The 284,555-nt window shown below is 39.2% G+C and overlaps 2 protein-coding genes across 2 annotated transcripts; one reads left to right on the top strand and one right to left on the bottom strand.

The window, feature by feature from the left end:
* Positions 1-31,712: 31,712 nt before the first annotated feature.
* On the bottom strand, positions 31,713-46,254 carry lingo1b (leucine rich repeat and Ig domain containing 1b). Its single transcript, XM_041038167.1, has 2 exons — positions 46,211-46,254; positions 31,713-33,572 (listed from the first exon to the last, which is right to left on the bottom strand). Exons 1-2 carry the CDS (start codon positions 46,220-46,222, stop codon positions 31,713-31,715), a joined length of 1,872 nt encoding a protein of 623 aa, XP_040894101.1. The 5' UTR covers positions 46,223-46,254.
* A 22,793-nt stretch (positions 46,255-69,047) lies between these two features.
* luzp2 (leucine zipper protein 2) lies at positions 69,048-197,714 on the top strand. Its single transcript, XM_041040308.1, has 12 exons — positions 69,048-69,173; positions 132,490-132,607; positions 136,754-136,824; positions 139,581-139,662; positions 145,605-145,667; positions 166,717-166,779; positions 175,366-175,428; positions 179,163-179,237; positions 180,363-180,530; positions 188,776-188,880; positions 192,285-192,359; positions 196,867-197,714. Exons 1-12 carry the CDS (start codon positions 69,112-69,114, stop codon positions 196,972-196,974), a joined length of 1,053 nt encoding a protein of 350 aa, XP_040896242.1. The 5' UTR covers positions 69,048-69,111; the 3' UTR covers positions 196,975-197,714.
* The last annotated feature ends 86,841 nt before the right edge of the window (positions 197,715-284,555 follow it).

Raw genomic sequence — 284,555 nt, 5'->3', positions numbered from 1 at the left:
ATGGCCTTATAAAGAAATTATCAGTGACTAAGCCTATTCACGTAAAGACATGGCTAATCAAGCCACCGAGTATAATGTGTAAAGATGGGTGAGGGTTTCGCATTTTGTGATATAACCCAATTAATTATGATGAAGAGTCCCTAGCATGCAGCATGTGCGTCACTGTGTCGATGCTGTTGTGCACATATTCACTGTGGCCCAATTCAGGAGCTGCATCCTTTCAAGTCTGTGTTTCTTGACCAAATATGACAAGGCTGTCCCGTTCCAAAGGCTTCTCTGAATGCAGCCAGAGAAATGGGTCCCGCTTTTGCCTGAATTTGAAGGACGCAGTTGGAGCACCTTTTGCAACCCTCATTCTATGTGCAGATACTTGAGGCAAAATTACACGGTAGATGGAAAAACAACCAGAATCAACCATCACAAGCTACCATTTTACATAAAAAAAAACCTTTTAGGTGAACAACCTTGACTTGCTTTGACTAATGTTGGATGGAAAATAATGCTTACTTTTGTTTTTGTTTTTCCGTTTGCGCCATGTTGCAGCCATGTGACTACAGAATCATCGCCCACTGTGAAACAAAACTGCTGTTTTTATTTTTAAATCAAGGAGAAATTCAGTGATAGCTTTACCCACTGACATGTGATTTGTGATGCATGTTAGCTGCAAGAGGCAGCACAAATGGCTATTATTCTGAAATCTATCACAAAATCTATTATTCTCACTTGTCTATTGTCTCACTTGCTGGTGGTCCTTGGCAGTTATTAAATTTAGGCGACATCATTGGTCAGAATGCACCCAGTGATCTGGCCCTGGTAAAACTGCAAATACCGCAATTCACAAATTCTGTTTGTCTGCAGTCTGAAAACATTATAATGGAAAAAATACAGATATTATGTATTGGACTACATTATCATACTGGAAATGTGTCTTGTGTCCATAGTATTGTGTTATATCTTGGAGGATCTTGTTTTGTTTGCAACATGAGAGAATCAAAGCAAATTCCACCAAATTTAATGCAACTGAAATTATCTTGTTTCCAAACCCATGAATCACCAGCCACATCTCAGCAGAAATAGGTCTGGCCCATTGATGGGCGGGAACATCATTGGTTCTGTCATAGCTTTCTTCAGACCAAGGAGCTACATCCGTGAAAAACAGCAGCAGAAAATGGCCTAAAAAAATGGTGACAAGTGAAAATGACACAGAAAGGAGAGGCTGTTGTAATTCATCATACATCAAAAAATGAATCTGTGTGAAAAACATTAACTGCTTCTAGCAACTGTTGCCACAACATTGTAACATGGAGCAGCCCCGTATTGAATACAGTAAGATGAAACAAACCCCCCTCTGTCCAACAGGACATGAGCTAATATGAATATGAATGTGGTGTTAGGCTGAATGAGTGAGCTGAAACAAGTATTTTAAGGAACAGATTCAACAAGGAGCTGTTAATATTACACAAACATCTTGGTCCATCCTGACTTGATAGCCTCACATGTTTGCTGCAGATTTTTCTCTCTCATCCCCAAGGTTCCCTGCTGGGTTGAAATCCAGCGACTGGAGTTGAGTTAAGTCACTATCCTGCTCCATTTTCATCATGGAAGTATTCGTTTGGAACTGTGGCCACAAGGGGATGGCAACAGTGTTGAGTTATGCTATTGTATTCAGGATTTGCAAGACTGAGAAATCACCTGTCTCTCACTAGCCCTTACGTCTAGCGTCAGTCAAGAATAATTTGTGATTATTATTTCATTTGGTCGAACAAAGTTGTGATCACCTCGCTTATTGCTCCTCTTCTTCATAAAATCAACATGCACAGGAGTCTGGTTTTAAAGGTTAAGGATTAAAGGTTCAGGAATGAAGAACATGAAAGATCCTGTTATGTAACAGGAAGAAACTGCATGATACCCCTTTAATGACCCTTCATTTGCTTTTCCTCCTGTCACAATAAATATCACAATAAATAACACGGTCATAGAAGACACTTGTTTCTGATTGGCTGTCAGCGAAATAAAAATTTCGACCTGCTATGAAGCACTACACAGTCTAAACACATTTGGAATTAGTTTATAATATGAGATTGAGACACAGCATATAGGAGAGGAATACCAGCTGTGCAGGAAGTCAGACACAAGGGAGAACACACAGAGGGTGACTGGTGGACAGGTGGGAAATGTCAGCATGTGAAAAAAAGACATAAAAACACACACACAAAGGGAGGCAGGGGATGAGACTGTCGCAGGAGCAGCTGTGACAAACACAAAACTTGTGTTGATTATTGTAACTTCAGGCATTATGTGTACATATAAACATTTGGAATGTCTGCATGTATTGTGGGCAGTTTTTAACAACAGCAATATTAGCAACATTTTGAATTTACACATTAACTTTCTTTAAACGATTTTCAGTTTAATCTAATGGATATTTTAAATAGTGTATTAGGCAAATCCAATACTTTTTATGTATGGTTTCAGGCTATATTTTTTCATTGCATCACTCTCCCATGCAACATTTTTGTATGTTTTAGTGCTTAAATGTACAGCCATTTCAGCCAGAACCAAAACAGAAGGGATTTTAGTCTCCAACTCTCTAACTATCCTACTAAAAGAAAATATTAAAAAAGCTCTTTTCGAAAAGTTACTCATGACATTTATATTCCTCACACCAAGTTTGTGTGGATGTTGTTTGGTCATTAAGTCAAACCACGTACTTCCTACATGAATCCTATGTTACAAGCATTTTTAACACTGGATGCTCAGCACATATATATTTTCTCTGACTCTCATAATGTCTCTTACTTTACTTTAAAGGGCAAGAATTTTCCATACAGGAACAATAAATAGTGTTTACTAGTGTTACTAGCTTTCCAGTCTATTATGTGGATATTTTCACACAACCAGCGGTGCAATCCAGGACCCTCCCACTACCCAGAGCTCATCTATCTCCCTGATTAAACTGTAGAAGGTAAAGACATTTCAAAAGGGATGATTTAAACATTCTGCACCTTGAAAATCAGACCTGAACTGCCTGCATCTATTCCACAACCCGAGACTTAGTAGTGGTAAACCTATCATCTGTGCTGATACGTTGTCTCATCTGGTTAGCATGCTGTGTCTCAGAAAGAAGATTACTGCATTTGTCGAGCCCTCTGAAATGCACAAAGGAGAGCAGTCTCTGTTCGAAATAGTAACTCAGCTTGCTTGTTGTGTTGGCCCCAGCTCCCTCATTGCCCCCTCAGGCAAAGACTTTAGCACTTAACGCTACTCTGTGCTACAGGTTATTTCTGAATCAGTTTCCTTGTCACTCAAATGCCAGAAGTTAAGTGTAATTGCTGCTGTTGTGTCCTCAGGGTGCTAGTGCTCCCCATGCTGCCCATGCTGTGTGGCCTGCAGAGAGGCAGCCAGGGCAGCCTGTGTTTATGATACTGTCAGGAGAGAGATGGAAGCTGTGAAGGTCTATTGTTAAAGCTGATTTGATTTTGTGTAAGACTGCACGTACTGCAAGTGTAAGAAACAGCCACAAAAACCTGGAAATGATTGAACTTTGACACATTATAAGAATAAACAGTAGCCACAAGGCAGTGACAATTTTGGTCAGCTTAAAGGACAAGGCTGGGGATGTTCCATATTTTTCTTATTGTCAACAAACATGATGAAAAGGCCAAAAAAAAACAACAACAGTAAATTGATTTTACCAACAAGTATCCAGTGTAACTAAAGCCTGTTGCAGCTTCATTCTCTGTGCAACAGAGCTCCATAAATGCCACGTTCCTTCACTATGATGAACATGAGCACTGTAGTTTATTTTGACTCAGTTCCACATACACTGTTCTCCTGCTGTAAACATTCACTTGAGCAAATGTGTATCATTCCGTGGGCAAAAATAGACCTGTTTGTGTTTGAGCAATATTTGGGAAAAACTTACAGCGCCCAGCTGTTTTAAGACATCATTTAGCCATTTTAAAATATAAACCTACGTATTTGATACCCATTTTTAAGGATGCACATCTCCAGCAGGAACAAAAGGGCTTAAGGCTTAGTGCTAGAGACAGGGAAGGGAAATCTGAAAGTACTGAGAGACAGACTAAAGCATCTCTGGTCTTGGTCTTTTCATGAGATTTCATGACTAAGAAAAATGTAGAATAATGCCAGAGCATATCTCTAGTTCTCTCAGTGTAGAGTGGATTTGTACAGGGACTGCCTAAAAATGCAACATGCAGTGGTTAGTGTAAATGTACTGCAAATGGACTGCGTTTTATGTAGCACCTTTCTGGTCTATCGACCACTCAAAGCACTTTATGATGTATTTCTCACACATTCACACACTGATGGCGCACAATGAGGAGCAGTTAGGGGTTCAGTGTCTTGCTCAAGGACACTTCAGCATGCTCTCTGGAGGAGCCGGGGATGGAAACAGGAACCTTCTGATTACAAGACAATGGCTCACAATTTCTCGAAAAGGAGGCTTTAAAAGCCAATTGGTATTAAACAATTGGTAACAATTGGTAAAAATTGCTTTTCTGTTTGACAGTTGCTGAAATTTTCAGATTTCTACTCAGCTACTGGAAAACTGGGGTTTCCGAGAAAATATATATAGCTGATTATATAGCTGAAAAATAGATTAATGGATAGATGTCACTGGAGATTTTGGTTGAAAACTCAATTATGATGGTTTATTTCATATGTCAACATCCCCTCGAGCTCAGGTAAGATAACTACAAATAGAACTTGAGAATTTCTCTTCTGTCGTCATTGATCGACTGTATTGTCAAACTGGCACCCTGCGGTAATGATGATAGCACAGAGCTGCAGTAGAGAATACTGTCATTGCCTTTTTTTTTCAAACATGCTCTATATTTAGCTTGGGCCTTGTGTTCTGAAATACAGTTTTATGCAACGTGAATCCTGTAGAAATCTTGTATAACCAACCTGAAAGTGGAAATATTAGGTATACAATAGAACATTATTATTCATGGGAATCTAGTCTAAGAGTTACTGTTGTTACTGCCGGTTTTAATTCTTGTCATCTAGGAGTATGTCCGCTGAACTATACCACCGTCTATTGCCATGTATATTACTTTACATGAAATCTGTCTATTTATCAAGATAACAATCCAAGCATTGTGCAATACTTACAATACAACAGTGTCTGACATTGTGCTATGCGATGATTCATAGCCAATTAAAGAACACTGTCTGGGGAATCCCGGCAGTAGACAAGCTCATGTTCAGAGGAAGACAAAGAGAAAACTGTATGAAAGATATAGGAGCCAAATCGGTTCAAGCATTAGGAGCGATCAGTCAAATATTACAATCAAATCTAAACCTAACAAGGACTTATTATCAGTAATATTACCAGTGTTGCATTACCCACTTACTGGGGAGCAGTCAAGATTAATCAGATCAAAATGACATAAAAGCATTAGTCTGTGTCTTTAAAAGACACAATTAATCTAATCATTGCCAGGTTTCCGGGATGATAGAATGATCTGTATCTGAATTAGCCTTTCAGTGTGTTGCTCAAAGCTTAAACATGAACAAGTGCACTACTGGGGCTTGGAAGGGGAGAAATGCGAAGGTTTGCATGTCCATGAATCACTGAAAATAATGAAATGTTTGCATTTGGGGCATTTGGGCTTTGCACAGTTAGATGACTTGATGGAACTGTCAATGAAATAAAAGAGTTTATGGCGTGTACAGTGGCCATTTTAGGACGTCTCACTGATTCAGCTTGTCAGGCTCGGGCGAGTTAACAACTCATATGTCACTCACAGTGTTAACAACTCACACATCATTATGCACATATCTGCAACCCAAAGCCTCTTTTATGCTTCAAGTCTTTTTCTTCAGCAAGTATATGATTGTGAATTGGGCTGTGAGTTTATTCAAAAGTCCTGGGCTCTCAATGTAAAGCTGAGGCTGAAAGTTAGTCATTGTCATAAGTAACTTTAAAGCTGCACTAAACAATATGTTTTATAGTAACAGTGGATCAAATATGTAAAGTGAAATTGTTAGTGACAAGCTAGTTGAACATAGATGGTGAGGACCAACCGAGAGCTAAAAAGAGAGAGAATATTGGTTTAGCATTTATCATATGGCCAGACAACTCTCCTGAATGCGTAAATGGGCAAGTGTTTGCTACCACAGACAATAAGTCAGTGTTGTCATTGTTGTGTTTAAAGGTTTTTCTGCTGCCCCTAAGAGAACAAAGAAATCACTTAATGCAGATTTGATTAACTGATGGATGTTGTTGGTGTCGGATGATTAGAAATTGTAACATGTTGGTTTTGCCACGTGACAATCATCAGCAAAATAATTTATGTGCATCCTTTGGGGACCACAAATGTCTGTACCAAATTTCATGTCAGTGGTTGTGGAGATATTTCTCTTTGGATGAGGGTCTTGGACTGAAGCACAGAGAGATGAATGGATGGATGGATGGCTCAACATAGAGAGCTAAATATCAGACTGAAAAACAGTGTTTCACTACCCTAAAAAGGTGAATTTTCAAATGTAACCAAACAAACAATATTGCTGGAGTGTCCTGCATTTGTCAGTGGTTAAAAAGATGAAGATTTCCAGGATAAGATGCTCTGGGGTTCCACTTATTTGACATTGAATTTGAGTCCCTAGATGCCCCCGGGATATCAAATCAATATTCTCTAAATGTAAAAGATTTAAGATATGCCATCACAATTAAGCCGTTTCTCTTAAAATGTGTTTGCACGCTTTGTGTTCACTGCCAGTGTGACACAGATTTCATTTCACTGTGCTCTTTGCACAGAGGGAACCAATGCCTCAACTGCTCAGAGGAGCAATTTGTAAGACTCTGGGCCTCAGCCCAGTGAAAGTCCAGTCCTCATGCTCAGCACTCTGGAATGTGCATTGTGTGGGTTTTTGTCTTGTCTTGTGCTATGGAGCAGAAGTAGTCCCTTCCTGTCCTGACATCACACAGCAATGTCCTGTCTGGGGTGGGAAATGAGCAACTGTGGGAAGGAAAGTGAGAGCCAGAGAGAAGAAGAGCAGGATGACAACAAAGAAATGGGAGAGTGATGTATAATGAATGGTGTAAAACAGCACAAAAAATGAGCCACGAATCTCTTAAAGGGAGAAGACAGGGAGAAGGCAAGAACAGTGATTGTTTGTAGGAGATACAGTAGCTACAGGGATAAACTGCAGTAACAGAACAAGGGACTGACTGAAGTGCCTGTGACTCACTGTGTTTTCATGGAGATCCTTTTATTCCAAACTGCTAAACTAATTGGATCAAGTCTATAAGTGGATCACAGGCCAAACCTTGACGAAATCTCTGATAATCCGAGGTGCTGCTGTAACTGTCTTGAATATTTTCAAGCCTCTGGGAATTCTGATGTTCATTGCCTGTAACGTTTACTCCCCATAACAGTGTTTGGTTTTGATGCTGCATAAAAACGTGACCAACAATTTAAAAACAAAAATCTGTCCAACTCATGAAGCCTAAAGGCACCAATGCCCCAAGAGGATTTTGAAGTAGCTTGAAGACATGATGCAATCAAATAAAAAGCAGCAGAGGAGGTGGAGAAAGACGATACTGACTAATTTGCTTTGTAAGATTATACTTTGAAAGTAGTGTTGTGTATCTCTTGCTTACTGAAACCAAGCACATGGCAAGTTGGGATAAGCAAAGGGGAAACACGGCAGAGAGGGTTCAAGTCAGGGTCACCGTGAGCACAATTATCTGAGGCTCCAGAACTGGGGGAACTTGACTCTATGGATGCATACACTAGGGATGAATAAAATAATAGGAACACCTCTACAGTATAATGCAGTCACAAGCTCCAACGTCACTCCTTCCACATATAGTAACTAAAATATTTGGAAGAACCCTCAAGGGAAGTTATATTCAGAGCCAACATAAGAACACAGGGGTGGTTTTACCATATCCCTGGGCCACCTAGTCCATGAAGACTTAGCTTTTAGCATTTCTTTGTGTTCCATTTTATGAAACTAAACTTTGCAGTGAATTGAACCAGTTTACTCACATATCCAAGAGGGAGGGGAAACATTGAATATAGTCTGTTCTTAAGACTAGATCACAACATCAGGGCAAAATTTATATCTCAGACCTGTCCTTTACCACCATTATACATTACTGACATAAAATTTTATGGCTGATGTTGTTAAAAGCTTGTCTTGATCAAATTCGCAAAGTTCTTTACATCTTCACTATCACCACAGTTTTCCTAAACGACCTCCTGTCAGAAATAATAAAATATAGGTACTTGTATTCTAGCAGGCAAATAAAAGCATAATACCAAAGAGTCCACCTGTAAGCCACTATTGAAAATACACATCGGACTGTTGAATGAACTTCAGTGATATCAGGAAATTGTGGAAATTGTGCTTGTAAATTAATTATTTGTCCACACAATTTAGTAGTTTGTGCTCTCAATGAAATATCACATTATATACAGATGTATTTTGCCTCCTCCTCTCTTGTAGAAGGCAGAAAGTGTCTTTTGAAGAAGATGATGAAGAATACATTTATGAAGTGCTGTATTTTGCCCGACTGGATACATGAGGCTTCCCCAATTTGCTGACTTTTAGAGCCCTTAAAAATATGGCATTATATCCACATAATGAAGGGTGACGAGTTAACATTTACATAACCCAATATGCAGGATTTTGTGAGGATTAAAGCCAGTCATATTCTTTTGTCAGCTGTCACTGGCTGTTTAAGAAACTATTCACTGTTCCTTTTGGAAGTGGTTGAAAAGGTCAGTCAGTGGAAATTAAAATATGTGCTCAAATTTGTGTGGGTAAAGGCTTACAACTTTTATTCAGTCTGTCCTCTCTGTGGCTGTTTTATTCCATAAAACATGTCTTACACAGAAAAGACTTCTTGTGGGTTTAATGTGTGTGCACTTTACAATAATGTGTACTGTATTTTGTCCATGCATTAGTACAGCATTGAAGTAATCTAGCAGAATGGTTTAGCCCTGCCTTTTACAATTAAAGATTTGTTCCTGTCCTTTCAATTTTCTTCTATTTTAACATTTTGCTGTCTTTTGTCTCAAAGCTAAAATCCACAGTATTCCTCTACTCACAGTACAGGAGACAAAGAAGTATTGTTTTAAAGTGGTTGTCGTGCATTGTTAACTGTGGAGTTAGACAAAGATATGTGAGTAAACTAAGAGATTTGATGCTTCTCATTGCTTAAATGCTTAATAGGTTTAAAAAGAAAGAAGGCAGGACAGGTATAAAATTAGGTGTGTTCGCTAACTATGTATATATACATATATATCTATAGATAGATAGATATAGATACATTGCCTACTTGCCTAGTCCACTGATTGCTTTCAGTAATGTCTTTCCTTTCATCCAGAGATAGAATTTAAAAATTTATGTGTGTAGGCAATATAAAAAGCACAAAATAATAAACACATTGTGTCTGATGTCTCTCTGACCTTTTCCAGTATTAAAACAGACCATGATCTTTCCCTAAGCTTAACCAAATGCTTCCAGTGCCAAAACACAGCCATAAAAAAGTTTAACAATGTTGTAGTCACTACAAGTGGACACTGCACTGTAAGACTGCATATTTTGGTGGAAAGCCAATCAACGAGGAGTACGCAGCACAAGACCGTGGGTGTACTGTCACAGCTAGTGGACATAAACATGGCCCCCAGTCGTTTGAATGACACTTGCTTGCCTGGCATATTAGCCACCAAAATTTTTCTAGCTTCTAGTTTTCTATGTTTCGAAAAGTTTTACAGATGTCTCTTTTATAATGGAGGACAATGAGGGAAATGCTGTTTGGGCTCATTCAGGAAATATTGCTTGTTTGTATTGTCGTCTTATAACCACAGACCGAAATAATACAAGCAGCAGAGAATGAGGGAGGCTGTTTGTTAATGACATTTTTTTTTTTGATCAATTCTAAAACTTTGTGGACTACCTTTATAAGCCTGCTGGCCACGCCACCTCTACACTTACTACCCTGCCCACGCTACTTCCTGTCCCCTCCTTCTTACGGCAGCGGAGCTAATTTCCGGCTGATTCCCGTCTGACTGCGTCTATTTAAACTGTGGTAGCCCCGCCCACTCTCGCGCGCCATTTTACTGCGTCAGAGCGCGCGTAAAAAAACCACCTGTTGCACACACGGAAATTTTTACAAAACAAGCTAACCTAAGCTAACGCGTCAGGACGACCTGTGGTGGAGGAATATCTTTGCGCCTTGCTCCTTGCTGTTCTTTGACGGATTTCTGTTTTCTTCGTCGGCCTCAAAAGACCATTTCACGACGGAAGTGAAGTCTTCCTGCCTTTCGCAGTTTGGGACGACGCTGACTTTTCCCAGAGACTTTATTCTGTGCTGAGATGTTAGGAGTCCTTACTTCACTACAACAAGGTAAGCAGGCCGTTTGGTGCTTTTTTTTTTTGCAACCATATGCTGTGTATTATGAGTGGATGTCTTTCTGTTTTAATTGGGAATCTCTCTCTCTTGTGGTTTGGCATTGGATTATTCAGGATTTGGTAAAATGAATAGTCATGGTTAAATGTGTTATCAGCTGAATGAGTTTGCAATCATGTTGTTTTTGGGGGGATTTATGATTCGCTGACTGCAAACTTGGGTCCCTTTAAGGTTAAATTGTATTGTGAATTGGCCTTAGGGGCAGATTGATTAAAGCATTTCTCTGTAATATTGGCTTTTGTCACACACAGTAACGAGCGAACGGTTGCATTTTTCTACACACACTTCATATTCAGCCACACATTAGAGAAATGTTTCAGCTGAAAGCAATGCATTTATGTGACAGCTTGCTTTACTGTCCTTCATATCGTAATTGCATCTGCTGCCGAGCTCCTGTTCTTACACTGCTGCTTCGCTCAGCTGCACTCTTTGTCAACCTGAAACTCATATCCATGTACCGATGGTCATCTGCTGCTTATCAACACCACATAACATTTCATATGAAGAGGCTGTCTGCTCTAAGCCATGGGTTGTTGTGATTTTGATATGCCTAAGTGAATAATAATCTGCTGCAGAGCTGGGCTGTTGTATCAGGTGGATTTCAGGCCTTAGATTTTCCAGCTCACTTCACCAGATAATTCAGGTATTTTCCCAGCAATGACTGGACGCCGTTTTGATTATCATCGTCACTTCCCAGTATCTGCGGTGCAGCGCTTGGTGTTTGCTTGTGGATAGCTTGACTACACACCAAATACCAAGTCTTCTTATTTTGTATGCATGCAACAAATCCTCCCTTTGAGCTAACTGAAGTTATGGCCATTCAGAGTTTTCCCCAGAGCAGTGGTTAGCGGGGGCTGTAAATTTTGAATAGCTGTAAAACTTCTAGAAATAATTTTCACTCACACTTAAAATTACTGCAATCCATATTCAGAAAAATAGTATTTAGATAACGGTGAAGCTTTTAAGGGATAGTGATGTTACCAGCACCAAATGTTCCTAATATTCCTAAAGACTTTTCTGTGATCAATAGGCGTAACTCAAACCTTTGCAGGCCTCACAGATGGGCCTGTTAAGTGAATTATGGGATATTGGGGGTTGCTGCTTGAGTTTCCAAAAAAAAAAAAAAAAAAAACACTCTTTGGAATTAGTCAGCCATGTCAGATCGTTATGACATATCCTGTCTTGAAACAAGGGCTTCGGAGGAGAATAAATAAATGAATAAACAAGTGAGCATTTGGGTCCCAGCTGAAACAGGGGTTGGTTGTTTTTCAGCTGGTTTGAGTGGGCCGGATGGATGTCTGTCTGACTGAGCGTCTGCCTTGTAGTAGTAGTCACCTGCAGCCACGTATGTAAGTGTGTAGCATGCTTTGTTGATTTGCCTGCTGTCTGTGTCTGAGAGATAATTAATGGCAATTAATCACTGCAGTAATTGCAGTAATCAAAATTTCATGCAAACAGCCATTTAACAAAAAGTCAGTGGTTGGAGTCATTACATGATGAAGTCTCCCGCTGTCAGTGAATTGCATATTGATTGATTGATTGAGTTTGCTTTTCTCTGGGGTGTAAACACATTATGTCCTGTTATTTGAGCAACTTCTAGATTTCATAGGTATTTGAGTCACTAGAATGTAATAAAAATGTAAATAAAATTAGTTCTGTTGTAACATTACATTCAACCAACAGCCCAGATTGTTTTACATAAAAGAAATTTCTATTTTTGCATCATTTTTTTTAGGAGACAGTGCTTTTACTTGAGGCTAGAACTGTTTTTTACGTAAATGTCTTACCTAATATACATATCTAAAATTCTTTTAGAAGAATACTTATGTGGCACAAACATCCCATTGCCTGAACATTTTTTTTTTTTTTAAAGGAGTGAAGAGACACATAATTCTGCATTAGCCCTTAAAATGATCTGTGCTGGGATGAAAAGGAATTTACATGTTGACAATAGTTGCGGCTGACACAAGTACACTTATTTTGTTAAAAAACAAAAGAGATATGTCAACGGATTTCGACTGACTGCCAAACAGCATTTAAAAACCAGGTTTTTTATAACTGACACACATGAATATAAGTATGAATAAACTAAATTAAATCATGCTTTTGGGAAAAGAGCACTATCTCTTGCTTCTCATTAAAAATGACCATGGCAATTCATTTTCTACAGACACTAATCTGACAACCTTCAGCTGTGTTGTGCTCACTGCTAAATCCGATGTGACAACGTCATGACTGTACCTACATCTGAGAATTTCACCGCACACTTGAGGATTGCTCTCCTGCTCCTCTGACTTGACTTCAGTTTTCTGAGTGCCATGAAATGAGATGTGAAGATGATATACCATATGAGATGAAAACCCTGTCAGGGACAGGGACAGGACTGAAGTAACCAAAGACGTTTCCCTCTGCCTGACAGGCAGGCAGTGGCATAATGTGGCTTGAAATACAGTACAGCCTGCTTTATTTTCAGGAGGCTGAGCTCATGATGCTAAGTCCCCGTATTTTAAGCTGAAAATCATGAAACCACAGCAGCTTAAATAACGTTATGTTTCCTGAGTGCAGAGTGTTGTTTTAGGGAGATTGTAAATTAAATTGTAATTGAAACATGGAGGTGATACCCAGTCAAAGTTATTCATTTTATCAAAAAGAATTTGAGTAAAATATTTTCATGAAAATGACTTTGCATGGATTCATATTAAGCTTTGTTTTTTTGAAATAAGAAAAGCAGTTCTGCCAATTGTGTGAAGTAATTTCACTTATTCACTGTGCGGTTTGGCTTGTTTGAGTAATTCAGTAGAAATTAGGGTTAGCAGCTGGAAACAAAGCATGTAAATCAGATGGGATGAGTTTTGATTCAGTTAAGAAATTTTACAAGATAATTTGTGTTTACAGGTGGAATTATATTAATCAAAGGACAGACTTTTAGATGTTGTATTGGGACTAAAACAGAGTCGTGACAAACAGCTGAAAGTTGGTAGATTGATTAGTCAAAAAAAATAGTTTTAGGAAATTGTAATGGGCATTTTCCTTTCACATTTTGAAAGGATCTGCTAAAGACTGTTTTGATTCAGATGCTCTATATCCATCAAGACTGGCCGTGAAATGACAGCAGGCTAAGATATTTCAATTTCCATCTACATGTTTTAATACTGTTTGTATTGTTTAATTTAGCAGCTATTCTGTCAGCTGATTAGATTTGAGATTCCACAAGAACCAGCAGTGTGTAAGTGCAGCTCACAGAAGTGAGGCCATGTTAACGACAGAATGTTGATTTATTACCACCAGTCCACATCGACGTGTCTCTCTTCCCGTCTCCCGGATGTGTGTATAACTCATCTGCATGTTGTGCAGTCAAGTGTAACATCTTATACTGTAGCTCGGCTCCCTCAGATTATGATCTACTGTTATATTGTGATGAAAAGAGCGATGCTTGGATTTCAAGTTGATGACATGCTGGAGGGCTTACACGATGGCTGTTCAGCGTTTTCCCTGGAGTGATTTCTCTTTTATCTCAGCAGAAACAGGACAAATTCATTAGGGCTATTGTCTGTACAGTGGTTTCTACACGGCTCCTCTTCACAGCACAGCTAATCAGTGCAGGAAACAACGAGGTGATACATCGGAGGCATTGAGAGGCATTGTGACATGATGGTGGCGCAACGGAAAAGTTCATGGGGTCACCAAACTTTATAGCGTGATCCTTTTGCAAATGTTTTCAATCAACCTGGCAGGTGGCCAATCATACACTCACTTCTGTGGTTATCTTAGCCTCACAGTGGCATTAAAGGAAAGGTCGTAGCACCAAATTGAGTCTGAATGTGCAAAATAAATTTAATTGTCAGTTTCAGAATGGTGGTAATGGGGGTTGGGCAACCAGAGAGCAGCAATCACATTGTCAGTTTTTGAAAACTTATATTAAAGTTGTTTTTTTTTAACTGTTTTACTACAATAGGTACATCAAGCTTAAACTAATTGAGATTAATGTTGTGCAACAACCCTGCAATTAATCCTACCTTCAGTCCAGTTAGGTATTATTCATATAGCACCACATCATAACACAAAATGGTCATTTTTCAGCCTGAAGATTGTGGCTGTTGGATTGTGTTGCTCTCCGCACATATACTAGTAATTGTTTCTACTATTTTGTCCACCTTACCCCATGTATATTATATTGGTTTGAATACAGTGCATTGTTAAAATCATCTCCAGAGTAGAGAAATAGCCCAGCATACCTCCTCTCATTTCATTTTCTTAATGTAAAACCAGACATTCTGACCATTTTCCTATAGATTTCTACTTTTTTTTTTTTTGTCTCAAGCTCCTCTTTAGCAGACACTCCATGGCCACAATATTGGGTACACCAGTCTAGGACTGGATGGGATATTGCCTCCAGGGCAGCCTGCATTCAGGGATAGATTCAGCACAGGACAGTGTGGACCCTGCTGACTTGTCAGCATCATGGAGTTCTTGCAGATTTATTTGCTGCAACAAGATTCCCTTAAAGGTTGCTCTGTTGTGTTGAAATCTGGTGACTGTGCGTGGCGTTTTGATGACCGTCATTTAGCTGAAATCTTGATATGATACGATGACAGCTCTGTGACACAATATGTTATCCTGCTGGAAGTGTCAGTTGAAAAATGGTTCAGTGTGGCCATCAAGGAACGAGCCCGGTCAACCTCAGCTACTCAAGTGTGTTTATGGGCATGCCATTAAAAGACTCAACGCCCCATTTAATCACAACACTACCAACCTGGATATTTGACTCTAGGCAGTGTGTATCCGTGACTAATGCTGTTCACTTACTGTCTCAAATGGAGATTTGGCACATCGGTTAACTTTTTCCACTCTTCATTTATCAAGGTTTTGCAAACACTTACTCAGTGTAGCATCATGCTCACGCTCTTGGCTGTCAGGAGTGGAACCCAGCGCCGTCCTCTGCTGCTCTAACCCCTCTGCTTCAAGGTTTAAAGAATTGTGCATTCAAAGATGCCCTTCTGTGCACCATTGTTGTCATGAGCGGTTGTTTGTGTACTTGTGGCCTTTGTGTGTTCAGCTCAAAATAGTCTGGCCATTCTTCTCTGATGTCTGTCATCAGCAAGTTGTTTTTGCTAACAGAGCGGCCCGCTGACGGCATGTCTTTTTGTTTGTTGTCCCATTCTGTGTAAAAACTAGCAACCTTATTGTAAGAAAATCCCAAGAGGCGGAAGGTTCAGGGGCTAAAACCAGTGGCTTACAGCTTGCACCAAAAGTGACACTGTAATAATGAAGTAATCACTTACATCCTGTATCTCACCTTGGCTGAACTGTGGCTGAAAGTCTTCTCTGCGCTTTATATATTAGAGTCAGTGGTTTGACATTTGAAGGAGCTGCCTGTTGGTATTAAGAATTATTAGTGTGTCCAATCAAGACACCACAGTGTATACACTCATATGCATCTTTTGATTGCGTCAAAGAAGAAAGGAGGGGGAGAGTGTGAGAGTGAGAGAGTGTGTGTGAGAGAGAGAGAGTGAGAGTGAGAGTGAGAGTGAGAGAGTGTGTGTGTGAGAGAGAGAGTGAGAGTGTGTGTGTGTGTGTGCATGTGTGTGTGTGTCTAGAGATCTCAAAGGATTCAGACCTGCCTCTTCACATTTGGTGAAGCCAGCAAGGGTCTCAGAGCTCAGGATAATTGGAGACTTTGTCCTTAAAGGTGAACCTGACATGTATGTGACATTTTTTGAGGGACTTCAACAGCAGCCTGAGCAGAAACACATCACTGGGCCGCTGTTAGCACCACCAGCACAAAGGAATTGAAAATATGATCGAAGTGGGGCTGCAACTGACAATTACTTGATTCATCATCTGTCTTATTTTCTCGATTAATTGCGAGGTTTACAAATTTCAAACAGTTTTATATCATTTAATTTTTAAAAAAGTCTAATGTAAAAAAAGAAAAAAAATGTGACAGATTGCCCTTTAATTTTCTGTGGCTTGACTATTTGATTAATTGACTAACTGTTGCAGCTCTACATCTAAGCACCAACATACATACAATGTCATGTCATCTACATTAAGACATTTCTGTCAGGGGGAGATCAGGGGAGATCAGAGTTAGTGCACTTGGAATTTCCTATGAAGAGTGTAGGTTCATCCAGTTAACAAATTCCTTTTAGTATTTTGTGTCTTAATTGTGGCCTTGAACAAAAGTTCACCTAATACCTTAAATATTATTAAATATTATACCTTAAGAGGGTCTGAAAGCGGAGAACCTAATCATTTCTCATTAGATGTAATTATTATAAGTGCATTATCATACACTCAGAGCATTAACAGTGCCGTGCCTGATAAAATATTTGATTTCCCACTGAGGATGGACCTTTAGTATCAGTAATAACGAGCGGTAAGGTACTCATTACATTCAGCAGAGGGGAGATAACCCTTTCTCTCGTAATGATGAATGTCATGAAAATGGCACGGCTTCTTTAATGTACATCCTTTGCTATAGACCAGCCAAGAGCTTTTATCGCATTGGTCATTCTAGTGCAACTCTGCAACTATATAATAAGCCCCTTATTCAGTAGTCACTTCAAATTGTATTCCAAGACCTCATACATGTCGTACCTCATAAGCCATTGAATAGTTTAGGCCAAGGCAGGTTTATTAGCATATTATGGTCATAACGGTTAACATTTAATTACTGATATACAGGGAGTCTGTGGATTAACTTAACAGTTCACATGACTCTTGAGGACATTTACTGCAGACATTTACTCATTACTTTGGTCACAAGGAGTGATTTTAGGATAAAAGTGGGAATTTGATCACAGCTTTAATGGTTTTGTTGTGTGGCCAGTTGTGTCAGTTTTTCAGTTGCAGTTGTTTTTTTCTTGTTTGTTTTTTAAGCCTTGGTGAACCTCATATTTTAACAATGACAGTGGTGAGTAAAATTTCATGTTTGTAGGAATGTAGGAACGTGCTTGTAGGAGTGATGGCCAAAGTATGAAACCTGTTCCCTGATTATAAAAAAAAAAAAAAAAAAAAAGACCGTATTTTCCTTCAAGTGCAGGGCTGACCCTAAAGAGGCCACATGTGACTGTGAAAAATATTCTGAGGGCATATGAAGACCCGTGGATTCTTTTGAGAAAAATCCTTCTGAAATTAGAAAGCTGGCTGTCTTTCATGAAAGCACCGGGGACGTTCTATCTTTGCCAAACAATAGTCAAGTTTGCAGATCATGCGCATGTTTTTATGGAGAGAAAAATGTTTGGAGGCGAGTACTCTTTCATCCTCTACCCTAGGTACTAACAATACACACAGTGGTCTATTTCCATGAAAATAGAAACTGAAATATGAACCTGAGTTGTTACTCAGAAAAAGTCTGTCAGTCATCATTAATTTCTATACTACAGAGTCTTGTTGAAGTTATAATGGTTATAGTGCTGAATAAATCCTTTGCACACATTGTCTGCAAGTAAAAATTTAGAGGCATGAGTACAGATTTATCATGTTGAGCCTTTGCTCTCAGCGGTATTTCTTGCTGGCAGTTACAGCTTTCTAAAGCAGCCAGGCACCATCTAGAAATCTGGAGGTTAGGGATAGACCATTAATTCAATGAATTTGGTTAATTAGCCTACTGCCTCATGCCAAACCCTTAATCAAATACCCAGGGACTTATAGTCAGAGGTTGCAAATAACTTTCCAATGCAGCCTTGCCCTATTTAAAAGCAGGATTTGTTTTTTTTTTTTTTCTTTAACAGTAGTGTAGTGGGTTGTTGCCAAGGTTGTTTCATTTAGAGAAGGATCAGTGTTAGGGCAGATTGACAAATGTTCTCACTCAGAAAAAGCTGTTATGTCAAGGTGATTCCATATTCAATACCGTCTGTTCTTGAACCCGGACACATCTGGAGAAAATCTGGGAGGGCTCGATTCTTGATACATCCGGTCTTACTATCATTTTTGATCTAGGGCAAATACCTGGCTACGCAGACCGGCTTTAGTAAACACTGCATTTCCTGTGGACTTAGTACCTTGGATCACGTCCTGCTTTGTGTGTGACTGAATGTGTGTTTCTGTGTCTGTGGAGAGATGTTTGAAAAACAGAGCACTTAACCTTAACCTCAAAAACACAGACTGGCAGCCTGACATAAAGAGTGTTTTAATGGAAAAAAAAATCAGATAGAATTTAGTCTAACATGTGCTTACTAATGTGAAATGCTGTTTGAGAGGGACAACAGTTACATGAAACTCCACTTACCAAGCTTCAGTGTCATACTAGATTTTGACCTGTTATGTGTTACTCAAGAGGCAAACACCACCAGCTGAATGTGAATAAATGTGCCACGTAATGGCACAGTGGAAGTGCCATTAGGTGCCATTCCTTTAATGACCACTAGGCTCAAAGAAAATACAGATTACATTGAGGAGACAGGGGAAAACCCATAATGTAGTATTGCTGTTTACTTGCTCTGACATGTCATAGTGGATATTTTCAAGAGGGCATTAAAGAATAAGTATTGTGATATTGGATTATGTTCTTATAAATTATTCTGGTTTTATAGAAAAACATTTCTCTAAAAGTAGCATTTAAAAAAAAATATCAGTAAAATGCATCAGTGAAATCAAGCCCAACCTAATCTGTATCACTGGTACTTCACAGCATAACCTTTTTAGGGCTTATATCTCTGACTTGGTCCTTCCGGTATGAAATTTATGATGTTGTCTCTGTGTGGGGATCCTTTAGTTGCTCCAGTTTCTTCCCATAGTCCAAATAAATCTCAGCTGCCTTCAAAATCTCCACCATCATTCCCATTCCCAAAACAGCAAAAATATCTGGCCTCAATGACTACAGCCCTGTGGCCTTGACATCAGTGGCTATGAAGGCATTCGAGTGCTTAGTCCTGGCACAGATTAAATTAGTCACATACCCCCTGGTGGGCCCACTACAATTCGCATATCGTCCAAACCGGTTCACAGATGATGCCGTCAACCTGGCACCGCACTTCACCCTCCAGCATCTGGAGTGCAAATATACCTATGCAAGAATTCTGTTCATCGATTTCAGTTCTGGTTTCAATACTATCAGCCCTCTCAAGCTGTTCCGGAAACTCCAGGACATGAATATTAACACCCCACTGTGCCTCTGGATCCTGGATTTTTGAAGGACAGAGGCCAAGTTGTCAGACTCAACAACATCACTTCCCACCCCCTTACAGCGCGGGGGCTTCACAGGGATATGTTCTTTCCCTCCCTTGCTCTTTTCCCTATTCACTAATGACTTTAGATGTGCCTCAAACTCAGTTAGGACTCTGAAGTATGCTGACGACACCACAATTTTAGGACTGATCCCTAAAGACAATGAAGACTCCTACAGGCTGGAGAAGGCGAGAGATCAGTCATGATCAGCTTTCCCTGCACAAGATGACCTGATCATGAGCGAGAAAAAGACATCTGAAATGATCATCAGCTTCAGAACAAAACAATCTATGAAAGCACCTGTCCTCATTAACAGCCAACTAATTACAATAACTCACTCCTTCAAGCTCCTTTGTACACACATCAGAAATACCTGACAATGGGACCACAACACCAGCCATTTAATGCAAACAGCCCAACAGAGACTCCACTTCCTCAGACAAAAAAAAATACAGTCAGGCTGAGTTTACTGTTCCAGTTTTACACACATTAAAGCATACAATAAAGAAAAGAGGGGGGATTATCACTAGAGAAGATCATGGGCTGTCTTTGATGGGAGTTTTTACTCTGGCAGAAGGTATAGGTAATTAGGAGGCAGGACAGAAAGCCTTAACCAGAGCTTCTTCCCCCGAGCCATACAGCTGCTAAATACACAAAGTTTGGACAAATTGTATGATATGTGGAGTCGTGTATTGCGTTTTTTTTCGTATATTGTCTTTTTGCACTTATGCCCCTATGCTTGCACTTATGTAATGTCCTTATGTCGTGTATTGTTAGAGCCATTTCATCTCTACTGAGATTAATTCCATCAGTTTATCAGTTTAGCCAGGTGGTTATAAAAAAAAATATCAAATGTTGCTCTTGTTAAATGCAGACTCAGGCTACAGAGTTGTGCTCCAGCTCCATATTTACATTATAAAATATGTATTTAAATTTATTCAGTACTTATAACGCTCATGCTTTAGCAATGACTATTAGATCAAGTCAAAACATGCCTTTGTTCGTGGTTAACTGTCAAGCAGAAGTGATTTTCCTCAGCAACTGAGATTCCTATTCAGGCAACATTTGAGTCACTGGTATTGATCAATAACCCTGTCATACCCCTGCAGAGCTATTATAGTCGTTAGAAACAAATGGCACAGTACAATACACTACTTTTGCTTTTGAAGCACCGTCTAGCAGTGAATTCCTGTAGTTGTTTCAAACACCACCGTTGTCTTTCATCCAGCATTCCTCTTGGGTATCTTTACTACCATCTTAAATGCTCTTCTGTTGCTCTGAAAACCTAAGGGACCTTTTGTGAGCTTGTGTCTTCAGTGGCCGAGGTACTGTAGCATGGCAACAAAAAACAGGGCAGCGTTTCACCCAGAATGCATTGTTGTCACTTATTGTTTTCTTTCCGCAGGACACAGCAGAGAGTCAAATGATCTGTAAGTGTGAGCAAAGAAGCCACACTCAATGGATGTGCACTTAGGTATAAAAATAACTGATTCGAAATGCATTTTTTCTGACTTTTATGTGCAAGTTTTATCATTTCTTATCATTCTCAATTATGAGGCGTGCTTGAAGGCAAGTTAGTTCCATTTTATATCTAGGCTCCCTCTTGGACCCTGCTCTGCTGCTCTGAAATTGGCCACTCGCATTATGAATTGTGCTACATTTTACTATGTGCCAAGGGGAAGCGAAGGATGGCATGTTGAAACAGCATAGGTGGGTGTGACAGAGAAGAGAAATGTTAGAGATGAGCAAACCCGAAAACCCAATAACACCATTTTATTCCTTTTGGCAGGTCCATATTTGTATAACCCAATAATCTTGGTATCCGTGTGTGAAGGCGCAAGCTGAGTGGCTCAGTTTAACAGGCTTCACAGCAGGCATATTGGGTGTGGGTCAGATGCCTGCGGGCTGCTAATGATTTAATGAATTCCATCACTGTCATTCTGGGACCATGGTCACACAGACAGAAGCTGTCAGTCTTACCCTGCTCATCTCGCTGCAGAATTACCTGAAAATATTCTCTGGAGATTCTGTTCAGGGAGAAACTGCAAGGGAAGGAAAAAAAATACTGGATTGTTGTTAATTCGAAGAACAACAATCATCACTAGTTACTGGGATAAAAATAAAATGAAGCTGTGTGCATTTCACATTCTCTTGAAATTTTAGCATCAGTGCTCTGATTATATAATTACTGGTTGGGAATTTAAATGATATATATTTTTTTTTATTTTTTTCTGTTCCTTAACTCTTTAGTGAATGCTGATTCTGAATTGAAACAGATAGGTTTACAATTCAAAGTCAGATGTACATATCAACGGTGGAACAGATTTTTCTTTGCTGTAGTCTTTGGTTGTGCACATACTGGCCATTAAGTGATTACTTTTGCAATACACTTCCAAAGTAAGAGATGGGGACAAAATCCACAGTCCTTGTTCTGTGCAAATATGTATTCCAAAGATTATTTGAAGGTAGTATGAGGCGTCAGCAAGCTGAGTTATACAAATCAAGTGGGGATTGTTCAGATTTAGTCTTTTAGTACAAAATTCCCTTGTGCTGAGCTAAACTGTACTGTAGCTCAGCAATGTCGGGGGAAACAGATGGAATATCGCACTGAAACAAAGGTAATTTTCATAGATACCCATTTGATTTGACTAACTTAGACCACTGAAACCATTTACTTCAGATAAATGAAGACTGTGGAGTCTTCCCCCAACTCTTTCATTGGAAACTCAATGGGAAGGAACTGGATAGTACGAACAAGACGAATATTTACTGCAAGTATGCAAAGTGCAGTGTAATTATTGGTTCCGTTAAGTGCAATTACAAAAGACCAAAACATTTAACTGTCAGTTCCCAACAGACAATCAAAACCTTGAACTGAGTACAAAAGCCATTCCATCATCTGTCACCCATGGCTAGCACACTCACCAGGTAATGGGTAGAACATAATATCATTGCGATCACTTTGATTCAAAGTACAATAGTACAATAGGCCTAGAACTGATTGTATTCCTTGTCATATAATATAATATAATATAATATAATATAATATAAGATGATTCATGTTAAAAAAGCTAAAGAGAAAGCAGGTTTTGCCATTGTGCCTTTCTGATGTGGCAATACTGTCACTATTTGATGAAGAACAAGTTTCCAGCACTGTAAACACATTGTTAAATAGATAACAGCACATTATGTGTTCAGTCTCATTGAGCAGCCACTGAGTGATTTAAAACTGTTTGGAAATCTGAAAAACTGTACAGTATCAGTGCCCTGCAGAAATGTCAGACACAATTATAAGGCCACCATTGTACTGTAGTTGAATGTTAAGTACTTGATGATCTGCATGTGTTTTGTTTTGTCCTTGAATGGCATGAAGTACTTGCCGTGTGTGGTAATGTAAAACGGCCCATCAGTAATTCATTTTTCAAACCCTAATTTGTCAGATTTTCCCCCTAATTTTTACAGTTTTCTTGTTGGTGTGCTATCTAACATGTTTTCCTATCATTTTTAAATTTGGCTTCAAATACTAACATTAAACCATAGGTAAATATTTCTTTTTAGCAGTGTGGCTCTGGTGTGTATTTCCTGATAGTCCTCTCTAACCCCGGTGGTGTTCGTGTCTTGCTCTGACCACTGAATCAATAGTTACTTTCCTTTCTCACTTGACATTATAGCGATTTTATGACAGAGTTGCAACACACAGATGCATTTGAAGTGGGTAAATGTTTGCAAGGGACAAAGATAGCCAATATATCTCATAATGGAAAATTGTGTGATAGTTTCATAAGAAATCCTGTTGAATTAAATGATTTGCCAATTAAAAAAATACTTAAGATGTTGTGTAAAGATGAATAAATGTTGGGCAACCTCCTTTCCGGATAATAAATGGCTATTAATGCCTGCCACAGGACGAAGTGGATCTTTAATGAACTGAGATAAACAAAGACAGCAGTGGACTGTGTAGTGTCATAAGTAGTACTACAGTCAAGTACAAGATTGGTCCTGTCAAATCCATTTTTTTTTCATGTAATAATAAACTGTATGACTCACATTTGTCAGTGAATGGATGCACATCGCATCAACAAATCTTACTCCTATGCCAAAATATTACGCTTTAGCCAGAGAGAGGTTTGAAAGGAAAGTAACTAGAGACGTCCATCCCTATGTCATAACAGATTAGTCTGCACGCAGCCTAACCACCTCCAACACCCACACACACTCTGCTTCTCTCCAATCTAATTTTTTTATTCCCTGGTTTCTTATATCCAGTGGATCTGTGCTTGGGGAATTCTTAGCTTTTAAGCAAACATGAAGCTGCGGTAAAACCTGAACCTGAAAAATATACTTTGAGATTTTCAGTCTTCTGGAAAATGAATAATTTGATCAGGTTAAAGTGTTTGGTATGTCTTTTATTTCCTCCACCAGCAAAGGAGAGTGTTTTCACCTCTGTGTTAGGAAGGAAACACATTTGGCTTAAGTTGGAGGGCAGCCAGAGCTATTATACATTCATCAGCTGATGGCAAAGTCCCAAATTATATTATCTATGCTCTAATGTAAACTCCATTTTAATCACACGGGGTACTTAGATGAGAATAAGTAAAAACAAATTTCAGTGCAGAATATAATTATGTTGATCAATTACAAACAACTGCTAAGGTGAGGACTTAAACTTGCACATGGTGGATTTTGTACATGGGAGAAATGTCTGAATGTTCTATTTCACAACGTTTATAGTGCTTTTTAGTAAAGTTCAGGCATGAAGAGACTTTGGAGACCTAGAAAGAGTAACATCTCTTCTTGCATCCACAGTGTGCTATTGAGAAATCTCAGGAATTACAAATGATTTGAGTTGGTGGACAGGTGTGATGACTGATAAAGCTACCTGGGTGCATGCTCTGGAGCTCTATAACAGTATAGCTCAGATTCCACCTGTACAGTTAACCACTGTATTCAATACTAACCAATGAGACATCTTTTATACTATTACATTACGCTTTATGAGGCCAGTAAACTCTCTTCAGATCTTTGTCTTCAGACTCGCTCCCTCTGAAAGTCACCAGCACCTTCTGATTTTCAGTCAGTCTGCCCAGCTTAGTTTGTTTGTCTCAACTCAATTTAAGTTTGTAATTTATTCTTCCAAAACCTGTTTTGTTTTTACATCTATGAAAATAATTGAGGCGCACTCATTCTTTCACCATAGAAAATCCCGGTCACACTTAATTCCTAACACAATGTGTCCGCTGAATAGCCTTCAGAGATAAGTTAATTTATTGTCCCATGCCCCGCACACACCCATATGGAGCTGGCTGGCCATCCAATTACTCTGTCAGGTAAAATAGCTGTCGTCTTATGGATGCATCACTGCTCGTGTTGAGTGTAATGAAGTGCCACTCCACACTACCTTTCAGAAACTGTAACAAGACAAAATGTGCTCAAGGTCATTGTGTCGTCTCGGACAGAAACATCTGAGATGTCAGTGATGTGTCTCTTGTTGTCTGCAGTATAATCGATATTACACTCTTTATGGTGATGCTTTACAAAAACCTCTCCATGAATGCCTTTGTTTCTCAGAGGAACTCGCAATTACCTGCTATCGTTTTACTTAGTTGCATGACCTACTTCTGCCACAAGCATTCCACCACAGACAGCTATAGATAGTAAAGACAGTGATGTTTAAAGTAGTTTAAAAAGCTTCTACTTTTCCCTAAAGATGACATACAGTGCTTATTTCTAAGTATAAAAAAAGACATTTCAGAAATGTGAATATATAAAATAATATGAAAAGATAAATAAATAAATAAATAGATGAAGAATTTATGTCATTCTCATTTACACTCCATGACTTTTGGGTATTCTAGTCTGCTGTCTCTCCAGTCTTTACTTCCCACAGTTGTAACTACATCAGATGATGTACAGAAGAAGCCATTTGCAGGACCATGGCCTTGCAATGAAAGCAAGTGATAATGGCACTAAATTACACAAAGACCGACCTTATTTATCTATTTGCCAACGTTTTTTTTTTTTTTTTTAATGTGACAGGGAGAGTGTGAGCAGTGGTTTATATACCTATGGTTGTACAGACAGAGTGGGATGCTGTTGTATGCGCTGCTTATCTCATTCTTCAGCAGTGCAGCCAGTGAAAGATCTGTGTGGAGCAGGACTGAGTGAATGTGTGTCCGTGCGGTGAACAAAACTGTTGCCTGCCGTGTGGTTGATCCGTGTGAATCATCTGTCTATTTGTGTTAGTTGGTGGTTGGTGCTTTGCCACCTGGTTAAACTGTCTGTAGCACAAGTTATCCAGAAACATTGGGCAGCTAATGACTTCCACTTCTTTTGACATCTCCAATTGTTGGCAAACAGTTCTAAGTGCATCACCTTCACTGCCTTCACCGGAGTGTGTTATGGCCCAGATTTGTATCTAGCATGAACAGATGCAAATTGGATTTCTTATCTATCTTATCTCTGATGGAGACACATGTGGCTAGGTGCAAATGAATATGTATTAAATAAGATTGTATCTGGATTGGAGATAAATAACAAGTAATGATCTCATACATCAAAATATTAATCAAATGAATCAAAAGATATTTTGAACGCTTGGCCTATTTTAGCAATTTTTAAAGCTTCACATTACCAATTTACTCGTTTGAATGGATTTTAGATTGAGGGTTTTGTTGACAGCTCGTAATAACTCCTAGATTTAGCTCCCATCTTACCTGTCGAAGAGAAAATGCCTCCTGCTTCATTATTTACTCATGAAGTACCTTTAGTTTCCTCACCCTTAGGTTATTTCTCGGCTGTGTTATTAATCTTAATCTCCTCTGCTACAAGCCATGGTGAAAATATTCCACATTTTTCTCTTACATAAGTGTAGCCCTTCTTTATGGCCAGAGTACAGCTCTAGACAAATTGGTTTCACAGCCATAAAACTGTACATCAAGTTGGTCCAAATGAATTCAGAACGATGACTCAGATTTTAAACTAGGGCATTACTTAATCAAACGTGGAATACTGAAAAGGTGGAGCAGACTGCTTTTCTTATGAATTCTGGCTTCTTTTTTTAAACAATAATTTGCTGTTTGCCCTCAACAAGCTGTGGCTTAGCTCCGGTTTGTGCATAATTCTGCTGCCAATGAGTTGCTTATTATTTATAACGAACAAACAGACTTCATTCATCCATATCAGCCTCTTTTTTTTTCTCTGCTTCTCCGCGCAGGTTTCATTACAGAATTGATTTTAAAGTTTCAGTGATTACTTGCCTCGGCAGTGCATGGCTGCCTACTGCTCATCTCTTTATGATCCAGAGTGCAGCTGTAATTCTATAAAGTGTGGCCTGCAAGTTTCTCTTGCTTGAAATTGAGATATGAATAAAATGTTATCCTTTTAAACACTGTTACAAGCCTCTACTGGAGAGCCTCCAGTATCTGTCATGTTTCTAGTGCAGCTGCAATGGAGTGTGGTAGTGGAATACAATTTTCGTCAGTCATAGTAGATTTGCAGTTGTCAGCCCATCAGAAATAAAGAAAATAGGTTACATTATTAACATACTATTTTTAAACCGGTGTTCAGCAGTCAAGGAAAACTCTTTAACACAAGAAAGAACTGAGGATGCTTTTTTCCCTTCTTGAAACTCATTTTCTTTTGTCATCATGCTTTCTTGCTTTTACAAGTAGTTGTAGTTATTGCTACCTTTATTACTGTATCTATACTGTACTGTACTGTGGAGCACGTCAAAAGGCTTATTCTCATAAATGTGAGGGACTTTACCTAGCAATATTGAAACAACAAAAACAGATAATGGTCACTTTTTCATTTAAAAAGAAAAAAGTGTTCCAAAGCATCGAATCCTGCACATGGATGAGATACTGTATGAATGAAACGGATGACCAGTGACCCACAGGAATGCTGCAAGGACTGTTATTTTAACCATGCCTCCATGTTGTCGAGGTAATGATAAATACACTGTGCAGTTAGTCAACGCTTTCTATTTTGTTGAGCAACTTTATCCAGACTAACCCAGACTTGATGCAGTGGTATGTGTAGGCAGATGACATTAACATACAACACTGCTACGAGCGACAGTCAGAGATGGGAGGTGTGTAGCCAGAGCCTTATTTCATCCACATGACGTTAACCTTATCAAAGTTACAGAGAGAGAACAGAAAGCGAGGGGATATTTCATGCCATGACATTTTTCATTTAAAAGAGTCTGAGCTTGGTTAGTTGGTGTTACACACATGTTGCTTCTCTTTTGCAGTCAGTACAAACCTATACCTGAATTCTTATAGACACGATTCCTGGAGTCAGTTTCGCTGCAGTCTTTACCATTGTAGCAGTATTATCAGTGTTTTTCTGAATGAAACAAGGCACAAGGCACCTGTACTCAGACAGGAGTGACTATGAAGACATCACTTGCATAAACTCTATAGGTTTGCCATACAATATAAAATGATTTCACGGTCATTTTGGGTAATATGAAGAAAACAAAAAATATTCGCAGATCTGTTCACAAGCAAACAAGTTAGTCTTTGATGTCCTTGTGATTTTGATCAGACTGACATTTTTAGTGTAATGGCTTTTAGTGTAATTTTCCACCCCAGTGTCAAGCTGACACTTAATTGATATTCCTCTGTTTTCACCATCTGCTGTCACTGCAACAAGGCATTTAGCAGCACTCATGACTGCTAACACTTACCGTGCTTAGTATTCAGAAAGGCTTTGTGTCGACTTCCAGTCCCAGGTTACAGTCAACAAAACTTTGTTCCTCTGCAGTGCTCCTCGTGACCTATCAGTACAAATTAGCCTTAGCTACTTGATATTAGCATTAAACTCAAAGGACAGGTGAAATGTTCAGTGTGCAGCTCAGGCTGATGAAGACTGAGCCATGTGTGACAGCTGAAAGCTTATACCACAGTCCAACATTATCTCACTTTGACATGTCATTTTGTTTTACAGTGCAACAGTACAGGGAGTTTGGATATGTGTATGCTGTAACATTGCCACCAGGTCTGAATGTGCTACGGTATGATTTTTATGACCAAACTGGCAAGTACCAACATTAAAAGACTGCAGTGAGAGGAGTATTTAAGAGGTATTCCAACATTGTGATTCACTGTGTGCCTCTTAAGTAAAGCAGTAAGATCTGTGAACATTACCTGCAGCACAGGAGATCACCTCTCTTAGAGATGAAAAATGTGTCTTCACATTCACTGTCAGAGTAGATTAGCATAAAATAAGCACCCCATAATATAAAATGTTATTTATTTTAATAGAATTTCCATCTGCCCATCCCTTTTTAAACAAGTATTTTAAGAGTTAATGAACACATTATCTTCAGAGCAGACCTTGACTGTGAAATTAATTAGGGAACATAAAATCCTTATGAGGCATAAAACTCCATTTTACACATAAATATTGGGTATTGCTCAGCTGAAAGCTGGAAACTGGGTTACATAAGGCAACAAATTAATAATGCCACCATTTTTGAGATGCACCAGTGGCAGTATAACCTCAGGACTTGGGCAGAGTGCTCATGTTTATTGAGCTGCCAAATGGGTAAACAAATGAACCTTTGTTACAGTTGGCGATAAATTTTCAAAGGTACTTCTATTTACACTCTGAAAAACAGTAATTCTTTCTTTTTGGTTTAATTACATCAAAAACAGGTTTACTGAATATTTAATCTGCTCTTTAGATTGTAATATGTTCAAAACCCACAGCCATTGAAAGCATTACTATTGTGCCATAGCGTAATGTACAAGAAAAGAATAAAATACAGAAAAAATATGTATAGCTGAACAAGTTGTTACATTTAATGACAAACTTCCTCTGTTGGTAGACGGGAGCACATACTATAGGACTGGCTTAATTATCTTATTCAGTGTGTTAACATGCACACTTCTAATTTACCTCTTTCCAGATTAAGGAAATAGTCCAGTTATTATAACTGATAGACACGGTAAAATTGGAATTGCTTGTCTGTGACCACTAATGAAGATACAGGCTACTGTTTGAAATGTCTGGATATTGTTTCTTCCAGACAGCAGTGCCAAAACGGGCAGAGAAAACATAAAAACGCACTTTGATGATATTGGAAAATAGTTAAAGGCCAATGAGGGTACAAAAGAAAACAGAGAAACTGCTTTCAATTTAGGATTTTAAGTAATAGAACTTGAGTTCTAGTAGTGTTGTTGTGCTTTGTACATCCTTCAAAGCAAAAAACAGCAAACTGCAAAAAGATCCTAACAACTAGATCTGTCACATATTTTGTGCAGATAGAGAGATTATACCTGCAGGAAAATCTCAACATTCTTCCATACAGTTACTCACCTAACATACAAACTCTGTTTATTGGGGAAATCCCTTTAATCCATGTGCTTGCTTCAAACTGTTACCTTAATTTGGTCACGCATAGCGATTGAGTCGTCAAGTGCATGTTAACATACGGATTGAATACTGCCAATACAAATTTACAGAAATTGCAGTATTTGGAATTCAACAATTGCTTTAACGATTCAGTCCCTGAAGTAAAAAAAAGAAGAAAAAAAAAATCTGTGAACATTTCCTGCAGCACAGGAGGTCACCTCTCTTAGAGATGAAAAATGTGTCTTCACATTCACTTCCATAGATTACCATAAAATAACCCCCCCGTGGTATAAAATGTTATTTATTTTAACAGAATTTCCATCTGCCCATCCCTTTTTAAACAAGTATTTTAAGAGTTAACGAACACCTTATCTTCAGAGCAGACCTTGACTGTGAAATTAATTAGATAACATAAAATCCTTATGAGGCATAAAACTCCATTTTACACATAAATATTGGGTATTGCTCAGCTGAAAGCTGGAAACTGGGTTACATAAGGCAACAAATTAATAATGCCACCATTTTTGAGATGCACCAGTGACAGTATAACCTCAGGACTTGGGCAGAGTGCTCACGTTTATTGAGCTGCCAAATGGGTAAACAAATGAACCTTTGTTACAGTTGACGATAAATTGTAAGAGATGATTTTCAAAGGTACTTCTATATACACTCTGAAAAACAGTAATTCTTTCTTTTGGTTTAATTACATCAAAAACAGGTTTACTGAATATTTAATCTGCTCTTTAGATTGTAATATGTTCAAAACCCACAGCCATTGAAAGCATTACTATTGTGCCATAGCGTAATGTACAAGAAAAGAATAAAATACAGAAAAAATATGTATAGCTGAACAAGTCGTTACATTTAATGACAAACTTCCTCTGTTGGTAGACGGGAGCACATACTATAGGACTGGCTTAATTATCTTATTCAGTGTGTTAACATGCACACTTCTAATTTACCTCTTTCCAGGTTAAGGAAATAGTCCAGTTATTATAACTGATAGACACGGTAAAATCGGAATTGCTTGTCTGTGACCACTAATGAAGATACAGGCTACTGTTTGAAATGTCTGGATATTGTTTCTTCCAGACAGCAGTGCCAAAACGGGCAGAGAAAACATCAAAACGCACTTTGATGATATTGGAAAATAGTTAAAGGCCAATGAGGGTACAAAAGAAAACAGAGAAACTGCTTTCAATTTAGGATTTTAAGTAATAGAACTTGAGTTCTAGTTGTGTTGTTGTGCTTTGTACATCCTTCAAAGCAAAAAACAGCAAACTGCAAAAAGATCCAACAAGGCCTTCCACGTATTTTGTGCAGATAGAGAGATTATACCTGCAGGAAAATCTCAACATTCTTCCATACAGTCACCCACCTCACATGTAAACTCTGTTTTTTGGGGAAATCCCTTTAATCCATGTGCTTGCTTCAAACTGTTACCTTAATTTGGTTACACATAGCAATTGGGTCGTTGAGTGCATGTTAACATACGGATTGAATACTGCCAATACAAATTTACAGAAATTGTAGTATTTGAAATTCAACAATTGCTTTAACGATTCAGTCCCTGAAGTAAAAAAAGAAAAAAGAAAAAAAAAGTGTATAGTGTCAAGATGCGTTTGCTGCTGTGCAATTTCTATCGCTCATAAACTGAGTACATATTTGAAGCGAGGATAGTATGCATCCCGACTGCAGTTTGTAAGCTTACACAACCTCGTTTTGAGGTTCACATGATTTTCATGTTGAATTGTATGGGTGCCTCAGTTGGACTGGCCTCCTCTGTTTCCTCTTTGCGTGGCACATATTCAACCTCTATACTTGATTTGGTATTGTCTTTCCCTCTACTCCAGAGGAATAATATTACAAGACAGAAGAGGACAACTCCAAGGAAAGAGATAAATCCCATGGTGGTTGCGATTATAAGTGTCTTTACGTCAAATGGAAATGGAACTGTGGCCCGGGTCACATTAGCACCTTCATCGCTTGGCTGGTTGGAAATGAAGGCAAATGTCTTGTTTGGCTGATGGGGCCAATTGGGGGAGTAGCTATGCACAAAAAGGTGGGCAGCTTTGGTGTCATTACCTGCTGCGTTGCTTGCAATGCACCAGTATGTGCCATTGTCCTGGATTTGGGCATAACGCACCTCCAGTGTACCCTCATTAGACACAGAAAGTCTGGACCCCACAGTTTTGCTAGTGATGTATTCCTTCTTAGGAGATAGCCACATTATCACAGGGAGTGGATCACCCTCAGCTTGGCAACCAAAATAAACCGTAGTTCCTTCATCTACATGGCTCTCTTGAACTTTATAATCCATTATCTTTGATTTCTGACAGATGAAATAATCAGAAGGGAGGATGTCTGGGAAGTCCTTGAACTCTTTTCCTTGCACAACCTCAGGTGAAGCACACATGGGCTGTTGTCTGTTAAAGTTGAGCCTCCACCGCCGGCGAAAGACCCAGAGCAAGCGACAATCGCAGGCCAATGGGTTGTCATATAAAGCCAGGGTCTCCAGGTTTCCCACTGAGTGAAAGACGGACTCCTCAAGGGTGCTCAAACTATTACTGGATACATTGAGAACACGGAGATGGTTGAGTCCTCGGAAAGAGTAGGGTTCAATGGCAACTAATCTTCCACCAGCCAGATGAAAAGCCTGGAGTTTCTGTAGATTGAACAGTTGGTTTCCTTCCACAGTGTGAATGGGATTGAAAGACAGATTCAAAAAACGAAGATATCTTAGGTGGCCGATGGCTTGGTAGGGGATGACAGTAAGATTACAGTTTGTGATGGACAGTGATGTGAGGTTGAGTCCAAACAAGCATTTTGGGGTCATGGTATCCAGGGCAGGCATATGAGAAATCTCCAGCACTCTGAGCCGATACAGCCTCTTAAAGGAGTAATCCCTAATGACAGTGACGTTGAGATAACGTAATCGAAGTGACAACAGGTTATGCAGATGGCTAAGGGCATCCGTGGGCACTGAGGCCAGATTACATCCCTCAATGTTGAGGCTTTCAAGGTTGCTGAGGCCATGAAACGATCGAGGTGAGATGAATACTAGGTCATTGTCACCAACCTCCAGGGCCCTCAAGTTGTACAGCTCCTGGAACATATAGTCGAGCAGAATGACAATTTTGTTTTCACTGATATCCAGCTGGGTGAGATTGGTCAGGCCGGTGAACACCCCCAGCTGAATGAGCTTCAGCTGGTTGTTGCGCAAACCTAGAGTTCGAAGGTTCATAAGGTTGCTAAAAGCCCCAGGCTCAATGGTTGAAATTGTATTTTCGTTAAGTTGCAGCTCCTCCAGCTGAGGGTAATTAATGAACTCTTCAGGCCCCAGAGTCTTCAGACGGTTCTTGCTGAGGTCTAGCAGCCTTGTTTCAGTCGGGATGCCCTCAGGAAGAGCTGCCAATCTCCGTCGATGGCACACGACTGAGCGCTCTTGAGCGTTGCAGTCACATCGGGAGGGGCAACCGGTGGTGGAGCCAGAAAGGACGGTGCCCAGCATCAGGATCAGGATGGGCTGCCAGCACGCCACCAAGTAGCTGTGCCCTCCTGCTTCCCCAGACACCATCCTACTGCTTACCTATGGAGACATGGAAAAGGAGGGTTGGCAGAGTTCAGTGGTGGTACATAAATGGCCATGACAACAAAACCGCATCATGTGACAGACCAAAAAAAGAAAAGAGTTAGGAAAATGTTGTTTTTTTTCCTGAAGAAAAAAAAAGAGCCAAAACATGATTCCATTAAGCCCTTTATCACATTTAGATTTTTAATGAAGCATAAATAACTGTGATAATGATGATGGAAAACAAAACAGATTTCAAGAACCAAAAGCCAAGCCAAAAGCATACTTTGCAAAATTTTCATTACTTTTACAAAGTCAGTGGAAATCACAGTTTTGCTTTTGTCTGTACAGCTTCACAGAGATATGAAGCCACCTTTCCCCTTTTGATGCATAAAATTTCATTATGGTGACTTTTCTCAGAAGTAATGAAATCAGCCAATCAATAAAAGGGCTTGGTCACACTGTATAACCACCCTGCTGTGCTTCTGACTTCTGAGTGTGCTGAAAACAATTACTGCCAATGTCACAATGTGACACATTGTCTAGGTTCATAAAAAAACATTTTTAATTAGCAACCAAAAATGCCATGGTACACCTTCCAATGGCTCCTCGAAACATTTCCAAACTTAACACATCCCATGCCACTGCTGAGCTGTTGACCTTGCCGTGATATAAAACAGAGATAGCTGCCAAGTGGTGATAAATGGAGAGAGGGAGATTGTCAGAGGACTTTAAACTCCTATTTGATTTTGACTCAGGGGCACTTTAACTTGCTAAAACCTTCAAACGCTACTTCTCACATCAATCATGCGATTTAAGTCACAGCTTTATCTGTGGGACACACTCTTAGAGGAGCCTCGTGGAAAGTAAAAGAAATGATGCTGTGATTTGTTTTCATTGAGAACATTGGACTCACTACTTTGTTAACATAATGTCGTGATGATGTTTTTACGTAGACATTTTTATCTGGATACAAAAGCATATAAATGCCTGCAGTTGTAAAAAACAAAGCCAAATGTGAGTCTGTGTGATAATTTGTATATCTATTGTACTTTACAACTGGGAAACTGAATTCCACATTATCATGAAATTATTAAACAATAAAAAGGGATGTAAAGAAATATCTTTTTAATTTTCTGAGAGTAAATTCCATTATGCGAGGCTGATGAAGTCCCTGTCCAGTTATTCATCATGTTGTTATTGTTCATGTTGGCACTGCTGATTGTTTCTGTAACTCGTTCACAACAAAAGTGTTTTTGTTAGAGTGCTCAAAATTATCAGCGTAATGCTTTTTAGAAACTCTTTGGCAGTTGTAACTTTAAAAAATTATTAAACTTGATAGCGAAGATTAGAATGATTCAGCGATCACTGCACCAGCACAAATTACACGTCACTCTCTGTGAATTAAAGTCATGGGACTGAGGCAGCTTGGATTGTGGTCTGAGTGGTTCCAATGGAACAGTAATTGCAGCTTCCATTTTCACATCCTCCAGAACTGTTAATTTCTGTTGGCTGCATATGTCAGACATGTTGGGCGTCCGTCCAGTGTGTATGGGGCATTGTAAAAGGCACACTGACAGAAGGAAAACTAAAGTGTCTACCAGTAGCTCCTTTTGTAACCTCCCACTCCGAGCTGTCTCTCTCTAATTATGTGAATTTACAAATGGATAGCGTGAAGGCTTTTCCAATCGGATCGTGAAATGTTTTCTAATACAGACAAACTCCATTTTAGTGCATATAAAGACGAAAATCTCATGCATGGTATATGCATGAGATCCTTTGTGACAGATGCTAAACCTGCTAAAAACGGCTGACATGTTTATCTGTTTGACACAGAATATGATTTTGAATGGTCAGTTCAGGAATATGAATGAGGATGAGGCTCACTGATGTCACTGCTAATAGAAAACAAGCAAATGCAAATCCAATGGTGATTTTCTTACCAGAGCACCATGCATGATTTATGATTCAGAGTGTAGTAAGGCAGGGGCACTATCTGTGTAATCTGGTCTTACAGCCCAGATCTACTAACTGTATCACCACTTTGTTTTGACCTTGAGCTGAAATTCTGAAAAAAAAAGTTGCCAAATAACCTCTCAGTTACAATAGCCTAGTGCCTTATATACATTGTTTTTAGCTGTTTGGCTTTTTTATAGCTTCTTGTGAGAGAAAAAAATTAGCCCTTGATCTGTCCCTCCATATATTTGCTCCAACCCTGACTCTTTCCATTCCTCTTTTAATAGTATTGTGCTGGGGAAGAATCCGAATGGACAAGCCTTTTCTCCCCTTCTCTTCTATGACTGCTCGCGTTTCCTCTGTGGACCTCTCACCCTGTCATAGTTTACTCTCAGAAAGCATGTCTTGGCTCACCATTAGTCTCTTGTTGCCTTCAATCCCTGCATCCCCTCTCTTATGATGCTCTGTGGTTTGATACAGAGGAAACCAAGAGAGAGGTGTGCGCTGCTAATGGCTCACTGAATGTCTATAAGCAGCATGCAGACAAATGAGCTATATTCATCAGTGCATACATGCCATTTGATTGTTTTAAGTTATTGTTATGCCGCATGATCTTTATCAGACTGTTGGGATATTTATATCAAACGGGGATCTGATAAGAATGATTATTGTGCCCTTTATAGATGGGGTGGTAGACAAATTAACATGAATAGTCCATGAAAAATGACTTTGACTTAGGGGCGGGTGCTATCAACATTACAGCAAGTACACTGCTATGAATTTGCCGTGCTGTATGGATTATTGACCATACCGTGCTGACTTGTGGAGCCCTCACAGATCGAAAGTGGAAATGATGTAACTACATCAGTGGGACGCATCAATGCACTAGACCATGCCTAGTCTGCTGGACAGAAGAAGGTGATTTGCCGCAGGCTTCGTAACCATGTAACCAAATCGTAGTTAAAAATACAAAGGTTCGTCATTAGCTGCATGGCAATTAGCACGATTTATCAGTTTTTTATAAACTGTACGCTGTATTTGTCTATCATGTTCCTGTTAGGCATTTTGAGCTTGTTTCTGCTGTCACCAATCATCAATGCAGCGCGGGCTCTGAGAGTATTCCCCTCGATAAATTGAATAATTTAACTTTTTGTTTTGATTGATGGGCCTGCAGTTTGGACACAGGTGATTCTTCTTTGTTGCTGACAGTTGCTGCTCATTGGGATTCAATAGCATGACCCACCTTTGTAGCCATGTGTAATTCTGATTAATTTGCATCAGAGTTAAATTCATTTTTCCTGAATGCCTTATGTTATTTTGTCTTACGCCTGTACATGGGAGCATTCAGTGTTTGGGAAACACCTTGAAGAAAACTGTGATGTATTTGGTGGATAAAGTTAGTTGCTTTTTTTAAATTATTAATTTCTTTCTTTGCAGTATGTATTACAAAACTTAATCTCCTAAGGCAAGACAGACATATATAATCTTGTACACCCCACAGGCTTGAGTCAGTAATGCTTCAATTTCTGTTTATAACTGTTCATAGAAGATTGTACTTACTAGACTGCTTCTTGCTTCAGTTTTCTTCATTATAGTCATGAATAGTGTGCTCATTAGCATCCCCACTTATACATAGCGTGTTGTTCATCGGCAAACATGTCCCAAACAGCTTTGATTATTCTTGTACTGTTTAGAGAATAGTGAGGATGAAACAGAAAAGAAGCTACAGCTGCAAAGAACCAGAGTAAACATGTATAGGGTTTAAGAGATGAAGATTGCTTCCACTGGTATGTTTGTTCTCAACTGACAAATTTAAAGCAAACATTTAAAAGTCAAAAAGCCAACAAACAAGAAAACATTGTGGGCTGAATAAAAATGGCAATGTTTGCCAGTGGACAGGTCTTTCAGAATACCCAGAGACTCTTTTATGAGACGGAACTACACCTATAGTATGTGACATCTGAACAGAAAACATTTCAATGCTTTTTGGTGAATAACTTAATCATCAACATAAAATGTTGCATCTTTGGTCAGTTAATTTTCTTGGTAAATCAGATTGAAGTGTTTGCATCTTGCCTCAAAGACAAATCATTCATCATGCATCATCATCATGCATGTACAGATTTGGATACGCAATGATTTAACAAACTAACAATAATGATATTACAAATATGCAATGATTATAATAATGAAAGTATTTAGTGTAATAATAATGACAATAAATTCTGGGTGAACTTAGACACTTGAGAAGTGTATTGCAGTAGAGGTTGCCAGCTAATCTACATCCTCCAGAAGAGTGAGCAGTTAGACATGAGAAATCCCATGAAAACAAATCCTCCATGGAAGCCTAAGCTAAAGGTAACAACCCCTGCAAACCTAAGAAGGAAACTGCATGGTCTGATGATCTACCATGCCAGGATCAAGTGCTTAGAGAAGAACAAAATGGTTCAGTGCCTGGAAAGTACTCTTCTTGAGATGCAGAAACACACCTGCATGGGGTCAGCGAACTCTCTATCTTTCTTTTTTTGACAGCTGTATCCTTTAGCTAGCAGGGCTGTCATCCAGAAAGGCATATTGCCTGAGAAGTTACTGCACAGAAGATACCAACACCCGTACTTATTTTGGAAGGAGATAGTGTCAAGAGAGATTAAAGGATTCTGGATAATTATAGTGATCATTGTAGACGAAAAGCAAATGCACAGGAGCTTGTTCTCGAAGGAATGGTTCATACAAAAATGAAAATGTCTCCATAACTCACAATAAATTCTCATACTGTAGCGCTCTGACAGCCCGCTTCAAAACAAAAAAAGCCTGGCAGTGATGCATTCAATTTCCATAGTGAAAACTAAATTATTGCAAATCTACACAAAACACCTCATTCCTCACAATCCACAATGTTAGAGTGTACAAAAGCCAAACAATTTGAGCCCAACTTATTCACATCAGTATTTAAGCATTTTTTTTTCACTGAAGTGTGCACCGTGAAGCTCTGTGCCACCATGGGAGCAGTGAAGACCACAGAATCACAATATCGTACACATCATCAAATGGGTACAAAAGAAAAGGGGGAGAGAAGCCGCAGATCCAGACTAATTTAACTGGAAATCTATTTGCATTCAACAACCAGCTGCTTCAGCATAAAAATTATCTAACATGTACAAGAATAAGCCAGAATGTTAGTATTGGCTTTGTAGAGTCTAAAGGTGATGTTGACCAGAGGCTGAGAATTTACTGAAATGAACAGATATGAACACAACGCTAGCCTAAGCCTAAACGTGCTTGTCCAGAAAAATCAGGGAGCTTTGGCATTCATGCTGGATGGTTTTCAGTTTGACAGCTTACACTGTAGATGAATGGCCTCAAAGATGCAAAGTGACATGGAGTAGCTGATCTCAGAGGCCTGTTCTTTACCTAAACATCTCCAACAACTGTAGTTAGTGCAGCTGAATAGAACGAACATTTGACTTTGTCCATCTCTAAGTACCTTTACTGCACTCTGACCAGCACAGCATTCATCCAGTTGTCAGTAATCATATCCGGCAGTGGAGGAGGCCGGCCAAGCAGCTTTGTAGGTTTTTACTGTAATGTACTTATTTAATCCCAAATCTTCTAAAAACTAAAACTGTCGGTATCATCACATGAAAAGCTGTTAAATCACATAAACACATACAAATAAAAATAAACATTTTCTCTACATGTTATTTCTCACATAATAAAGAAATAGTTACCGTGAACTTTTAACAGTGAGCCCTGTAACTCATTTCACTTCTCACCTTGCCGCTTATGTGTGTTTGAAAATTAGCTGTGCATGCTTTACTCTTGTCGGGGCAAGGCCCCCATGTTAAGATTGCAGACTGTGTACACACCTTCACAGGACCAGCGCTATGTTCAAAGGCGCCCCAAGAGTACTGGCCAGTAGCGGGTCAGTAAGAATTGTATTGTTCTCATATGTTCACTCTCTGTATCACTGATCTGGAAAAAACCTGCTTCGAGATCAGAGGGCCTCTCTCATCTCCTGTGCTGAGACTAACCTAATCATCTTTGATCCTCCAACTTCAGTAGAGCACCTAAAACAATTCGATAGACCTTTCTCTGTCTGGGACATTCACCTTATCGTGACCTGATAAACATCAGTTCACCATTTGCTGCCACAACATTTCTAGAGACAACTTAGTCAAATGGCAGAACTATTTTCAGTATTATCTACTCGGGTCAGTTTTATTTACGTATCACATAACAAATTTGCCTGAAGGAGCTTTAGAATCTCTGCAGCATCCGACGCCCTCTATCCTTAGATCCTTGAAATTATATGAAGAGCCCTCTTTCACAGAAGACATTTGGACACTACAAAAAACACAGGGGTAAATAATAGTGATGGCGGAATTTCATTTAACTGGTTTGGTTTCGGGGTCTTGGTATTGCCCATCCATTCTTAATGTTATTAGCAACAACAACTTTTCCTAATATGATGAGTCAAAATGTCTCCTGTGAAAAAGACTCATTATGGATTCCCTGGAGTAACACAAGATAAAATAACTGATGTGAATCACTACAAAAACAAGCCTGCTATAAGCAAGAGACACCCAGTAACACAGAGCTGGTCACTAAAAACACTGCAAAAAACAAAACTCAGAACAAATAAAAACAAAAAACTGTGATCCATATCAGCCCAACAACACATCACAATATTTGCTGCACGACGATGTCCCAGCCACAGACACGCTTTCAGGTGCAACAAAGGCAACTTTTATTTCAATATAACACAACACAATTAACACAACTCTTCTCCAGTTCATCATCTTATACTGATCTCACTTAATGTTGCTCAGTGGACTTGGACTGAAGCTCACACTGGTCTGCACCTCACTGTGTGTGTGTGTGTGTGTGTGTGTGTGTGTTCCCAAAGTTTGATACATGTAGTTTGGCCACAAACACAAAATGCACACATAAACAAGAGCACATATGGCCTGGACCCTGTGCCATGCAGGCAGACTTAGTGCTAATGGTTTCTGTCTAACAGTAACCAAGGTGATATTAGCATCTCCGAAACAGAAGAGTGGAGTTCTAACATATACACTTAAAACTGTAAAAAAAGATGTATGTATATTTATTGAAAAAAATAAAATTACACTCAGTAAGCAAAGATGCTGTTTAGAGTCAAGGGTTGGAGGCATGTTCAAAAACAAAAGGGAAATCCAAAGCACCAAGAGTTCTCAGCTGACACCTACGTGTCACGCCCCAAAGAAGACTCCTGCTGAAACATGTGGGTGTCAGCCATGCATGAATAAGAGCTTTTTACTACACTCAGAACTCAGAGTGCCTTGGATTTCTCTGTCTAGATTGCATGTTGAGTGTATGTTAATGCAATAGTAAGGATTTGTCTTGATTGCATTTGTGTAAATGATCATACTTTTTGGTACCGTTCACCTCAAATATTAGGTGGGCAGCAGTTTTAACAGTAATAATCGCAGTAAGCATCATAAGTGTCCAAATATGCAAAGCTTTAATTGTTGGTAGGAAGCTTGAACAGACTCATCCTGACTGGTGGAGGATAGACCTATAGAGATTCAAAAGAAAACTCAAGCTGTGTCCATAGATGTTCAGTTGCATTGAACACTGGATCTCTGTAGTTGGATTACAGACTGTAAACACTGAAAATAAAAATGGTGTTTATCAAACATTGAAAATAAAGTATTTGCCAAACTCCAACATTGCAAACTTCAGACAATCTGTTTTGAACATGGGACCTTGTTTAAATTAATGAAAACAGTTGCAGAATTATGAGTTTTATTTCAAAAATAAAACTGCATTATGCAGTTTTGACCAACTGCTCCAAAAAGCAGACAAAGCCATAGCCCAAGAGTCTTTAAGTACTGTGGCATTGTTGTGACTAATGTTAGCCAAAAGAACATGGCCTAAGGTTGGCCCATGGTTACTTACTCATTCAATATACTCTTGGACTCTACACTGAAATTCTTCTGGACTCTGTCCCTGGCCATGCGAGAAATAGTCCTGTAATCACTTTTATTTTAGCGCTGGTTTTGGTCTTTTTGTTTTCTGGTTCTCACTGGGGTTCCTAGATATTCCACTGTCTTTACCAGGCACTCGATTCTCCAAAAGACACTGGCTCTTACTCTGCTCTTTCACACTAGGCAGATAGCATACAATCAGTGTGTGGGAGCTTCAGAGCTGGAAGCCTTTGAGCTGGGAGCAGCTGCCCACAGTTTTATATGGGGGGTCAGCGAGAGCCAGAGGGACTCCACCAGACGGGCTGGTGAACCAAAACAATTAACTGGAAGAGGCTGAAAGATGTACAGAGCTGCAGACTGGGGTTTTCATTCTCTGAAATCAGCAGCACTATCATCCCTTTTATAGAGAGCCATTTCATTTAGTGTTGATCTGCAAGATATTGCTTAATGTAGAGATGAACAGTGTTTCTCTGGATTACATGCAACTTCTCTTTTACACTATTTCCTAATTGTTCAGCCCCTTTTGGTGTAACATTTTTTTTAAATAATGAGATGAAATTAAAGGTATTACTGGCATATTTGCATCTTGTTGGACTTTTACTGGCTCATATTCGACAACATAAGTCAGATCCATGATGAGGAATCAAAAAAAAAAAACAAACAAAAAAGTAAATGATCCTGATCCATATTAAAATCTTGGAAAAACAGGTCCTGGAGTGAACCTTGCAGTATACTTAACCACTATTACCACTATTATGTGGATCTGTTTCTTGGTTTATTGACAAAGTCTAACGGTAATACTACAAAAGAGGCTTCTTTCTTCATTAACACCCATTCCTCTTGAAAGTCAAGTAGGATAAGCTGGAAATTATACAAACCTTTATCCCCTACTCACCATCAGGGAATATAAGATGTTTTGGACTGGTGTTGAAAAGAAAGAGCTAAATGCCATGGTAAAGGCAATTTTACCTCAGACAAGCCTCTTACAGCCCTTGAAAGAAACTACAATGGGAGATTTTGAGAGATTTTCATACCAAATACTCTGCAATAATTACCTGCTACAGTACAAATATAAAGTTAGAGTGCCTTGGTGTTATTTACTGATATAAGGAAACTTAGACCATTCATTTGCGTAGTGTGTTCACTTTGCTTTCTCGAAATTCCTTGTCTTGATTTCTTCACAGTAATTCATCAGCCTCAGTGTTGATAGAGAAATATGGCATAAAGATTTCACAGGCTTAATTGCTTACTGCCCCAGTCCTTGCAGTGTTGGGAATACAGACATTCAGAGCAATAATTCATTGTGTCCTTTCTTTGTGATGACAAAAACCAGACCACTGGTGTCAGATACATTATTAAAACCAGCCAACCAAAAGGATGGGATGAACAGACAGACAGATGAATGGGAAGAGACAGTCTTTGCAAAACTTCCACTGTTATCAGTTCCAGTGAATGTTATTGTAGGCTCTGCTGTGCTAGAGCTTGAAGCCAGCCAGGGGCATGAACATGAGGCAACCTCAGCCCTCCATCCTACTAGCCCCTGACTGTCTCATATTTTGCATAAAGCTGTTATTATTAAATTTAAATGAGCAAGGCTGCTGCAGAGCAGCAGGACTGTGACCTTCTGAATACATTTGTAGAACGCAAATTTGAGTATCCTGTGACAGATCTGCCTCCGTCTGTCACCTCGCCATCCAGCAGACACTGTACAAACACGTGGTCTGGCAGCCTTCACCATAATCACTTTCACCATTTCCTTTTCAAGGTGGCTGATGTTACCCATTATGTGGCAGTGTCTTGATACCAGATGGATCTTGTTTCAGAAAATGCTTTAATAGTAACACCCTAGATGTCTCCTGGCCAGATTATACAGTGCTCCTTTCTGGGCCATCACAAATGAACTGTTATGTGCAGGGCTGCCCTGATTTTAGCTGTAAATAAAATGGGCTATAATTAGAACCTAAAATCAGACGTGAGATAAATAAATGATAAAAGACCATACAAAAGCATCAGCAGGAGGTGAAATTATTTATTCTCTATCATTGTTACTCACATAGAGAATGTACAGTGAACTGTGGAACAAATATAGCTGTTATGCTCACAATGCAAAGCCACACGTGGCTCTCATTTCAGCATACTTACTTATGTCTCCCTCGCATTTCCCTACAAATATTGCTGATCGCAACTTTCTCTAGCGTGTGATTTGTCAGCTTCACTATTATTCCATTTGAACGGGGGGAAAATACGTAAATCCTACTATAAAAAACATTACCCTGGCTTTGATGATCCCCATGTGATCCTACTGTGAGAAAATTGGTTGTTGCTCAGTATAATGTATAGACCGCTGCATCACAGAATATTAAGTGTATGACATGATGGAGCAAAACACTGTGGAAAAAAATGAACAGCAGCTCTGCTCTGATTGTGTCGAGCTGTTTTGTTGTGTTTGCCATGGTGCACACAGACATATAGTAGGCTCCATAGCTTTTATTTGTATGTGTGTGCAATGTCTTAATCATTGTACTAGTATTACTAATTGTATTACTAGTACTTGTCATAAATGGATAATTTAAATATTTTAACAGAGTATTATATGCATACATGTAACTTTATTTATTCTCATTGTGTTTGCCGCTGAGCAGCCTCAGAGGGCACTGGAGGCTGCGTGCCTTATACAGGCGCTTAAACAATAGGTCCTGATTTCCAGTGGAAATGTTTGAGCTAAGAAGATCTCAAAGTATGTTTGCCATTTTACCCATTGGACTATCGTCAGTCTCACATATTCAGCTGCCATGTATTCTCAGTTTTTGGGCAAAACACTTACTGAAGCACTTGCATAGTATAAATGGAACATAATCAACCAAACGTCATCGTAAATGAACACACAGGTTAGCTGTAGCAAAACATGTTTCGCAGATCACATGGATCATCTCGACAGAACATTTACAAAAGCTCAAACGTAGCATGGCAAAACTCACACCATGCTCCACTGAGGAAATCATTAAAGGTTGCTCTAATCAATAATTTTATATTGATCAAAGAACATACTTCTGTGTGAAAAGGGTCACACCGAGAATCATCACCTGACTTTGCAGTTCCCCTCTGTATAGTTTAATGTTTTTAAGCTCATTGTTTTGGTGTCACAGCCCACTACGTCCCTATTTTGGTTCAGTCTCACCACTCTTATCAGCATGGTCTCTGGCTACAGCAGGCAGCTGTTTCAAAATTTAAAAATAAAAAGCACCAATAAACCCACAGGACTCTTCTGCTGCTGGGTAACTGTTTGATAACAAATTTGCCACGTTTGTGCCACATATTTTTAATTAGATCTCCATTACCAAGACAAAAAAACATTCAAATGCAAGTTGAATATGGTGGTAATGGATAAATATGCTGATATAACATAAATTTGCATCTTAAATAATCAAATCAATGTTAATTTAATTGAAATGCAATAAAGCAATTGTACATTGTCTATGTGCATAAATGGTGCATAATTAGCAACTTGTGCTGATAATGCATTTACATTCACATACACTGGGATACTAATAGACATGCAAACAGAACAAACTGAACAAATTGCTAATATATAGGCCGTTGAAAAACAGTTTGCCAGGTAATAGTTGTTGTTTTAATTACTCAGTTGTTCACTAGATGCACTCAGAAATTCCAGTCATAAACTCATTTCAGTCCATTGAAATTGTGTTAAGTGCCCTGGAGCTGCAGATGTGCACACACGCATAAATAACCAAAAAGAAAAACCAAAAAAAAAGATTCCAATCAGCCATCATAACCTGATTACAGGGGCCCCAATTAAAAGCTGTGTCTAGCTCATAAAGCCTCGACATGAAGAGCAGACCCTTCACTTAGACACTGTTGGGGGTCTGTGACTGGCAGAGGTTGTTACTGCACTGTTAAAAACAGACAGGAAGAGTCCCCTCATAGCTGTTTGCCTGCTGGAGCGTTGCAGCCATGATTAGGAAGATGGAAAGGCAATGGAAATTAAACTGTGAGAGACTGTTTATTTGGCCTGCATAAATAATCATACAAAGTCGTCCACCCTCCCCGTCTCCACCACCACCACCACCCATCTATCTAACCTGTAGCAAATCAAACACCTGCATAGGATCCCACATCGCCGCTGGATATAGCCAACAGCACCAGGCTGCTGAGAATGAATAAGTGTGAGTCTAGAGGAGTTTACTGGCATTTGAAGGAACATGAATGTTAATGAGGGCAGATTAGGAAGCAACAACAACCACCCTGACAAAACACTCAGGGAGAAACACCAAACAGACACTCTCCTGCTCAGCCTCACACCTTCAGCTGTGAAATTAAAAGGCAGGACATGTGTGTCTGCATGCATCCATGCACACACGCAAAATATCATATTTACAGCATAAACACGTATTCATATGTACATGATGAAAAATAACTAAGCAACATACTGTCTGTTCAGATGTTACATGCACACATCACATATGTGTACAAACCCAGATTGCATAGCACACAGCAGAGTGAAACCCATCTGGATGACAAAGCACAAATAAGATCTGGAGCCCTCCTCAGTGCATAATTCTTCTTTCCATCCCTTCCATTTGCCTACGATACACAATTTTATTCTTGACATTAATTTGCTCCCTAGCGATCCCCTGGCCCCACCACTGCACCATAATAAATCTGATCCAATGCCTCAGTACTCAAAGCCCACCATAGAGACTGAGTACTTACCAGGACTGTCATGCAGAGAATTCTAATTCAGGCAGCTCCATGTTGCCAAGGAAATTCAAAATGCCTCCGAAAGCATGGAGACAGGAATGCAGGATTCAAGACAGGCTAGATTCAAATGGGAAAGAGGGATATATGCTGCAATGAGAATCCCTTGTCTGAAGGGGCATTTGAGAAATGCCTCCGTCCTCTCCAGATGCGCTAAATCCAGCAGCACTGATAGGCTGACATGTAAACACACAGGCGGCTTCTGCTGGCTCACACACGCTCACATACATGCTGCACCTAGCAGAGACAGAGAGGAAGAGGGAGGGGCAGCTGATGAGAGAGGTGGAAGGAGGAGCTGCAGTGCACTGAGAGTATGAGAGGCACAGAGCACAGGCAGCGAGGGGAGTTGAAAAGAAATAGAGAGAAATATTCTCTGATTGTGCTGGCCGCATTCTCTGACTTTTGTTTTACTGTATTTTTCATATTTATGGAAGGATTGGACTGATCTGGTTAACTAGAATATTGGCTGCTGCGTGAGGGAGGGAAAAAATTGGAGTGGTGTGTATGTGTGTGTGTGTGTGTGTGGCAACAGAAGAAAGGAGGTTAGAGAGGGAGAAGTATAAATGTGCAAATAAAGCAGGGGGATGAAAATGAGCAAAAAAAAAAAAGTGACGGGGGGTTTATGAAGGGGAGGAGGGAGTGATGAAACTACAGGGATATGGAGCACATGAAATTCAATTTCTGCAGTATGCACGCCTTTGCTGGTAATGACAGGCAACTTAAGACTGTGGATGGATAAGTACTTTTTCTGTTTAAGATTTCTTGCCAGAGTTGAGGATTAACACCACCCATAGTGCAAAGTGAGGTAATCATCAGACAAACTCACCTTTCCTGCGAGGAGTGGGGGTTGGTGGTTAGAAGCAGAGGCTTAACGCCGCTAATGGGTATATGGGGCTGGCACACACATGCTGGCAGTGCCAAGGAGGCTTCACAGTCAGGGAGTGTTTATGGGAGATTAGGGGGCTGAGGATTTAGTGGAGTGGTGGTGGACATGAAGGGCTCCTGGCCACTGAATGAACCATGTGACAAATGTTGTAAGACTTAGAAAACGACGTCTATATTTTATTTTATGCATATTATTCTATTTTTTATTATTTATATCGAGAGATTTATTTAATTTGAATTTATCTGCTTTAATTTTTCGTCTTACTTTTTTAGACCAAGTTATGGCATATACCTTCTACAAGGAAGTCGACCCTGCTTGTGTACTAAATCTGTTAGACAAACAGCAGTACACCGAGCTGAAGACAGCCAGTGGCGGCACATCTCTGCTGTACAATAAAACATACAGTGGGGAAAGAATTATTCAGGCAGTTGGAAAAGGGGAAGCACTCTACACCAATACAACATTAAAGAAATTTATGGCTCATTTTGCCAACTAGGAGCTAATCTAAAAGAGATGAGTTATGCTTCATGTAAGAAATAAAACCAGATGAAAGGTGGTTGCTGGAGAAATTTGAATGGATAACACTAAGGATAAGAACCAACGGACATGGAACGGCATGAATTCATCACATTTTTTACATTTTGAATGGTTCTGCTCCCACTGTGGCCACTTAGAAAAAAGATTGGACATCTGATTCATGACATCTGCATTTACATTCAATGGCGCTATGAATGTTCCTCTTTGTGTATTAGCAGATGAGGGCCTCAGAATCCATGTGATTCGACGGCAATGATTTGTGACTGGATTTGTCCCTGGGACAGTTCAAAAATATGAATCCCAGCCGTGTAGAGGGAGGGACGTCTTTATTATTAAAATACAACCACTCTTGTCCCTTACATAATGTCTGAATGTATGAAATAACTTTCTGCTAAGATCCATTTTTCTTTAGAATAAGAACGTATGAGCACAACACAGTGAGTTAGTTACTTGAGGTAAGCCAGCCACCCATGGAGCTAGGAAGCTGGTGGTTAGTCCATTAAAAGCTTCTCATGCAAAAAAAAAAGTTGGTGTTGCTTTCTTCTAAGTTGCACATGCATTAGTGTCTGTCTGCGGCTTTGCTTGTAAGACTGCTTGCCCGCATCAGTAAAACTAAAATAATATCTTCATGTTGCTGTTGATGGCCCATAAAATATGAATAAGACCTAATGGTTCGCACTTTTTGATAGCTGGATACTGGTTAAGCTCTGTGCTCCTTAGTTACTGTTGCTATGTCTGTCAAGCTTTACGTTCATTGCAGTTTACAGTGATTACAGTGGCAGATTTACCACTTGAAAATCCTAGTAATTTGAAAAAATGGATCCTTTAGTTCAGACGGAGGCAGACAAAAACAGGCTGCTCATTTCTAGCCTGCTACCGCCAAGTTCAGCTGTTTGAAATGACTGTGTATGGCAGATTTTATCAGCTGTAGCTTTCTGTCTAATTAAGCTAAGGGTCTTAAATATGCACACGATAGCTATATACATGATATCGCACTAAAAGACTGTGTCTGATTTAGCATGTTCCAGGCAAAAAGTCGGCCTCCTCACCAGCTGAGGATCCGTGCAGCAGACACAGTAAAGTACTGTTCTTGTATTGCAGTAGTCGTAGTATCAGACTGTTGTTTTGTTCTGACATAACCCTGTTTGAAAGAATGCTAAGCAAGTATTTTTTTGTCACTTTCAGTGTTACAAGGGAAAAGGTTTTAGGGTGAGGATGAACCGACCGAACCCTATCTCGGGTAATGAGTTTGGCTAGGGTTGCCATAGTGTACCTTTGCTCTTGTACTTTTAGTGTTGAAAAGGCTGAAAAAAGACACCACCCTCCAGACTCCTGATATACAGAGTGTTGCTCTTACTGCAGGCCCATCCACACTGCTTCACCATGTGGAGAAATCTGAAGCATTAGAGGGCTGCTGTGCTTACAGCTGCCAAGCTGTGATTGGACATTTTGTGTTCAGGGGAGAAGTTTAGTGAATAGTCAGTTCAAAGAGTATTTTTTGAATGTGTGTAGTGATCAGGGTTTTGCCAATTTTTTTAACGAGCCTTTTATGATGTGCATGACAGAACTTCTTAACTCGAGGGTGTGAGATGACCTGCAATTCAGAATTTGGCCGCTATACTGAAATCGCTGCACAACTCAGCTCTGTCCCTGGGGGCTTGTTGCCATCTGATCAGCTGCTGCTTTTTAACCCCACATACTTAATTTACAAACTGAATGACTACTACTGTAGGAACACGAAATTGCTGTACAAGCTTGTGAACATCTGTGCCTGAGCTTTTTAGGTGCTCCGGGGTTTGTACCTGAGCTCGCTAAATAGTTGACTTAACATCACCTGCAACAATAAAATTATACAGTGTTTGAAAATAATAGACTCATTGCACAAAATATTAAATTCCTTCATTCATGCAGATTCCTTTCAGTAGTGAGCACTGCAAGAGGTGTTTCAATTTCAACATTACAACATTCATGCACAAAATTTGCTCTTCACAATCATCCAATTAAATATTTACTTACATAAAACATTTTTACATACATGCATTTAAAAATCACATTCACCAAATCTGTATGATTTTCCTGTTAATCTGGTAGTGACACTGTGCTTTGTGTGGACATGAACACATTACAAATTCATAATCGGTTCAGTGGTTAAATCTCTGGCACGAGACATTGTGAAGCTACAACCTGGAAGGCTCCTTCCAGCTCCCAGCCAATCACAAGTCAGCTGCCGTCTCCCGAGCCAAGCAACTTAGCATCTTAAAGATACGCTCCCCGATTTCATTTTTTCTCCTAGTTCACTGTTGACATGTTACTTTAAAGGAATAGCTGATTTTCACAGCATCAACACCATGGTGGAAGAAGTGCTATCACGGTGTCAATTTTTATTTTATTTTTTTTTTTTACCTCTAACTGGTTAGAAAAGCTAGAAATATCTTGTTTCTTAAAACCAAACCAGGCATGCTGTCAGTAGTATCCCTCCCTTCAATTCATTTGAGCCAGCTGCTGAACACAAAGTGCACAGATTATACTGTGGAATGATGTGAAATGATTTTTCTGACATTACTAATTTTATAGCAATATGAATAGGTCAACATGATACAATTTAGCCTACATATGTACAAATACCCATATAAATAACAAAAACTCCACTACAGAGCATAATGGTTTAAAAAAAAAGATGTCAAGGGACGTGGTCAATGCCTGCTTGTTTGGTGTCAAAATGTTTTTAGGGTGGATTTTTCCTTTAAGCCTGATCAGTGCGGACTTAACACCAAATTGTGTTACGTATGTGTTTTCAGACCTGCTATCGCACTTATTAAGAATCTCAGTCAGCTGACAACACGTGGTGGGGTTTTCCCAAAATACACACTGCTGCTTCCCCCTAAGTGTGTCTCTGCAGGAAAACATGCCACAGCCCGACAAAGACGGTATTCAGAGAGTGCGGGTGGTCAGCTGTAATGAGGATTCTGCTGCTTGCACTACTTGTGAAGGACCTGAGGAGTCATTTTGACTCATTTATGTTATGTTCAGTCATGAATATGAGGAGGAGGCAGCTCAGGACTTAAACACAGAGCTTTAGAAAACAAGAAGTTAAGTGGTGGGTCTTAGAAAAGAAGAGTGTGTCCTGTGTTCATAGCTCTAAATCACTGTTTTTGTTTCTGTGAATACAGAAACATATCTTTTAAATTAATACACAACATTCATTCATTAAAAAACAAAACAAAAATACACTTTGAAGGCTACATGAGGTTTGCTTTCCTCTAATATTGACTGAAGGAACTGTTGTCTCAAAGCATCAAAGACTTTCTCACGCTTAATGAGAGCAAGTCTGAGTTTGTCAAATTTGGTGTCCCTGACTCCATCGCTACAAACTTGTCTAGCCATTTGTTGAAAAAAAAAAACTTGGGATATCTTTGATAAGCAAGTTAACTCAGTAGTTTGAGTGGTTCGTTAGTTCTTAGATTAAGGACAGCATCTGAAACCTTTAACCTGTAGTGAGTGTTATCAGTGTCAAATCCTGCTGCCCTGGCTTGGTTTTTAAATGGTGTTTTGTGTTTCCAGCTGCACGTAATTGTCAATAAATTCTTATTGGCACCAAAAAGAGAGACACTCTTTCTCCTGTGCTGGTTTCCCTTCTTTGGCTTCCAGTGCATCAAAACCCTTACTTTAAGCTGTCGTTGATTATTTAAGGGCTCTTCTTCAGTCTGGTCTTCCTGAGATCTTTTAGGTGCTTCAAAGCTGCTGCTTGTTTCTTGGTCTTGCTGAGGTATTTGATGGGTTTATTACATTAAAAGCAAAATCTTACTGTACCTGAACCTAATTTAACCCAACCTTACCTGCCAAATGTTGAACCAAATTTTAAATAAACAGGGTGAGGTTGCAGGTTTGTATTTACAGGCCATTTGATGAGAAATATAAATCCTTGAAGTTTTTTATAATGACAATAGATCAAATGACTGTGTAACGTAAAGGAGAGTTATCACCTGACTCTGTTCCGCTGCCCTCAGCTTGAGCTCCTTGGCTTTTTTTGGCTCCTTGTTTTGGTTTTACAACCTGCAACTACACTGTTTTGGTTCAGTCTCACGGCTCTTATCAGTGTGTTTTCCAGCAGCAGCAGGTGGCTGTTTTCAGTGAAAAAGCTCTGATAAACCTGACTGAAAGGCAGCATTAGCTGTTCAGCACAGTGGAGCATTTAACAGCTAAAGAATCAGATATTTCCCTTAGGAGCTGGTGGAGACCAAAAACAAGACCAGTTGGCGGGTTTATATTGGACTTTGCCAACACATTTGCTATATAAACTTTATTATGCAAAAAAATATGTCAGTGTTGTGTTTATGGCTTGTCCTATGTAGCTAAAAAATATAAAAACAGGTCTTTTTTTAATCAAAAATCACACCAAAATTTGTGCCATTCATAGAATGATCACAAATTCCAATGTCAGCTATCACTTTGCACACTTTCCTCACACAAACAAACATTTGTTTTCTAGAAAACAGACATTTTGACATAGCAAAGGTATTGTACAGTAGACAGTGATCCCAGGTTAAATCTAACAACTGAATCCGACTGCACAGGTTGTCCTGAATCATAAAGTCACGTTTTGCATCAGAGGCAAGCAGGTTGGCTAATTAGAGCAAATCCAGGAGAAATGCTTGTGAACAAAATGCCATGCTAAGACAATCGCTCACACGTACCGACACTTCGCTGCTGAGCTGCAGAGAAGGTGAACAGTGGTAGTATCAGCCAGAAAGAGAGAGGCGAAGTTATTTGTGTAACATGTTTGCCACAGGGTTTTTACACAGCAGCCTAAAGGTAGAAAAACACAGATTTTATTTGTGTACAACTCTAGTTCAGTTTCTTTTGTTGTGGTTGATTGTCAGTGTCAAAGGACACATAAAAAGCAGAAGGACAGCCCTCGCAGGACTTTGTCAGAATTTGGGTAAAGCAAATGTTAAACATCAGTAGATATGGTGCTCAATTATTCAGTTCTTGACAGATGGTGACTAAGAATGTGTGAAGAATGGCAACGATGCAGCTGGATAAAAAGACGATGGGTGATTGGCAGCCAGATATGCATGGAGTAATGAGGCTAATGTTTTTCAATGTTTAATTAACTGTATCTCAAAACATTAAATAACAAAGCGATGAAGCGTAAAGGTATGGATGGACTATATAGATAAGATCAAAACGCTATCTGTGTTGTAATTAAGTATCCTCACTCTGCTGACTCAATAAAGGAAGGAGAACATTTTCTGGTTCTGACAGTTAGACTGCTTAGATGGAAAAATCTCTCCCCAGCTGATCTGTCAGATTTATATTTGATGAGAGTTGTCACAGTGTTGCCACAAAGACCAGAGCGGTAAATCTTTCATTAGCTCACACCTTTGTTCAGGGAACACAGTGACTGATGGCTGACATGATATTATTTGGTCAGAATGAATTGTAAATTGTAAGTTTTGAGGTTCCAGTTTAGAGCCCTCCCAAAAACACAACGGAAAATTTCACTGCATCTTTACTATTTACCAGTAAAATCTGTGACTGTGATCACTGAGCTATATACTGTGTAATTTAATTTACAGTATATCCTCTTTAAGTTAGTGGTATAATCAAACAAGTAAAGCAACAACCTAAATTCAAAACATGCAATTCATTCATCTGTGGAAAAGAACAGTATTTTCAGTTATGATTAAACTAGAGACAGTGTTCCTACTATGTCAATTATATGAGCCAACTCTTCAATAATAAATGTGAATAGAACCGATAGAAACTAGTCAAAGAACACGGACAGGGTCTTTTGTGTGCAGAACATGGAGGGTCCGTTTATTGAAAGAATTAATGAGCGTTACCTTTGCTGTCCAATCTTTATTAAAGGGCACCACCCTGTGGATCAGAGCAGTAATGACATTTGTAGAATTTATTCATTTCTTTATTAGTGTTATGCTTTTTTTAACATTTCCTCCAGCGTTCAGTGCTTATTTTTTTGTAAATAAGTCAGTTTATCTGCAGCTGCTTGTCAAAAGCCTGAGGCCAGACAGTGCCCAAAAGTGAGCCAGTGGTCAAAGACAAACTATGTTATTGCCAGCAACTCATTACAGCTTAAACCAGGGGTGTCCAAACTGTTCCACAAAGGGCCGGTGTGGCTGCAGGTTTTTGTTCCAACCAATGAAGAGCACACAGTTTGACCAATCAACTGTCTGAAGACTGAGATCAGTTGATTAAATGACTCAAGTCTGGTGTGCTGCTGCTTGGTTGGAACAAAAACCTGCAGCCACACCGGCCCTTTGTGGAACAGTTTGGACACGTCTGGCTTAAACCCACATTATTATTATTACTGTTGTAGTTATTATTATTAGTATTATTATTATTATTATTACGCTAAAAGTAACCGCCTTTACATTATTTACAGGACACTCACTGGAAGAAAATCATGGATTTTATTTCACAGCAATCTTGTCATTATGGGTATTATTTGAAATATCCATACCAGCTGCACGGCCCGGACTCAAAAAACAAAAGGCCACGCCACTGCTAATATTATCTCATGCAGCTGAGAAATTTTTTGCAGGGACACGACGTGCAGTTTTATTACCCTTTTATACCCCTCAGAACAGTGAAAACAGACAGATTCTTCTGGCATGATGCTGACTGCAGCATGTCAGAGAACAGCCTATGTGTGCGCTACGTGAGCGTGACATATCTGCTGAAAATGTTTTTCTTTTTTTCTGCCTTTTTTTTTTAAATTTTGCTGCAGTGAGGGAATGTGAAGAAGAAAGAGAACACCTGTCCCAACAATTACAGAGAATGCCAGTGAGCACAGACCTGATTGTGTTCAAAATGTGTATAATTGTGTAGGCTCTGAACCATGTCCACCTTCCATGCTTGGCAGTCATGCACCATTTCCTGTGACCTTGCTTTACATGAGAGAATCTAAGCCGATTTTGTGTATTTTCAATCATTTTGCCCTCTAGTTTAATTATATGCAGGATGTATTCTGGAGTCATTGTACTTCGATTTGTGCCATCTTTTGAGTCCAACCTCAGACTCCTATAGACTCTCTGTGTCTGTGCATATACCAAAATAATGACTGGTTATGTCAAAATGTCCTTCAACTAAACAAAGACAAATCTGAGGTAATTATATTTGATCCCTAAGAGGGAAGGATGAAAGTTGGCCTCTTTCTTTGAAACTGAAAAACCAAGTCAGAAATCTTAAATCTACTGCAAAATTGGCCTATTATCATCTTAAAAATGAAACAAGAATTGAGGCTACATGTCTAGAGAAGAAGCTAATTCACATTTTCATTTCCATTAGGTTAGACTACTGTGATCTCAGGCCTTCACAGAAAAAACACTTAGGCAGCTACAGCTCATTGAGAATGCTGCTGCTGCTGAGTTCTAACAAAGACCAAGACAGCTTAACATATTACACCAGTTCTTAGGTCCCTGCATTGGCTACCAGTGTGTCATAGAATTGACTGTTACTTGTCTATAAATCACTTAATGGTTTGGGGCCAAAATACATCCCTGACTTGCTTCCACACTGTGAACCTCCTCGATCTTACAGGTCATGAGAGATAACTGCTAACTGCTCCCAGGATTAAAACAAAACATGGTGAAGCCACATTCAGCTATTTGCCTTCGTGTGTGAAATGTGCTATATGAGTAAAATGGCCTTGCCTTGTGATCATAGTTCAAATAGAAAATGATTACAGATCTATTCTCTGGTGAAGGCAAGGACAGCTCAACAGGAAATATGAGTAAACTGAAATCAAATGTGTCCAACAGGTTTAAAAAAACAAAAAACAAATCAAGGCATAGAGGAGATGGCAAAAACGAACAGATAACGAAATGGAGTAAACAGGCTTAAATGTTTGTATTGGAAGAGAGATGGAAGCTTTTTTGCACATCAAGTGCAATTACTTTTTATTTTATTGATATTTTTAGTCAGCCATCTATATGCAGTCATAATGTAGAAGTGAGATTTGTACAACATCTTCAACAAAACTATTCAAGGATTCAAGAAACCTGTTGTCATATGGGTTAAAAAAAAAACCCCAATCAGTGCATTTCCATACCATGAAAAAAGCTCTGGCTGCTCTCCAGTCAGCATGTACGTAGTATACAGTAATGCTGTTACATACAGTGTTTTACATACATACACTATAAAGAAGTGCAGCTGAAAACAGTAATGTTACAATACTAAAAGTCTACAGCCATGCTAGTGGCTCTTTGAGGCTTAGCCTAAACACAGTGTTGTTTGAGCTAAATGCTAACACCACCATGCTAACATGCTCACAATATGCTGATGTTCAGTAAGTATAATGTTAATGCATAGTCTGTAGTTTTAGAGCATAGTATAGTTCAGAAAAAAACCTTACACATTTATTTTTCATCATAGTCCCCTCAAAGATTTACACCTTCAGACCAGTGGTCAGGGAGCATACGGATCACTTCTCTGTAGAGTTTGGGGTCTTCCAGAAACTGCTCCACAGCAGCAGTGACGCCGTCATCACTGTCAAAATGGCGACCACTGAGCTCCTTCTTCATCTTGGGGAAGAGGTAGTAGTCTGAGGGTGCCGAATGAGGTCAAATCAGGCCAAGGACCTTCTTAGGTGGTAGGCCCTTGAGACCAAGGTAGTGGATGATTGCATGAAGACAGATGTTGTCCATTTTCTCGAACAGTGCTGACTTGCAATTTTCAATTACCCGAAACAGAAATGCCACAAAAGTTATTAACTTCAGACTTTCTGCATAATCAGTGAAAGAGTTGAGCAGCACATGGATGCAACGAGAGCTGTAAAACTCATCTCCTTCTACCTTAGGCCGCAAACTTATCAATCACCCTTCGTAGCTGAGAAGCTAAGGGAGTCACCAAAGTCATTACAATTCATCCTGAGGGGAACATGAGTGTCTGTAGCAAATTTCATGGCAGCTCATCCAGTCGTTGTAGAGACATTTCACCCAATACCACAAATGTTAACAACATGGTACCGCTAGTGGGACAGTGACAGAATCACCTAAATAAGTAGGCTTCATCCTCTGACACCCGGAGCGTCTGGACAAAATTTTATGGCAATCAATCCAATAGTTGTCGAGAGAATCCAGTTTGGACCAAAGGGGTGAACCCACAGACAGACCGGCATTGCCGTTCCTTTAATCATGCTGCTAAACATGCAGCGAAAAAGTGAAATAAATAGTACGGAATAAACAGAAGACAGAAAGCGCAGCAGGATAGTGGTTCCTTGTACTTTTGCCCTGCAGACTGTTGGCAACGTTTATTGATATGTTATGTATCATAGAGTGCAAGTAGAGTCCAAAGCATTTCACATACTCACAAAGTCTCTCATGTTCAGTCCTTTTAGTCTTGTCCCTTAGGCCACAAAGCCTGTGATACATTTATATCCCAGTCATTACCACTGTCATGCGGATGTGGGCAGTACACCTAACTATGAAGAAAATGAGCAGATTTTTATGTTAAAGCTCCGTGACTACAGTCTTGGTTGAGCTACTGACTAATTATATGATAAACTTCTCACTCTACAAAGACTGTTGACTATGTGAAAAGAAAACAAAGCCTGTTGTTGAGAAAAGAAAACAAAGACGGTTGTCTATGGGACAAGAAAACACAATGTTGAATTGTATAGGAAAAATAACCTCACACCGTACTTCACAAAGTGCTGGCCAGTGATCCATGCGCTGAACAGTGATTTAACAAAGTTGAGTGTTTTGATGGAGTGGGACGAAGTGGGCAGGACTGCTGACTTCTTCGTTTCTGTCTGCTTAGTTGGAACAAAGAGCTTTGGTAAAGCCTCATCACTCTTGTAAAAAGCATGGCTGAAGTAAAGCTCACACACCGCCGTCAGTATCTGGCACCAGCAAAGTTACATGACAGCTGAATTACATGACAGCTGCTTCGGGCTACTTGCTCTAAGTATTTCTCTCCCCACATCAGAAAATGGGCCTGTGACTGCTCAAGAGAGTCATGGTAGGGACCTACCTGCCTTCAGAACAGTTCAGTTATGTGGGACCCTGGAGGGCCGGGCCCCAATTTACTTGGACCTGTCACAGCAGGTTGTCAGGGCAGCCAGAGCTACACTGGAGTGTCCTCCCTATCTCCTTAATAGGGAATTCAGGTTTCTTCCCTCTGGCACAACACCTAGTCGAACAGGGCGAGAGCCTAGCTTTCCATGCTGCGGATGTATCTCGCTCCGGCTAATGTTGTTTATATGAAATAATCAGGATTTTGTTGTGAACATTGCTTATTTATAGGTTGTTCTACCGATTGATGCTGATAGTTTGTGTCTTGGGTTATGGGTCACATTTGTGTTTTGTTCGTGTCTATTATGAACCTGGGTGCAAGGAGAATTTGTCCGTTTGGGACGAGCTGAATTGAATGCAAATTACTGAATTGTGCTGCTACAACATACTGTTATTTGCATTTTTCATCTCATTCATTCAGCTCAGCAACACAACACTCCTTGTCTAGTCACAAGTGAGCTCAGATCAATAAAATAAGATCCATTCAGCCATCCACTCCACAGGCAGTGGAGAGTAATTAATCATCTGTTCAGTATTTCAACAGATAAAAAAATCAAAATCTGCTTAAATTATCAAAAGTAACAGCTCTCATTATTTGAATGGTCTCTTTTATATCATAGAGTGATACTGATGTATTAACTTGCAGCATTTTACTGTTGTCAAATTTGTGTTTGGGGAAGGTTAGATGATTAACATTCAAACATTAGCTCTGTTATTTAGCTACCATTAGCAGCCGTTTGTCATTTAGCACCCCTAACCACAGAAACGGACGTATTAGGCTGTAAACCATGTACAAACTTAGCTTAGGTTGTGGAAACACTTATTCAGAAGTGAAGCCTCTTGGTCCCAGTAGCATTTGTTTATTTCAGTTTGCCTTTGAACAGAGCTCCCTGTAGACACATTCAGTGCTGCCATCGACAACAGAATCTGACAAAAACAATTAAAAGTTAAAATCACTGCAGAATATTAACTCAGTTCTGCTGGTTATAACCGTCCCTGCTCCCATCGGCTGAGTCTTTATCTTCCCTTCTAGCGGAACAGCTGCACTTTGTCAGTCTTTATCATTTTGTCAAGCCGTGCGACTCGCTCGAAGATGCGCAGATAAACCAGCATGTTTATGTCCTCCTGGCTCGTCCTGTGGTTGGTTGACTGGATGCCTGTGTTTCTCTTGCAGCCTGAGCTCTTCCTGCAGTTATTCATGTGAGTCCCCTTTTAATTGTGCATCCCCATGTGTTGCCTGGACCTCCTGTAGTCCTGTCAGCAGCTGATGAGTTGCAATTTTTGACCCCTCACTTCTCAGATTTGCTGTTACCAGGTTCACTATGTATGAATGAATTGCTAGACCACCCAGTAGAGTAATCCCAACACGTCCTCTTTTCAGTCTTTCTTTAATGTGACCTTGTGCTTTGAGATATAGCCGCTAATGATGTGTTTAAAAATATAGTTACAGATTCAAGCAGCTGTCAGAGTCTATACATGTTGGATCTTACCTTAAACTTTCAGTTTCCTGTTCCACGTTGGATTTCTCCACAGCATGACTTTCCGCAGCTGGTTCACATAACGAGGAAACTCGTTTAATAGCTGCCAGTATTACATGTGGTGCAATGTGTGGTATAATATTCCACACAGTTGGCATTTTACATCTCAGTCCGTTTAGTTGCATCAGATGTGTTACCCAGTTTTGTTTTTTTCTTTTAATCTACTGTGTTGCTTCTTGCCAGACTGTTACCTGTGGATTTTCACACACAAATGATTCCAGTCATGGGACACATCCAAAACACTCTGTCATTCTGTTTGTTCCTGGATTTTGCTTGGATCAGTGAAGATAAAAAAAAAAAAATGTTTAGTCTACTTGAAAGTCAAGTTAATGTTTTTTCTTTTAACTGATTGGGAATAGGGATGATAAGTGCTTCAGTTATACAACAGATTGATGTATGTAGTATTGTTTTTAGATAATAAAGGTAATAAAAGGTGTAGCGCAAACATTAACCTTTATTTAAAATCAACATTCTTTTCAGTCTTTTACATTTGAAACAAACAATTCGAACAGTTTAGCTTCATACTATAAAGCCTGTGTCCCTCGTCGTGTACCTGACAGAACAGCAGCAGTAGCCTGTTAATGCTGCTGCCTCTGCAGCATTTTGTTTATCCAGGTCATGCAGCAGCTGTGGAACAGAAGCACCTATGTGAGGTCTTGAAAATGCCTCACTACCCATCTGAGAGGATTCAGCAGTTTGAGGAGAAGAACAAACAACAACAATAATTAAAAATAAATAAGATCATACACATAATGACTTTTGGAACAAACTGTGCTTTACTGAATCTTGTATTTTTTTTTCCTCACCTCAGTGAAACATAGTTCCTAAGGTTTGTTGCTTTGGTCAGTTGAGACATTACTTGCAATGCGAGGGACTACCTGAAGATGGTAGTAAAAATCCACTACTGAGTTTAAAAAGCTGACTCTCCTCTGAATTATGAGCACTGTTAATGCTTTCACCTCAGACAGTTCAGTTTGTATTCTTGTAGTACTTCACTGTTCCCTCCCCTCTGGAGTGATGTATTAAGAACACCCACCGATGTGATGCCACTGCATTGTGAACATATCATAAAAATTACTTGGAAAGAATGAGAATTTGAGTGATTTTTTTTTCTCTTTCTTTTTTTTTTGGCTCTTTCAATATTTCTACCCAGAGAGAGACACCTCATTTCAGTGCGAAGTAGGTGCACAAAAAATATATGCATTCACAAATTCAGTCTCTCTCAATTCTCTGTCTATGGAACAATTCTAATTTGTATTTTGCTGCGTGACAGATGAGAATCTTGGCATCTTTTATATATATATGTGAATATATATATATATATATATATATATATATATATATATATATATATATATATATATATATATATATATATATATATATATATATTTTTTTTTTTTTTTTTTTTTTTTTTTTAAATTGAAACTGCAAGTTAATGTTATGATATGCAAAATAAAAAGCCAGTACCCACAGGAAATACAAGGATTAAACAAAAACAGGTTATGCATTTTGATAGACGTAATACATATTTTAATGAGTTTCACCAAGAATGAGAACCACCATGAATGCAGGATGGTGTACAGTTTTTGTAAACGTTGAGCCTTAAGACTCCTGTCAGGAGTTAAGGTAGGGGTTAAGCCTCCTTTTGTATAGGCTCTTAGCAATTCATCTTTATGGCAGAGCTGACATTAGGAGCATTTCAGAACAATGGTCTTCATGAACAGTAATAGCCCAGTGTTTGTCCTATGGTGGGAGGGGGGGGGTCATCCTGTCAAGACCAGAGCCCACTCCAATGAGAGTGAGAGAGGGTAAAATGGTAAACCCTAGAAATGGTCATTTAATGGTACAACATGGAGCACACACATGTAAGAACATAAAACTTGGGGGTGACCACACAGGAAAGCTGCTGACATAACAGAAACTAGAAATCTATATGTTTATAGATCAGCAAATGAATAGATCCTTTGCCTGGAGCTGTGGCACATGCAGTACAGTAACTATCAAGTTCTTGTAGCAAAAAGGCTGTCTCTGGATTCCTTTCATGGCAAGAAGGCTGGAGACATGGAATAAGTATGTGCTGGAAAACTGCCAGAGTCGATGCCTCAGTAGAACGACGCAACCACATAATGGTTGTTAAATATTCACTGTTTTAGCGGGTCTTGACATTTTTGAAACACGTCTGTGTTGCTGACTTGCGACAGTTTAATGCGAACATGTTTTTAGCCTGTCTCGTGTAATATACTCTAACCTTCAGGAAGGTCAACATATGCTGTACGTTACTGGAAACATGACGGGGGTTAACAAAGTCAGAATCTTATCCATCCCACACTATATTTTTCTCTTACACTTGTGAAAACACTCCCACATGCAGGTTAAATATTCTGTTTTGTTAGTTGTTGTGTGTGTGGGCGTGTGTGTGTGTGTGTGTCCTTATTCAATCCCTCTCAGTCAAAATAAGTCTTCCTTTATCACAGAAATATTTCTTACATGTTATCATATCAAGTTTTGGCCACACAGTTTCAACTCCTAAAATTTAGATGCATGTAATGCTGCTGATATAGGACTTTAAGATTATTGTGCTGTGAATTGTTCTCAGTAAAATTATCAACTAAAGCTCCAAAAAGTAAAGTATATTCAGAACTTAATTATACTTGATTATACATAATTCACTTAATTAATAATAGTCTTTTTATAACAATCACATGGGGGAATAATTTGTGGAAAAAGCTGTTTGGCCGTTTCTGCCTTCGCTCAGAGGATGCAGGCTAAGTAGCTCACTGGCTGCTAACAACCCCACAGAATCACAATAAACTGAGGCACAATCCCCCACAAATGCTCCTCTCCAGTGACGGCATCACCATGGTTTAAGGCCAAGGCTCCGTTCCAGGGGTCTTGCTGGAACATTACAATGCATTGGAGTGAACAAAGCTGGTCTGCAATGACTGAGGTTTTCCTTATTGGGTTTCAATTGTTGGGGGGGGGTTTAAAGCGTCCTGTACCGTGTTATTACAGTCATACATATCCATTGCTGCTCTGTCACTAAACATGGATGTCCTGCTGGTGTCTCACTGCTAAAAGTGGGTGTCCTGGCATCAATCTGCAGCTTCATGTGGGTGTCCTGCCAGTGTACTGGCTTTAAATGTGGGTGTCCTGGCATCTTGCCTCTGATTGTGGGTGTACTGCTACTGACTTTGGTTGTTCTACTATTGTAACCTCCTGATCAGATAGCTATATTTAACTGTCCTGCAGTTATTAGCACTGGTGTGATGGATTAAAGGATTATAAAATTGATCGAATTTGCATTGGTTTCAGCTTAAAGATTCAATGTGAACTCCTAACCCCAACGCTGTTGTATTTTTGGTTTAACTTCTAATGATGAAATAATTCAGCCTTCTGAGCCCAGATTTCTCCTTAAATTAAGTAAAATTTATTCTTGAGTTAAGAAACTTTAAAGTTAAAAAAGTAAAGTACTCTACATGGTATGATTATGCCACATGATCACATTATCTAAGTGTTATTGCAGTACTTAATTGAACCTATTTGAGCCTTATGTTACTGAAATATTAAAACTTTAAGCTACAATAAAATGACTGCACTACTACAACAGCTGGGAATTTTGGAGATTCTTGAGCATAATTTTACACGTTTCCCTTAAATTCATCCTGGCATGTTTGGTATTTCAACTTTGGCGTCTTCTGTGGGTTTAAACGGTGCTTTCAGCATGTTTCAAAGAGGTTAAGGAAAGAGCTCCTGTAATGTTATTTAAGGCATATACAAGCCAGTACTCCTTTATTCTATGGAGATTAAAGTCTTCATGGGAGCAAAGTCTTATTGCTTGCTTTGTTTCTGTTATCTTCTTTACCTGAGTCAGTTCGTTTTGATTTTAATTTTACATGCATTATTCTCTTTTAGTTTTCTTTTTGCTTCTCAACAGCAGCACAGTGAAAAGAATTATGGTCTCCCTTCAAAAATGGCTAAAAGGTGATTGAGGTGACTGAGATTGTTGTGGTTGATGCAGTGTGTTATATTTAGTCTTGGCTGCAGATGTTTTTCTGCTTATTCTTTTTTTTTTATTTCAATAAAGGAAGAATAAGTTGTTATCAAGCTGTTGCTATGGTAACGGAATTTGGCTGCAACTCAAACTCAGCTGGATTCTTGGACTTGGTGAAGTTGGTCTACTATACAACTGGTTTGTAAAGTGTGTGCTTGGATCTCTGAGGAAATCTCAGGGGGTTTCTTGGAAAATTGGGGATACCTAAATACCTAAACTGCCCAGTAATAGAATTTTGGGGAAAAAAAACCAAACTTAATTTCACTGTTATCTAGCACAATGACCGTTATCCTGCACAATGACTGTATCAACAAAATAAATTAATTTTTATTATCACGGGGTTCCTCCTCTAGCATGTACCTTTCTGTGTCATACCTAACAACATAGATTTAATTAAATGAAGCTCCAGTGGATTGTGGTAGTTCTGATAAAAGAACACTGTGACAGACAGCTGTGAGTGCAGACTAAGTTAGTGATTAACTGTTGGAGAACATGTGAGTTAGTACTCAGTCTTGTGGTTGGTTGGTAATTAGCAGCACTGCTTATAATTAACATTCAGGATTTGTAATTTTTTTTCTGAACAGATGTTTCACATGTGTGCTGTACTATTGCATGCTTATCAGTAGCTAACTACTGACCAGCAATAGCTGCGTGGGACTTTGTGTTTACTGACAGTAAGGTTGCTGTTCTTGTATCTCCGTTCATTTGTTCTGACCGTATGTTGACAAACTAAACATGGTGATGATGTTCAGAGCTTATTTCTGCACCACTTCTGTGAAAGCACATTTCAGTACTTCTGCACTGAGAGAATGAACCAATTGACAGGGAACTGCCTTAAGCTTCAGCTTTGCTGCCAGACTTTTCTCTTTCCTTTTCCACACAAAATGTTGAATGGCACTGAAGATGTTGAGAATGGAAATTTATGCAAGGGAATGCTGAGTTTTTTTCTCTCTCTTCTACTGCAAACCCTCTGTAAACATACATAATAGACTATGGAGATTTTAGTACTTGCTAACTTATCTTCTTGAGCTCAATATTCATGCAGACGAAAAGCACAAGAGGAATGAGGTGCATCTTTTCAGAAAGCAAACAGTGAAAGCAGCAATGCTGCTGACAGGCCATTATTTTAGCGAGCTCAGATCAGAATATCTTGATTTACTTAGGCAACCGTCAGTCAATATTGCTGTCCTTGGGTATGTTATTGCAGACAAGTGGAAATGTTGTCTTCTGGGACTGTTGTAGCCTGAAGGTAAAGACAGGAGCTTGTGACCAGAAGGCATAAAGAGAATATTTCTGGACTAGTGAAATGTGCATTAAAAAGACACAAAGTCATTCAATGCAGCACTTCAAGAACCAATATCTAAGTGCTTTTTAGCAAGGCATTTGACCCAGTTTGCCCAGTGGAGCTACATATTGGTAAATAGTATTGTTTTTTTTTGTCAGCTCCATTGGTGAATATCCTTAAAATATTTAAATGTGAAACGTGTCTGCCATACAGTACGCTGCAAAACCCCTTCATGGATAAATAGAGGGAATAAAAAGAAAGATAAGACATCTAGACTCCTGGCCCCTAACGCTGGATTCAGCTAAAGAATATATATGGCTTCAAAGGCTCCAAGGCTTGTCGGCCATCCCTACTATATTTTGACAGCTGGTTGGAAAGCTCTGCCTTTTTCTTAGTTTTAAAAATTCTTAAAAGACCTGAAAATGCACACATTTATTGTGAGAACCCTTACTGACATAATGCATCGCCTAACCTCAAACACATTTGAGGCAGACATTTAGGCAGGGTAATTTCTTTATATAGCACATTTCATACACAGTGGCAGTGCTTTACAAATTGTGTAATAAGGTAAATAGTATAATCAAACTCTAAAACAAACAACCCCCCCATCCCCCTGAAAACGGTAAAACATTATCAATTACCTTTCCCACCTTCACCCTAACTTTAACCTTGACCCAGTCTGAGCCTTAACTCTAAAACCAAATCCCTAAAAACTTTACACCTCAAACACCCCTTTGAAGTGAGTACCAGCCAGAGTTTCCTCACTTTGCAAAAATGTCTCAAACTCAAAGTGGTCCTCAGAAAGATAGAAACACAAGAATACACCCATACTAACACAGACACTGGAAAACCAGCAAATATACAGCAGTTAACACTTGACTAAGACTGAAATAAGTTCTTCAACATGAGCCAATCAGCAACTTTTGTGACTATTCTTCTGACTTATTCAAAGGAATGCTATAGTACACTGCTCTAACACCTTACACCTGAAGCCTGGTTGTTCTGCTTAAGTCCAGTAATTATCATTTCTTCCACAGTGACCACAGTGGGGATAAAAAGCTGAGATATTAACTTTATACTTTTACTTCATAGCCAAAATCTTGAAAATTGCCTGCGTAAGATTTTTGTTGCATCACCCCTTGGATGTTTATGACTTTGACTTTGCTTACAGGCATTAAAAAATGATCGGGGGGAAGTGCAAGAAGAAAAATATGCACTTATAATATTTCGTATATGCCTTACGGAGTTCCACATCAGCCTTTTTAATTTTTTAGTTAATGCCACATACTTGGAATGCTGTGATGCTAAGCAAGGGAAAGCTACTGGAATCACTTGATATATGTACTGATTTTGTGTTTTGTGGAAACATAAGTGAATGGATATGGTCAAAAACTAAATAGAACCTTTTTCATGCAAAACTCCTTTAAGGACTGAAAACATTCAGTGTCTTGTGATATCATTGTGACTCAGTTTGGCTGTATAACTGTTACATAAACACACTATGGGCTTACAAAAACATCTTTTTGTCCTTGTGGAAATGATAAAATACATTAAAAAGTGCTTGACTAAAAATAAAATAAAAAAATAAAATATAAAAATCAATTGATGTGACATTCAGGCTTAGCTATGGGGAATTGTCCAAACATAATCTTGCATATATTCATGCTCTTTTTATGGCAATTATTCTTCATTATGATAAGACGCTCAACAGGTTGGCTCACAGCACTGGGACTACAAGTTTCTGGCTGATGTGGTACATGATTGAGACAGATTACGGAGCTCCGCTGAGGACCCTCTCTCCAGTAACCAAGGCAAGCTGTGGTCTAGCAGACTCATTACAGCTGGTCACCATGGGTTTCCATGCATGAACTTCTAATTAGACCAAATAAATGGGTGGAAATCTTTCAGTATGGAAAATAGCCTACTATTTGGGTACAATAGACTCCAAACTCTATTAAACCTGTAATGGAAATCATTTATCATGCCTATAGTGTGTGACCTCCACCTTTTGTATGGACTGTTTAATATTCTACCTGTATAACACAGCTTGGAGTCTGACTTGGAACATCCTGTCAGTCCTCAACATTTTGTTCTTGAGCTGTTCTTACTTTCATAAGGTTAACCTCGAATTTCAAAGTGATTCACAGGGCAAGTGAGGCCAGGAGCGAGATGAAGTTATTACTACACATTTTTATTTTTCTGTCTCTGTCCAGGTGTGGTTGATATAAAGACTAACAGCTCAATGTCTTAGTTTGCAACACTGGAATTCACTTAAATAAATTGTGCTATTATGTGAGAAAAGATCCACATTGTCTTGTTCAAACAATAATTGGATTTTATTCCCACATTAGCATCCTGTGCTCAAAAAGAGAATTTTTTGGGGACTTCTTGAAAATTAAAAATTAAGGTAATTAAGGTTGTTTTTTGTGCCACTTTTTCCAAATTATTTTAAAATTATAAACTATTCTGTGGGGGTAGGTGATGACTACATGACACATCTGAGACAATAACAATTGATCTACTTGAAGACATTTTGCCATTCCCTTTGTGCTGTTTGTGGGTGTGTTAGGGTAATTTTGGGCAATGTTACCTTTAAATGAGCAGTGTGTAATGGCTGTATTATAGCTGTAAAGCTTCTTTGTCAGCTATTTAATTCATTGAATTAGACAAAAATAGACACTGATGAGTTGCCATGGTGGCTAGTGCAAATGCGACAACCTCTCATGGACTAAATATTTCAGTGCTTTTGTCGTATTACTTGTCTTCAGCTGTCTTCAGAGGATCTTCTAGAGAGTGGCAGGGTGAGTACAACCAACTACCCAGCCTGAATTGTCACCGAATGATGGCAACATAGCTACTGAGCTGGACAGGCTAACTTACTACTAACATGACACGGAATAATTGCTGTCCCGTGAGACTGTGCTGGTGGACTTTGTGTTTATATCCACAAGGAATGTTGCACGGATGCTATAGCTGTGTGCAAACACTGCTCTCTGCTGCTTAAGTTTACAGTCGCGATGTGCCAGCTGTACTATCTCCTGAGGGAGTTTGCCGTTGTTGTGAAACGTGTAACGGCAGCAGTCTACCTGCCCCTGACCGCTAACATGACGGAGGCCGTAGAGTGGCGTCAGTGATCAACAAACAGCGCACACAGTTGGATTTTTCACTGTCGCTGGCGACTTCAGTCGAGCAAATTAAAATACGGTTTTGCTGAAATTCCACTGGCATGTCAAGTTTGCTATAAGAGGCTACTAATGTAAGAGTGATCACTCGTGGGGTTTGAATTGCTAATTTTTAATTTTTAGTTTTTTCCGTTTTAATATTTTATTATCTGACAATGACAAGAAACCTGAACCTCAACCTAAATATAAAATTACATGTATTGTAACAGAAGATTTTTATCCATTTCTCCCAACATTAATTTTATTTTAAATCATTAGTTTTTGAAATCTTGTTCTTGCAATATTAAAATAAACACGATATTTACCACCCTTGTTGCTGAAAATTAAATGGCTAGCATACTGTATTCCTTCTTATTCTGCATTATTTAACTGTTTGAGTTCAATTTTTCATTTAGGATTTTATTTTGTTCATTTCAGTTTTGTTTTCTGAGATTGATTTTCTTTAAAATGCTTTCAGCAAGTTTATACTTAAGAAAACGATTTCAGTTTAGCCAGTGGCAGCTCGATTTTAACAAAATTTGTTAATTTCTGTCTTTGTGATTGGACACGGTATTTACCTGGAAAGCAAGTGAAAAAAACATTTAAGCCCAATAACGACAAAAAGCAAAGAGAGAAAAATTAAATGAGCACTTGGCACCACAGTTTATTATTTCAATAAGTTTGGCATTTTTCCCCCACTGAAGCTAATTGATGTTCTTTTCATTTTCAGCATTCATTCACTAACCTGACCTTGCTTTGTGTTTTACGCACAGAGCTAATTAAACTTTTAATCTGTTAGTGTCTCGCTTTATCTGAGCTGTGATTTTGCTGTTACTGAACTGTTTATCCCTTGAGTGTTTTCTTGCAGTGGTGACCTGGTTTGCCCACTCTTTCCACCAAATGTGGCTGTATCTTCACCTATCAGCCCAGTCTTACTATCTTGGGAGTAAACAGGCAGAATGAAATGAATGGAGAGGTGTATTATTGCAGGAACAACTGGCACCAAAACAATGACAAGAATGCCTCTCACCAATAGCTGAAGCTGCACGGGCGCTGACATCATATCACTCCCACATCTCTCTCTTGATTTCAGCCCCACCCGCTCCTTTCCATTAGCAAGTCAGTCCGTGTCCCTGTGTTATTTAAAGCCAGAGATCCTCCCTCTCACCGAGCCACTGTGTTGCATCTGTCTGCCTCGCTGCTTGTGTGTCTGGGTGCGTGTGTGTGTGTGTGTGAGAGAGAGAGTGCGCTAAAAAACCCAGGCAGCCAGTGGGAGAGCTAGAGAGCGGGGAGAGAGACACGGGGGGAAAGGCAAAAAGCATCTGAGCAGGGAGAAGGAACGGGAGTGTGAGACAGCTATGAAATTCATCCAAGCTATTTGCTTACTGCTTCTCTGTCCAGCTTTGAGCCTCAACACCAGGTAAGAGAGAAATAAGAGGAGAGGTGGTGTTTTTTTTTATTTGTCAGTTTCACCCTGGTAGAGACTCTGAAACAAAAGGGGTATAGGTTCAAAGCATACAATGGACAATGTTAGATTACTAATCTGAAGGTCTGTTCAGTCCTGCCACATACTGAAGCCTTAATTCATCCTGGCAGAGCCTGTCTGTGTGCTAAGCATGTTGAAGACTGAAAGACTTAAAAGGAGGATGGAAGAGCTTATCTTTTGAACTCGGCTATTATTTTTCTCAGTTCTGGGGAGGCTGAGGACAGTTGTCCTTTTGTGGTGGTAATTCATTGAATGCGATGCCTCCTGAATAGTGGTGACATTGCTTTTTGGGACTTTTGCTGCCTGCTGGTCTGGAAGGGAGCAAGTTGAAGTCGGGGGAACTGAGAGAAAGGACAAGGCTACTTGTGTTGCAGTGTCTCGGAAAAAGAGCAGGTGTGTGCGTCTGTGTGTGTGTGTGTGTGTGTTTCTATCTGCGTGAGTGCGATATAAGGCTTTGGAAGAAGCTGAAGGAGGAGTGATGGGCAAGAAGAATGAATAAGAGAGAAATGTGTGAAGAGGGGGAGTTTTGATGATTAATTAAATCATTGATAAAATCATCCTTCTTCTCTGCCAGTGCCTGACACCACTGCCTTAATGAGAGCCGTGAGAGGAAATTCAGGGCTTTGACTATACCATGGAGACATCACACGCAGGAAGGCATGCATTATAAAACTTGCCTTTCCTTTTTCTCTTCAGTGCCCAAAAACATTTCAATACTGTTTTCATCTTCTCTCGGTGAATTAGTTGAATGCGGTAGCTGAGGAATGCATGCACAGGGAGAACAATGGTTTTGAAGTCAGTGTTTTGTTTTTGTTTTTATGAACTAAAAAGACAAATACCCACATTTTTTTGTGCTGCGATGCCAAACACACGAATGGCTACCATGTGAATTATGCCTTATGCCTTAGGAGTTGCATTAGAGAGAGATTTGTAGAGAAAGAACTCAAGGTTATTGCCCACTTCCAACATATTTGTCAATACCAGAGAGGTACACTGATGATGTATGAGTCATATAACTAGGGGCAGTATTGATGTATTAACCTCTAGCATTTAGTAGTCAGCAAATTAAGCACTCGCACAGCCTTTAACACACCTATAATTTAAATGTTCACATAAGGCAAATGCATAAATAACCTTCAGGGAACAGTTTTGGAAGCATTCTGTCTGTTTTATTCACCATCTTTTTCATTTTTTATTTTTATTATGCATATAAATTGACTTGTTTAGCTAATTTTTATGCTTATGAAATGAATAATACTCTTGCTTATATTTGATTTATAAAAATACGGTTTGTCTCTCAGGGTATATTTCTCAAATAGTGCGTGCCATCATCAGCCTCCGAGGTGATCTTTTAGGTGCTAATTGGAGACGGAGGCATTACAGTGGTAATTTGGCAGGTCAGCACAGATTATACGCTACCTCTTGAGGGGGAATGCCATGAAAAGTAATTACCAGAACACACGGATATAATCAGTGTTTTATTAGATAGTTTGTTTCTAAACTCAGCGTAAAGAAATTATGTGCTCAGAAGGCTGCATTTGTTAAATGCAGAGGGGTCTTCCAGGCAAAGGTGATACCTCAGCAGTGACCTACTGAACCGTCACTTGTTTCATAGCATAAGGAAATAGAACTAAACATCCACCAGGTTCTCAGTTGATCTGCAGTGCCACATCTGCCTGCTTTGCCCAGAGCAAGCACAAGCTATGACCAGCTAATCTTATAATGTAATTTGTGCTGTAATTGGTGGGCAGGAAAAAAAAAGTCAATATAGTGGAATTTCAATACTAAATGGGCTTTGATTTAAAGTTAGTGAAACAATTTTTTTCAACTACTTCATCTGTTACACAAACTCTATACAAATTAGATCCCTTTCAGTATATTTAGGCTGTAATACTGAACAGTCTTTAAATAAACTCTGCCAGTTCGAAGCTGATCAGTTTCATAGACATTGTGTTAGAGAGGTGTTAATTGAACTCTTGTGTTGTATTTAATTGTGATATGAGTTTTCTCAGTTGTCATGATTTGACGCAAGACTTTATAACTGGGCATTAAGTTTCTTTTTTTTTTTCTTCAAACTACTGTTTCCAAGATCTACAATGAAGTTTATTATTCACACTGCAAAATGGATACGTTTATCTTCAAATGACTGTGGTTTTAAATTTTAATGAAAAGGACAGCTAAAGGTTATTTTATATTTATAGAAATTTGTCATCACTACAGCCGTTCATGAATGGATTCAATTAAAGGTCACCACTGAAAAGGGAAAGTAGTTGATCCCCAACACCTGTCCGCCCCGCCATCGTTCCGCTCCTCCAGCAGAGGTTGACGTGTTTTGTCTACTGTGTTTTATCTCTGTCAAATATGCAGAATTAGCTATGCTTTTAATAGTCAGTGGTAATTAGCAAGTGTATTATCCTTCTGTTGTCTTTTGATCTAACGGTGCCCTAGAGTGGTTCGACTGAGGCAGTAACAGTTGGCAGAGATGCATTTAACATAAAGCTCTTGAAATTGGTTTTATTTTATCGCTAACATGGGCAGATTTTGTTAAAAAGCATCGATTTATACTCCTCTTTTTTTGATGTACCTTACATCAAGCTTAAAATCTTTCAGATATTTTTTTTTTCTCTTTCTTTGCTGGTCATCAAAACCACAAGCAATGCCAGGGAATAATATAATACAGGAGTCAGATTTTGCTTTTGATCTAGCTGGCACTCAGAACCTTTCTTGAGCTGATTGGTTCTTCAAACACCTGTCATATTTTTGTTGTTACTGTGGAGGTCATGGGTCCCAAACAAGGCTTATCGTTTGTGACATCCTCATTTTTTGTTGTAATAGTGTAACAGAGAGGAGAGCGACTGTGAGGTGTATCAGCTGCAGCAAAATGAATTGTGACTTGAGCTGTCTAGTCTACATATTGCTCTGCCTCGCTTTGCTTGATTCACTATCATCACATCAGTGGTGCGTGTGGGAATCCATTTCATATGTTAACTGTAACCTCCCATTGTGTGACCTGATGGAGTCGCCTTAAGGAATGAGAATTAATGAAAAAGGAACTATTTCAATTTTTATGTATGATGGCAGCATTTTTTAAGCCTTTGCTTGATGCTTAATTCTGTTTTATAGTCTAAAATCTAAAAGGCATCTTCTAAGCTTCCTCAGTTTTATTATGGCTGCTAAAACATGGCTATGCATTCCCAAAAAAATATAAACATTTTATGATACAAGAATTCACAATTTTGAACATTATTTTAAATAATATAGAATATTCTTTCTTCTCATTATTGTAAAATTTGTAAAATTGATTATTTAGGTTCCCGTCCCTGCTCTTATGAGAGCTTGATTAAGAAGGATTTGATTTTAATGAATTGAGTGGGTTACTCAGGCCACATAATGGCGGTGCAGGGCTATGTGTCATTGCAAAAATCAATTGGTACTTAGGCAGAAGACAAGGCTGCATTGACACTAGTCCCATGAGATATGACTATCCACCTCTAGGTCAGGGTTGCAAGGCGGCTATAGTAAGACTGCTGTTTTGCATTTGGCTGTGTTTTCTTTTTTCTTTCTGCAGATCAAACGGCTCCACCTTTGTACACATTCAAATATTCCCTTTCAGAGAATTTCTTGAAACATATTTGACACATTTTCTTGACACTATCTTTGATGTCTCTTACCTTAGCAGACTCTTCTTGGAAACGGTGATATCTGGTGGGATCTCCACAACATCAAATATTTATGAGTATTTTGGACGGCAATTAAAAGGACTACAGAGAGCCTTGGATTATACATGGAGTGCAGACACGCAGTCGCGGTGCTTTATATCTTAACATCTGCCTGTGGATATGAGAATACTGTAAATGAAATGGAGTCTCCCTTTAATGTCACAGAGGGTCAGACATGAAAACAGTGCTGCATGATGATTGTTCACCAGGGTCATGATAACCTTTTGGAATAACAGCATGTTGTACTGATTCTTGAGACTTTGAGCAGTCAAACCAAATGTGAATTAAAATGATCAGCTTCATGTGTGAGGAAACTGGTCAGTATTTGTACAGTTTTTTTTGTCATAGGAACTGTTTGTAAGGAGAAAGCAGCATCTCACTGTCTGTTCAGCTCTTTTCTCTCTGTGGATTATGTAGCCGCAAGACTGCTGAACGATGCTCAGCCTCCTATTCATTCATCAGACCAGCAGATGCCTTCTTTGCCCAATCTGTCACATGTTTACTGAGTTGAAAACATTCCACAGATCATCATTTACATCCGATCAATACTTTCTTACAAGTGACAATGAATTAATTCAATCAAGATGTACAGCAGCAGAGAGAAACTCCCCATGATATCTCATTGACAAGCACCCACTGTCTGAATTTTGATTTGCTTTGCAATTTAAAATGTAAAGATGAAACTCGCAGCTTACAGAGTCAGTGTGTTCACAAACATTGACACATTGGGAAGGTGAGAATTGACTTGAGGTCAAGTGTGGAGCAGATGTAGAATTAGACCTAACTATTGACCAGGCGGAGATGGTAATGTCAATCTATACATTGATGGACTACAAGCGGTTAGCAGGATAATGACTAAGTGGAACCAGTCCTCCTCTTATCCATGGGCATTGTTTAGCACTTGGATGATGAAAGAGCAACTATTTTGAGTAAATAAGTTACCTAAATAAGTGCGGCGTGCTCGGCTGTGTTGCCATTTGTCTCGATTGTTATTGACTGAGATCTCCATCGTTATCTAAATTAACTGGTGCTTTATTTATACTGAAGGACATCGCAGAAGCCTGGCGTGTTTGAGATGACACCGTCGCATAAACGTTTATGTGGTTTGCAGAGCAGCAGTTTGGTGAGAAGTGGTTAAAGTGCCTGGATGGCGCACCTCACAAGATGGGCATCTGTTCAATTACCGTGCAGGGGAAACCTCTGAGTGACTTTTAATGTGCAGCACTGGTCTGCGTAACAAATTGCACCCATGCAACATAAAATATACATGGAGAAAAAATTAGCTTGATCTCCCATTCACAATGGTATTCCTGCCATCAAATGACATTTATTGCAGCGACGTGATTACAGAGATGACTTTAAGGGGTGGGGTTTGAGTCCTCAAGATGAGAAAAAAATATATTTGTACAACCCGGTAATGTCCTCAGCAGACTGTGAATGATAATTGAAATTCAAAGGACATGGCATAGTGGTCACACCATGGCAACCACACTGGCCACATGACAGCAGTGGTGTGGGCTACAATAAACACAACCTTGGGTGGCTCCTGCAAATGGAAAGTAATTAAAGGGACTATGATCAGTGCAGGCTGAAGAGTAGCCAGACGTTTTATATTCAAGACCTCATTTCAGGTACTGTGCTGTGCTCAGAAGACATTGGAAACAACGACAGCAGTGTTTATTCTTCAAACCCTGGAAGTCTGTGTCATAGATTACTTGTTATCGCGCTTCCTGGAACACAACGTTTTATCATTGAATAGCATTATCCTCTAATGTGGCATACAAGAAACTGAATATTTGCTTTGTGTAAAGACAAGGAGGGCTGCGGTGATATGATTGAGGGAATGATCACAGATTGTATATTACTGGCTTTACTTAGTGAAAAGTATCTGACCTGCAATTAACTTCATCTTAGCAGAATTAAGACAGAATTATCATTCCTCTCAATTCATAAACATGCCTTGGCATTCTTGTCAGCAGAGAATGGAGTCGCATCACTTTAGCGCTCACAGATGAATGCACTTCTATGGAGTTCCCCAAGGGTCAGCTGAGGATAAAAAAGAGCCATGTGTAAATTTGTATTCTCGGTGTATAAATCTGCGCACAACATTAAAAAAGGGTGCTCTCAGATTCAGACTCCATGTGCATGGATTTGCTGTCCATGCCCACAGATCTGTAAACCGTGTCCACAGATTTGCAAACGACTTCTTTCTTCAGAGGACAGAGAATGGAAGATATTACGGAGCTGCATCCGCCAAGAAAATCCAATTTATTTAGATTTAAGGGTAGATAAATGCAATATTGTGTTTTGCATTGAACGTTTCTCAGCTTTCATCATGTAAGGCTGTATTTATTTTGCCTTTCACTCCAAAACCTGAATAAAGAAGTCATTTGTGAGCACGGTTTACAAATCTGTAGGCACAGATTGCTATCCATTCCTGTGGATTATAAATCCAAAAGCACAATTGAGAAAAAGAGGTTGAGATTTTTTTGTGCAAATCAGCTGCTCGCTGTTGTCTGGAAACAGTGTTGAGGGCTGAGTTTATGAGTTGGACATCCAAAGCAAAGAGCTCAAAGAAACACTTTGTTGGACCGAGGGGAACTGCGTAGTTTGCTGATAAATCTCTGCTCTGGTTATAACTACTAACATCTTTCAGATTACACATTGTCATTTGAACCATTATAAAAACAAAATTTTGATTAGTGCAGCTTTAAAGTTGTCCAAAATTGGACTTTTGGGAATTAAGGGTTCACAGACAAGTAGATCACAAGTGTACATCATTAGTATCCTAAGAATCTCAAGTCGAGTCAAGTTATTACAGTTACAGAGCAAAATATAAACTCATTTCAGATCATGTTTGCTTCTACCTGGTGTATGTAAGTCAAATATTCATCTTTTATCTCTGTTTTTGGTCCCTACCAACTCCTGAGGGTCATATCTGACTCTTTAGCTGCTAAATGCTCCACTATGTTCACCAGCAAGTCTCTAACTTTTTCTGTCTGTTGTTTGGTTCTGAGCAGTTACAGTGTACAGTGGCTTTTTAGAGCTTTTTGGTGAAAATAGCTGCCCGCTGCTCCTGAAAATGATGCCGTGGGGGTGGGATGCCGTGAGAGTGAACCAAAACTGTAAACGAGAGCTAACCAATGCGCTGAAACTCTATAAAGCTCCGTAAAGCCGAGGGGAGCTGCAGATTTGGGAGAAAATTTCCTGTAGGTTTGTCCCCTTTCACGTTTTCATTTCATTTATTGTTATTGTAAAAATATAGATTATAGCTGCTTTATAAGGAGGCTTCAGTTGGGATGTAAATCTTTGTTGCGGTATCAGCCAGCGCTTGATTCCACTGCTGTCAGTATAGATATTAGCGCTCGCTTGTCACAGTCACTGTTGTAATTGGCAGGCACTTAATTGCTCAGTCCCTGTAAACATGATGCTTGTGTTCTTTCAGTGATGAGTCATTGGTGAAAGGCTTGGCTTTTTGTTTTACAGTGAAGTGCAAGATGTGTAGGCTATCCATAATAAACAAAAGCTGGGCACCATCCTTCGTCTCAGTGACACCACATATAAACTGCCTCTGTTCTTCTTTCATTGGATTGTTGTTAACAGCTATGAGTCAGTTCCCCCCGAAACCAAAGGCAAATGGCTCAGTCACTTGCTCATGAATGTAGACCGATGCTCAGGGCCCTTCAAATGCTCTGTAATGTATTGTAGATATCAGTCATGGCATTAGATTTAAGTCAAAGTGAATTTATCTTCCATGTTTTGTATAGGTTTTAATTCATTTTGATTCTGACATCTGTGTTGGAGTCCAAATAAGGCCTCTGCTTTTTATTTGCACTTTCTATACCAGTTCTTCAGTTTGGACATTCATTTTTGCAATGTGCAGTGAGCCCCCGAGACAGGTGACATCTGTATCAGTTCACATGACAGTGAAGTGTATTTTCAGGTGATTGCTATTAGGGCTGCGACTGGTGAGTCAAATAGTGTGAAATAGTGAGAATCGCCTTTCACATTTCCCCAGAGTCCATGAAATTTCTTGTTTTGTCCAGACGATTATCCGAAAGCCAAAGACGCTGAGTTTACAATGATATCAAACTGAGAAAAGCAGCAAATCCTCATGTTGAAGAAGCTGGAACCAGAGAATTTTTTTTTTTTTTTGAGGATTTTTGCTTTAAAAATGAGAGTTACTGCTTAAACTTAAAAAAAAAAAATCTAAAAGAAATACATAATTATCATGGGGTTTGTTTTATTTATCTTAATCTTTGTAGCTGCTCTTTTATGTTGATCATACTACTACTGTATTTATAAAGACTTTTTTTGTATTTATGCTGAATAATTCAATTGCTGGATTGTATTTTCATTGGGTGTAAACAGAAGAATCTTAAAATGACTAACGTTAAAATGATGTTAACAGAAACAGATCTAAATAGTTTGCCTATAGGCTGGCAAAAAAACCCCAACAAAACATTTTAATTTGATCCTGGACAGTTTAAGCTCGGCAAACACTCTTTTTTTTTTTTTTTTTACATATTACAGTTGAATCTTGTAAATAATCTTGTGTAAATAAACTCCTGATGAGCAGATTCATTAAGACATTTTCTCTGCCACAAGTCCTTAACATAGGAATCCTCTTGGGAATTCATTAATTACAATAACTACAGTACACTGGGTTTATCACACATAAATGTCATTCCGTCGGAGGGAGATGAAACACTTACCTGCTGTTTGACTTATTTTCTTGTTTCCTTTCCTCCAGGCTTCCATTGTTTCTTTCACCTTTATTTATCCAGAGAGTAGTTGCTAAGCAGACATTGTCTTTCTCAGCAACAGCATCTTTCACATTCATAAAGTTACACTCTTTCCTATTGGGGAACTGCCCTTCACAGATCACATGGTCTTCTACTGAACAGCTCCACTGAAGCAGTAAGTTTAGTGCTTTCTCAAGACTATCTCTACAGAAGTTATCAAGAGATGGAAATGGGATGGGGTGGGTGGGGTGGTGGTTACATGTTCACCTTGCCCACCCTGATTTTCTCAGCCTTTCTTGGGATTCAGCTCTCTGTCACAGACTACTTTTCTAATCATTAAGCTGCCACCAGCAATCTATCCATTCCCCAGTTTCATTCTTTTCTGCTGTTTAATGGCCCATAATTGGTTCACTATGGAATGAACCAAAGTGCTCAGAGGCATTACTCACAAAATATCAGAGGGATCAGAAAATGTGGACATATTGGTTTTGGCAGGAGCAAAAGATGAGGGTCATAAATAATGCAGGTCCACACAAAATGGTTAGATTATGTAAGAAAAACACAGGCAGAGCTCAGTGGTTTGCCCTTTTTATCAATATATTTACCGTGTCACAGCATTCGTCTGTGCTCTAGTTATGCTGTTGTCTATTGAGACGGCTCTGCCTTGTAAAGGCTTATTCATTAATTGCTGCTCTTCATTTCCCATCATTTACATTAAAACCTGTTCTGATTTATCTTCATTTTAAAAGTCACAACAGCATTTGAAAGATGTGTCATTCGTTCAAAGCTGACTTTCATCTCTGAAAAACATCCTTCACTCTTGTTTAGTACACACTAGCAGTAAGCACCCAAGTAAACACCCAAGTAAACATGCATGTACTTTTAATGCTTGGCCATGGCTTCCAGATTAGAATTATCGTATTGATGGTTTGAGTGGAATTTAAGGAAAAAGACTCGGTTGCTTGTTGTTAACAACAAAAGATGCCTGGAGACTTAAAATCTGAAGAATGATTAGAAATGTACAAAGACCTCAATTATAATAAGTGCTAAAGTAAACAAAGGGAGAACTGACACGAAATCTATTCTAGCTAAAGTGCTGGGCACAATACCAGGAACACCTGTGCACAATAATGTGGGCCAGTCAAACAGCTGTGCTATGAATTCAGGGTCACAGTCTTGAATGAATTTCTTTTTTTTTTTTCTTAGGAAGAACAGAAATACACAAACACCTGCTCAGAACATTGTCTTAAACCGTTCTCTTGGTCTGCTTTCAGACGTGTGATGCAGAAATATTCCTTTTGTATCCAGTAGCATCCTGTTCCCACAGGATTATGAACCACACACAGCTAAAGTGCTAAAGGGTAAAATTATATAGTTTCTTCCTCTGTATTTTCAGTCTTCATCTCTTCACAAGTTCAGAAAAAAAAATGTACAGTATATGTCCATCACATTTAAACAGATTGCATAACACTTCCTGCTTTATTCTCAGAACATGTTCAGCCTCATTCTCTTCAACGTGATACATGGGAACCATGTTAAACCACGATGAAACTCCTTTTTTCAGCATAAAATGGTTCCACAACCTTTCTACTTCATTTTTCTGAACGTAATATACTCAAATGTGAACAAGTGAACAAGCACCAAAACCTGCCACATACAGCCGCAGTGTGAACACAGCACAGTATTGAGGGGCGGGTTGGGCTCTCTTACAGCATTCAGGGTGATCTGTTTCCCCGTCCCCCTGTTGGAATTATTTCAGAGCAGTCTGTCTCAAGCCAGCAGCATCAGCCATCAGACTAGGCTCTGCTGGGTACAGCTTGGCTTCTGAACAGTTGTGGGCCATGTGAAGCTCTTTTGGGACACTTGTCCCTAATAGGTTATTGCAGTTGAGACTAAAGCAAATCTGAAATTAATTTGGTGCAGTACGCTGGACTAAGTGTAAGCCTTTGTGTAGGCATGTCGTTGAGTAATTGAAGTCTGATCAGTGTTGAGAGCGGGAACTGGAAGAGTGTCAGAATTTACCACAGCTGTCGGTGGTCTTCAGTGTAATTCAACAAAACATCTTTGATGTGAGTTGCCCACTTGATTACTTTGTCCTCTAATATACAAATCACCTGCAGTGTCTACAAAGGCGCTCGAGGTTTGTTGCACAATGTATTCTAGTGTATGTGCATGTCAGAAAAACACTGTCTGACAGAGATGCACTGTCAATATTCAAGGACAAACAAAGCAAATGTTCAAGAGATGGAATTGATTTCCAGAGTTATCACATGGACCAGCCAAACTGGCGCTGTTTTTCATTTCCTGTCTTTTATTAACCCCTCCATATTTGTTGTGTGCTCTCTGCTGGGTATAGTGTACATCACAGCCAAGCTCCCATGTACCATTTTTCTCGAAACATAATATCTGCTTCTTTTGGTGAAAGCTACATAAATCTGAATCCTTTATCAGCCGCCAGCACACCTCCTCGAAGACGCCCAGGCGGATTCTGTTATTTTTATCTAATCATTTCCTGAGCATATTCTGGTGTCAGGATCCATCTTGGCTGACAAGTGCTGGTTACATTCGAGTCCCCTATCGCCCTGTTTTTCCAGTGTTTTGCCATGACACCTGACTGATAAGTGTGTTGTTCAGTGTGTATGTAGAAGGGGAGGATTTCAGCGGTGACATGCGGCATTTAACACAGAGAAGCCGTTCCGTAGTGCCCACGGTGGCAGTTCATCTCATAAATGTTTTTGTTTTATATTTTGATTGAGGATTTTATGCCTGCAGACCTCAGCATTTGATGGCACTTTTGAGACTCCTGCTTATTCACTGCAAAAGAAAAATGGGTGTCCTGTGGAAATGTGAAGTGTCAGAGATGTCATTAATCCACAGGCTTTGGTCAGAGGAGCCACGATTTGAAGGAGCTTGTGGCCACTGTGAAACTAATGCCAGGTTTAAATTAGAGCTATATTTTCTGCCTTTGTTGAAATTTTATTTTATTGTACATTTTATGGCATTAAATTAGCAATGTGGCATTTTAATAGATTGGCAAGTCTCCAAATAGACTGAAAAAGCATCTTTTTTGTGAGCCTGGCATTGCAAAAAGTAAAACTGTAAACATTCTATAGCACATCTGGTCATATTTTCTGGCTCCGAAACAATGATCTCGGGATGATGCCTCCAGGATTAAGGGGGTATTGTCACTTGCCAATCAATTTTTAGTTGGCCAACAAATGGAAACTCACTCATGCAGTTCACCCACTTGCTGATTTTTTTTTTTTTTCTCTTTTTTTTTTTTTTTCCAAGACAACGGCAAACTACCAGAGAGCAAAGATGAAGTCCAGGTTGCAAAATATGGCCTTTCTTCTTTTGTGTGTGTATGTATGTGCATTGAACCTCACCACTGGACACAGAGAGGGCAGCGAGAGGGTGTTATGTTGCTGAAGTCCACCACTCCCATTTGCCTGTCTGTCAGATGTCTTGCTTGGCTGAGCTCCACACAGTGATGGTGTTGACAAAATGACAGGAGGGTGGCACACTCCAGTGAATGTCAATTTGGCTGCAAAGCACCGTTTCCCCAGGAGTGCTGAAGCTCCCGCACACCAAAACAGAAAAGGGAGAGAACTGTAGTTTATAAAAATGCAAGTCCCGCAGACTTTGATATATACGTGAAACATGCAAGGTCACGTGCATGCAAAACAACACACACTACACACCCCGTGCACTTACCTGTGACATACAACATACAAGCATGTTGTGCTGACACGGAGTGAAATTACATCCCAGCAGCTGCAATTAGCAGGCGTGTAGAAGAAATCACTATGAAAAATGCTACCTGGCATGTTGTTACCATGACAAGGTTGTGATGGTGTGTGTCTAAGCACAGACTCAATGTTGTACGTTCACACGGATCCTGTGTTTCAGAGCGTTTCTTTGCCTTGCTTACTGTCCTGACTTGACTGGTGGGATTAGGGATGCATTCTAATGTGTCTCTAATCTCATAATCGGTCTAATAGGGGCATAGTAACACTTTTAACACTCTTTAATGTAAACACACAAATTGAGGTGGGGTACTGTGGAGGTGACGGGGACATTTCATATCTGAATTACAGATCTGAATCTATAAGCTTGACATTAGAATTCACAGCGAATTTGTGCACCGGCCGTCTGGAGTTGTATTCACAAAAGTCACCTCTGATGTTAAATAAGTTATACCAAACAACCTGCCCGGCATGTTTAGCAAATTAGCATTTGATGACAGGTGTTTGGATTAACACTGATTTAATGAGCTTTATGAAAGTCCCTGGAGGATGAATGCGGGGTTTTGGGATTACCTACTTCCAGGATACTGTTAAAGACAGGCAAGTGGAAAATCTCTGCTCCAAATCCATTAAAATACATCCGTGTTCTTATGTGCACAAACACCACCAGGAACACTAAAACAACATCACAGGATGGCACCGCCGCTTGTACTGACGTGCAGCTGAAACGGATGCCTTTTGTTGTAGTGATGTGAATCTCAAAGTAAGACGCTGGATGTCTTTGTAAAGTGATTGTCACGATGCCATTCTTTATCTTGATGCCACTCTTAATTGGAAATACATACACAAGGTCGTTTACAACAAGGCAGCTGTCTTCAAAGTGGCCGAGATGTTTTGACTTTAAGAACGATGGAAGTAGTTAAAGAAACTTTGTCGTTTAGTTTTTTTTTGACCTCCTGTTTCGTTTAATATTATCACATGAATGCATTATCCAATGCTGGAGACTTTCTCTCTGTGGCATTTCTATAGCAATAGCCAGTCAATGTATTCATACTCTGAAAGCATTCCTTGAGGAAACAGTGTAAAGTGTACACTGTGTAATCGTGGCTGTTTGTTTAGGTTTGTGCAACAAAACTAGAAAATATACTTTAAAAATCAAAGACTATTTTATTGCAGAAAGAACTAAAATTTCTGTTTGTGTCACATAACAAAGTTCCCCACACTTCTGTTTACAGCTTAAATATGCACATCTACCCTTTGACTTTTAAAATCTTCAACAACATTTGCATTTTGGGCTGGATTACTCGTGTGTGTGAGCACAGTCCTGGAATACGCATGCAGCGCACTCTCATGCGCAACCCGAATGACAGCCGCACAGAGAGGGGGCCGGTAAAGAGACAGACAGGGCCGCTAAAAACTTAATGGATTTTGTGACGGTCCACCGGCCCACATTATTATACGTGAAACTGCCAATCCCATTTATTTACCTATTAATTGAAGATGCCGGCGCATTTTAACCCCAAAGTACTATATGTTTTTTTGTTTGTTGCTGCAATACTTTTTTTGCAAGTGGTATTAAAAATTGTAGGTAAACAACAGGCGCTCTACGTGAGATCTGATACATAGTGTGTGAGTGAATTTCAAAGAATGGTGTCAACCCGGGAAACCTGACAGGTGTAAAAAGACACGAACAATGGCCACCTGTGGGAGTTAAAAATTGTCCCTGCTCAACACGACCTTGTCAATCTTCTCCTTATCAGTTTCAGTCCAGACAAAGGGTCTGCTGTGTCACCTGCTGTGGGCATTGACTGCAACTCAGTAGGAGCAACTCTCAATCTGCCTGTCTGTCCTTGAATTTGAGAAGATGCTTAAAGGGCCAGTCCCTCAAATCTCCCCACCACATTCAGATGTACTTTGCAGACAGGAGACTAGGTGTTCATAAATTAATACTTCATACTTATATAACTTTAAATCACTTTTAATACAGAAAGCTTAAAAATTCCAGTAGGGCATTGTCAGAGTTCACCATAAGAGCAACTGCACGCTTGCAGCTAATAAAGTCGACAGTTTCCATTGTCACTGAACATAGTTTCCCTCTCAGCCTAGAGTATTTAGCAGTCTCAGCAGTATATTGGGGTGTCCCATATCTCTGACTGTTCATCCCGTGAGTCTCTCAAAGCTTGTGTAATATGTTATACAACTTACACTGACTTAACATTAATCCAACACCTCCCAACCTGAGTTGACAACAGGTTCCTCTGAATATAGTGCTTGGCTGCATAGCGAGCAGAATCCCATTACTTAAATGGATAGGACTAATAATAAAATATTACTTCCAACCTAACCGGATTAACAGTGATCTTGTGCTCTTGGGAATTTGTTGAGCTGCCTTTTCCACACAAACAGCCTTTATATACAAAGCCTTTAAACTAGTTCATTTCACTTCTGCTGCTTTGTGTTCGTGGATTGGAGGAGGGATAGTGATTGCATGCTGGACATACAAGGAGGGGGAAAAAAAGGCAGGGCTCTGTAAATAGTCTGTTTATCTGCTTACTGCTGCACCTCACTGTATAGCTGCATTAATGCCAAGTACACACCAGTTAGATCAGCCAGGGAATGCTAAGCATTGGAAAATAAAAACAGTTTGTAGACTTCACGCCACAGAAAATGCAGATGAAAGAAAAGGGTGAGACACTCTGAATCTGCAACCGAGGCAGAACAGGGAGGCACACTGTGCACAGGATTCTGGTCTACTTAGGCTGATTGGTATCTCTGCATTTTCTCCAATATTTTCTTCCTCTGTGATTGTTTATGCAAAACCGCAACACAAGAACTCTTTACTATTTAATTTTAGGGGCTGATGCCGAATCCTGAAGTTGATGCTGTAGTATAACGATTTCTGGGGGCTATAAAAATGCAAAGTGAGTCCAGAGGTAGGATCATGGTTAGCTTTACAGTTATATCCCTGTGGTACACTAGATACATGTACTGTAGTGCATGTGCTATACCTTCAAAGTATAGTGTTTTTGCTGTTAGCACACAACAATGAAGTATATACATTTCCAACAGAAACAGATGATACAAGATATTAGATGAGTGCCAGATTGTAGTTTGTAAAATTAGTCTTGTTTAAAGGTCCTCTGTGGAATTTTCTTGTAAACAAACCAAGTTCTGTTTATATTTATTGTTTCTGGCCAAAACGCGTTGTGTGTGTTGTCTTGAACAAATATGTTGAGTGAATTTTCTTCCTTACAAAGCACTCGCAAAGCCAAAAATCTTAAATATTTAAAATCCAGCGTGAAGTCCATGTTTGCTATCTCACAGTCTTTACCACCTTTACTGGTGCAATGCTATGCAAAAGATATGATACTTGTTTTGTTTTCTAAAATCCCGCTGGAGCTGTCTCAACACCACTATTTTCAGCTGTGAGTAGCTCCTCCATTCCTTTTTGTACGTTGCACCGGGGGACCACAGTGTCCATCAACAGCACACCAAAAATAAAGTGGACTTAGACTTAGAACTATGAATATACATCTTTCAGTGTTCTGGCTTTGTTCATTTTCTTTTTCAGTGTGAAAATACTACAGAGTCTTGTAGAACTGGTGCCTTGTGTGGAATTGGGACAATGATTATGTGTTTAAACAGGAGAGAGGGACATTTTCCTTTAAGGCTTTTGACCAGATCGATACTGAAGTAGCCAAAAAGTGGAACCAGTACATTGGACTGATGAGAGACTGATGAGAAAAAAAATAACAGTGTCTGAACCGTAGATTTTTATCTTATAATTAGCAGATGAAGCATGATGAAATCTGTAGTAACAGAATTACAGCCATACACATGTATCAGACGTTAATTACGTCCACACCACACATGTTCACTGTGGAGGACAGACACGATAAGTGTGATTCATAGATATGAATATGGATTATTCAGAGATATTGTAAGTCTCTGCAGACTTAAGGCTTCTGGAGGTGTCATGGGCCTAATTTAATGAAAAGTCTATGACAGGACTCAAGCACTTGATAACACGCGAAACTCCGTTCTCATCTCATCTTTTCCACCAGCATGCAGTCTCCATATCGCATTTCACTGCCTTTAACCCCAGTTTCATAGGACACATGATGCTTACATCAGATCCTCTGTATTAGTTAACGAATAGACTGAAATTCACTCAGCTCCCAATGATAATTTGTTGTGACAGTGCTGAGAATTTATTTTTGACAGGTAAAGGTAATTGTGTTTGCACTGCAGAATCATAACAGCGGAGATGCATATTTGGCATTCCAGTCACAGCCCTCCAGTGGACCAACAGTTGAGACTGAGCAATACCTTAACCAAGAAGTGCAGTAATTGTGGTTGAGGAGGGGCCACCTGAGTGTCTGAATATGCAGGTTTTAACCCACAGGGGACTCTGTAACGGTACACAGGTCAACGGACAGATCTGAATTCTTAAACTGAGATGAATTCAAAATGCCCCTTTACTGTTTGTGTATATTGATTTTCGTTATGAAATGAAGAGATTGTTAGCAGTTAGCAGCTTGTTAGTATCCACTCACCGTACAGCTTCACATTAGCTGCCATAGTGGTGTTAGAGTAATGGGTCTAACTTGACAAATAAGATATACCACAGTTCAGATGCACCAGGGGGAGTTATTCTCAGGAAATTATAAATTAACTACGGTGATTTGAAAAAAATTAGAAAATAATTTACCATAATGTCTGTTTTGGGTGTAGCTAACTCTTTTAAATCAAAGGTCAAGTATAACAGCAAAGATTTCTAACAGTTTTGCCTGCATTTGTTGAGGGAGGCCAAATTCATTCTATACTTTTGCACTGTTGAACGCTAAAACAGAACCATGTAATTTTTAGACTTAACACAACTGATCTGCTGGAAACATTTATTATTAACTTGTGATATTATTGTAGTAAACATACATTTAAGAATTACTGATTGAATGAATGAAAGCATGAAAATTGAACTTAACTAAAACCAGAAACTTATAAAGTGAACAAAAAGAATGTAGAATAAATATAATGTAAAATATCAAGTGAGAGTGTGAGACCTGTTACTACATGAGGAGACAGACAGACATTTTAGTCATGGAAGGTGCCACATGTTAGTATTATGGTTTAAAACAACAACAGAATGTGAAGAAATAACAGTTATGATGTTATGTCTGAGACGCCTTTGTATCGTATATTATATTTATATTGTATAACAATAGCAGAAACTTAAATGTAGCCCCTTTTTTAATGTGATAACAATGCATTATTTTTACTTAAAATACACCCCATATTTTAACCTCACGCAGTTATACAGCCACCCATCCAGCTTTGAGAATAAATCTAACAGTTTCCTGCAATGCATAATGGATGTGTTACTTGTTTTTCAGAAGAAGGTTCAAGCTGAGACTTTGACTGACAATATACTTACTAGTTGCTACAGCACATATTCCAATATCCTTAATCTCAGAAAATATACGGAAGACGTTTTCTGAAACATCACCCATCTCACAACACAGTTATTCACTGCTGCTCCTAAGGTTTTTTGGTAGTGACGTTACTGTGTTGGAGTTGGAACTGCAAGCTTTAGCATTCTTTCATTTCTTCCAAGAAAAAGAACACAGTTTAGACATCTAATCTGTTATCTTTATGAAAGAGATTAAATTATTTACTGCAAACAATTGTACAGAGTTAACGTTTGGTAACTCAAAGAGCCATGCAAGGACAGAGACGGTCTGAGGGAATACAGACGTGGAGAGCTGAGCCCCTGAAGTATGAAAAATATTTAAACAAGGAGAGGGAAATAAATGAAAGAACAGGGCAACTTTAAGTCTATCAAAGATTTATCTGCCAGAAAGCAAAGGAATGTCTAAAGAAGCTGAAAGAAAGAGCACAGCGCATTAGTGAGAAGACAGAGAAAGTAGGATGTTCAGGATGGCATGGACGGAGAGAGGCAGTGCAGATAGTCCTCGTCGCAACACTAGTGCCTCTTACTGGTTGGTGTAACAGCTCCTGCCACCAGAAAGTACTCGCCCACCTTAAGGTAGATCAGTACGTATGCAGCGCACTTTTTAGTACATCTCCTGTAAATCTGTTCATTAGGCTCACAGCAGGGCTTCTTTATCAAAACAGTGAACATATACTAAAGAAATAATACTAACAACAGAAACAATAACAGACTTGTCAAGTCCATGATTTATTCTGCTATGGTCAAGTCTGTTATTTAGTCTGTTGTGGTCTTTAATCAAATCTAATGAATGTGACACATGGAATTAGTGGTGAGCTTCACTCCTTTCAGAAACAAGAGGCAGATTTTCCCTGAGGTACCTACAGGAGTTTCATGTCTCTGACGCCATACTGGTGTCACCCTCTTTTCCTGGCACAATGCCACTAATTGGGGTTTCCCATTATGGAGATATGAGATGTCTGACAGCTCTGCTGTCCCCATGACACTCGGTAGATGTGCAGTCACGTGCCTCCTTGAGTTAACCTTTTTATGGGTTCACTGCTTTTTTTTTTTAATTTCTATTTCAATAAAGGGACTGACTGTCAGAATCGGCAGCACTATATATTATACATAGTGGTACTATAAATAATATAATCAGGTTATACTTACGCTTCCCCTTCATAACAGCACTTTATTTCATGAAAGTTAAGTTCTATCTTCAGCACTTACTTTTTCATTTTCAGAGACAAAAAGAATAACTGAAATAAAATAAGTTAATTAACGTGTGTGTGTGTGTTGTTAAAAAAAAAACTAAAATTTGGCATCAACATAAAATCCATAGTAAAATCATGGTACAGTTATTGTAAAAGTAAATGAGAAGGTCTGCAAATCCACCCTCTTTTCATTGTTAAATTCACACACCAGTAACCAGCAACTCTCCGGATTCTTGCTTCAAGACATTAAGTCATTTCTGCTCGAAACAGGGCTGGTGTGGTGGGTCGGACTGTAACAAACAAAGGCAGTGAAGCCCACTGCAAAGTGTAGCCGGTGAAGCAATCTTCTGTGAATGGCTTTGTGCATAATCTTGTGCTGTCACACAAGGATGCAAACATGGTGTAGAAGCCCAACACATAGAAGTGATATTTCATGTGATGGGAGGGGGCAGAGGGGGTGTTGAGAAATCTAGGATGGTATTGTTGGCACAGTGTTTGTCTGCATCCTGCCTGAAAATAAAATAAAATATCGTGAAATAAAATTCAAGAAAATAAATATCTTTCACACAACTTAACTCCGATTGATGTCAGCATGCGTGCATTCTGATGAGGCGCATCGGCAAACAACGGCCATTTTTATTGTGACTTTAATGGAAAAGGTCCGCGCTGGAGATGAAAAAATTCATCATCAGCAGGTTTGAAGAATGTGAGAAGTCACAAATGCCAACTGGGTCGTCCCAGAGCACAAAGAACAGCAGGCGTGAGTTCTGAGCTACGGGGTCATTGACTCATAACACACATAAGTAGATAGTAGTAGCAGCTGGATGACAGCATAATCACATCAGTCAGAAAGGGGCGCCAGCAGCAACACAGGAGCCATAATGGCCAACAGTATCCTGTGCTGGTGAACTGAAAGGGTCAGGTGAAGGGCGTGCACATGTTGTATCTGTGCATTTTTTTTTTAGTTTCTCATCTTACTCCATCTCCAGCCAGAGTACAGTACTTATCTGTTTAGAGAGCAGACTAAACCAAAGTCCGTATTGAATTGCTATTATTAAATCTTCATTGGGGCATGAAAAACTCATTGCATGTGAGGCGGGCGTATTGAAGTTCATTGAACAATCCGATGTGCTTTGTATGAGACTATGGAATTGCTTCTAATTGAATTTTTATGGGGGCCGTGTGAGTGGTAGGGTTGCCTGTGCTTCACATCGTGCAAACAAATGGCTCGTGAATGTTGCATGTCAGGCTACCGTGTGATCTGTGACTTTGGTTTTACCTTTCAGCGAAGTTGTTATCAGCAAATCATGTTTCACCACAGTGTGCATATGAGCATAAATTAATACATCCAGAGGGCGAAGCACAGCACTGTGATATTTTAGAGCTTTTTGAAAGGATGGTGCTGGTGTTGTACAGACAGGTCCCTAAAACAAGAACCAAGACTAGCAATTAAATGGCCACCCACCCAAAAAAAAAAAAAAACAAGACATATGTGAACCTTCCAGGGATGCGGAAGGATTTCTTTTGAGCCAGTTTCCAGCCCACCAGGGTCCAAACTCTTCAGAGGATAACAGGGACGGCAGGACAGTGCCTGGCACTGCCAGTAAATGATGGAATAATATGGAAACACAGCAGCCAATACTCTGGTCTGATGAGTATTTACCTACAGGGGGTATGCTCATCCCTTCCGTTTTATCTCAGCAAGCACATATGGTGCCCTGTTGCAGGCGCCTCCAACAGGAACGTCTGTTTTCCAGAGGATGCCTGCAGTTTATTTATACAGTTTTGTGCACTTGTTGTATGGCTGTGCGGTGTCAGACAAAAGAGCCCTCCTGTCAGAACAGGGGAGATTTTTCTTGCTGCTCTGGTCAAGGTGTGAAGGTGTGCTATGATGTGATATTTCTGTGTGTGTTCCAGTTACAGGGACACGAACCATACACGTTTCCCAATAAAGAACATTTGAAACCTCTCGTATCAATGGCAGCCATCCTCCGTGTCCTTCAGACAGAAAAAAACTCCTGTTGAGCCCACGTGAGCCACTCCACTTCATTCACTTAAGTATGCTTTTACCACGACATCTAATGTGACAGCCAGTCCTAAGGGGGGCATTGATTGCAGTGACCCCTATGGGAGTAAGGGGTACATATTTATGTTGCAGTAGACAGCTGTCCTTAAGAGTAATGTAGTGGAAGGCCACAGATACACACACTGACAGTGAATAGTGCCTCCTTCAGCGGCTTTGAACTGCCTGCATCATCACCTTCATCAGTTCAGAAGAATTTATATTCACTTTGAATTAGTTTATCAGCTCAACCTCGCGGTCCCCTCTGATGATTTAAATGTGGCCCCAATCAATCGTATTTACATAATGAGATTTATAATGTCAAAGGCTTGTCAAAGACAACTGCTCCGAATGCTTTTCTGGAGGTGTCAGAGGTGAAGGGGGACTGTGTCAGATTTGTGGAAAGAGATCAGCACCTCATAATAACAATAAAGACGGCAAATAACGATGTGTGCCCCTTTGTTTGTCTTTTTAGGGGGCATATTTCAATCCAGGCGTAGTGGAGTAGTGCCAGATAGATCAAAGACAGCACGTGTAAAGAGAGAGATTATATGAAAGGAAATGAAAAAAAAAATTAGACATCCATATGACACATAACAAATTGCTGCAAAATGAAACTGAGTGAATATCTCTTCCCAATCCAGTTCTTTTAAAAACAATGCCAAAATAAAGTGACATTTTAGCAGATGGAAAGCAGACATGATTTTTATCTCAGCTGACAAAAAAAAAAAAACCTTCAGTTTTGAAGGACAGATTTTCCCCATATTGGTATGGCTCCATATTGGTGTGGCATTTACAATAAATCTGCTTCTCCTCAGCACTTCAAAATGCCTCAGGGCTGGAAAAAAGGTCACACACAAGCTGAGAAAATCATATATGTTTGAAAGCATGCTAAATTATGGTTCTCATATTTCTCAATTACCACTTTTTACTTTTATTAAAGATATTATATGAATTTATATATCTTATGTACTGAAGTATTCAACATGTAAACAACAGTGCTTTAAATATAGCTTCAGAATTACATGGAGAAAAACTGTTGATGATCTAAATTGTAGGCTACCCACCTTTTCAGCAGGAGTCACACAACTGTTGCCTGTTACCATTTACACCACTGTTTTTTTTTTTCTTAATCCCACAGTTTTCGTTGTCGCCATCTCACTGCATGCACACAAACACACACCTTCAAATGATTTTCCATAACAGGGTTGTTGTTGAGTGTCAGAGCTCCTGCTGGGTTGTTTGGCCCAAGAGCAGTAACCAGTTAACCACTGTCTTCGTCGCGACAACATGACAAATTTCCCACTGTGTGTTCACACACACACCTGATGCAAGGAGGTGGGAAATTTGTCTGTGGTATTCCATTTTGAGCTGTATGGGAAATTAAATTCAACTTTGAAGTTACTATAACAAAACAATAGTGTGAAGCTAATATTACAGCTGTCTGATATCCATCACTCCTTCCACAGTATTATTGTGAAATGCTTGTTTGAAATTTTACGCCCATTGATGCTATTTTACCCCCTGATATTAAAGTCTGAGATCAGATTATGCGTTTCTCAAATGTCAGGATCGGCGGACTTACTGCGCGCTCTCTATGATGTACAGACCTGAGAGCATATATTCACCATCACTATGGCAACCCTCAAATTTCCCTCACAAATACCCCTCACACTTTAAAGCATCGCAGGTGAGACGGTTTCGTGACTTGTTCTGTGACTCGGATTATTTTGGTGTGAAAAATTTAGTCAAAGATTAGGTGAAAGAACGAAGGGCAAACATATATTTATAAGGTCCAGTCGACTGTGCAGTGAGACGCACATCAGTGTTAACCTTTTCACTGTGAGGATTCCTAACCTGTGATCTTAACCTTTTGTTATCTGCTGGTAAAGAGGAGAGACTTGTTGGGTATGATGACATTTTTTTTTTTTGATCGACCGGGACAATATTTCAGTCTGTGGAATAATCAGGAACTAAATTCAGGCTCAAATTTGGGATCTGAGAGTTTAAATGTTAGTTTTCTCTGCATCCATGAAGACTACAGCGTTGTTAGATACACAACCTTTGCAGGCAGAATAGTTGTTACATCTCATTTTGTTGTGTTGTTTTGTATATTGTTGGTGACAGTGTGATGTCTTATTGTTGGAAGTGGATGTTTGAAAGTAGATGTAGAGCTTTACATTAGCCAGATAGGCAAGACGTCTGTCTGTCTGTCTGTCTGTCTGTCTGTCTGTCTGTCTGTCTGTCCGTCCGTCCGTCCGTCCGTCCGTCCGTCCGTCCGCCCGTCCGTCCGTCCGTCCGTCCATCTGTCTGTCCACACTCTCTCCTACCTAGTTATTTTCTGACTGCATTACTTCGTACCAACATTAAGAACAGCAAAAGAAATTTCCTGATATTGACACTAGTGACAACTAGTGCGTGTTTATAGCCTAAATGAACGTGGTGCACGTCAGGTACATTCATCATTACAAACTCCGCCCTAACAGTTTCTGGAAAGATTCTGATGGAGCAGGAACTGTCGCCCAGCAACTGGTTAAAATGCAGGTACAGTTCCTACAGTTCCCAAAAGTTCCTCTTGTAGAAAATGACATGCCGCTATGCATTTAATCCTTTGTTGGACTCATTGTGCTGTAGTAGAAGAGGATGCGGCTGAACCTTTGTTGTCATTCTTTGTCTGCAATTCCTGAATTTATTTATTTATTGATGTATCGATTTCTAAAGCAGCTGTTTGAGCACAGTGGAGGAGAAAACAAATGTCTGCTTTGTGGGGAAAGGAAATGGCCCCTTGAAATAGTACAGACATGAACATAAGAAGATGTATGATTTTGGTATTAAGTTAGCAGGTTGCTTCAGCAGATTATTGTAAAACATATAAAGCTACAGTTTAACAAGACTATTTTATATAACAAGAATTCAAAGGTCATTTGTTATGTTAAGAAACAGAACTACAGAAACTATAAAATGATTAATTAAGCCCCATACAGCAGTTGCCAGGAACACTTTTGCCACTTACGCTTCCAAGACATTAATAGACTCAGCAGCAATGAATACGAAGTCATAAATACATCTCTGCCTAACTGTTCCATTCCTGCAATAATTCTCACCTCTGATGTGTTTCCCTGTGTCTGCAGTATACTGATCAGCTGCGTTTCAGAATTAGACGACATTAGATGATGACACCCTGTGAATGAAGCGTGGCTGATTTGCACTGTCAACTAAAAACGAGGGACTCTGACGGGCTGTCAAGGAACACCAAACCCTCAGGCTGAAAGATTTTTACTTCCATTCTCAAGCTGTCTCACTGTCATGCAGCACCGTGCTGTCTCTGACCACCCCCCCCCACCTTCTAACATGCATGTCTTGTGCTCAGGTATGGCCTTCCTGCCTCTTGGTAGGATTTATGTAAAAAAAGCTTCACCCTGTGCATGGAGAGCCATTTGACATAAAGTAATCAAATCTGAAATTATTAGTGGGTATTTAACGATTCCTAAAGCTGTTATTATCAGTATTTTTTACCGGACTCTGCAGTTCCCCTCCTCTCTGTGGAGCGTGTCAGTGTCTTGAAGCTTATCGTTTTTGGTTTTACAGTCCACAACTACGCTGCTGCGGTTCAGTCATCACCATTTTACCTCAGACATCAGCAGCTGTACACAATCCAGGAACACATCACAGCAGCCCCCCTCCAGTGCTGTAACTCAGTGCAATTTCTCATTCACCATTTCTTTCATCTGTTTTCCTTGAAAAACGAACTGCGCTCCTGGGGTTTACTTTCCATATTCTAAGACAAATCAGCATCCAGCGCAGCTCTGTGTAGTGTAAGCTTTGTGATTTTAACAAAGTTAAACAACGATTACTTTGTGAGCACAAAAAAAAAAAAAAACAACCTACAGCTCCCATGAAAAAAACTACAAGCATAGCGGTGCAGATACTTCAGTGATCCTAACTTAGTTTCATCGGTATCCACAAAACTTTTTCCAGTGTTTTACAGCGTTCAGTCTTCTCTGTGCTGCTGTTGTTACAGATGTGTCTGAGCTAACCGCGACCCTCCACTTCCTCATAGACTTGTCTCTTTCGAGAAGCTGTGACATTTATCCTGTAAACTTCTGGGACATACGGGAAATGGGGTTCATTAAAAGCTGCTAAACCCTGTATAGACACATGATGTGAACAACAGGACACACTATCGAGAAAGACTCTGTTCCAAGTCTGGATTTTTAGTTATTTGCTTAATTGCAACAGTCGATTGGGTTTTAAATGAGATTTTCTTACTTCTGGAGCAGAACCTGGTTTCACTGTGGCTCTTTATAACACCTGGATTTTTGTAGCAGATTGATTTAAATAGATTTTTTCACCCATATTTTTGTGATCACTTCTCCAAAACGTTTTCTTGCTGCAAAAAGACACAGTTCCCCATATCTTACAGTACACAATGTCCTCTTGCAATGGAGACATAGATGGAAAATACAACACAATGTCAAAATGATTAGGTATTGTGTTGCACGAATGTTCTGTTTTTTCTCAGTTCTCTGCAAACAGGTATTTAAACATAACTTTCAGCTTTTGCAGTAGCCAAATTTCTGCCCTAGTGAGATCAAAGAGAAATGTGGATAGAACACAAATGCACTGTACGAGTTCCAAACAAAGAAGAAAACAGATTTTAGAAAAATATACAGTGTTTGAACTAGAGAATGTTTGCCCTGCAAATTGTAATTTTAAAGTCAATTTTTTGCTTTGAATTTTTTTTTGTTTGTTTTTTGTTTTTTTAATCTTTTAAATATGTTTTTTTGGCCAAAAAAGGGTAATGCTAAAATTGCTAAAATGCTAATGCTAATCAGTTTGTGGGTAAAATGAGGCCAGCGTCAGCTCCAGGTAAACACAACAACAATCTTCTCCAACATAAAATAATGTTAACAGCTTCAGTGGTTAAACCAGTATTTGTGAGCATCATGCTCGTCTTTCAAAACTTTAAAACAGAAGGTGCAGGCTCTCCATAAACAGCAGGTGCAGGCTCTCCATATACAGAAGGATCAAACATAGCTGTATGTCCTTGATTTAGATTTAGATTTGGTAAAATTGTGTTGCAAGCTTTATCTCTCTGAATGTTTTTCAGGGGTTAAACATTTGGCCAAAGTCCATTTTTCCATGTCAGGCTCATATTCACTGCCAGCAGATCAGTAATTGTGCAGAAACCAAGACCAGGGTGTGTAACATGATTGGAACAATATGAATCCCATTCAGCATGTTTTTTCCTTTGAATATGTCCTTGGACCACACAAGACTGGATTTGTTTGGTATCTTGCTAAGAGGAAGAAAAGAGCATCAACAAGAATATGCCAAATGTTTTTATTCCTCTGTGTTCAGTTTTCCACGGTAAGCTTAGAAACAGCTAACAAACAGACTGACCACCGTCTCAGCAAAATCATTACACAAAACAGAAGCTAAAAGTGATGTGACCTGCAGTGGCAAAGATTGGAAATAAATTAATTAGTAACACTTGAAATGACTGCGAGCCCCTGAAACTGCAGCGAAAACCCAACCCACTGGACCTGTGTTTTTATTCTGCTTGGGAAGCACTAAATCTCACTTTTTGTGCATTTTGTACTCTGCATCACTTCTATTTTAGAAAAAAAGGCATCAATTATTTTTCTCAGGGCTACATGTAGTCATTATAGCAAAGTAAATAAACTGTAAGTAATAACTCCTGGGCTAATGGGAAAAAAAAAAAAACAGTCTGCAGAGTCTGTTTAGTCATATAGCCTGGTCTCACCAAAATGACTTATGAATAACACGCCAATTTCTTGAAGTCATTTCGTGTGTTATCAACACTCATTTTTAGCTTTCACGCCACGTCATTTCTTTCCTGACTAAACCCTACCCCTCAGCAAAATGGTGTTAAATGACACGCAGGATTATACGGCGTTAAATAACATGTGAAAAGTTTAAACTGCGTAGAAATGACATGCAACATGTCCCTGAAAGTAGAATCACTCTGAAGCAAAACACTGTGCTCAGAAGGATAATTCATTTCTTTGGTGTAGCTTTTAGACTTGCTGCAGAAAATGAATTTTCCTCAGATCCACATCTGTCCGTTCTGTGTAGCAGGACTCTTTTTGTTATACCACAGGCTAAAGACTGAAAATCAACTGCAAGCTGTGACAAACCTATAAAATATACTTGATTAAAAAATGCCATGCATTTATCAGATATAAAACTCTCCTACTGTGTTCATACCATTCAAAAGAATTGAAAATAACTGCTCAAAGCCCTATAATACATGATCTAAGCACATAGCGCAGCATTAATCAAATATTGCGGTGTTTGATTATGTGTTTAGCATTAGCCTGCGTGTTTCCCTCTCATTATTTATCTGTCTGCGTCCCTGTCCTCGTCCCATACTGATGCTGGAGTATTTATCCTCTCCCTACTTGTATCCTCAGTGGATTGCTTTGTCCTAATTGGAAAGCTGAGTTAATTATGCCCTAGCTCGTACTTGGCACCGCATCTAGATCTCCCTATAGAGACTGTTAGGTTTAGCCCATAATCTTTGAGGGAAAAAAAATATTAAAAAAAAAAACACTGGGGTTAAGAATTGGGACGTGGGAGCACTCTGACCTGAATTGGACCCTCGATTGATTGATATGGATTGGGGATGGGGAAATCAAGAGCATCCATCATAATTTTCAGCTGTCAGCATTCACAGGGATTTCATAGAGCTAATTTGAAAGGCCTGCACTGTATTGCAGGGTTTCATTTTGCCTCCCTCAAGGTTTCGCCTAAAAGCTAGTTTGTTTGGTCTTAATGAAGTCACAGGATGCCACAGAATGACAGAAATGAACAAGACCAGGTAACCTGGGGGTATGTAGGTACAGATAAATTTCCATAGGACAGGATAAGTGTGAGAAAATGTGTTAATAACTTTAATATGTTGACTTTGTCGATTTTATATGTGGACACATGCGGCCATGACACACTCTTCTCTCTGTTATTTGTTTTATCTGTTGTCCAGAGTTTGAGGTTGATTTAGTTCTTGAATGACACTGAAGTGATTGCAAAGCCAGAAAACACCCACTGGCCTTGCTTTGTAAACCTGTGCATTATGTGACAAAATACACTTTTAGTGACAAGAAAACAGAGTAGAGCATCATTTGATTGATTGTGGCCCAGTTTCTCTTGGGATGAATTGTATTCAATTTTCCAACAACAACTGACATTATACATTTTATATTATAGATGACAGATCCTCGAGCAACCCCCAAAAGGCTCATGTGAATTGTCAAGACTGCGTAATGCATAGCTTGGGCAGATGGTCTTCTCTTTCATGTCCTGTGCAATCTACGTGCCATTACTCGGCTCTACTCCTACAGATGAATATTTAAGAGTCAATCTGAAAAATGAATGATATCTCAGGCTTATTATAATCTAATGGAGTTCTGAGATGCTTTCCCCATACGATTAACCACTAGTTGAATTCAGTTTTTATTATCGCTACACTCTGAATAAAAAATCAAATCGAAGAAGCAGTTTCAAATGTTAGTTTCAGTTGAAACACTAGCTATCTTATTTGTGTTGGCAGTGTATTATTGCTGAAGCAATTTTAATCTAAAAAAAAAAAAATACTGAGTGCGCTAAATATGTCTTACTGTCTACAGATATTTTAGCTCGATAGCTAATTTAAATAATCTCTAGCAGAAAGAAGTTTCGGTCAAAACAAATCCAACAAAAATCCTGCTGCTCTGTAGGAGCATGAGGTGCAAGTAGTAATCAGATGAATATGATCATATTTATTCTCTTTGTACCTGCTGCCTCCTGCGAAATATCCCTCCTGTAGACTGAAAGTACCTTTTAAATATCACTCAAGACAAAACATCATGAAATTACTTAAATGGCTTAAAATGCATAGACATGACATGCAGAATGTCCTCGAAAGTGGCGTGCTGATTATATGCCATCCCATGATATCATGCAGGCTTCTCCATCTCTGTCTCCATCCTATTATAATTTTAGGGAAAAGTGGTGAAACATAATTATCAATTACTTCTCAGACAAATGTGAAATAAATGGGTAATTTAACGGCAAATTGTTTTTTTTATTTTTTTCTGTAACCTTTAAACATCTGGGGCTACAGATGCGTTTAGAGTTTACCCTGATCAAAGTTACTTCTAATCACCAAACCAAAGAATTCAATACAATATTCAACAAAATAAGACAGAGGGAAACAAAAGGAAGCATATATTGTAGTGAGAAAGCAGGTCTACCTGTCCTTTGTAGTGTAAGATCAAACTTGGACCCCCAGCGAAGACATGAAGTACAGTGACTTCAAAGAAAACCCTGCTGGAGTTAAAAGGGGAAAAACCTTGAACTGGGCAATAGGTGTTCTGAGCATGTAGCAAAAAATAGTAAATGGATGTATGAGCTGTGAAAATGAAAAATTGTTGAGCAGCAAATACATTTAATGGCCCTTTAGATTTGAAATGATTTTCAGTGAAAGGGTTTCCCGGCTTTTAGTTAAGGATTTGATGTTGCACACCTCGGATCACTGTGATCAGATACTCAGCGCTGCTCAAAATGTGTATTGACTATCTGATAGTGTGTTGACTATCTCCCAGACTCCAATGAAATCACATGCTTCAGCCTAGTTAAGAACCCTGGAGTGACGATCTCTTAATAGAGGAGTTCTGTTCAAGGGGCTGGAGAGATGCAGCGAAGGAGATACTTGATGGAGTTACTGCTTCGGAAAACTGATGAGAAAGACGAGATGCCTCGAATGTGATCAAAATACCAACTCACCGGCTCGGTCCCCTGGTCATGGGCAGATTCGTGTGAAAATTGGAACCTTGTAAGCTGACCGACCGAGTGAGCGAGGTCTTGAATGAGCGCTGCCTCACATCTGTAACTCATGCACACATGCTACATTATCATGCGCGTCGATGCAGCCAGCTGTGAATACCAAGTCCAATCCACTATAAACCTAAACACTCACCTAAGAACTGCATCATGAAATGTTCACCGTCCTGACCTAGCCAATCCCCCAAATCAATCTGCCACAGGCAAGGCAAAGAATTTTTCACAGGAAGGGAAGCAAAGCTGTGCTGCTGCCTACCTTCTCTGGTACACTGGAGCCAATTAGATTTGTCCTTTTTTCAGTGATTATTTATTTTATTTTATTTTATTTATATTTATTTAATTTTGTGATTTGCTCATTGCAACCTTGGACTTTTTTGGAATGGCTTCAAACTGATGATCACAGGAATGTAATTTTTGTGTTTATTAGCTAAAGTGTGTAGTTTCCAACCCCTCAAAACCAAACTGATTGCAATTTAGTAGCTAATTACTGGTTACCACTAAATGGTGAACGTCCTTGTTTGTCACGCAGTTTTAATTTGTTATTGTAGGAGCACCAATCGTTGGTGATGCGTTTTCAGTCTCTCATATTGTGCCATCTTAAAATCATCTCAAAATACTATGTGGGTTCTCAGTATTCATGTTGAAAACCAGTAACAAGAGATGGACTGGTCCAGGTTCTTTCTTTTCTAAATCTAGCTCATGCATTAAGGACAGAAATTCCACACTTTTTACAGCAGAAATTAAATTTTAAGCATTGAAAACACAGAACTTAATGTCAGTATAACATTTTGAGAAATTTCATAGTAGTTTAAATGCAAATTTCTCTCAACCCAGTTATGCTCCTTCAGTTAAGATTGTACTTGGAGTATTTTTATGTCAAAAACATGAATTAGTCACATCATAAAATTGCTGTTTGGTGAGTCAACATACAATATCTCAAGCCGTTAAATTTTACACTCGGCTATCTTTCTTTTTTATCCAGCCTTCATGCCCTGAGTCGGTTTGACAAATTATGATTAACTTACATGGATGTAACATAAATTTCAGGGCAGCAACATGACTGCGCTCTATGACGGGATGCACATGATTGATGGTTCTTGTAGCCAAGGGAATCTGCTACGCTACATGACTGTCTACTTGATAAACAAAAACTGTGAGCAGCAGTAAATCCAGGGATATTAGCTGAACATTTTTAATATGTGCATGTAAATGTCTTTGTGAAATATGTGCATGAAAGAAAGAGCAGTAGTGAGGGTACCATGTGCATGTAGTGAAATTTTTTTTTTGCACAAAGTGGTGTTTTTATTTGTATTTATTTATTGTTAAGGTTAACTGCAAGCATTACTCAGAGATAATCTGCAACCAATCTGCAATCATGAGGCCCCAAATGTTCTTGTAATGTATAACAGATGAAGCAAACATTGATGTGCCAGGAAATTAATGAAATCATACTTAACATTCTGCCCCGATTTAACAGTTTGCCCACAAATCCTAAGCCCCTTTCTTCTGACATAATTTGGTTTTGAACCCCGGCTAAGATTCCTTGATTAGATTTCTTTATTGATTCTGCAGGAGCTGTGAAGGTCAGACCATCACTAGACTCACAGAGGATGACCTTCAGGGGAACTCTGGCACAGACAGTTGTCTCATTTCATTTGACTGGGAGCATTTTCCGGGATTGATGTTTCAGGATAGGATATATATTTGTTTTTGCTTTGGTTTAAAATCTTTTAAAAACATGCAGTGCATATTAAAGGGGCACTCCGACAATCTTGTAAATGAAGATCAATTTAGTTGTCATTACAACTACTGTCCTACCTGTGAAAACAGCTGTGCAAATGTCCTTTGTGGCTCTAAATTGAGCTTTCTAAAGTCTGAGAAATCGACTCTGATAGTGCCAATGCGATTGTCTCAAGTTTGGTGTGAGACTCCAAACCTTTAACAGAAAGCCTGCGTTCTAAAACCAGGGGCGTGGAGGTTGAAAGATATGGCCATTTACCAGGCAGAAAGGATTTAATAAAACATACTACTGAACCCCTGAGTGTTTTGTGATGTGGTGAAATAGGGTAAAGTTTTTTCTTACTTATGAATTCAGCATTAGATTTGTAAGATAAGTACTGAAGAGAATTATGGCCACGTGAAAATTTTATTTGGAGAAAAAAAAAATTTGGATTCTAACTTTAATCTCAGAATTCATACTTTAAACTTTTCGAAACTCTTTTGAACAAATATTAAAATCCAAGCATTTCTCAAATTCCACCATTTGTTCTTGCATGCTGACAAATGAAAGTCTCACGGCCATTTTCTTCCACATCAAACAGCAAGCAAGAAAAATTGCTCCAAGCTTCCACTGTCATCTAAGGAACCATTTCAAGGTTAATGGCAAATTACTTTGAGGGATTTGGGCAACGGGGGTGGAATTCATACAGTGTCACACTAGCTGTTATAAAAGATTACTGCCCAGAGACAACAGACATTAAACAAAAAAAAAACCTTCAGGTTCCAGAAAAAACTCTTCTCTCTCTCGAGAGAGGGATCCAGAGGTCCAGCAGTGCCGGTTTATTGACCTTTTCTGAGAGATTACACTTGCCCTCGGATTCAATTTAGTGAAATGTGACATCGCTGTGAGCCTTCAGCCTGTCAGTGACATGAAAATATCATTTGCACTTTGCTCTCAGTGTTTGAGCCTCATTTCACTAATGAATCTCTGGTAGGCTAAACAAATGTGTGCATTTGTTGTATTAAAATAATGGAAATGCGTTCAGATGTGAGCTTCTTCACCGTGGTGCATTGTTGTGCAGGCTCATTCACTGAAGATGTGTTTATGAAAAACAACAGTCATATAGCTTATAAAAACACTTGTACATGTTACTCCTTTTAGTCTCTCGTCTTCGTGGATGTATCGTACTGTGACATATAAGAAATAGGAAAAATGAAAACACTAAGACAGCCGAGACAGTCTGACAAAGGGCAAGGAAAGAGCTGCCATACATAAACTACGCGACTAATGAGCTAATGCAAAGCAGCTGTGTAGACAGGTGGTGGATCACAGGAGGAGTCATGTGATTCGCAGAAGAAAAAAAAACTGTCTGAAGCCGTATACTGGACAGGTGTGGTATGACAGGTTCTGAAATAACAATCAGTACACAACAACAAGCTGAGTGCACAATACACACAGAGATGAGGGAACCAGAGACAGGAGGGGAGAGAGAAAATAGAAAAAAACAAAACAAAAACATAACATTATCAGCATCTAACCTCAACCTGCCATTTTAATGCATCAATAATTTTAATTAATATTTTCATTTCAGTTGAATTTTACTCATTTCATTCAATTTCACAGTCTAATCTGACTTTTCATGGTCATATTGGCAGCCCCTCTGTCAATCTTCATGATGTTATGTAGTATAGTCAATATTATTTAAGGCTTCTTCTAAATTAGCATGTTCTGAATGCAATGAATTTAATATCTGTCCTCCAACCTTAAACAATACTACCACTACTGCTACTATTCTGAAATAATAATAATAATAATAATAATAATAATAGTTCAAATAGAATTTTACTGCCATTGACTTAAAGTACTTTTTCAGGTTACAGCTTAGTTCTGAAATAGTTGCTCTGTTAATTCATTAGTTGATCGACAGAAAATTAATCAGCAGTTCATCATGTTAATTATTTTTAAACAAAAATACCAAAAGAAATCTGTGGCTCCTGCTTCCCAAAAGTAAATATTTGCAGACTTACTTGTACTTCTGTGATAGTAAATTGAATATTTTGGGCTTTTGGATTGTTTGTTGGAAAAAAAAAATACATCTAAAGACGTCTTGTTTGGGTTCTGACATTTTATAGACCAAACAGTTAATGGACAAAGTAATTGGCAGATGAACTGATACTGAAAATAAATAATCTTTTGTTACAGCCCTAAAATATTTAAGGCACTGACTCTCTCAATACTTTACTCTCTCAATACCTCATGTGTTTTATACTTTTCTTATTCTTATTTCACAACACTGCTTTCTGTAAACATTAAAAAAGAATATTCAGTTGATTTCGCCACAGAGGAAAACCTACAAAGACTCTAAGAGATGGAGGGGAAGACAAAAACTCCCATCTTAGAAAACTGAACTATCATTTAAAGGTAAGAGTTGGTCAATAGATTGTGTGCCCACAGTCTTATCTCATGAGTAGTTTTTGATGAAAGTAGACAGATACATAACTCAGCTCCTCTTTTCATGAGAGCCCCAGGATGCCTCATCTCAGGGTGAAATCCTCCCTTTTAAATCGGCTGTGCTAAACAAGCGTGCGCCGTGTCTCTTTTCCTGATGTAGCCATCTGCTCTCTGACAACACCGTGGACACACAGAAACTACCTGAAGGCCAGTGGCTCAAATGGAAAAAAGGGCATCAGCAGTGCGCACACAGGCACAGAGCTGGAAAATCAATATATAGTGCATTCAAGATATACCGTGGAATCTTCTTTGCTACACTGCAGGTGATGTGTTCATGGATAACCGCTTTGCAAGACTACTACCAGTGCCATATAGACTGAGGAGTTTCTACTACCATTTTATATAATTTGGATTTCTCCCTAACGTTTTAGAAATGCATATCTTTGCGGCCATGCAGCACAGCCCTGGACATGGCGATGTCAGCCTGTCACTCAGTCCACCAGACCACCTAAATATTTCAAGAAATATTGGATAGATTGCCATGACATTTTGTGCAGACCGTCATGGCCGCCGAATCCTAATGACCTGGGTGTTCCCCTGAGTTTTCATATAGAGCCACCATCAGGTCAAGGTTTTTACTGATCCTGTGAAATATCTTAAAATCTCCCGGATGGACTGGCACAAAACTGTGTGCAGGCATTCATGGTTCCCAGAAGATGTAACCTAATGACTTTGGTAATTCCTGACTTTACCATGAGACGCATTTGTGCTTTTAAGTGAAATGTCTCCACGACTATTGAAGAGATCGCCTTGACATTTAGTACAGACATTCATTCATCCTCAGGATGAATTAGAAAAACTTTTTAATAACCCTTAACTTTGGTTCATGAACTCAGCCTCAGCTGCACTTTGTGTTTGGTGCTAAATCGTAAATGTTATAAATAGGAAATGGTAAACATTCGTTTCATTTTGAAAGTGCCAGCATGCTGATGTTAGCATTTAGTTTAAAGCATCACTGTGTACAAGTAGAGTCTCACAGAGCAGTCAGCGTGGCTGCAGTTTCTTGTTTCAGTATTTGTTGCCTTTTCGTTGTTTTTCAAATGGAGATTTTGCTGTTTCAAACAGACCTTGAAATTTCACAGTGTTACACAAAAAGAAAAAATAAGAGATTTTATGAGGTGTGGTGATATAAAAGTGGTGAACAAATATTTGAAACACATCTCTGTGCAACACAATTTAACAGCACCACAAACTGCAGCTTTCAAAATGACCATAAAACTGAATCACAGCCTCTTTTAAACAGTTGGCAAAGCCATCTCACCACAAGGTCCATTAGCAGCACTTCTATAGCTTCCAATCATATTACACAATCATCCTCAGTAGATAAAGTTTGCCCAGTTGTTACAGAGTAGTAGATTTTCAGATGTTCGAACTTTGAATGTTCAACCCTCTAAAACAGCTTCCACAAAACTAAACATCATAACCTTAAAGGCAGGAGGGTTTGTTGTATGGCTGCTGTAGTTTTATCCATGTGTACCTAATAAACTGGCAACTGAATGTGTTTCTTCTCAGCCTCTGTTTCCTGCTGTGGATGTAGGTAAAAGCTGAGCACAACTCAGGCAAAAAGAGAAGCTGAAAAAATAAAGAAAATGTGCGGCTTCCTGTTTACTGCAGGTCATTTTCTTACCTGGGCAACTTTCAAGTCTTGAAGGTTGTTTTTGTGCTATAGAAGAACGACTGGAAGCTAATGGCTTTGTCTGAGAAGACGAAATTGAACCCTGGTATTCAACCAGACAAAAGCAGGAATACAGAGGAGGGCACACACACACACACACACACCAAAAAAAAAACACTAAAAAGACTATAATTCTTTAGCCCTGTCCTGTAAAAAGAAAAGAACAATAATGAGAGCAGAGAAAAAAGACTTCCTGCCTTCAGTGAGTGATTTCTTAAGTATTATGCAGATTGCAAATAGGATATACAACCCAGCACATCCAGGGTTTACAGACACCTGGTAATCAGCCAAAATTATAGCAGCAAGCCCAATTTCAAGCAATGCCCTCACAAATTTAAGGAAATGGGCTTACCTCCATTACCTTTGTCATTAACACCTGTTCTCTGTTGGTCTGTCTAATGTTTCCCACCTGCCTCAACCTCGGTCTCTGGCTTATTTTCTTCTACATCTGAAACAGTAGCTGATTGAGCCATTAGTCAACCAACAAAAACTGTATCTGCAACAATTTTGATGATCAATTAATCATATTATCAATATATAGATATTATGTGATATAATACAATCAAGTATTTTTAATCAAAATGTTGCTTGTTTCAGCTCCTTAAATGTGAATAGTTGCTGTTTTCCTTCTTTTTCTAAGATATTAAACTTTATGCCGTTTGTGTTTCGACACTTAGAAACTTCACTTAGAAATTTTTCTTTACTTTCTGACATTTTATGGACCAAACAACTAATTGAGTAAATAAAAACTTAATTGGCAGATTGATCAATAATGAAAATAATCATTATCTCTAAAATAAGCGACATGTTCTTTAAATCATGTCATAACTGAAATAGCTCAGAATCTATCACTGTTCGCCTGCTCACATTCAGGTTGAGTTTCTCTGCCTCTTTATTTACAGTGATGCTCTGTCAATCTTAATGTCATGTTACTTACTTTAGAACTGGGAATGCCACACATCTGAACAAGGTCAGAGCTGTATTGTGTGTGGATTCCACTTGTAATAGTGTGCACAGCCTCACATGTTCCTCTGACTGTCTTCCTGCAACCTGCAGTTGTCTTTATCCAGGTAGATAAAAGCTCACTCCCTCTGGCCACTTTTCGCCTTAGCTTCTTTTTCTTTTTAGACCTGGCAATAGTCTGAAGCAGTGATGTTTTTTTCTGTGGTTTCTGACTGAAGATATGTTTGCTTTTTTTTTGTTATCTTACACTGAAAATTAGGAGGAGCCACCTTTGGATTAGATATTTGCTCACGGTCATGAATAGTTTCTGAGAAACATGTCAGATTAACTGCTAGTGTAAATGTTTTTTTTACATTGCATATTCTGTATATTGTTCACTGTACACAAAGAGCATTAATTCCACTGTCTGATAACACTTGAATGTTGTAATGACAGGTGCCATATTACCTGGATTTAGTGTCAGGACTCTTGTTTAAAACTTGTAGGCCTGGAATATTCCTACCCCAAAGCTTCTGTCATCTACATATAAAATGTTTATTTACATGACTTACATGTCTCGTCTAAATCCAAGTCTTTTCTAATGAGACACACATTCAGGAGCTACATTATTTGCTAAGATGCACACAGCTGACAGGCGTATAACTAGCACTAATCTAGATTTCACTTGTTTGTCTTGATTTTGAGGGTAATTTACAGTTAGTCTACTGCTGTTTGGCAGGCAGTTTAAAAACACAGTAGATGTTTATTGGCTTATTTAAATTAACTCCTAAGTAATGTCTAATCCTGGCCGTTAGCACAATAATAATATAGTGGTTTAACTAGCCAGGGTGAAACAAATAATTACACAGTGGTTAGTTTTCTTATTTCCTAAAAGGCAAACATCTACAGCTTCATTTTTCAGTAGCCTTAATAATCTAAGATTATTTATCAGCCTGGTTTTAGGGACAGTATTATACTCTCTGCCAAAAGAGACTAACAGAAAAAATATGGTCGGATAGATTGAGAGAAGTTACTTTGAGCTGCCTCCTCAGTGTTTTTATTATCATTAGTAATTTATTGTAAAGTTTAGAAAATAAAAAAAGCTGCAGAAACTTCAGCCCATTTCTATGTATTTTCTCATTTTCAGATAATTTTCTGTATTATTTTGAATGATTAAAAAAGAGAAATCCGACAGTGATGTAAACATCTGTCATCTTACAAAGCATTATAAACAGCAGTTTCACCTGAGAATAGTTTGGGACTTCTGAAGGGGTTTACCTTGGTATAATCATCCATTTGGCTGTCGTCTCCTGGTTGACTGGTTGATTGGCTGGTCGATATTCTGCTAACTGACCGAATTCTCCTTGGCCGCACAATCGCAGTGTTAGCTTCAGAAGGAGAAAAGTGCTACATCAGGGTAGGCTAACTAATCTGTGTTAGGATGCTCTGTCAACATATTTTTTCCCTGGGACTAGTCGGTTGTATGAAGAGCAGGTGCTATTTCAGTCAACCAAGATTTTCTTTAGTTCACTATGACCCTAATGATTTGACTAACTTTTAAATTTAAAGTTACCTTTGACTGACATCCATGGTTGAAATTGGTTGACTCTGAGGTTTGGGATCATTTTCCTGGATCAAACATCTGTGCTCCATCTCTCACAGACTGTTAATGAGTCGCCATAAACACATCTTATTGTAGGTGTGTGTGCGCGTGTGTGTATGCTTGTGTTTGTGCGTGTTCAGGGGGCAATCAGGCGATTCAGTTATTAATATTAATAGAAGATTAAAATTGATACAGACACACCTACTTAAACAGGATGAGATTTTCACTGGGGGGTTGTGGCATGATAAAAAATTGATCAAAATTATTAATTGATGCTTATTGTGAGAAAAACATCACATACTGACTTCTAAGGCCCCAGTGGTTTTTAGTGGAAATTTTGAAAATACTGCAGTGGGTGGTTGCACTTTTAGATCAGCTGCAGAGTGAATACGTTCCCACTTCTCTTTAGCAAATGACAAACGACCCCTGCTGACGTACAGACATGTGCAGACAACAGAGCTCCTCTAAATGTGGTTGGTCAACAGCAACATGGCAGGGGCATCTGCTTGATTAATGCAACACTGGCTTGTTCATTATGCTTTGAACCTCTCACACAGAGGGAGAGGCATTCAATCATGTTTGACATTTTAAATTTTTGCCTGTTTTAGTTTAGTCTGCTGTTACATTAAGAGTCAGACCAGTAATTACTATGCGGCGATTGTAATATTAATACTTTTGCTACACGGAAAAGTTGTACTTTGTTCAACGAGGCCAAAGGGTAGTGCGTTACAGCCGCAGCAAAATTGTGCCCGGAGATTTATTTTCAGCATTAAATGAAAACACATTTTACTCGTGCAATCTGAAAAAGAGACTCTGAAAAGCTTGCCGTGGGTCTATATGCGTACCCTTTTGTCAGCTCCCTTGAGGTTATAGATGTGCAAGACTGCATGGTCCAGACCTCATTGTAGTCCATTAATATAATAAATGAACACAGCTCCATGCATGTTGTTTATCATACACATTCCAGTGAGCCCAAGAGGCAGCAATCCAGCTGAGCATACCTTTCCAGCCTTCTCAGTATATTTATAGTTCCTGCAGATACTTTTGTCAATTTCTCCCCGCGAGGCTGTTTGTCATCACCTGAATTTCACTTTTGTTTTAGAGCACTCTAATTGTGTCTTTGAAGGAGGTTTTTGGCAGGCCTGGTCTTTTTTTTTTCTTTTTTTTTTGTCTCATGTAATTGAGACAAAAGGCAATATTGTACATGTTCGTTAACATCCAGCCCCTTAGCATGGCGTATTGAAGGATGCTGATGCTGGAATTAGCTATGAAATCCATCCCCTGACATAGTTAAACGTGATTTCATGCAAAATTCAGCACTGGAGATTAACAGCTGAATTTCTCCCATACCAACTGTCCCTCATTAACATCTTTTTCAATGGGTACTTGGTTCAGAGCAATGATACGTAATCCCTTCTTCGCTCACACTGCGTGATAGGATGCAGTGCACATTTGCACAAATGATTAGTAAAAGGAAACAGATCGCTCAATTAGGTAGATCTGTCTGAAGATGAGGAATGAAGTGGCCAAACTCTGTCTGCCTGTGTGTGTGTGTGTGTGTGTGTGTGTGTGTGTGTGTGTGTGTGTGTGTGTGTGTTTTTTGTGTGTGTTTTTTGTGTGTGTTTTTTGTGTGGAGGATGGTCAAAAGAAAGTCAAGCATAAGGTTGCACATGTGAATTATGTATCAGAAGCTTCCACCTGACGCACATGTAATAGTCAAACCAGCAGACGTGCTGTCTTGTATTGAAAGAGGTTGTTCTCCTCGGGCTGTCTCGAGGCGCCCGATCATTTGGTTTGTTTTTTTTTATTCGAGCAGGCTGCTACATTGTTGAGATGTCTGGTATTTAATTAATAAAATGGATATGAACACCTGTGCAAGCATTCATTAGTGCGTCTCTTTAAAATCGTCGGGTACTAAGAGTTGCAAATTACACGTCGTGTTGTACCGTGCTCCGAATTAGCCACTGAAGTGTACAACTGTCTGAGCAAGGTATTGTCTTTGGCATGCTCGCGGTGTTAAAAAAAAAAAAAAAAAAGAGCTTCATTTGAGTTTCAGCCTATTTTTGTCAGCTTTGCTACTCATTCATTTTTTAAGTCTTCGCTGTCAGTTGTGAGCTGGTTTGTGGACTGTATGGAAAGTCATGCAAATTACATGCTGAACAACAAAATGTACTTCAGTAAATGCAGACCACATCGCCTTCCATCTGGGGAGGCTGTCCATCAGATGTTACGAGATCTGTTTTAAAAGACAAAGACCATGTTCGCTCTGAAAATCCTGTTCCTCACAGTACCGTTGTGTGCCATGTGCTGTCATACATTATAAAGCAACTTTTGGCAAAGCATTTGATGCAGCAATAACTAAAATCAAAGTGATATTTCACATCAGAAAGCACATACTGGGCCTCAGCGCTTGAATCTCTGTAAGGCTGGAATCCGGCTGGCCGAATACCAGGATATATCAGTATTATCCTCTGCGGTGTGCTGCGGAGAACCTGACACTCAATGCACTCAAAGTCATAGAGGAACACTGACATCCAAATGAACCTGTCTGCTAACCCTCTGAAGAAACGCTGTGCCCTTGTGAATCCCAAGACCTTCAAAGTTTATTTGTGCAACCCTCATCAATAGCTTCAAATAACCCAAAAAAAATTTTTCTTACCTCAACAGCAGAGCTAGTTTGAAACCTGTGATCCATCCATTTTTACAGACTGATCATCAAAGCACTGTTACATCCTCCGTTAATGGCTGGAAGAGTTTTACGTTTAAAGGACGAGCTGTCGCTTGTTGTCCACCGTGCTGAGGGGGTCACTTAGCTATTAGGTGGCTCCCTAGAGGAAGCTGAGAACAAGTATGAATCCTCTCTTGAACATGTTCAGTTCGCCGTACGGCCACTGATGAGGTCCACTGAGGGACAACCGTGCTGGACACAACACAGAAACTACACAACAGTGGTTGACAGTCTGCTCAATGTGATGGAGATTTGAGTAGCTTCTTGCTAGCTCTTGTATAAAGATGCTGCACCGACCTCCTGTGCACTGATCTGACACTCTTCTAACTTTGGCAGACGAGTTTAGTGATCATGTCAGACTCCATTGCTCGTAATAAGAAGCCTGTTTTCAAGGCCTTTACGCAGATTGGCCATGAGGTGACTGATCTGATTTTTGTCAGTGTTATTATAAAATTCAGTCAGTTATATTCACTTAGTCATTTAACTTCTAACCAGGCTTGCAGTCGCAGCTGGGTGTAGTCCGGTGGGGTCAGTCCCAGCTTTGATCTGTGTCGTCACATCCTCCGTGTGAGCCTTCGTCATGTTCCAAATCCTCCTCCTTAATTAGCTTTTACCACGGAAATAGATGTGCAGTGTGTAAGAGCACACATTTTACTATCACTGAGTGGATATAGGATGAGATTATAACAATACCGCACCATCTGAAGGCTTAATATGGGCTTGGACTTTAACAACTCTTTTTCCGTGTTACTCAGTGTTTTCCCTTTTTTTCTGGTAAATACCACCACCAGCTGAACCCGGCAATGTAATTTTTAATAAGGATTAATCATGAATGTTGTTTTGTTCTCTGTCTTTCTATTTGCCACCCTCCGCTGAGGCTACTTTACAAATTGCGGTGCTGGTGAGCTGGCAACATATCTCTCTCCCTCTTTGGAGAGAAGTCGATAGGCTTAGCACGAAGAGGGGAATAGTTTCATAATTTCTCGGTTAGAAAGTGGCCTTGACTTCAGATTTATTCTTGATGCCTGCAGAAGACACGGTGTAATGTTGCGTCTACAGTTTTCTTGAGATTTTTTTTTTTTTTTTTTTTTTTTCAATCTGTCATCAAAACTATTGTTTTTGCTGTGGTATTTCAAGCACATTGAGCCTAATCTTGGAGCAGAGGAGCAGCTAACAAGCATTTCCCAAAGTGACATTTCTCACTCATTGGTTGTGATTTTGTTGTTTGAAGAGCTATTTTCAGCTGTTGTCAATAATGTTGCATTTAAATCCTTTGTTTTTATGATTATATATTATACATTTCATATGATCATCAGAGTTGTGTAGAATGTACTTTGTGTGTGTTTGTGTTTTTTAATATAAGTGTGAGAGTATGTGGGTGTTGGGTATCAGGGTTGTTTTTTATACAACGTAATTAGAAATTTGAAATCAGATGTGATATTGTTCAAACTACACAGCAGTGTTTCATGTTGATACGTTTCTATTCTCGGCTAAAGCAAAGGTCTAAAAAGTTCAAAGCTTAACCTTTTTAATATTTGAAAGCTTACATTAAATATCAGCTTCTATTATAATCATTAATATCCTGCAGAAATCTTTAAAGCACGTTTAACCGTTGCTTTCCTTCGTCTCGTGGCTGATACTGTAGCAGATACTGCAGCATGCATCTGATGTGGGTGTTTCCAATTTGAGTGCAGCGATGCTGAATGACATTTAATGTCATTCAAATATGTGGAGTCTCGAGGTTTTCGTGCTGACAAGGCATCAGTGAACGCAACCAAGCCTTTAGGCATGCAAGCGTAAAACCTTGGCACCATGGAGACAGCATGTGGGTAAACACTTATTGACAACTCTTACAAATAAGTGGAGGGCATTAATTAGATGACAAGCTTATCGAATGGAATTAATAGAGACATTCCAAACCGGTGTCACAAAACCAACAAGAGAAGTGTTTGAGCTGTGCCTTGTGTTTTTAATTTATAGTCGATGTTAACTCTCATTGCTTAACAAAATACCAAAGCAGGACAGGATGTTCACATGGCAAAGTACTATATGTTGCTATGTGTGTTTCGCCTCACCTGAAAGCCAGTCTTGATTTTGGCTTAAGACATATTTCATTTCATTTCTCATCATACCATCATACCAGACATTTGTCCAGTGTTTTCTTCAGTGCAGCTTCGATGCAGCGGCTGTTATATTTTGTGTACATATTTGCACAGATACATAGATGGAGCCTGATTCATTTTTGACTGCAAAAATAGAGAAACATTGGACTGTGTGTGTTTTAAAGTCTCTGGAGTAAAACCAAAAATCGATTTTTTTCCACCCATACTGTAGATTTTTACTATTTCAACAGGGCTACTGTTATGAACACAGGCTGAATAGGAAATGGTGAGCAGTGGCATTGGTTACACTGATGAGAGCTTTGTTGATACTTGATTGTGAAAAGCTGGTGGGAATGACAAATTTATGCTTAATTACTCAACAAATCAACAACAACAACAACAGATCTGCTGGAATTTGTGTGATGTTTTTGTCTCACCAGAGGGGAATATGCCATTCTGTATTTTTTTATCCTTCCATCACAGCTTTCTGCGTCAGCCGGCTCTTTACTCTTCACAACTATTTCTCAGGATTGATTTATCAGCACATAATGCTGCATTTGCACATCAGCCCGCTCTGAAGCCCTTTCAAAGGCTTTTCTAAATATTTAATCAAAACCCGACCAGCAAGAAACAAGGAAAAAGGACCGGTGAACTGAAGCTAACACTTTGTGGCTTATCTTTAATCTTAAAGGTCATGAATGAACTGAAAACCCAGAGCAACAAGAATAAGAGATTCTCCTGACTTTGACACTCACAGAAAGAGACATAAGAGCCAAGAGGGAGGGAGGGAGGGTCGAGGCTAAGCCAGCTCTCCCTCCTCTGCCTTTGTGAAGAAGAAGTGGAGACACTGTGAGGAGCTTACAGCCCGAGCCATGTTGAGAGAAGAATACAAAATCCAGAGCGACAAACAAGAAATTCCGACCCCCAACATAGTGTGAGCTTAAGCCATTATCTGTCTCCCTTCATCACAGGCATCAGTTTCTGATACTGTGCTCTTCAGTCTTCCAGCAGAATTTATCCAAATGCTAATGGTCTTGGCTGCGTAGCCGTGGCAAAAGAGCCTCAGTGTTGTTACTGGCACAGCCAGTATCTGAAATGGAAGGTCAAGCCTCTGCCCCAGCTTTTAGTGGGGCAGGCGGCTCCTTGGGGAAAGTAACACTATCCGTACTCACAGTGCCTAATATTACACATGACATATTCAAATGCCTGTATTATGCAAATACGATGCAGCAACAGAAAAAGATATTACTTTGCCGGCAACATGCGGAGTCCTTGGAATTTTAGTTTGGAATTTTAGTTAGCATTAATTTGTATAATGGGACTGTATTAATCTAATATTTACAACTGAAAACATAATGACTTTTTAGTTTAGTTTAAATTACAGACTTCCACGTAATGAATTGAATACAATACAATTTATTCAGCTTTACAGTTAATGTTGGTCTTTTCTGTATGAACAGCATCATATTAATCATTTATTGTTATTCGGGGCTGCGACTAATTATTATTTGTTATTTGTTTATTAGTCTACCACTTGTTTTTATTAATTCATTATTCTCAACTTCTACTCAACTATCAGTTTTATCAGCTAATTGATTTTTTTTTTATTATTAGTTTTATTTATACTTTTAATTTATATTCTTAGAAGAGCACTCGCCTCTACTGCCGTGTATCACAACCCAAACCAAAATAAACACCTTAATCTGTTTCCATAAATAGAACAAAATAAAGTAACTGAACAAATCCCCTCAGAAAGTATTTACTTTGTTCTACAGGAAATCATCATTTAATTATATCTTTGGGTTTTGATAAACGTATAAATGAGACATTGCTAAAACAGACACGTAAGCCTTAGATAAGTGATTGTCTCACTGCTATCCATTTAACGTGACTCATTTCGGCAAAGCCTGGCCAGTGATCTATTTTTGGCCCCGTTCAAATTGAAAAATGCAGATGAGACATCATTAAAGACTTGTCTGTGATGAAATTGTCTCTTGTGCCCAGCATGCAATTCTTCCTCAATTTGTCCAATTTGGGAGGAAAAATGGGGCTCATCAAGCATACGTCACATTTATTACCATTCGCTAGAGAAGCACGTTGTCCAGGTCTCCAAAGTATGATGACAGTTCAAATCAATTCCCTGGTGATAAAGTCGTTGTCTTTGATTCACAGTGTCCCAACAACAAGCAGCAAGTGCGGTCAATGTCTCTGATGTCATGTATTACACATGTTATTTAATGTGCTGGTATTGATGCTGGTTTAAACCAATTTTTATCTTCAAATGAGGTTATGGCTTGAAGTTCAAAAACTCCTGCCACGGTATTTTCTACTGAAGAAATGGTCCCTGATCAAAGTGCTGACATAGAGCTGTCTGCATGGCTATATCCCATGAGGGGGAAATTAATATAGCGTATATGTTTATTGGTGAGTTGAGGCTTTAATAGTGACGGTGACTGACAACTTTCAAAACCGCAAAGTTATAAAAAGGTAAGACTTCCCATTGTGTGATCGATTAAGCGGGCAGTATTTAATTTAGCTTTTCAAGACATTTAAATGATTTAAACAAATGATTGGTAGTGACACATCCAAGATAAGTGATTCGATTTGAAATGGACAAAGCCGACGTCTCATTTCAGTGTCTGCTTCCTGTGGAACTTGGAGATCAAGGATGCCATGAATTTTGCAAAAACTCAAACGTAATGTCCAAATTACCCTTCATGAATGCTGAACTGAGTTGAAATCACAAAGTGTACTCACTTAGCTTCTGCATAAGGAAACCTTTCATCAGCTTTCGCAGCATCCTCGTATAACATACTCTACATAAATATTCTCTCATCAGATGTTTCTTTTCAAATAAGAAAAGCATCTCCTGGAGTTATCCATGAAACAGTGCTGTGAAGCTTTTCATTACATATTGTCTGCTGCTTCTTAGATGCACTACGACCCCCCCACCCCTTTTTTTTTTTTTATCACAGTCTCTCGTGTGCCTCTCATTTTCTCTTCTGAACTTGTGTTCACAGTCCAAGTGCAATGGATTAGCCTCTGCCAGTCCATGCTCACTTAATTAATGTCATTGAAGAGGATGGATAAGCTTTGAACAAGTCAGTGACAGCACAGAGTGTTGAAACTGGCTCGTCTTGTTCAAATTTGGTGTTACTCTTGGCACCGACTGTTGTTACAGATGAAGAAAAAATATTTTGAAAGATCTTTTCTAGTGATTTGCTCGCTGTGTGGCAGCCGTTTCAGCTTTAATTCCGTGTGTGCTTGGTTAAATGTGAGATTATTGTGCAACAAAACGGTAAAATGAAGGTTATAATCAAATGGAGTGAAATAAAGAACAAATGTGAGGAAATTACAGAATGCGAGGTAAATGATTGTTAAGTGATTAGGTAATTTGTAATACCATTTTAACAGCACTGTGTCATTGGCACATTATAAACCAAGTGTGGACTTTCTTAACAGTGCTTAATTGCTACTTATGCCTTGATGTAGTATATAATTTAACATTTCTGAGCATAATACTTCCAATACTTCCATACCACTGCAGAGTCTTAGGAAGGACGTGTATAAAGTGTGAGATCGGAGATTGTTTGTAGTTGCAGTTTGTTTCCTTTAAAACCTTGAAAACAGTTTTAACCTTGAAAACAGTCTTTCAAAGACCTTATCCAAGTGATTTTCGTTAACAAAACACTCAAACAGAAATTGCATTTTCTGTGACTCAGATTCAGATTTTAGTTATATTTTTTTTGCTTAGCTGAAGAGAAATGTTCTTACTATGGATGACAGTCATCATTTAATGCAGCCTCTGTAAACTCTCTGTAAATTTCTATTGCTCCAGATCGACAGGTTAGACCTTGGTGCCCATTTCTGATTAAATATTGAGACATTTTCAAAAGAGACATTACTGACACTGACGATAGAAGAGCCACGCAGTAAGTCTGAAGAACCTTTAAGTAGTGCCACTATACAGCGCGTAGGCCATTCAGACTCAGTGCACCTTACTTCAAGAGCTTACATTGGTAAGTGGTGAGCATTTAAAGGGCACAGGAATGTTTTTCTCCTGTTTGTAAATTGAAAGGACACTCGTTTCCTTTTTGCATTCAGTATGCGCTAAGGCAAATATCAGAAGAGACTAATCCCAAGCATACACCGATTCACCCTTTGTTTAGGGAATGTGAAGAAAACAAATATATGGAAGGGCCCTGTTTGTTGTTATGAAATGTGGCTTTTAATTTAATACCTGTAAATGTTTGGTAAATAATACACAGATGCTAAATAGGAATCATGCAAGGTAAAACACCCTTCCCCTATGTTAAAGGATATTTGCATGCTACCGCGCAAAACTCTCCAGAAAAGTCAACATGCAAAAAAAAGGTCTCACTGGGTGAGATTCATGGCCTCAGACCCCTCAGGCCTTTCTGGGTAAGCGCCCTTTTAAAGACCATCTTTATGACATTTCTGCTCTATTATACAGTTCATAGTGAAGAGAGACAAAAAGATGGGAGACAGAGGGCGTGACATGCAGCAAAGGTCCCAGGCAGGATTTAGATCCAAGATGTTATTACTCTACATTGGCAGTACTTTGGGCAACTGATCTACTAAGGGTGTCAAGAAGGGATCTCTTAGCCCAACTTTACCCTTTTCCCCACTCAGAGTGTGTGCACAGCTCTGCCAAGTGCCGTGTTTATGCAGATAGTTATATGCATAATTCATCTTGAGTGTTATTATTTTGTAATCCTTTGATGAATTTGTCATCATGTGATTGCCAAAGTAGCTGTGTCTGAAAGTCAGTTTGGAGCTTCTGACATGCAAACAATTTTAACAGCTTTAATCGAATCTAAAAAGCCAACTTGCTATCGTAAGAGCCAGAACGTCAACTTGTGATGTGTAACTTATTTTTTTCAGAATGATCAATGCTGGATATATTCAAACAATTCTGTCACCACCTTCCAAAAGGAAATATTGTACTTTACACCAAAAGTTTTACTACAGTCATTTGAGACCTGTGTATGTTTTTTGGAGTTAAAATTTTTCCAGGCAAACATATGACAATTTGAGGGTTCCAGGTTCGAACTCTGGTTTGGGCTCTTCTGTGTGGAGTTTCCCACAATCCCAAAAACATGCACATTAGGTTAATTGGCTACTCTAAATTGCCCCTAGGTGTCAGTGTGTGTGTGAGTGGTTGTCTAACTTGTCTAACATGCGAATGCATGCAGTCAACGTGATACTCATTCCTGTTACCAGTGTCATGTTATTCCACTGACTGGCAATTGGTGGCAGCAATGGGCCGAGAAATGAAGCGATGAGCCAGAAAATGCAGGGAAGAAGAAGACAACAACGCAGCATGTGAATGTATGTAGTATTCATTGGTCCTGCAGATATTTCACAAGGAAATTTCCCCAACTTGTTCTTGTCCTTTATTGAGCAAAACGTTAACATGGAGTGTAATGTGCGTCAGCAGGTGAACACTTGATCACCTCAAGTATACAATACGTGACTTTGTACTGTTAACTCTAATTCAGCAAATAAGTGTGACCGTAATTTTCCCATTGAGAAATAAATCTGTTTAATCCTGTTTCATGCCCAGTTAAAGACAGCACATGATGGCCTTATCTTACCTCACTGTATCTTACCTAACTCTTATGCAAATGGACACTAAAATCGCGTTTAGCTGCAAGATATTACTATTGTAATGCTATTAATATTCATGGACAAGTAGGGACTTCATGGACTATTGCAGGAGATTTGAGAAATGGATGGTGAGCCCATTTAATACTGTATTGTGCCTTAGAGCAAGAAAAGAAAAATAATCAAGTGGTAGTTTGTTTTTTAGACATTTGCGAGAACTTCAAATTTCAGCTTTGCTCAGTTGGGTTGTGCTTTGCTTTGGCAGCAGAGTACAACACAAAGAGATGGACTCGAATTCAATGCAGAAGTGTGTTTTGAGACAGGGTCAAGCTGAAAGCGAATCCAGCACATTAAGCATGTTAACAGATGGCAAAGCTTGAGAGGCCAGGTACCAGGGAGCACAGCAACAAACCGTTTGATTGACGGCTTCATTGAAATAGCACAATAAATAGGAGCAGAGTTATTCAAAATACAAAGGCAGGAAGAAATGTGCCTTGTGCTGAAGAAACTGTCTGTAAGCAGCCGGTGGATTTGTATTTCAAAGTATACTTCATTACTGTTTCTGACTGAAAAGCTCAGCTACACAAAGAGGGGCCTTTCAGTAGTATTTCATTAAATGTTGGGAAGTTTTCTCTCAGGGAGAAATAAGAAGTTCCACTCCTACAATGTGGAGAGGAAAATTCAGAGATTCACATAAACAAAAACCTCAACACTGGATCTTTATTTACTCATAGAATGAATTGTGTATGACCCAAATCGTTTGTGTTTATTTAGTAAGAATATTTGGGTCCATTTAATTATCCCCGTTTTTCATTTTTCTGGGTGTCATATGAAAATAATAATAAGTAGCTCTGTGATGTGCTGTTTGAATCCGGTCCTCAGATGGTTTTGTTTAAGAGCAGACTGTTAGAGGATGAGCAGCCATGTGGTAATATGTTCTTCTTATTCCTGCTCTGTCTGCTCATAAAATAATCGATTTAGAGAAGCCTAATTTTCTTCTGTGCTCACGTTACTGTAAATAGCCCTGTTCTAGTATTCAGCAATTAGCTCTCAGTGCTGGTAGCTATTACACAAGGCAATGACAGGACTGTCTTATGAAGGAATGCATCAAATATGGTAACTGGATAATTATCTAAGTAGGGCTACAATAAAGTCACATCATTTCGGTGCTCTTCCAGTCGCTCTTGAGCAGGGCCACAGATGCCCACATTCATTCTTATCAGCTGAGGGTGAAGACCTCTATTAACCATGGTTCATTTCGGTTCTTTTTTCAGATTGCTGGTATTTGTAGGCATGATAGATAATTTCCCTTTCATTGTAGCATAATGTGGCATAGTTCATGAAAAGCAATGTAAATGGCCTGCAGATTAGAGTTAAATTTTGTACTTAATATGCTAATAAGTGCAATTATAAATTTGATGTGAAATCCATGCAGATTAAGAAGCGAATCTTTGCCGTCTCCATGCAATATATCAACACATTTAATGTGTGTGACTCTACTGACAGTTTGTCACTTTGGATGGAATTTCACTGGACATGGCTTTGATTAAAAGGCAGATTTGGTGATATTGGTATGTTTGCATTACAGTAACTTGCAACATGACTGATGGGTCTTGTCCCTGGAAAATTGCATGTGTTGAAGGCGGAGGTGATGCATGGCTGTTGTTTACGTGCTTAAATCGAGGTTGTCCCTCTGACCCGAATGCCTGCCGTCTGTCATCTCACTCATCGGACAGGGCGTCGTCCTGGACAGTACTTTAATCAGACCCCGCGGTTGTGACGTTGTTTTGCATATGCCCTCTTTAAACTGTGCAGACTCCCAGGAGCCCTACTGAAGAGAAAGGCAGTGTGTACTTGATCACCACCAGGCAGTAAAGCTGAAGTCACACACATTTGAAAGAACCACAGATAGTGTTGTGAACATGATGTTCTTTCATATCTGAAATTACATGAAAGCCAAACTATTGGGCAAAATATTTTCCCTCCTTTTATGATAATATTTGTCAATATAATATTTGCCTGGGCATTTTTGTTTTGTTTCTGTCCAACACAACAGAACACAATAACACTATAGTCACCCCCATCACTTTAGTGGTAGAGGACTTGAGTGCTCTGCTGGTAAAAGCTTGCCTTGACTGCATTAATGAAACGAAATGTTCTCTTATTTACACCAACACTTTGATATGTAACTCTTCCGTGTTATCAGATGTCAGTGTAATACCTCCCCCCTTTTGAGTCCCTGCAAAAAAAATCGTGGGCACACACAGCTGCACACTTCAAACATTCAGAAACCCTGTCATCATCCTCGCCACCACCTGAAATCTGCTTGATCCTATGACATAGTTTACGGCATAATTATTACATCCAAGAGATGATTCAGCTGAGAGCCATTTAAGGCTAACTATATATTATTTGTCCTGCTGGAAAAACCAGTTGCTAAATGAGGTTTCTCTGTCTTTGTCTTGTTGACTTAGAAAGCCATTATGACTCCCATCATGAAAAAATAAATAAATAAATCGATTATTTCACTCAAATATCAGTCTCCCAATCTATGTTAATATTTTTGCACTATGTTTAGTGCACTGATCCTGCAGCAGTTGTACTTGTTCTCTTGTCTTAATTGCTTCATTACACCTCCCATTCATAATATCTTGAAGCAGCAGTATGACGAATGCATTGGAATGCAAATCATAATCTGTGCAAATTCTAATCTAGTATAATTTATTTTAATATCATAAAGTGCTTACCACTCATTTCTGTGTACAGAATTATCTTAAAATGGCAGCATCTTATACACTTTCTGTTTATCAGTGCCAGGCTGACTTTGGTGGGATAATGTGTTGCCTAATCAAGGGTATCTCAAAATACAGTTTTCTGTTAGCATTGAAGCGTCGAATTATTTTCGAAATATTTGATGGATTATAAGAAATCAATAAAAGAACGTCCTCTGTGTAATGCCTGTAAACTCAGAAAACTCAATTACCCACCGTGGCAATGTCAAGTCGGCTGCTGAGGTCAGACAAAAAGCTGCTTGCAGCTTGTAAGTGTGTAGAAAATCACAGTCCTGCCACTTGTGTGTAGGTTGGTTCTTTGCCTGAGGATGATTTGTGGAAAACTAGCAACAACATCAGAGACAACATACCCAAACAAATATCCACCAGAGACAGTGGTGCTTTCCTGAGCTTTATAAACTGCACATTTAATAAGATTTGTAGGAGAAGTAGAAAGAAAATGCACAACTTACGGTAGTAGGTCATATTTTGGGCAAGACAAGAGCTTATAACATCTTCTAACACAAGTGTGTTTTTCATAATAGGTAGCAAAAAGCCCATCCAGGCATGTGGGTGTTTAAGACCATGGCTCCTTCGCAACTCAGTAAAATAAAGTCTGTGTGGCTGAGCTGGGAGATATGACCAAAAAAAAAAAAAAATTAAATTCATGTCAGTATTTTAAGTCTTTAACGGGAAGGTAGCTATTGATATATATTTGTACTTTTTTTCTTAAATAGCTCTACAAAGACCCAGCAACTCACAAGAGAGATTAAAAACAGAACGGTCAAAATTGAGGCAGCAGAGCTAGTCTGACTTTCAGTCCACATTATGAAAAAGAAAAATAGGACCCTAAACTTCCCATGATGTAACTTTAAAAGCATCTTTTGTTCAGTTTTTACATGTGAAAATCCCTCATTAAACATCAAGAGGATCAAATAATCAACAACATGAAACTGAAAGGCAAATTTTAGGCCTGTTTTTAAAAGGTATGTAAAATGTATGACAGTAGGTTCTGGGTAAGTGGCTGCATGACACTGCAAAGTCCTGCAATGTTAAAAATGGATAACACTTCAAATCAGTTATTAATCGATAATTCTGTGAACTCGGTGTCATTCTCCTCCCTCCAAACTGTTTGTTATGATTGGACCACATCTTGATGTTTAAAATACAGACTCTTTAAGATGCTTTTTGATGATCTTACAGAGTTAGTCTCAGTAAACTTTGAAAAAAATACTGGATTTTTGTGCTGGAGCAGCTGTATCAGATAGTATATAAAGTTTTTACATGACAGACTGAAGGTCACGGTTCATGAAACGTACCAATCCAAAATGTAGTCCACACCCCTCTGACGTTTAGTTTCAGTGTGTGAATTTGTGAATTTCAAACTGATCAAAATCTCCTCTTTTCAGTCATCTCGTTCTTTTTGACTATCCTCTTAAGTTAGCCATGGTGAGAAAAGAATTGCTTCTCCGTGCATGTTTGACTTGGCTTTGAATTTCATCATGTCGATCCTAACTGTGACCAGCGGGTTTGTGTGAGAAGCGGAACATTGTGGCAGGTGCAGATGCCACAATATACCACCAGAGCACTAATAAATTTGATGAAAAGCTTGATAGAAGATTTTATTAAAGAGTCTGTGAGGGGGCAGATCACTGAGCCAGAACGCCAACTCAAAGAAAGGGTCCCCTGCAACTGTCAGCCTGCCTGGAATGAAACAGTAGATTCAAATAGTCTTGCCTACTCCAAATTGATAATCCGGCCGCCAGTTGGTTTCTCATCCAGATCGGAGTGGTGCACCAGCAGGGCAGTTAACCAGTAATCAAGTCACATCCGTCATCCAATTCCAAACTCTCCACCACCCCCTTCAGACCCCCACCCCCCTTCTCCCCCTCACTCACCCTCTTCTGTTTTCCCTGAGTGACACTTGGAAGTTGGGGAGAGGCTTCACTGATTGCCCTTGATGTGAATCAGATGCATCTGTCTGCTTGTTGCCAGTTTCCAACTTCTCAGCCATTGGTCAGATGCAAGGAAACAAGACACAGAGCAGCACAGCTCCTGGTGGATCTGTGCTATTTTTCACTATAACATTCACTTTTGTTATATAATTTTATATTTGCGTCATAAAGGATAAGCACAAAGCCACCCCATAGCTATGTGTTGTTATGTACTACAATACAAATTAGGGTCTCCTGCAGGGTATTGTACTGGAGGTCGCGCCTGAAACGGCAGGAGAGATTATTAATGGAGCTTGCAAAATTAGTCCCTTAATCAATTAGTTGATGGACAGAAAATGAATCAGCGACTCTTTTGATTAATCAATTAAGACATTTCTCAGTTGTGAGGATATGCTGCATTTCTGCATTTCTTTATCTTATGTGATAGCAAACTGTATATCTTTGGAGTTTAGAGTGTTAGTCAGATGAGATAAGTGCTTTAAACATGTAACCTCGGGCTTATGGAAACTGTGATGGGAGTTCAGCATTATTTTCTGACCAAACAATTAATTTAACCTGGAAAAAAATTATTAGTTGAACTCCTATTTATCACACTTTTATAGTTTTAAGCTTCAAGGAAAACAAAGAAAAGGTGCTAAATCACACATGCAGTGTATTTAATAAGTAAGGCAACTGTTAAACCACCATCTAATGACTACATTGTTAACGATGCCAGTTGGGAAGTGTGGAAAGAAAAAGCTCATTTACTTTCTGGTGTGGGTATGTGAGGTAGAACTCGCCTCTGCAGTGCAGGTCAGATGTAAGGCTAAAGTTAGTTTGACAAATACCTGGTGGACTCACATTTTACCCAACAGAGTGGGCATTATGTTGAAGTTGGTTTAAAGTTCATCCTGTCCAGCTGATCAGTCGCTCTGTGGTATTTGCATTAAGCGTGATCGCACACAGAGGTATTTTAAGAAGTGCTTTGCGTAATCCCATGGATGAAATCCCCCCATTAAGCACTTACCACCTCCGCTAACCAATTTCCAAAGGGCAAACCCTGCAAATCCATATTTGACATCAGCTGAAGGCTCTGAGTTTAAGTTGTGTTGTTTTTATTTGTCCTTAAACAATCTTCCTCTTGTCTTAGCCCTGTATTATTTTGTCTTAACACTGTATAGGGAAACTCTATAACATAGCACTTCTCCCATCCTTATTTTAGTAAATCACATTCAGCTCACGCTCTGTGATTGAGGGCCAGAACAAATGTACTGTTGAGGACGTAGACTCTTGAAAAACACACTTCATTGTGTTTAAGTTTACGTACAATAAGACTGGATTTGGTATTGGCCTAGATTTGTGGGCTTTTGTGTTATATATTACAGGTTGTGCACTTTTGTTACAGTGTGCTGTTGCTCACACTGTTGCTCTGACTGAATTAAGATAGAAAAATTCCATATCGAAGTTGCAGTGTTAATGTCCCGAGGACGTTGCCTCTGGTGCAAAACAGTTTGGTTCTTTCAGCATTCTCCGACAACGCTGGGAACAAAGCTGGATTAGATGCTGTCATAGAATGACTCTGAGGGAAAAGGTGAGGCTCTCCCACACAAAAGGGATCGCTTTAACGTTCGCAATAGCAGTAAGCATTGATGTCTGGCAGAGTGCGCCATTCAGAGAAAACAAAAAAGTCCAAGCTCAATCCAGCTTGATTATAGCACAACAATTACTGAAGTTGGAAACACGGTGTTGCACAGCTTTGAAAAGCGAGGATGGGCATAATTGCATTAGATACACTCACATCCCAGATTTAATTGAATCTGGCAACCGTCAGAGGTTCCTGCGAGGCTTTTAAAGTTGTAATTTGTGTGATATAGGTCTCTAGATGAGAGGTTTTGCCATAGGAAGACAGAATGAGTCATCTACATCATAAGTCAGGCCAAATAAAGACACAGAAACTCAAAAATCAGCATCTCTGTGATGTCAGATGCATGCATGTTGTAAAATACAAGAGGAATATATAGAAAACAAACACAGTGAATATGTAATTAGCCAGAAAAAAAAAGGTTTGGTATTGGCCTAGTTAAGTTTGAATCAAATGCAGCTTTTCCAGGCATATTCACAGTTTGACTGAGAGGGTTTCATGTCACTGTGAAAATGATTTGGATTGTACATGACAACGGAGAGAGCAGAGTGGATTGTCTGATGAGCTCAACCCAAGCAGAAAATAGAGAAATACACTGCGGTTTTACTTTTCTCTTTACGTATGGCTGAAGGTAGAACTGAGCAAGCAACAAAGAGAGAAATTATTATTAACGTAAGTCAGACAGAGATTCTGTGGTTTTCCAATTAAGAGTATCGGTTGACAGATTTCTTTCTTTTTTTTTTTTCAGATATCATTTAATAGCTTTAGCTGCTTTATTATATTCTCACTAGTTTAAGTTTCACATTATAGTTGTGTCTCATTTGTGTTTTGCTTTGACAGTTACGTTTCCTTTTGCTATAAAGTACCTGTCTGTCTAGAAACAGCTTTGTTTCCGAGTACATGTAGAATGATAGTGTTACATGTCGAGGGAAAGAAACTGGCATCTACTTATGCATGAAAATGCCTGCGAGTAATCATTGAATTATTCATCTAATATGCTAAGTATTTCTATTTCAATGCCTTAAACCTCCCTTGGTGTAAAATTACATAACTTAAGTGATGAACAAATTAGAAGGGTTCACTTTTCAAGGATGAGAAAATGGAGGAATTTTATATCCTTTTCACATCACAATTCACTACCAGTGCAATTTTATATCAGCTATTCAAACGCAGCCTGAAAAGAATAATATAAAAAAAGTCGGTTCACATACTTGGTGGACACTTTACATGATTAACCAGAGGTCAAAACTCTCCCCACACAAACACGGCTGAGGACACGAAATTCGTTTCTTCTCCGAATGCTCTCAGTTTCCACCCTTTAATTCAAGAAAGAGTGAAAGACGCAGAATATCTGTGTTTATTACTCATGTGTAAAATTGGTTTACACTACTTCAGTTTCATCTGTCTAGATGATAAAATACTTAAAAACAAATTGCTCTGCACTTAATTAATTTATAATAGATGCATCTAGGCTCTCATCGTTGGATGCTACTTGTTTTCAAATCATTATTTTGAATTATTTGATCAGATTGACACTTTAATGTATCTCATTTGGAACTCATTGTTTTGCTTTTCAGCTTTATCAAGTTAAATACTTCAATTTTTTTTTTACTTAACACATCATACACTCATTTCTTCAGTGAAATAAAATGTTAAAACATGCTTTATTTTCAGAACAGTTTATTAGTAGGACTGAAAAGAGAAAATAGTCCTGAAGAATTGCAGTGTCAGTGACATGCTGAATATATTGTGTATGCGCTACAGTGCTGCAATGATACCCAAGAGGGCATCCCACAGTGTGATTATGCTTCTCAGAAACACAGAATTACCCATGTTCATTGCAAAGAATGGAGTCGCTAACACATGAAAAGGGAAAATTATATCGTTTCTTTCAAATACACAACTATATTTTGCTTAACTGCCCACCAGTGTCTGTAAAGACCCAAATTTCCTCAGGAAAAAAAGTCATTTTAGATATTTGCAGATGCTTTTGGGCACTACAAAGAGTAAATTATATCTTTGATGTAGGCTACACTCAAAAGACTAAAATACAAGATTAAAAAAAGGTATAATAACTGAATTTTTGCCTACAACACTGGCATCACAACTACAAGGAAAAGGCGTTGGTTCAACTGAAATGTTTCAGTTTAAAGACACTTCATTGTCTACACCACAATTTAAAAAGAAACACTGAACTTTCTATCAATGTAAATATTTCATGTTTTGTTTTGTGGTGTATTTTGTGAAATTTCAAGTGCACATAGACCTTAGGTTCCACAGAGTTCCTGAAATACTGCGGCGTCCGTGCATTACTCTGACCTTAACTGACGAAGCAAAATTGGCTTCCTCAACACCAATTGTTTCATCGTATCCCCTCAATAAGCAATTAAAGAAGATTTAGTGTCAGACATCTCCTGACATGCATGCAATTAACATTCCCTGCTGTCTGCGATGTTTATACAACAGTTGGTAAACATGACTGACTTTTGTTGCAGATGTTAGATGGTGGTCGTGCTCTGCTAGAGGAATATATTAATTCGCTGACAGGCCTTGGGCAATCCCCCTTATTACAACTATTTATTTGCCCCCTCCTAATGGCATAATTAATCCAGCCTGAAATTGGAGGTACCACATAAACCACTGTCTGCCCATAGTCTGTGTGACAGCAAATAAACTCCTTTTATGCTCAGTCGCTGTTGGTTTCTGTGGCTGTTGCCTTGTAAAATATTAAATATTTAACTCTGATCCTACAGTCACAAACACGGCATGGTGTATTAGCATGTGTAACACTGGCACTGCACCCAGTGTTTGGAAGGAATTTTCATTTTCTAATCCAAGACTTGGAAGTAATGGTCAGTGGATCCTCTGATGAATACTGATGCAATGTTTTATATTCACTTTCATTGCATGTTCATGTAATGAGTACATCACAGTATTTAGGTGTGCAGTAATGATACCGTTCCTACAGTTTACCCCCAACCACATGTTGCTGCAACCTAAATTTGCTCCTGTTTGTAACTCTCTCAACACATCCACAAACAAATTACAGCAAATATTGTACAGTTTGCATTAGAGTTGAATTGTGTTCACTTCAATACATCTGATAATTATGATTCTGCCAGCAGACAAATAAGGCTTTTGCAAAAACGCCAGCTTATTATTATAAGATGACTGTAATAACTGATGGGCGATAATGTTTTCTGTCCCCGCGTACTATATTTGGTGACTCTGATATATAAACTGACAAAGCAGGATTCAGCAGACAGCACATTACACCAGGGGTAGAAAGAGGCTGGGAAGCATCCGAGCGGCACCTTGGGAGTAAACGGGAAAACAGAGTTTGTTTTACGAGACTTTCTTGCCCTGAATTGATCCTGTCAAGCAGCTCTTGCTTATTTGGACTAAATAAGTTATTAAACATAATATCTCATGTGATTCAGATTTTTTTAAGTGAGTTCACAGAAATTGCTGCTGGCGAAGCTATAAAAGATACTGGGTAGCATAGTAACAGGGCAATGAGGTGGTTCTTCAAAAATAAAGTAAATTTAAAGGAAGATGCAGACATGCTGAAAGAGCTAGATGGACAATTTTGTGTGATTTGGTGGTTGAAATCATTTGACAATTTGGGTAATATATGATTCAGTAATACATTCTAAAAACTCAAAGCCAAAGAAGGCAGAAGCAAAGAGGCAGCATTTTAGTCTGGTTGGAAAGAAGACCTACAGTTAGTTATAGACGACAGATTCTTGGCTGTGTATTTATTATGGCGATTGGACGATGTGTATAGTTGACATGTGGAAAGAATGATTGATAGCGCTTAGATTCGGCCGTGGGTGGGTATTAAAATAACAGGTCTGGTAGTGGAGGGGCCTCCAAAGACACTGAGCCCAGGGGAATCCTTTAATTTGTCCTTGTCTGAACCGCCGACTGTCTCCTGCAAATTTTCCAAAAATAGCAGTGAGAGTTTATGTTGGGGAGGGGGAGACATCAGGTTACTCAACCTGCTCAACACACAATGCTCCTCTGATTATTTTACTGCAGCTGATTGCTAAGCAGAAGATGGTGGATGGTATCCTCAGTGTCCTTGTATTAACTTTTACTGCTCTCTCTCTATGTGTGTGTGTGTGTGTGTGTGTGTGTGTGTGTGTGTGTGTGTGTGTGTGTGTGTGTGTGTGTGTGTGTGTGTGTGTGGAGCCATGTTGTTGCAATCAACTGTTTTTATTATTATTATTAGTATTATTTCTTAGTATCACCGGAACAAACAACACAGGCAGAGCAACGATTCCACAGTTCCGTAAACTTCCCACCAGCAATAAAAAGTGTGACGACACACAGAAGAGATGGAGGAATAAATAAATACAAAAACAAAACAAAATAAAGATGAAAAAATATGTAGGTATAGCAGCACAACCACTTTACAGTACGGTGCATCAGGCAATCACCCCCTGAGTGTTGAGATAGTTGTGCACAGAAAGATATTGCTATTACTCTAGAGTCTGAAACCAGTGAATACTGGGAGTAGATTGAACATGAACTAATACTTCCTGTGATCTCCCCACCTCACCTTCAGTCCACCTACTGTTATCTACAGGGTTATTATTTGTTATATTGAATAACTTGTCACATGTTACGGTTTTATTTTGAGAAATGTGTTTTAGTTTATGTAATGAAGAATGGTGATTGTCTGCGTCACATGTGTGTGGGCACAAAAAGAAACTTGCCCACACACTGTTAGGATTTAAACTCTCTGATTTTCTAGTTTTTGCTCATGGAAAACCATATCGAGGTCTGACCTGCGGTGTGTTACGAGCTCTGGAATAAGATTCAGTCTTGTGTTTTCAGGTTCTCTCTCTGTATGAGGAACTATGCAGCAGTATGTGACAGAGGCTCCAGGACTTGAAAATCTGTAATGTGGCACACAAATTATAGGTGAACATGTGACTACTTGTAAACTTGTCCAGAAAAGTTGCGTTTATGCCTTATTGTACCTTCACTCTGATAATATTTACAGGTCAGCACTTGTCAACAGTGGACCATGAGCTCCTGCAGCTCTCTCCGTGAGGCCAGATGCCATAGCCTTGGCTTCCTTTATTGAGCCATTGCTTGGATGTTGACTGTAGTGTTCAGTGGCGTTTCCGTTAGCCTCAGCAGTTCTATTTCACTCTGCAGGGTCAGCTTCATATAACTCAAGAGACCTGCTGCGACTCCAAGGGTAAAGAAATATTTGTCCTCAATAATCGGATCCAATAAATGATGCCTCCCCCTCAGTCTTGGGAGTTTGATGAGTTTCGTGAAGACGGCCAGGGACTGATTTCAAACTGCAGATGTCTGAAGTGAAAGATTTCATTATCTCATCACCATGGCCATGTGCCTGGCGGTGCCATTTCTGATCATAAGCCGTTTTGTCAGGCATTCTGGTCGTCATTATCACACTTCTCTGCCTTGAAAAAGGGGGATCTTTGTTTGGGAGGAGGCTGCTAGAACACTGGACTCTTAGGAGGTCATGGTACAATCATGCAGCTGTTACCATTTGTTTGTTGTACTGAGAAATTCATAGTGGATTGGGTAGAATAAAATCCAGACTTTTTCTGAGAACCTTGTGATGTTTCTGTGTCAGTGGACTTCAAATTATGGGTCTTATTCATTTCACAGATACCCAAGGGCCTCTTCCATTGGGTAATGAATAATATGGCAGACAGGGAGGAATCTCTCACCCCATCTTTCCCTGGTGCATGAACCTGCAATAAATTTCCCGCCAATGCCATATGGTGGCAAGTCATGTGTGGGATTCAGTATGCCATGTTATTTATTTATTTCCCAGGTGTTGCTTTTCTATTAGTGATTTATGTGTTATTGTGTATGATCTGCTGCTGGGATCTGTGACATGGGGTGTGCAGGGTTTTTGGAAGACGGCCCAGGCTGAAACGAAGCCATGGATTCAGAATAATGTGGCAGCACTCGGCTCCATCCACGAACATTTCAGTTTCCTATTTTTTCTTTGGACCTAGCAGGTGAGAAATGGTCAGGCAGATCCTATTATAAAGAGTGATTCATATGAAAGAGGGAGCGAAGTGAGAGATTTTGTTACTATCAGCAATTATTTGGCAAAGAGTTATTCAGCTATATCAAGTGCCTGTGCTTTGCTTGAAGCTGTTGTTGTCATTTGGAGTTTCTGATTACATAAGGAAGTAAGCAGAGAGAATCCTTTTGATCTTTTGAACTTTGTTGTTGATTAAAAAAAAAAGTAAAGGTCTGTTCAGCAAGCTGTGTTGGTGTGTGCTGGGGTTGTTGTTTCCGTAGTTCCAGATTTTAAACTTCTGTGTTTACCTCTTGATCAACCCCATCTCCTAAAAATTCCACGTATGTACTACTTGTTTGCCCGCCCAAATTTTCATTTTTTGTCGTCGCAGAAAAGTTTACAGGGAACATTAAAGCAAAACCTTCACTGACAACGTATTTCAGTAGCAATCATTTCCCTACAATATCTGCAGATCTGCAACAAGTTCTGCCTTTTATACAAATACAATATTTAGGAAACAGGTTAGCCTGGACCATAGGGATATAATAAAGTCTATATTGTAACTGTTTATTCTCAATACACGATTAGGACTATAGATCCCTACAGAGGATGGTTGTGAAATGTAAAGCAAAAAAGCTAAAACTAAACTAACTAAAACTTGATTTGAATTTAATCTTGAATTTAAATCTACTAGTTTGTTCACCTCGTACTGCAGCTTCAGAATTCAGATTATTAACCTCAATACATCATCCCCAAATTAATTCTTGTATAATGGTGTGATGTCTTTTGAAGAGTGAAATTGGTTTTTTTTGGATGTTTATTTTGTCAATCCCAGAATTCAATTTGGGGTTTTTTTCTGCATTAGATAAGTTGTGAAGCAGTGGCCAAAGTAAAATGGGGCAAGTGAAGATCACAGAGTGAAGCTGGGCCATTTTACTCACTGACCTCAATTTGTCTCCTGATAAACACACCTTGTCCAGGCTGGAAAAAATAACTCTATACCTTACACAAGTTGATTCCAGGTATATGATTAAGAGTACATTATGGCACTTGGTATTTCCTTTTTTTTTTGGTTGTTGTTGTTGTTTCCACTGCCTGCTGTCTGCAGAGGAGAAGGGTGGATGGGCTCCACTGTGACTGCTATTATAAACAATTACAATTAGAAGACTCAAGGGGTCATCAAAGTAATCAAATTCATGGGCTTTAGGGGAAATTTCGGGCCTCTAGGCTCTTTTATTAGCAGGGTAACCACATTCAGATATCACATACTTGATTTTAAACACCTCCCTGAGGAGTTGTTGCCGTCCTTGAGTCAGTAAACAAGGATGTTAGATTGAATAAAAATAGATTTTTCGGTTTTTAGATTTGCGTCAGGAAGCCTGAGTCGTGACTCTTATCCTCTTGATTAAAGGGGTAAAAAAGGAAGTCATGTTAAATAAGAAGCGGCCAAAGGCCAAATGTGTTGGGTTATCCATCTCATGAGCTTTCATTCCCCCTGTGCCTGTTCACTTGTTTTACACCAGGTCCCTTAAACTCCTCTTTTTGTAACTCTAATTTCCCTAGTTTCCCTAATTTCGTTGCAGATGACTGTGTAATGAGTCTATTCTATTCTGTTCTATTCTAACTAGAACTTCTTTGTGCCCAGTAAGTACTCACTTAGTCAGGATAACACTATGTCATTTACAGTAAAAAAGACAATCTTTATTATGGCTATAGTTCATGCAAACATGCTGGGAAGTAATATTTGCCTCTCTGGAAGCTCAGTAACAAATGACAAGCACGCCTCCGCAGTGCCATTCAAATGGGGTTCAGTTTTTCAAAGAGAAAAACAGGATTTGACAAATGTGCCCTGTAGAATTTTTCTCTTAATAATTGGTTGGACGACATGAATATTTAAATGGAAATGCGGGGGCATACCTCTGGTCAAAAGACCTATCTCTGTAAAACGAGCCTTCACTAAATTGGTTGATTGAAAGGAAGGGAAGTTTTTTTTGTTCCTCTTTTATTCATCCAGCGACTGTGCTGAGTAGATATTAGTTTTCTCCCCTATTGCTCTACCCTTTAGCTTTAACAGTGTTGCTTTTAATCCAGTTTAAAACACCTCTTTCTCCCAAGGGTGCCAATAAAGAGTGAATTCTCTCATCCAGTGGTATAGACTTTTAATAGTGAAATCTCACTCTCTCATTCTCTTAACAGACAAAGCTATGATGGGCTGGAAAGGAAGCTAAAGGAAGTCTTCAGTGAACGAAGCAGCATCTTGCACCAGCTCTCCAAGACATCAAAGGAGCTGGACAGCATAAAGGGCAACCTTCAGGTTGGAATTTTACTGTTTGTCTTTGAAAGATACAGAAATGTTGGAAGGCTTAGCTAGCTGTGAGTTCTGGGCCAAAGGTAATTTTCCAACCTCCATTCCAGCCATCCGATGACTGGGACACCCGAGACGCTTATCACTTATTTTTCAATCAGTCGGCTGTATGGAAACTTGCTGTTGTTAAATATTAATGTGCAAATGTTTTTCAATTTAGTGAGCCCACCCATTGTTACGCTTGTGATGTGTTACTGGAAATGCAGCTGCTGAATAAGCAAAGCACAGTTGGAAATGCAGATCAATTAGTAAGCAAGTAAGCAGATTTTTTTTTTTATAGCACCAGTGAAAACAGCAGTTACAAAGAGCTTTACTGAAGCAGAGAAAAGAAAGATAAAATAGAAAAGGTTGACAGGACCATCAGTTTTCAAAGTCTTTACCTGTAATCATCATCAATATTCTGCTTTATGACTAACTTGCTTGCTTGTGCCTCTGTCAACACCTAACATCACAGCTGGGTGTTCACAAAGCCTGTTGGCAACAATTATTGGCAGGGCAAGCCACATTATTAGACTGGGTGCAGTTGCTCAAAGAAAAAAAATATGGTTTATTAGAACTTGGGTTTTGCTTTTGTTGTTCCAGCCATTGGTTCTGTCGGTTACGGTAACATTTCACTCACCAAAGTAGTTAATGAGCTGAGGGAGCACGACAACATCAGTAAAAATAGGTCTAAACAGGTAACGTGCCCAGCTGGTTAGGTAAAAAAAACAAGTTGCCAGTGAAATTGCAGCCGTGTTGTAAACACCCATCACAGTTTACCGACCAGCTTTTTCTTTTTTCAGCATTCTATGACACATCGGTGTGTACGCTCACAGTTTACCTGTGCTACGAAGGGAATTAGCACTATTATGGTTCTGCTCACTTTCTGTTGTACCACAATACTGCCAGCTTGTTTACAAAAAATAAGAAGGTCTGACCGCTGCTGTTTGTTTCCCCTTTGGGTCAATTTTTAGTTAACTTGCCTGGGAGAAAACAATGTTATCATAACCGATGGCCTAAGCTACATAAATAAAACCCAAGCTTTAAAAGCTTATTGTACCCCTCCTTAATTTAATGGCTCACATTTATTCTGAAAGAATGTCATCGATCTTTTTAAACCAGAATGTAAACACATTTTAGCGCCATTGAGATGTTTGTTTGTTTTTTATAAAAATGCAACATATTGTCATTGAAATGCCTGTTTGTATGAACCCAAACCCTGCTTTACACGCATATGTGTGCTGGAGAGGTTTTAAAAAAAATCTAGTCCTCATTAAATTTGGCCTGAAAAACAAAGACGCAAAAATATATACCCAAACTCTACAGTGAGGGTGATTTTGCATAAAGTAAGAATAAAATAGGTTTAAACTTTAGGTGGATGATAATGAGGATTATTATCCCTGTTGCAAAGGCGCGTATCTGCTGGTTCTGCCAGCTACTGTTCTTGGCCATTCTATCAAGTAATGTGCCTTATTATACTGTAGATATTATAATTCGGTGAGCATTTTACAAAACACAATTATTGCAGTGCCAGATACTGCACATCACTTCCCACCAGTCACTTTAGGTCAACTTCATTATGGTTCTTGGCAGTGACAAGAAATGAACAGAAACTCAATTATACATTCAGATATTTTAATCATTTAGTATTTTTCAGTTGCATTAGTGTACGCAACAATGATCCTGCAAAACATCCCCTCATCTCTTGGACACTTAGACCTTGGGCACCAAATGGCTTGTGTTTCTGTGCAGCTCTCCCAAGGCTGCAGTCTGAATGATAGTGCCCTCTTTGCAGGGTGTTGATGTTTTTAGGCTTCGGGCAACTTTTTTGGAAAATCAATAATCAAACAAATCATATGCACATTTTTTCTGCACTCGTGTGTGTGTGTGAGGGAGATGTCCCATGTGCATGGAAAAAGCCCAGTGGTCTGGCTACCATCATCCCCAGGGCAGGCTTTGATGTCTGTTCACTCCAGGCAAGCTAGGTTGGCATATATCCTCGCCCCTGGGCCCTGCGCCAGCACACTGGGCAGGGCAGAGGTTGGGTTAGATTTGGAATAGTGTTCTGCGGAACAAATCTATTCTTCAGGGGGAAAACATCATCTACATAAAAATCATCAACTTTTAAAAGAGAATCAAGTCAACAGGGAGAAGCATTTAGTATTTCTGGAAGGATTTGATGGAGCAAGTGTTTATAGTTTTAACGAGTTGCCCTCTAGGTGCAGGTCACCAACCCTAATAATTAAAGTTTGTGTGGTGGGGGATTTATTCTTGGCAGTGGCTCCCGGGTGTGATCTTGCGAAGCAGTTAGTACAAGAATAGAAGGTCTGTTACCCTGCACCTAACTGTGGGCACTGGCCACTGTTTGGATTGTACTTTGAAAAATAACCACGAGACATTTGCACATAAATTGAAAGCAGTTGTTTTGTTTAAATTCAGTGTCATGTAACCTGAGGGGATTTGTCAGTGATCTTATACAGTACGTCCCTACTTATTCTTTTTTTTTTTTTTTCAAAATGAAAACAGTAGTATAATAATAGCACGGTGACATATGTGAAGGACGGTCACTTGTGTGATCCACTGAACATTTTGTTCATTTTGTTTTGACATAAAAATGTAGGATCTGTGAATTAGCCCCATATTCACTTTAAGAGATTTATATAACTACGGAAGCCTTTTCACTGCATTTTATAATCCATAACACTGGGCCCAGTTTGGTGTGAAATTAAATGGTTTGCTTTATGACGTGATGTAATTGAGGTAGGGGCGAATAAATCTCAAAACTATACCCAAGATTTTACCACCTCCTGTTTTTAGATTGATGAATATATTTTATATCTTTCATACTGAACTTTCTTCAAGCGCGTGAGCTGTCCACTTAATCACAACACAAAAAGAGACAAAAATAAAATAATGTCTGTTGATCAGTGTGATAGAATATGACCCACAGCTCTCTGTCATCTTTTTGAATGCTTGTCTCGACTCACCAGTTCACGGTCTGCTTTGGAAAAAGGCCTGAATGTGTATTTGAAGAGTTCTGGCATCCAGACGTTAAACTGGAAGTGCATCCAACCTGTGAACTGTTTTGCCACAGTAAGCCTGTTTTCAGATGACAAAACAGGGGTTGTAAAAAAATTTGTGGCTTGAGCTTTTATCGTCCTTTTTTGTGAACGATGATGGAGGGAGGAGTGGCCAATTGACTCGTGGCTCCGTGACAGATGATACAAATCACTGAATTCTATCACCTAAGACACAATGCAGGCACTGATGTCATTTTGCTAATATTCCAAGCTGTCTATTGTTCTAACCGCACGGTATCGACCCAACATTAGCTTATCTGAAGTTACCATACATCCTCTATTGTCAAGAGCAGTTGTTGGCTCCCCTTCTTCCTCCTCTTGAGCATAAATGAATGCATGAAGTGAAACCAGGGGCTGAGGAGGAGGAGGAGGAGAAACATCTCCTCTGTGAAAGGAGGAAACAGGCTTTATGGAAATGTGGTGTTAATTGCCGCAGATATTGCCTTCAAGCACAATTTAAAGAGAAGCTATCTCTCCCTCTGAGTCCACATTTTCTGTCTGGGAATTTCTGCTCGGCTCATAACAAATAAAAAATATCTTGGAGGACTTGTAGGGCAATCAGAGACCTGACTAATCCATAATTACCCATCAGGCAGGTGCTTAGGCGCCACAGGAATCCAATCTGTGCGTCTGCCTGAACCCTCTTTAGGATTTTTAGAAGACATTCATCACCAGATTGTTATGGGCTACATAAGTTCTTGGGGCATCAACAACATTTTACATCTGCATTATCATTTTATAATATTCACCACAGATATTTTACAATTCTGGTGCTTTACTCATTGAATTACAGTAGTCTACATTTAGTTCGCCCGTGACTCATAGTTAATGCTGAATCATTTGATTGTTTCTTGAAAGGAACCTGCAACCTTGAAAACCTGGGTGCATTCTGAAACATTTACTGTACAGTTGAAGGAAATTGCGCACAGTATGTTTTCTTTCTCCCGTCAGTTGTGGGTGCTTTGAAATAAGTTTGTCATGTAATATTCAAAACGATAAGTTTCCTGGAAAAAGAGCGTCTTCTGTTCTCTTTCAGTCGCTGAAGAATGATGACTCAGTGGCCAAGAAGGACGTGCAGAGGATCCTGGAGCTCAGCCACAAACAGAGGTAACGTGAGACAGCACGATGACTTAGACATGAGTTATCAACAGCACTGATGCTTCTCACAAATGTCATAAAAATGTAGGTTAGGGATTTATTATAACCATCAGTAATGGCTAAAGGATTCATCAAATCTAAGGCACGGGATTGTTTGTTTTTCTGAACATCATAATCAGTTAAGTGTTATGTAAATGCTGATTTATAGTTAATATAAAAAAAAAAAGGAAAGAAGAAAAAGAAACATCCCCAATATGAAATAACCGAAACTGTTCTACCATTAACAGAAAACAGTGTTTTAGTGACAAAACAAACTTTCAGGGCCTTTAAATAACAGCTCATTTGCAGTTATTCATGCTCGTTACTATGAGGTGTTGCCCAGTTAGTTTATACATGGCAGTATACACAGAGGCAGGTGGATAATGCATAATCCAATCATAAATCCTTCCTTTATATTGGAAAATAATGTGCCTGTCTTCGTTTTGTGAAAAATCACATCAAGCGTTTGTGATTTAGTGCTTTATCTTTTTGCAGGCGAGCTGGAAAAGTGTTTACCTAAAGTGCTTTACCGGTTAGGATTGTCTGATTAATGTTGTGTGTAATGAGACTGTTAATGATTAGCAGTCATTTGTGGCCTCCGTGCTCTCCGAAATGTCAGCCTGATTGAAGTCCGGCCTCCTGTGTGCAGTATCTGGATAGCCAATCAATAGCCTATCACCAGTCCGTGGCAGCTCTCACATGCCATCAAGCTAAAAACCATAAAGCAGGAGCAGCTTGGCTCGATGTTGCCTACCTAGGATTTGTGAGCCACAATTTTTTTGAAGTGCCATTAATCCACCCTTGGAGTTCCATGTCTGCCAAGTGTGATTACTAGCTGACTCCATCATGGCAGATGTGGACAGGTGATTCATTGCAAGTCATTTACTTTTGACAACTCTTAACAGCGATTTGATTGCTTTCTGAAAATAATTTTGCTCCAAACTGTAATGCAACAAAAATGTTTGCCAACCGACCAGGTACAGACAGCAAAAACGTAAGATTTTAAAGTTTCAGAGTGGCAGCAATTAATTCCGCTGTAATTTAACCTGCTGTCAACCGATTTGTGCTCACCTGTCGTGTGCTCACCACTCTGAGCCTTCAGGATACGGCGATCTCACGTTTACTGTGCTCCTTTCTGTCAGTTTGGCCAGTTTTGATCTTGTTTGTGAAAATGCTTCCAAGTCTCGGGTGCAGGAGATGGGAGAATAAATGAAATGCCAAGGCAGCGGTGGTTGGCTGGTCGCTGTGAAGAAAAATGTTTGCTAGGCTGAACTCATGCCAAGAGACAAGACCACTGGCATTTAAAATATAAGAGTATATGGCTGTTGAGCAATGAGAGCTTTTCCACACACACACACACACACACACACACACACACTGAGCGTTGCTGTGTTGCCTTAAAAGTTGCTGCCTTTTGGCTGCACCAGTGAACATCTATGACCATGTCATATACTTTCAAACTTACATCCATGCTCACAAACTGTAAATAGACTGTTACATCTAATTTAACTGGGTTGCCTTGTGATGTGATTTCTACAAGTGTACACTCACCCACATCACTTGCCCGCTTGATTCATAATTCAGTGTGCATTGCTGTTATCTGTTCACAGGAACATCAAACGGTACCGAAGTACCCATTGCATCTTAATGTGTTAACATTTATGTTAAACACATAATGAATGCAGCACCAGTCTTCATACAGCATGCATAAAATCAGTGCGTAGCGTTCCAAATGTTCATAGACTGTTTCATAATAAAAACATAATGAATACTACACGCTGTGTTTTTTTTATACAACTCCTTATTGACCTAGAATCAAGTAGCACTTACTATTTATGATACTTGTCCTGGTGTGTGTTTGTTAAACTGTGCATTATTTCAGGGAAAATCGGCCTATTATATAAAGAAACACTGGCTGCAGCTGAACCTTTAACTTCAAACAGGGTAACATAGAAGATTAATATAAGAGAAATTGTTTTTGAACTTAAAGATAAATAAAAGCCAAAAAATGTTTTGACACCTCACAGGAAAACAATGTGAAAAATCAATTAATTTCAATGTGTGAAAGAGAAAAGGAGGCTTGAGCAATTCAACAAAAGCTATTTACAGCACTTTTGGCAGTCAGTTTAACAACAAATGTTCAACAAACACCTCCTTGTTCATCCCCTAATTGTGTAGTTAACAAGGTGTTAATGTTTGCGTTGTTGCATCATTCATTATTGCACCTTCCTAAAATGGAAAAGAAAAAGCCAAAATTCGATGTTGCAAGCACTGTCATAAGTAAAATTTACACTTCCTGATTCTTGAATCACAGTATTTATTCAACATATTTGTTTTGAAATTGCTTTGCATAATTACAAATTTCACTTGCACAAAGATTTTTGTGACAAAATCAGCTTTTACTCTTAAGCATGTTTAAATATATTCATGCAGCTTTCTTTTTGCACACTCACAGCATTTATCTAGCTGCTCAAAAATGGCATGAACTTGATTTAATCCAATATAACACATAACAACACATCTAAACTGCTGTTCCTGTCTTTTTCCAACAGAAGTTAACCTGAGACAATAGACTGAAAATTGCTTTACACAAATCAGGTTCTGTGCAAAATGGCTCTCGACAGTGGTATATTTAAGAAAGCCATTCTGTGGCGGAGCGGTGGAGGCCTCTGAGAGTGTGAGGAGGATGTGTTAACAGTGTTTCTCACTTCCCTCTTACTTGACAGGGAGGAGATGAAGTCCCTCCAGGCAGCCTTGCAGAAGCAGCTGGATGAGGCAAATGAGAGAGCCGAGAAGCAGCAGGCCACGGTAAGACAGAACTGACCTGACCGTCAACATCCGGTCTCCTCTAACCAGCCCCGTCACCTGTCACACAGGCCCCTCAGTGATCCACGCTCATTACGCAGCAGCCAGTTCTCTGTGCCTCCATGCCCCACCACTTAATTGAAACCCTCAGAAACACAGAAGGAAAGCTTTGTGTCCTCCCAAATTAATAGGATTGAACAAAGGCATTGTAATCTGAGAATATGTACTTATCTATCCATCTATCTACCCATCTCTCCATCAACAGTATCTATCCATCTTTCCGTCTATGCTTCCAAGTAGACTGTCACTTTGCTTATAATTAAATTCCTCGCAGGTATCTTATTGACTATCTGGCCAATTCAACTCAATTAACCACTTTTTCTATACAACCTCAGAAAATAGTGAAAAATGCCTGTCACCATTTCCCAGAGCCTGAGGCGATGTACTGAAGTTGCTTATTTTAATTTTATACAGCCCAAAACCCAAATATATTGTTTACTATCATATAAGATGAAGAAAAGCAGCAAATCTTCACATCTAAGGAGCTGTTTGCCTTTTTTACTTGATGACTAATGAATTATTGAAATAGTTGCTGATTAGTTTTTAGTTCTGTAAGTCTGCAACTCCACTGGGTTCAACTTCAGTCATTCCAAATCTAATGATTTATAAAACTAAACGTTTAGTTTTACTCACAAATCTTAAATAATTATGTGTGCAGATGATTTTTCTCCTCTTTCTGTATTTGTAAGGACTTGACCAAAGTATTTGAAGTTATTTTTCAAAATGTGTATAAGAAGTTTAATCCATGTCATGGTATTTCTAAGCGATATATGAAGGCAACTAGACTTGCTTGAGGTTCTTGAAGACGTTTCGTACTAGAAGCCTCCTACGTCAAACTGAAACAACCATCACTAAACAGAGGATGTGGTCTTGAGATCCCTCCCCAGGCAGCTTAACACCCATTCACAACATAACTCGTGGACCTAACCACTCACATGACGGCGGGGGGGTTGTCAAAGGCTCCCATGTGACCTCAGTGGCGTTAATGACCCCACAAGATGTTAAATACGTGAGGCTCCCGACCTGTCAGTTAGAAATGAAGAAGCCTCTCGGATGAGAGGTGAAATGTCAAGTCCAGTTTCCTTTGTGTAGAACTTACAAATGTCCACAGAATATTGACAGTATTATAAATCAAATGTTAAAAAAATAAAAAAGAGGCATTGAGTGTCAACAGAGAATGTTACCTTCGCTCTTTCCAGTAATTATGACAAAAAAAAAACTTAATTAAGAAGAATAGAGTAATCATCTTTATTGTCATTGCAGAATACAGGTTGTACAGTGCAATGAAATTTTGTTTTGGCTCTGTGAGATGCCCAAGAAAAAAAAAAAAGAAAGTACAGACTAAATATAAATATATTATAAATTAGAGGGGCGCTAAGAAAAAGGAATTTACATATCATAGATGTACATATGAATTTTGCTATAAATATAGATCTGTTTGTGAATAGAGAATCTGACTGTGGTGAATATACAGATATTATTTACGGTGTTGTGCAAATTGCCATCAGGTTATTTACATAGCAGCAGTAAACAATGTAGACTGTTGTCGTGGTTGTGTCAGGCAGAGAGTTTCTTTGACTGATTCAGAGCAGCCATAGCTCTGGAGAGGAAGCTGTTCTCCAGCCTGGTTGTGTGGGTGCGGAGGGATTTATATAGTCTGCCTGATGGAAGTAGTTCAAACAGGTGATACCATGCTGAGATGCAGTATGTTCGAATGCTCTCTCTGAGCACCAGTCCATCAGGTTCTGTAGATCTGCTCTGTAGGCTGATTCGTTGCTGTTGATGATCAGCCCGACCACAGTCGTGTCATCTGTAAATTTCACTATGGTGTTGGTGTCAAATGCAGGGACACAGTCGTGTGTGAGCAGAGAGTACAGGGTGGGATGGGACGGGATAATTAGAATTACTTTAACCTCTGATCCTGCTGATCAGTATCAGGGCATATTTTAATGGATCCGTACTGGTTGAAATAACACTGATCAAAGTCCGATCCTTTCATTACTGTACTCAAGTCAGTACTTGTCAAAGATAGTTGGTGGGGGAGGAACCTCCACTCTCTAACACCACTGTAAAACCACAAGTGAGCTGAGTGTTTCTTTACTTCCAACAAGTCCAGCGGAGTGAAACGTCTTCTCTCTAGCAGATCGTATCACATTGCTGTCAGGGGTGGCAGTCTCCAAACTGAACTTTCATTCGTATCATATCATTAATTTAAGTTTTGAACCATAACCTTTTGTATCAAATACAAATACATACGTCAGATACATAGGCCATTTAATAAACATTTGAATACCCTAAATATAAATATTGGATCTGACTTCATATCAACATATACCCAATATTAAAGGACTCTGATTGGGATCAAGGCCAAAAAAAACATAATGGGGAGTCAATATTTAGTTTCTACATTTAGCTGATAAAGTTCATGGAGGTGCTGTATCATTTAAAGTTGTTTATTCGTGTGCTCTATCTTACTGTATTGTCCCACATTTGTATCCTCATACTATTGAGTGGGACCACCTCTTGTTCTGCCACCAAACTCCTTATCAACAAGTCAGCATGAAGCCTGTCTTGCTGCACTGACAGTAGCCCTGGACTGCTTCTGGGATTTTCAGTTTATGCTAATGAAAAGCTTGTCCTGTAATAGTCCCGTTTCTCATTCGCAGTCACGAGGTTTAATGTGCACCGTGACATTACGATCAACAATCAAGTCATCTGCACTCTGTGAGATAAACAATAGTACAGTAACATTTCAAGTGACATTTTTGCCATTTTCCTTAGACCAGTGACAAATCCCAGCTGCTGCGTTTTATGGTTTGAGTCTGACATTTATGTTCTGTTAAATGGTATTTATAACAACCGCTGAGATTCAAGATTAAAAAGAACACCTCTGCAGCATGCAAATGACACATACGCTCAACAGAACATTGAAATACTGTATCTGGTTTAGATTTCTTGTGTCCACATACAATTCAAAAGGAGAACAGGACTCATAAAAAATTGTTAGAAGCACCTTGCTTGCAAAAATGAAAATATTTATTGCAGCTTCTGATGTGCAGAAATCACCAAAAGAACACATGGCTGCAACGAAAAAAAAGGTAGAAATATATACTGATAGGTGTGGGCAGTGAGTTTCAAACCAATCTTTGTGTCACTGCAGAATCCTGTATCAGGAAGAGTGTTTTGGTCTGAGAATGTATTTGGTGACTTCTGCACGTTGGAAGCTGAAGTAAATATTACAAGTTTTTTCCATGAGAAGTACCATAATCTTTCTTAAAGATGTTGTTTAGAATCCTCCCAAATTACAGAGGAACTGCAAACACAACATGATTGCAGGACTGCAACTGATGATTGTTTTTATTTCTTTTCAACCAGATGTTTTGTTTTTTAAATCAATGTTTAGAATTTGTCACTGACATCTTCATTTAGCTTATGTCTGACCAACAATAAAGAATTATATTCAAATTACGATGATGATGCAGAGAAAAAGCAGCAAATAGACAGCACAATGCTTGGCATTTTCAGCCATGCTAGCAGGATGGCTCTACAGATGGCAATGTCACCAATGTACTGGTGGTCAGTCAGTTGCTCCACCGCTTTGGTCTAGACATAAATAGCTCCAGAATCATTGGAAGGATTGCCACACATTCATGTCCCACTCAGGATGATTTGTAATAACCTTTGTTATTCCTCAATTTTTCATACTGTGCCATCATCTGGTCAGAACTTTGATTAATGACCAGCTACCTATCAGCCTCGGTGTGCTACTCTGCGAATGTTAGCAAGCTGCCATGCTAAATTAAAATGGTGAACATGGTAAACTTTGCCTACTAAGCATAAGCATGTTAGCATTGTCACTGCTAGCATGTTAGCATTGTCACTGCGAGCATGTTAGCATTGTCACTGCGAGCATGTTAGCATGCTGATGTTAGCATTGACAGAGCTACTTGCGTGGTTGTAAACAGTTTTGTTGTTTGATTAATGTCTTAAATGCTATTAAAACTGTTAGAGGTGCATTTTCTTTCAACTGACTAATCAATTAATTGACAACTAATTTCATCACAACATGATTCATAACGTAAAGAAGCAGCTGTTATTTTACTCCTTTTAGCTAAAAACCTAGATGCTGCACCAAGATGTGCTTTTCTTTTTTCTTTTTTTCCCCCTTTTTTTTTTTTAAAACCACTCCCTGGGGCAGTGGCAGTGACTGAAAGGCTCAAACATGAACCTCGATGTTATCATGCACTGCTTGGGGGATGTGAGTCAACTGGTGAGGCTTAGTTTACTGTTCCCTGGGGTGCGTACCTGGTATGAGGTCACCAGCCCCATGAATCTTTCCCTCTTTGTCCTCGGGACTATCTCGATGACCTCTCTCAAGGACAAATAACACTAACGAAATGTCTTTTGAGAATGAAAAACAGAAGAAAGTCGAAACCTTGGCCTATCTCATACAGACACACTCGCACACAGAATTCATTCTTTTAGATATATGGCAGCCCTTGGCAGTAGTTTGCCATCTGCAGTTAGTGTTTGAACCTCTGTCTGGCTGCTAAACACAAGATACACGCCTGCGCGAGAAAGACATGCTGAGCTCATGATGAAAGGATTGTGATAAACAAAGATATCAGTCTGACATGATAAGCATATGGGCTATTGAATCAGGCACACGGTGGAAAATAGGCAGTCACTCACTGCAGGAATAAACGCCTCAGCGTATTATATGTGCCGTAATCAGAAAGCTGCCGATGAAACATATTTGGACACTTGTTATGCTAAACTAACTTTGTAAGACATGAGAGAAATATAATATGCGACAGCGGTTTTTATCAGAGTTAAAAAGTCTTTAAGCCTTGATGGGTGGCCAGCTGAAAAGTGAAAGGCTGTTTTAAAATTTCACTGCTGCACGGGGCCTCTGTGCCGCTGTCGGTTTATAAGAAACAGTGTTCATTTATGGTAGGAGCCTCAATATACTGCCTGAATGTAAACTTACCAACACTGGTCGCACTGCTTAAATTAAAGGCAATAAATCAAATGCGAACACTGGTTTTGCTGTTTGCACTGGCATTATCACAAGCATTCAGCACACATAACTGCCAATGAACTGAGGCTGCTTTAATTTTCCTTTTTTATTTGGTGACATTAATTTGAAAACTAAATGCTGCACCAGGATGTTTATTCTTTCTCTTTTCTGTGTTTCTATATATTTTTTTACTGCTCTCAGGGGCAGCGACAGCGACTGAACATGACCTTTGATGTTATCATGCCCTGCTTGGGGATGTGAGTCAACTGATGCAGTCTAGTTCATAGTTCCCCCGGGTGCGCTCGCTAGAAAGTGGGAAAAAAATGTGACTTTGAATATCACCCCCAAAAGTCAAAACGATGCTGGGGATGGGAATGCTTTTTTTGCTTCTGTCAGTTTATAAGGCACGACATTTGCTTATGGTGAAATATTTTTTTTTTAAAAAGGAATATAAAAAAGATGCACAGTTTACTCTTGTTTGAGAACTACCCTGACCAGCAACTTTTAGGAGAAAAATATACTTTTTAATTTTTAATTAAGTTTTATATTTGCGACCCATTTTTAAAGATTTACTTGGGGTGGGGGCTAGGAGCCACTGGCAGGCTGGGAAAGTTGGACAGCACTAAGAGACAGACTAATGCATTGTTGGTTGTGTCTTTTAACATTGGAGGATAGCGAATCAGATACAGGCACGGGCATATTTGCCTCCATACATTGCATTTAGTTTCACATACACTGCTTAAATGGGGATATTCAACATCCATAACTTTCATTAACTATTCACCCTGAGTGGAAGAAAAAAAAACACAATGAAGTTGGACATTTAGTGTCATCATCATCTTTCTTTTGTCCTTTCTGTCTTCAGATCAAATTTCTGAAAGTGGAGATGGAGAAAAAAACCAAAATCATCAAGGATCTACAGCAAGAGGTGAGTCATCCGAGTATCAGTTATGGCTTGTTTGAATCGCTCTGCACAAAAAAAAAACATGTATTCAACCTACTGAATTCTGAGTTTATGCTTTCACAAGGTATATATGTAACCATAAAGGAAGAATTTACTCTAATTTACTGATCAGGCACCCACTTTCCCTACCTTGTCTACTTCCATTTCATTTAATGATTTTCTGTGTTTGCCAAATGCCTCCTGACAATCCACAGAGACTCAAGGGGGGAGCTTGTTGCTTTCAATCAAAGGTGGACATTCTCTGCAAGAATATGTCTATTTTACTGAGTACTTTGTAATCACCGGAGTGTGTCTTTGATCATGATTGTGATCGAGACTGCTGTGGCTTGTGTTGGCTGTGAAATTGGTCTCTCTTCTCCTGCCTCTGCTGCAATGGATTTCTCGCCGCATGATTGTTGAACATCAGTGTAAAGTAGTTCGTCTAAAAAGAAGGTTTTTTTCTCTTTGATTCTGAGGGCCTGACACCAAAATCTGACTTTTACCGCTGATGCCTTAGACAGTTGGAAAAAGTTCTGCTGGCAAATACCATTGAAGCTGTACGGACACAATGGCACCACATTATCTACTGTTCGGATTGTTATTTGTAGGAATAAAAAAATAAATAAAACACACCAAAAAAAAAAAAAAAACATCAAAACATGGGCCCATTAAATGTAACATAGCTACATTGGCAGCAGCTGCCTTTAAGAATGTTTAGTCATTTGAAGTTGGATGTTTCCATTGTTAACTTTGGTTTGTCTGTCAGCTATGTAGAAAAAATGGAGGATAAAAATGTCAAAACAAAACTTCTGCAGCCCAACACTGTGACAAAAAACAAAACAAAAAAATCACACAGTGGCGGTCACTTGATTTTACTGATGAACGAGCCTTTAGTCAGTTCAACATGTAAACGTGGAAAGAGCCTGCTTCTGAATGAAATGAGACAGATTTTATAACTTTTTTTTGACTCAGATTGACGGTTTTTTTTACTAGGTATGCTAATACAGATTTCAACTGATTTGTTCAGTGGATAAGTTTCTGAGGCGATTTACTTGACATTTGGTACTTTAATGACATGACAGAAAACTTGTAATCCATTCATAATTTACTATAAAGTTAAATTCTTTTATATAACTAGCTTTATGATCTTTGTTACAAGAACACACAACAGCTTGTGCATTATATAAATATGCACAGCAGATTTTCTGTTTATAGTTATAGTCACTGTATGAAAAGGGGTTAAATACAGCACCTTCATAATGCTCTTTTTGTGTTCTGAACTGCAGACGGGCTATTTAATTACATCTCAAGATCATGAGAAATGATGATGAAGAGATACCGAAAATTACCACGCCATATTGCTCACCGCTGCGGTGAGAAAACTGATTTTCGCCAGATGTTCAAATTAATTTGAGACCAATTTTGACTAAACTCTGCTTTGGTAACATGATCAAGTGCTTCAGATGAAGATCCAAACAATGACATAATGACATCAATTTACTGAGATCACACTGTTTTGAGAAGTGCCTCAGGGTGCAGGTTTCACATGTGCAGTACCGTGCAAAGTAAGGATGCTTTCAAAAATAGTTAAGTGAATAGTTTTTATTTATCAATTACCTTTATACAAAGAGCAATAAACTTTAAAAAAAAAACTTAATCAAGTCAACATTTGTTGACTTGAAATTTGTTGACTAATAAGTTCTCCTCAGTACATTTTCACACAGCTTTTCAAGGTACTTGGCAGGTAGCTCGTTCCAAGCATCTTGGAGAACCTGCCACAGTTCTGTGGATTTAGGATGCCTCTCTTTTTCTCCATGTAATCCCAGACTGACTCCATGATGTTGAGATCAGGGCTCTCTGGGGGCCAGACCATCTGTACCTCTTGTTAAAAAAAAAAAAAGAAGAAGAAGAAGAAGAAGAAAAAAACTTTACGAGTTGGCCAACTTTATGTTGTTGTGTAGAGGTGTAAAATAGTTACCACCGCTTCTTCCTGCAGCCAAAAGTAGGTCCTCAGCTCTCAAAAGTCACTTTTACCAGCTGTTTAAATTATACCACTCGGTCAGCGCACACACTGAGCTTGCTTCCTAACCACCTGTTTAGTTAACTGAATAATTTCATTATCTTAATTGTCTGGTTTCCTGAGCTGATTCTTCCCAAACTCCAATGAATGGAGTAGATTTCAGAACTCAGTGGTATCAGTGGTATAGTACACACCATCATAATCACTGTCACTTCTCTAGTGAATCTACATGATAGTGACATATCATGGCATCAGTGGGTGCCACAGTAGAAAACCACTGAAGAAGTGGATGTAAGATATTACCTAAAGTCGACCGAACCTTAAAACCAATTCTTGTTAATCAGTGCATTTAAAGAAGAATATCTCAGGTAGCAGTTAAATTTAAATGAATGTCTGTTAATGTCATATATTGAATTTGTTCTTTCATGCTTAACTCTGTACTTGGTAATCAGAGGTAAATGTAGAGACACTTCTATAATCAATTAAGTGATTTTCACAGCAGGAGGCTGCACATGTTGGCAATGCCATGCAGCTGATCGGTTTAACTGACTAAATGACCCATAAAGGAGGCCATGATTTGGTTTTGTAATGAACAATTAGGGATTCCTTTTACTCTTAAAACAGATTCTTGATTTGGAAAGAGAACAAGTACCAAGTCACTGACAAGGAGGCATGAAAATGATCGTTGCTCTAATGTTTGTCACACACAGTTCCGTTTTCTGTATGGTTTTATGTTTTCATGTTATGATCCTCGGCCTCCTGCTAAACCTCATTACCATAAGCCAGTCATCAATGTACACACTCATCTCGCCAAAACAAAGGGCTGGCAAACAGAGCTGCCAGCAATTTGACCTGGATTAGAGTTAACTGAACCGCATCATATCTTGCGTTTTTGAGGTTTGTCATTTTCTCTTCCACATTTACATATGTTGGAAAGGGCCTCTCTGAGTTTGAGGACTTTTATAATCACGTACAGAAGGGGCCATTTGTGGTCAGTAGGAGTCTGGGAACCTCTCTGACATCTGTGCTGCTCTGACATTTAAGTGGTGGCTACATGCAGGGAATCATGAGAAGCATTTCCCTGCATCTATCACACTTGTGTGAGTTGCAGAAAATTTCTTGTGTGCAGAAACCCAAAGGTCAGAAGTGTTTAAGCATTATCATTTTACTACCTCAGAGTCCACTGTCCTCAGTCTTAACGGTACCCGCTCGACCTGTGCAGTCTGACAAACTTCTCACATAATGATGTTATATATGATTGAACACCACCTTCTGGTGGTAGAAGTAACTGTTCATAAAGTTCTGTGTTTCTATACAGCACTACTCTAATCATTTACCATTTGAAGTATTCATTAGTTAACCCCTAAAGTAAAACTTTGTGCAGTTTTTCAAAGCCAAAATGAGCAGTAGATTAAAAATGTGAACATCACACCAGCGTCTTGTAGACGTTATTATGAGTATCAATCATGTTCCCTATCACGTTCCGTTTCAAGAGACAGTGCACTTCCTGCGAGCAGCTCATACAGAAAGTATTATTTCCTCTTTTGAGAAATTTAATATTAACACAAATGAACGCATAGATTGCATCATTATATGCCTTTTATTACACGTTGGCTGCAGTTTGTGGTGCTGTTGAACTGTGTCAAGCTATACCGAGACCTCTCTTAGTATAACATGTAGAAAAATTTGATTTAGCAACTCTTTAAAACTGTTTCAACAAAGACTGAACATTGTAGCCTCCTCTAAGGTAGGATTTATTACAGGACTGTGGTATGAGATTGCATTAGTTTTAACTATTTGAATAAACTGGCAGTTGAGGGATTATGTTGCAGCAATGTGATATAATACCATTATTCAGACTTGTGATTCTGAGGCTTTGTAACGTGTGTACACCTTCCAACCATACCCTTTGTTTACACGAGCATTTGTTTTTAAAATATGTCTTTACGTTGCACATCATTGTGAATTGTGTTGTGGTGTCAGCGGGGAAGCTTTACCGCTGCAATTCACTGTGAAGTCATTATCAATGATTTGCTTTCAGGGCTTATTATGAGTATTTTGAGGGAGAATGATTTACAGACTGACTGGGATCCTGCTGGGATTCATCAGGTCCTCACAGAGCATTGTAATAGACAGCTTTGCCACATACTCAGCTCCTCGCTGCTGATGCTGATGTTTTTTAGTCTAAAATGGCTTCCCCTCATTGTCTTCTTCCTTTCATGTCTTCCTGATGTAATTTCACCAGCTAAATGGCAGAAAAATCATGCATCAGGGCATTTACTGGATCTCTGTGTGATACTCTTAGTGGAAAGAAAAAGTGACAAGAAACTGAAGTAGGCAGAAAATGGAAACTGCGTCATTATGTTTGTTGAACAGGAAAAAAGAAAAAGCAGATGAAACCACTGAAGTTAATCAAGGCTTAATATTATGGTCTAGCAAGCTGTGCAGTTCTTTTTCTAAAGAACTGATACCACAAGTTCATGATCTTCAGAAAGCAGTGAAAGAAAGACATTAAAAATATGTTACACCTAATTTTAAAAACAGATCTGTTTAAAGTGATTCAGATGGTAACGAAGCACAGCGGCACAGATAAAACGAGTAAAGGAAATGCTTATTCAAAGATATGACGTCAAAGGTAATTGGTTCTCTTAGTGTGCATAAGAGATCACTCACACACACTGTAAATCTAGTGTAGCCTTTCCTCTGTGGCTTTTCTTAATATCTGGATGCTAAATGGCTCAAATCTGCCTTATGAACTGCCATAATAATAAGTACAATAATTAATTATTGTTTTTGTTATGTCCGCACACAACATATTGAGCTGCATGGTACGGTTGCCTTGAAGAATAGATGGCTTACTCACTCCTCCACCACTATATGACTCAGCAGCTGAATAGCCACTCACACAGAAAGCTTCTTAATGCCATCAAGACTCTATCACAGCTAATTTCACACATACGATCACTGACATGCATTAAGAACAAAGTGTTCTGACAAAAATGCTTTAAAGAAAAAGAAAAAACTTTTAAGTGAACTGAGGTGAGGTGGTTGACGGCATGTGGTGTCATTTTTTTTTTTTTGCACTGAACAGACAGGCGATGTAGTACAGTCTGATTGATTGCAGTCACATATCGGAGACAGCAGGCCCGACTTGTTACGCAAGAGCAATGGTGGACTCGACATCCAGAGAGACTGACAGTGTTCATTGTACATGAAAAAGGTGTAGTTAGACGGCAATGATAAAGTTGTAGTAGCAGTAAAATGTTGTGACAGTACACAACAGTTAGCTATACAGTTATTGTACTTTACTGACAATGTAATTTGTACATCATTCATTACTTGCATGTGTGACGGTAAGCTTAAAGAAATTACAAGATAAAAAAAATTATCAGGAGTAACAAAAGCCCATCCTGACTTCAAATGAATGGTTCCATTTAGCAGCCTTCTTACAGTGCACAGCAGTGATTGTTTTTAGTTTGTGACCCATTTTATGCCTTTGGTTGCAGGTTGCATGTGTCTATAAATTGTGGAGAGTTAGCCACAGAGCCATTTTTCAGTCCTAGATTGTGTTATTTGTAATTTTTAGAAGCATGATGCTTTAAAATGATTCACCAATTCACAAGAAAAATAAAAGAGTCCCGCAAAGTCTAAAAAACAAAATTTTGTGTGGCAGAAATAGAAATAGAAATAGAAATATTTTTCTCCCTTTGTTTGCTGTCAATAATTTCTTGGAAGCCACTGGTAAAGAGTGATTCCTTTCAGGCAGGCAACTTTATTTCTCAGAAAACTTGCAGAATTCTAACTACATGTTTGACTTGATGTAGGTTTTTTTTTTTCATGTCATTTAATCTTCTTCAAACCTAAGCCAGAAAACTGTAAAATACAAACATGACACTGTGTGGGTAGTGAGAGCATGTGGTAACAAATCTGTGCGTCTCAAACTGATGCAGTCGTGTGTGTTGTGCACACATAAAATTATTATGAACTGAGCATGAACTCCTAAACAAATGATATGATATGATATGGATGCAAACTGAGTAATCATTACATTCCCCCACTGGGAGCTAGATAATCTAAAAGTAGTAGGAATTTGATGTGTTGTTATCTCCTTTTCACCCTTTCGAAGTTGAGCTAACAGTCCAAGCTAAAGGTACAGGAAGTGTGATTTAGGGTTGTGTTTTTTCCTTAACTTCATGGAGGCTTGCAAATGGTGTAATGTTAAAAAAAAAATAAAAAATAAGCCACACTACAGTTTATTCTGACTTTTCTCACTGAAGTCCAGACACTGGGGTGGTATGGGCATCTCATTTAGATGCAAATAAAATCGGGGAAAGGAATCCATACGTCTCAGGTTGCTATGACAATATGCAAACATGGCACACAGAATAGCAGTAAAACAAGAATCTCATGGCCATAAATTATAAGTTTGAGCCACACGAGCCCTTCACAACCTGAGCTGAAAATACAATTGAGCAGCTTCACCAAGTTCAACCTAGCAACAACAACACACAAGCAATCAGCAGCAATTGATGACATTTCTAAGAGCTGATGGTGAGACCACCCACACAATCAGCACATATTTAGTTACAAATTCATGATTTAGAGTTTCCTGTACCCTGAAGATAAGTCAAATGAATGAGGCTTTGATTAAGCAAATAAAGCCTTGATTAGAGTTCAGCCAAGTATGAAGACGTATCAGAAAAACTCGGGCAGTGAAAATGAAAGGCAGGTGCGTATAACGCCTGTGCACCCTGCTGGTTCAGTGTCAGACCTGTTTTGTTACTGTTTTACTTTGACATAATCCTTTTGTATTTCTCTCACCTTTCATGCAGAGAGCAGGTACTTTCATTTTATGACATCATGCTCATTTCACACCATTTCCAGCACCAAAACAACTCTGATCTCAGTACTCTCCACACGCAGCATTGATTCTCCCTCCACTGAGATCAGGGGCAGACGTGGAAAGCTTATCAGTGAATCCTTGATTTCGCCGTAGAAAACGCGCACTTCATTTCTTTGGACGGCTCAGCGTTCAGTCGAGTGTGGCTTGGAGTGAGCTGGTGGGTTAACAGTCTGTGGGTCTGTCTTTCCTTCTCAATCACAAACATTCAAGAGTAAATAAATAGACATTATTGTTTGCTAATTTATATCAACCAACGAGTATCCCTGTCCTTTGAAAGAGCAGTTGTATACAATATAGTACTGGTCTTGCTGCTGTTTTACTATTGATAAACAGAACAAAGAGGAGAGAAAATGGTGCTGTTGGAATCATGGAACCATTGTTTGATGCATGCTTCATTAAATAAATGAGTCTTGAGTCTAAGCTGAAATACTGAGCCAGTGTCTGCTTCCCTGACATTGACAAGAAGCTTGTTCCAAATGGAGAAGCACGGTAACTGTCTCCTGCAGCACTGCAAAAGAGCTGTGCAGGAAACCAGTTCTGGAGGAAACAAAAGCATACAGCAGGTAAATCCCTCCTGGTTTACTGACTCAAGGTGAGCAGTGGTATTATTTGGATATAAGTGATCAAAGGATCAGAAATGGCGCGACAGTAGCCAAATTGTGTAGTGATGCCATGGCACCAGAATTTTTGTGGTTGTTGCCAACGCCATTGATGTTCCATGATTCTAAATGATAATGATGCTAAATTCAATACGACATCAAAAAAGTAGAAAAAACAACAGAGGCTGCTATAAACACACACACACACACACACACTCACTCCTTTCAGCTGAAATGCTCTGTGACACTGTTTGCAGACCGGCTTTTGGTTTGGTCTGCCCCCAACACAAAGTCGCAGCAGACTTGTAGCTGCCGCCATGCCATGCGTTGTTGTTATTGTTACTGTGTCTGCCTTTTCTCTTCTTTTTCCCTTTGAATTTAATGTCAGACCAGAACACTGATATGGTTATTATGCTGCCCCCTGTCAGTCCCAGAAGAATCTCCAGTCGCTTCAGTGCTGTAGCAAAACAAGTACTGTCACGTTTTTAGGATTTTGGCTTCGACTTGGTACCAAAGTATCGGTTCTCGTGACATTGCTAGTAAGGTGTACATCAGAATCCTAAAGAGGCAGTTTTGATTTGGGTTTGTCTCTGTACAAAAAGAAAGTAATTCATTTGTCATCCACTCTTTATTTTCTGCACAGACACATAGTGTCTTCGTGATCTGGGTGAGGCTGCAAACTGTGTCATTTAAAGCAGGGGCTGCTGTGCCGGAGATGTTTTCTGGCATTGTTGTTCGTTGATTCACCAGGGCTGCTTATGCAACAGATGACGTCAGGGTGAGTAACTTTGTGAACTATTCAGTTCTCTAGCTTTGTTGTTTTTTTTAAATTGAGAACTGATAACCCACAGCTAGGGAATTTGCAAATATAGTTAGGCCTTATTAAAACCCTGGTGTTAGGACTGAACATAGACAGTGAGTCTGTAAGCATGGAGAGCAAATCCAGCAGGGTCTGTGAGAAGAAAAACGCTATTTAGAGAATATTCAGATCATGAATTAACAGTAATTCTGCCCTTGCTTGTCTGTAATGAAATCTGGAGTGGCAGGTAAAGCCGAACACAGAATGTGTTGGTTCAGTGTCTCATACTAACAGGAGGGCGTGTTCCTTCCGGGAGCCAGAGGGCAGCTTGTATTAAATCTGCATTTCCTCCCAACAGTGCCAAAGTGCTGTAATATGCAAAAAGACAAATTGCAGTTACCGTGTGTGAAATAGCCAATACAGCAATCCTCTTTTATTTACAGGTAATATTTCTCACTTTCAGGATTCCCGTGTATTATTCTTATAGCCCGGGATTGTCCAATTAGTTTGAAACCATAAACCATTTTCTAACAATATTAGAAATCACAGAAACAAGTCTCTAATCTGTTGTTGTACTGCACAGCCGAGGCATGCTCCATTTATAATGAATTGTTACGTCCAAAATAGCTCCACGTTTAGCAGCGCGCGCTGTTCTAAAATGTACCCTGATATACATAAAACACTTGGGATACTGTCAGTGAAGTTTTCCATCTTTTGCGATTCATTTACTCTGCAGCTTCACATGTGACAATCAGAAGGAAACAAACTCCTTTTTCTGTTTCTGTCTACGGCAGCAAGCAGTGAACAGAAACCTTCACAGCCTGAAATATCCTAAAGCCTACAGATACAGATTTTGAAAGTAAGTGTTACTTCCTTTTCGTATGGCTATGTGACTGTATGTGCCGTAACTAAAAATAAACGCTGTCGCTTAATCACAGCAAATTTCCTGACTTGGTGACTAGCTGGCCAATCGACAGCAAGTGACTGGGCCATATTTTATTAAAATGCTTAGCTTTAAGGCATCCAGGTGACATATAACGGCTGATGCAATATCATTTAAACGAATACATTTCCATGGAAAGCAGGTCCTAACTGCATGTTGAAATATAGTCATTAAAATGCTGCTGAAGCTACTGTTACATGCATCCATAACATCTTAAGAGCTATGCTTTTCAAACAAAGGCAGTCAAGCTTTAACCTTGACTTCTAGACATATTTTGACCTGAAAACCACCAATGCAGTACTCGCTGAGCTGTACAGTCAGATAGCCTTATTTACACAGTAGGAACTCTTACTGAACCAATCCGCCGTATGATTTAGCGAGGTCTTTGATGATCCATATATAGTTATATATACTGGTGCATTTTCCAAGCCAATCAGAAAACTCTGAATCATAGCGACCCTCATCTCCTCAGTGAAAGCGAAGTAACAATCAGCCACAAAGTTACCCCCGCCATCAAGGAGATACTTCTGTCTGAGCCTTGCATCAACTTGATATGAGGGGGAAAAAAATAAATAAATAAATAAAATCATACTTCCTCATTTGCAGTGTGTGGGATGTCTGTCTGGGTAACTCAACCACCTGCTGGCAACTCCTACATTTATGCATAAGTCTTAGACTTTCTTCTACAAGTGGGATTAAATTTGTGTCACTCTCCACATTGTTTTGCACTTAATACCAAATTTTCACACTGTGTGGCTTCACGAGTATTGGCGCTGAACTCAAATCACAGAAACTTGTTTGAGAGAGGTAAAGACAGGCCGCATGTGTTCAGAGGGCTGGTGTCATGCTGTCACTTAGCAGCATTGCTTTATTCCCCATAGTCTGCCACTGGTATTGATTTCTGGCCCTCAGTCTCCAGACAAGCATCCAGTTTTCTGTGGTATTCAGCTGTGACACTATAAAGTGGTTGATCTATTTTTATAGAAATACATCCATTCAGGACTGATGAGGGCTGTGACTGCAGATATTTATTTGAAAATTACATTTTATATTTGTTGGTTTTTTTTTTTCTTACCTTATTGTCGCTAGAGGCTGTCTTAACAAACACTGTGGCTACACAGGACGTTCAATTTCAAAAGGTCTCGATACTATGAGTCAGTGTCAAGACGTCAGAGAGTAGTTTCAGACCAGAAAAACAGATCCTTATTTTAGGAAAGGAAAAAAAAATTCTTGCAAAGCCTGATGAGTAATCCTTTTTAGTTGTTCTGATGGAAATTTTGCCCAAGGAATTCATATAGTTAGAATGATATCATACGTTAACTGATTTTTAATCAGAAGATGCCATTTAAACTGATTTTTACTTGACTGGTAAAAAGATATTCTGATGGCACTAATCCCATATAAATATATATATATATATATATATATATATATATATATAGTCATTAAAATGTAAAATATTATTAAGAGCATATTCTTATTTTAGCAAACTCTTCTCCTTCTGTATTGCTGTACAGGCTGTATTGGAGACTGACAGATGGACCACCATCTGCTTAGATGAGAAGAAAGCATAAACAAGCGTTCAGGCATGTAGATTCTGTGACTTAGCTCACCTGTTCTAACCTAAATGCTTAAGGAGGGAATTCTCCTTTACCCAACCTAGAAACTGTGTAATAAGTGTGGATGTAGGGAAAACAAATGCTTGCTTCCCTGAGTCATTCGAGCATAAACTCACAAAGGAATCCTCTCTGATCAAAATTTGTCACTACCCTGACAAAATAAGCTAGAATTCCAATTACAAGAACTCATTAGGTAAAAGTTAAGTCAAGTTTTAGTTCAATGTGACTTTACACAACTTCTTTAAATGCTAAAAGTGTTAGGTAATTATCAGTGTTTTGTTTGCTTTTTTTTTTTATACTCAGATTGAAGCCCCAGTCAGGTCAGACTAATATTCTAAGGGAGAAATGGGTGATACAGTATTAGCCATACTCCAGATCTAATCTTGTGCAAATCTTCCATCTCTGTGATGCGTAAAGTAAAAATTTCACAGAAAATTATCTGAAAAACATCACTGAAGGCCGAGGTCATCTAATAATATTACTTGTGAGAATTAGTTTTCATGGTTTTCATGGTTTTTCCACACTTTTTTTCTCTTCTACTTTGACAGTCATTGGGCCTCCATTAAAACTGCTAATATTTTTGGTAGCATGCAAACTGTATTGCCAGTATTAATTTGGTTTTGTTTAGCCATCCGGTCCATAAAGTTACTGTTTTGGTTCACTCTCACCGCCCTCATAGGCAACTGTTGTCAGAGAAACGTCTCTAAGAACCACCCACCTCCTATGCACCAAACGGCAAGCAGACACAGTTATCGAGTAGCTGGTGAACATATAGTGGAGCATTTAGCAGCTAAAGAGCCAGACATTACATTACTACAGAGTTTGGTAGAGACAAAACACAGAGCGAAAAGCAAGTGAATATTGGACTAATTTTTGGAAGGTGGATACAAATATGGCTAAATGAATGATAAAGTTGCTCCGTAGCTTAAGCAACTTTATTATATCAACTAAAAAAGGTGATGATATGTCAGCGTTGTTTCACAGCTTGTTTCCACTGCCTCCAGATGGCCAAGAAAAATTTTACAGATTTTTACAGATTTAAGAACATTTTTAAACCCAGCATCAATTTGAGCGGAACATTAATATTTTCGCCTCATTCTGGCAAAGACTGAGCTGGAACACAATAATAGTTATTCGCATATTCAAGTAGAAGGTAAGCCTTCAAATACCCCAGTAAGTGCAAATGTAAGTATCAACAGTCCAAGCTGCTAATTATATTAGGCAGAATACTGATAACTTCACGATCTCCAGATTCAAGATGATAATGTACGTTAATTATGTACGATAATTGACAACATAAAGGTAATGGTGTTGACTTTTATTCTTAATTTTCTCCTTGCAAAATATTTTAGTCTAACTCATAAACATCTTCGTTCTCAGTGGGATGCAGTGTAATTTACATAATGAGTACTGCTACAGAAAATGTCACATCTCTTGGCAACGCTGTTAGAAAAGAGACTTCAAGCAGCCAAGTGCCTCGCTTAGTACATTAAATTAGTTTATTTCCCACGTGATGTACCCTGACATCATTGTATGCAGGTATGCAACATGAGACTTATTCCGTTGTTAGAAAGTACTGTAGCTTCTTACTGTACATCATGTACCATTAAATACACTGGTGTAAGCCCATTGTAATGTATCGCTCACTTCTTACTCCCATATGTCCCTGCTCTTTGTCCAGTAAGGTATGATCAGCTTTTCTTTTAGTGGAACAAATCAAGCTGAATACAATAAAATAAAATAAAAACTCCTCGTGGTACCAGGGCAGAGGTTTATTTTAAAGCGTGTGGTTGGGTAATTTTGGCAAAGTATCCACCACATGCCCCCCCCTCAAAGTGTCAGTCATATCATACAATTCAGTATGTACAAATTCATCATGTGTTATCGTTAAGTGCCAACACAGTGAGTTTGGGTGAACTGAGCTTTGACCCTGCAGACCACAGCTTCTGTCACGTCTTAGAACAACAACTTAGCACTGGCTGTTTTTAAAGACGTGAGTAATAGGTAACCTGCAGTCGCCTCTTTCCCGAACCTTAGCCAAGACGTTTTAGTTGCTTTACCTTAATTTAGTAATTGAGACTGAAAATGGGCATAACATTCAGTGTGCACAGTCTAACCATCTTAAGTTTGAAACTATTATAGCTGTAGAGGAAGTATCACAGTAAATGAACTTAGATCACATGCGCTTTGTTTCACCCTAACATGTAAATTCAGAGTTGATAGCAGTGTTTTTGGCCCATCGTGTATATCAAGGTTTGATTTATTCAATTTGAAGTAATATTAGTTTTTGCATTCCTCATATTTTACAGTTGTCGTGCTTTAATTAATCTCTCAGATAATTCGCTCCCAGCAGTTGAAACTCCTCTGTTACTGATTTATCACCTTGCTCAGCCTTTTTTGATTCAGCTTGAACAAATACAAGGAATGACAATGAATTAAATGGCCAGAAAAGATTAGTGCTCAGGTGGGTGGGTTAGTGCAGAGATGGGCTGCAGCTCTATTATTATGCTGATAGTAATTCAAGCTACTTCACATGGAATATTTCAGCTCTTCTTTGAAACGCCAGGCCTTCCCAATTTCCCTCTGAGGATCAATAGAGTTCATCTTATCTCTTTTCTTCGGATAGCCTTAAGCCTTGTCAAGCATCTTACACCACGACTCAACAGCCATTTGGTGGAGCAATGCGGGGAGGAAATATCCACAAAGAAACACCGGACTGACGATTGTGGTCGGGTAAAACGAGCGTGTTTTGATGAATATTTCCATCAAAACAAATTCTAATGCATAATAATAGCGCACTGGTTCATCTGGACTGAAACCAAACACCCGAGTGTTTGCAGTGACTGATACCTGCTGTCAGTTATTTCGTTCTGTTCAGTATGCATGCCATGCTGTAAAGGCAAATTAAGTTCACCCTATAGTCTTACGAGTTTTTATTTTATTTATTTATTTATTTTTTAAGAAATGCAGATTTACACTGAGCAGGGAGCAAACTTTAAAGCTCCTGCACTTCTCATGTTAAATTTAAAGGCTAAAAGTTAAAATTCTCCCCACAGCTTTGATCGTTTTATGTTTAGTGTGTGTGTGTGTGTGTGTGTGTGTGTGTGTGTGTGTGTGTGTGTGTGTGTACACAATTTTTAACAACTCCAAAAAACACACACCAAAAATGGTGTTGTAGTTCTTACCACCAGCAGAAGACACACAGCTGTATTTACTTTTCTTCCCACATATACAGTATATACATATGCAGTATGTGGTATGTATACACTGTATGTTGTCTATACAGTATAAACATAGTCTATACTGTACTGTATAGAACTGGCCTGACAATGACAGAATGGCTCTTGTGGAGAATCTGAAACCTGCAAAATGTGAATAAGTGAGTTTGTGAGTGAATAAAAAACTAGACACATGAGGTGCTTCGCATCAAAAGAAATTGTGAATGTACTTCAGTTGAAGGCTAAATAATCTCTTCTGCACACAAGAAATGTGACAGAGTCAGAGTCTTGGCTCTTGTCTTGCACTTCAGGGTTTTCCCTTAATGCTTCGGAACAGTATCCACCCAGAGATGATGACTTCATGGCAGAAATCAATTATGGCTATTTGTGATTTTACTGTATGTTCACATGGCAGGCAGGTATGGGAAAACACAATCACTAGACAGCTCCGGTTATCCGTGCACAGGATACATACTGTGTGCATGAGATTATGTATCAGAACAAGGAAACAGTGACAAGGAAACAGTCTTTTCACTTGTGCATAATCCCCCCTTTGACCTCAAGAGTCCTTAAGAAACTGCCAAGATGAGTTCAGCTCAAACTGCCAAATGCCTTGTAAGACATCTGAGGGTATGTCATGTTTAATAGCTAATCCACAGTGAATATTTGCTTTGCTAATGCCAGTAATTTATATTAGAAGCGTTCGACAGCTATAGAAATGCGCAGCTTGCCCGCCACAATTTTCTTGCAATGTGAGTTTCTTTCTTTCTTTTTTTTTTTCTTACTTTGAGAAAGCACACAAAGCCTGCTGGACTGCACTGTCAGAGATTGGATTTTTTTTTATGTTATGTATGGAATCTGCTCATCAATATATGAGAGAGGCTGTCAAATAGATAGACCCTAGAATGTGATGTTATATACATGCATTTACATGAATTTTTTAACTTGTAAGGAAGACCGAGATCCAAAAAAAAATCAGTTGAGTAAGAGATGAAACAGCTAAAGCTGCTTTTCATAAATAACAGTAAAATGAACTCAGGAAAAAAGATCATAATTTAATATTAATTTTTCTTATAAAGTTTTAGTGTTTTTATAACTGAGCTGACACTGAACAGCAGGCCAACGTTCTGTTTCTTTTCTTAAATTCAACAGAACTTTTTTTGGATCCCTGTTTAACATAGATCATGTCAAAACTTACAGAGTGGAAATGTTCAGCATCAAATATTTTCTAAATTATTTAAATTTAGCAGAAACAGTTTCATGGGTCTGTACAGTGAGGGATTGGGGAAGTTTCCCCTGTGTTGTTGGAGCTTTTACCATGGAAGAATGGTAAAACCCCATGACTTTTAAACTCAATAAACTACATGCAGAACTACAATGGTTCCAACAACCAGTGTTTAAAAGGCTTTGGTGCATAATTAACTCTAATATTTGTCTTTTTTTGTGTCTTTATTGTGGCTCTTGTTTAATCTCCTCTGAAAACAGTGGCTGCATTTGGTTCTGTGGGCACAGTTCACTGTGGCCTTTAATTGACATGAATAATGAAGTCATATTTTCACAGCTGAGACATGCAGGCTATTAAGGCAGTGATACAACAGAAACATCTTGTCGTTTTGTTTTCTTTGTCAGTACAATGAAGCTTATTGACCTTTTAAGCTGAAATATGATGTGACAACAGTCCTTCGCTTGTACCACTCCTGTAAGGCATTGTGCGCACCATGGCCAGTGTGATTTAAACTTTGTTCTGCTGGGTAGAGTGGGCTGTGTTTGCGTGGAGAGTTTATCTTTCCAGTTTAACAGTGGAAGCCACATTAGTTCGAGACTTTAAAATGCTATATGGCAGTGTTAATTGCGCATTACTACATTCACACTTTATGGTGTTAATGTGGGAAAAACTTGACAAGAATTAAAGAAAAAAAAAAGTGTTTCTGGAAGGGTTGGTTTCTGACACTACACTCTAAGGCTAAAAGGATCCAACATAGATGTGTGTCAAGTGGTGTGAAAGTAAATATCAACACTCAGAGGCTGTCGACATATCAGCACTTTATAATGTGAGAAAATAACTGGCGAGTTGAGTCAGCACTTACAACATGTAAGTGCTGAAGTTCTTTAAATGGTTAGTGATTGCTTATATTGCTGTGTACTATGTGGATTTCTTAGTTGACATTCTGTTTTATTTAATATAACTTCATTCTTCAGCACTGTAATCTTTATCCGAACAAGAACATAATGTAATTGTGCATTTAAAATCATTACGAATGGGACAGTGATAAAAGCCCTGTGACAGACCGAGAGATAGATTTATATACAACTTGTTTGTGTGCTGGTGCATTTGTCTAAATGGAAAATATGGGCAACATGTGAATGTAAAAATGTTCCTTTATTTTCAGGTCCACAGAATGACAGCGCTGCGGGAATAACACGTTGCGACATATGCAGCTCCGCGTATCACATTTTGCATAATGCACTGTGACATAGAAGCTCCAGAGGATCTCATTTTCACTCTGAGTATGTCCTGGGGCTAAACTATGTCACATTTTATGACAGCTGCCACTTCAACATGTCCTCGAATGGTGGTCCCTCTGTAGGGGCAAGAGGAGGTGCAACTGTGTGGAATTGATACTCGGCCAGTTTTGCCTCACTGAATAACAAAACAACTGCCACCGCAGCTCATTACCTGTGCCCAGCGTGCATGTACTGTATGCGTTGGAGTATACAGTACTGTGCCGATATGTGTATGGGAGCGAAAATTGAATTGCAAAGGAAAGACAGAGGCCAGAATGTACGGTATGTGAGACTTTTTCAAACTGAATATAGATTTTTGCTTCCTGCCAAATTATAGTATTGTAAGCCTGGACCTTGCCTCGCCACGTTTGCGTTTGCAAAAAGTTCCTGTTTTTCAACCAGTGATTATATCATGCAGAAGCAAATGTACTCTCCTAACAAAGTACACTGTGGTCTCTAGTTTGACTGTAAGATCAGCCCAATCAGCTAATAATGCCCTGGCACTGTGTTTTTCTTGTAATAATTAAGTGGCACGCTACAGTTTTCATAGTTGCGATTGCCAGGAGGTTTTTCCACCAGTCACCCAGTACCAGCACTTCGTGACACTAGATGCAGTCATATAATAATCTAACTCCAAAGTACAAACTGTGATGATCTGGCCAATTTGACTTTGATATGTATCCATTAAATGGAAACAAGACTGAGGCCCTGTTCAGACCTGGCATCAACATGTCCCGGGTGATCCAGTCACAAGTGGACAGCTCTAAGTACAGGTGTGAATTCACCCAAGGTGCATTTAGGACGCATTTGAGATCCAATCGCTCAGACCACATTCTGAGGTGGTCTGGCACACATAAGGGCATATTCTTTTAGGAATGTGAACACAAATGTGTGCTGGGCCACAATGTATTTGGTCTTTGTAAATTGGAAATGAGGATTTATTTGCACATGGAGCAGGGAAGTGAGATCTGATCACAAGACGTTACTCGAGACACATGCAGAAGCCTAAGATTCTACAGCCATGCTAGCAGCTGTACACGTGGCACCAATGCTGCTAGCATGGCTAAAAAGGACAAATTGATCATTTTAGCTCTGCAAATGAAGCTGTGTTGCGAATGGTTGTCATCAAGTATTAAATTGTCAGCTCAGCCACAATGTGCCATGACACAGAGTGAGCATTGTAGAGGTGGCCACATCATTTATAAGCAGATGTCAAGGGCCAGCTGGTGGATGCACATTACCCCTCCTTCTGTATCCAAACTGTCCTTGTGGTTCACCGGAAAATCGTGACCTAATAACATTGAGCTGTCACCAACATCAAACAGCAAATCTATAATCAGAGCACAGCAACACAATAGCCAAATGTGTTATCTCCACCTAAATTAATTTAATGTGCCGTCTAGAAACAATAATTGCATATTGCAATATTGCATTTTCAAAAAATACCCGCTACCAGGGGATAAAAACAGACTTGCCTCACTTGCACTAGAGCAACAAGAGGCAGAGTGGGGCTGATTCTGAAGGACAGACAGAAAGAAAGACAGGCTTCCCAACAGCGTCTGAAATGGTGTAATAAATAATACTCTATTGAAATAAAATACACAAAGGATGTAACTGTCGGCCCTTATTCCCCAGTCTGTGTTGTTAGATCTGTTTTTCTTTTGGTTTTGACTAATGAAAACTGTGCAACAGCTTGTAGTAGATTTAGTTTTAAAACATCTTCCACAATCCCAAAAGAAATTTGGATGATATTGTAAATTCTGCATTGTGGTCATTAATTCTACAAGTTTTAGCTGCTTCAAGCTTTAGTTGACAGTTCACACAGTAATTTCATATAAAAACGTATTTTTTTTCCTAATTTTGGTATAATACACACATTTTTCTTATCTCTTTCTCTCTCCCTCATCTTTCTTACAAAATGCACATAATAGATCATATTAGATTTCACTCGGTTTATTTGAGATTTGTCATTTTAATGAACTGCATTTCATCATCCAAAACTGGGTCTTATAACACACAATTGTTCCATGATGCTGACTGTCATACTGTGGCATATGAATTAACTGTTTATACCCCGAACCACCTGTCATCTCCCATGTGAGTCTTCACAGGGCTGCCTCCCACATAGCAAACACTGTGATGTGGTTTTCTGGTCCATCCATTGTACTGTCAGGAGATCGCTGCCTTTGAAAAGCCCAGCAGAACCACAGCGTTGGCAGTGCTCGGGACCACCCTCCTGGCATTCAACATCATGCTGTTTCAAAGTCTGTTAGATCACACTCTAAGCCCATACCCTGTAATCCCTTCACATGCAAAACAAGCGTGGAAAAGAAGTTGCTGATGAATGCACTTGTTTATTCAGCCTGACATACTGTATGTAATGTATATGAGGAGCGAGGGCCGACTTTATTTGCGGAGCTGTGGTTTCAGGTGTTTTTTCACCGCTGAGGTAATTTTCTTGAATTAAAGCTGGTGAATAAATATTCATTGCTCTCACTCGAGTTCCGCCGGGTGAGTTTGAAGAATAGACCCTCGACTTCAGGTAATTAGCTCATTGATAAACTCATTAGAAATTTTAAATATGATGTTGAGTCAGTGAAAAGGGTTAATAAATCTCCACTGGCCGCTATGATGAAGTTGCGTCTAATGGCATTTGTTTCTTCAGATAAAGCAGAGGCGGTGGACACTTAGTTACGGAACAGCGGAAGTAGTTTCCTGTCAATAATCCAATGTAATGGGATGACCTTTGGGTTTCCTCAGCCATCAGGATGATTTCAGGCCCCATGTACCCTCAAAACATTTTAAGGAACTGTGATCACCTTGCTTAATACTTCCCCAGTCGTTCAGTACACACATACACTTGTATGGTGAGCAATCCTCTTTGCAAGACTTATCATCAAACAGCATGTGATAGAAAAGATGTAACAGCTGAGAAGTGTTAACACGTAGCTCCTCCCTTTATTTTTGCAGCTACAGCTTAACTTTGATATGGCAGATGTTCTGAGTAGCAGTTTAAACATGCTGCGAAGCTTGACACTTGCTACGGTACAAACCGATAAAAGCGTGTATGTAGGCCTACATGTGAGCGTGACATGAATTTCACAGTTGTATGTTTTTGGCTTTTCTTGTTTTTTTGTTGTTGTTGTTTTTCGTGCCATTTGTCTCCCAAGATGTCACACAACTGTGCACACGCTCAAAACCCTCATGTCATATGGATCTTTTTTGTTGTGCACATTGTTTGTTAAGGTGCGGTATGTTCTATTCACTGCATAATATGGTTTTAACTAGTTTTACTTATATATATAACTTGTTTTTTTTTTTATAACATTTCTGAGACTATCAGTTTAAATCACGGCACAGACTTTCTGCCTCAGATTACCTTCTCTTAACTGCGCAGGCTGGAAGCTGTACAATTTTAGTTCTTGTAGACCTTAGTGAAACTTTGGTCACGGTTGATTGTGCTGTTTTATTGGGTCGCCTTACTAACAGGTCGTTGTCAATTCAGAAGAGAAATTCTTTCCTTTCAAATGCTGTTGTCACCGTCAGGCCTCATTCTGCTCTGTTGTTGCATCCTCTCTCTGGGCTGGGCCGTTTGCTGACTACCTTTTAAATATATTGCACTTTACTCAAACGCTGGCTGTAGACAGAAATCTATGATCTTACCTTTCAGGAAAAGTGGCTGTACTATAGTTTAACCGAGAGTATTTGAGTCCAGTCATGGTCCTGAAATTAAGAAAATTACGTAGTTACAGAAGAAAGAAGACTTTTTTTTTTAATCCCATTTTTTAATTTAGAGGTTTTATTACTTCAGTGATGAGGTTTTTGTTATATATGGCACCTGTTAATGAGAGTAGTGCAGTTTTGCTTTCAACAGCTGTTTTTTCTTTTTCTAAAATAAAATATTTTACATCCTCTGGTGACCTGGAGAAGATCATTAATGCTTTAACAAATTTCATTACTTAATGTAACACACTGTTTTGCTGTCTAAGTAAAAGATCAATCTCTTCGGATTGTCTATTAAACTGTTAGAGGATCTTAACTGGCACCAAATAAGGAGACCCTTTGACCCTTATTTTGGCATCTTTCTTCTGGCTGCCAGTCAAATGATTTTAAGGCTTTGCTGATCAGATTTAAAGTTCAGTGGGGGGTCTGGCCCTGATCTACATTTCTGACCTTTTAGATGCCTATGAGCCTGAGTGCACTCTCAGATCCTCAGACAGGGCACTCCTGACGGCTCCTCGAGTCTAGTCTGAAATCGAGAGGCAACCAGGCACTTGTTGTCAGAGCTTCTGCACGGCCAAATGCCCTGCCAGAGAAACTGGGGCCCACTGAGTCAACAGTGCTTTTTATAAAGCAGCAGTGATTTTGGGGGAACATGCCGTGCAGACACCAGTGGCATCACTTCCTTCTCTTTTTTCTCTTTTTCAGAACAAGAGCCTGAAAAACAAACTGCTCTCTGGAAACAAACTTTGCGATGCCTATGCTGAAGAGGTAAGGATATTCATTTACTACATCAGGTTTTATCACAAATGTAATTAATTCTCAGCTCCAGCTGCTTAATTGTTCACGGATTAGGTGCAATTCCTGGTAAGACATCGCAGACAAATTCTGCTGTTAATAAAAAACAAATTATATTGTACATGTAACTGAAACATGCAAAGTGACCATCATTAATTCACTGTATTTATAATAATCTAAGGGTTTAAATTATTCATTAAAATTAAATTACTGAGATCTGAGATTATTAATTGTAATTGTAAGTAGGAAACTCTTGCTGGGATGTTTACATGGAGAAAGATTTTACAAAAAAGACTCACTAAAGGTTAGAAATCGTTTATTCCTCTCACTCTCTCACAAACACACACACACAAACTTGCTTAGTCTTAGATGTCTGTTGAATCTTAGAACAACTTGAGCCCTTTGATGGCTGTACAGTGCAATTTGAGGACCTCAGGTTGTAGAGAGAGCAGCTTCAAGTACACTTTGTCTGACATTTGTGCTGTCACTTCAGCTGTGCTGCCAGCTGTTATGGTCAGCGGTGTGCACCAGTTTCACATCCTTAGTGAAGCCTTGAGCTGAGCTTTGAAATGCCACCTTTGCCTTCCTGCTGACCAGTGCTCATGCTGTAATTTAGCCATGCAGGATCTCACAAGGCAGCGAGTCCTGCGGGCGTCCTGATGATACGTCAAGCCATTGCAGCTGTTGCTGTGCAATCGTGGCTCAGGCTCAGTAGTTGTGCAGCTCTGCAGCTGGTGATTCCGAAGCATTCCCCGTATCCAGGCTACAGTCTGTGGAATAACGTTAGACTTTTACAGCACACAGCAGTGTGGTGATGCAGACAGCTTGATAGATGGCAACCTTGGGGTGGAGATGGAGATTTTTCTTCAGAGAGTCCCTGGGTCTGACCTCCCCTAAGGCAGCTGAGGCTTGTTTGATCACTGCTACTGAGGATATCACCAAGGTTTTTGAATGACATAACAATTGCACTTTGAGGTGAGGACAAGCAATTATGAAGCCTTGCAGGCATCAGAGGGGAAATTGTGATATTTGAGTCCCTCAAATTAGTAATCTGTAACCTCAAGTAAAAAAAAAAGATTTCTGACTTACTTACCCATGTGATCAGATTCCTTCATTTGCCAAACGTTTCTCTCATATCTTACGTCAGAAATACCTACAGCCCATTACAGGTCCACAAAGAGAATTTAGTGTTTAGAAGCTCTTGATGTTGAAGAGCGTTTCATTGACCCTGACGTCTGCTCCAACACTAACGTTATTCTTGAGTTTCTATTGCGACACAGGAAATTAGTGTTAAAATAACAGGCCTCTTTCAATCCACACATCCTTCAGCTGAACATTCCCTGACATTTAACCTGCTAGGCTTATCCAAGCCATCATCACATATTCAGGCTCTGAGATGATGATGGGACATTTGACTACGCAGCCAAGTCTAATTATAACACTTCAGGAAAGAGCTGGAAAGAGTACAAAGGCTATGAAGGGGTTCTGATTGAAGCTGACAGCAGTCCACACTGAGCTAGAATTTTCCTAGCAACAGCAGTGGAAATGATATGTTGATAAAATATAAGGGGTCGGCTTTATGCTTGTGGATGATAATATCTCATTCTTAGTACTCTTTAATACTGAGCTGTGTTCTTGTTCACTGGTTCGTTGTTTCCTGATAATTTCCGCAGAGCTGTTATCAAGGCCGGTAGAGTGCGAGCGCTTTAAGGAGCAAATAGCTCCTAGAATTTTCTTGGAACACAGGTAGATGGAGGTCACTGTCTTCAGTTCCCCTGAGAGGCTATAAAAGTTGATGTAAATCAGTGGGAGGCACATTCTTCCATGCTCCTGCTTTCCATCCTGGAAAGTTATTTATGTTTAAAGAGGAAGGGTTATAGACTGAACCTGTAATCACACCATAATTACTGCAGAGGGACAGAAAGAGATGAATACTAAAGCTGCAAAACAACTGCTACCAGAGGAAGTAATTGCAAACATGATCGCTCTATTACAAGTTTGTCCACTGGAAAGGAGGTAAACATACCCCCCCCCCAAAAAAAACAGAGCTTCTGTTTATGGGGTCTAAATTCTGATATGCGCTCCAAACATTATGTGTGAGTGTTTATTATCAACCTTTTAACCTTTGCACTTTTCACTTTATCTCATACATCATAACAGTGGACACACACCCAAAACTTTGAAAGTTGAACTTAGATTAACCCTTAAAAACACGTTAACTCTTGAACTCTCTAGAAATCATCTCTTCATGCTTCAAAGGTCTTTTCAATTAAGATTTCCTCAGAGCATTGAGTGAGTCAGAGTTTAAAAAAAAAAATTGCTAGAGATAAAATCTTTGAATCTTAAATCACAGCTTTGAAGCCATGTCCAAGAACTGAGATTAGGCCAGATCTTTTTTAGCTGGCCTTGGATAAACTTTCTAAGCACAAGCTCCTTTCGTTGCACATGATACAGTTTGAGATTTTGTATGAGTAAACAGAAGCATTCCTTTATGTGTGTATTTGCATTCTCATCTTGTGAAAATTGGCTTTGGGATTTCCTGCATTGTATATTGGAATACTTTTCATTTGGTGTGGTAATCGTTTTTCGAAAGCTGCTTTAACTTGTGCTTGGCTTGTGGAGGATCAAGCTTTGTGCTCTTAATCTGTTTTGTGTGGTGAAAACTTCTCAGCTAAAAAAGGATGAAATTACATGTTAACAACACTGTAAAGGCGGTTGTATGGTTCTATATCTTTACTGACCACAAAATTGATAACTTAAGGTAAGTTATGGCTAAAACAGTGCCATCGTATCCATGCCTAAAATATTAAACGTACACTGTGAGCTTTATAATACTCAATATAGTCATCATTCATTGTTTCATTGTCAGTCATTGTTTGCACTAAATTTATTTCAAACAGTTAAAAATGGTAGAATTTTGTTAGCCCAGAGATATTTCATAGTGAGATGGATGGAGGCACCGTTCTATGCCAAGTTTCTTTTATGAATCTCGAAAAACAGTTTGGAAAGACTATAGAGGAACTGTTGAATGGGGATAGGTTACTAGAAATAGTGTATCACAGGCTTAGCAAGTTCAGTCAGGAATCCCACTGGCAGGCAGCCACTGGCCTGACTCAGCTGTGTATTTGTTCACCAATCGCAAACACTTGACAAATCCAGCAGTCGATTTAAATTGAAAAGGAAACTTACCAGACCTATGCGACTCAGTTTTCCACCTCTGTTGCCTACTATTCATATCTCTGGCTATTTTTGCTCTTTATCCGGTTCATTGGAAAAATGTCATGCAACCTACCTGAACCAGACAGTGATGTCCTCAGGGGAAACATCTGATAGCTCAGAAAACCAGAGTCAGTGTCAAGGTTAAGACTTTTCAGTGAAGGAGACGCTGTTGCTCATTTTTCCTCAAGAGCACAAATTTATCACCTATTTGCTATTCTGTCAAATTTATGGTCTTGCTGCACAGTCATCATTTGGATGAAGGATGCTGTTACACTTCAGCTCTGTTATCACTAGAATTACATTTCATTCTTTCATCGCGATTTTATGGAAACACTGAGGAACCTGATTCTTATGCAGACAAAATATTTTACATTTGATTTCCTGTGATGACCCATTTCAAGGTGAATGTAATTATGTAAATAACTCTACAGGGTGTTTTGAATGGAGCAGCATGCCATCATCATCATCATGTGTACTTTGGGGCAATTTAATGATCTAGGAAGCAGACCACACAAGGCATAAATACTGAAACATCAGTTATTTAATTTTCTTCACTTCCAATTATTAATAGAGTTTGGATGTGTGTGCATGTGTGTGTGAGAGACAGAGAGAGAGAGACATATGTACAGTATTTTCTGTGCTCAAACACCATTTCTATTAATCTGAACTGGCTAAAGCACAACAGTTTTATTCTTGTGCTAATCAAATGTATCTACAGCGAGTTTAAAATTGCATGTATATTGATTTATACATATTGATTCAAGTTAGAGAATTCGATTCTGAGGTCGGTGTCATTGTGTTTCTGTGACGGACATTTTTATTTATTTTTTGAGATTTTATAGACAAAACAAACGATCGGCAGATAAATCAACACTTACATTTGTTAGGTGCAGTAGCAGTTTGTTTACATTATGCATTACGTTGGAGACAGTAAGATCAGGTATGGGTTGCAAATAAGAACCAGGGAAGATGTATAACCACTTTTGGGTTTCTGTGTCTCATCACATCTGTCCTAGTCATTGCTCACCATGTGCATTTACAACATATGTACTATTAAGACATATATGTATTAGTTTTTTTTGTTCCAACGTGCAGTTGTCCAATCAGCCAGTCAGGTAGCAGCAGTACAGGGTTTAAAATCACACAGATACAGGTCACATCGATTTGATGTTGACATCAAACGTCAAAATAGGGAAAAAATATGATCTCAGTGACTTTGACTGTGGTGTCAGACAGGCTGGTTTGAGTATTTCTGAAACTGCTGATCTCCCGAGATTTTCACAAACAACAGTCTCTAGAGTTTAACTCAAAATTGTGCCAAAAACAGAAAGCATCCAGTGAGCGGCAGTTCTGTGGAAGGGAACGCCTTGTTGATGAGAGAGGTCAGAGGAGAGTGGCCCGACTGGTTCAAGCTGTCAGGAAGGCTACGGTCGCTCAGAGAACCGCTCGTTACTACTGTGGTGAGAAGAAAAGCATCTCAGAATGCTCAGTAAGTCAAACCTTGAGGTGGATGGACTACAACGACGGAAAAAACCCCATCAGGTTGTAGTCCTGTCAGCCAAGAACAGAGATCTGAGGCTGCAGTGGGCACAGGCTCACCAAAACTGGACAGTTAAAGATTGGAAAAATCTAGCCTGGTCTGATTAATCATGAATCCGTGGACTCAAACTGCCTTGCGTGGTGGTGGTGTAATGTTTTCTTGGCTCACTTTGGGCCCCTTAACACCAATCGATCACTGTTAGAAAGCCACAGCCCATCTGAGTAGTGTTGCTGCTCATGTGCATCTCTTTACGGCCACAATTTACCATCTTCTAATGGCCGCTTCCTGCACGATAATGCACCATCTCACAAAGCAAGAGTCGTCTCACACTGGTTTCATGAACACGACAATGAGTTCAGTGTACCTCAGTGGCCTCTCCTGTTACCAGATCTGAATCCAGTAGAACACCTTCGGGATGTGGTAGAACAGGAGATTCACAGCATGAACATGCAGCTGACAAATCTGCAGAAACGATGCGATGCAGTTAAGGAACGTCTGTGAAATTCAAGGCTATGAGAGAGCAAAAGGAGGAGCTACCCAGTGTTAGTATGGTGTTCCTTACAAAGTGCTTGGCGAGTTTATGCAGTTAAATATCAGAGCGGCTCAGGCCTCATTCAGGAATCAGAAATCAGAATTCAAAGCAGAGTTTCTGTACATATGAATGTTTGATGTTTGGCTGCTTTGATAATGCATTGTTTTGTGACATGATGTATGCTCCCAGCTTCAGTGATGGACCTTGCAATACAATTAGCTATGTGCACAGGGAGCATACAAGAGCAGACTCTTTAAATAAAACATGCTGTTCTACTTCATTCACTAACCATATTGAATAAATCAGATTATCCTGACAAAATTATTGAAATAAAATATGTACTTTCAGTCAGTATGTTTTGGCTGTCAGCCAGTCACTGGTCCGCCTCAGCTCGAGTGCTTCAGCCAATCAGACACACTTCACAAACAGGGCAGTCTGTTTAAATGGGGAGGGAGCTGTAGCAGGTCTGTGATGCCTCTGGCTGACGATGTCTGGACTCTCTGCGCACCTACCACCACCCTGCCATGTCACGTCACCTATTTGTATCTGCTCTTATATAATGTGCAGCAGTTGTGCTGTTCTCTCACAAGCAGGATTTATGGTACAGTGAGTTATAGGCACAGACTGTACATACAAAACAGATCTGTTCTATGCCAAAAGTAAGCCAGTGCTTTGTCTTCTGTGTTCTGCAGTAACCATATAAGCCAAATTTTATTTAACTTTCATGAAATAAAACTTTGACAATTACTGTGAAATGAAAAAGTATAAATAGAAATGTAGTGCATTGTTTTCAGCCGAGGCAGGCAGCTGTTTCCACCTCTGATAAACCCACCGCTGCCTGCCCAGCACCGAGCTGGTAAACACGGGTAAACATTTAGCAGTTAAATATTCATTTACATTTTGTAGGAATTGGTATAGAAAAAAAAAAGAATGAATATTGGACTTTTGTCAAGTAGACACAAATATTACAGGAAATGAATGCTAATGTTGTTCTGTGTCTGTTGGATGTGTTGCCAACATATTTGCCATATCAACTTTATAAGGTAGAGATATGTTTGCTGTGTTCTCCCCACCTGTACAGAGGATAGGCCCAAAATTCATAAACTTTAAATAAAATATAGGTACACAATATTGTCACTTAAAGTTGGTTTACTAAGTTGGCAGAGATAGTTCAACTGACACTAAACAAGACTGAATAAATCACAAAACAGTGACCCAAAATATTATAATATCAAAAGACCAAATCCATCTAGAATCTGGCAGAGTGCTGCATCCTCTGTCTCTGATCTTGTCATCAATAATAAATAAATAAAAAATAAACAAAGCAGAATGTAAGTGCCAAAGACATACTGATGGACACATTAACGTTTCTGTCCTTGGGATATCTTGACTAGAACTGTAATAGTTTTGTCATCATTTTCACAAGGACGATGACTCAGTGATAAATTTCTTGAACATTTCAAAAAGGTTAGAGAGAGCTGTTAAACAGCACCAAGCTTCTAAAATACTGTGTCATTGATTTTGCTTTAGTTTTTAACTATTTGAAATACAGGTCCCACCCTTGTAGTGTCTGAGCAATCGTGAACAACAAGAGAGAGATGCTGCTGTGATTCTCCTGGGCCGAGAAGACAGCTCGCATGATTTATTCTGGGTAAATAATAGACCAATGCTTTGGCAATTCCAAGAGCTCAGCACATTTAGAGATTCTGGTATTTGCATTTGTAAGTTCAGCGCTCCACAGCGTATGACTCCGTGGCCTCTTTATGAGTCAGTCTATTACCAGCAAGTATCTCAAAAGCTGCACTTAACTGAAATAAATAAAATGAATTTGTTAACGTTTCATTTTATGACCTAGGCCACAGAAAATGGACTTAACGATCTCAAATCAAATATACTGGAGTGAGTTGGAGTTTTGAAGTTAGCTGTGTGTTTATTTAACCTTACAGTTGTTTATGAGGAGACCTAGGATGCAGTTTTTGAATCCAGTTACACGAGACAGAGATGGGTGTCTTGGGACCTGGAAGCACCCTGGGAAGAGGAATAACAAGATAAAGAATCTCATTTAAAAAAAATAAATAAATAAACAAAAAAGGCACAAATACACAAAACCCTCTGGAGTGAATTTGTCTCACAGCGTAGTGTTCAGTGGGCTTTGGTGAAAAATTAGATCTAATGTCACTTTTTACTGCCTGTGTCAAGGAAGTGTAGAGATAGATGTGGACAGATAGAAGGAAAGAGATATATAGTGGGTAGATAGATAATCAAGTCCTCAAACTGTGGAAAAACAAGTGGAGAACATGATTAAAATACTATATTTGTTTTTTGTCTTGTTTTTTTCTTCAGATAAGATAGGGAATGTTGCAGTTCCCTCATCGATCCACACTTGTGGGGAGCCTTTTGTTGTACAGTATAAGTATAAAAGCTTTTTTGCAATATTTGGACTTTTTTTTTTTCAAATTTTCTGTGTTTCCACTAATGTTTTGTACGTGCAAACTGAAAATCCACCAAAAAAAAACAAAAAACAGCTGGATAAAAACGCTCTCAAAGATAGAAGCACAGGCGGCTATACAGACAGATACCGGTAAGTTGACGAAAGAGATATAGATTGAAATAAGATTACAGATTTAAAAAAAAAAAAAGAAAAATCACAGATTCAAGGCTTCACACCAAAACTCTATGAAAACATCTTCTAGTCTCAACTGAGGACCCAGCGAGAAACCCTCTGAACAGCTGCTGAGTCCCATGTGGAGGCTTTCCAGCGTTCATGCTCACATCATGAGCAACTTTGAGGATGGCTGTGTATCAAGCCATGGATGAGACAGCCTCTGTGTTCCATGTGCCCACTGATGTGGAGCGGCACAGTGAATGTCAGGCAGAGCTGGTCACTGCGTACGTTTGGGGGCGGCAAAATCAGAAGTGCTCTGTTTGTGTGTGTGCTGCTTACCAATGACGGGCGAGAGGCCGCTGTAACCTGCATGTTTGTGGTGATGGTGACGGTAATGTGTGTAGTGGGAGTGAGAATTCAGGTTTAGACAGTGGGCAAGAAGCCAGTGCATGACTGCATCATTGTGTGGACTATGCAGTTCAGTGAAGGGGAGATTTGATATTTTCTTCCTCTCAGTAGGGCCTTCCTTTAAGCCAGAGCTTTGCCCAGGGAACACTCACAAAGGAGTCTTCTGCTGCAGCTGGCACAATCCTGCTACGTGATCTAAAACCAATTTCACTATTTGAATAAGCTAACACTTATTTCCTTATCTTCCTCTTGCAGTCCAAAAAAATCCAGGCTCAACTGAAAGAACTGCGGTACGGGAAAAAGGATTTAATTTTTAAGGTAAGCACAAACTGAAGGAGGGGGGTGGGGTGGGGTGGGGGGGGGGGGCTTTATAGTAGCTCCAGACCAGGGGTAAACAGGTACTTCAGCACACCTTGAAAGGATGATCCCATCACACGAGGTACTCCAATTAATTCAGTCTGCAATTACAAAGTCCCTTCCAGCAAAGCAGCAGCCTGAAAAGGCAGCTGACCGGCGCTTAGTAGTCCACATACCGGAGTCCTGTCCTCTGGCCCTTATATTGCAAGGACTAAATGTTCTTAGATCTGAGCACTCACGTAATATTTATTGGCATTTACTGATAAATGGGCTGACCTTTAAGGCCTTGTTTGTGGTGTTAAAATGTCAGTCGACATTTCTGCCTCTGTGATGCCAGTTCTTAAATGTATGTTTTGATCCTTCAGACCCATCATTCCTAAAGCTCTGTCGGACATTAATGAATAAAAAGGACTCATTCTCCTCAGACTGAATTTTATGCTTCTAGTCCAATGTCTGAATATATTGTCCCTAGATGTCCTGTTCCTTGTTCTATTTCTAGCCTGTGAATGATGGATGCATTGACTTGTTTGCTTGGTGTCACTGCTCGTAAATCGTTGTCTTCAAATTGCATCAGTCAGTCACCCGAACAACGTTATTGCTCAATGTCACCAAACATCTCATGTGGACCTTTAAAACATTATGGTTTCTGAGATTTGCAGTTGCAGAAGGATGAAGCTAATTTGATCGGACGCTTTGTCTTGTAAAAACAGTCATCTTTGAGAGATGACAGACAGTCTGCATTTTCTCTGATGGAAAGGTGAGAGGGAAATGCATCCTGTCCCTGTGACCCCCCCGGCTCCCTCTAGCTGTTCCTGAAAACTCATCTGTATTCCCCATATGCTGTGATCAAAAGCCCAGCGGGGGAAGAGGGAGCAGGAAGTAGAGAAGAGTCACTCAAGTTACGGAAATGTCATCAGCCTCACAGGGGGGATGTCAGTCAAGGCACCTTGACCGGGAGGCAATTGAATTGGTTATGATGGCTGTTGTACCACATCAAAAGGCTTTTTGCAGCAGAATGTCACAGTACACAGAAACACAAGAAGCTCACAGGACTGGAGACCAAACAAAACCAAGGAAACTCTTGTCCTAATTATTTTATCTTGGGAACCAATCTGTCTTCCGTAGAATTGACAGGTATTGTCATGAAAGAAAAAGATCTGCGAAACCATAAAAACAGGAACTGTTTTACAAAATGCAATAAGGCAGACTTTAGAAACGAGGACATACTGCATCTAGAGTACCAGAAATCAAGCCAGGATTTCCCGTGTTTTCTTCAGTGGTGAATTTTCCATTAATAGCCCTCAGATTGAAGGACAACCTAAAAAATAGACGCGACTCTGTGAATCCAAACCATGTGGTCTGAGTACTGAGCTCTATACACTACACAGAGGCAGCTTCCCCTTCAGTTGCTTAGTCATAAGATTAAAAACTTCACAGGAACTAATGGTGCCTTCCTTGCGTTTCCCTACGAGACAACATTTTTTGGCAGACGAGGCAGATGAGCCGTATTCAAGGCTTCATCATCTTCCCTCCATCAGTCCACTTTTAAATGTGCCCTTAGAGCTGTTTCTCCTCCTGCTTAGAAGAAAAACAGAAAAGAAAATGACGGCTTGATGCAGTTGCATGCCTCGTCTAGCAGAGTGGCTAGTACCCCACTGACCCCGCACCTCTGTAATGGACTCAGCACAGAAATATGGAGCTTTAGACTTGGAGGCACTAACCCTGAAACTCAGCATTTCTTGGTCAGTGGCTATGCGCCGGCAGCCCTCAGAGGACTATCAACTGATGATGCTCTTTGTAATGGATGGATTGATAGAGTGCTTTATTAATCCCAAAGGGAGACTGCAGTAATAGCTCTCTACTGTAATTCTACATACAAACACACAGTCTTCAAATCCATTTGAAGACAAACTAAGAGCAGGCTGCATTTTTCTCTGTGTGCTTGTGAGCCAGTCCAGCCTGGAGTCATGATTATTCAGGACTCTGCGCTTTCTTAAATCCAGCATTTGGTGTTGTTTTGCAATATTTCTTCTGAATGCATCACATAAACATATGGAGAAATGTTTAGGGGAGCTGAGAGTGCAGTATTTCATACTAATATTCTGAAGGATTCTTTTGGCCAGTTACACTATCATTTTAAGTCCACTACCAGTGATTTAATGGCAAATATCTAATAATACGTTGCCATGCTCTTTAAAATTTGAATGTTAAAATGTCTTTCTTTTTTCATTTATGTTGAAAATAATTCAAATCTATCTATCAGCGAATAGTTATGCCTTTCATTTGCCATGAAGAGATTATATACAATCCCTTGTGTCCATGAACTGTTCCTCAGCCTTTATTACCTTTAGATTTCCTCTCGAGTGCAGCTCGACAGCTACAAATGGCTTTGTCCCAAACTCTCTGTAAATGAAAAAAAAAAAGACCTTCTGAAAGAAAGATCTGATTCTTTGGCTTCTTTGAAAACCCGTAGTGGTGAATGTTACCCTGTCCTTGACTTTCACTGCATGACTCATCTGTCGGAGAAAACTTGAACATCATTTCAGCTGCCCTGTTGAGCGGCAGAAGTGACAAACATGTTCATCATTAAAATTACCACTGTGCTGGCAGAAATCGGGATGAAAATGAGACGAAATCGGCGAACATGTCAGTCGTCTCCCACTGTGTCACAGGACTCACTGTGGTGCCACATAAGTCTATAAAACTAACCAAAAACAGTCAATCAGCCTCATCGCCCATCTCTGAAATTTCATACACTGTTTTGCGGAGACTGCTGTTGCTGTTTGCTGGGTTAGCTCACCTTTCAGAATGCAAGTCCATGCGGTTTATCATTTGAAAGGCCAGTAAAAGACGCCCACTAAAAGTTCATGGCTCAAAGTCCATCACCAAGGCCACTCTACACAGACTGCATGCAAATTGTCCAAATACAAGTTTTCTTTTTTTCTCGGTGATAAATGTATCAATAATAAAAGCCTCCTCAGAGGGAGCTCTGCTGATCCTCATACGGAGTTACATTGGCTCATTTACTGGGAAAAAAAGGGGGCCTTTTGTGTTCACAGATTAAACTCTAGCAATGATGCTCATTAAGGGGTTTGATGGTTTCAGGAGGTCTGCTCTTTTAACTGCCAAGATTAAACCTTTCTTCTGTCTTTTCCAATGTGGCTTTGAATGAACTTGTGCTTATCTGACTGTGTATACCCTCTGGATTCTGTACTTTTCTGTTCCATGAAACAGACCACAGGTATTACTCGCCAAAGCACTTTGGTACTAAAATCAAACTAAGAATGAAATCATTGTAATGCAGCTATGATTACGGAGGTTTATGAGATCCCACTACTTTCCTGTTTAAACACACACGCGCTGAGTGCTAAAAGCATATCATGCACATGAGGTTTAGTGCTCGATCAATGCGTATGAGTGTGTGTGTGTGTGTGTGTGTGTGTGTGTGTGTGTGTGTGTGTGTGTGTGTGTGTGTGTGTGTGTGTGTGTGTGTGTGTGTGAGATGTCATAATACAGATTTGAAAAAGTCAGGACAAAAGTGATGATCTGCAGAATAATAAAGAGGAGCTTCAGTCCTTTGTGCTGTAGATTTGTGCTACTGATAGTGCTTTGGAGATGAGGTAGGGATGGAGACGTGCTTTGTTTGCACAGAACAAAGCAGGTTCAGCTAATTCAAAAGTCATGTCTTTCTGCAGGGGCAGCAGCTAATGGACTTGGAGCACAAGTTAACTATTGCCAAGGAAGAACTGGAGAAGACTGCACTGGATAAGGTGAATAACAGCAAAATCACCAGTGAATTGAATGATTTCTTTGTCTTTGTTATGATACTTTCACAACATTTCTTTATTTGTACAGTAGGTTAAACCCTGGAATGCTAAACACCGAATAGAGAAATAGCATCTAAATTATTTAATGAATAAAGTATGTGACTGTGTAAATCCCTGTTTTAGAGACTGAAGCTTTGAGGATGGAGGAAGTGTAAAGGTAAAAGAAAACTCTCAAAATAAAGGTTTTCGTCCTCTGTAATGAGAAAGTCGTCATTACTGAGGAGGTATTTTCTAAAAATGTTTGGCTTCAGCAGGTTGAACACATAGCAGCTTTAATTTATGAGGGATAATGTTATTTTTATATGTGTTTATTGACGCACTCACTGGAGGCAAAGTATATGAGTTAAAAATGCATAGGGAGAAAAGTGCTGATTAGGAAAACGTAGGTACCATAAATTCCGGACTATAAGCCGCTGCTTTTTTCACACGCTTTGAACCCTGCGGCTTTAACAATGATGCAGCTAATTTATAGATTTTTACGGACTAACGGGAGAGAACAACGAAGACAATGAAAGAGAGACAGAGACAGTGTGTGACAAAGTAATTCTGAGGCTGTTCAATTCCGACACTGAAGAAGACGACTTCAGTGGTTTTACCGCGCAGGAGTGAGAGGAAGATAGCATCAATGACTTTTCTGACTTTTCTGGTGTTTTTTATTTTTTTAACCAGCCGTGTGCGGCCTATATATGTAAAAAAAAAAAAATTCTTTTTAAATTAAGTGGGTGCGGCTTATATTCAGGTGCGCTCAATAGTCCGGAAATTACGGTAGTTCTGGTGCTCAGCTCAAGAGTACTGATATTAGAGGCTGTTGTAAAATAATTAAACCAATCATTCTGTCTATTATTATTATTATTATTATTATTATTACTGTAGGTAAATGATCTTTCTTCTTATTTATTTCTCTGGCGAGTTCCGCTTCATGTCTTGCCTAACGATGCCTCCTAGCTGTTCTAAAGTCACTTTAAAGCATGGCCTCCCGTGACTTTGATGCATAAGTAAATTTCTCATGTGGATGCAAGGAGGGATTCACAAATCTTCTTGTGTATGTGTAATCTTGTTTGGGGACAGGAGTCCCAGCTGAAGGCGCTGAAGGACACAGTTCACATCTGCTTCTCAGCTGTCCTGCACAACCAGCCCAGCAGCAGTCACAGATTTCCCACCTCCCCCACCCACTTGTTCAGATACTCATCACTCATCAACAGCTCCAGAGTCACCTTTCAGCAGCCACATGCCAAGGTATTTCAGTATTCAACACAGTTCCATCTGATTTAATGTTTATCCAGAATAAGGCCTGGGTGTTGTAAAAATCCAACCTTTTTATATTTAATGATTCGGGCGAGTGACATAGTCTGCTGTATATCTAGTGTAGGTGAGGTCCTGCTGTCCTTGAACTAACAGTATGTCTCACTCTAAGATGTCAATATGTGCTCTGCATAGGTGTTAAAGGCAAGTGTTTGTACAATGTGGAGAGTTTATATTGTTCATCTTCAAGTAAACAGACCTTGTAAATATGGCTTTTTAAAATGCTTTGATACTTTGAAAATACTTAAATTTCTTGTTTTCTCGTTTCTTGCGGTTGCAGTGGTGTCACAGTCGTACTTTGACTCTACTTGCAAAGCACATTTATTAATCAGGTTAAAAAAACAATGCCTCTCTCTTTTCTGTCTCTTGTAACCTCATACATATTGCCAAGCAACTAAGTAGCTCCAGTGACTACTATATTAATCAAGTGGCGGCACTGCTTTTCATTATCTAATCATTTTGATCTGTTCAAAAGACCATTGGGCTGCATTTCTGAACACGTATTAACAACAACAACAAGAACAACAACTCAGGATTTTTAGTTATTTTACCATGTGTTTGTGGTAAATCATGACCTCTGCTTATTTCATTTGGATAATTATGTTTTGATTTTTTATCACTCTGATAATGCTGAAGTTGAAATTAGCAAAAAATAAAATAAAAAAACAAACATTACAATAAACACAAAACACCTTTAAAAGACATTCCTTTTTTAGAGAGAAAGTATAATGGTACAGTCTGCTCTGATTTATTACTGGTGGATTTGTACAGATATGGATATGAAATCTTTCCTGACGGCACATTACAGATTTCACACATCCAATATTTAATTCTGCACTGCTACAATTATTGTTAAACTAAGCAATAATATTACCAGTGAACATTTACTGCAGCTGCAGTTTAAAAAAAAATAATAATAAAAAATCAGAGCAACACATTTTGTACCGTACGTGTCATTATAGTAGTCATGGCTGATTGTAGTGTTGGGACATTTATTTATTTTTTTATCTATGTCCATTCATTGTGGCCTTGAATTAATAATGCACGCTGAATGCAAAATGCATTTCTACCGTCCTTTAATATTTTAAGAAGCATGACCAATGGGCCTTTTTCACAGCAGAAATTTCCACTTGTCATAACAGGAAACGCTCAGGTGTAATTAATACCATTAACAATGGCTCTGTTCCATGTAAGTGTATCAGTTGGCCATGTCAAAGAGCCAGCATTCAAAACAGAAGTGCCCCGGAACAGGTAGAACTAAATAGAGTGCAGCCCTTATTAATCTCATTAATTACCCCTGTGGTTTTCCTGCCCTGTGTCTGCAGTGAACAGGCCTGTAGCCCTGAGTTTGCCTCCCAATATCTGGTCAATTTGGTTGTTAGTGCCACAGTTTAAACACTGCAGTTACAGTGTCTGAGGATGAAAATGAGATAAGTTTGTTTTGCAAAGTGAAAATGGAAAGCAAGTTGGATTTGGGATTTGCTTCTGTAATGGTGGAGTATAATTTTCCCACTGACTTTCCAGGTAAGATAAGGCAGGCTGCTGTTTTTTTTTTTTCCCCCTCTCCTCTCTGTGTGTAAACACTTTCAAATTGAAATTCATTTCACACTGTAACTCCCAGCCAGGTGACATCATGGAATATAACTCAGTGCCAAAATATTCACCTCACCGCACATCAGAGCGCACATAATGCACCGTCTGCGATATGAATTTAAGTGTTAGCCGATTATTACCTCCTTTTCAAGTGGCTATTTGTCAGTCTGATGCCCTGAGTATCACTCTCAGGAGAGAAATAGCCCAGGAAATAATTACTACCAAATATAACAGTTGGGCAAACACGATTCCAGAGGTTGTTCGGAATAATAACATGTCTAAATCAAGTAGCAGTCTAAGTAATTTATGTCACTCTTTATATTCTATGGTGCTGTAGCTTTGGAAGTAAAGCCCAATTACTTTAGGGCATTATGGGAATTTTGGTATGTTGGACTTGAATGTTCTCTATGAAATTATTAATTCAATGTGACACAGTCTTTGTTTGCCTCTCAAAGTCAAGGTCACAGCAGACTCAACGAAGAGCTCAGGATTTAATCCCTTTTAGGAGTTAAAAAAAAAAAAACAGTGACTGCTAAGAGGATTCATTGTAAAAATAGGATTATGCCTTCAGTGTAGATTTTACTTCTTGTTTTGCAAGTGAATCTCTTTGACATTTTAGATCTAATGTCAAGTGTCAATGTTTTACCTAGTCAGCACCTTTATGTTAGAGAAAACAATACTGTCTGCAAAACAACATTTCTACAAGTATTCATGTTACTCTATAGACAAAAAAAAAAGAAAGAAGAAGAAGAATATACACGTTCCTTTTATTTCATGAAAAAATACTTCATAGCACCTACACTTATTTTTCCCTCCACCAAGCAGTCATGTCAACCTCAATCAGAGACGGTGTTAGTTCTGATTTCTGAAAAGCAGTCGCTGCAGTCACTTTGAAATGATCAAGTCGGCCACAGCACCGCTGTGCCTTATCTGCCGTGATCCTGGTGAGCAATTCTGTCTTTAAGAGGCTTTTCTCTCCCCAAAGTAGTCACAATTTACTCTGCGTCTCTTTCGAGGGGGGCCTAAGACATTTGACATGCCAATTATGTTTGTTGTTTGTTTGTTTTTTTTGGTTTTGTTTTTTTATTCTTATTTATTTCTTATCATGCTTCAGCACCATCATCACCACGGCTGTCATCACTGTCCTTCTGCTATGGCGTCACACAGAACAATATTCTGTAATTGACACTTTCTGTCCACATTTACACTCTTGTTGGTGTTTGCGGTAAAGCAGGATGATCCCATTATAACAAGTGTTTATTTCTCTGTCATCTTCTTTGCGATGCTGTGAGCTAAATAAATGCAAGCACATGGGCAAAATAAGCATCTCACAAAGGAAAAGACAAGTACAGGAAACACAAGATAGGTGTGGGTAGTTTTTTTTTTATGCTAATGAAGTTATTACATCCCACTTCATTAGCATACAAATAGCAGCTCTCCACTTGTGAGCAGTTGCTAGCTCCATTATCTCCTGTAGGCGCTGTATACTTTGACGGGCAGTCTGATAAATCTGAGCGCACCCTCACTGTAAAGATTACTGCGGTGCTCCATCTGTCCACTTTGCCTGTGCATGTGGAGGTGGGTCAAATCTCATTTAAATCACTGCCAAATTTATCTCAAATTAGGCCGTAAAAAAACAACACACAATAGCACTTACTGCGCATAAAAGAGCCAGCAGCTGAGAAGTTAGGCAACAATCCACTGACAGAGAGGCAAATGTCAAGAACTTAGCTCTTTGATGACCACGTGCTGTTCCTCATTATGCTCATTAACAGCATGAAGGAGCTCAGTTGTTGTTGTTACGTCTTTTATCTTAGTTTCTGTTGTGTAGTTTTGAACCTGACATATTAGTATGAGTGAATTGTAGCTGAATGCATTTAGTTAGACATGCTAATATTTCTGAGAACGCATGGCTAATCGCATGCTAATTATTGTTGGTGATCAAAAGGCAATTACTTTACACGTAGCTGGGTATAATAGCATCACCACCAATGTTGAAGGGGGGGGAAAAAAATGCTCCAAAGCTTTTATCATGGAGCAAGCCTTTATCCAATCAGAGGGTGATAAAAGATACTGTATTTAAGTTTCATGAGCACACTTAGTCTAAAATCTGCTTTGTGCTTTTTAAATCCAAAGTGGGTAAGTGCAGGGATGTTTGTTCAAGCAGTCACTGACACCACTCTGAGATTCACACTCGTAGTTTGAGTAAACATAATGGGCCTTAAGCTTTGGTAGACGCCACAGATAAGACTCTCCCAGACCTTGCCCATCTCTTTCTGTCTTTCTCTTGCACACACACACTCTCCCTCTCTCCCTCTCTCCCTCTCTCTCTCTCTCTCTCTCTCTCTCTCTCTCTCCTTTCCGGGGAAAGATTCATTAGTGTGAGGATGCAGAGATCAGCAAGATTGGAGTGGAAGTTGCTTCATATTTAACAGTCTCGGGGAGAGAGCCAGTTCTTGTGGTCCGATAGCATGCAATTTTCATCAAAGTAATGGGAGATGATGTCTTAGATGCTCGTAGCACTGTGCCGGAGGAGAAATCAGGCATTTCATTGCCCTGCTCTCAGCACTTACTATTTACTTTTATGATTGTTTCCTTGTCTATATAAATCGACAGGAAATTCATCTCTGCCTCACAAGGAGGAGGTAGTAGGTGGTTGGCTTGAAGATATTTATCAGCTGACTTTGGATGGTAGAATAACATTTACATCATGGAACAAATGTGAGAAAAGTTACCAAGAAGTCCACTTAAGTAATGGTTTCTAATAAAGCTCTTTTTTTAAATTTAATTATTCTTAGGTATTAAACTTTCACAGTCTTGTCAGTTACAGATGCCATGCAGAGTTTCAGATAAGAATAAAATGTATATTTTAAGAAGGAAAACCCATTACCTTATAGATCCTATCACATTTTCTGTCTAAATGCAGTCTACAATTAAACAGACCATTCCCTGATAATAAATGCCTAAGTTTATGAACTTTATCGAGTTTCTACCAGAGGATTACAGCCCATATAGAGACAAAACAGTTTGTTAAATGCCTTCCTTCTTCCACTGCTGTACTGTAAAATTCTGCTGACTCTGCTGAAATGTTTGCCCAAAAGCGGCCACTTCCACAAGTTCCACTACAGTTCCACTGTACCTGCCTAAAAAGATGTTGCTTCAGCTGACAAAATAAGAATGGGGTTTGACAGTGACAGGTTAAGATTGCTTGTGTTCATCTTGCAAACCTCTTGCTTTATGCTCACAAGAGACCACTTTTGACCCAGTTAAGGAAGGTTCTACATTCTAGCCCTGTGCAGAAGTCTGGCTGCAGCAGACAGAATTACCTTTGGAGGAATATCTGTGGGAAGAAACTCAGTTATTCGTTTACTGTTTGGTGCTTACTGGATAAAGACAGCAGGAAAAAATACTGTATCTCACCCAAGCATAATTTCCTATATTATTTTTGTGCAGTGGTGGAGTGTAACTAAGTACATTTATTTACTTAGTTACATAGTTCTGAAGTACTTTGAGTGTTTCCATTTCATGCTACCATATACTTCTATTCTACTATATTCCAGAGGGAAATATTGAACTAATTATTAGTTATTTTTCAGATTTTACATAAAACAACATACGATTTTCAGAAGCAATACATTGCAATATGTTAAATCAGTGATTCCCAGTCATTTTGACTTGTGACCCCTTACAAAGAAGCAGTGTCTTGTTGGGGCCTCTGGTCACAATTCAGATCTCTGTGAGTTGTTAGCAGTTCCACCAAAAAGAAATTCTCCCTCTAAACTTCTCACATGGCTTCATCTAAATAATTGCTTAAGGCCTGTTCTTGCATTGCTGTAGTGGTAGTTTTACTTGAATAAAGAGGCAGAGTACTTCTTCCACTGCTGCATTTGTGTTTTACTGTTCAATCATTTCCAAATTATTGTGTCTGGAAACTGTTAAAACAGACTATCCAAATAATAGGTGCTTAGTAAAATAAAAAAAAGAGAATGTGCATGTATGATACGAAAATCTAAAAAAGAAAAAATAAGTAATTGTAGGAAAAGTCAAAGATGTACATTTTCTGCTCTGCTTGTAAATAGCGAGACATTTCAGAATACATGTCGTTTGACAGCTTGGCCTTTCTGTTGTTGAATTTTTGTCTCAACGCCTACGTGAGCCACTGGCCTATAGATCAGCAGCACAGTTAGCTTACAGAGATTGTTCCAAGCACAAGTAGCTGACTTTTCAATGGCCTGTCACTGGAGTAGTGAGTAGATTGAATCTCACTGTGGATGAAAACTTTAGCTGGCCCTAAACAATGGCAACATTTTCTGTGCTAGAAGGTCAAGGAGGAGGCACCTGCTGTAGTGAGGGAATTAGCAGAAAACATTCTCCACCACATTCAGCACAGTTTAGAGAGGGATGATTTAACGAACAGAGAATCTGCAGGCAAAGAATGAATATCCACCGACTTTTTGCACCTGGAGATCTGTTGATGCCAATTTTTGAAACATTTCTATCAGACATTAATTTGGAGAGAAAAATTCCAAACTGAAATTTTGCAAGTGGACCAGCTGCTACGTGTCCTTATTAGTGATTGTAAGTGGGTCATCTAAGGTAATGCAGTTGTCGATGTTGCCTATTTCCATGTCAACCAAGATCTCCTAAAAATAGCCTCAGCTATATAATGAAAACACATTAGTGTTTAGTTGGAACTGGTTTACTGTGGCAACTGTGCACATTTATAATATAATTACAAAAGTTTCACCATGGCCATCTCTGATGAAATCATGGTTTGAAATAAACATATTCCAAGAGATTATGTCTAACTGCCAGCAAGTGCACAAAAATGACAGAGAAACTGCAAACATAGCAAATATTACGCAGGCTATGAATCTGATTTTAAAGCACATTAAGAGTTTATGGAGACAATGAGAAACATGAATCTATTTATACTCATGGCTCTTCGAGGACACAAACCACTTTCCCGAGAAGAATCTTGAGTTTCCATTTAGGTTCAGTACGGTCATACCATTATTTACCAAAAAGCTGAGCGAAGTCTGCCATGAAACCGTCCTCATGTATAGAAAACATGAAACATCTATAGTTTTTATTTACAACCTTTTTGCCTCTAGCATAGGGCATTTCTTACACCACTGACCCGAAGTATATCAATCTTGCAAGAGTCATGTTTTTTTCATATGGACATCATTTCAGGTGGTAGTGATGTAGATTGCTCTTCTACCTCCAGAGAGAAACTTTTCATCTCTGACTGTCCGTCTTGTTTCCTTCCCACTATCTCAGCATTGCTTTGTACTGTTTTTGCAGTGGGTCACTTCACTGAAACATCATCGTCCATCACATGCAGCTCTCGCAGCAGAAAATCCCAGAGCTACCTTTTAGAATTACTTTTCACTCAGGGCTGATCTGTGTATGTTTGTATAGACATCAATTGCATGCTTGTTTTAAGGTCCATCACCTGGGACCTCCTACTCAGTTGGCAGATTTCCATTTTATTTCATAACAAAATCAGACCAGAACAACACAAAACAAAGAAGACGGGATCTGGTTGCTTTTTGCTTTTGATATCTGGCTAACGTGACATTAACAAATGCAAATGTTCTTGTATATTCCCTAAGTGGCCACTAAAACACAAATTGATATCTCTACTTTCCACCATATTTGAAAGGTTAATGCCCAATATGGCCATTATCCTTGTCTCATAACATGGAAAAACACAGCTGACTTTGGAGGCACGTCATGCATAGTTTGCGTGAAGGAAAAATATTTTTAGGGATGCTACCGGTATGGCTCTCTGGATGGAAATCACTTTGGTTAACTGCTGGCTTTTTATCTAGCACCTTCATTAGAAGAAAACAAATTTTCCATTATTTTGGTTTATGAGCAAATAAAACAACAGAACTAATGACATCCCCTTCAGCCGCAGCTGTACTTTGTGTTTTGTGCTATAGGCAGATGTTAGCATGGTAAAAGCACTGTCTTTGTGAGCATGTTAGCATTTAGGTTAAAGGTGCTTCGCACTTCTTGTGTGTAAGTGCGGCTTCATAGAGCCACTAGCATAACTATAGACTTTTGTTTAAACATAAAAACATATAAGGATAATCACTTTATTTGTTAATCTTAGATAAGAATTGTTTTACTTATTTTAGTCCTGCTTCGTAGTCCAGAGTTTAGAAACAGGTGGTGTAGATCTCTAGTCTGGCTTTTAACTGAAATAGTTCATTGAAACACTATTCGAGCAGAAATATTAATACTAAGAAATGTTTTGATCTTAGCACTGGATATGTGATGGTTGAATATTACTAAGTTCACCCCCAAGCCCTAGTATTTCAGTAATTCTCTTTTTAGTTTCTAGCACTCTGTTTCTTTTGCTGCCTGTTATGAAACAGTCATTCCAACCATAATTTATTTACTACAAATAAATAAGCTGAATTAGTTTAAACGAACAAGTATAAATTAAACAGTTATGAACCTTTGAGTCAGAACTGTTTACTTTTAAACAACCCCAGAGCCACTGCTGCATCAACAAGCCATTTACGCATTTTATTTTTAACCCCAAGTTGAATTTTTTTTTCTTTTTCTACAGGATATCTCCAGAGTTCAGAGAATTGTCACAGCCAATAAATCACCCATGAACAGTGGAGTAATGAGGAGAGAGGATGGTGGCGTTAAAGACTGCCAGATGGAAAAGGTGAGCCTTTAGAGTAATTAAATTGTAATGGCCTATGTGACCTGAGGGCCGGGATCCATGAGGTTCATCTGTTCACTGAATTCATGCTCAAGTCCCTCATCAGAAATCAAGCAAGCCACCTCTTCTCCTTTGTCTTCATGAGCTTCATTAACTGACTTGAACTTTATGCAAGAAAAGCAACAAGTTTCAGCCTGATGATATATTCTTTAGTTCATAGTTTTTATCTAGTTCAACTTTAATAGTTGTTGTTGTATAATTGTTATAATTGTTGTTGTTTTTTTTTCTGTTTTCCATATTTTATTGACTAAATGATTAATCTGTTAATTAAAAAAGGTAAGTGACAGATTATTTGGTAACAAAAATAGTCTAAATTTCCTGGTAACAAGGTATAAAAAGCTGCAGATATTATTGTCATGTCAACAAAGCATATTTCATTCATGAAAACTAAAATGTAGAAAAATATGCTTTGTTCTTGACAGTGCACGGAGCCTGGAATGTGCCACAGGGGATGATTATACAATTTTTATTGAGTTTTAGAACTGAAACAATTAATCACTGTCAGTCACATAGAAAATTGCCAGTACTGATAATCTATTACATTTTTAAGTCAATTATCAAATGAATTCGAGCTTCTGTTGTTGTTTTATGTTGTTATAAATTAAATATATTTGGGTTTTTGACCGTTGGTCAGATAAAGGGCTGTAAGAGCCTGTGATTGGCATTTTTCAACATTTTCTGACATTTTGAAGACTAAATAATAGATCAACACTAAATTACCGCCTCGCAGTTGTATACCTCCGTCAGCCATTCAAGTTGCAGCGTGAATGGTTGTTTGTCTCTATATGTCGGCCCTGTGATAGACTGTCCTCCCAGGGGTGTGTCCTGCCTCTCGCCCAGTGTCAGCTGGTACTGGCTCCAGCAAAGCATAAGCAATATAGGTAAAGGATGGATGGACTTTGAAGGAGTTTAATAAAAGGTATTATGTGTATTTGCAGCAAATTATGATGTCACAGTGAAGCTGATCTTTGACCTTTAGGATATTAAATGTCAACACTTCATTTTATCCTGTTTGACACCACTGCGAGACATTTTGTTAAAATTAACATATGAATTCTTGAGTTATGGCCAAAAACACGTTTTGTGAGGTCACAGTGACCTTGATCTTTGACCACCAAACTCTAATCAGTACATCCTTGAGTTCAAGTTGGTGTTTGCACCAGATGTGATGAAATTCCCCCCGGGCCTTGCTGATATATCACTTTCACAAGAATGGGATGGACGTAAGGACGCTGTGACCTGGACCTTTGACCACTAAAAATCAGTTCATCTTTGAGTCCAGGTGGACGTTTATGGCAGATTTGAAGAAATTTCCTTAAGGTGTTCCTTAAGATATTCATACATGAGAATGGGACAGATGGACGGATGGACAGACAGCCTGAAAACATAATGCCTCAGGCTACGGCTGTCATCAGTGCAGAAGCATAAAAGAAAAGGAACACCTGACAGATTCACCCTAATGGCAATAATTGTTTGCTGCAGACTTCTCTAACAGCCTAATATGCCCAGCTAGCACTTACTGTGCATTTTCAGTGCACTTCTTTACCGGATCTCCCTGCACTTTGTCTTATTAAATAGATTTAGTACTCAGTACTTACTTCAAGGTCTCCTACTGTACTGAAGCTTTAGTCTTGTCCCTCACTCGTAAGTCGCTTTGGATAAAAGCATCTGGCAAATGAGTAAATGTAATGTAAATGTAAATCTCACTAACAGTGATTCCACCAATGCATTTACTGCATGGAGTACTGTAGTTGAAGTGAAGATAACATTTGCATATTCACACTCACTTCAAAGAGCCTTTCAGTCACAACTGCACTTGCCCAGTGCAAACATAGTTTTACACTGAGGAGCTTCTTTGGGAAATTTGAGGGAGCTGAGTGCCTCGCTGACACTTTGAAAGCAGTTATTGAGGGAGGAAAGCGAGAGGCAGTCACTGATCTCTCCTATTCAGATTTTTTTGTTGAAGGACTTTCGTCCCATATAGTCATAGACTTGCTTCTCTAAGATCCAGGCAACTGGTAGCAGTCAGTTATCAAGGAGGATCCGAATGAGCATCTCCGACCTCGTCAAAACCAAGAGGATTTGACGAAAGCAGGAGAAGCGAATATAATCCGTAAGGACTTTTGACAAGTGACTATCAAGAGCTATTAAAGGTATAAGTTGATAGACCACTGGAGACAGGGGAGTACAGAGGAATGCCACCCAAAAAGAAAATTACCCTCTGTGGAAAATGTGTCAAAGAGATTGTTCCTTAATGAAATCGTGCCAAAAACAATGTTCACTGGTGTCCCGTAATTGATTATATAATTTCGGCAGGGTTGTAAAAATCCTGCAGCGAGAGGAAGAAAAATTCTGATACAGATAAGAGGAGACATGTTTGAAACAGAGACTCAGATATTGTGTTTGCTCGTGAACACCGCCACATCTCCCCCTGTCCTCTTCTCCCTGTAGGCTGGGAGGAAATGAGGAGAGACAGTTTGTATGAGTGTGTATAGCTTGCAGTCTATGCTTCAGTTTGAAAATGAAATGTGATGGGTCCAATGCAAACTAACAAATGATTTGCTTTTCATAGACAAAGCACATACTTAACAGTTTGAAATATATGCTGTATTTCATACAAAATGCATTAGGTCTCGCAGTGATGTGAAGCATCCTTCATTCGTCACTTGTCCTACCTGAGGTTAGACACGTCCAAACACTCTGTGTACAGCAGGTGCTCCAAACAAGTAATTCACAACTGACCTAATAAGATTAGAGAGGAGCAATTAAATGGAATCTGTAGTGACAGTGTTTAGTGTTCATCCTGTAATAAGCTGTGTTTTGGCCCTTTGTTTATGCAGCAGTGAAAATACATACATGAGAATTATTAGCACAAAATGGCTTCACGTTTACTTGTAGCCATATGTACACATCAATAAAGTAAAAACACACCCTGTAGGGCTGCAACTAATAATTATCTTCAGTATTGATTATTTCATGATTGATTATTTTGACTATAAAATGTCAGAAAATGCTGAAAAATGCCCAGGGTGACATCTTTGAAAGTGCTTGTTTTTTTTTTCTGAGCAGTCGTCCAAAACCCAACAAAAGCAGTAGATCTTCACGAGAACCAACAAGTCTTTGCAATTTTGCTTGGTATCAATCATTTGATTATCAATTTTGTGGTTGATTGCTGTGAATCAAATTTCATTGGATGATGTTTTATGTGAAAAAGGGCATATTAATGTCACAGATATGGGTCTATTTACCTCCTGTTTTCTTTGAATCCACACAGCTGGGAAGTTGACACAACTTCCCAGCATGTACTCTCTTCACTGCACCGAGATACTTTCTCTCTACTCCTATAGACTGGGGGCGACTGCTTCCAAAATCAGACGGAGGAATCCGCTCCGGAAAGTAAAAAGCTACCAGAGTCACAGCAGGTGAGCATCACTTTAATTTATATGGAAATAAAAACAGACGCAGATATTTCACTCGACACCCCAGTGAATTCCTGTTCCTCCTTGGCCCCACAAGGAATTATCAATCATTTAATTGGGGGAACAGCCTTAAAAGATAAGACTGGTGTTTTTCTGTATTTTTCTTATCGTCACCAAATCCAATGAAAATAACAAACAAACCATTCTGTGACTCTCACTACTTTATGGTTTTCCTACCGTCTCTGACACAAGCCCATTTGTTCATACAGGGCTCACAAAAATGCGGCTTCAGTTTTTGAAAAAAAAAAAGGGTCAGTAATTTTCTAAATCAGCTGGGCACTGTGGTTTTAGGAAATATTATGCAAACAGGAGTAAATAATGCATTTGTTGTGGACTATTTTCTGCCGCAGATTAATTTGGTGCACCACTGAGTATTTACAGCACTGTTGATGACCTGTATCCAGGACTAAAAATAAACCACACTGACCATGTTTGTGGTAATGAAGCAACACGTCATCCAGGGCAACTCTGCGGCTCACTGATTTGTTTTTAATAGTTTTTGGACAACAGTGGAGCTCTGTTACACACAAAAGAATAAGCAACATTAGGCTTCGGCTACACAGGTAAATACTTGTTAGTAGCATTAAGTAATATTTGATTTCACTCTTTTACATGAAAACTTGCCTTTTCATGTGATTTGAAATACGGAATATCTTCAACCTCGTTATGTATGTAGCTCCTCTGTAGTAGATTATAGCAATTTTCTGGCTGTTGCAGCTACGAAAATAAATTACTGCCTTACACAACCCTGTTTTAAAGGACTTCATGGAAAGAGAGGCCACACAGATGTACAGTAACTGACACAGTGCACCAAAGAAAACGATTCAACTCTGCAACAAAGTAGGACACAAAGAACCGAAACAAAGCACAGAAAATGATACCGCGCGATGAAAAGACACACGACGCCCACATCGCATTCCTGAAAGAAGACAACCAATCTGCTAAAATCTAATATTCAGTGTGCCAATGTCACCTATAGTATGCAATATTCAATGCCCTGCCAAAGCCTATGCATAACTGCCTCCCTCATCATATTATTGAATTGAGTCACACCTGTTTGGTGGTGGCAGATGGTACAGCAAAACAATGCATCTCATTTCAATGCAGCGCAATACTGTGGAACTGAGCAACTGCCTCGCATTCCAAGTGGCAGGGATCCATTTTTAGACACAGACTATGTGCACAAGAACACAAGAACATTTCAAAAGTGATCTCAACAAATGAGCAGATTTGACTTCGCTGATACGTTTTGTGCCAGAAAGATATTCAGCGAGAGGCTGACATTTTATGTAAGACAACAGTGGACTGTGTCACTGTTTCAAAGCAGAGTGAAATCATGGCAGCCTGCTTTAGAGTTAATGTAGTGAAATAGTTTGACATAATACATCATGTTATCAAAGTCAAAAGCAGTTTCCAGAGGCGTTTGCATTGTTCTCTATCAACACAAGATGCAATACAAATAGATGCAATTAGAATAAGAAATCTGTTAGTGAACAATGTACATTTTAACAGTAAACCTAAAAGACAAGCAGCAGCAAATTTGACAAACAGGAAGAGATGTATTGTAACATCTCAGCTGGGCTAATGACTTTTCAGAGGTGTTTTGAGTGTGTGGGGTTTTTTTTTTCCCTCATTAATTGCGGAAATTTTCACAATGTGTTGCAGCAATAAATCTACAATCAACTCTCTTTTCTTGCTGTCTGCTGGTATCCTTCATGCACAGCACTTGCCATTCATGGTGTAGTAAACAATTTGATTAGTAATGATTCGCATTCCGGTCTCTGTGGATCAATCTGAATTAAAGTGGCCCCTCTTCCTGTCACTACTCTGCCTTCATTATTCGTTCTCGTGTTCGATTTGTGAGACTGAGAACCTGAGTGGCATCTCCCCCCTACGGTTTAATACTTGTGGCCCCGCACTCGCTGTGTTTTTGTACAACACAAAGAAAGGTTTAAGGGAAAACAGAGCAACATCTGCGCTTTTTAGTCGAGATGTATTGTGCAATGAGCACTGATCTATACCCTCAGTCCCCTATGGCAGTCGGATCAGAGAAAGAGGCTCTCATTGATGTGGCCTTAGCATCGAAAGCCTGACAGACCAACACCACACAGAGGAGTTTTCATCCAGATTAACTGTAATGTCAACAACATGGAGGCAAATAACCTTGTTCCACCTTGGTAAATGTACCATGTATGCTTTAAAGCCACAGTATGGAATCTACCCTGTATCACATTTATTCAGATGTTAGGTGTATCTGCTTGAGTCCATCATTAAGATTCTTTGAGAGTTAAAAGTTTTTTTTTTCTGTTTCTTCTCATGTCAAAAATATAACTTCATAACACTTCAGTAACTCTGACATTATCAAACAGCAGAGTCTCTGAAGCACAGCGGCATCAGTATTGTTTGTCTCTGACATTCCTGAATTCATTAAAAAGGTGCAAGTGGAAGCACACCAGCTGAAATATAAAAATCACAAAGGGTGGATTGTGAGGAAAAGCGAGGAGAACTGAGTCAGATATGCAGTTGTACAAAATCATCAATTATTAAAAGAAAATGTTGTTCCATATAGACGGCATTTGTTTTAGTAGCTAACATATTCCAAGAAATAAAAGCACACCATCCGCCTGCTGTGGCACAGTCAGTTAATTAGTTAGTTGGCGTGCGCCCACATATTCACTGACGCCCACACTCAGAAAGGGCAGGGAAGAGGGTTCTTTCCTTTTTACCAATTTTTTATCCATAGGGCAAGAGTGCACAGCAAACACTGTCTGCAGTACAACAAAAATATGTTGTTATGAAATTTTCTTTCTAACCATGCCAATGAAAAACATGGTGATAACATGAACCAAAATAAAGCCAAAACTGTATGTATGTAGCAGTAGTGAGAACATACAAGTTGCTGTTTGGTCAGTTTTAAATCAACTTTAGTGTAGACACGGGTTGTGCTGCTTCTGACAAAGCTATTGCAAGTTCTTCCCAAAATCCATCCTTGCACAAAAACTACTCAATATCCTTAAGGGAGTTTTTGCTGGTGATAAATAAGACACACACACAAAAAAGGAAAATCCCAAACTCACATCAAAGTGGGCGGCAACTGAGGTTGGCAAGAAGCCACGAGAGTGCATTAAACGAGAGATCAAGTTTGTCTGCAGATGGAAGCGAAGTCATTGAATGCCAAGTCTCAGTCACTGAATCTCATACAGCACATACTCAAGTTAAAGACGTACTTCTCCGTATTTTATAATTACATGTCTGCCAAATTATATGGCCGGGCTCAGAATCATGCTCTCCTGAGAGTGATGGGATAAATGCAGAGGTGCACGTTGCCTCTTTTTGTTTTGCTTCAAGCCAGATGAAAGCACTGTAACGCGCTGCCATGCAGAGAGATGTGTAACTCAATAATTTGCAAGCAGCCAGCAAGCCTTAAGGCATTCTCCAAAGTGACATTGGTAAACACAAAACAGATGCTTTGCTTGGGGAATTGGTTTCCAGTGCCTGTGTACAGTGCTTAAACATGTCGTTGCCAAAAATGACTTAAATTATCCCAAATACCAAAGAAGATTGCATTCCATTAATGAAATACGTTGGAGGCCAGTAATTTTGTCTTTCAAATGTTGGAGGGAATATGTGACAACAGCAGGACAACAGGAACACACATCCCTGAACACACATACGCTCTTAAACTGCATTGTGTTTCAACGTGCCACTGAACTGTAAACAGTCTGCTGTTAGTGTTGGTCATCAAAACCCTGAGAACTGCTGGTTTTCCATCTCACCAGGTAGTTAATTGCATTTATTCTCAAGTGTAACTCATTTTCTCCATAGCTAGAATGAAAACCAGCTGGACTCCTTAACTGTGCCCCCCCACCTCCCCCCAGGTCAGCATTTCTAAACCTAGAACATTAAAACAGATTAACAAGGCAATGTTTACCATTAAACTGTAGGCTAAAGGAGTAATTTAAATCCACTTTGAGTAAATTAAATGTACTGTCACTTTATTATATAATCATGCTTATAACGTTCAGTGGTTATTTGCCTTTTTGCAAAGAAAATCAAGTATCGCTGCCTTGTAGCAAAGCTGTGTTTGGTAGAATACAATGACTGTAAACATTTCTTTTAAGTTTTTTGAGTTTCAAGTCGTTTTTCAATTGTATAAACTGTTTCTGGGCATCGTTGTGGCCAACTCGGAAATGGAACGGAAGTCCCGGTGAGAACCAGGTCTGAGAAAGGAATGAGAGCCTGTCTGATTGTAAAGCCGGGTGGTGACAGCTATGGAATGCTAACGTCAGGATTATCTTTACATAACAAAAATATGTTTTCCTACTCCCTTTGTATCCCACAGATATTTAGGAGCATTTCCTGCTCAGATTACAGACCACCGCATGCCTGCAGTGGAATATTATGGTGTCAGTCTTGCTCATTATAAATTTTTATCTTCTGAACCTAACAGCAAAGGAGCCAAGCGCAGACTGGAAAATTCAACACAAAGCTCTCAGACGACAGCGAGGAGGCAGAGGGAGGCAGTAGCAAAAAGACAAAGCCACATAAATACAACTGAGCGGACGGCATATCATCCGAAATGCAGAGCCTCCTGCATTGCCTGAAGGATCTTTCTAAGAGCACACACTTGCGCACTCTCACAAAACACACGTGCGCCCACACACACTCATACACACACACACACACACACACACATTTTTAAACACATACACACGCAGCCACACATACGCATATCAGCATTGTTTGCAAAAGCTGAGACACTGGAATTGTCAAATTTCAAACTGTCATCTGAAAACCTCCATAGTAAATGGCATGCATTCTAGAAATTCTTTTTAAAAAGGTAGCAATGGCACTGGTAACTTGTTTCATGATTGTTCATTTGTTGTTTACTTATCTGAGTTTTATTCTGAGTGAGGACACTGCTTTCTAAATGTGTGATCTTTCTAGAAAATTCCCTTTGCACTGGTGAGGTCTGACACTGTATCCTGTGATAAGTATAAATCAATTGACAAATAAAAAAAAAATACTCCTACTACTATTATTACTACCACTACTACTACTACTACTACTACTACTACCCAACTTAGAATATTGTTTGTCACTCATTGTAGCAAGGTTAATTTACTCCTCCACATTTTGAAATATAGAGGCTCAAGTTGGCTGGCCAACTGTTCAACATTTAATATTTCAGCACTCTTTCTGCCTTTAACACTCCAGAGGCAAAGAGCCAAAGACTCACAATGGGTCGTCTCCCTGAGAATGTGCCATGCACTGAGTAGTAACTCCTAGCTACATGTATCTGAGTTATCTGACCTTTCTGTGTCCTTTCAATAAACTGTAATTTTCAGTAAATGTGTGAAGAATAAATGGTTATTTGTGGGAAAGAAATGAGTGAGCATGTTTGTGATCAACAGAGGAAAAGGTCGCACAGTGCAATGACCAATCACCATTTACACCTTCTGAATATTAATTACGTGCTGAACACTACCAGAAGAGATTCTTAGGGAGGCAAAAACAAAATTTGTGTCTTCTAATAGAGATATTATTCATCACATAATTTTAAAAGCTGATTTGTAAAAAATTTTTCAAAAGAGTGAGGTCACAATTTGACTTTTTGTTCTTGCAAACTGCAAATCCAGCTTCTTATTACTGAGTACCTCCAGATATCCTGTGATCTGGACTGTGAAGTTCCTTTCACAAGCTGTAGAAATTATTCCAGAAGATTTATCTGTCATTTTGTGGTTTATTAAAGTCTTATTTGATCACTGAAAGATGCTTCTAAATTTGCTGCCTCTATATATTTACTGTATAAGGTTGACAACAGCCAAATGCAGCCTCTTAATTCGTATGTCATGTTGGTGCAGTCATGCACAATGTAGCCACAACAAACAGTTATTTTCCTTATCAGTTTAGGTGGCGAGTATTTGTTCGATTAGCTGAGAAAATATCGCTCTAAGAATTGGTCTAAAAAACAAAATGGAAAAATGGGCATTTTTATGATACCGCAGACCCCAAAGTGAATCATCAAATGTCTTGTTTTGTCCAAACAACAGTCCAAAGTATCCATGAAGAAGAGGAAAAGCCACAGATTCTCATATTTGAGAAGCTGGACACAGTAAATGTCCAGGATTTGTCTTAAAAACAATTATTTATCAAAATAAAACAATTTTCTGTTGATTGATGCACTGATGAATAGATGCTAAACTGTTTTTATCTACAATAATGTAACACACAATTGCAAGGACATTTTTACACCTGGTGTTTGCTGCAAAAGAAATGCTTTACTATAATGGGATGGTGATCACAAATATGACTCTGAAGGTGTGTTCAGGCTGAACACAAAGCCGATTTCAGAGGTGGCCTGAATTTTTATAGCGTCTATGCAAAGTGGATGCAAATTATCCCTGTGAGGCACAGACTGAGGCACTGAGGTAAGTTAAAATGGTTTCAAATTGAGCAAAAAATTTGTGCTCATGCCAAGGCTGAATTACCTCACTTAATGAATATACAGCAGGAGGAAAAAAGACAAGAAAGTGGAGGAAACCAGAAGTCCTGGAGGTCTGGCATCAGAGTCTGAGCAGACACACAGTAAACACAGGTAAATAAACAGGTAATTCCAAAATACTTCAGTGGTCAAATTCACACAGAGCAAGTGTGTAAATAAATAAGAAAAAACAGCATTAAAGCATAAAAAAAACTCACTCCCTCACCCTCCAAAGTCTTTATCCCCCTAAACTACCCATCAGTCTCCAGCTGCACTGTAGAGGGGTGTCCTCAACATGATTCTACAGTGTGATAGACATCACTTTCATATGTTTGAAGTCCATTGTTGAGTGTGAAAAACTTCAGTGGCTCTTGTTTGGGTTTTGAAAGCTACCAACCGCTTTAAGCAGCTTTGTGGTCCCAGCATCCCCTTCAAGTGACATTTGGTGCGGTCACTGGATCCAAGAGTGTCAATTCTGGAAAATGTTAGGCGACAGGTGCACAGCTCTATTTTAAGGCCTGTAATCCATCTTTTTTGCAAGTTTGAGAGCCTCCTCCAGGTTGGGTCTACGTCTTGCTGAGAAGCAAACAAAAGGGCCTGTCGCCAGGATTTGGAGACCCACAGCGGAGCCTGCGAATGCTGCCATTAAACCTCAGAGCTGCCAGTGACCAGAGCGATAGGGGAGAAGAAAGGTCGTCAAACTTGCTATGAAGTACACAGACTTGGGATCTGATCAAAGGAACAGTGAGATTTTTGTTTGCCACTTTCATGTTATTGCCTCCAATTCACTGCTTGTGGAAATGCTGTAATATTTTTAGGGCAATTACTCAGATTTCATTTGTAGCTGAGCTACACAAGAAACTTGCTTTAAAATCCAGCCAATGGGAAAATGGTTTCTGTTTAGTTTGAATACAAAACACTGCCTATTGTAAAGTTATTTTGTAGAAACATGTTGTAAGGACCCTCAGAGCAGCAACTGGTCCAGAGTGGTTCTCCTTACACAATAAAAAAATTGGTATGAATAAAAGGTAGTGGAGTAACGTACAGTGCGTGTGTAGTGTGTTAAAGACACACTAAGACTGACATGTTTCACTCAAAACCCAAAATTTACAAAATAATAACAAGAGACCAAGCTTTGTACTCCAACAGGGGTCACTCTGGACTAAGTCCTGTTCCCTATCAATAAAAAAAGGATATAGCTGCTCTATAGCTACCTATTGCAAAATGGAAATTATTGTCAACTATAGAGACGTTTTTCTGTTTTTAGATAGAAAAATAAGTTGTGTTTCTCCTGTATATAAGAATCCTTTTCTTTTTCTTTTTTTTTTTAATGTTGGTGTTTTGTGGGCCACCGACTTCCTAACCAAATTCCGAAGTATTTATAATGTACTGCATCAATTCACTCATCACTGAGGGTGTGGATTGCAGTGAAGGTCTGATTTTGATCTTCTATTCACAGCTGTCTACACGTTTATGCATTAAAAGATAACATTCCTTTACAATTATGAATGGGGAAATAGGTGTTCGGCTAAGTTTCACGACAGCAAAGGTGAGCTGCATTATGACAGGGAATAGCCCTCACTGCTTAAGCACACAAACCTAATTAAACACTCACACTAATTACACGGCCCTGAGCTGCTGCTTCTTTTTAAACTTCTGCTGATGCGGGTGATACTGAATTGAAACACATGAATGACTGCGAAATCTTTATAGGGCGTGCACAAGTGTGGCGAGATTGCCCACTTCATCTGCTCTTTTATGCACCGCTCTTAAAGCTCAGCTTGCTAATGCGCTGAGAGAGTAAATGATTTTAATGAGGTGGAGGGTTGTGATGGAAGAGCTGCTTTACACTCCCATCAATTCTGAACAGCGTGGGAAGCAAACCTGGGTCAAAAAGCCAGTGCAGATCATTTTTTTTAGGCAGATATTTTAAACCTGTGTTGAGCACCATATTAAGGACCGCATAAGCACAACTCCAGTGGCGAGTGGTTAGATGTCAGTCACAGATAAGCACTGACTTTGACTTTTAATATTCTCCTGCATATCTAGAACTCATTAGTGCCAGGACTCCCGTTTGGCAAAGACCACCCACTTGGCACCTGATTAGCCGTCAGAAGTAGGAAACAAATACAAATCTTCAACAAATACAAATGTCTTATCCCCAAGTGTTTAAATATGTTTATTCCCTCCATTTTTTTATATTTATCAACAATTAGGCAAACTTATTAAACGGATATGGGTTTTGATTATTATTTTTCTTTTTATTTCAAAGTGACAATATCACAGAATATAACATAGGTCTTTTTTTCCTGACTGAGGCTGCTGATTTTGACAACATGAGATGTGTGTTCTTGTGTAATCTGACCATTTGTGGGATATTTCCTCACTACCATCCAAACCTCAGAGCCATTTTCTCCAAGAATGTAGTTTGTAAAAATCGAATTCATAGCACAAAGCTGGGTTGTCTCACAATTTACTGTGCGAACATAAACTTAGAGTGCTCTGTCATTAAAAGAGACATTACAGTACTGACACATGAAAAAGTAAGCTACATTTGGCAGCATTCAGCTTACTATACTTTATAGAGTCACAGTCAATAACCACAACATTTTAAGCACAGTTCCTCGCCTCATCTATGAAGACAATAAAATAAAATTTGTCAAAGAAAATCCGACCTATCTGTCCACCATCTCTCTACATGCTGACCAGACTGTTTTTTGATCTTGTCCCATCTATTTGAGGTATGATGTCATTTTAATCCATTCCCACTGCCCTGCTTTTGCAAATATCAGCAGTTTCCCACTCCTTCCCACTTGCTTCCTGGCCAACTGTAAAACTACTTTTAACACCATCCTTTAATGTCAAAGAGAAAATGGTAAAGAGATTTTCAGGGTCAGTCACCGTTCAACTTAATGCAACGCTGACGATTTTTCCCTTCCCTTCTGATTTGACAAGCTTTTAAGCAACATGTTATTCGTGGCCTTTTATTGGTTGGAACCCGCTTTGTCTCACATTGAAATTCTGATAGAAGCTGCCGCCACTAGCGGCAAGGTCTGCTCCACTGTCACGGAGTGAACCTGAAAAATTTGCATTTTGTCTCTCATGAGCTGCTGAGTATAAAAATCTGAGCCATATCTTTGACACATAGAGTGTAAACACACCCTACAGTTTCTGCACTGTTGTATTCGTGGATAAGAATAAATTTCACACACATCTACCAGACAACTAAGTACAGCTACAAATGGAGGAACATGCCTGAGTGACACTGACGTGCATGTTGTGTCCTACAGAATCGTTCTGGTTCATAGGACATCAGTGATGTTGCCCTCAATGCTTCCACATTCATCTCATCACATAAAACTTTTTCACTTACAGCTGCTGAGGCAAACTGGTGTATTTCAACAGAACAAACTACCCTTTTTTCAACATTTAAGAGATAAACTACAGATAAAATAAAATATATATAAGATAAAATACACAGCAACAAGTTTTTTAGTTTTTTTTTTTTTTACTATTGACTCAGCCCAGTTTTCATTTTTGGATTAAAAACATAACAAAGGACAAGATGTACGGTTATTAGTTAAAGAAATCCCCAAAAAAGGAAGAAATATTAACCCACCAAATTGATGTCACTTATAATTTTATCAAAATTTGTAGTTTTAATTGCTTTCATATGCTATATTTGAATTGAATAACAAAGTAACTCACACAATGCAATACAACTGTCCACACAATATAACTGTCCTGTCTTGTTTTCTACAGTACATTACAGGCTATTCTGATATGACTGCCAGTGTTTATCGGTGCGGTGAAACTTTTACTGAATCATTTCAGATGTCATAATGAGCCACTGCCTAAAGGTCACACCAGAGAGCCTCTGTGATCAGACCCTCTGGTCAGTTAAATTCCCCAACATACTTTTGCAGAGCTTAAGTGCCCATCTGGTTTGGCCCCTTGGGCAGAAATGAACAATGACCTTAAATGGATCATCTTTGCACCTGTCACTTGGAGAGTCTTTGAACACTATTGTTAAGGACTTCCAAGACAAGGAAACATGAACCTCTACAGAACTAATTATCATACACTGCACTAACATACTTGGTACATACTTCCTGCCTTAATGCCTTCCACTGTAACTATGCTAAAAAAGTATTTTTCATCAAAGTGAATCTTACCTCATCCTTTCCGTTTCACTCCCTGTTTTGCATTCATTCTGTGGCTGTAGGAAAGCTGTCAAAGTGCATAAGCTTCAGCCACTTTTTTTTTTACCCCGTTTAAACTGTACAGTTTCTAAAAAACCCTACACCCCTGCGCCCTTTTAATACCCACTGCTTTACACTGCAATTACACCACCCACATTTTAGTTACATAGCTCTCATTTCAAAGCAAACCAGCAAGCGAGGCCTGGTATTGTAAAAACACACAATTTAACATCCTTGAGAAATTCTAAGCCAACTTTGATGAGTACTTTCCACAATTAATGCAAACGGCCACTGTCACAAAACAAAGCATTCTTTTCAAATGGGCTATGAAAGGGAAAAAACAATACAATTGTAATTATTATTTCACAGTGTTTGGAAACATTAGTACTCAGTGTATGTCAACCTGTCAAGTGTTCAGCTTTGAAGGTGTTTTGTATTCATTCATATAAACATAGTAATTCATTTTTTTTAGCAGAGCAGTGAGTGACTTCCCAGAGAACAGCATGTTCCTGCTCATAGACTTGAAGCCTGTAAAAGCCCTTTTCACCTTGCGTCTTGTCTGACATGATAAGTGGTCTGGAGAGAGTAGTAGGAGATACAGGAGAAGATCTACTTTTCCGTTACTGCATTTTCTCAGATCTATTTGTTCCATTTCAATGACAATTAAAGAAAACCTTATGTGATTAAAGATAAAGGACATGATCCGAAACAAGGTTACTGAAGGCAAAATAATAAAAAAAAAAAAATCAAAATCCAAAGCAAATAAACTGAGTAACAATTCTAAGGACAAAATAAGCCTGCCCTTGGTGAAATACTTCTTTGACAAGTTTCTGGCACAGCTTGTATCAAAAACGTATTTTCAAGGTTTTACTGTCTCACAGCACACAATGACCTTAATATATCTGCCCAGGGCTGATAGGGTTGTTGATCAATACCAATGATACAAGTACGATTACTGACCTACAAAATGTTTTTTTCCCGGCTTTTACGCTGCTTTGGAATCCAAACTAAACTCTCAGTCCTCTGAAGTTTGACACTTTATTCTCTAACAAGTCACATTTATATAAAAGAAAGATGTTGCTGCAACTAATGATTGTTTTCATTCGTGATTAACCGTGACAGTGATTTTCTTGAGTCTTGATCATTTTGTTGATAATATGTTGGAGAAAAGTAAAAATAATTTTCAAAGTTATTCAATTTACTACCAGATATGACAAAGATCATCACATCTGAAAAGCTTGGACTAGTGTTTGGCATTTTTGTTGAAGAATTATCAAAACTAAATTCTCTGTCAATCACCAAACGATCAACTAACTGTTTCAACTCTAGACAAAGCAGAAGAGTTATAACTATTTGAATCACAGTATGTGCCACACGATGTTTCTGCTCTATCATTAGCAAGCCCAGATAAGATGCACTTGCAGTTCTTCATATGTAGAAGGAACAAATGCTAGAAAGTGCTCTCAAAAGGCTGCAGAAGGTCCAGCTCTCAGTAATAATGCTCTGCAATCAGGCACTTGCTGAGAGCGGGCAGAATATTTTTAGTAAAAAACTGGGCACCATTAAGGTTTGGATGAATATTACGTTTCACTAATAGCAGACTTTCTCCAAAGACTGGATTTAAAAATAGGCTGCAGCTAAAACACCACGTTCTGAATAATTTACAAATAACATATACAGGGTTTGTTGAAAATTGTGCACCTCTATCTTAGATGGTGTGAAAACGCTCGTTAAACCCCTCAGCCATCCCAAACTTATAACAACTGTCTACTCTCTCATTAATGCAATCGCCATGAAAATACATTCCACAGCAGCTATGGCTCTGGGACACCTTCACTGACCTAATGCACAGAAAAACACTGCTCCAATGCTCCAGCCCATCTTTCTCCTCTCTCAAGCCAGTTAGCAGCTGAGAAGCCAAAGATACTTCTCACAAAAACCACTGTACAGGAAATAGTGAAGATGTACACACTCATTTTAATATAAAAGTCTCACTGTATGTGGCCGAGAATAAGAATAATTATTTACAAAGGGTCTCATTTTTACTTTAAGCAGTACCATGGGTTTAAATAACTAAGTGCCGAGTGCTGGGTAAAGAAGGCTGAATTTATGCTGCTGCAGGATCCAACATATTTAGCAACTCAACAAAACTCTTAAAAAAAAAATCAGCATTATTGTACATGATGACAAATGTCTGAATATTGTTCCATGGAAAACACCACTTAACAAAAAACTTAGCAACAGGTGGGGAACAACAGAATTCAACACTTTCAGCATGACAAGTGCTTCCTTCAGAGCTGTCAGGGATTTTTTCCATCATAATGGTCCATTAAGCACAATACGAACCATTTCTCTGGCTCATTAGACTCCTCAGGACCATGTCGTGCGTAAAGACTGTGTCTGATTGACATCTCTTTGACCCTCCTATTAGTTCTGTTGAACCTGTTTTGGTGGGAGAAGTTCTACCTTTATCATTGCTATTGGTTTGTGAAGTTTGGCGATCTCAAGTTATTCCAATTTGGCTCCACCCAGCTTCAAACTGAGCAGAGGACTAATCATTCAGAATGAATGAGTAGAGGTAGAGTAGAGGAACAACTCCTAAAACAAATTATCTGGATCTTGGACTGCTACATGTTACACCAGCTACTTCACCAGCTTTGTTGAAAACAGTTGCCTGCCGAGCTGAAAACACAGCTGATGAGAGTGGACCATACAGTAAATATGCCATGAAACCAAAACAATGAGATAAAAGAGACTAAAAAGCTGTGTAGATAAACACTGAATTATAATTATCTTTGAGTTCACCAAGGCAAGCAATCACATCACTGAGGTCATTTAATATAACGACAGAATAAAATGTGGATTAATGCAATTTCAAGGATAGATGCACTTTACTATTTCTGTAACCTGAAATGGTACAGCAGATTTTATACTATTGCAGAAACTGGAGTACCAAACAATAACAACCCCTCCAACATGCCTTTAATTTGAGACTTGGACCTAATAAAATGTTTGCAGCTACTACGATAGCAAGACACACAAAACCTGCATAATGATGCCATACATTTGCTTTTGTTTTGGTGGAACCGGGGAATTTGAATTTAAAAATATGTAAAAGACTCACTGATACGGTAGATCTGCTCAGCATGGTCTCCCATATTTTATGAAATTAGCCCAGTGACGTGAAAAACAAACAAATACTCTGTGCACAAAAACCGGGAGACATGCTCCGTGTTGACCCACTATTAAAAGAATCACACAAATACGACAAAAAACAGACGACAGCTACATGATGAGATTACAGCAAGTACAGCGGACCAGAAGCAAAAGCAAAGTAATTTCAATTGTCCTCAGTGGAGCAGTCTGACTGGACACTCTAATAGGTTTTCTACTGTAAGTGATGTCTCGAGGTGAGTAGGTCAGATAAGATTACTAAATGTTTCTTACTGACCAACTGTTCACAGTTAAAATGTGCGTGTGCAACTTGGAGCTGGAGACCTTACGTAACAATACAAAATAAATTGTTCTCGATCAGATGTCAAGATAAGAGAAGCAGTCTTGGCCACTTTAGCTTTGACTCTGGAAACAAGGACACTTGTTATATCTTTAACTTGTCAAGTTTTCTTTTATTCTTGTGACTGTATTTTAAAATGACATCTCAGTATCTTTAGGTTCACTTGCGGGGAAGAGCATTTTCTACAGTGCTTAAGTTTTTTTTCTGAACAGAATGAAATTTTTCCCAGTGTGCATTTTTCTGTTTATTCCCTCTGGTTCTGGGCCTGACTGACCATGATGTGTATGCCTGAACACATATTAGAAACAGCCATTGTCAACTTCTTTTTTTCTTTTTTCCACAATTTCAGTTATTCAAATGGTGAAGAAAATGTTTGAATGGTGCGACACGCAGAGAGGAGGAGGAGAAAGGAGTGGAGGAAATCCCGGCAAGAGGGAGGACAAGAAGGGGGCGCAACACACAAGATGTCGTTGACTGGCTGACTGCCATCAGCCTTAATGTGCTGTCAGACCAGAACTGCCAAGGTGAAACAGGCAAAGTTTTCGCTGTGTAAACATAACCTAAAAGTTGTTTGACTCCCCTGAACCATTATATACCTTATAACACAACAATGGCTCCAAATGCAACTTTGTCACATAATGATGCAATGTGTGGTCAAGGGACATAAAGCTGAATGTCAGTTATCCATGAAATCTGATGGGAGCTATCACATTTATGTTACCAAAAATGAATATTCAGTCCTTTTTTTTCAATGAAAGGGAAAAGAACTGATCTGTAACCTTTCCTTCCTACAAGGAGGTTAATTTAATTGAGGCTTTATGCACAAAGATCATACACTAATTTTACCTATGGTCAAGCAACAGTGATAAAAAATAGTGTATTGTGGAGAATATTGAGGAGAGAATGTGGTTTGAACAATAATCACAGTGCAGCACATCACAGAATCATTTGGAGAGATCTACAGAACTAATAACTCTCAAGAGGATTTTCAGTACCACTAATACACGGACAGAAGTAAAGCAACAACTACAACAGTTAAGCAATAACTACAACAATAATAAAATACAGTCTTAAACAACTTTACCCACAGGATTACAAAGATTACAGAGATTATGCATGTTTACTAGATGGCAGTGTGGTCACACAGAAAACAAAACATTAATTTTGCATTTCACTTGGCCATTTCAGATCACACAGACATGGGAGTTGGATCAATTTTCATAAAAAGCATTTGCTGAGTAATATTAACTGGATTACTGGATTACTGAATAGTTGGACTAGGAGAACAAGGAGAAAAATCTGTGTTGCAGAAATGCACCTACAATTTATGGCAAGGGTCTGGCAGATTTCTTATCTCAGAGGCCGCTCAGGGTTTCAGAGAGAGAGGGTGTACGTGGGCTGTTGGTGGGTGTTTGTGTGTGAGGGAGAAAGAGAAACAAAAACAAAAGGCTTAAACTCATTATGTTTAAGCCTTTTGTTTAATTCTGATAATTTTCTTTTATGAACATGTACATCAGTCTGTTTCATGAGTGTGATTTCCTTATTTGGTCCTTTTCCTGTGATTTGCAGCCACAATGATCCCAAAAGGTCGTAAAGTGTTCGTGTCTTACTATTAATTTTACGATCATGACGAAACATCGGCCTCTCCGGGTTTGAGAAGGATGGTTCCTTGTCTGGCAAATGTTAATCCTGACACTTCTATTGTTGGAGGTGAGAAGGGGAATTGGCAGATCCTGAGAGTTTCTGAAAAGGTCTTTTCAGACTCACAGTTATCTCTTGGTGGAATTCACCAGGGTGGGAGGGGGAGTCCTCACTACATGATCAAAAGAAACATGGTTCAATCACGTTAAAACAAACCAATTCTGATTGTTGATAGAACACACAAGGTGAACAGCAGTCCAGGCCAGGCAACCCTCCATCTGCACCCCAACCTCTTCCCTTTGACATTTTATTGCGGTATGATAACATCACACTTCTTACATTGCTGCTGCTCCTCAAAGACAGCACACATTATTTGCACAGCCATGAGAGGATGCTTGTCATGAAAACTGAAATTAAAGTTATTTTAGGAAAGACAACCAATGCTGTCATTTTTTTCCAACAAGAACCCTCTCATGTGATACCTGGTGGAGAATTTAAATGCTCTCATTGCTGTGCAGACACAACCATTAAAAAAAAAAAAAAAAAAAAAAAAAAAAGCTCCACTGAAATATATGTTGATTAGTGTTCACTGTGTTGAATTAATCCTCATTTGCTGTATGTTACCCAGCATTTACAAAACAAACAGAATCCTTGCAGCCCATTAATGCCAGCATCCCCTCTCACTCTGCAGGAGTAATATTATTATTTACATACAGTATATTCAAGCTCTTATTTGTGAAGGGTTCCATTTTAAATTAAACATTTATTTAAGGTATTAAATGTATGTAAACAATTAATTACCAGCAGATGAGATTTGCCTTCATTAATGGTGCTGTCTTTCACTAAGGAAATTACCATGGTTTATTATGAGTTGGTCACAATATTATGTAAATGAGATTCATCTGTGCTAAGTTCCAGTGTTTCTTATAACGTGGGTTCCCATAACAAGCTGACACAAAACAAGCCTGAGCAAACAACAGGCAGAAAAATCGATTAGAAACCCAGATTCCTCCCTTTCGATTCTACCCTTGAAGTGCCCCGACACACTCAAGTGGCTGGTCTCCAGATATGATCTCCGTCAATTTAAAGTCATGGTAAATTGACAACTAAAAAATAAAATATGCAGCCTCCCAGGAACATTAAGATTAAAAACCCGTAGAGCAGGTACATGCAGGATGAAAAAGAGACGGAGACATACTGTGAGTATCACTGGGGGATTGCTCTGTCTGTTTAATGGACTTAATGAACCTTTTTTTCAAACGGTCTCAGTCTGTTTGTATGGTCCACACCAGGGTTTGATGAACAGCCTTCACCAGAGTTGGTTCTCTCCCTTCACATATACAAGCCATTTTACAGTATACTTTTCAAGGGCTTACAACTGTGCCCTCATTGCAGTCTACTCTTTACAAGGTACAGTCAGTTTTAGGAATCTAGCAGCTGTCTGTTTCAAACTGAACTCATTGAAAAGCTAAATTTACTCAGTTTATTCTGCCGCTCAAAACATACCTGCATATTTGCTGTACAATAACTCAGCTTCCAGCTTCAAGATGATGAATTGTTGTTGTAAATTTCTGGGTGTTAAGAGTCTCTTGACCTTCTTTTTAAACTGAATTTCCCACCTCTGGTGGATTATTAGATCCCAGACCTACAGGGGCAGCACGTCCCGTCCCAGTAGTAAGCTGCATCAAATCAGCTAAAATGAACAATGCCCTTTGATTTCAGCGCCTCTTCCAATTTATTCATCCTCATTGACTTGGCTGAACAGGGAAAACAAAATTTCGCATTTCATTTAGGATGGTAAGCAGCCATGCATACACATGCACAAATGGTGAGCAGAAAGGACATGTATTAAATTTTGACACTAGCATGAGGCAAATTACATTTAAAAGGTCATTTTTATTAGTTTCAGGTGGGGCCAATCGCATCGTTTGAGTCAGGGCTAGATCTTAAAACCTTCGTCACAAGCCACTGACATTTTAAATCAATAATATTGCGATAAGCCCTAACTAAGGACGCTCAAAGGTCTTCTGGTGTGATGTTGAAAAAAAAATGTCAAAACACTTTTTCACTCAAGCTAAAAAATGTCTGATCTTTGGCATTTAAGTGAGATTCAGTTTATCACAGATTTCTGAGACACAGTTTTCAGTCTGTCTCTGCTGAATAGACGTTTGGAAATATGGGAATAATTGGGGTGGAAAGCCACAGAGAAACTGTGTGTGTCTCAGGGACGGAGGGGTTCACCTCATATTCTCATTACAGCTCACTCTTGCTTGTTAAACCTATGATATAGTGAGGGACATGGAGTCTCACAGCACTTTTACTACTGAGGGGTCACTGAAGGTGGAGGACTTCTCTCCTCCATAATCTCCCCTATCTGATACTGAAGCAGACAACCGAGGAGATCCAAATGTCTGTTAGCTCTACCTCAAACCCCCCAGGGTGATGGCTGAGCTTTTAGAGGATGACATTACAGAGTGTGGGAGAGAATGGTAGAAGTCCTGGAGTGGTATGGCACTGCATGTTATAAAATGACTCCATACATTTTCTGAAATGAGTCATGTTTGGGCCAGTAGTGAGATGTCATTGTACAAAAAAAAAAAAAAAAAAAAATCATACAATCAGGTCAAAATCTGGGATTTAGAACTTGTTAGTTTGAGAATTTAGTATTGATTTAGTATTTAAATACCACCAGTCATTATGCTTTTCGCATTTTAGGAGATTTTGTGAACAAAAAATATAATATTAAATAATATGAACATATAATCAAGTAAAAGAAATATGTATTTAAAACTATATTCTTGCTCTTCATGTTTGTGCTTGTGCTTTCCTCCTAATACACAGTACCTCTTTAGCACCACAGGGTATAATCTGAGGAGGCTGTTTTGACAGCAAATATTGCTGTTTGATCAATTTGTTTTCATTTTTACTGGGAGAAATCCCACACCTCATCTAAACCTAAAGAGCTGTTGAAAGGTCCAATGTTAAACTAAGATTACATTTACTCTGCATGTTAAAAAGATTAGGAAACATTAGGAAAGTATGGACACCATTTATATCGTATCAGTGTGTAAGTGTGTAACTGCAATAAAAATATTAACACCATAAAGCAGCCATTGTGACTAGACTTAGAATTACACTATTAAAATGTTTAACTATAAAAGTATTATGCAGAGTTATATTCGCCACTGTCTCTTTAAACAGGCTTACTTCACTCTTGTTTTCAAAAGCTGCACTGCAATCTGTTCACTGAGGACATGTTCATTTCTTGACCTCTCAGGAACAGTCAGTAATTGCAAGAGACTCTTAGTAGCAGCTCGGGGCAAAAATGAATATAAATCATCTCATGTTTCCAGTAGAAATCCAGATAAAGCCCATTCCTGAGCAAATGAGTAACATGAACTGTGTCATAACCAAATGATTTCTGATCCAGCTGAGTGTCTCTCCATGCCTACAGAGAACCACTAATCCCTGTTTATTTAGTGGGTTATTTTGTCAGTGTTATATTCCAGTATAATTGTTTGGGATGACTTATATTAATGCAAGTAAAAATGTCATCTATGCTGCTAGCCAATACTTTTTTTGTGAATCTAAACTGAACTGTACTGTACTGTATTTGATCTGTAAGTTGCCTCCATGGTGGGGCCTCCATGGATCGGACTTGTTTGTCCAGCACATCCCACAGATGCTCAATTGGATTGAGAACCTTCTTCTAAAGCCCCATACGCAACAAACTGCGATGCACTGTGTATTCTGACACCCTTCAATCAGAACCAGCATTAACTTCTTCAGCAATTTGAGCAACAGTAGCTCGTTTGTTGGACCGGACCGCACCGGCCAGCCAATTAGCTCCCCAAGTGCATCAGTGAGCCTTGGCCGCCCATGACCCCGCCGCCGGTTCACCACAGTTCCTTCCTTGGACCACTTTTGATAGATACTGACCACTGCAGATAGGGAACACACCACAAGAGCTGGATGTTTGCACTAATTAGCATGTACCAGCATATTTTGCCGCTGGCTTATAACTTAATTGCCGATTTATGGTCGCTGCTGACACAGATAGAGGACCGGAGCGGGTAATGTTAGGAACGCTGCTGCGGTGTGTTCCGTGCTCTCAGAGTCCGTTTATTGCGAGGATACTAGACTACAATTTTATTTCGTCTCATTTTTCTGTTTAGAAAGTCCGACATTGCATGGACAGAGCAGCTCCGTCAGTAAGCGGCTGCTGCTGTTTGTGTGCTGCTGTAACTGTAAGTGGATAGTGGTTGGAGGCAGCGGTGAAAGCCGGTAAATATTAAATATTTTAATATATTATTGTTATTGTTATTATTATTATTATTATGGTTATCATTAATAATGTCTTAATATACGTTATACGTATAACGTTTTAATATATTTTATTAAATGAAATAATGATTGTTTCACAGTTAAATAATAGGCTAGAAATAAATTTACCCCCACAACTCCACCAAACCCTGCAGCTCCACCTAAAACCTCTCTATCTGAAACAGTCATGTTTAAAACACAGCAGCAACATTATGCTCTCTGTTGTACGCTGTGTGTCGCGGTCGTACGGGGTCGAGCTAGTCGGGTCGGACTCAGGGACTGTCGTGTGGTGGATGTAGCTGCGTGTAGCTGCCGCTTAGCTTGTTAGCCTAGCTGATTAGCTGATTAGCCTTAGGCTAGCTCTGTTGCTCCGAGCTAAGTGGCCGGGTTCTCGGCCAGCTGACCCCGGTTGACACGTAACCGCCTCTTCGCCAAATATGGAAAGCACACTCCCACTAAAATCCAAGATGGCGCAGCTGAAATGCCCATGGTTTGGTCACAAAACCGACTCCCTGAAACAAATGGGAGACGTCACGGGTGCTACGTCCATTTCTTTTACAGTCTATGGCTCTGACCCAGTCGTCTAGCCATCACAATTTGGCCCTTGTCAAACTCGCTCAAATCCTTACGCTTGCCCATTTTTCCTGCTTCGAACATCCACTATGAGAACAAAATGTTCACCTGCTGCCTAATTTATCCAACCCACTAACAGGTACCATGTTTAAGAGATAATCAGTGTTATTCACTTCACCTTTTAGTGGTCATAATGTTATGTATGGTCGGTGTGTATGTGAAAATAGACCACTGTACAGTGAGCGGCTTCTCATTTTCATGGTTTTACAGGGAGAACCAATGAACACAGAGCCCTTCCTTTTGTGGTGCATTCAGTGTTAACAGGGAACATGGGAAGAACGGGACACCCTCCCGCTTTTCCAATTCCATTTTATTAGCATTAATGCTGAATTTGTGGGGCCTAAGTGCCCGTGATAATGGCTTTGAAGCCCTTTGCCACCATTTGATTTGCTACGTTTGTTCTTCTTAGACGCTGTAGGAGATAATATGGCGGACAGAAATTCTTCTCCTACCCTGAATTACATCTGAGAGGCGGTTGGCAGTAACCGGAAATAGTTAGATTACGGTGTGTACCTGAACGCAGCGTGTAATTTCAAATTTTTGGCGGGCTAAACTGGAAACAGGTGAGGGAACTGACTGATTAAAACAAACAGGGATGAAGACACGGACAACTGTAAAGTATGCTACATGTTTCGACAACTGGACAACTCCGCGGATGACTGCTGTTTGGCGGCTGAAGGAACGGAAAAGTTATTGTTACGGATTTTTTTTATCCCTAACAGCTGATGGCGGATCAGCTGCGGATTTTTTTTTTTTAATGACTTTCGCGGCCGCCTCTGTGCGCTCGTCTTCTTCCGTTTGGGATATGCGGCCTGTATGAGGGATTAAAACGTGTGGAATTTATTCTCCTGGCGGACGCCTCTTCACTCAGCGAGGACCACCTGGATCCAGGTAGGCCAGCTGGCTCTGTTACCGTTTGATGATGTTTACTGCCGGCGTGATGAGCAGTGCGACCGTTTGAGGGACTCTTTGATCAGGGCCTCTCTAATCTGGCGACTGAATGGCTGTGCTCCGTGTCACTGTGCGAGTTAATGTGGGTTAGTTGATACAGGTGGTTGATGGATTAGTATGGAGAGAGGAGCGTTTTGTCATGATTTAGCAGTTACCAATGCACGTAAATGTTGTATACTGGTGTGCACAAACCGGGCTTATGTTTCTCCTCTGCCGCTGATTGCAGTTTAATTGATACAATCCGGTATTGGCATACAGTTCAGGTGTGTATGAACGAGCCTTTGTCTACATGCAGTGAGGCTATCGAATTGTGTGTGTGTGTGTGTGTGTGTCTGTGTGTGTGTGTGTGTGTGTGTCTGTGTGTCTGTGTGTGTGTGTCTGTGTGTCTGTGTCTGTCTGTGCGCGCGTTTTGTGCACTAGACCTGTAATATTTGTGTGTTTTCTTGGCAAACAGTATGAATTTCATGGACAGCTAGTATTGGGTTAAGGTTGGGGTGGACTCCCATGTGCGTGGGCTCACAGGCCTCTGTGTGATTGATGACAGCCTCATCTCTTACACCTCTGAGAGCAGGACACTGCAGAGATGAACTGAAGCCACAGTTTCTGTGTTTAATGGATGTTTTGCTCTTTACTAATCTATAGCTGTGCCTGACTTTTCACAAGTTTACTTTGCATTCAAAATGTTTTGCTATTATGTGGTTAAGCACTATAGTAATTGTTTCCAGCGTAGACTGTAACTGACTGGGGAAAATCAGTGATTTTACTTAATTGCATTGTTTTTTTGAGGGAAATAAAAACAGTGCAGGAAAAAAAACTATGAGATAAAGTAGACTTAGATCTTGTTATGAGTTTAAATTGAGTTATACCATAGTAAGAGTTATGATACATATAAGAGCAGTGTGAACATCAGTGTGTTTTCTGACAGATTGTGGATTTTAATAAATGTGATCAAAGCCGTGAGTGCGCAAAAGTCATCGTAATGACATTTACCTGTCTCTTAAGTTGGATGACTGAATGATAAGGTGTTACAGCTGCAGTGCACTCTAGTAAAATTTTCTTCAAATAACCAGTCACAGCTCAAAAAACTCCTGCAGTGCCCACTGACTAAACTGTCAAAGTAGCAGATACAATTCGTAAGGATAACGTAATTTTCTCTGCATAAAAATTCAGTTCCAGACATCACAGCAAAAATGTGGAGGCACAAAATACAGAACAAATGAAAACAAAGCGGTCTGAGGTGGGTTTGATGAGCATTGCCAAAAAATATAAATAATAATAATAATAATAATAATAATAATAATAATAATAATAATAATAATAAATATCTTTAATAACAAACTAATGCTAAAACACAGTCCTACACAGCTCACAGTGGATGTGTGGATTTGCGGTTTCAAAAACATAGTATAGAACAAATTAAACCTAAAATGATTGAAGTTTAAGGTTTTGGTTTGAGATGTTCTGAGTTTTGCTGAACACTACACTTCCTGACTTCATGCTTCACTCTGCTGAACTAGAATTAGTTGCAGGCACGACCTCAATACTGGATGTCTCGATCAGTCTTCTGTCTCCCAGCTGGGGTACATTGTTTGCCTCTGTACCATGTTGAATCAGTTGCGGGTTAATATGTGTCCTCACATCAGCTCCTCTGTGGCCACAGTTTTGGCAAAGGACGTGTATTTTTGTAGAACCTTCATTTTGTTGTGTTCAAAACTGGGAAGCTGCAACTTTAAAAAGAAATTTACCCATCACAGTGAGGTTGCCAGGTTTGGTACCATCATTCCTGTAACGAGATCAAAACCCAAGTAGTCTCTTAATTGTTTGGTGTTTCCATTATTTTGTAGTTGTCCAGTACAAAATGCTCAGAACAGATAAAAATGTTTTGAAATCTGCATAAGGTATGTAGGTATCCACATTCAGAGCATGTAGCCATAGTTTCAGTTGGTCCATCTTTCTGAACGGAAATCTATGAAAAGAACACCTATTTGTATTTGATTTGTATTGATCCAATATCAATTCCATAATGTATTCTAGTTGCACTTTTGTGTACATGTACATCTGTGCTAAGTGTTCTGTCTATGCTGTGGTTACTTGTTGTAGGTCAGTTCAGCTAGTGCTGCATGAATATTATGATGTGCACAGAAATGTAAAATGTCATGCATGTCACATGGCTGCTACATTGGCCATGTGACGTACAAGATGTGAAGTCGTAAATTATTGCTCAGCTGTAGGCCTAAAATATAAAGTTGCATCATTTTTTTTGTCATTTTGCATTTGCCAAATAAAATAAATCCTTGTTTAGCCTATTACAGGACTTTGTGAATCATAATAAAACTGAATCAGGTGATCAGTGCAAAGATCCAGGCCTATTACAGCATATTTCCAAACCATGATGATCAGATCAGTGAGTCAACCTTTAACAATTTTTAACAGTAAAGTAAACATGACTCCAAATACCTGAATTCCTCGCTCATAAAAGATTAGAAAAGAAACTGAGGCAGAGGTTTTTCACTACTACACGAAACCATTCTGTAGCATTAACATGAATTATTACTCACTGTGGTAATGTAATGCATAAAGCAAATTCTGATGTTCTGATAAAAATCGCACCAGGCTTTTCAGTTAAGGATCAAAGACGTCAAAATCTTGCATCTATTTCTAAAAAGCACGCACACACACTCAACATGCAAACGCAGATCCTGCATTTCATCTGAAGCTCTGAGCCGCAGAGGGCCTCACACAGGAAAAACTTTAGGAAGGGCCTAACTATGAAGTGATGCAATCTATCTGACACATCCCTCAATAGGTACGATTGGAGAAACTAACTACCCACTCTTCCTCCTGCGCAGGTGCCTAGGTGATGAGGGTGCAGCAAGCATTAAAGGGCTGCTTTGAACAAAAAGATTCAATATGAAAAGGAATGGGATATTAGGCACCATGAAGGGACTGTGGATCCGCAGCTCTCCCTCCCTTGAAGCTGTCATATAATTAGATAAAGGTAGACGCTCTGTTGCGAGTCCATCCCCGTTGAGAATTTCCTGCGACCCACAGGTCAGCCTACAGATAGAGCGGCGGGGGGAATGCGAGATGTTTCCACCTTCATGTCAAGGTGACATCACCTCACAACAATGAAGGAAAGAAAAGAGAGAGGCACCCTGAGAATATGTATGAGGATAATTTGATGATAAAATAAAAAAAAAAAGAGGATATGAGGACATGTCTGTAAGGTAAAAGCGGACACAGTAAAGTTGTCTCACCCCGCCCCCCTCATGCAGCCAGCCTGCAGTCACAGTATAAAAAGAAAATCAGGGGCTATGTTAACCTCCATGGAGGTTTTTTTTTTTTTTTTTTTTTTTAATGAAGCCATCCTGACGATAAAGTGAGAATTTATTCGTAACAGCCATGTGGTGAAGCAGTGTGAATGAGGAATATTTGGTTAAAAATTTCTTGACATCTGTAATCTCTCACATCTTGGCAACCGCTGTTCTCTGAGAGCAATCAATGTAATGCCCACTGAAATATCTTTATCTAAAAATCTCAAAATATAAATGTTCTTTGCCTCAAGTTAGACATCCCATGTAGTTCAATCAATCCTGGAGCCTGACATGCTTTAATAAGCATAAGTGCACATTTTCCCCTTTCAAATCTTTTGCCTCATTCTGACCCAGTTTTCACAAACGGTGTGTGATATACTGACAGGCAAGCCCCTCTGCTGCACACAAAAATGCTCTGAAACTTTCAGATGCAGGCAATGCAGGCCTTTGGGCGATTTGTTTTCTTTGGGTAAGTGATATAAAATCCTGGATATTCAGTTCAGCCAACCTCAGAAATAAATCTAAAATCTACCCTAAAACACAATTTGTATCAGTTCACATGCAAACTTGAGCAATAACAAAACCAAAAACAGAAAGTTAACAGTCTAATCTGTGATGATGTGAGGTGGCTTTGCTTTACTCTGTCAGAGGCTGAATGATGGAGCATGTATTTGAAAGTTTACTCCTGAATGAGCTCAGTTTCAGATCCACACCCCTATAAAATGTTTTAGTTAATGAAACTGTGCTGTAGATATTGGTTTCTTGTTTCTTTGATTGATGGAGTCTTAAGTGCATTTATTTAAAATGAGGATTAGAAAACTATTCCTCTACTCATTTACTTAATAATTGAGTTTGAGGGAAATCTTTGTCACAACTTAAAATGAAATAAACTATAATACTCAGAATTTGAAAATGACATTACTCAGTATGATTATAAGGAATATTTTTGGTCAAAAAAGTACAGATGATGAAGTGTTGATGATAATTGTACAAAGCAATACAGAGAAATGTGTTTTGCATCTTCTGTGAGAAATACACTTCCAAGTTGTAGTTTGGAGTCTTAAACCTCTGTTAAATCATAGGAAAATAATCCAGAACAAGGTTCCTTTTGCTGTTATTGAAGCACAGGGTTGAATATATATATATATATATATATATATATATATATTGTGCGGAGTATTGATTCTTGTATCGATCGCCAAATGTTGCTGACCTCTATTAATGTGACAATTTTCATCCAAATAGACCACTTTTTACCAGATCAGGCTTTTTAGACCCTTTTCACACCGTGGACTTGTTAAAACAGCTGAAGCATAGGTGGAACTAAAAACAGTAATGATGGCGCTTTTCCATTTAAGTGCACTAGTAAGCCATGCCAGTGAACAAGCATCATAGCAGAGCACTGGAGCTGCAGCATCTAAATTGAATGTGGTCCTCATTATTGTTGTGTCATGTCTGACTGTCTAGTGTGAAAAAGGTCTATAAGCAAAGACCATAACAAGAAAAAAGAAAAGGAAAGAAAGGCTACCAAAACAATGGGGGTGCCACCGCACCTTTGATGCTTGGTCTTCTAATAATGATCAGAAGATCTTTCTGGAAGATCTCTCTTATTGGCAAGGGATTGAGAACCATGACTTCTCTCACAAAACTCACTGATCTCCCTTCTTTTGTTCTTTAAAGTTTGCCTGGTTCAGACAGCACACGGAAATAGAAAGCTGAAATAAAAGTGACTACACACTGAGAATGATTTTTATGTTATTTTAATACAAAAACCTTTTTTTTTTTTTTTTTTTTTTTTTAGGAAAAAAAAAACCCTGACTTGAGTTGTTGCAGCGGAGTGCCAAAAAGTTTAAAGTAAGGGAGGAGCTGGCAAAGTCCACTGTTAGAAGTAATTAAATGCTGAAATTTAATAGATGTCGTGCTACACTGAGCAAGCATGGGGTTTTTAACCCTCACACATCCAACTCTGCAGTAAAACAACTGTCACTGAATGTTATTACACTTTGTTCAAATTGCAGCAGCCATTAAAATTTTTTTTATTTAGCAAGCTATTCTTTCTATTCTTTGAAGAAATGTAGGTAACGTTTGTGTCTTTCTGTTTTGTTTGTTTATTAATAAAGACAGCTGGAATCTCCAGTCATGAGCGAGAAGCAGTAGCACAGTTCATAGTTCGATGGTGAAAATGGTTATCTTTCAAAATTACCTTCCCTCCCAAATGGCTTGAATGTGGAATAATCAGCCGGAATAACTGAAGACCTTTGTGTGAGTGTGCACGTCCTGTGGGATTAGGGAGAGAATGGCTTCACATTTAAAGGAAAACAGCGTTGACTTTTCGTAGAAAACAGAACTTTGTGCTCTTACCTTTTCACTGCAACTTTTGCTAAACGATAAGAACATCACACTAACTCTTACTGTGGGACTGAACAGAAACAGGTTGCTTTCAGTGATAACTACTGTTGTCTTTTCTGGCAGTGTATGAATTCAACGTAGAAAATCATGCAGAGTCATAAAAGAGCTGCAAAGCTGGCACGTTTCTGACTGAATGTCTGAGGTAAATTAACACAGAACAGTTTTCAGAGTAGATCTTTTTTTTAAGCCTGCAGCAAATTAAATGGGATAAAGACGAGTATGGCAATGCCTTCTTAACAACAGCTGTAATGAAAAAAAATAGTGCCCTTCATTACTTATCCTAAATGGAATATATAATAAAGCTCTGCCTTTTGTTCAAAGACTTCAAAATGTGATCATAACTTTGGCAAAAACTAAGTATTTACAAGGAATGATAGTAAAATAATATTCTAGTAGACTTAATCAAATTTTAATTAAGTGAATGCAAAAAAATACCGGTTCAGTAATGAGTAAAAAATTGGGTGGGTGTCAGGAACCATGTTTAACAATGTGAACTTATGAGACATGATCTGCATGTCATAAACTTTGTGTCTTCTCTCCTCCGTTGTTCTTTTCCTCTCTCTCCCTCATCCTCATCTGTTATTAATTGGTGCTGCTATCATTGCTGCTGTTATTATTAATAACACTATAATATATACTAATATACACAATTATATTATAAATATCACCATTATCATTATTGCTAGTGTCATAACCAGTCTGACAGTGCTTGAATACAACACTATATACACCTGTGACTGGTCACTCTCAACCAAACTGGTCAGGACAGATTGACTCCCACCTTGAGTCTGTCAGAGGTTTCTTTATGTTAAAAGGGAGTTTTTCCTCCTTCCACTGTCACCAAGAGCTTGCTCATGGTGGGAACATTTAGGTTGCTCTCTATTATATTGTAAGGTCTTGACCTTACTCTGTCAAGTGCCTTGAGATAATATATGTTATGACTTGGTGTTATATAAACAAAATTGAATTGAATTCATTTTCCCTGCAGCCTTGTTCTTGCTCACTTTTATGATATCGTATTGTCTGAGAACTGAGCTCTGGTTACAATGCAGCCTAAGCTAAGACACACTGTATCAGCAGTCAAGGCTCAGCAGTGACTCTGTGGATATTTGGTGCTGTGTATCCTCACCCTCTAACAGAGGATTGAGTGAATCAGATGATCGTGGGCAGGGGTTACGTCAAAACTACCTGGTGGTTTTAGAGGCAACTGGAAAAGGCAGGTGGTGGCTCCGACTGCAGAAAGTATGCAGTAATAATAATAATAATAATAAAGATAGATGCTTCAATTTATCATTTGAGCGTGTTGTTGCAATAGCTGAATTAGGTAGCCCCCTCAGTGTCCGCAGATCCTGGTGTATTTATTTATTTTACATTAATTGGAGCTATTGTTTGCAGATATATGGTTCACTAAATGCTGAATGGGCTGTTTTAAGGCAACAAGTTCAGTTGTTCCTTTAGTGTTTGATTGCCAGTACAAAGCCTATTGTTACTAAGATTGATGTTGCACTTGGAAATTATTTTCCTTAGATAGGGGTAGGGTGTGAACATAGGATTAGGTGCAGAGTGTGTGTGTGTGCTGGAGATTAGATCACTATTTGGAGAATGTGTATGGGTATGTGCTGGAAGCAGAGGTTGGTGTGCATATGAAAACTGTACTGCGTCTAAATCTGTGAGATCAAGATCTACATCAGGCCTTAGATTATGAGCAGATGCTACTATTTAATTCAAAGCCCTGCACACTGAATCTGGGATTCTGAAATGTGTAATACAGTATTGTGGGCACTTTGCTTGCTGCTTCTTGAACTTATTTTCTACAGTGCAGCTTGAAAGCAGAGGAGGCACTTCTAGTAAGCAGGAAGTTGAATAATAAACTCAAAACAGATGATGCATTTTGTAGAAAAGCACAAATAAATCGGTTACAGCCACGATGGTGTGGGGAACTTGGGGGAGGTGATATAATGCTTGCTAGCATGGATTTGTATTTTGCTGGTGGCTTTTCAAGTATTTCTGTATTGACCTCTTAAGTCAAAACAAAATTATGCTTACAAGTGCTTTACAAGTCATCCTGTCGGATAATTGCATCATTTAGTAATCAGGCTATCATCAGCAGATCCTGTATCTCTGCCTCCGTTCAGTTTTTTTTTTCCCATCAGCACCATTGTGCAGTCCATTTCATTACTCTATAGTAAAAGCACACAACACCCTAAATCATAATCGAAGCTGTGACAATCCAAATCTGTGTTTCGTGAAACTAAAATTGAACTTAAAACTTTAAGTTCATGCCCAGTTATGAAGTCTTTCCACCATGGTGCTGTAGACTACTGTGGACTGAGTCATTAATTTTGGACACTTACTGCCTAACACGGATGTTAGCCGGATGGTCAGCGCTTATTCCGTCACCGATCTGACCGCAAATTACATTTGGTGGCTGTCTGGTCACATACTTCTCACAGCGGTGGCAGCACCGTGTTTGACTTCAGCCACAACCTTTTGGTTCAACAGTCACACTGCTGCAAAACACACAGTCCCTGAATACAGATGTCAGACCAATTGTAGCCTGTGTTTAACATGATGACATAAAATATAAACAGTCTACAGAGGAAGTGCAGCGTGGGATTTGTTTTGACGCTTGATTTTTGTGTGTGTGTGTGTGTGTGTGTGTGTCTGTTGGGAATGTAATGCATTTACTAATGGAAGAATATGCACAAATCATTTCTGTGCAATGATATGTGATATCTATTTAGGCTTAAAACTAAAATAGGGCTTTAGAGTAATTTATACACTCCCAAGCCAATACGTTTGTTTAATGCTCTATACAGTATCTGATGAAATATCCATACATGGAGACGTTGTCTCATTTATCATCAAATTAAATAAGCATTTTAGGAGATTTTTTCTGTTTCAGTTTATGTTTAGTCAAAACAAGAGAAAATGTTTTGTTTGTTTGTTTGTTTGTTTATTTATTTGTTTATTTTTTATCCTTCATCTTTGTTTCTGTTTTCTTTAAACGGGTCGTCTCTCCAAGCAGTACAAAGTTTTAGAGGATGCCGTTCACGGCTATGGGCTAATTTTGCACAGGCTGGGAAGGCAAGACACGCTTTCACTGGGCTTTAAATATCGAGTGCCAAACAGCCCTTTCTGGCTCAATAAATCACACAGTTGGAGTGATTTGATGCATCTCATCACCCATTTTCCTGATTTACAACTGAGACACCTTAAATTTAATATTAATCAGGACAAATGAGCCTTGTCCCTATCTGTCTACGTTCCAGGCATGCAATATGTTTGAGCACCTGGTCAGCGGATTGTTTCTCAATATATAGAGCAATACAATGATTGTTAATCAGGCTAGTGTTTATAAGATCTGAATCTTGGTATTTAGTAAGAAGTGCACTTTCAGTGTAGGTGAACACCAAGTAAACATCAAAGACTCTGCACCCCCACCAAGACATATTCATCTACATTTTATTTTTTGGTCTCGCTAAGAAGAAATATTTCTAATTAGCATTTTACAAATGCATTGCAAAATTGACAAAAGAAATGAAATGTTTCAGTGAAGTAAAAAAAAGAGAGGCTGCATGATGCTCTGCCTTTTTTTTTAGCACACCTAGATTTACACATTTCTAAACATGGACTGACTTTTCCCAGCACAATCTTTTCTGAAAGATTGGGCAAGGCATTGTTCTGCATGTTGTAATTCAAGAATAGGAGTTAAGTACATTTGGATGGATGAGTACACTTGGATTTGTTATCAATGACTTGTTCCAGGACTAATATTCATGCTGCTATAGAAAATCTTCTTCCTTTTACAGCTGGTTTTAACAGAGTAACATCCTGTTAGTAATCCTTTTGTGTGGTCTTTTCAGACATCAAAGGATTAAACACCATAGGCGTAGCCTAGTTTTGGAGGGTTTTATCTAGGGAACATAAACAGTTACTTTGGGGACATGAGTATGTAATTGGAATCAATTTTTTTTTTTTTTTTTTTTTGAAGTATGCCATTTGTTACACACCAGAAATATCCTCTACAAGATTCTGTGAAAACATGAACTTGTCTGCAGCCGATTTAGACAATGCTGCATTCTTGGAACGCTGTAACGAGGGCGGGTTTGGTCTGCTGTAAGGCTGCAGCACTTTGGAAGGAGGCTAGAACAGTAGACTTCTTGTTTCCATGGTAACCCCGCGAGTGTGTGAGTGAAAAGGAGGGGGTGCCACGGTGAAGATGCTTGAGGTGAGTTCATGATGCAAATTGATTTGACCAAGTAATATTCTTCCATACATAACTGGGCTGGTGTAGTGGCATCTCAAATGTCTGTACTCTGAATCCCAACTGTTTTTTTTTTTTCTTTCTTTTTTTTTGGCTTCCACCTCCGCATGTGGCTCACACACACACTTATGTAGTTTCCTTCTAAAATAATACTTGAGGCTGAAGGTTGCTGATGGTACATTCAAGGTGGGAGACTGACATGCCTGATGAGGGTATCTTCACTTTTTTCCCTTCCTCATTATTTCAGAAAGAGGAAGTGCTTTGATCTGCTACAAAACCTCCAGAGAGCTGAGCGTGCGTATGATGCATAATTAAACTTACAGTAGCTTCTGAATCTCCAAAGGCCTCCTTAGAAACTTGCATTATCTCCTGTGACCTCTATAAAACTAACACTGTTGTTCATGGTTTGTGGCATATCAAACATTGACTGCAAACCGGTGACCTACTGCCACAGGCACATTTCACACCTGGAACTTAAACATCTCTATTCTTTATTGAAGATTGTCTGAGAAATCGTTGAGAGTGACCATTATTTAACCAGTTGCAGACAGGTAATGGACGGATATTGAGGACATTCCTGAAGTCTCCAAGAGGAATAACAGTACTCAGTTTTAGGTCACACTGCAAGAGAGTCCATGATTCTGCTGCACACATTAAAAGCTACCTGAAGAACTTATCACTGGAGCGAGTTAAAAGAGGACCAGGGTTCCAATACGACATAGATGTGATGAATGAAGGTAATTTTCCGCATATACAGGCACCATTGCTTATTGCATCTCTCAGTCAGAGAAGACCAACCGATCTTATGGAGGACCCAGCGGTGAGCATAGTAGCTCTCACCAGTAATAAACCTCAGGGCCAAGTGGTAAACAGCGGTAAACTAAGGGCCTAGGTGTGGAGGCAGCAGCGGGTGTGCAAATTACATTCTCATGGTCCAGAACAGGTAGGAAACTTCCACAATCCTCTTCCTTTTTTTGGTATTACAAAAAAAAAAGCCAATCTTTTGTCATAGTTTGCCGGCAAGGTTCTCGATGGGGTATTTAAATGTAAATTTTGATGTCAAGCCAGGGCTCCTTACACATTGATGTCTGTCACAGAAATAATTCTGAGTCCAGCTGCAAACACCCCTGTCATCACCAGTAACCTTTCTATAAGTAGAAAATAGTCAGCTGTGTCAAATGTTTCGGCTAATTTTATGAACATAGTGGCACAGTGTGTTACTTGCTGTCTAATTCAGTAGTTTGATACTAATGTGACAGCAGAGGCGATGCTGTGATTAGCTCTAAAAGCAGATTTATGTGGACTCCACATGAATATCAGTTATTCACTGATATTTCCAGGATTTTTGAAAGTTAGGATATTTCTGAAATTGGATTGATAGTTATTGAGATTGTTACTGTCTTCACTTTGAGCAAGGGGACTATGTGCACTGATTTCCAAACACTGGGAACTGATGAGATTCAAAACTTGAATATATGTGTGATGTGTTCTTTAATAAGAGATGCAGATAATCTCTGGGAAAAAGGATCCACATTATCCTCACCAGCTGACTTCCTGATATCAATATTCTGTAGTGCTTCCAGAACAAGATCGATGGGGAAAGGCTGAACAGAGAACTGGGACTCTGGGCTAACCGTAGGCACAGAGTCATCAATTGTGGAAGGAGTCCCTATAGGTCTATGCTCAAATAAGTGGGTAGTACCAACAAAATGTTTATTGAAATTTGAGCAGACATCAATCAGTTCTGACCCTAAGCATCCATTAAATTTGAGATTTGGGGGAAGAAGAGAACTGGCTTTGTTCTGTTTGAGTGTTTGAATGGGACTTTGTAATTAAGACCAGATAGTGTAATGATTCAAACCTAACTGCAGCTGTGCACTCGTTTCCTAGGCATCTAAATGATGTCCCCTGTAGGTCTGGCTAGTGTCCAGACGTCATCCCTTTCCTGAAGTGAGAAGGACTTCCTGAAATAATCTAGAGCTAGTTTAATATCAAGAACAAATAAAGTGCAGTGAATATCAGTATGAATTGGGTCATTTTAAAAAGGTTCGTCATTAAAAAATTTTAAACATTTTTTGGTGACAACTCGTGATCTGTGGTCTTTTCAGCTTTGTGCTTCTAACACAGGATGTTGGGCAATGATCACTTATAGATCACTGAGATCAAATACACCAGAAATCGTGGGCTCAGTAATTGGGGGAATTTGAAACTCGTCACTCGAATCCAAGCTTTGATCCGTGTCTCAAATATAAAGTTTAATATTTGATGTTCATAGATTATGAAATCTCCAAAAGTGATGCAATTTAAATCTGGATTTGAATGCGGATAAGCACAATTATTAAATTGCCTCCTGAATTTTCAGCTTTAATAAATTTATCAAAGATTATCTAAAATGATCTGACTCCAAAAAATGACATAATTAACAGATCTGCATTTCTTTGTTTAATTTAGTGGTCACAAGCTCAGAAGGTTGAAAACCACTGGAGAATTACCCTCATGCCAATCAGCTGTCAGACACCAACAGCTTGTACTTCAAGGTTCACTGAAGTGCTGCTCTTACATCCCTCAAGCTTCTCGAGAATTATTTAGGTGTCCCTTAGCTTTTTTTAGTTAGAGCTCTTAGAGCGCGGTACATTAAGTCCAGGTTTGTGTCCACTCCTGTTGTTGCTTTCACTCATGCAATACAACAAATGCCCTCTTTCATTTGGCACCACTGCTGGGGAGCAATAAAACTTCCTTTCTAGACATAAATGGGCGGCTTGATGTACTATCGGCAGGCTGTGTAGATGGAGTTGTCTTAAAAAGCTTCAGGATTTGCTGCGGGAAAGAGACCAAAGTGCTTCAAAAGTCCATCTGGAGGCAAATATAGCAGATGCTAATGTTTTGCAGTTCCGTTTACATATGAAAATGCTATTCTTAAGGCCAGATTCAGCCATCATCTGGGCATGATTGTTTGAGTGTTGAGAGTTAAGATCAAAGAATTGAGTCTGAGATAACAGTGAGCTGTGTTAGTATAAAGAAGAGCCACCCATCAGCAGGAAAGCATTACATGGATTAGGAAAATAGGTGATAGGGTAAAATAAAAACTTATTTCATTCTGTCTTTTTTATCCATGCATCTTTCTTTGTTCTCTCTTGAGTAACAGGAATATTGCTGCTTTCTCATGCTCCCACCCACTCTCATTACAAGATGTGTGTTATGTTGTTGTTGTTGATGTTTATTGCTCTAGCTGCTGGCCATGTAGCGCTGAAAACTACTGCTCCTCCCTCACCAACACAAAAATCCTAGTTGGAGTTCCCATTAACGTGCACCCATAGGACCAAACTGCAACAGTAGGTGCTATACTATGAGGCATTTTACAAAAAAGGGGTATTGAGTTGGCGGTGGCTTTGGAAAGGATAGACCTTTTGGAATACCGTTTCTAGGAATTTAAAAAATTATTATAAACTTTGAAGAGTGATTTTTATTACTCATGTGGCCAATAAAAAGCCGTATCATTCTGAGCTGGAAACAAACACTTCTCCCTCAAGCTACTCTGCAACAGCTACTCCTTCCTGGCCTCATTATGAAACAAACTCTACTCCAAGGCTCCTCAGATAATAACATGATAAGTCAGATGAGACATTATACCTACTGGTTAGATGCTGATGGCTTACTTTGTCCTTCCACATTGTCCTTGGCCTCAATTGCAGTACAGTACAGATGTTTTTTTTTCAGTGTGCCGGTGTTATTGACAGTATATGATGAACCATGCAGTCTCTTCTCACCAAGTGTCTGATTGCAGTTTCTACAAAAAACAAAACAAAAAACTAGATACTCCTTTCTCTCTCACCATGTTATTTAGTTTGATCTCACATCTGATTACAGTACACCGTGGTGCTTATGCCAACACAAGCTGATAATTATCATAGTATGGAGTGCAGATATTGGTGGGGGTGGGGCTCTCCACCGGCCCTGGTTTCATTACAAAGAGTCTGTCATTTCTCTGCACATTAACCTCTATCACAACTTAACAGCTTTTGCACCAAATGTCGTCGTCACTTCATCGATAAGTCAACTTGCTCTTTGACACATTAATGATTTTTGCCGTGGCTGAGGCTCAACGTAATGCATTGCCACTGCTCCGTGGTGTAAGTGCAACCGTGACTTGATTTAGAAACCACTGATGTATTTCGATACGCTGTAATTGCATGCTGGTTTCATTAAGAGTAATTTATCAAGTACAGTTGTCTCTCCTATCAGTAAGTGACATTTCTTTGGTATTCTGTTTGATCTATGAAATAATCATTTGAGCAAGGAAATGAAATGTCTCTTGGCAGAAATGTGGTGACAAAGGAAACCTGTATTAAGTGATTTTTTTTTTTTTTTTTTTTTTTTTTTTTTAAATTTCTTGGCCGTTGGTCAGCAGAAACAACAAACTGTAAACACAATACTGACCAACACATCCTCCAACTTAAACAACTATATAGGCTTTGTGTCCCTACCTTTGGGCACAACCCATAGAAGCGTACCAGCCGCAAGACTATGTTTGTTGCCATGGTAACAACAACAAACGTGATCAAGGTTGTTGAGTGGTCCACCAGCCCATCGATGCAACAGCACCAGGATTTTTCCTGGTATGCATGATGGCTTTTTGGACTATGGCACAGAGGAAGGAGAGGGGAGGGGGTGGCGGCAATGAATGCATTTGCTTGTTTCTTGCAATAGGAGTTTTTCCTTTAAGCCCCTAAAAGGAGAAACCAATTACTACTTTTTTTAATCATCTTCCACGGCAATAAATACCCCTGTATTCTCTGTGACTTTGAGTTATTCACCAGTGCCCATACACATTAGCTCCTTTTGAGCTAATTCTGACACTGAACAAGTTTCCATTATTAAAGAATCCATTATTGAATAATTAAAAATCCAGGCATTTGATCTTGTTTCAAGTCATTCAGTTGGGAAACTTGATGTCTAAATGTAAGTAATAGGCCACAGTATGTTTATCTGAGGATACTGAAAGCAGAAACATTGGCTGATACACAGAAACCTGTGGGTATGTTAAGTGTAAAGTTGTATTAGTTTAGTTCTTTGATAGTCGTTTACAATGTGAATTATGCCTAGGAAATACACAATTATATATTTCATATATGAACATATGAACATTTGCATTGAATTTACTCCTGTGAGCAAGCAAATATACACAGTATTAACAGATAGATCAGATGCAAACACTAGGCTCGCCTGAAGACAAGTGGCACAACAGCACATGGGTCTTGACTTGGATAATCCACTTCTTTGGAGACACCAAACCTTTGTTTATTTGTTTGCTTCAGTGGTTGAACCAGCTTCTTCCACAAATCAAATAGCCTTGACAAAATTAGGGTGCATGTGATTTCAGACAAGATACTTGAAAAATAACAGCACTGTCCATCTATGCGTGAAAAAAATCTCTCTGTGACTTTTTCTAGAATTGTGTTTTTCCTGTGTTCAAGGGGCAGCAATAATGATACACACAGGACCTCCAGGTGCATCAATGGTTCATTTGAGTGACTAGTGAAGCAGACACTTTCTCTGTGAGATGATGACAATCTTTCAGTTGTTTTCTGACCAAAAGTTATGCTTGTATCTAATTATTATTTTCAGAATTTCTCTATTAAACATCAGAAAACTGTGAGAAAAGGCCATCACAGTTACCTAAAGCCCAGTGTAATGTCTTAAAATTTCATTTTTCAATTTTTTTTTTCTCTTTGTTTGACCAACAGTACAAACCCCAAAGAGATTTAGTTTGCTGTTGTGTCAGACAAGGAAAAACAGCTAATCCTCCTATCTGAAAAGCTGGAACTATTAAATGTTTAGCACTCCTGCTTGAAAAACGATGGCCTTTGGCTCACGAATTGCCTGATTGCCTGTTTCTGCTTTCTGTGTGTGTGTGTCTGTCGGTCTGTCTGGCCCTATAGCAAAAATGTAAATGACAAGCACTTACGCTAGTATTCTCAACAAGGTCCATACAAATGCTTGAGAAATCTTGTCTGAAAAATGTTTTAATATCCACTCAACGGGCAAGATGGTAAAGCTGTGTTCTTGTTCTCAGTCACACTGAGGTGTATCAGTGTCTTCATCATCTCTTTAAAAGATAATCATACAAATACAAAGGCAAAGGTAAAATGAGGTGTTTCATTAAATATCCTGCTGAAGTGGCCGTAGCTGTCTCAGTTTGAGTGCTTAGCGTGTCCATGTGTCCTCTGAAGAGCAGGTGCAAATCTGAGGTTTTCTGATAAGAAGACCTCTGTTTGCCGTGGCTTTAGTCATTTGTGCAAAATGGAGACAAGCTGTGTATCACACATAGATGTGCTGATAGAGCCACGCATGCTGAATCTCATTATTTCAGATAACTGAAAAACACATTGTCGGAGAATGCCCGTTAAGCAGTCAAGAAGGGCTCAAAGACGATCTAGTGCCTCCCAATAGCCTTCTCATTCACACTCTGTAATAGTCAAGCTCCCCGCAGGTTGACATTTTCTTCTTCCATCTAGAACCGTGCAAACACTACACACTATCCCAGCTGAAATTGGAAGCTCGGATTCCAGGCCCAAAATCCGACCAAATATTATTTCTGACGCAGAGGCAGATGATATCTCTAAAGTTTTAATGATAATTCAGAGAGAAGTTGGTGGGCTGGTGGTCTGTTAGCAGTGGACTGGAGAGCTGAAGGTTTCACAATAAAAAGGCAGAGGGCGGGACATGGGCTTAGGTAGGAGACCGGTGAATGTTAGAGGGTGTCGCACTGTGTTGGGGTGAGGCTGTTACTCATTATTGTAGTGTTAGAAACTCAGAGCTGTGACACAATGAAAGTAACTTATAGCTGAATCTTACCATTGATTAAGAAGCTGTATTTACTGTGAATTGGTCGCGTTATGGCTAATAACCGTTCTGCTTAACAAGGTCAATGTCCAGTACATCAAATTGGTTGACTGTAGATTTTAAAATGGTGGATAAAGGTCAGGACATTAGCTCACAAATTGAATGCCATTTTGTGAGCTGCTGTAAAATCCAAGCTCTGGCCAAGTTATCACAAAGCCTGCAGGTAATACAGAACAATCTGAACAGCTACGAAGACTTTAATATTGGCAGAGAATTGATTGATTTTGTTTCATTTAAGCATTGTACTGTAGCTCAACACTGTAGTATTGATCATGTTTGAGTATGGTAACACAATAAAGCCTAATGGCTTATTTTCATCTTGGTATTCCAACATACAACAAATGGCACAGACAGTAACATTAATCATGCGTACACGCAACCAATCAGCCAAAACACTAGAAAATATATTGAATTACCTCTTGTGAAATGTCTTTAATCACTGAAAGGGGATCTATTTAAATGCACTGGCACAATCTTTTTTTAGTCAGACGTTCGGATTCAGCATATGTACATGGAAAACGTTTTAAAAACATCAATTTGTGTTGTGCCTGCAGCCATTAGAGGGAGTGGAGGAGGAATCAGGGCAATTTTGGGCAGCTGGGACTGAAACAATTCAACAAGATTCAGGTGGTTACGTGATGCAGATGAGCATAAACTGTACGTCCTGCAGCTAAAATGGGGCAGCTGTGTCTTTTCTGACTTCTCTTAAGAAAAGAGAACTTGTTTTTATTATTATTACTGTGTGTCTTTTTGTTCTTTGCATACTTTGGGCTCATTATTTCTATTTTTTTCTTTGCAAAAGAAATCTGGGAATCTGTGGTGTTTTGAATTTTAGATGAGTTAAACTATATATATATATATATATATATATATATATATATATATATATATATACACACATTATATTCTCAAATGCTCAGTCTCAGAGGTTGTGATTTATTATTGCAGCAGGAAACAGAATATTTGGATTTGTAATGTAATAAAGACAGAGAAGATGGATGAAAATCAGTGCTGCTTTTAAAAATCCAATTATTTTAAGTAAAAATTGGTAAAACGTGAAGCTCAATACCTTTATACAAAATAGAAACTCTTCCTACTGCACTGCATTGTTCAACAGCCATTTCTTGATTTTCACTTATAAACCTGCTTTCAATCAGCCACTCACCTGTTTTCATCTCCCCTGCGCTGACTTGAGCAAATTAAATCTGTGAAACCAACAAAGACTGGCAGCTTTCACTTTTCACCTTTTACACACAACGAGCAATTTTCCTTGTTTTCCATGTTTTGCTCACACGGTAAAACGGGTTGTGGTGTGGTATTGCAGTTGTTCGTGTAAGAACTTCAAATGAGCCAAGACACATTTCAAATCAAATAAAATGAAGCTTTTATGTAATGGGCTGTTTCAATCTCAAGTTTATTCCATTGTCCAATTGTCTCAGAACACACTGATCCCATGCTAAATAGGCTCTGTGGCTGCTACTGAAATGTACACTTATGGAAGTAAAGCTGAAATTCATGATTCATTTTTATTTATTTATGTTCTAATATATAGATATGAAATGAGAGGGGAGCAGGAGGAGGAATGACATTGAAATTGCCTCTTTCTGAACTCTGTTCACTGGATAATCATTCCAGCTCTTGTCGGAAGTGAAATATTTACTGTAGTATTTTCTTTGATACTCAAAATATTATTATTCTAAGCAGACACAATCAATCACAATGACTGTTCAAAATGACAGTTACATTACCAGTAAACATTTTTGCCCAGTAAAGACTGTCTGTGTTTCATTGTTATCCAATTATTGCCAAAAAATGGTGTCACAGTGGGTGGCAGAAACAAGGAGAGTGTGTGTGTGTGTGTGTGTGTGTGTCTGTGTGTGTATGCATGTGTGCGTGTCTGTGTGTGGGAGGTATTTTACAGTTCTCTTTCAGTTGGTTCAGTCACTTACAATACATCATTATGGGCTTTGCTATTGTGAGACAAGCCAATAAAGGCTGTTCACGACCTCTGCTGAGGCATAGAGACAGCTCATGGATGGGCTCATTCCCCAGGTCTACATCACTTCACCTCCAAACCCCCCACTTTCTCAGCTCTGGAGTACAGCTTTTGAGGCACTGCTACAGTTTTGAACAGTGTCAAAATTATATGTTGTGGGGCTTTTTAAAATGATTATAATATAGCTCTAATATATGGAGACACCATGCTGTGTATGAGAATACCATGCCTCAAATTAGAATATTTTAATGAAAAGATTTATTCTCGTACTGTACATGCAGAAAGTATAGATGGCAACAGCGCCCTACACGCTAGCAATCTGTTATCCCATATTTTAGGAAATTACAAATAATCTAACGTCTATTAATTTGTGCCAGCAAATTAGTAATTCAAGCGAACAAAGTAAATCGGAATAACAAATGAAGCAATTTAAGGATATGAATCACCATTCATGTGCACACAAGTTTTTAATTTGATGGTACAAATTTGTAATTTGTATGCATGAACTCTCAAAGTTTACCACTCATAGCCTCTGGGCCTTATTGTAGCTGACTTACATTGAACATTTTAAGAAAGCCTGTAAATCATAGCTGGGGAGTTGGAAGCTCTGCTTTGTTATGTAGCCTGCATCAAGCCGCCTACTTACATCCAGACTGGCTCTACAAAACACTGGGATATCTTTCAATTACTGTCTCAGCAGAAGACAATATTTGAGATCATTTTGCTTTTAGTTTGAAAGCAGTAAACAAATAATGTCTTCTGCAGCATAAAAGGTTGTTTTAAAATCTTGTGACACGCTTGTGTGAACCAAGTTTGTGCTGGAACTTTACAGCTAGTGGCTTAAACAAACTAAATCCAATTTATTTTTCTGTACCATACAGTATACAACAAAACTGAGTAAACCCCTGGTCAGGAACACTAAAATATGCAGCCACTGTGGTAGTCTGATCAATCACTGAAATACAGATAGTCTTGGTGCCAGGTCAGAAGCACTTACCCGTCTGTTTTTCAATGCAAGGTTGCATAAATAGCAAATTGTGCATGTTGTCATTTTTTTTTGTGGCCGGTCACTGTGCCTTCTGTTGCTGGAAGTGTGGCTCTTCCAATCCCAGCTGTGTTTCAGCTCATGTTCAGTAGCCTGCTGATGCTCTTGTGTCCTGTTCAGGCAGTTCCTTACCCTGTGGAGCCATGCTGCATTAGACACAGCCCAGGCCAAAACTGTCATGTCCACAGGTGCTATCACTTTTGTCGTAATTAGGTTGTAGTTTTTGGGCCCAGATTTTCAGTGTTGTCTGTCTGTTTATCCTGTGTCACACTTGATTTTATGCCCAGCACCTTGTTTGTGTTACATGCTATTCATAGTCATTATACGTGATTTGATTTGGTTTTTATTTTTTGTCATTGCAAATCCACGTCCTGTTGAGTTTATATTTTACCAAGTTGTGGTTATTTGGAGAAAATATGAATTTTATACCCCAGCACACTACGTCTTTTGGATAGTGCCATTTTCAGACCTGTATTCGAAGTTAAATCCCAGCATTAAATGTGGCTAGGAGGTTTCCTGGGGTGACTATAGCTACCAAAAGCCATATTTTGCTGCCAATGTATAAGTTCAAGGAAAACGTTCTCACTTAAAAGGGAAGAGTGGCAAAAAATTACTGGCATGGGTTGCAGCTCAGCAGGGTCAACTGTATCATGGTGGACTGGGACAGGTGGAAGCAGAGGAAAGAGTTTAACAGCTTCCCAACTATTCACTTTGTTATGTGGATGAAATGCAAACTGACATTGAGTGGAGGAGGTTCTTCAAGCGGGTAGTGAAGGATGAAACAGACACTATCTGCAGACAGGGAGAAAAGAAGGAGGAAAGCCGCTGTCTCAGCCAAGAATACCAATTGTGTATCTTGAGATGACCTAAGAAAGCAGCACAAATTCCTAGAAACCGCTGTAGCGACAATGCTCGGGCAGACTGGACATTTTACGGCTGTCTGCAGAATGCACAATTCACAGTCGGCTGTTCCTGGACAAAGGGGATGGTAGAGGCAAACAACGGTGGGGAGAGCCAACTATGAAAACTTTGAGAAAGAGGGCTGCAGGCAGTCATGACTGCAGATGGCTGACAGAACAACAGTCATCTCTACAGCACAAAAGTGAGGAGCCATCGAAAAGTCAAATGCCGCAAAGTCATTTTAAGCATCAATAGAGAGGATGTGTGGACCAAGCATGTGACTCAGACACAAGCTAGTTGAGCTCAGGGGAATTTCTGGTGTTTTTCTGTCAAGGAGAGCTGAGTGCTTGACAGTGAAAAGAAAAAGAAAAAAAAAACAAAGACATTAAGGAAAAAGACGTGTAGTAGCTCCCAGTGGTCTGGTCATTTTTACAGCTTTATAGACACGGTCCTGTGTAAGAAAACGATCACAGTGTATGACGGTGCAACTCAGCTGAATATGCACAGTTCAGGTCAGTGCAGCCTTAAGAGAGTACAATTCTCCGGTGTTCTTTGCCTCTGTCACTATTTTTAGCTCTCCAGATGGACATCGTGTGGCTGTGGCTCTGACAGGAATGAGGCCATCCGAATGAAGGGAATGAACCTGTGCCAACTGCCAGGAGTCTCACCCCCTCTGCATATTCATTGTCCAAAACATAACATCTGGGACATTTCCCTGTCAGCGCGATTTCCATGCTCACTGTAATGCCCCACTTTAATCAAATGATTTGCTCTTCCCTCTGTCTCTGTGAACCATTATTTGAAAGGCCAAGTGACAAATTAGGGGAATGCCAGACAGTGTATGGTACATGACAGAGATCTGGCCTGTGTGTGTGTGTGTGTGTGCCATACTTTGAAAATGAACTGAATGCCATGGTAACAATTAAAGTTTAGATGGATTTACACATTTCTGTGTGTGTGTTGTGGAGATGGGCCCTGAGGTGATCCAGACTCTGGTGGGGATTGGCTACCTCTGGTACATTTGTCCTCTGCGTCTTTTGCATCTTGCTTTGTGTGCAGTCCTGTTGTGCATATTATGTTGTGCTATATTCTACTGTTCTCCACCTCTGTATAACTTTTTGGAAACTGGTTGTTAATAGTTAAACCGCCATTCTAAATCGGTGGGCATGGTATTACAGTGTGCTGCATGTACTCGTAGCAGCAGTACTTTCTGCTAACTCTCACTGGTCAAACACTGATGGACTAGAACCAGGATATCTGTCTCTCCCCTGAGTTAGCCCCTGAGTTAGCCTAGTTATTTACCATACAGAGTGATATTAGTCTTATCATCTTATAATAACAGAATGTTGAGCTATTCTTTTAAAAATGGATGATAGTTTAAACACAGTGTGATCATTCCTAAAACCAGTGCTGATACAGAAAATTGACTTCGCCTCATGGTTGTCATATATCAGAACGCCTTGTCCACCTGTCTCCTATTTATAAACAGCTAATTTCCAACCTCAGGTGTGTTTTGTAAGAAATGTAACTGCGACAGGATTACATTTTCTCTTAACATAATGAGGATCTGTTGTTAATTTACGTATTTGGCAGGTTGCAAATAGGTTGATACTGAGCATGTCAGTAAAATAATCCACCCTTAGTTTTGCCAGGATGTGGTGATACACAGAAGCAGAGTCACTTTGTTCCTGCAATAAACAAAGACTGCAAGAATGCCTGTAACCAAGATTAATTCAAGCCATGTTAATGTGAACGAACTAAAAGTAAACCCAGTGCCGCCCATGGCTCTTTATGTTGAGGTGTTGTGAATAAGTGAAAGTGCTGAAAAAGTAGGGGCCTACTTTGTGCACAAAACTTCCCATGTAAAAATCTGTGATTGCTTTGCCCAGACTCACTAAAATCCAGTTAGATGGAACTCATCAGATTCACTGCACAATTCAATCCGTCATACTTACGTTGTTCCAGATTTAGACACAGCAGTGCTATGAATCACAGTTGGTGTTTCTGTTTTCTTCAGGGTTTTACTGTTGGACAAGGTAATAAGTCTCAAACCTCACCACTTTAACATTATCATTATTATTATTTCATTATAAGTCCTGCTCATGGTAATAACAGAAAATACAAAACACGGCCTTGGACTGTTTCTGTTGACTCTTTTTAAATAATCATTCCCCCTGTGCCTGGTTTACTGAACCAGGTATGTAAAGATGTTGGTTTCCTAAATTAATATAATTAGGTTTTTATGTTGTGTGAACAGATCATTACTGGAAAGAATTGATGCTCATATGCTTCATAATGTGGTATTAAAATAGAGATCCTGACGGTGGTCTTCATTATTCATTTAATCCATTGTATTTGCTTGATATTTAAATAAATATCTAAATAAATAACAATGTCCATTATCTCTAAATTGCACTGGATTTAATCATGAGGAATCAGTTAAATACATACAAAGTTTTAAGCACATCAGCACTGATTTATACCTTTTAATAATCACCTATCATCTCTTTGATCACAGTGTAATTCTTGAAACTGAAAAGATTCTGACATTATTATGCACAGGTTCAGCTGTTAATCTGCAGAAAAAAATAATTCCTGAGAAACCTTCAATCCCAAAAGAAAAAAAGGCGGCTTTTCACACTGCCACATGTCCAGAATTAGTAAATATGTTCTATAAAAGCTCCAACCTGTGACTGTGTTCTGTACTTTAAGAGTTTTATGGGTCTAAAGCTTTTTAGTTAAATGTACAGTATCTGGTGTGTCAAATTAAACAAAACTTGTACCCAAGCATGGATGATATGTTGGGTTGATCAGGAAGTCAAGTCCCCCAAAACTGTCCCAAAGTGTCTTTAAACACTTGAATGAGAGCACATTACTCAGAGTTAAGCAGTCATACTGTAGTACAGCGTATGTGACGACAGCTGAGATGCAGAGTCAGCATGGGGCTGCGGTCGAATTACCGAGAAATACAGTTACTAAATGAGGATTGATGCTTTAATTGCAAAATAATATTAACCTCCAGAACATTGCTCTGAGGTAATAGAAATATTAAAATATCCATTAGTGGGAATTCAGTTGGAAAATTAAGGCATGGATCTTTTTTTTTTGAGGGGGGGGGGGTTTACAGCAAAGACCCAGTGTCCTGATGCCTTCCAGGAACCAATTTTAGCTCATGAAGTTGGACTTACTGTAATCTACACCCATAAAAAGTCCCAGATAGCGAGCACCTAGCAGTCCATCTAAAATAAAAAAAAAAAAAAAGGAATAGCAAGCTGATAGTCTCCTATCAAATACATAGCAGCAGACATAATAATAGGTTTTCTGCTCTAATCTGACAGTGAACCAGCCACTGCACACTGACAGTTGCATCTTAGCGGCAACCAACTGCATGAAATGTGACTTTTGTCATTCATGGCCAAGCCGCCCACGAACCAATACACTGATGTGGCCCTGCTGCCCTGTTTGCTCTTTGTAAGCCACAAACCTGTCTCATTTACCACTCTGTCACGATCCCAGCACTTCTCTGTCTTTTCTTCCACCATGATGTTTGACCTTTGTCACTATCTTGTCATCATTTTCTCAGCAGGGAGCTGGCAGCCTCTTCACCAGGTTGAGTTGGGATAGTGCAGTCAGGGTTTCTATGCTGAGCAGCAGATGGTGTCAGGATAGTGACGAGACCGGTTGATGCTGTGTGTCTTCCGTCTGAAGGGACCTTTATTCGCCCTTTTCGGTTGAATAAAGCGCCGCTTCAGTTAGATGTTGTGTTGATGAACAAATCAGGTCATGTGACGTGCAGAGTACTGCTCTTCAAGTCTTTTTTTTCAGAGAAGGTTTTTGCACTCTGACATTTTGTGGGGTTCTGGGATCTTATACCAACATTTCTACTTCCTCCTTTTTCATTCTGGTTGCAAGTGTAATTTGCCTCCTTAGTACAAAACCCCAACTTTATTTGTTGGAATTAACCAGGTTCCCAAAGGTGGGATTAGATAATTGGTCTAGTCCTTCCCAGGGACCTTCTACAAAGCTACACCTCACTCTCAAATTTCCACTTAGCCCTGATAGATCGCAAAGCTTATGTAATAGTAGGCACTTTTTTTTTTTTTTGCTTTGTTGGAAACAAACATGCAGGGAAATGGCATTCTGAGAATTCCAGTTTATTCAAGCATCATGTTTTTTTTCTTTAACAAGCTTCTGGCAACTATTACACTTCTCCTTGTTCCTTCTCATGTCATGTTACCAGCTTAATGGTCACACATTGAAAGGTGAACTGCAAACAAGATCAAAGTTCAAACCGACTGAACTGAGCGGAGCACTGTGGCAACAAGTTTGAGGCCAAGGATAGCACAGTGGTGAGCTCAATGTCGCATTTCTCCTCATGGGAAAACAATTGTCACTTCTCATGTGTTGGCAGCTTCTTACAAGGCAGTTGCTGGGCTGTCCAAATTTACGTTAGTTAAGGAGTCAGTGAAATCTCTTTTTTTTTTTTTTTTTTTTTTTTGATGCTGCACAATGCTCAGTGGAGGTTAGTGCCGTTAAAATAGCATATTCATCAGGCTTTTTTGTTTTTAATCTTGCCTGCACCTGTTTGGAATTAGTAAGTCACCTTGAACTTAAGTGTGCCAAAATGAGAGGAGAGACACAGGCAGCTGATTTGGTGGTGCTCAAACAGCACAGTACATTTTTGGTACCAGGCATTACTGTGCAGCACTTCATCATCTGCTTGCTCAAATGATGTCAAAAGCACAAGCCACAGTGTTTTATTTAGTAATTTGCAGAGCAATTTGCTCAATAACACATCTCCAATAACAAACTGTGGGTGACCCCTGAGCTAAAAGCCCTGCTAAATGAAAGGAAGAAGGTTTTTGGATCTGGGGACAAAGAATAGCTGAGGAGGGCACAAAGGGAACTTAAAAAGAAAATAAGGAAAGGCAAGGACAGCTGCAGGAGAAAGATGAAATAGTGCTTACAACAGGACACTGCAAGGGAGGTATGGAGAGAACTGAAAATGATCTTAGGACATAGCAAAGACAGTGGGAGGGGCCCAGGAATGGGCAAATGAACTGAATCTATTCTTCAACAGATTCAATTCTGGCCCCACTCATTCCCCCACTCACCGGTCAGTGTCCCAGTCATACATTCTCCGGCTAGAGCACACTCTCTCCCCTAGGTCATCAGGGACAACAACAGCACCCTCCTCACTTCCACTCCACACTCAAGCAGAATACACACAACAACAACTCCTCAACTGGGAGACAGGAAGATCAAGGCAAGGAAGGACACAGATCCAGATGGCATCAGCTCCAGATTGCTCAAGGACTGAGCAGACCAGCCCTGTAGGGTGTTTCTGCACATTTTCAGACTGAGCATCGGTCTGGAGAGAGTTCCAGTCCTGGGGAAATCCTCCTATGTGGTTCCAGTACCAAAGACTATGCATCTAGAACAGCAAAATGTCGGTGCCAGTCTCAAACCAGTTTTCCAGTTTTTCTGATAATAATGACACATGCAGCAGACGTGAGCCACCACAGTGATGATAAGCAAGCTTGCAAAATAGATACACATAAAAAAAACATACACACACAAACACACACACACACACACACTCACTGACTGACTAATTGTTCGTGATGCTGTGTTTCAGTGCCTTAAGTTATTCAAGAGAAATGAGCAAAAGCAGGAAACCACTTGACAGATCTGACTGTGGCTTTTCTGCCTCTTGTTATTTGTCTGTCTTTTATCTCTGTTAAGACCATGTTACTCTTTTTCCTGATTGGCTGAAAAGTAATTTGATTACCAGTATGTACAATTCCTAAGTGCCTGAATGTTGCCAAAAACTGAAAGCTTTTTGTTGGTTAAATCTGAAATTGTGGCTGCGGAGTGGAGTTGAATATTAAAATAATTGTAAAACAGTTTTTCTCTTGGAATACAAAAGCAGTTTTTAAGTCAGAATTTCCAACAAACATTTGGTTTCACCAATGCATTTTTAAAAAAAAAGGAGAACATAATTGAAATTAACATGAGAAGTGTGTACTCTTAATGTGATAAAATCAGAGTACAGCCTCTAATAATGGAGTCATCTTAACAACAATCCATTACCAAATGTGTTATAGTTGCAGCACACATTTTTCATGTGTCACCTGGCGATCAGGAACACCTGAGCACCTGCACCGTGCATGTTCAACTTTTATTGTAACAATATGTCAAAGTGTCATGAACAGATTTAATATATATATATATATATATTTTTTTTTTTGTAATGCTTCTGGACTTTTCAAGGGTAGAAATAAGTGCAAAGAAATAGCTTCATGGTGGTCCAACAGTGGCAGAAAAGTAAGAGAGAATCAGACAAAGGGTGTCAGAGAAGCAGCGATAGAGTGGTGGAGGCTTGGCAGACAAGCTGTGACAGAGTGGCAGAGAAGCAGCTCAAGGGTGGCAGGCCGGTTACTTCTGCCAGCCTCGAACAAGGTGCTGAAACAAGGTGCCTCTGTCGACTGCATTTTTTGCCAGGTTTTGCAGTATTGTATGAGCCAACAGGGTCCTTTTTCTTTTATTTATCCGCTGTGGTGCTGTGAGATGATAATCAAAATGTGAAACATTTCCCCAGCATGCAGGTGCTGTTATAGCAGTGCTTTGTTCTGTTTTGGATGATCACTTAAGAAGAAAATATAAATCACTCATGAGGAAGCAGTGGCAGGAGTAAGTTTATTGAAATGTCATTGTATCCCTTTGTCAGTAGACATATAAACAATGATGAATTCAAATCTTTCTAAAAAGCAGCTTTGAAAATATAAGGGAGGTAATGTATTCAAGACATTTGTGATGCTTCAGTGCAATAAAACAATATACTTGGGGAGTAACACTGACTGTCCACACAAACTTTGCTTGTTTACAAGTAAATTCCACAAATCTTTTGACACACATATTGAATTTTAGATGCCCCTCCTTTGTTAATAAGTAAAACTTTAATAAGACTGTAAGTTGGGAATGATACTTTCATTCAGATCTTTTAAATGTATTCTGTGTTTATTATTATTTTAAAGAGAAAATACAGCTAAACGGTATTTAAATAAGAAAATAATTATTTTTTTAAATTTTCAACAAAATAATTTTTAAAAGCTGTTTGAGTAGCACTCCACTTTGTGAATGATGAAAAAATACATAAAAGAGCCATACTTCATAAAAGAGATATGTTTCTTCCAGCCATTCATCCCCTGCAATTACTTTTATATTGGACATTATATGTTTTGTTCTCACCACCTCCACTGTGGAGATTTGGGAAAACGGGGACTCGCGCAGAACACTGCTGGGGAAAGCTGCGTCAGCCTGCTGTGACTTAGCAAATAAATATGACTTTCACACGAATCATTTCAAAAGCTTGTCTCTGCATCGGTAAACACAGAAAGCATCCCCCTGGAATAGACAGTGTGGCATTACGGCTAACAATAGGATCAACATCGCAACACTTTTGCCTTCAAATGTCAGCAAGGTTCGTATGAACTGGTGCGATTCAATCATATATCCTTGCCTTTATTCTGAAACACCTTGCGACTACATGTAACTGGATTTTCAATCGCTGGAGAGTGGAGGTGGAGAAGACAGAGGCCTGGGGTTACGTTAGAGCACACAGTTCTGTGTCTACATTTCTTTGTTGAAATCAACTACACTGTCTGTGTTAAGCACAATAAAGGAATTTGTCCCCCGAAAGCAGCGACATCTGGAATCAGCACAGAAGCACAAGCAAAATCAAGCTGTGGCTTTACAGACAATCCTCTTTGGAAGGAGAAATCCACTGTTGTTTTTAGTGTCTTCAGGGGAATTGTTGTTAATAATAAAAAGAAAAAAATAACACCAGCCTTATCCTTTTAAGAGTAGCTCTACATATTTAAAGGGGTGCTTATAAAATGCTGTCATAGCGTCTTTCTTCTTTGTCCTTTCGTTTTTTTTTTCCATTTCCCTCAAAGACTTCCTCCAGTCAGTTCTATCAAATGATTCTTTGTTTACTTGCAGTGTATTGACACTTCCATTCTGATCTGTCTGATCTCCCTATCTGATGCCTTTCTCCGTTGCATTTTTGAGCTGTCTCCCTTCCACACTACAACTGTTTGCTGTCGCTTACACCACTTTGGTTCTGATGCCGCCTCTTTGTTTTTGCGATCCGCAAACCTTTCTTCTCCTGAGTCATATACCGTATGACATCCTCTGACATGCTCCATCTTATCTGCTCTGCTCTCAGCGCTTCCTTTTAGCCTGCCTAGTGCTGTTTTTTTTTTTGAGTCAGTTTCACCATTCCCTTTTGTCAGTAGCCTTAGGCCATTTTACTCTGGATGTTTCTGCCACTGGTCTCTTCCTTCTTTGGCTGCTTGAACTCTTGACCCTTCAGACCCGGCATTCTGGCATTTGTGTCCACAGCTTGGTTTGCCATGTGTCACTGGACTTGAATAGATTGTATCTTTGACCTTTCAAAAGGCACTGTTTTACCTTTGTCAAGCACCTCTTTCTCCTTAGTGTTGTTTTTTTTTTTTTTTTCGGCCAATTCAAGTTGTTATTATAGCAACCTCTCCAGGCCATGTGTTTGCGGTCATACTCTAACATTTATAGTCCTGTAAGTCTCAACCTCAGACTCAGATAATCTCACAAGTTTCCTCCTTTATCATTTTTAACCGTGTGGGATGTGAACAGCATGTTGAACTGGCCTTGAGTACACATCTCATGGGCTAGAAGCCCATTACATCCTCAGCTGGGTCTTTTCCTTTCCATCAACTATTACCATTGTTATTGTTGTTGCACGGTCTTTCAACAGCTGTCAGCAGCAATATTCACAGCAGTCGTTAGATGACTCTCACTGAGACAATTATACGCGGGATCTGAATTGAATAAACTGCATGCTTTACGCGGTGGGGCAGATCAATGGCTCGGATGTTAGAAAATTGAGTTGAGGTCATCAGTTAAGTTGTTGACTTCCTATCAATGAACTGCTGACTGTAAGTTTTTAGCCAATCTGAAGTGAAACTGATCCGAAGTGTCAAATTAAGAGAAAAATTAAAGGAAAGTGATTTACGGGCAAGATCTACCGTTTGACATTGACAGAGAGAGGGGCAAAATGCTGAGTAAAACCAACAGATTTAGTGAGATAAAAGAGGAGAAGAAAATAGTGCACCATCAGGTTTTATTTTAAATAAATTTAAAATCTAATGTGAATAGCCAGGGCAAATAAGGACAGGAGGCAGCTGGGTGCTGGCTTGCTCCTTCACTGAACAGACCATGCCGGTATTTCCAGTGTTGAGAAGCTCAGTTTAGGCATAATGCATAAATATGAGACATGTAGCACTGCCAAACATAGGCCTTACTTGGCACATACAGGTGTAACACGTGTGGAAATACCATACCACTTTTTAAAGAGACACATTAGTTATAGTTAAGCCAAGTCAATTCTCTGGAGTCTCGTCTGTACAGAGTGATTTCATTAATCCAGGTAACGTAAAGCAAAGTCTGAATAAAATGATCCGCTGGACTGTTGTTTTGAAAGAGAGGATCTTCTGCTGTTTAGCCAGTTGGCTTCATTTTAATGGCAGGCAGGGCCATCCTCAGTATTTTTCCTGTTGGGATACATCCTCATTTCCCCAGTGGATGACAACCTAATTGATGCCATCTGTTCAGAAGGTGCCAAAAATGGAGCAAGCTTCTTACAGTGATGTCCCCTCTCCAAGTGAAACTCCCACCCCTCACTATCAGGGCCAGGGGGTGTGTTGAAGAACTGACAGAGATTTAATGGCAGCAGCATTTTAAGAGCCCAGATTTGCACATCTCATGATGGTGGGTGTTTGAGAAAGAAGAAATCTTTTACTAGACAGCAGAGGAGGACTTCAACAACACTTATCTGCCCTTTACAGAGCATGTATGAGTTTTACATATGGCACAAAACAAAACAGGCCCAGAGGGACAACCCTTAATGAAGAAACATTATCCAGACTGGAGCGAAATCAGGTCTGCTGTCCTGCAGGCACCCTGGGTTTTGTGAAGCAATCATGCCTGTTTTTGAGCAGTTGGTCACTTCGCTGTCATCCTGATTAGAGGTGTTTTCTCTCTAATGGGCCCCTTTCCCAAGAAATCAGAGCACTAATACAACCCAAATGTAAGAACCTGCAGAAGGACCTTTCAGTCCTGCTGTGTGCTTCACCATTAGCTCTGGTTTTGTAGGGGACATATTAAGAATGCTCATGGTGGTGAGTACATCAGTGGTGGGCTGTGTTATGTAGGTCATTCATCTTTATCATAACCCTTTAGGAGCTAGGGTCTAGAAATGAACTATAATGTTACAGTAATGCTTTTTGTCATTTTTCAAATGCTGTAAAGCCAAAAGCAGCAGCCACTGACTGAATGACCAAGCCTGTCTCCTAGATACCACATTAATATACTAATGTGTGCCTGCAAATACATTTTGGGAGAAATGTCATGCCAACTGATTTACATTTTTATCAGTATAATGGGGAAACGTTAAACGAATATGAAAGACATTTACTGACAAGGTATTTCAGTTGTTTTCCAGACAATATTCGTTCTTAGACTCAGGTCATAGCAAATTATGAAGGGTTTCTATGGTTGTGTTTAGGCCCTCAAAGGACTTAGTTATGGTTAGAGATTGTTTTTGGTCTCAGTCAAACACTGAAAAGACAATAGTGACTTGAGGCACGAGATGTGTTATTTTATTACATTTAACTGAAACCATGGTCTTTCTAAAGTGCTTTTGTTGCCTAAACCTGACCACATACAAATTGTATAGCCACCATCCACCTCGACCACCTTCATACAACTTGTATGTATGCACTGTGAAAACATAGCACTTCCTTCTCATGAAAAAACTTTACAAATGAACATAAACTTGGTAGCAATCACATTTCCTGCAAAACTTATGCAGCAAAACAAATTATGAGTATACGAGGGCTGCTTTTAGGAGACGCATGATTTCACCAGACTGATCTGACTGACACTGAAAATGACAAAGTCACAGATTACAGTGGACATCAGATTTTATGGGGATAGTATTTTTGGCCACTGTTGCATTGAGAATTAACTTTCCAGGGACCCAACGCACAAAACAGCAGTAGATTGAGATAGATGGGGCCTTGCAGTGTTATATGAGGGTTATTTAAGGGAAGAGATTTGAAAGAAATGAGAAACAGTTTCCTGACTTTGTTGGGAAGGAGACGATATTCTTAAGGCTGGCAGTAAAATCACCCAGGGACAAAAAAAAAAAAAAAAAAAAAAAAATGTGTTTGGTGGTGGAAGTGAGGTAGAAAAGGAGAAGTGGTGATGGTCAAACTGCATGTTCCAAGGTGCATGCAGCCAGAGCAGGGTCATTTACTAAGACAAGAAATGTTAATGAACCTTGAACAATGTAAAGATGTGTAATTGTATTTGACGTTTGACTTTTTTTTCCCCCCACTCTCCTTTGTTTTACACACTGGTGATAGGGGAGTGAAAAAGGCAGTGCAATGTAAAATCATTTAAACAGTTCACAATAAAAATCATGAAACAAAAGGAGAGTTCCAGGGAAATTACAGAGACAGATTTATGGAAAATACAGACAACTGAAACTCTACCCAGGGTTTTCTGTTTTTTCTTGAATTTCAAGACTAAAATCTTGCTTGGGGCAGAACACAGAACATCGGAGAGACAAACTATTGCGTTATGAAAAGAGAAAATTGGTGAGCATGATCCACAACAGGAAATAGTTGGAGTTATATCACATTCACAACCTTTGCATTGCGCACCAGTGGAAATACACTAAATTTAATGTGTCAGTCATGTAAGGATGCTGTGGTCAACTTTAATTTCACTCACAAAAATAATCAAATAACTTTAAAGCTTTAAAACGTTTGTTTGTTTTTTTTTAAATTTCATTACATTTTCAAGTAATACAGGGTTGTTAACACCATTTTACCCAAACTTCACTTATGTTACCTGTTCCTGTGCCATGTAGGAAGCTAGTAAGTGAAAGTTTAAGGCTGAGTCTGAGCTGAACCTCTTTTGATCGCATCTACTTCTATCACGTTGTTTAAAATGAAAAGCATGGCAAATGCTTGCTTCTGTTCTGTGTCTAAACACTCTTAAGGGTTGCAGCCATTTCTCTCTTTGATCACTGGTGTAGTGTTTATTCCTTTTTTTATGGCAGTCATTACACATCATAAGCACACTGTGTGCTCACACATCTTTAATGAACATCCCACAGAATTGTCTCTTTTTCTGTCAGTTTGAGTGCAAACGGCGCAGTTTTCTCCACAACGAATCTGCTAATGATTTCACCCAGCTGTGCGTATTATTGCTCCATTCAGCAAACAATCAACAATCAGATCATCTGGACTCAGATAAATTTTTTTTCCAAAACTTACCTCTCCAGGTTTTTATTCACTTTTGTTGATCACTTTGTAATCGCTGCCCCGACAGGTGTTCCTGCTGCGCCGATCGTTAACTCTGAGAAATTATTAACCGTGCAATCATCAGTACATCAGTTCACCGCTGCCTTTCATGAGCCTTCTGAGCTTAGTTGTTAAGACATCAATTTCAGCAATTTCCATAAATTTCAGCAAGAGACCAGGGGTTACCAGGACACTCAGTCACTCCCTTGTAAAGGTTGTGAAATATACTGACCAATAGTTGGCTATAGCTCTGTACTGCTGAATGTTTCATCCCACGTGTTCAGACTCTGTGATCCCATTTACAATCATTTGCTTCATCTCTCTTGAGCAGATTTGATACTTAAAAAAATTTAAATGCAGCCAAGAAGCTTTAAAGACGGATTGAAATTCAACTGCGTTCTAGACAGATGTTGAAACGATGTAAATCCTTCCACCTCTCCAAGATGCAGTAAGTGAAAAAAGTCACTGATATGGCCTGCCCTGTGATAATGGTAGCTAAAGTCACACTGAAATTAACCAGCGTTCTCCCTGCATCATTAAACCAGCAGGAAGTACTGGCTCCAGTGATTTCAACGCATACAGTCACATTGAAGGCACACCAGGCTGTTATAGCATTAATCTTATCCCTGATCAGTGTAATCACTGAATGATCTTTGTGGGTGAGGGAGCAGCATGAGTGAATGCCCGTGAAGGCCATAAAGCTTGCGTCTCACTTGTAGTCTATAAATAAGATTCATTTGTAGTTAGTTGGTCTCTAGCTAAACTGTTATTGTTGTGACTAAACTACTAAAGCGCAGAAGCTATTCGTCTTCTGGGGCTTTTGGCAGTTAACAGTTTCAGGTGCCTGCCGCCATCCATCTGGACTGGAGTAGAGCCGATCCTGCATGTTTACATATGCAGCAGTCCAGGAAAACCAAGACCAGTTACTACTATTATTTGTGTTTCACAATGATTTATATGTGTGGCTAAGTGTAACTGAAGTGTCCCAAATTTCATCTGGATTTTACCTGGATATGAAGTGTAAATGGGACATTTGGTTTCATTTCATATAGTCTTCATCTCTAAAATGTGCAATGTGCAATATCCATGAAAACACCATTCTCAGGGCTGTTAATTACCATCTGATAAATGCGTAGTCCTGCAAGTCCTCAGTGTTGGTGCTGCTTGACCTGAGCCCACCCTTGGATGTGATTAATCATGTTATTGTAATTGATAGACTGCGGAATAACGTTCGTATTTCGAGGGCTGGTTCTTGTTCCACCCATCAAACAGAAAATGTTTAGTCTCCATTATGCGTCTTCAGGCTCTGTTATGAGGCCTTAACTGTTTTATTTAACCTTTGGCTCATAGTATTTGTCAGCAAGCATTTTCTTTAAGTGCTATGCCAGCAGAACTCAGTGCCAACTTGTAGCTGTAATTTGCCAGCAGTAAATGACTGTCTGGCTATGTCAAGAGATAATTGTTCTAAAATTGAGAACCTTGTTTTTTTTGCTCCACAGATATCTTTAGATAAATATAATTGTCTTTTAAAACCATTTAAATCCAGAAAAAATATTGCTGAATTCTTTTATAAATGTTCAAACTATGAGCAGCAGACTGCACGTCTTTTTCCGACGTGGTTTTATCATCTTACACACACTGTCTTTAAAAACGTGAAGAGCCTTATGTATTTTTAAGCACTATTTTACATCATCTCTCCTCTGCTGTTACAATGCCCTGATTATTCAGTCTCAATTAATAAACTGTGTTATGGCTTCAGACTGTGCAGATATCCACCATAATGCTAAGACTAATGACATCGGGTGGAGTGGGATGAAGTTGATTTCAGCATCTCAGCAGGGATGCAGCCAGGGCACACTAAGGTTTGATGATGCTTATGTTTGGATTTTTATTGGCAATTCCACCGCAGTCTTATTATAACCAGATATTACTACCATCATTATACCATCATTACCATTACTATTATACTCTTATTATTATAACAACCATCACTCTTACTTCTTATAATACTGCTATAACTATCATTGTGGGCACAGCCACCAGTTTCATAATAGACCTGTTACTGCTGGTGTGGCTGATGTGGCTCAACATTTATAACAAAACACAATGGCGTTACAAAATAAAATGACCATGCACAAGCTGTTTTTTATGTTGATATTATACTGAATATTAACATCATGTAACATTATGTACAGAGAGAATATGCATTTAAATATCTGCTAGAGGACTAAGTCAGATCTCTGGCTTGAGTTCAGGTATTTGGCAGCAGTGATGAGGATCACCCTTTCTTCCATCTCTGACCAACTTGTTAATGTTTCCAGCTGACATGTTTTATCAGAACCCTGCAAGAGAGTCTAAAATGTAGACTTAGTGGCTACTTACACGATACTATGATATCGTGGCAATCACGCAAATAAGACTTAACAATTAGACTTGATTTATTGTTAGAATTTCCAAAAACTACGTATTCACAATTTAGATACAACAGAGAATCAACGCCAAGGATGCTTCAGTGGGGATAAAATGAGATAGTAGAAAACTAACAATGTGTTTTGGCATCTTTTAAACTCTGTGCCCTTAAAATACAGAAGCTCCCACATCAGATCAATAGTCCATAACAAGGGATCAAGGCCTCGGGATGCTGTTACCGAGCACCAAAGTGCTCCAGTCTTCCTGGTATGTCAAAAGCTAAGTCATTATATTCACTTCACCTGTATCAAGTTCCTCCACCCTGCTCCTCAAGAGCTACACTAGTCTGCTGCTTTCACTATGATGCCCTCAGGCAGTGCTGATGTGGTGAAATGTGCTGTGAAAATGCTTGGGTGAATCCCCAGAACTCTCTCGATCAATAGGATTTTTTTTCCCCCTCAGAAGTCTACACTGTGGGGAGTTAACTTAGGTGAATTTCATTATAACAACAAGCAACGGAGAGGTTTAAAATCTGCAGCAAGGATATTAGCTCTGACCTTTACATTTATCTACTCATCATTTCACAGGAAGGGTGTGTCTCTAAACCGTCTGCATCTGGAGAGTTTGTGGCTAAAGATCATGTTTGTTAACTTTCACATTTATGACTGTGACATTGTCATTGTTCGGTGTTCTTGAATCAAAGGGAAGCCAGAATAAAGATGTGAGAAGATGTGAAAGTGACCCAGACAGACCCACAAGACAACCTAGATGGTGACACACTGATGTCTATCCTTTCATAACCTGGGAAAGTGGAAATTCACCATGTTTTTATATTCAAGTGCAGCTTTTGAGCTTTAATTGTAAGGTTTTTCAGGGTATTTTAAATGAGAACGAGTAATCAAGGGTACAGGCTGCCAATTCAGCCTTGAATTGTAATGTGTTTTGCACACAGCTCCAAGATAGGCATGAGTGAATTTAGCTTTTTCCCTCCCTGTTAATTCTCCTACAATATCAAGGAGAATTGATTGGGGAAAAAATGCCAAATCACTCAGGCTTTTCTTGAAGCTCTGTAGTAGGTACAAGACAGTTCAAAGCTGATTTTATACCTCTGAACCCTCATATACTCATACAGGGATCATACACAGTTGAAACTATGTATGTCTCACTGCCTTAGAGTTAGTTTAGTCACTGCAAAACATCAAAAAAATCCATTTATTTTCTATTTTGTCTCATCTTTAGTTTATAAGAAATTAATAAATAAGAGTGTTGATGGACCTAATCAATCTTCATTGATTATAGCCACAATTTATATTTCAAACACATGGAATAAGAAAGATCCATAGTAAAATTGATAGTCTCCCATTGCTGTTGTAAATTATGGGGCGTAGGATGCAAAAGATTTGATCCTAACAAGCATTTTCTGTGTAGACAAACCTGATAGAACTCATTTCTTGAATGAACATAGATGTTATAGTTTATTTTTGAATCAGTCCCACGTACCCTACCCTGCGGTGTTGGTACTGGTGATTTGATTGGTGTAATATCTTGAACCAGTACACCAAGAATAATTTCACTAATGTCACTGAAGTTTAGTGGAATATAAACTTGAACAGAGTGATCGGTTCTCCCAGATGTTTAATGTTATATAAAGGGACAGATGGCTTAAATCTCTGACGGTACATATCCAACCCTGTGTTTGATTGGAAAGAAAAACTGAGTGCTTTTGTTTGTCTGGTGAAAATGTGGACAGGTATGTGTGCGTAGGTTGTTTTTATGACAGAATGAAACCAAACCAAGTTGAGTGAGCTTGTTGGAAAAGGGGGAAAAAAAAGTTTTGCGTCAGCATTTGTAGGATACAAAGGACTGATGTGCTCCCGTTGGTGGCACACTACAGAGGTTTACAGCACGTCTCGTAACAATGGTGGCCTTCGAATGTCAGTCAAAGTTAAAGCTGAGCTGTTTTCACAAAAATGTTTTTAATGGCTGCGGTATCATCATAGTGTGTATTCCCTTACAAAGGAGAATTCAAATTTCATGCCAGTTCAGCAGGGGGTTCGGTAGCCAAGTGATTGAGATGCATACCACAACAGCAACGTCCGTGGTTAGATTCCCAAGCCAGGGGACCTTTGTTACATGTCATACCCCCGTGTCTCTGCCCTTGTTTCCTGTCTCTCTCTATACTGCAAACTGTCAAATAAAGGCAAAAATGCCTCGTTTCACTCTAGAAAACAAAACTAAATATGTGACAGATTTTCTGTCATTTTCATACAGAGTACTGCTAGCTTTACCCTATATCTGCAATGTGATGGATGGATTTTTCTCAGTTTTAGCATCAAAAGTAAAGAGAGTGCTCCTTGATCTTTTTAAAAGGTTTGCGTCCTGTTGGGTAAACGCACACTGGGTACACAGGCATGTTCTAACAAACAAGAACTCAATGCCTTTGATGTTCTGACATCCTTCCTTACTGTTCAACAAGCTGTCTGTCTGCTAATTTTAATCATACCAGACTCAGAGTCAGAAAACATTCTTCACTTATTATACAGAGCTCCACTGCCATTGCATTTAAGGGCTCTCCTGTAAGTAATTACAATGCATTTGAGACCTCTTGAGAGACACACCGCAGCTACAATAAGAGCAGTTTAAATCTGCAGAAACAGAACACTTCAGCGAACTCCGCGTCCCAGTACTGAAAACGGATCTGGGTATCGTTTGAAATATTGTGTGTTGACACTGATGCTCAGGAAGATCTGAAGTCACTGTTCCTCAGTAATTTCTCCTTTATTAAAGTGCCCTGGATTTATAATGAATAAGCTCTGCCTGCGTTAAGAGATACCAGGTAATCCACACCTTTTCATCAGCCAGCGGCTTTTCTCACAAGTGCTGTGCTACATCAAGATGATAGAAAAACTGCTATTTCAATTGTAGCTCTCACATTCTAATTTGGACCTAATCTCGACGGGACGATATATACAACTTTCTAAAATTAAACCAAAGTGAAGTAAAGAAGACACTGATACCTTTTCAGTCTGTGTCTATAACTTTGAATTCATGTGGCATAAAGCCTGTGTTGTGAGTGGAGCTAGCACTGAGCTGTGTTCAAGTCCTATTAAGTCCATGAACGTCATAGCAATGAGGACAATTGCTGAAAACATCAAGAAACACAAGCAAAGAGAAAAAATAAAAACGATAAAATCTTCTTTAAAAACCTGTCTTAAAATTTTCAGATCAGAGAGAGAGACTGTCAGTGAAACAGCAAAAAAAAAAAACTGGACATGGATAGGATTGAAATTTGATTTTAATATGAAGACAGTCTTAGCAATTAACTTTAATATCAGACAGTTCAGCAACATGAATGAGCAAGTGATTTTCACTTTCACTTTTTGTTGCACTAATTATAGCCACTGTACACACACAAACTCAGTCACATACACATGCATACACTGACGCCAAAATAATCCTCAGTTCTCCCAGGACCACTTTTGCACTACAATACTTCCAAGTTGTTATTAATTTATTCTGCTTTTCTTCATACTACATGCATATCCAGCTTGGTAATTTTCAAGACAGGATCTTTGCCACTGCCAGCTGGCCTTGTATCCAGTGTACTGCAGTCCCTAAAGGGCTATACACCTTGTTGAAACAAGTGAAGGAGTGTGTTTGTTGTTTTAACAGTCACTACAGTGGAAAACAAAAACCACCTCAGGGTTTTTTTTTTTTTTAAAAGAGCTGAATCTCAAATTAACTTCGACCATTCTGTTTCCCAGTGCAGCTTACTAATAACAACTAGAGATGCGAATCATTAATTCATGAGTGGTGGGGGTGGCAGCTGAGATGTGTTGATGCCTCAGAGGAGGGTAATTAAACAGATAGAGCTGTTTCCATGTAGTAAAGTACGCTTGCACTGCGATGCCACGAGAGACGCGCTGTGTCAGCTCATGCTCATGAGAGCCCCTATAATTTAATACAATCCTGAAACTCACGTGTATGTTGACTCAATCCACTCTGAGCTTCAAAGAGCACATGAGATGGCAGGGGGTCAAATCTGTCTTCCTCTCCAGTGTTTTGACAAAAAAAACTGCTCCCAACTGGTGTTATTACATGTGATCTCCTTGAGGATGCACTGCCTGCTCAAGACCAAAGAGCATATTTAGTCTGTTTATTTACAGAGATATTTATTTATATTTGAGGCGTGTGAAGATATTGGCAGATGTGCAAAATAAATAATGACATTTACTGCACTGCTGCACCAAATTACAATTGTGAAGTTCAAGCACTGGGGTGTTTCTGTTGGGACTTCACGCTAGTAGTGTGTCACAAAATTATAGAGGGTTATAGCAGATGAATTATTCAGCCAATAAAATACTAAAAAAAAATGATGCATTCGCAGCAGTTAGACCGGTTACAACATTTCAGCACTTCTAACAAGTTTAAGTTGAGAAGTTATAGGACGTACATTGATTTGCTGGTAACATAGACCGTGCAGTATATGAAGAATGTAAATGTGAGAGGAATCGTACATAAGAAGTGTTACTATTGATAGATAAATCTTTTTACATTTTAGAAAAGAAAACTTAACATACAAAGTTGCATTTTAAATGACAGAATTATGTGAGATTATATTTTGAATCTTTACTTGGTCTGTATGTTGATTGAAAAGTTATGTGAAAATGTGACTTTATGGCTGCGCCAATGAAAAGCCAGTGCAGCAGCAGAGTACAGGAGAGGAAGGGGGGAGGTTGTGCCAGGAACAATAAATTCTGTATTGCAGTAATTCTTCCTGCTTATCTGTAGAGATTGATTTAGACAGATGTAATAGAAAACATTTGAAACCTGCATAATGTAATGTAGTCCAGTACAGTAGCCTTACAATAAAGACCTGTTAAAAGTATTCAGCTTTGTTAGGCTGCATCAGAGAGATGCTGACTTAACTCTTCTGTAAATTTAAAATGTTGTGTTGGACTGCTTTATATCAAAAGTACTGAATAGCGCAAGGACTTTCTGTCAAAACAGTACTACATGGATATGAAACACAGTCACATGCAGGCAGCCCGTCGGGAGCACTGGGACATTTCCCAGTGGCCAGAGGGGTGTTTTGGGCCTACTGTGAACAGTCAACTTGATCAGCAATAAAATAGCAAGCAGGAAAGAGCTGACAGATGTTTCAGAATTCCCACATCAGGCACGAATCTCACTTTCATCACTGTGTCAAAAATTACATAATTACTTCTCTTGGCGATGCACATGTCAACGATGCAACTGTCTGTCCACTGATGATAACATTTTAGGCAAGTGACCCAGAGAAACGGAGGGTCGTCACGGTCAAAAGCCCAGGAAAGGTGGAGCAAAGGGCCACCTCCACAGATGCAGCTAAATGCTGCAAAATAAGCAACATGTTTGCCAGTAAGGGGCAAGGTCAGTCAAAAACACAAACCAAAACACACATATACACTAAACAGACCCAGCATGGCTAGCTAAGGCGCTAATAACAGTGTGACACAACGCACATCTTACATGTTGTGGCCAAATTTATAACTAGTGTGGAGCCAACCAAAGAGGGTTAGCCCACAACATAAGCTGTCTGATGGTTTGCTTGAATAGCTTGTCCTGAATTATTATTTCAGTCCACCTCTGCACTCACTTATTAGAATTAGGTTTGTTTTTTTCTAAATTCACCCCTCAGCAAAAATCGCTTTGTACAATCCAACCACATTGTGAGACTGTTTCAAATAACCACATTTTTGACACAACCCTTTGGTCAGACAAGAATGTTAGTGTTCAATAATTCTGAAAAACGCAGGATTACTTTTGAGTCCAATGCCAAGGTTTTTCACATTCCCACTTTTTTAGGGAAAAAAAAAAGTTAAATTGCAGTTGAACTCAGGCACCTAAAAAACCTTGGGAAAGTTTGTGGTTAGGGTTAATAAAAAGTATGGACATTAACTGCAGAACTGTGATGGGACACAAACCATCTCATGATGCATGAAATTTCCACATTACTACATAAACGACACTCTACCTACTGTACTGGCATTGAATGTTAACACTGGATAGACAATGGTAGGTGCGTAATTGTCCAATATGGATGTGAGTCCTTACTACTAGGCTGGGCTAATTACATTGCTCCCACTTTACCACTGTGAGAAGGCCACAGAGAAAGGAAAATATAAAATTATAAAATAAAACAAAAATTCTGTGCTATAAAAGGGTCAACGGGTACACGCAGGTGAGAATCCTAAATGATTTAAGGACAAAAACACATGCAAGGTAACACAAGGGTATTTGTTGTGTAAGAGCTGTTTTCAAGGGTGCAACATTTTTAGTGGCTTCCTTGACTGATAACATTAATTCCAACTTATTTGTACAGCTACTGATTTTAATAATGTACTCCTGTCAACTGGATAAAGGTGTATTAAACAGTGAGCTGACGCAACAATGGGCAATCCTCCTGATTTTCACAAGAAGCTCTAAAACTATGCAATTTCCCCATTGTGCGACTAATGAAGGCGTATCTTATCTTAAAACTTCTCCGACAGGTTACTGGAATGTATAATGTGTGCAAGAGCTGGTGGCTGCTCTCATTGCAGACAGGGGAAAAGGTGATGTTATGGAGACCCAGTGGTCATGTGGGTCAAGCATACCGTGGCATTTAGGTGAAAGGTCCTCTCCAATCTGAATTATGGAGATAAATTTTCAATGATTCATTTTGAAGCTCAAGTGTTGCTAATAAGTTGAGCTGAAAGATAATCGACTGGGTCAAACCGCTGGTACAGAACATGTTTAGAGTCTCTGCTCCTCTGCAGATTGATTCTTGCAGAGGCAGCCTGGAAAAAAAAATGCATCACCATTGAAGCTGGAAAAAGGGGGTGTAGTGGTGCATTGATGAATTAGATGTGCCACAAAGCATTATTTTTCTCTGATGTGTTTCAAAGCAATAGGTTCAGAGGCACTTTGTCATCTCTGTCTTGCACCAAGAGAAACTCATAGAAAAATATTTGCTCACTATGACTCCAAATTTGATGGAGAGTAAACTGAAGCAAGGTCCTGAGGTGCACTCGATTTTTGCATTCTCAGTCAAAAACAATGAACAACAGAGAAAATTAACTCATTACATTTTTTTTCACCTTAGGTTTTTAGAGTATTTAATCAAAGCATCTTATAAATAAAATAGCAAATGTGTCCTCCACCAGTTCTGTTTCTCTGACCTGTGACACAAAAACAAGTCAAAGAATGATTTAATGGGAGGTACAGTACATATCCTTGGAACTTTCCAACACTATATCAGGATAAGTAGCTTTAAATTTTTGTCACTTTGTGAATTTGTGACTCCTGTTGTCCTTGGGGTTCAGATGGTCAGATGTAACAGAGGCGGAAAGTACAGCAATTACTGACATGACAAAACAGCTCATTTGTGAGAGCCTTCTGGCTCTATGCTGAAGGTCTAGCTAAGTTTAGATACCAAAAATATATTTTTCAAGAAAAGGCAATGGCTGAAAGAAATCATTGGACTGATGGACTGTTGCTTTGACCCTTTGAGAAAATAAGGAATGCCATTGTTTTTCTGGTGAAGACACTCAACTCAACTAAGGGATTGGTTTGAAACACTGGGTGTCCTGGTGCCTACCTCTGATCAAAGTGTCTTGTTGGTTCATCTGTCTCTCTTTATTCAGTAATAAAAACAAAGGCAAGGTGGCACAAGACCTACAAAAAACATCCTAGAAGGAAACTATAGGGGATACTCTCAAGGGGCTGCTAAATGCCAAACCAGTATCCCCAGGAACTGTATTCATGTTGGATGATTCCACACTTCAGTTTACCTCCAAGCCAATGCTCAGTGTCAGTGCACAAAGTCGATAGTCCTTTATGTAGTGAGGCAAATTGTAAGTGTGTGGAGACTGTGTTGGTGGATGATGCAGTGAATTTCAACTTTCATACATGAGATACTGTCAGTTAATTTTATATGTTGTTTCGCCTGTGTTAAGTTTAGTCATGTAAATCCCACGTACAGTCGGCAAGATCTTCTGATCGTGGGGTTATAGCGTAACCAGGCCTTTACGAGTGAATTTCTGCGCTCGTACAGTGCACCTCAGGAGACAGCCAGACTGCCAAGCTCTCTATGAGTCAGGATTGTCAGGATTTGGAGGCAGAGTGGACACAGGAAGCAAAAGCGTGGATGTCACTCCCACCTACTTGCTAGGCAGAGGAGACAACCACACAATCACTGCCTTTGTAGAATCATCTGATGTTCACGTTCATAATAATTGGGTTGATCATGCAAACCAAGGGTCACAGGATAGATGGAGACAGCCAAAGGCACCCTTAGGCTACTTTGTTTGTAGCCTGCTAACTAGACCTACATTACTTATTCTATAAGAAGTGCCTGAAATCAGTACCAGTGGAGAAGCTTGCTAGCACTAGTGCTACTGTAGCTCAGCAGCCCCTAATGGTCACGAGTGTTGTCTTGAATGTCCTAGTGAACCCTCAGAGGTGATGCTGTTGTATAAGCTCCATTTATTTTTTCATTTTTGAAGAATAAGTGGCGGTCTGCAGGTTTTTGCTAGGCTTGTTTAAGGTAGGGAAGGGAAGGGAAGAGGCAGAGTTTCAAAATAAGGGGAGTATTTAGTATGGCCAATCTGATCGCAATGCGTTCTGCAAGCATTTACACATTTTCTTTATCCATATAAGATTTTCAGATACAGATTTCTTGTGCATTGCATGCCCATTACAACACAGTCTAGTCTTTATGTCCTGAAACTTTTTTAATGGAGTAAACTGTGCAGCGAGTACTATAGGTAAGAAACACCCAGTCTAATTCCTCATGGAAGAATAATGAGGGTTGGTGCAGGGAGCACCGCAAAGCCCGATTAGGTGGCATTAATGGGCTTTTAATTTAAGTCTGGGCTTATTAGATGTCAAACACAAAAGGGCTGAATGGATTTTAGAGATGAGCTGAGTTAACCTGCTGTCAGGCGAACATGACACCTGCTCCATTGCTATTCCCAGCCATGGGGGTGCCACAGATTATACGAGAACCTGCACTCTGATCAAAAAGAAACAAAAAGCCTAGACTCTCGCAAAAAGTGAATCTTTTGCTGATCCCAGAATAAAAGTGAATGGGAACCGATGCTGCGTGACACACGTGCCTTCACAACTTTCAAGTCTTTGTTATCCTTTAAAGCTCAAGGTTGTTGGTCAGTTCATAGCTATTCGCATACTGTGCCTATTCAAACCTCATACTCCCTTCCACAGCTCTAAAATCACAAACACACTTTGAACTCAATTTGACGCCAGTGCAATGCATATTTAAAGTGCATTGTACTAGACAATGTCATGGCAGCTTGACAGTGAATACAGAGAATAAAAGATGGCTGAGAAAGAGCATGTTTGATGACAGTCATGGAGGAGTAAAGAGCATGTGTGTGTGCGTGTCTGTGTGGGTGTGAGAAAGAGAGGGAGTGATAGAGTAAGGCACAGACATGAAATATGAAACAGAATAAGTGATGCACAGGTTCTGTCTGCCTGCTTCACTCCTCAGAAATGCAGATGTACAGTGTTTGTCTGCACTGACAAGTTAATAAAATTATAATGTTCTCAAACCGATGTCTTCGGTGACAATTAATGACAACATTTCTGCAACGTAATGAAGGCAAATTTACATCTTATGGGTGAGCACTGATATAAAGGAGGAATTTAACAACCTGTCAACAGTATGTCTAACATCAAAACAGAGTTCACCAGAGAAAGTCTTGATTTTAATGTATATAATCCACAGAAACCTGTGAGTGTGTTGTTTCTGTGCACATTGGTTTCTGGATTAGGATCCGTTTTTTTTGTAGCATCCTGGTTTTGTATTATTCATGTCAACATTTTATCCTGCTTTAAGAAACGCAGTGTTACAGCCCAGCTCGCAAGGGGAGAGGGAAGCAACAAAGTTATTCACTATAATGAGAGAACATTTCAGATAAACATAAATGGAGGTGGGCTACAAAAGGGAGACACAGGGGCCAACACATGCCACTCAAAGCAAAGAAGTAAGCATGTCTTTATTTTGAATAGCAAAGGACTCCTAACACAGGGCTATTTAGCTACAAAAACAAAACACCTGTAATAACTTACCAAATAAAACACAATAGGTAGTAGCACCCCTGCACCTAGACAATCTAAATTTCCTAACACGTGCATGGGTGAGTGTGTGAGGTGTGGTGGGAGCTACAACCTGGCCCAGTCTCCACGGAGCAAATGAGTGCCTCAACACCAACAAATCAACTAAGCACAAAGCTGAGAGTAACCATGTGAATACAGAATGGAGGGACATGGTAGCGTGTTGCTCACATTAAATCACAGCCGCCCCCACTGACAGCCAGGCTGCGCTTTTGAAACGTGATGGAGAGATTGCTGCAGCTTGATTGGAACATGGGAATGGGGAACCAGTCCAATCAGTCAAGATGGTAGGCAGGACGAGGGGCGAGCAGCCATAGTGGCTGGCAGGATGAGGGACAAGCACTGGCACCCCTGGTTCCAATCTTTGTCAGGAGACTGCGCACAGCAATTTGCATAAAGAAACAACACTTGCAAAGGTTTGGACACAGAGGCCAACAGGGACCGTCACAACTAGAGAAGCACTGATCCTGTTACCTAGCTGGAGTGCTCCCATGTAAACCAGAAAACTGTCATGTAAACATTTTATCCACATTTCTGACCGTTCCCTGTCACGGGCACAGATGCCACCATAAGTTGGGTAATGTGGCAGCTTGTCAGCCTCAGGTTAACGAAATTTGTAGCATCTTTACTTTTAAAATTTCTCTTTCATTGGAAGGGATTTCCTTTTTATCTGCTTTGGTTTTATGTTTTGTTTTCATTATCTAGTTTCATATTACTTTTTTTTCAGTGTTTTTCTGTCGACACATGGCAGTTATTCTGGATGCAGAGAAGTCAAAGAGAAGCCTGTCCAGATGATCAGAAACCCAAATAACATCAGATTCACATTTACAGGGAGGTGCTTTATTTACTGCACTGCATGTTCTGTACTTTTGCATATATGAGGCCAAAAACTGTTGAAACAATTAGTTGATCAAGAGAAAATTACAGACCAACATTTTTATCAAGATTGTTTTTGCTACATGTTAAAATATTTAACTTGTTCCAGGTTCTCAATCTAAAGATTTTATGATTTTTCTGTTTTGAGGCAGATTTAAGAACCAAATGCAGAACTCAAATGCAGAGACAGGTGGAATAAAGTCTGTTGCAGTTTATTGCCAAAAAGAATAAAGTTCTTAGCACTGGAGCAGGACAGGCTGGATGAGACTGTGGGCAGGTGAGGTGTGTCCAAGTAAGATGGAGGGACTGGTGAGCCAGGAAAACAGAAACCCACTGGAGACTGACGAGGACAGAGACGGCACTGAGCATGGCGAGAAAGCAGAGGGACAGGTACTGGTGAACCTGGAGCACAGCAGAAGTATAAGCACATGGGAAAGATAACACTGGAAAAATAACTCATGAGAGTCGGCCGCACATCACCACAAAAATAAGCAGTTCGATCTGGCGAAAAGTGGAGTGGAAAACCAGTGTTCATATACTGCAGGCTGAGAGTGTGCCTGATGAGGTGATTGCAGACAGGTGAGCAGGAGTTCTGGAGGGGAAACTGAAAGTAGGTCAACCACGCCCAGGCCTAAACACACATGGCTCCTAACACTGTCTGTAGCAGTTTTACATAGTTCAGGCAATTCATGCCAAAAATATTATACCCACTTTGAGACAACGAGATAAAAAATAGATGCAGTATCTTTGGGTGTTGGAGTCTTAGTTTTATGCCATGTTGCATTCCAGTGAACTGTGATGGACAATTTTTACTTTTTTTTTTTCACATTAAAAACATACAATTTCCAGGCATGTTTGATAAATGTTTCCTACTTGTTTTGTTTTTGCTCTAAGAGGATTGCGCCTCAGTACTAGACCACAGCAAACTGCAGTTCAGAACAGAAGCTCTGTGACCATCTTAACTTTGATGAAAGCATCTTTGCAGGCGCATCAGCCCGAAATGGATTGGTCAGTAAACTGTGTGGAGGGGAAAACATGAATTTATTGATTGCCTCTGCACTCTACAATAATAAATTGGCTGTACATTCCCAAGAGGCTTGAGCATGTACACAGAGTCGTTTGAAGTATGTTTTGGATAAAATAATTAGCTAAAGTCAGCCTCTGTTTCATGTCATAATTCACTGGTCAGATAAAACAAGGAGAGACAATCAACAAAACAATCAAAGGCTCAGCAGTTCTCTGCCACCACATGAGTTTATAGTGCATTCAGTCCAATTCTTTTTCCATATGATGGAGCATTCAGGTGTGATGGCCAGCAAATTGTGAACTCATAAAATAAAAACAGTGTCTCTGGCAGTTTTAAAGCACAACTTCACTGCTAAATGACATTTTCAGCTTTTTTTTGATCTCCAGCTCAAATTCCACCTTTAATTTATATTAATAATCAGCCACCAGGCTTAAAGTCAATTACTTGCTTTCATTGTTGAAATTAATATCGTATCGTTTTTCATTTAAAGAGCCTGGAATTCATTTTCATTATATGTGCACAAGCTATTGCTGTGCTATTTCATGTTTTCACTTCATTTGAAATATAAAATGGGTTTCTCTGTGATGTGTCCCCACCCTCTTTGGCTTCTGAAACCCTGTCGAAATTTATCGGATGAATTCAAATATACTTCATCACCTCATTGAAAACAAGGCTATTCCTGTTAATTAATGAAAAACTGATATTTTTTTAAGTTGCTCTGCTTTTTCCTTTTGTATGATAATACTTCCCACTTTGTTTTTTCGCAGCTCATTTGGCTGTGACTGTGAATTCCCAGTGCAGCTGACTTTTTAAAGCTGATCTTGAGGTCACAGAGCTCAAGAAAACTCATCTAAATGTGCACATTAAAAATGTAAACGCTTTGCTAAAATTAAATGGCTCTACAGTTTGATTGCCCTTAGCCTTGAAAAAATATTTGTTCCTATGACGAAGCAAATGTTTAGAAATGTGATTTTCTCACTCACTCACTCACTGTGTGGCTACAGTCAGGGGGAAGCCAAGGAGGCTTAATGGGAAAGCAGAGGTTTTGATCTTTGAAGAAGGGGCCATAACTCATTCTATAGATCTATGTAGAGTCTCAGAAGGTATAAGTCCCACAGCTACTGGGGCATAACACACTGATGGGAAAAAAACCACACAACCAAAGCTCTACGATGCAAAGAAATGAATCATTCATTCACCTTTCACGATGCAATGATCACTGTTTCGCAGTAACATCTTATTTTAAATTGATGAAAGTGAATGTTCTTGTGGGAAACATACAGTAAATGCTGAAAAATTTATCACTCCAACTATGTCACTGACAGTTCCATGGACATGGACGGTGAGGGAACAGTGTTACTGATTGGTTTGAAACATGCCCAGATCTAGAAAGTCAGTAAGCATCCAGCTGCATATACTGCTTATTAAAAGAATCCCCCTGCCTTGTAAGCTTTCATATTTTATTATTTTACTCCATTAAATAGAAAATTAATGTGGCTTTTCTGACAGTGATCAACAGAAAGATACCCTTTAATGTCAACGTGAAAACAGATCTCTACAAACCAATCTAAATGAATTATGAATACAACATACATGTCTGAGGATTCACCATTAATCATTTAGCTGGATACACCTAAAACAGAAGCGGTGCAGTCAGGCCTGGTCGAGTGATTATTCTCGCAGGGATAGCTGGTAAACTGCTGCACCTGGCAAACTAACCACCAACACACTAACCAGCTGGGCTAATGTATCCCATGTTGCGCTAGTCAGTCACAGTTACTCCCAGAGCTTCTCTCTTCTCTTTTTTTTTTTCATATTTTTGCTTGAAATTATGTTCAACACTGTACACCATTTCATTCACTAAAATGAAGAGTTAATGAGAAGGGGAAAAGTAGCTCTTAGAGCTAATGAGGTTGCTAATTGGCTGTTAGCTTAGCTTGATTGCTCACGGGGCGATAAATTCACAGGGTTTATTCAAAAGACATGTTTTTTGCCACCAGTTTCAGGCTCATAACTGCCTGCAAACCACTGCTCTTTCGTGACGCAGAGGTTCAATAAAACTGGATGATGCAACACAGCTAATAAGCTACAATAGCGTCCTCCATTTTGTATTCTCTGGATCTCCATCCCCTCAGTTCAGCACGGTAAAGACAGCTTGCCATTGCTAAACAGCAGGAATCCCACGGTCACAGTTCACCAAAGTTGAACCTGACGTGAAAAAATTTGTGTGGATTTACTTTGCTCTGTCCAGATCATCCGCTAACGGCTGCGGTGATTCCACCGAGTGAATTTAAGTTACCATAAAATTTGACCCTTTTTAATGCTGCTGTGACCAAGTCTTTAGTCACACAATTAGTTGAATGGAGATCACCTGTGTGTAGTCAAGGAGTTTCAGCTGGTTAGAGTATAAATGCACCTGTTTCTGAAAAGCCCAGCTTTTGGTGGGTCGGTGTTGAAGTGAGGAGCCAGAGAAGCAGAAATCAGGGGATGATACACAAACATTTCCAATTCTCTGAACATCACTTGGAGTTCAGTTAAATCAATCAGTAAGAAATAGGAAGACTATCGAACAGCTATAAATTTGCCTTGGGCAAGTCATCCTCAAAATAGAAATACTCTTATTTTATACAAGTTTGCTTTTCTTTTTGAAAACTGTACAGTGTCACTAAAGGCATCTTTCACATAAAGTAGAAGAGGATTTTCTTGTTTTCCTCCTCAGAATGTGAAAATAAACTAGGTTTTCTGCCGTTTTCAGGCAATCTCCTTCTCTCCATTTATTTAAGTTTCTGCAAGCAGGGTCACAACACACTATAAACCTTAATTCAACATCTCTGCAAAACAGTTTAATATTTAACATATCAGTATCCATTGCTTCATCATCTCTTACTTTTACATTTTCTATGGTCCAATGAAAAAAAATTTGTGAAAACACTTTAAAAATAGTTCACTCAACTGACTTTGGAGGCAAAATAAGAAAACTCTTGTAGAGGAGCACTGAGAAGCTAAGATTACAAACCTCAAATGAGCACTGCGTGCTTTAAGTTCTGTTCTGTTCTTGTAAATTACCCATAATGACATTTTTACTGTAATCTTTTGTTTAAGTCTTGTTCCCTGCAGTGATGTGTGCCTGTGCTCTGGGCAAAATGTCACTTTTTCAGACATTATTCATTCATAAACTACAGTTTGTTCCATCGTTTTGACATTTAAACATGTATAACAGAAGATCCCAAAATGCACTTTGTTGTTGCTCATGCATCATTAATGTTCTGCAAGAAACGAGAACTTAAAAGTTTTTTTTTCTCTAAAGTTACTGTTATGTCAAAAGTTAGAAATCTATGACCTTTGCGGAGGCTCGTTTAACACTTCCTGTTCAGTTAAAATACAAAACGACTTAATGTTTTTTTTAAGGAGAAAGGAAAGGGGAAAAAGCATATCAAAACAAATTTCACATTTTATGCATGTTTATGTAGCTGCTCTCATGTCCTCCTGAAGACTGAAATTTTATCTTTGTTGACTTTAAAGTATTTCAGGACTGGATTAATCCATTAATGTGCTTTATGTGAAAAGAAGAAGCTGTTTCTGCATCAGTGAATATCAGTGTCAGGTTGTTTCAGTCAGCTCTTATCTCTAGCGTTGGCGAGATATTTAATTATGTTACACCCACCAGTGTGTTTAACCATGCCTTGAGAAGTATTAAAAGTTTGTAAGGGCGAACTGAACGATCAGAGTGTCTTTACTTCATGGATAAAGGTCACACCAGAGGACCATTAATTTGTCAGTCTCTTAATTGTACATTTGCCACTGATCCTGGAGGCTGTATTTAAAACTCAGAGAGGCCTTTTGAAAATATCACAAGCGTTAGAACATATTGTGATTTGTGACTAGTCAGGGGTGTTACAGTTTTTCTTCAGCATTATGAAGAAATCAGTCTGTGTGTGGTTTTTTTTTGTTTTTTTTTTGTTTTTTTTTTATTATTTTTAGGAGTCACCAGAGAGCAATGGGCAGTGTAAAGATTTTCCAACTTTAGTCGGTTACCTACAATGAGATTTTGATGATGGTTTTGGGGAGAGCACTATTTCAGGCAATGTGCACAGTACCTTCTCTGCTCTAAAACACTGCCTGACAACTGGAATATATACTGTGTATATATATCCAAGATTCAGTGGCTCCATCCATATCATCTACTCTACCAAAATTGTTCCACAAACCAGCAGTACAATTGCACACTGGTGCGACCAAGAATTTTTTTGCGATTTTGGTAAACGCTGGTGACAACCCTGGTGCAGCATTGCATGACGTGAGAAAAAAGGCTGAAAATCTTATTAGAAGAAGGAATACAGTGTCAGCAGGTGGAGTTGGGCGCGAGCTTCAGTAATGGCCAATCGCATCAGCTCCTCTCATCCCCTTTAAAAGCAGCAAACTGATTAAATATACCAGGAGGAAAAGGCCAAGGTGTCACAGGAAAAAAAAAGTTTCCATCTACCTTACTTTATGGCCCAGCATTGGGCTGCTTCTGTGGTGGCATTTGTCCATGCAACAGTGTGTACCTGTCAATATAAAAATTGAAATGAAATAAAATGAATTGCCTTTTGCACTTACAGTGGCAATAGGAGGTTGTTTTAAGCAATCTCTATTCTGTGGCATAATGATAGACATGATGTTCAGATGTTTTCTCCTGTGCAAGGATACTGAGCAGTTTTTTTTCTTCAGAGTGGCTTTGTCACTTCCATTCATTGCATTTGCTTGGGTGGCGCGAGAGTGTTAGAAAATGCTTGAAAGTGGGTGTCACAAGCCAAAACAGTGAGCTGGGAGAGTTGGCAAACTCTGGTGTATCTCATACACCACGATTCATTCTCATGCAACAGGGAACAGTAGTTGTGGACTAATGGTTGAGGTTCGTAAAAACAGCTTGACATCATTGTCTTTACTTTACTGTCTGTCCTTCAAGCCTGTCCCAGACAGTTACGGACTGTAACCTGACACTGGCGTGGCTTTTTCTCATTAACAAAGTAGCTGTGGAGGCTAAACTGACACAGGCATCATGAATCACACATATCAGAAAGTGTCTCTCATTGGAAGCTCTTGCTAGATCAAGCTTCAGCAATTTTTTTTTTTTTTTTTTTTTGGCCTGCTACTTAGCTGGCTTTAGTTTATTTGCTAGTTAGCTTGTGTTTTAGTCATTAATTGGCTTTGGACAAGTTCTTGATTTGATAGCTTTATTTCCACAACCCTCAGTTGTTCTGTCGTGCATATAGGTGCAGCTCCATGCAACATCTGTAAAGGCACATCTATTACCTTTGAATCGACAGTGATGTGTCTGTGCATTGCACTGTGGGACATCATTGTCAGGCTGTTCTGCATTCAGAGAGAAGACCAGTAGAGACCGTTTACAAAGTCAAAGACAGTGACAAAACCAAAAGTCATAAAAACAGAGGGAGTGGGCAGAATGGTGCTCGTACTTTATCATCTATAGTGGAAGAATTACTACAGTAGCTTCAAAGACCTTTCTCCTGCAAGAACAGGATACAGCAAAGGACAATATGCTTTTAAAGTCTCTTTGATGGTCTTTCCTTGTCTCGGGTGCATCTAAAGTTGTATGTTACATTCATCTTCATCAAATGGACTCTCTACATCTTTCACTCAAACTCAAAGTCAGCAAAAAAATGTCAGTTTTGGGATTTTGTGTCTTAACTGGCTCAATAAACTACCTCAGAACCAAACTCTTCTCTCTCAAGACACATTTTATGTGTGAAAGATATTGTTCAGTTTATTTTATCAAAGGTATTAAACACTTTCATGATTCACTCGGTAAAGTTAGTGGAATCAGTGAAGAATATCGTTCCCAGGCACAATCGAATTCCCTGAACTATAATCCATTAACTACATTTAACATGGTGACTATCATCAGATACCAGAATTTCAACAGTACAGAGACATAACATTATCTTACTATGGTACAAAATACCATTTATTGAAACGACCACTTGGACTAATAGTTATCCTGTTAACCATTTCGACTCATGTTCTATTTACTTAAATTCAATTTTGTGTAGCCTAAAACAGTGTATTCACAAATCCACAATTATGCCACTACTACTGACACATGAACAACAATACAAGTGTGTGCTTAAATTGCGGGTTAGACAGAATTACTTTTTCAGGAGTGTAATATAAAATATCTCCTTACATCTGAGAATGACTGACATATTTCAATATTTTACAGTGGTTGCTTTGTTTTAGGAGAAACTGTACATGTTTTTAAAGGTGGATTTTTCTCACAGGACCTATTATATATTTTATATATAAAACAGTTTCTGCTTTTAAAATTATATTTTGTAAAAAAATAGTATACACTGAACCTGATGTGTACAGTATGTTCTCTGTTGCTTCTATAAATCAAAGCTTTGGTTGCCATCAAAAACTTGCACAAACACTCGCAGATGTCTGTGTAACTGGCCAGAACTGACAGATTAAAGCCACATTTAAACTAAATTAAATTAAATGAAAGCAGAGACTCATTAGAAGCATCTTGTGAAGTAAAAGTAAAGTTTTTTTGGCTGAAGGATAAAATGCTGAACCCAGGCTGGAAAGGTTTGAAATCTGGAAATCACAGCTAATGGTTAAGTTATTACTGGGTCAATGATATTGAACAGTTGCACCTCTCAAGTCTCAGTAGATACATTATCATGGTCATATTGTGCTGTGGAAAAATCAGACTTAAATCTAAGTACAGGCTTTGGACAGCAGTATTCTGATGTTGTAAAACAATCACCCATGCCCCCTGTATGGATTGATTTTATTGCTTTCCTCCCTTTGACTTTGATTAAAAACAAAACTCCTCACAGTATCGTCTTTTACTCCTCACGATATAGATTGCCCAATTCTGAGTATTGATGACAGGGGTCTGAGCCAAGGACTGCCCTTCTCTACACTTCTCATCATTTTCCCTGGAGAATCCTGTTTTACATACAAAGCTGACTTCCAATCCCCCAGATAGTCCTCCTACTAAACTCCTCAAAGACATTATGTGGACTGGGAGTCCTGTCTACCTCCTTGTTGTGAATAGCTCTCACTAATTAGGTTTCAGACTATTTCAAAATGATAAATGTCCGGCCTCTCCTGGAAAAAGGCGACATATTACTGCAGTCTTATTTTAGTATCTGTCCTGGTATTCGTGTCCTTGTCACGAGCATGAAACATCCTTCAAAACATTTCTAAAGTGCATCTAAATGATGACTCATTACACCCACATGCCATTTCACCAGAGTACCTGCTAGTAACAGCACAATCTGCCATAGATGCACACAATTAACCTCCAAACTAATTATACAATAAGACCCGAGAGAGTGTTTCACACTGAGGTGCTGACACTGGTGTGCTGCTGTCGTTGGCCTTGTGCAACCTTTGGTGCATTATTCCAGCAGTTTTCTCAACAAAGGCACTTCCTCTGTTTTACTGAATGTCAGCAGCACAATCAGCAAGAAAATAAATACCTGACCATATCACTTTTGAACTTATTGTTCTCATAGTTTTAATTCCAGTAATAGTTGAGAGCCATTTTGGAAACATAAAAACATAAACATAAATGCAACCGGTGATGGGTGGTCACAAGTAACAACCCGTCCCCTAGAAATTACCTTTCTATACAACTAATGTGCAACAACAAATTAGTTTTGAAGGAAACAATTATGTTTTTTTATTAACATGATGAGGAGATGTTGGTAATTTACATTAATAGTGGGTCACAAATACATGCTGAACGTGTCAGTAAAATATTCAAAGGCAACCTATCCACCACAATATCTGATCCTGCAGTACAATATCCACTTGGTGTGATTACAGCATTGAAAACCTTTCTCCCAACATTAAACAAACACTAATAAAACACCCACAATCACGACAGATAAAGTGACTATAATAAGTATTTATTCAAAGGTCAAGGAGAGATTGTGTGAAATTGAACTAACATTGGTTTATTTTGTCATATCAGAAAGAAAAGCAAAGAAAAACTTTTTTTTTTTCAGAAGTCCTTGTGGATTCATAACACTCTGTGACTCAGGTTGACATTCAGTTTCCACACATCATCCAGTGACCTCACCGAGTGATGTGTGGACTTGTCATGTCTCTTTTTATTTTCCTCAACACACCTTCAATACGTAAACGCAGTGACGAGAGTTGATCTGTGATTGCTTCTGAGTAGAACCGCTGCAGTATTCAGCCATGAAAGCCATGCAGAATCAATTTCTCCTTCACAATAACTTGCTGCTTGTTTCACTGTTTACTTAATTTCTTCTTTTCATCACAGTGAGATCGGGATCAGGTACTGTGTCTTTACCTAGACTGTTCTTCAAAAGGTCTCTGCGTGGCAAACATCAAAAGTTTTGCTCTCGCATCCAGCTGTTTCCTTCAGACATTCACATTGTCTGAACGAGTGAATTTGACACGTTGCTAGGTTACAGGTGTCTGATATCTCTGACAATATACACAAAGCAGACTTATATATATATATTTTTTTTTTTTGCAGTGTGGTGTTGCTAGGTTACAAGTGCCATTGTCGTGAGGTTTTGTCACTCAGTACAAAGCCTCTCAGCCGATCATGTTGCTCACATGTAACCACCTGATGTGTAATTTTCTATCCTCCTTAAACTGAGCTCATAACCTACAGTGCATTAAACATAAGCCCCATCCGAACAGCTTGTCTAACATGAAAAGGCTCAGTGTAAGCTGAACTTACTGATCACCACTAACCTGTTTTTTCTCCAAATGTTTGAAGTGATGTCACCACAGTTTACAGAAATAGCGCAAAGATAAATTACCCAAATTTATAAGCGCCACCGACAGCATGAACCTTTTCACAGGTGGCATGTCACAGTAGACAAAGTGCAGGTGCAGATAATAATATTGATCATAGCTGAATTCCACTTAGCTAATACTGGTACATTGTGCATGCTGGCTCATTGTCACGTTGCCACGGCTTATTGGGACTCAATAAAATGGAGCCACTGTTACAGTCTCTCGAAATACCTGGGCTTTTGTGAAAAAAGGTCTATTGTAATGAAACAGGGTCATTGCAAGCCAAGAGAGGTGAGGATTCCTTAAAGTTTGAAAGGAGTTGAGTGGAGATTGTTTGGTTAATCGGTGTTTCCAAAGTCAAGAATGAACTGTCAAGCCAACCCTGTGTTAGATCACATACAAGCAACACCAAATACCTTTAGAGGTTTTCTGTTAACACAACGCCTGGGCCACACTGCCTGTGTCACAGGGTCTCAGAACACCCGTGTTAACAGGTTAGAGCAGCCGCACAGCCTGAGCGGGGCCCACACCTCGCTGCTGTGGCGTGTCACCCAGACCTTCGACCCTCTCTCCTTTTTTTCCCACATGTAAAACAAATGAAAAAGCATGCTGGGAAGTTTCCTCAGCTGTTGGTGCAGAGAATAAGTTAATACATATTTATATATATAGGAGCTGACATATATAAATTATATATTATGTATATGTATGACATGACATCTTTCACCTCCGATAAATATTTAAGTGAAGACATAGCTGTTTCTTTTCTGTTTCGTTTTTTAACTGTCTTTAAAAATGGCAGATATAGAGGGGATATCTATACATGTTATTTCTGCCTGTGCCCACTTTGCACTATGTTGCTTTATTGCTTTATTCCACTGTCATTACCAAAGACCTAGTCCCCGCCCCCCGCCTTAAACCATGTCTAAACTAAATATAAATTCAATTTGATATGAAATGAAATGAAATCAAACATTCAATTATTGATGGCCATAATCCAAGGCAAACTCAATGTCGAAAGCTGGGGCTGACAGTAGCAGTGCTGCAGCAGACACACTGACAGTGATTCTGTTGCCTATACCTAACCACAGTCAGAAGATTTTGATAAAAATCATAAACCAAAAAGACAGGCTCTGGATTTTTCATGCTTTATTTATTCAACTAAGTATTTAGATTGACATGGATTATGTTCCTGGGGAAAAATGCTGAAGTCTTTATGATGATCATTATTAATATTATTATTCATCTATTTATTTTGATTTATTTATACTTAACCACTGTAACCAAATTTAAACCAGCCAATAAAATATCCAGAAAGTGTGCATTTTTAATTAAAGAACATAAACTCCACTTTGCACACACATGACCTCAGTATCCCCCTGTGCCTCCCACCTTATTACGTTGTTTCTCTCAGATTATTACTCTGCCATGTTTTAATCATTTCAAATTATGGACTTGAGATCCAGCTACTTTACCAAAGCAACATACGAGTAGTAGAGTTAGTAACTCACCGTGGAAAATCTGTCACAGTGTTTGCACATAGTGTGTTTCTCTTTCTCATTCTCTCTCTCACACGCAAACACCATCCCACCCAGGAGGGCCCTTTTAATTTATTTTTATTTCCCTTGTCATTTTATGTCTTACAGTTGGTCTATTCCCCAACAAGATTTGTCTATGAACATCTGAATTCTCTCATCCATTGTAACATTATCTGACTTTAATTAGCTTTGTAATGAAGAGCACTTATAAATGTGATCATTAAACACTGATTAAAAAAAAAAATCATTTTCTGAGCAACTGCAAACAAAGAACAGAAAATAACAATAATAAAAAAAATAGATTTTCTCACTTTATTTCTTGCTTCTTTTTTTTTTTTTTACTTATCTGTATGAAGGCTGCAGACGATTTCAGGGTACTTCAGCAAGTCACGGCAATCAGAGCACACAAATAACATTACAGCTGTTAGGTGTAATTTCACTTTTGAAATATAGTTTTGGTGCTAAAACCCCTGGTTATTTAATCTGAGGAGTAAACACAATCAGAGGGTATGAATAACTGCCTGTTTTTGGCGCTGTAATAATGGACACCAACCTGATAAAATATGTTGGGATAATTTTGTGTGTTCGAGCTGAGAGATGAATTGCAGTGAAGGAAGCTTAGCTGCATTGTGCTCTATTACCCTCCTCAAAGAACTGTATGAGGGAATCACAAACAGATAGAAAGAATAGAGGAGATACATGTACTAGAAGATGAAGTGTCACTTATATTTCATTCACAGCTTATTGGGCGGATGAAGCATCAGTATTCAGACTGGCAGAGTGAAACATACTTTGAATCAGGAATGGTTACAGCTCGTAACTGTTCAACAGAGAAAACAATCTGCAGGAAAATACAGGACGGTTCACAAGTTCAGCTTTTCAGCACAAAAAAAAAAAAAAACCCTCTCAGGACAAAAATGGATGTGAGACATTTCTCCATCTTTGTGAGCTGTATGTAATCCTGCACATGAGGAGATGGAGCTAGCTTACCTCAGAGAAACAGGTCTCAGGGTTAAAGACAACTGGATGTTTTTGATTAGATGTTCAAAGTCTGTGATGCAGCCACTGGGTACACTGCGAGGATGTCTTCTAAACCCATTACAGGCTGAAACACACTTCGTGCAATCTGGAGAGCAGACTCACTTTACTGGCAGGTAAAGGAGACAGCGAGCCCACAGCAAGTTTGTAGATAATAAATAGAAAATCACATCTTATTTTGACTCTGGGTAGAAGAGACTCAGGAGTCAGAATGTATCAGAACCACAGACAAAATGCACTGAAATATAAATTACACTGTACATACCGTACTTGTGGAACAAAGTAAAATGTTACCCTATAATACCATAATCCTATAATACATGGTACCGTTGATATCTGGAAACAGCTGAAGTTCTGTCCCACGTTCCTTATTCAAATTGCAAACAACCTCTCCTTCAAACCCTTTACTTTAGAAGGTCCTTTCATCCAGAGGAAGAATCGAGGAATTAACACTGAGGGTGACCTATACTCGAAGGGAACTTTTTCTTCCTTCCAAGAGCTGCCAGAGAAATACAATTTGAATACTAATAATTTTTTTCAGATATCTTCAGGTTAGGGACAACGTGAGAACATACATGCGAGACTTCAGCACGGCAGGTCCAGATAAAGTTGCAGGATTTAGGTGTGCATGGGAGGGTGAGCTGGATCAACAAATCTCAAATGAAAACTATAAATGCCACACATTGCCTGATGCAGTTTAAAGTGATGCACAGGTTCTACTATTCAAAACTCAATGAAATATTCCCCAATGTTTCCCCTTACCGTGTCAAAGGTCAGTCCCAAGAAGCCACTTTAACCCACAGTTTTGTACTTTGCCCCAAAACAGAAAGTCTGGTTTAGACCTCACTGTCGTGTGTTTGCATGTTAAAATTATACGACTACTTCCAAAAACCTCAAATTTTTTTGTGTGTGTGCTCCAAAGGAAAACTGTCATTGTAATAGAGAAATTGAATGTGAAATAGATATTTCACTATCCTTTTTTTTCATGGTCATTTTAATAATGGCAGGATTATTCTAGCCCCCTTTGAATAAAATCTGTCAACCATCATATCCTCTGAATGGGATACCATGTCAGCTTTGTTGAGGTCAGCACTGGTCCGCTTGGTTCCTATAACACAGGTCTCTGTGAGGAGATTTTTTTTTTTTTGTTACAGCAACTGCATTTTGAATTGGGTCGAATTTTCCTTGCATCTGTTCGGACCGGGTCTGACTGTTAATAAATAAAAGTATGTCTGTCCTGTTTGGGTTAAAAGATCCAAGATCATGCACACGCAAATAGAGAATTTAAAATTTCAATTTGATTAAATGACACCATTTTAATATCGGCATCTTTAGACCTCCGTACACTGTTGCAAGGGGCAAAAAATACTAATACATTTACAAATAATACATTTTTGGATTAAACCTGTTTTCATGGTAAACTGTTTTTTATTGCTACTTTAAACATTTGAATTACTGCTTTTTCTGAAAAAGCAGGTTACCCCCTACTTGGATGCAGTCCAGTGATGTAAATTCATAGGCTCATGGGCTGTCAGCTACAGGGCTTGAAGACAGAACTATTTCATTTATGCAAAGGAGTGTGGGCGTATAGTCCACTCTTCTGCAGCAATATTGTGGATTTGAAGGCAGAGAAAGGCAAGAAAAAGATGTGACAGCACACCAGCCAGAGAGGAAGTGCTTGTTTGACTAGAGTATGATTTAAATGTTTCACAGTCGACAAGACGCACGATTTGTCAATGATGCAAAAAAATTAAAGTTTCCTCACAGGCAGCCGTAAAAGGTTGGAGCAATTATTTTATGGTCTCCACCTCTGCTGACACAGGCACATGGAAAAACGCATCCTTATAAAATCATCTCTGTGTCCACTCAGCTGAATCAGCAAAGAAAATCAGTCATTTTTCTCAGATGTGGAAATTTCTCATGTCTCTTTGCTTCCTATAGCCTGATTTACCTCAGGTTATTCGGGCTGTATGCTGTGGAACCGGAGGAAGACTTTCAGTTGAAAACGACATAATTTAGGTGAATTTTTCATTAAAGCACAGATAGATTTAATACTCCAGTGTCCCCTAGTGCTTATTAAATCAGGCCAGTTTGAGATAATGGATCTTTAAAATTCTACAAGCAGCTCTAGTAATCTCTTCCTCGCTCTCCACCCTCTCCTCCCGCTGGACTCTGTTCCCTCTCACCATATTTATTACAGGATGATTCAAGTTTGGGGAAAGAGGAGGAGAGACAGAGAGGGGGGGGAGCGTGTGAAAGAGATTTCCAATAGATAACGTGTTTATAATATTAACTAAGAGCCCCGTGGCCTAAGAAAAGGAGCTGCAGGTGCCAGAAGTGCTGATGATTTCACAAAACAGCAGAGAGCGAAGATTAAGGAAAGAATAGCAATTCCAGTTCACACAGAGTCGACGCAGTCAATTGCGCCTTACTGGGGTGAGGCACTAAATACGAAAGTAAGGTAACTACATTGAAGTCAACTTTCGTCTTTGAGATCCAGGCAAAGTTCTTAAATCTATAGCTGTTACATTTGATGTCAGTATTGATTTATGAGGCTGGCACATTGAAAAGACTAGCAGCTTCAAGGGATCTCACTGTTTAGCTATGCAAAGCTTGCTTTTAATCCCACAGCAGGTTCAGGCGCTTCCTGCTTTGTGTGCAGTCCTGGCTCGGCACAGCAGAGTAGCATAATGTATAATGATTGTAATATTGAACCACACATGACTAGAAATAACAAGAAAGTTTCTCTTTCTAAAGGAACCTCTCTAGGGTTGCATTTTCACACACGTAGGGGGGATGAAATATGTTTTACCAAGCAACAAATCAGGACCATATTTGCTGTTCAAATAAGTAGCTTCTGAAGGAGAATTTGTTCTATAGCTTAATGGAAAATAAATAAAGGTGGCAACTGCAAGCCACAGTTGGACAAGCCAAAGATAATGCATACTTCAGGGAAAACTGTTCTGCAGCATGGCATAATGAGTCCTCATGTTAAAAATTAAGGTGCATCTTTGTCTTTAACTGTTTCAAGGTCATTTCTCCCCATCCTGAACTCTAACTCACCTCTAAAATTGCCATAAGCTTCTTTTTTCTTTTTTTTTTTTTTCTGATACGGTTCCATTAATGCATCTACCCTGCCGATGGTGGTCTTATCACAGTTTTAGCATCTGCCTTCAATGTTTTCCTCTGCCCGTCATTCCAAACTTTAGGCCTTGCAGTAAAAAAAAAAACTCAATCATTGGAGAGATGGGCCTACAGGCCGACATTATGTGCAGCAGTGTGTGATGTAAACACCCACTTCTAGCCGGCAGCATAATTTTACCTTCAAACAAGAAAAGCTCACAGCTCTGGTTGTCAGTGTCACTAAATAAGGCCTACATATATTAACTCTCTCTGCTATGAACAGAACGTTTTTCCCTCTTTTGTTTCGTGACAGCCTTGTGTGCTCAGATGGACATGTTGGCACCATGATGGCAATCTCGCGGAGTTGATTATGACTTTCTCCACATTTGTATATTCAGCGTGTTTCAGAACCCATTTACTCTCTTTGAGCAAACGTCAGTTCGGCTGTGTGGGAGTTTGAGGACCTTAAATGGCCATAAAAACCCGAATCAACATCTTTCACTTTCAACACAAATTTAACATTATGACTATTGCATGTGACTGCATTAGCTGCCTAGGTGTACCTCATAAATTGGTATTTTCATAGATTTTCATAGCTTGTTCATAGTCACCTGAACAAGCTGGAAAACATTCAAAATCTCCAGAACAAACCTTGAGTTGAGATTGTTTTGTTAGCTGCTGTTTCCAGGAGCAACAGTGAACTGTCAAGCTCGACTTGACGGTGCTCAGAATCGTGAAAGGTTTGAACAGCTACCGTTCCATGACGAGCAAACGCCATCTGCTGATATGATTGAAAGCCACGGAACAAATGAGTAAAGATCCTGAGTTGAGATATTTTTTGCTGGAAGCTCCTCGTAGTTTTATTTAGAACATCTTACTGGAACAATTGTGGGAGTTTCTAAAGAAAGATAATTCTGTTGAACACAGATTGGCTGATGTTACTAAGAGACTGTGATTTTAATTAAGTTATTGTTTAGATTCCATGTCTGTGTTAAAGTGCTATTTGAGAGGGCTGATGGCTGGTGATTGTAAGGCTGCTCTTTCAGGTTTTTAATGCAGTTTGCAGTGGAATAGTTTCTTGTATTTAGTTTCTTGTACATTTAAATCTCTTGCCAAACTGAGAGCTGTTAAGAAAATAAACTAAACTTTCTTGGTTTCCTGGTGAAGTTAGTTGTGTCGTCAACCTCAAAGATACAAGGGCTTTGGTGTGTTAGACTTCTGACTTCTGTTTTCCCATATATTCACATTCCACTCACACAAATTCTAGTGCAACGCTGCCACTAACAGTATTTTTAAAGTGAGTTGAAATGGTCTCCTAGAATTGGAGATAAAGTTACACATACATACATACATGCCTGCAGACCTCAAGACCACTTCAATGACACATAGCAGCCCAAAGGATGCTTCCAATGTGGTACATACAACCATTGCACAAACAGCAAACTAGCAAACTGACCAAAGACTTCACTGATGTCCTTACAAACAAGATACATGTGATCAATGGAGTCATTAGCTGCAAAACCACTTCTGTTGTTTACCACTTGGAATGCCCCTGTGGATGTTTTTATGCCAGCAGGACTCAGTGGAAACAAAGGAGAGAATTGCTGAACATAAATATGCCATAAGTGTTGGTAATAAGGCATATTCCATGACCCTGAATGCCGCCTCATTGGTCTGCTGTGTGATTTCTGTAGCCCTCCCCCCAGTTTGTGTCATACCTTCTGCTACTTAAGTGCTTCTGTTTTGTATTTTACTCCAACATCCAGATGAAGGCTTTTAGCAGAAATACGCTTGTGTCAGCAATGTAATGTTACAGTCGTTTTTATTTTATACTTTATTCTATACTTATACTATAGGTTTTTTTCATGTTTTCCAGCCCCCCACCCCAAAGTATCAGCATCCATTCAATTCTAGTCTGAAAAGTCTGAAAATCAAGCTGCAGAATTTCTGCTTTCACTATTTTTGAATTCTTGTTTAGTGCAAGTTGATTTTGAAAATCTGCGCCGCCTTACAACACAACAATAAGAGGCTGTAAAAACCTAAAAACAGACATGATTTCAACTAGAATAAGTTAAGTTTATGCAAACAAGTTTCAAGGCTCTGCAAGCTGATTTTCACTTCTTAAAGAAATGTAAATGCAATGCAAACCCCTGGCTGCCTTGAAGGTGGGGGAAAGCATCACAGATCTATACACGCCATGGATTGTTGTGGAAAGCGGTCAGCGGTAACGTAAAGTATATCTGACTTATGATATGGCCTCTTACTGTAATACAAACAGGTTTTACTGTGCAAAGACTGGATCCCACACATGCTCAGTATGCCACGGGGAACTTGCTGATTTGTAAAAAATAACATAAAACAAACAACATGGTTTATTATGGTGTCTGTAACATTAATATTTACCTACCTCACAGCAGACAAGGGACCAGAGTATTCTATATAGTCATATTCCTCATCTCAAGAGGAAGAAAACAATAAAATTCATACCACGCCCTGCGATGATGAAGTTAGTGATTCATTCGATTCACTGGCAGGTTTTACGGTGCAGCCAGAGTGCTTTAAAATAGATAAATTATTAATAGAGCATAACAATAAAAGGCAAAATACAACAACTCATAAGTACCAGAGAGCAACTCTCAAAACAGTAAAACACAGTTGAACAAGCTGAGCATTTAAAACTCAAGAAAACATGGCAGGAATAACAGCAGTCTGGCAGGGGATCAAAAAGCAAAGACAGGAATACAATCATGAATAATCAATACTATAAACTTTGAGAAACAAGACATTACTTCAGAGGCTGTGGCATTAACACCATCACCACTGTCTGTCTTCAATACCTGCATGAACTGCAAGATGACTCGGCTGTGTGTGCAGGTTAAACAAACTTCAACAAGTAATCATTACTTCAGTTATTTGGATCTATTATCTTGGTCGACAGTTACACAGCACAAGTCTCTGTCTGTGCTCTCAAACACGAGCATGCAGCACAACCCGAAGTGTTGGATAGCATACACGCTAGTCATATCAAATTGATGAATGAAGGTATGGTGGTGTAATAACTTTGCTACCTGCCTCGCAACCAAAAAGCTATGTCATGAAGTCCAACAGTGCAGGCTCCGGAAATTTCACAAAAGGAGCACAGTGTTATAAAATGCAAATACATGCTTCTTACATGAAAAGTGAGAAAAATACATTTCCCCATCGCTAAAGGATTATGCGAGGACAGGACAAGGAACATCAGTGGTTTGAAACTGAAATGATGAATGGAAGGGCACCACTGTGGCAGTGATAGAGAGGCAGATGTATTCTACTGCAAGAGAGTCACAATATTTCACTAACCGAGTCAAACTGTGAAGTTCTCCACTTACTGTGAATGATTCTGGATGTTTTTCTCACATAGTGGTGAAACCACCTTAATGTAAGGAAGAGAGAACGAAAACACCAAGACAGGAGGGTCACAGAATGTGCACGAAGTTTCACAGCATGAATTTTGTGCCAAATAAATCTCCACTGTCCATTTTATTCAATTAAGATCGTCCTCACAGACAGTCCAAAGATATTATGTGGCAGATGAACTGAAGCATGTGTTTTTCTTCATTGCCTTTTTTGTTTTTGAATTTACTTCACTAAATATGCCTGTGTGCTTTCAGACCTTTTCACCTGATGAACAACATTAAAAATGCATGTCCAATTTATGCAGTTTGTGGTAGAAAAATGTACCGGATAATATTCATTTCCACAAACCGCCTGGTCTCATAGGACATTTCGTAATTATTTGTACTGATGCACTGTCGTTCCTTTGTAGAAAAAAAGAGAGAATTTACATGCCGGGGGGCTGCAGATACCACACGTGTTTTCCCTGACTTGTCAACAGGATTTTTCAGTGAAAACTCGACCTCATGTCCCTCCTGGAGCTCCATACAAGTCATCCAAGACAGACCAATTTAAATCAATGTAAGCAGGGCATGTTTGCTGGTACTGACATGGCCACAATCTATCTTACAGCAATTACAAAATGATTCCTTGTCAACAGGAAATGCAAGCCAAAGGGGGAGATATGCTAAAGTTACAATGAAATGTCATTCTTTTTTTTCTTTTTTTTTTTTTGAGACAGTAGGGCTGCCTTGCTGTTTGATGTATTCGCTGTAAAAAGAGGGATATCTGGGGCAGGACACAAAAGGTTTTCTCAAAAGTGTGAACTAATGAGATATCAGGGCAGCGCAGTATCTATTTACGTACAGTGACAGTACTGCAGCAAGTATGCCCTTTATGTAGCAAAGCAGAAAGTAAAGGTGTGGTGGCCGGGTATTTGACTTGCCTGACTTAACAGAAATGAGGGGCAGTGGAGTTTGCATCCTGTAATAGGCCTACAGTCAATGTTTGCTTTGAAACTGTAAACACAATTTCGCCTAACCTTCAACATTTCTTAGCAGTAATTTATTTACTATGCCCTCGATATTTACTGAATTTTATGCGCACTGTAGTTGACATGTGCAGACATTGTTGAAAGAAATCATTTTTAAAAATGTTGACAGTGGATGTTATAAAAGAGTTTTGTCCTCCAATGTAATCCTGGGTTTAGCGGAATTGTCCAGTAGCAACGTTCGGTAGGGTTGGGTTGATAGGGTTGGTTAGGAGAACAAAGATTCTTCGAGGAGAGGCAGGATTGTTGTGGTTGGTAATATAATGTACACAACCAGATGCATCTTGAGATAAACACATAAGGCACATACATCTCCCAGAAAATTGAAAAAAAGAAGAATCATGGGGAAAAAATTGACTCTTCTCGGTAAAGACACAATAAGTTATCTGATTGTAAGCAAAATGAGAGCACAGATCCTGTCTGAAATGGAAGAACAGGAGACGATGGAGCAAGTGAATAAATATGCATGCGTCCTCATGCTAGTGTGGAAGAAGGATGGCAGTGTGAGACTGCACTGCCTTCAGGTGGCTAAATGCAAGGACCCTTAAGAATGTGCACCCGCTACCACTACCAATCAGACTGCCTGGTCGCCGTGGGTGGGAACACCTACTTCAGCACAATGGACTTGACCTCTGGCAGGGGAGGACAAGAAATATACTGCATTCATGACAGTTCATTCATTCAGTGGGATTGTATGGGTCCAACAGAATGACACAAGGTCTGCGTAACAGTCCCGCCTCATTCATGCAAATGATGCTTAGCGTATTTGGAGATCAGAACTTCAGCAGTCTGTTGTGCGACTTTGATAATCTGCTCGTGTTTGCCCCAACAGAAGAGGAGGCAAGAGATTGTTTTCCAATGACTCAGCCACTTGTTGAGATCCTCAGTCAAGTTTCAGGATCACATTATAGATTGCAATGGAGTGACTGTGGCCCCGGCAAAAATCTAGGTCATATTAAAGATGTCAAAGGCGAACCAGATGGAGAACGATGGCTGCACATCATCGGTAAAGAGGATGAAATCTTTCCTGGGAATTGCTGTTTTACTACCAACACTTATCCCTAATTGCTCCCCCCACAGCCAAGCCATTGTTTGCCCTCCCTGCTGGACTAAAGAGACGTGGGAAAGTCAGAACAAACTCCAATCTCTGGCCTTGACAGGAAAATCACACCCCGTGATTAGACAGAAGAATGGGATGCAGCCCTGTGTAACCTGAAAGGGAATCTTTTGAACTGTGTTGTCCTATCACACCCAGATTTCCCTCAGCTCCTAATCCCATCTATTAGTGCCTCAGTAGACGGGCTTGGAGCTGTTCTGTGACAAATACCAGCTGGTGAATAAAAGGCACGCCCCATTGCTTTCTCTAGTAAGACTGAGCAGTTCTCAGAAATACCCAGCCCACAGGCTTGAGTTTTTAGCCTTGAAATGGAGTGTGTGAGAGAAATTCAGCCAGCGGTAAAGAGGCCATTCTTTTACAGTATGGACTGACGACCACCCTCTCACATATCTCATGACAAAACCTAAACGTAGTAACGTAAGTGGTGGCTGATTCTCTCAGCAGAGACCCCTGTGCAAAACCAGTCGGCCACAGAAGGCGCTGTTCCAGGAGTTCAATATGGTGTCTTCTGCAGGGTCACCAAGGACCCCATCAGTAAACAAGAGAGACACCACTATGTTCTGCCTGACAGCCTCAAAGACAAAGTGCCAAAGGTGCATCCTGGCCGAAACACCAGACCCCTCAGCTCGAGCCCAGCTTGAGACCATCAGAACTTTTCCACCTATGAAGCTAGTGTGTTTGGACTTCTGGAGTGCAGAGGACAGTTAGCAGCAGAGGACAGTTGCCCATGCTTTTCCCTTGCACAAATCATACCGCAAAATCAGCAGCTGAGAAGCTGTGGGATGCCTTTGTATGGGTTCCCTGAACGTATCCACTCCAATCAGGGGACCAACTTTGAAAGTGAGCTCGTAGCAGAACTGCTCAGACTTTCTGGAGTCTCCCAATCACACATTACAGCATTTCATCCAATGGGAAATGGAGGAACTGAAAGATAGATACAAACTCTGACATTTGCATAGTACAGTATAACAGTATATGAAACCACCAGATACGCACCGTTCCATCTTATGTTTGGTCAAATCTCAATGCTCCCAGTGGATGTGATGTTCAAACAAGTGCTGCACGACCAAGTGGTTGATGATCAAAAAAGCTACGTGAAAACACTAGTGTCATATCCTCATGAAGCAGCCAGAATTGCCCAGAAACGTGGTATCAAAGAACAAGACAAAGAAGCAAAAGACTACAACAGAAAAGTAAAAGACACTCACCTGAATTCAGGAGACAGAGCGCTAGTGAAAAACAAAGGTTGGAGAGGAAAAAAAAAACTTAGCTGACAAAATGGAATGCAACAGTCAAAGACAGGAACCTGCAGGCTCACACATACAAGCTGGAGGACAGTAAAGGTGACACAGAAACACATAGCAAACTGGTCCTGGACATCAGCTTTCTGCCTCTGGTGACAACTGAAGAGGAATTGTGTTATGCTGAATCAAAGGAAAGGTTGCATGCACCTGATCCCCTGGACTCTTTGGAGGAGGAGGACACAGGGGATGGGATCAGTTGATGGATAATGGGTGAACCAGAGGACCTTCAATGTGAGGAGATTCTTAGCGAAGGACTGTCTGAGTCGTCTGAGGAGCAGTCTGTTGATTATCAAATCCAGTGCTCTCCAAGTGACCAGACTCAAACAGAGAAAGTGGCCTGGACAGTTTCAAACACGTCAGATGTACTTTCAGGGCACCCAAACACCCAGTTACATCCAGAAGGCACAGATGGTGGACACAGAGACATACTAAGGACTAGTAACTTCGAGGGACATAAGTCATGACACAGGCACACAAGTGCATTTGTCCGCAGACACAGAGCATGTGGTCGGGACATGAATAGGCAGGGTCAGTTAAAGGATCAGTCGTCTCACTGAATCTATGGTCCAAAAGCCTTTTGGCTTCCGGGATGGCAGAAGGTCTCAGTCACTGCATACACTATTTTAAGGTGACAAACATATCCTTGGTTTCTCTTGTACCTCTAATTTTAATTTAAACATGCTTTATGTGTTTGGTCGGGAGTTTGTAGGATGTACAGCGCATCATATCAGTCTAAGAACGGAGGCTTGATCACCCTTATGTTTTCGTGGAACCTATAAAGTAGGAAGCTTATACAGTAAAGCTCAGAGTTTTTCAGTGAACCCCATCCAGGTTTTCACATTTTGTGTCGGTTATCTTAGTGTTTTGACTGATTTATTTAGTGGTTTGTTATGGATTTTGGTGAACACTAGGAGGGGCGGATGTAACTGATGTATTCATGTAACAGCTTTACATAAATAGGTTCAAGCCAGGGTAACAGAGCTCAGAGACGGTTTCTCATGCAGTCCACTGTTCTCTCCCTTTCTCCTTTTAAGGTATGTGTGTAGAAACCTGGTCATGTGAAGTTGCTGTATTGATATTATTGTGTTTTACACAGCCTTTGAGAGAATAAATCTGCCCCCACTGGCTGGCAAGGCAGCAGTTGTCCTCATCTCATTCCGCATCATACACAAACACAACACAGAGTTAGTAGCAGAATGGAGTGTCGAGCCAAACCGAGCAACACACAACAATCTTATGGAGGCATATAGCTTACATCTTCTCTTGCTATACACCCAGTTGACACACTGTACATAGGTTGTGTTTGTATTTTATTCTCATGTTGTTTTCGTTTTGATATCT

This window comes from Toxotes jaculatrix, chromosome 1, assembly GCF_017976425.1.
Source record: "Toxotes jaculatrix isolate fToxJac2 chromosome 1, fToxJac2.pri, whole genome shotgun sequence".
Lineage (NCBI taxonomy): Eukaryota > Metazoa > Chordata > Actinopteri > Toxotidae > Toxotes > Toxotes jaculatrix.
The sequence above is the reverse complement of the archived record's forward strand: the minus strand, read 5'-3'. Positions and strand labels throughout refer to the sequence as shown.

Excerpts from the sequence above, each read along its gene's own strand:
- luzp2 (XM_041040308.1), top strand. The coding sequence starts at position 69,112 with ATGAAATTCATCCAAGCTATTTGCTTACTGCTTCTCTGTCCAGCTTTG. Across the intron at positions 145,668-166,716 it reads TCAAGGATCTACAGCAAGAG|AACAAGAGCCTGAAAAACAA; the intron begins GTGAGTCATCCG and ends TCTCTTTTTCAG. Across the intron at positions 175,429-179,162 it reads AAAAGGATTTAATTTTTAAG|GGGCAGCAGCTAATGGACTT; the intron begins GTAAGCACAAAC and ends GTCTTTCTGCAG.